The 208,148-nt window shown below is 43.4% G+C and overlaps 17 protein-coding genes across 30 annotated transcripts; 9 read left to right on the forward strand and 8 right to left on the reverse strand.

The window, feature by feature from the left end:
- Positions 1–2,437: 2,437 nt before the first annotated feature.
- dlx4b (distal-less homeobox 4b) lies at positions 2,438–6,179 on the reverse strand. The gene is made up of 3 exons (XM_076760291.1): positions 5,858–6,179; positions 4,731–4,924; positions 2,438–3,049 (listed from the first exon to the last, which is right to left on the reverse strand). The coding sequence occupies exons 1-3, from the start codon at positions 6,177–6,179 to the stop codon at positions 2,795–2,797; spliced, it is 771 nt and encodes a 256-aa protein (XP_076616406.1). The 3' UTR covers positions 2,438–2,794.
- Positions 6,180–64,485: 58,306 nt separating this feature from the next.
- Positions 64,486–65,894, forward strand: LOC143339470 (uncharacterized). Its single transcript, XM_076760714.1, has 6 exons — positions 64,486–64,686; positions 64,834–64,930; positions 65,086–65,115; positions 65,334–65,387; positions 65,562–65,633; positions 65,765–65,894. The coding sequence occupies exons 1-6, from the start codon at positions 64,573–64,575 to the stop codon at positions 65,797–65,799; spliced, it is 402 nt and encodes a 133-aa protein (XP_076616829.1). The 5' UTR covers positions 64,486–64,572; the 3' UTR covers positions 65,800–65,894.
- kat7b (K(lysine) acetyltransferase 7b) lies at positions 65,430–72,523 on the reverse strand. The gene is made up of 14 exons (XM_076760713.1): positions 72,336–72,523; positions 71,104–71,254; positions 70,757–71,005; positions 70,513–70,595; positions 69,942–70,025; positions 69,608–69,706; positions 69,398–69,508; positions 69,013–69,204; positions 68,734–68,823; positions 68,422–68,562; positions 67,335–67,428; positions 66,971–67,117; positions 66,743–66,849; positions 65,430–66,512 (listed from the first exon to the last, which is right to left on the reverse strand). Exons 1-14 carry the CDS (start codon positions 72,351–72,353, stop codon positions 66,411–66,413), a joined length of 1,668 nt encoding a protein of 555 aa, XP_076616828.1. The 5' UTR covers positions 72,354–72,523; the 3' UTR covers positions 65,430–66,410.
- Positions 72,524–73,411: 888 nt separating this feature from the next.
- ptges3l (prostaglandin E synthase 3 like) lies at positions 73,412–75,130 on the forward strand. Its single transcript, XM_076759690.1, has 7 exons — positions 73,412–73,491; positions 73,613–73,726; positions 73,928–73,994; positions 74,138–74,236; positions 74,529–74,618; positions 74,787–74,849; positions 75,016–75,130. Exons 1-7 carry the CDS (start codon positions 73,457–73,459, stop codon positions 75,022–75,024), a joined length of 477 nt encoding a protein of 158 aa, XP_076615805.1. The 5' UTR covers positions 73,412–73,456; the 3' UTR covers positions 75,025–75,130.
- A 544-nt stretch (positions 75,131–75,674) lies between these two features.
- On the forward strand, positions 75,675–79,508 carry aarsd1 (alanyl-tRNA synthetase domain containing 1). The gene is made up of 12 exons (XM_076759688.1): positions 75,675–75,800; positions 76,090–76,218; positions 77,053–77,212; positions 77,350–77,407; positions 77,502–77,658; positions 77,834–77,950; positions 78,113–78,243; positions 78,341–78,407; positions 78,687–78,778; positions 78,900–78,954; positions 79,035–79,129; positions 79,215–79,508. The coding sequence occupies exons 1-12, from the start codon at positions 75,762–75,764 to the stop codon at positions 79,351–79,353; spliced, it is 1,239 nt and encodes a 412-aa protein (XP_076615803.1). The 5' UTR covers positions 75,675–75,761; the 3' UTR covers positions 79,354–79,508.
- A 751-nt stretch (positions 79,509–80,259) lies between these two features.
- Positions 80,260–104,413, reverse strand: LOC143338853 (myoferlin-like). Of its 3 annotated transcripts, none has more exons than XM_076759687.1 (55): positions 104,227–104,413; positions 103,228–103,283; positions 102,813–102,904; positions 97,796–97,904; positions 97,606–97,699; positions 97,345–97,508; positions 96,962–97,090; positions 96,289–96,351; positions 96,149–96,199; positions 96,030–96,060; positions 95,245–95,360; positions 94,979–95,105; positions 94,676–94,779; positions 94,485–94,553; positions 94,321–94,364; positions 93,652–93,734; positions 93,493–93,531; positions 93,037–93,161; positions 92,813–92,926; positions 92,526–92,703; positions 92,307–92,431; positions 92,016–92,125; positions 91,573–91,765; positions 91,106–91,261; positions 90,830–90,961; positions 90,539–90,702; positions 89,645–89,759; positions 89,244–89,346; positions 88,926–89,068; positions 88,559–88,729; positions 88,165–88,258; positions 87,997–88,074; positions 87,655–87,836; positions 87,294–87,452; positions 86,975–87,076; positions 86,728–86,889; positions 86,437–86,602; positions 86,271–86,347; positions 86,068–86,124; positions 84,541–84,552; positions 84,344–84,442; positions 84,059–84,187; positions 83,808–83,963; positions 83,614–83,705; positions 83,323–83,493; positions 83,072–83,220; positions 82,755–82,894; positions 82,571–82,659; positions 82,389–82,484; positions 82,113–82,254; positions 81,896–81,995; positions 81,584–81,777; positions 80,977–81,086; positions 80,724–80,871; positions 80,260–80,504 (listed from the first exon to the last, which is right to left on the reverse strand). In XM_076759687.1, the coding sequence occupies exons 1-55, from the start codon at positions 104,312–104,314 to the stop codon at positions 80,466–80,468; spliced, it is 6,231 nt and encodes a 2,076-aa protein (XP_076615802.1). In that variant the 5' UTR covers positions 104,315–104,413; the 3' UTR covers positions 80,260–80,465. The 3 variants fall into 3 exon arrangements, with proteins under 3 accessions (XP_076615802.1, XP_076615801.1, XP_076615800.1); XM_076759686.1 differs by having other exon boundaries at positions 97,345–97,514; XM_076759685.1 differs by lacking the exon at positions 86,068–86,124 and having other exon boundaries at positions 97,345–97,514.
- Positions 104,414–106,800: 2,387 nt separating this feature from the next.
- Positions 106,801–117,272, forward strand: LOC143339301 (cilia- and flagella-associated protein 337). The gene is made up of 15 exons (XM_076760471.1): positions 106,801–106,871; positions 108,152–108,398; positions 108,492–108,638; positions 109,726–109,848; positions 109,927–110,098; positions 110,178–110,224; positions 110,320–110,457; positions 110,620–110,808; positions 111,530–111,721; positions 111,817–112,284; positions 112,453–112,602; positions 114,752–114,921; positions 116,005–116,144; positions 116,837–117,000; positions 117,069–117,272. Exons 1-15 carry the CDS (start codon positions 106,801–106,803, stop codon positions 117,270–117,272), a joined length of 2,622 nt encoding a protein of 873 aa, XP_076616586.1.
- A 5,978-nt stretch (positions 117,273–123,250) lies between these two features.
- Positions 123,251–159,927, reverse strand: arsg (arylsulfatase G). Of its 3 annotated transcripts, XR_013079290.1 has the most exons (12): positions 159,886–159,927; positions 158,353–158,586; positions 158,033–158,268; positions 156,558–156,672; positions 156,038–156,184; positions 154,323–154,537; positions 154,144–154,224; positions 153,902–154,010; positions 153,500–153,620; positions 153,303–153,393; positions 152,331–152,937; positions 123,251–123,260 (listed from the first exon to the last, which is right to left on the reverse strand). XR_013079290.1 is itself a non-coding variant. In XM_076759979.1 (11 exons), the coding sequence occupies exons 2-11, from the start codon at positions 158,571–158,573 to the stop codon at positions 152,657–152,659; spliced, it is 1,617 nt and encodes a 538-aa protein (XP_076616094.1). In that variant the 5' UTR covers positions 158,574–158,586; positions 159,886–159,927; the 3' UTR covers positions 152,279–152,656. The 3 variants fall into 3 exon arrangements, 2 of the variants coding, with proteins under 2 accessions (XP_076616094.1, XP_076616095.1); XM_076759979.1 differs by lacking the exon at positions 123,251–123,260 and having other exon boundaries at positions 152,279–152,937; XM_076759980.1 differs by lacking the exons at positions 123,251–123,260; positions 159,886–159,927 and adding an exon at positions 159,656–159,817 and having other exon boundaries at positions 152,279–152,937.
- On the forward strand, positions 125,036–134,062 carry fam20a (FAM20A golgi associated secretory pathway pseudokinase). Its single transcript, XM_076760765.1, has 11 exons — positions 125,036–125,771; positions 127,404–127,597; positions 127,960–128,010; positions 129,316–129,394; positions 129,765–129,857; positions 131,665–131,780; positions 132,137–132,317; positions 132,750–132,859; positions 132,958–133,039; positions 133,121–133,180; positions 133,290–134,062. Exons 1-11 carry the CDS (start codon positions 125,404–125,406, stop codon positions 133,558–133,560), a joined length of 1,605 nt encoding a protein of 534 aa, XP_076616880.1. The 5' UTR covers positions 125,036–125,403; the 3' UTR covers positions 133,561–134,062.
- On the reverse strand, positions 135,156–143,598 carry prkar1ab (protein kinase, cAMP-dependent, regulatory, type I, alpha (tissue specific extinguisher 1) b). The gene is made up of 11 exons (XM_076759293.1): positions 143,455–143,598; positions 141,613–141,828; positions 140,247–140,417; positions 140,023–140,114; positions 139,875–139,936; positions 139,735–139,781; positions 139,472–139,630; positions 139,334–139,394; positions 138,982–139,103; positions 138,075–138,156; positions 135,156–137,778 (listed from the first exon to the last, which is right to left on the reverse strand). The coding sequence occupies exons 2-11, from the start codon at positions 141,784–141,786 to the stop codon at positions 137,606–137,608; spliced, it is 1,143 nt and encodes a 380-aa protein (XP_076615408.1). The 5' UTR covers positions 141,787–141,828; positions 143,455–143,598; the 3' UTR covers positions 135,156–137,605.
- Positions 144,720–152,238, forward strand: LOC143338713 (WD repeat domain phosphoinositide-interacting protein 1-like). The gene is made up of 12 exons (XM_076759295.1): positions 144,720–145,154; positions 146,494–146,576; positions 147,047–147,216; positions 147,311–147,407; positions 148,450–148,547; positions 148,657–148,749; positions 148,819–148,889; positions 149,380–149,487; positions 149,764–149,928; positions 150,032–150,139; positions 150,349–150,488; positions 150,726–152,238. The coding sequence occupies exons 1-12, from the start codon at positions 145,078–145,080 to the stop codon at positions 150,845–150,847; spliced, it is 1,332 nt and encodes a 443-aa protein (XP_076615410.1). The 5' UTR covers positions 144,720–145,077; the 3' UTR covers positions 150,848–152,238.
- On the forward strand, positions 159,645–166,456 carry LOC143339009 (monocarboxylate transporter 7-like). 3 transcript variants are annotated; one of them, XM_076759976.1, is made up of 6 exons: positions 159,645–159,769; positions 162,508–162,748; positions 162,882–163,025; positions 163,129–163,257; positions 164,029–165,027; positions 165,621–166,456. In XM_076759976.1, exons 2-6 carry the CDS (start codon positions 162,511–162,513, stop codon positions 165,920–165,922), a joined length of 1,812 nt encoding a protein of 603 aa, XP_076616091.1. In that variant the 5' UTR covers positions 159,645–159,769; positions 162,508–162,510; the 3' UTR covers positions 165,923–166,456. The 3 variants fall into 3 exon arrangements, with proteins under 3 accessions (XP_076616091.1, XP_076616093.1, XP_076616092.1); XM_076759977.1 differs by lacking the exon at positions 159,645–159,769 and adding an exon at positions 161,457–161,508 and having other exon boundaries at positions 165,621–165,958; XM_076759978.1 differs by having other exon boundaries at positions 164,029–165,751.
- Positions 166,450–170,710, reverse strand: amz2 (archaelysin family metallopeptidase 2). 4 transcript variants are annotated; one of them, XM_076759981.1, is made up of 7 exons: positions 169,865–170,129; positions 169,248–169,536; positions 168,732–168,905; positions 168,477–168,605; positions 167,998–168,161; positions 167,648–167,824; positions 166,450–167,141 (listed from the first exon to the last, which is right to left on the reverse strand). In XM_076759981.1, exons 2-7 carry the CDS (start codon positions 169,534–169,536, stop codon positions 166,974–166,976), a joined length of 1,101 nt encoding a protein of 366 aa, XP_076616096.1. In that variant the 5' UTR covers positions 169,865–170,129; the 3' UTR covers positions 166,450–166,973. The 4 variants fall into 4 exon arrangements, with proteins under 4 accessions (XP_076616096.1, XP_076616099.1, XP_076616097.1 ...); XM_076759984.1 differs by lacking the exon at positions 169,865–170,129 and adding an exon at positions 170,606–170,710 and having other exon boundaries at positions 166,484–167,141; XM_076759982.1 differs by lacking the exon at positions 169,865–170,129 and adding an exon at positions 170,493–170,614 and having other exon boundaries at positions 166,484–167,141.
- Positions 170,148–173,253, forward strand: LOC143339013 (protein VCF1). The gene is made up of 3 exons (XM_076759986.1): positions 170,148–170,855; positions 171,328–171,433; positions 171,920–173,253. The coding sequence occupies exons 1-3, from the start codon at positions 170,839–170,841 to the stop codon at positions 172,175–172,177; spliced, it is 381 nt and encodes a 126-aa protein (XP_076616101.1). The 5' UTR covers positions 170,148–170,838; the 3' UTR covers positions 172,178–173,253.
- Positions 173,254–173,471: 218 nt separating this feature from the next.
- tepsin (TEPSIN adaptor related protein complex 4 accessory protein) lies at positions 173,472–178,340 on the reverse strand. Its single transcript, XM_076760857.1, has 13 exons — positions 178,242–178,340; positions 177,675–177,747; positions 177,219–177,310; positions 176,993–177,086; positions 176,833–176,900; positions 176,659–176,740; positions 176,278–176,349; positions 175,957–176,148; positions 175,626–175,812; positions 175,433–175,546; positions 175,247–175,325; positions 175,029–175,163; positions 173,472–174,922 (listed from the first exon to the last, which is right to left on the reverse strand). Exons 1-13 carry the CDS (start codon positions 178,278–178,280, stop codon positions 174,281–174,283), a joined length of 1,869 nt encoding a protein of 622 aa, XP_076616972.1. The 5' UTR covers positions 178,281–178,340; the 3' UTR covers positions 173,472–174,280.
- Positions 178,341–178,614: 274 nt separating this feature from the next.
- Positions 178,615–179,457, forward strand: ndufaf8 (NADH:ubiquinone oxidoreductase complex assembly factor 8). Its single transcript, XM_076759464.1, has 3 exons — positions 178,615–178,821; positions 179,095–179,205; positions 179,295–179,457. The coding sequence occupies exons 1-3, from the start codon at positions 178,741–178,743 to the stop codon at positions 179,313–179,315; spliced, it is 213 nt and encodes a 70-aa protein (XP_076615579.1). The 5' UTR covers positions 178,615–178,740; the 3' UTR covers positions 179,316–179,457.
- A 129-nt stretch (positions 179,458–179,586) lies between these two features.
- slc38a10 (solute carrier family 38 member 10) lies at positions 179,587–197,078 on the reverse strand. 5 transcript variants are annotated; one of them, XM_076759458.1, is made up of 18 exons: positions 196,860–197,055; positions 196,413–196,671; positions 194,710–194,827; positions 194,269–194,314; positions 194,035–194,128; positions 193,754–193,897; positions 192,177–192,301; positions 188,227–188,329; positions 187,633–187,815; positions 187,152–187,263; positions 185,734–185,840; positions 185,473–185,626; positions 183,761–183,925; positions 183,238–183,675; positions 183,044–183,130; positions 182,396–182,416; positions 181,818–181,961; positions 179,587–181,729 (listed from the first exon to the last, which is right to left on the reverse strand). In XM_076759458.1, the coding sequence occupies exons 2-18, from the start codon at positions 196,500–196,502 to the stop codon at positions 180,558–180,560; spliced, it is 3,303 nt and encodes a 1,100-aa protein (XP_076615573.1). In that variant the 5' UTR covers positions 196,503–196,671; positions 196,860–197,055; the 3' UTR covers positions 179,587–180,557. The 5 variants fall into 5 exon arrangements, with proteins under 5 accessions (XP_076615573.1, XP_076615574.1, XP_076615578.1 ...); XM_076759459.1 differs by lacking the exon at positions 192,177–192,301 and adding an exon at positions 191,259–191,383 and having other exon boundaries at positions 196,860–197,027; XM_076759463.1 differs by lacking the exon at positions 196,860–197,055 and adding an exon at positions 191,259–191,383.
- Positions 197,079–208,148: the final 11,070 nt, after the last annotated feature.

The following is a 208,148-nucleotide window of genomic DNA, read 5'->3' on the forward strand; positions in this document are numbered from 1 at the left end:
AAGTGAAGCCTTCCTTCAGATGAAATCAAATCATGCATTCATTCTGTCTAACAGGGAAGCTGCTCACAATTATCCAAGATGTCAGATCACTCAAGTTAATAACAATAATCACCCCAGAGACCTTCTTTGCCATTCGGCCATTCAGAGCAACTGGGATTTAATAGCAAGCTATTTTCCCTCTTATTGCTATCCTGCAATTAAAACCCATCAGACACCTCGTATCTGATAACTCCACCAGCCACAGCATTGATACAGTCAGACTTGCCTTTATCATTACCCTTCAACCCATCTCCCAGCCTTCCGTCCCCTCCTCTTAGCTTGTCTATTACACGAGGAGCCTTTTCACTTCCCTTTCAATCTGCCTGCGTGATAATTGGCCCCCGTTTGAAAGGTCCTACTCTGTCTGTCCAACTCCACAAGCCATTATTCTAATCTGGAGATGTGAAATTGCCTATAATTTTCCCTGATGCCCCGTCACTTGGTTCAGCAATTCTCGCCTCTTCTTTCCCAGGGCCCACATGTTTAACAAGGCACATAATGATCAGGAATGAGGAAAAGGGCACGAGGGTGTATATATATATAAAGATGGAGATGTTAATGTAACACAATGCTTGTCGTTATGTGAGAAAATCAGCTCAGAGGAGCGAAAACACAGGGCTCTGATGTGGCTTTGTTCTTCAGAGAAACACCACTGCAGGCGTTAGACCTCCTGAACAAGGCCGCACTTCTCTAACTAAGGTAAGACCAGACTGTGCGAAGCCTGTTTGAGTGTTCTGGTGATGTGGGGGTCATAGCAGCTTGAAATGTCATTAGGAGTGGAAATGGCGTGTTGGTTTTGACTGCAACGATGTGTGTGAATGTCCAGAGTGGTGTTGCTGTAATTAAACAGTGTCATTTTATCTTAAAAATAACAGCTGAACTAAATGTCAGTGAGAAAAATGCACAATTAAAATTCAATTAATTTATTGGCATTAAGCTACATGGTTAAAACTTGCTCTTTTTTTTTGCATGTATTGTGCCAGGAAGCCTCTGTTTAAGCACGAGGTGTGACACTTGACCCTTGACACCAGGCATGAAAAGCTACACCTGCAACAGAAATATACTAATAGACGTTATTCCCATGGATACTAGTAATATTAGGACAAAGTAGCTCCACAAAAACTAAATCTATGACTGAGTAGTTCTTTTTGCTCTCTCTCTGTGCGTGTGTGTAATACTTTAGATAAATTGTACGTATCTAATGTTTGCCAGACAGCAAAGACAGCAGGGTGACGAATGAAACGGATAGAAAGAGGTCACTGGATGTTTCTTTTTAAACGCACGATTCATTAATCAGAGCTCAACACCCCATTTAATCAAGAGCATCAGCCAGGGCTGTAAGATGTGTGTTTGCAAAGATATAAATAACCAATTTTCCGTGTTTAAGCTGCGTAAGCGCCAGAATGTGCAAATCATCGCAAACGACCATAAATCAGGCGCAGTTTATTGGAGGAGTAGCATGGCTATTTGTCATTTTATTGTGACAACCGGCGGGATTTCTGTTTGAGCTCACAAGAGGGAAGGAAGACATAATTAAATTGCTGGCTTGCGCATCCTTTCTCCTCTATGGTGAAAAAAGGGGGATGTTGCTTCAGACTTTTTAAAAAGGAGACGACCAAAGTGCTTTGTTTAATTAAAAAAAACAAAACTGAGCTTGTTTCAGATAATGCAGAAAAATTAGCCTGACATGGCAAATTTGTCATTCTGTTAAATATCAAACTGTCTTCTTGTTGCTGATTTTCACATCCAAAGAAGCCCAATTTGTCCGTCCGTGAAAGTTAGACTGTACACAACCACCGTGCGTAACGGTGCCACCGCGCATCCCTTTGGTTCCCCTTCCTTAAAGGGAGGGGTGTTCTGGTGGCTTTGATGCTCCTGAAACTGGTCAAGATTTCAGAAACCAATTTTAGTTTTTCCTTATCTGGAATCAATGCCCACGCGTTTTGGCAAAATACGAGTGTCGAAATCCAAGCACATCTGCAGGTTTTCGGCGCTGCACAGGAGCGCTGAAAGACAAAAGACAGCTGATATCCCAGCCATGAATTAGCACGGGCGGAGCTGTGGTGGTTAACAAAACTCCATACATTAAATTATAGTCTCTACATACTGTAGTTATTTTACTGACAGATCAGGAAAGCATTTACTTTGACTCTCACAGTTGAGTCCGGGTTCCATTAATCTAATCCCTCTGTAAACAGTGAGCTGCTCTTCCACAGTCTGTTGAACAAAATCACACACTCAGCTATTTGTCTTAAAAAAAATATCTTGAGAGTGAAAATGTTGAGCCGATAAAGCAGCAACCGAAACAAACATGTCACTCAAGAAATTATCCGTACGTTAATCCAACGGCTATTTATTTGCATATGCTCACAGCATTTGTTGGACCATGTAGCTGAAACTCTTTTTCTGATAAAATAGACCCCAACACACAATATATTCATTAAAAATGCCTTTATCCAGAGTCTCTTGTTAAACTGCACACGCTGAGTCGATATTTCAGTGAGCTGCGGCCGTGCACCAGAAGTCGCAGTGACACTATAGCAAATCTAAAAAAAAATGTATTTGATGACTGGTCGAATATTGCAGCGACAACTGAATTCAAAACGCACATGAAATACATGGAAATTCTATCAAACACACATTTAAACTCAATTCAGTTCCGAGAAGAGGCCTTGAGAGCAGGTTCAGTGTAGTCTGACATGCGCTCCATTGAGGCCCGAGCACCTGGCCTGCGCCACCCCAAAAAACAATCCACTCACATCATCTGGGGCCTGGGCATCGCGTCCTGATGAGGGTGGTGGTTTGGATACCAGTGGCCAAAACTGTTCATGTAATTGTTTGGGTGCATTTGGGCTCCTTTGTTCGCCATGGAGACCTCCCAAAGCTGGGGCAGCCCGGGCGAGCAGGGCGAGATGGAACTAGTGCTGTGGAGATGTTCACCGTCTGATCCGCTGCCATGCTTCATGATCTTCTTATACTTGGAGCGCTTGTTCTGAAACCATATTTTCACCTAAAAAGAGAAAATGCACATAATTGTCACTGTGGTTAACAATCAGCAGCAATATAAAGGAAATAATACCGCGAAGGGCTTTTTTTATGAGAATATTTCCCCCAATTAAACTCAAATACACTTTTCAGAATTGGCTTGAAGTTGAACATTTGGGAGCAATAAAAGGGAAAACTCCTCATAACTCTCATCTTTTCTGTGTTGTTTTTGCAAATCCCAGGCCTACTACTGGCGCTTTGTTAGCCAGTCAGCCTCATGCTTGAGTGGCACTTGTAATCCATTAAAATTGAGCTCTCTTATTGTTCGCCGTTTTATGAGTCCAACGGTGGATGAGTATGACAGCAACAATCCGACGGCTAAAAATATTGCGAAATAAAAACAGCCCAGAGCGCGCTGTGGTGGGTCACTGCAATTTCTGCTGATTCCAAGTAAGATGTCTATTTTTACACGAGAACAATGGTGTGAATATTCAGAAACTGGATCAAAGAGCCCAAACGAGCCATTCAATAAACATCTAAGCAGGAAAAGCAGCATTTAAGTGGGAGATAAATGTTGAGGGATTAAGAAAAATGCGCAAGAGGCAGCATCAGTCGATCTGATGATCTCTGCTTTATTTCTTGAAGTGCAGACAGAAAAAGAGCAAGACGACATCTGATGAGCTCATTTTGGCCCATTTGACAATGTTAAGCTGACAGCGACACGTGCACCTGTTTTGTCTCCAGAATAAGTTTACACATGCACGTGAAGTGACTCCCATACTGCCCATTTCAGTACATGACAGGGTTCGTTTGCAAACAGATTAATTTTCCTGAATCATCAATCCTGATTTTTTTTTTTTTTTCACTCCAATCACACTGGTGCTGCTTTACTCATTTTAAAAGTGAATTTTATGTGTTTTTACAAATGAACTCTTCATTTCAACCTCTGAAAACGTTTCATTCTCTAAAGTCGCCTTCTAAAGAAGTGCAGGAGAGATGTACCACGCTGATGGACTTTCACGTTCAAAATAAATAAGCAAATATATACGTTCAATTAAAGCTTGTAAGTAACTGGTTTAATTTCATAATGCATATTTTAGAATAAACAATTCCAAAACACCTGAAAACAGCTGACGAGCCCTATTTTGCAGAGCTGCGATGGCTGATCTCTCTCTCTCTCTCTCTCTCTCTCTCTTTCTCTCTCTCTCTCTTATGATATTTTTGCAATTGCGGTCATGCTCCATTCACAGAGAGCACTTCAAGGACCAAGGCAGACAAAGGAAATACAGCCACGAAATTAAGCATAGTAAATAAGCCATGCATTAAAGGATCGAGTTACAAATCACAACAATTTGGTTTTCCATTTGATCTCCAGAAGCGCCGTGATCCTTAAAAACACAGCAGATAAGAGGTTTCCTTTCAAACGCTGCAGCATCCACTTTGTCTCACTAATATTTTTCTCCTGTCTGCTTTAAGATGGATTAATTTAGGACTTTTAAATATAAAATATCATCCCAGCAGTTCTAGCCACTACATATTGCAGGCCTGATGTTTTAGGCTGGAAGGTTTTTGCTGAATTATTGTGAAACCATTTTGCACATCCTCCTCAAGTAATAATAAGCTAATACAGTGAGTACAAACTCGAACCAACACCCTGCATTTTGTCTCAGGTCCATTCAGGGCAGCTGGGTGTGTTGGAGGCCCACCTGAGTCTGGGTGAGTCCCAGTTTGGCCGCCAGGTCGGCGCGCTCGGGTAAGGCCAGGTATTGGGTCTGCTGGAAGCGCTGGTGCAGTGCCTGCAGCTGCAGGCTGGAGTAGATGGTCCGAGGCTTCCGAATTTTCTTCCCTTTGCCATTTAGACGAAGGTCCCTGTTCTCGATCACCGTAGACTTCTCGCGATCTTGTAGAGAGCAAAAAGGACATGAAATAAGGGGAGTTTTGATTTCTAACCTTTTGTCTTGAGGCTGTGAGTCAAGACAAAGTGACGAATTTGAACAGACTTTCAACTTTTTCCTGATCTCCTAAAAAATAATAAAAACAGTAAATATAGTTCCATACTGCAGCTGACAGGCCCTGCAGTGCATGCTAGAAACACAAGAGTCTCAGGGCTTGAAAGCCAATAACTTGAAGTTAACTTATGCGTCCTTTGTCATACTAAATATCAAATAACCGTAAATGGTCTGATTATAATTTTGTTCAATGAAGTCTACTACAGTTTAGGCTTCATGTTTTGCATTGACAACACTGGATGTCTACACGCGACCTGAGCCATGATATTATCTTCACACTTTAACAACAAAGAATGGCAGAAGAATCATATTTGAATGGAAGAACTCCACAGAGTCCACAGAAATGAAAACACTGCCATTTTCTGGAATCGTTTTGTTAATGTGCACCAACAATGAGGGTAAAAACGAGTTTTTGAGGTAGGTACAGGCTACACGGGCCCTAATTAGCCTTACCCGCAGAAAATTATGGTCAATAAAATCAATGGCACCGTCTGCCTTCCTTATATAACATGAAGAGGGAGCATCCCTGTGAGGCCGTGCTTGAACGCGAGGCCTTGTTTGGGCATTAGGGATTGGGCGACAATATTCCTGCTGACGTCCATGCCATAAATCAACTTCCAAAATAAGGTAATATCTGTGACAAAAAAAATGATTTATTTTTGTTTACCTACTAAGCTTTCAAGTGTGCTATTTTTCTCAAGTGGAAATGTCAGGGAAATTGCCGCCTTGTGCGTAATTGCGCATAAACATGACGGAAAATTCAAGTTTTACAGCCATTAATGATACAACAATCCAGCCCGACTCGATTTGATTTCCTCACATACCTGTCTGCTCTAATCTGCTGTGGGCCAGACTGCTGCCGTTGCTGTGATTGCTGTGCTGGTAGGACATATAAGCAGACGGGGGATGAGTGTTCACCGCGCCGGGGTAGGCGTAGCCCAAAGAGCGCCCATAGGACGCGCTGCCAGGAAAAGGACTTTCGTGCTGGGAATGCCCAGCAGCATGCAAGCCATGAACGGGGTAAATGTGAGACAGTCCAGAGGAGTGCTGCTGGTGTGCCGGATGTCCGTGGCCAAACTCTAGGAAGGCCGATTTGGCGGGATCTGAGGCATTCAGACTGTCAGGCATGAAACCCATAGACATCATTAGCTAATACGCGAGTCCATAAACCCGTCGCTCTGAAGAGGGTTTCATGAGTTCTGCCGGCCAGCGAGGAAAACTTGAAACAAATCCATACTTAAATCCAACGCGTCGCTCGTGAAGAAAAACTCCCCGCGGTAATACGTTGCAGAGTGCATGTTCAGGACTGTTCACGAGGCAAAAATCGAATAAAAGTGAAAGAGATCCTTCTTTACATCACTGGAGGAGCTGACATGGTTTTCAAACACCTCCTGCCTGCAGAGCCTCAAACATACTGCCTTCCATCTGCGAGCTCTCTGATTGGTCTTCAGCAGCCAGCTGTCACCGGAGCTCCACCATTAACTTCATTAACATATGATAGAGGATGCAGCTCAGCAGCCAGCAGGGACCTCCTTCCATGGATTATGAAATAATCTCTCATTTAGAGATGTGGACAGTTCATTCTAGGATATGTTAGAATGCCAAAATGCGTTAAAGCGCAGACTTAATATTGTCTGTATTCCCTGAAAACATACCTGCTTTGGAGACTTGATAAGTTATGGAAAATTTGGCTAAATACGTTTCTTTTACTTTTCAAAGTAAAAAAAAAATAATTTGTTATTTTGACAATTTAATTGAGTTTCAGGGGGCAAGGTTCGACAATTATGCCAAAATCTATGCGCAAATCTCTTTTATGGATATGATATAAAGGGAATTGTCAAGTGCAATGGCTCATCCGGGAGCTCAGACAGTCTAAATAAAAGTTAGACCCATTAGCCTAATCTCATCGACTGTTAAAACTCAGATAAAATGAGATTTGACATTGTTTCTTTTATAAATGTCGTGCGCTTACTTCTCTCCAAAACTCACCTTTAAATTTCCATTACTTCAATAATAGTTTCAATAATGGAATAATTCGGCAAGACTAATATAAGACTTGAACCGAAGATGACAAACAGGCTCATTTCTAATTTTCAGCTGTGTAGTAAAACACTAATTTTCCGCTCGTGAAAAATGAAGACACCACAGGGAATGTCTGACACAGTGACTTTGCATCACTAAGAAAACATTTTCTCATATTCTGGCTGAATTTATTGGAATTTCTTGCAGAGGACAAATGAATCACATATATAATCAAATATATTTTATCTTTATCTTTACATTTCATCTTCAGACAGCAGTTTGTTTACGCTGTTTCCACGCAGCTGACTCAGGCTTGTTTTCCGGGGGACAGCTTCAAATTGAGCTGCTCATTCAACGCTTCTCATTAATACTTTCAACGCATAAATTAGCCAAATTAGGGAGTAACTGATGCACAGTATCTCTAATTAAAAATGAGTACCGGTGTAGCAGGATATTTAATAACACACCTTTTAAAAGTAGTTGGATGAATGCTTTAATATACAAGATGAGTATGTTCAGCGAGCCTGACGGATCCAAAAGGACGTTTTGAAGGATTTCAGCTCTATATGAACGAGAAATATTCAGCCCACATGCCACTCATATTATTTCTAAGTAAATGTCAGAATTTATAAAATAAGGCAAACGCAAACCTGCCCAAAGAGGGCGGGGTTGTGGTGCAGACTGCAGAGTCAGCAACACTCATAAGGTGCATGTGGATACAGTGCGGGAGTGGGGATGGGGGAAAGATGGTGACCACAGGCTCAAAGAGCAAGCCTGTCTCCGTGTTTCAGTCTGTATTGACTCACTCTCACGCAGAGCAAATCCACAGGTGGAGAAAAACACAGCGGGGAGGAGAAAAGAGCGGATTTCCTGCCACCAAGGCTGCATTTTAAATAAAAGCTAATAGAGTCACCCTGTGTCCGATACAGAGTTCACCTCACATGCAGGCTGCAGTCAAATTATAAACAGAGCGTCTGGCGGGTTGAGCGTGGTGCTGACTTGCTGTCCAACCCCGTCATTTTGGTCATGTCCTGTACCCTGCCTGCAACTACTGGGAACCCAGCAGCACTAAAGGCCTGCTAGGGGCTGGACCGCTTCCCGATTCCCCACATGCCTCAGCCAAGCAGCCAGCCAGAACAAAGCCACAAATTATTATCATAGTAAAATTTCAGTCACAATAAAAAAAAAAGAGGCTCTGCTGAGAGGCCAGTTTCATATTGTGGGTGCGAGTTCACACCATGAAGCCCCGCAGCTGTAAATCCTCACTGGGAACTTATAGCATGAGAGAATGCAGCACTGTGTGCGCGCGTCTATTTGGAATTTACATTATAGCAGCAATATGGTATTTGCAGTTGTCGCCCAGTGAGATTTTGGTTTCTGTGCAGGAGCAGGTGTGGCATTCAGAGCCCATGTTGTGAGTGGGAAAACGGTGTTTAGGCGGTATAGTGCAAAGGAAAGCCAGCCTTTTAGACAGATGAATGAGATCAGGCAATCAGTTCAAGGCTTTGAAGACACAGAGGCTCATGGGCACATGAGCAGCTCTGTTGTGAGGCACTTCAGCAGCTGAATGCAGAGGATTGAGTCCTGTCAAAACCGCGCAAATCCAAGGTGTGGGCAGAAGAGGTGCACGAGGAGGGAGAGAAAGCGAGGCAAGGAGGCTCTTTAAGACTTGTAATCGAGTGTGTATTAGTTGTGAAGAACAAAGGCGAGCCCTGCAGTCATAGGGCAGGGATGAGTCTTCGCCGTGGCTCTTCATAATACACGCCAAGGGATGATGAAAACAGTCACACTCCTGAATGCAGCCCAGACTCACTGGCGTCAGCACATGGGCATACGTCTGCAGAGGTGTGTCTGACGCAGGTGTGTGCTCTCGGTGTGATCTCTTATACACACACACACACACACACACACACACACACACACGCACGCACGCACGCACGCACGCACGCACGCACACCAGTCGAGTTTGTCCATCATGCAGCTCTGATGCAGAGCGACAACATTCTTTGTGTACAAACCAAGAGCACATTCCCAGGCAACTGCCGCGGCTGTGATCTTCCCCACCGGCACATCATGTTTTACAAGTAACCCTCTGTTGCTGGGGCCCGAGCTGAGGCCCGGCTGACAGTCCACGACCCCGACAGGATGCCAGGATTTATTATCGCAGGCTCAGCTCACCACATAATAGACGCGAATAAAGACCCATCTCAGCAGCGCAGTATGATGGCTCTGAGGCTGAGGTGTGGTTTTACGCAATTATCCCCACCAGAAATTCATCACAGAATCAAGCCGTGAGAAACATGAAAATGCCTAAAAAAACAACAACTTTTGCTCATTTATAACCACATGAAAGCCAGAAATATCCGTCATAGTTTCAGTGATGTATATGGGTGTTTTTTATACACTTGGATATGGATATTTTGCTCCTATGGATCCACTTCTTTCACCGCTTTCTGACTGGTCAAGCTTTTGTTTTCCCTTCTCTGTCAGCAGGTGTCTGTCATTACCACTGTACAAGGAGGCTGTTTTCCCAGTCCCTTTGCCTCAACAAAGCCAGAGCAAACAATAGAATTTATGTTTTTGTGTGACTGTTTTCTGCTTCAGGAGAGAGAAGGCATCAGAGGAGGAGCCGGAACAGCGCAAAGGATGAACGGCCTAAATCTTTCCTCCAGGCGCCTGGAACACTAATATCTGCGCGGCCGGCGTCTCATTCCTCAAGTGCAGCCACGTTGTTGCTGGTGTGTGTGTGTGTGTGTGTGTGTGTGTGTGTGTGTGTGTGTGTGTGTGTGTGTGTGTGTGAGGGCCCAGAGTTCACCGGTGTTACATGATCAACATCACTCATGTGTGAAGTTCTTGGCACATACAGATCAAAATGTTCAGACACTCGCTCAGTTGGTTAAAAAAAAAAAAAACTTTTTATTACATTATTTCTTACTTCTTCTAAGGTATTTGGGGTAATTTATGTCATTTAATCTTGTCATGTAATCGCATTTAAATTCAAAATTTCTGTTTCTATGATATGAAAAAGGCGTCTACAATGAATTGGAGTGACTGGCTTATTGATTATTGTGTTAATGTTTTGTTTTATTTCGTTTTGTTTTAAATAAACATTTGCTGTAATTGCATTTTAATGTGGACTAGCAATTTTAAGGTGAGTATCACGTTGTTATAAAGTTGGTTGACTTGTGGTGAGAACTTATGGACATTAATGTCCTTTTTTCAATATTTAATGCTAATTTTGGTTAAGATTTAAATTCAATTAAGTAAAATTTCCCACTTTCTAATCGTGTGTTAACCTTTAATTATTCTATTTTTTAAATTAGAATGAATGTATGCGCAGTAAGGATTGTCATTTTTCCATTTCAAATATTATGCTGCAAATAAAATATTAATATTTAGGCGCTGTTTACTAATTTAATTCATGTTTAAGTTAGCTTGGACTGTTTTACTTCCTTTGAGTTGTTTTCATCTTTTTTGGAAGCTGCAGTATGGAAGGCCTTAAACAAAATAAAATACATTTTGATTCATACAAATAAATGTGTACGTCCATCATTAATTTCCGCTTGTGCTGGAACTAAAAGGAAGGTCAATATTCCATCAAAACCGTTTTGTGCAATTAATTCAAATGAAAATCTGAAAATGCCAAGCTGAAAAACACTTTTTTGAAACTATACTTCCGCAAAAGTTATTGCACTTTTCGGTCATTAGCTGTTTATTAATTTTGTCTTTAAAAACAGGCCCTCCTGCATTACCTTTCACGGCCCACGTGTTACCTGGATGGTTTTGGTATATCTTCACAGCGCAGCTTTTATTGGCCAATTAGAACTGAGATTCGGATCGTAGATTTATAAGCAAAATTAAATCAACCCAATTAATCAGGTGTTTGTCACTATTTTGGCAGAGTTAGAAAGAAAAGAAAATTAGATCGTAGACGTGAGGCTGCCCGCGGACAACAACGAAATAGATCAGTGATAAAATCAATAACAAAAAACAAAAAAAAATAGCCCAGGCTAACAATTGGCTCTTCGCAGTGACTCAGAGTGAATACCAAATGCGTGGGAAATGCCGGAGTGTGTCTGCTCTTTTGGCTCGAGCTTTGAATTCATCATTGGCGTAATTGTTGCCAGACAGCGGATGACAGCAACATCGCCCACTGCCGCTGACTGTTAGACTTAAACTTTTAATTGATTGGTTGAATATAGAGGCCTTGGCAACTCAGGGGAAAAAAAGCAGTCTGGAATCCTTTAACCGTAAAACGCCTATAAGCCATCCCGGTGCAACCTGAGCTCGGTGTCACACGGGGCATCTGATTTAAACGGCTTCATTTGGAGAGACCGGCGGTCATATGTCTAAATTATACATTGTTGATTTTTTTTTTTTCTCCTCTAACCTTCCTCAGTCGTCTGGTTGCGGCTCAAATGCGCATTTGGTACCAATTCTGACAGGCTGACACACACACACACACACTAACACTACAGTTTATTCTCACTCAGAATACTGCAGAATCATGTGCAGTAACCTGTCCGCACAGATGCGCAGGGCCCAGCTGATGGACAGGCGGTGGGACAGTAGTGGCAGTGTATTGGGTTACAGCCCAGCGCTTTGGCTGGAGCTGCTAATAGTGAGTGAACGCCTGCTCCACATCTGGAACAAAGAAGCCAGTCTGGGTTACCCTTGGTGTTTACAACTCTGTTGTTTTTTCACACTCCTCGCAAAATCTTGCCCAAACACACATTCCAGACTCACCAGCTCAACATGGGGGGAGAAAAATATACTATATTTTTCCACTGTAAATCTTGCCCCCAGTACCAGGGGAGGCGGGTAGAAAAACAAAAGCTGGAAGCTGGCATGGATCAGTGGGGAGACAAGAGGGTGGCAGCGGCTGGAGGAGTGACAAAGAGAGAGGAAGACAGTTGTCTCTGTGTGAGAACCCTGGCTGGCCTGGTGGCTTAGATGTCACATGGGTTCATCTGAGGTCAAAACAGGCGGAGGAGTGGCATCATGAGCTGCCAGAGCTGCTGGGTTTGTTAACTGTCTGTTTACAAGCATCCAAGGAGGCATCTGACTTACATTCCTGCAGTGTTTCAAAGCACATCTACTGAGGCCATTTGGGCACAAAATAAAGTACGAAGACTGCACAGACAATGTGTTCACACCATAAATCTCCTCTTGAAACAATAAAACGATTCACAATGCCTGTAAAGCCAGTAGACAGGCCTATAGGTTTAACAAGCTGCAGATGTTTGGACAAGAAAATCATTTAAGAAGTGGAGAGCTCCTATATGCTGTATATACGTGTATGTATGTATATATTTATATATATATATTTTTTCCCCTCTCTCTGGAGAGCAGATGAGCTGACAGACGGAGGTGGAAATACTGGACATGCTGGACAATGAGGGGGAGTCACACATGCACACGCAATCAACACACAATGACACATGGCTCAGGGTTGCCAGGTTAAGACAGGCCCTGTTAGAAGACCGGTTTACCAAGTCCGAGGATTATCCATCTGAAGTTACCTGCCCCTCTGGGTAATGTGAACCCCCTTTTGTGGTCTGCAGGGCAACAGTGTGCAAGGCAAGCGTCAGTTTGAGATGCCAGAGGTGATGGGGATGACAAAGACATCTATTTCGGACGGCAGGGCAGGGTTGCCAGGTTAAGTCACAGCAGGCACACAGTTTTTTTACCATTATCCTCCTATCTTACATCAAAAAAGGGGCCTTATGAGAATTTAGGAAAGAAACAAAACAGGTTTCCAGCAAAGTACCAGCACCTACAGCAGTTCTCTTATTATACATGATTAGAGAATTAATATTTGGGCTGATATAGAGCATGCACAGCCAGGAGGTCAAAGCCCTTTCTTCATAGCTCTTCAATGGGAACAACTTGACAGGATCAAGTTCAGCTCCTGACAACAAGCCCCGGCTCTGTCAAGTGTTAAGTTCCATTGTGACCTACAATAGGACACAATGGCCCTGCAGCACCCAGCCTGCACTGCACTGCCTATCAGATGACAGCGTCTCTCTGAGGAAAACTTAGCAAACTGATAATAGGATCTGTTTATTGTATGTATCATTTGTTTGACTTTACATCATGCAGTGTATGTTACATGTGAGAATTCCTTAGTCAGTGCACTGTCAATGCATGTGTTTAAAGACGAATTCAGGGACTGGTTGCAGTTTATTTACAGATGGAAAAATGAATTTTTTTTTACAAGTTCAAGGACTCTTTAAGTAGTTGATGTGATCCCAATTTTTTTCTGGGATTCCTCATTTGTATTTATACAGAATAAATATCTCTAATAGCTTGTACTCACAATTGTAAATAAAGATAAATTATTTTTTCCTGCACTCAAGAATTAAATGTGTTTATAAAAATTATTAGGAAGTAAAATAAGGAGGCATTTAGTTGATTTTTCAGTGCTAACACAGGTGGTTGTGTACATGTCCAGCAGTTATGGCATTCATTAAGAGTCATGTTTGTGTTTACCTGATGACTTTAAGTTTAATGTTTGCCCTCTTTTAGCTCTGTTTTCGATCTCCATCCCATCCTGAGACAGGTATCTTTCTGGTTCGCTGCTAAATGCTCCATTATGTTCAATTATGTTCACCAGCTAGAGGCTAACCTTGTCTGGTGTTTGATACTGGTCAGTTGGTGCAGTCTTTTTTTTTTTTTTTTAAAGCTTTTCATCCAAAAACAGCTGCCTGTTATGTCTGAAAATGATGCAGATGAGAGCCTTGAGACTGAACCAAAACAGTGAAGTTGTGGGCCAGCAAACCCAAAACAATGACTTAAAAGAGGCAATCTATCTCTGCAGAGCCGAAGCCAGGTGACAATTCTAAATTGGTTTTACAGTACAAGGAACATTTTCAACATACAAAAAGTCTTGTGACACGTTAATAAAAACATATTGATTATAGCAGCTTTAATTTTTGATTTCATTCATACCAACTCTTTAACATTTCCTAAATTTACAAACAAAGAGGAGACCCGTTGTGTTAAACAAGCATGAATAAGTGAACAGTCCTAGTAAAACACTAAGTCGCCCTGCATTTTAAGTTTGCTCCCTTGACCCCGGCTTCGTTGTGACCATTTTCCTGCAGTGCTTCAGGTGTTTAACCTTGTCATATTAAAGTGTTTGTCACTGGAGGGCTAGACGACTGGGGCCAGGATGGACCGGGGATTTAAGAAGACCTGTGCTCCCAGATCATCAGATTGTCAGTTGCCGTCTCGAGCCTGCCAAAAAACATCAAAGCCTCAGAGACTTGCTCATGTCATCTTTGAACCTCACCAGAACACGCCCTCTCTGCTTCCCTGCCTGCCCGCATTCCTTCCCGACATCACCACTTTTTTTTGATAATTAAAATATAAAAAGTGAGCCAGAATTGATACACACGAGAATAAAACCAGACCAAGTGGAAAATTAAAAGAGGAACACCTCTGAGGATTTGTTGTGGACTTGCAGTGCTGCGTAGGATGTCTGACACGCCGTGCCAGTGCTCTGTCAAGGCGAGGACACAGTCTCAGTCTGAGCAAGCCCGTCCTCAGAGGGAGCAGCCTCCCATCAACTCCTGGCCATGATTGATGGCTATGAAAGAGCTACCTGAGGCAGAGATCAAAGTCAGACAGGATACATACGCCTCAGCATTTAACTCTTTCATCTCCCGCCTTTTCTACATGAGTCATGACCCTTCACCTGTCTATCTATTTAACCCCTGGCTGATGAATGGCATAGGCGCTCTGTGAGGTTGCCATTTGTCGTTATTGGATATAAAGAAATTAGGCAATGCCAAATTCATATAAATGAAAGTGGCCTGTTTGATATGACCATGGCAAAAGGGTAGAAAACAGTGTTGAGGTGATTCCATGTGTTTATTGGGTACATTTTTTTTAACTCTTCACTTCAGTAAATAGGACCATGGTTCCTCAGCGTCCGGCTCTCCTCACAGAGGAGTCCACTGGTGGAGGGCTATTCGCATTCCAGCAGTGAGAGTGAGGACAATTAAGCCATTTCCCCTCCAATCTATCTCCCTGCAGCCAGCCATCCAGGCAGCCCAGTAGATCAATGGGAAGTGCAGCTGCACAGCCCATGTGTGCCAGGCTGTGAAGAGAAGATTGGGGTTAAAACCCTGCTGGCCCTCAGATTGGCTCCATACCTGAGTCAAAGCACAGACCAATCCACAGCTGTTGCCGGGCAGAACCGGGAAAGAGAGTTTCTCGCCCCATCTGTAAAAGCAGTACATGGCTTCTGGCTTCAGGCAACTGTTTATTTTCTTAATGATGTGAGCTGAGATGTCTGTATTTTGTATTTAGCCTCATTTTGTACCTGAAAGGAGAAAGCTCTAGTAGCAGCAGGTTCATTTCACCACCTGTACGCATAAAGAAACCACCCTCAGCTTCCATCGAAGTCCATCCCTTTGCTTTTTCCCCCAGGCACTCGAGACTGGCCACTCTAAAATCAATTAGCCAAATCACATTTCACAAAAGTAGCGGAGTTCTGCTTTCAGTGGCCAGGCCCCTCAGGTGTCACAGAGTCGGCTTAAAGGTGCGGGCAGTGAGCCTTGGTTTAAGTTGTGTGGGATTAGACCAAACAAAGAGCCACAGATATGCAGCCGCACCTGTGCAACTTGCTCCTCAAGGACCGCTAATAGGGAGAGTCTTTGGTCCAAATGGCCCACGCTCAGAACTTAATCTCCCAGCTCTCGGGCCATTGCAGGTATCTGTTTCCACTGTTCCTGGCAGCAGAAACTGTCCTGAACTTGGACATAATCGCAGAGCCATCATGTAACAAGGACTTCCATCTCTGCTGCCTCTGCCAAGTCCAGGTGATCAATCATTTACACGTGTAATTAGGAACCGGTGTCAAAACAGAAACTGTACACTCGATCGGGGACCCTGTGTGAAGCGGGCTGACATCAGACTTGGCAAGAGGTGGGTAAACAGGGTCAGAGAGAAAGAGAGCAGGAGAGAGGAAGAAAAATGAGATGCTGAGATGTGCAGGTTTTTCTGACACTTTCAGCCTCTTACCACCCAGGGGGTGAACTGCTCTTCAGCATATCAAGTTATGTCAGGGCATATCGCTGTTTATATGGTGACTTCAATAATGGTGTGTAGCACTGCAATAGGTGTTCGTGCAAATGAGTCTCTCATATTTGAATAAGTGAAATATCTTTAAAATGAAAACACATTAAGTCAAAGTTAAATTAATTTTGTTCCAGATGAGTAACAAACACAAGTTTTTTTATAGCAGATCCCGTTTCCTAAACAAGTCAAACTACTTGTGCTTCAGTTAAGTGGCTCAATGGTCTCTGAGTGCCCAACTAGCCATTCAGTCCATTTGAGGTCATAACAAGGGATTACACTGCAACAACAAACACATGCCAGTGTGAAGTGATGCTTTGAATACACATGAGACAAGGACAAGGAATGCCGAGAGATGCAATGAATTTACTTTAATTAATCTGCGAGTTATCTCATTAAAGTTCTCATCTTTGCCAGATCTCCTCTCAGACTGGGGCACGGTCTGAATCTAACATTGACGCCTTAGAGAAACACAAAAATCACCAAGGAATTTGCAGAACATCCCTTAAGTGACGTTTTCCCATGGTCAGTGGGCATGCTTGTAACCAGGCAGGAGAGTGCAGGAATACCAATGCCCAATAATCCACCTGTCACCTGAGGGGGATAGGTGTGGTGCTGCAGGGCTAAGGAGGGGATATGTGCAGGCTACCGTGACTTATGTGAACTCATCCAGCCAACACCTCATTGCCCAGGGGGTGAGTGGGTGTTTAAAGGAGCCTGTCTAAGGCCTACGTTTAGAGTTTCCCGGTTCAGAGTGACTGAGCTTTGAAGAGGCAAGTCCAGTAATGAATTGGAGTATTGTCTGCTCAGAGGGAGAAGCCTCTGGGTGGGACATCAGATCAAAGGAGGTCCTACTTTATTACTTACAGCGTCAGTTCAGGTATGCAACTGGACAGAGCAGAGGGCAGACAAACTGACCCTTAAGGAAAAGACATGGAGTGACTGTCCTGACATATACAGCTTTGTTATTGCAATCCACATTAAGCCTCTGTGCCAGTAACCTTCATCGATTAAGGGTTTGGCATACAGACCTCAATTTAGCTAATGATTGTTGACGTTATCTTATCTAGTGAGATCACCAAAACCTGTTTCTAGTTGGTTAAATCTTTTGCTGTTCTAATCTCAAATTGTGGGTCTGTCTATTTATTGATAAAATCCACAGGAAGTGTTGTGATGTGATGTTTCTGGATGCATTTGTGAATACACAAAAGAAGAATCAAAGAGTAATAGCTACCATAGCTGACTGAATTCAGCTAGATCAGTGGTTCCCAACCCCGGGTTGGGGCACCCACAACAAGTCGAAAGACAAATATAAAGGATTGTGAGATGATTTACAGAAGAGGAAGGCGGACAACAAAAACATACTTAGATACAAAAAAATTTTTCTTCTTTCTTCTAAATTCCAGAATAAAGTTACTTCTTCGTGACTCTCTCGACTCTACAAATTCTTACATTATTCTTATAGGCGAGGGGAAAAAATGAATCTTTGGTTGAGCTGGTTACACTTGACTTTCTGTATGCAACTGATGTCGATGAAGTGTAAATAGACACTGTTTTGCTTTAACGTTGGGAACCACTGGGCTGCAGCATGATTTGAAGGAAAGTTCAATATTTAGTTACTTGCTTTCTCGCTGAAAGCTAGATCAGAAGATTGGCACGACACACAAACAACGATTAGATGCTAAATATGAGGCTACAACCGGCAGCCAGCTAACTTAGCTTAGCACAAAGACTGGAAACAAGGAGACAGTTAGTCTGGTTCTATCTGAAGGTAATTCAAGTCACTCATGTTTGTTTATTTAAGAACCAAAGTGCAAAAATGACAAATTGCAGTTTTACAAGGGGTTATGCGTTGGGCTTTTTCTTGATTGGGACCAGTGGCCTCCTGAGGCCAGAGCTGGGTGCCAAGAATTGTCTCCTGAAAAGGAGCTTTTGTATGATAGATTCATATTCAGTATTCAATCCTGAGAGTGGTCACAATCCTCTCAAATGACTCCGGCAAGAAAGTTTTTTTTCCCTAAACTGTTCCTTCAAATATTTTTCACTGGTTAACTAATATTTTGTATCTCCTGAATAAGACAGTTTTGGTCATATGACATGCTGCCATCTGCTGACAGCTCAGATGTCACAGTGAAACACTTCCCTCTCAGACATGTGATGGCTTTCTGCACTCAGCTTTTACAGTCCCACGTCACAGAGGAATGCACTGACCGCTCCTCTCAGGTGGCTCCACGCCGTCCTGGGGCTGGACCAGCCTCTCACAGGGTCATTCTCCCATGACATTCTCCTCAGCGTGGAGAGGGAACAACACACCTCCTCTTTGATGTCAAAGTGGTCAGGTTTAGAGGATGAGGCAATGACGCGAGAGACACAAACACCTGGATGGAGTGGAACTAAACAGGAATGCTGCTTAGATGGTGGAGGAGCAGATGTCATATCTGAAGCTGAAATATTTTACAGCGCTGTATACAGTCTAAATCATCATGTATATCTGCCATGACAGCGCTGGCGGTATGGCTTTAATGATAGTAACGTTGACCTGTTGGCTGTGGTGTGCCCACCTGCACAGACATGTATATCCATTGTCATCTTCTAGATGCATCGTCAATGACTGTCAACACAAAAGCTTCGTTCTGTTGTCATTTCATTGTGTCTGAATTGAGGGTGTTCCTAGTGGGCGCACAATAAGACGTTGCCGGAAAGCCAGCTCCATCAGTAAGAAAAGTTTTGGATTCATTAAAACAGAAATCCATCAAAGTGACTGATTATGATGTTTATTTTTATGTACTACCATAAACCAGACACACAGCAAGGTAAAATGACTTTTTCTGCACATTTCACTCGCTCTGATTGGCAAGTAAAAATAAATTCCATCGAAAATGCATGTTACTGGAAAAAATATATGAGAGCAGAATATCGCTCTCAGATGACAGTGGGTCAGTGAGTTTGATATAACCTGCAATAATGATATATGCTATAAAGTGACATCCCAGTGTTATGTCTTCACAATGCCTGATATTTAGCTGTACAACTGACATTTATGGACCTGAATGTTTTTGGGGAAAAAAAATGACTTAAACTGAATCAAATCACTGCCTGAATGTGAGATGTCTGTAATACAATAAATCTTTGCTGAGAGAACTGGAATCAAATCTAATCACTGTTGGATGAAAACGCTACACCCTTACTCCCAGCAGCATCACAGACCCCCACCCATGACGAGAGAACATAGTCTCTGTATGTGGTGGATTGCTTTCCTGTGGGAACTGTCACTCTCTGGTTGCCCATTCCTCCCTTCTGTTTCTCACCAGCTGGGTCTGCTGCTCAGCCAGCCAGCCATAATGTCATAATTGTCCTGTTTCTCTGCTCCTCTTCAGCCACCGGGACACAATACATGGCAGTTTAGGGCGGAGTGTGAATAGGGACCCCGGCTAACTGGGTGGATCCCAGATTATTCCCACACCTGCTGCTCTCACCTTAGCACTGTGAATGGCTGGAACCTGGTAAATGCTCTTTGGTTGGGAGTTTTGTATTAATTATGCACAAATCAAAATGCCTTGTTGTAAGACTGTTTCAGATTGGCGTCGTTCATGATCACAGTTTTTGTAATTCCTAAATTAATGTTATCTGTTATAAAACAGCCAGCAGGGACCTTGCAGCACCACAATGCATTTGAAAACCAACATCATCCTGCACTGGAGCTCCCCAGGTCTCAATTAGCCCTGATGACTTGCCTAGTGGGAGCTTGTGTTTAAATCAACCAAGGAAATTATTGTTGGAGAGGCACAATAATTGATTCCAGGGCCTAAGAACCACAAAACAATTACTGATTACTTATTTCTGTTTGTCAGCTATGACAACAGGGGTTTCAATAAAGCAGCAGGAGGGGAAAACAAAACTCCTCACATGGGACCAGACATCATACTGGAAAAACTCAGCTTCTTTATACACTACATAGAAGGAAATACATGGAGAATTTTCAATTAAAAACTCAATGTAGATCTTCTGGCATAAACGTTATTTATCTATCATTAAACATAGCAGTTGATTAATTGTAAAAGCGGATAGGTTTTTGTTTCTGAAACATCACCACTTATTAATCATCTCTTGTGAATATTATATCGTCTTGTAAAAACATGAGCACAAAAACAAAACTGAGGCCACAGGGGACAAAGGAACAGGTGTTCTGCATATACTGTATGTCATCTCATCAGTTGAGGTAAATGAAACCGCACCACCATCTGCCATAATCACATGCATTACCTCTTAGAGCTGAGAGAAGTAATATTGATTTGCAGTGGACACAGTAAAATGCCTGAAATAATGTCTTTTTCAATAAGCCAGTGAGTTTTAACCCAAATGTCCCATATTCTCCGAGATTTCCTTATAAGTCAGTGTAGCTCATTTGTGGCGGACGTGACCGGCGTTGGCAGTGATGCACTTCCTGTGGGTTTGTCCCTCAGTCTGGCCCAGAGAGATCTCATGATAAAGGTTTAAATCGGGGCCTGCTCCTCGCCAGCTGCCTCCTCTGGTCACGTTAACTTGGACCTCATTAGTCATAATCTGCTCCCCTGGGCCAGCCTTGAAAAACCTCTGCCTGGCAACTGCAAAGAAATGCTCCAGGCAAAATGTTCCTCTTATGTGCCTGGCCCAAAAAAACAGTTATCTGATGCATGGAGCTTTGGCAGGTCTCCTGTTTGAATGAGGCAGAAAGGAAAGTCTGTTTCTCTCAATGTGGAGCTACTGATAACAGACGTAGCTACTTCTTAAAATCTGCATGTGTAGACAAATATGTTTTGTGGTGGGTGGGCGGCTGAGTAACTGCACTGTTTCTCTTTCGCTCATGAGAGCTTACCTAATTCATAACCACAAAACCAGCCAAAACCATCCATCTAAAAACCGTAGCTCCACCATTAGCATATTTGTTCATGGCCACACTGCACACGGAGAGCATTTTTAAGAAGGGAGCGAGAGAAACTGAGGAGCAAGCAATGACCTGAGGATAGAATCGTGGGCTGAGGAATTTAGCCGAGCTTTAGCAGACATGACGAACTGGCAGTGATAAGGCCAGCAGAATGACTGATCCTGCTCATACCCAAACATGTAACCTCTTCGTTGGCTGTGTAGGGGCCGGCACTTCAAACACATCCATATTTCAGTGACAGAAGGCTTCGGGGTAAAACAACCCACTTACCTGTAATCTGTTTTCAAAGCAGCCTACAGGAGGAGTGAGGCAGGCCTGTAACGATGGGAAAGCTGAAGATCTGCCTGGGGAGACTACGTCAAGAACTGAAAAGCAGGTAGGTAAAGCTTCAGTTGACCAGAGCTTGACCCCATTAGCTGTGGCTAAGTCACTTCAGGCAAACTAATGAATTTTTTGTTTTGATGTAGGTCATTTGAAGGGGGCATTTTGAAGGATTTTGACAAACCAGACCGTTAAGATGAGCAGATAAGCAGTTTGAAATACGTGAAGTGTGCATTTCAGATGAGCAGACAAATGAATTATGAAAAGTGTGAAGTGTGGTTCTGAACTATCTGTTGCAATTAAAGGTAGCCATGCAAGGTCTCCTGAAGAATCACAGGTAAACTAGGCCAGTCTCATGCTAAAGGCTCTAACGAACCTAGCGTTCCACTGCAGGATAGTGTGTCGGGGTCATGTTTTGCCTCGCCAAGGTGTGAAAAGTACACGTTTGAACTTGCAGTACCTGTAGGGGGCGATAATGACAGGTAGCATAAAGAGCGACAAAGTCCATATCAGGTGGAGGTGGGTGTGGATGAATGGGTCAAACAAATTTCCAACCGAACAGTTTTAGTGCCTCAACAAGCATTATTTTGAAAATCTAACTAGACTTTGCATATTTATTGATCACTTGATTGCAGAATGAGAACGTGTTGTTTTCACATTTAGGCGAGGCAAGATGTGATGGACACAGTGCTTGGCGTGATACCTGTTGGGTAAATGCAGTGAAATAATTTATCTGGAATCTAACATTTGCTTTAAAAACAATCTATAGTGAATTTCAAGGGTAAATGCTGTATTTCTGCTGTTAATGCTGTAAATCTGTCCTCAGATGACTTTCCTCAGGTCGCTCATGTTGTCTCTGTCTATTAACTGTTATTGTCATGCAGTTTTCTGCTCAAGGCCTTAAAGGCCACGAAGACCCAAAATGCCTCAAGGGTGTTACCTTCTATTGTTTCCCATAAGATTTAAAAACCTGTTTGTTTTGTCGTCTTTCCCCCTCACTGCTACCTTTTTCCAGTACTGCAGAGCCAGGAGGAATGCTGTATTAAGTCAGGTCAACAATGACAACAAAAAACTTCAACAAAAGCTGAAGGACCAAACCCGACTTGGTTACCTCCCCTGGACTTACAATGCCCCCGCTTACCTCACCCTGCCCCTCCATTTCAACCTAACCCTTGCCCCCCTGCCAAGCCAGGAATGCTGGGGGATAGTGACCTTTTCACCCATGAGTCCCACCTTGGTTTCTCAGGAAGATTAGGAGCTGGTAGAGGAACTGGGAGTGTCTGATGGAGCTAGCTGTATGTCCCAGTTGGAGGGGATTCGAGGTTTTTGGAGAGGGACCAGACACTGGATTTGGAAAACTCAGGTCTTGAATTTCATGCTGTATTGCAACAACCTTGTACGCTTTTTATGCTTCACTGGTTTGGCTATTATTCAAAAATGTGAAACCAATGCAACTGCACCACAGCAGTTTCCTATTACTGAGCCGTCCGTTATGAATAACTGAGCGCAGCCTCATTAAAGGGGCTTCTCCTCAGTAGCAGCAGACTGTTAGCAAACATAAAAGTGTGATTGGTGACTTTATGAGTCTTGCTTTCAAACTTGGTTTCCATTGACTTCCGTGTTGTTGTTGGAGCGCTGCCAAAAACCGCCTTCCCAGCCGTCTGCAAGGCTCCCGAGAGAACAGAACCACAGGGTGCACCATCAGGTGTGTTCATCACGCTGAGGTGCTCATCAGGTGGTCTTGCTGCTCTGCAACAGCTGTCTGGGTGGTAACAGTGGCCCAGCAACTGCCGACATCATGTGGCCTCCACTAGTTACAAAGGGAGCATGACATCATAACCACAGTCTTCAGACTCCATATTGTATTAAAATGAACACACAAAAAATAGATCTTATAGAGGTGCTCTCTTTGTATTCTATTTTTTTTAAGTCAGACTAGTGGTGTGGTCAATCAGTCCACCACTTTGATCCTGACTGTTCAGTACTTTGATTTATGGCCAAACACTTGCAAAACTAATAACATTCCCATCAGCCTCAACTGTACTCTGTGTATGTTATGCTAATATGCGAAACACATGCTAAACATTAGCATGTTAGCATTTTCATTGTGAGCATGATAGCATGCTGACATTAGCATTTACCTCATAGCATTTAGATTCCAAGGCACAAACACAAACATAATGCTGCAAATGTAAACTCTTGTATCTATAAATTTCAACAAATTAATTTTAAGACATACTTTTGCAAAAAATAATGCGAAATTCTTTTCCTAAGATGCTTTGTTCCTTGTGACAAATTACAAAAAGTCTAACTGCATGTTAATGATCAAATAAATCATCAACATTGTTAAAATGAACAAATTTCTGTTCAGAGGAGTGCTGCATGCCAAATGTCTTGACACAAAGAGCAAAAAGCGGAGTAATGAAATCTACTGTACATCTGTACAGCACATTTAAGGATTACCTCAACCATATAAAGTCACACTATGTTCCACTGGGGTGAGAAGACAAACAACAGCAATAGTGGCAAGAAAAGCTCCTCACGTGCCAACATCTCTGCAACAGCTGGGTGTTACCTCAGCAGACCAAACCAAAGAGAAAAAAGCTCAGAGTTTTCCACAATTAAGGCTTTCACAAAGCAGAAAGTTTGAGATTCCAACATTGAGATAAAAGAGTAATCCACATCATGCAGTCCTGATAACCCGGGTTAGCAGCCATTATTACAAAGTGTTACCAGATGCTGCCGCAACATGATCATTACTCTCCAGGTTATCAAATCTTTCCTCTTTACTTTCTTTATATCACATTTTCCTCGTGTCCTATTATATCCAGTTGGTGTCAGCTTGGTTTGAATGTATTCAGCAGGTTTTCCCGACATCTCTCAAACAATATTTATATGCACAAATATAAAAAGGAAAGGTGTTTTACTTTTAGGAAAACAGTCTTATGCATGGAAAGGCTGTTTCTGTTGAGCTGACTGGCAGCTGGGTGGTGGCAGTGCCTGGGGATTAACAGAGGTGTAAGAAGGTAATAACTAGCCTCAAGCTTCCTGTCAAGCTCCAAATACAGCCACCTTACACTGTCAGGAAAGAGGTAATCATGAACATCTGATTGAAGCTTATGAACAAAATACTTGTAAATGTAACTAGAAATACTCACAAACACTTGTAACTGCAGATGAATGGCATGGCAAAGGTTATTCACACATTTTAAACCATTTGTAGATATAATGGTGTTATTATGATGTAATATTTTATTGTGTTAATGCCACACACTGTCTCTGATTTTCAAGTGTCACTTCGGTCTGTAAGGGGAAAATTATTATCCTCTTGTTTGGTATCCAGTGAAGATTGTGTTAGTGTTACATTAGTACACATTTATTTGTCCAGTGAAACAAATCATGTGTCAAGTAACAGTGTTTATACAAGCACTCACATTCTAGGAGCTACTACACCGCAGCAAAGGATCAGGATTAGTATCAGGTTCAACAACATTTACCAGTATATATATATCTATACATATATATATATACTTTGGATGTTTTAAATAGTAAATGATATTATATTTATTGGCCAAACAAGTTAGCATTTCTGCAGTGTAAACTTCATCATGTAAATTAATTGCCAGTCATCATCAATATTTCTTAAACTCACCAGACCCAAGTCACAGCTTTTTTTTTTTTTTTTTTTTTGGGATATTGACCATGAACAGGTCTGTCTTTAGGTTTGCTTTGACATTTCCAAAGTAATTTATTTGCTCAGGAAACACAACATCACATCATAGCTACCTAACAGGTCTGAGTCGTATAATGCATTGCTCTCCTGTGAATATCTATTTCCCCCCACTCAGTGATTCATTTCTGCAGGAAGTTGCAAGCTTGTGTGCATCTAGGTGCGGCGGAAACCCAATCCATCAGGGCAGAGCGAGGCGGGTGGGCCTGCGCTGTCTGATATTATCCAGACGCCTTCATGACAGCTCTGGCTTCACTGCTGACACACGCGTTACCAGCAACATAAGCTGGTACTGCGGGACGAGAGAGCAGCGGGAAACAAGTGACTACAAATCAGAAAATGTTGAAATGAAAGAGCTGGTTTGTTGTAGAGCGGGAAGTTAAAGGACCTACATCAACACGTCTCGTCATTGTGCCAGTTCAACATCCAGAATATCTCAGCCAATGGAAATGAACAGCTTTAAGCTTTAACTTTGCAGTGTAACTAAGTATTTAACCATTAAATGTAAAGTTTTGGCATCTAAATTACCAGATGACAGACAGGTGGTCGACGAAACGGGAAATGAAGTAAGAAACTTTTAACTTTGAAAACAGAAATAAAAGTACATGAAAACCCCTTAAACTTGGTATATTCACATGTGAAAATTCATCATAATGTTAATTTGAAGATTTTATGAGTGGAGAATACTTTTTTTAATCAAATTAAAAAAAAAAAAATCTGCTTAGAACCATAAAGACCTAACTTGCTATTATCAACTATAAAATGTGTGTATATTTAATCCAAAACTGGACTTCTCTAATAGATCTCTTAATTTAAAACAACATAATCAAACTAAAAATAACACTGTGTAAGTATTTTTAAAGGCACAAACTACAATGATGTTTGAAGGGTCACAGACCAGCAATTAGACAGTGACATAAATTGGAAAGACACCTGGTTATGTATTCCAAAGTAAATTTATTTACAACAAATTAGGAGGAAATAATATATTTATTTTTCAAAAAAGAATGTACTGCACGGGTCTTGAATAAAACAATAAAAGCCACAATGCAGACGTCTGTGGGAAAAAGTGTCGTTGACTGAGCTGCCTTCAGGTTGTCAGGTAGATAGTTTCCTCTCACTGCATTCTTTGTTATTTTTTTACTGTAAATAGCATAAATATGATTCTCAGCACACCAAAACAACCATGGGAATATAAAATAGTCACATGTTTTTAATTGCAGTAACTTTATTTCAGGCTGTTAACAATGTCATCCACACACAAGACACTTCAGCCACCTGATTCCATTCACTCAAGCACAATTTTTGGATTTAATTTGGTATTTCATTTTTTAGAATTACACCTTTGTTGACTTATCACTTTGTGTGACTGCTTCTTGGAGTTACATTTAATTTTGATCTGATCTGTTTGTCATACTTCATTTATAAATGTTCATGAAGCACAAAGGCATATTTTGGGGGCTCCTGGAGAGAGAAAAACAGCATGTTTTAGTTTCACTTCTAAAGGTCTGAAGTCTTGTGAAAGAAGCTGTTAGAAACCAAAAGATGAACTGACACAGCATACCTGAGCCTGGATGGTTTCTCGTTTGGGGTATTGGATGTCATCTTTCAGTTCCGCCTCCTGGTGGTCCCACATTTTCTGTTGGACCGACAGAATCTCTTCCAGCTCTTTCTTGTCTTCATCCCATTGTTGCCCAACAGAGTTTAGGCAGCTCCTCTTTGGGCTGGGCTCTCCTGTCTCAGAGAGCTCTTTCTGAAGCTCTCTTCTGTCTATGAGAGCTCCTTCCTGAAGCTCTCATCTTTTTCAGAGAGCTTCTTCCTGAAGCTCTCCTCTTTCTCAGAGACCTCCTTCTGGTGGTTTTGGTCTCTTGTTGCCAGTTTCTCTTTGAGAGCTTCACAGGTCGCTTTGCTCTGTTTTAGAGCTGACTTTGTATCATTTAGCAGGGCCAAGGTGTCGATGTGAGCGTCGGTCCGAGCTCATCTTTTTTGACGGTCCTGCTGACCTGTTGGTCTTTCTTTTTCAGGTCCTCTTTCAGCTGGCTGACCTCTGCCTGCCACCTCTCGGGCATGCAATTGAATCCACTGGTGGCTTTCAGTTCATCTTAAGAGGCTCTCACCCTTTCAGATTGCTCTTTCTGACAGTGGAGGCTCTGAGGTGGAGGTGATCTCCTCACCTCTCTTTCTCACATCCTCCCCTGCCTTCTTGAGCATGTTCTTCAGCTCTCTCCAGCCATCCATGGCTGCATCATGTCTTTTCTGCACAGCAGTGAGATGGAGTTGAAGATGGCCGATCAGTTCTTCCCTCTGCCTGATCTCCTCATTGGCTTTCTGGATGCCGTCCTTTAACTTCCTGTTGTCGTCTTCTGTGCTGGAGAGCTTCTCCTGCAAGGTGTTGTCATGGAGAAGCTGCTGTCTGTCAGCGGTCCACAATGCACTCTGCTGCAGTACCTTGATCTTTGAGGTGGTCCACAGCTTCTCTTGCATTTCCTTCTTCTCCATCTCTCTTACAATGTTGTCTATTGCCCTGTTGAACCCCCTGTGCACAATGAGCAAAGAATCAGAGAGGAGGAAATCTTTTGGCTCTATTTTTCCTCAGAGGAGAACAGGCATCAGTTAAGAATACAGTATGTCATATTTACATACAAGTCCACAGGTGTAGTGCTGCTGGAGCGCACTGCAGCGATGCTCCACAACTTATTTTTCTCCAAGTGAGCAAAACATCCTTTCACTCATCAGACAGTTTCTTTGTCATGGATTAGAAACATTGCAAAGCCAGGATGTTAAACTTGATCAGCCTGTGCTGCATCCACAGCGTCTGCAGGAACAACCCTGTCTCCTAGAAATTCAGTGAATAAAACTCATTTCCATTCATGGCTACGTTGTACCACAACTTAACCGTGTGCACATGCACACGTGGTAGGTGATCCAGTACTGAACAAATAGCTCTACACCTCTGTACAAGTCTGAACAGAAACTCTGCTTTAACCATGAAAGAAATCATTTATTTAGTAGATTTTGTAGATTCATTTAAATACTGTATGTAATCTATTCAAATACTGTATATCTGGTACATCAGTTAATTGCTGTAAAACAACAGTAATTTTGTCTCTGAGTAGTGAAAAAAATGTATCAAGTGTCTCTGGTTTGAACAACTTCCCGGCTCTGCTCTCTCTACTTGCCATCGTGGTTGATGTTATCAAACAGGATTATGCATGCTCATATGTGGAATGTGACTCTGGTTTAAACAATGCACTCAACGTATTTGCATAGGGGAAAAAAAGACAAAAATATTAAAATCAGCAATATATACAGAGAATGGTGAGGCAATAAACAATATACACAATGAAATGTTCACTGTGTGTTGACAGTGACAGTGAATGATAAATGTACGTGTTAAAAACTGTTCATTAATGGATGAGAAATGGCCAGTCAGTGGATGTTTTGGTGTCAGAGGGTTAGTGACACTGTATGACTCATTATCTGTTCATCAGGGTGACGGCTTGTGGGCAGAAACTGTCTTTGTGTCTGGTTGTTTTGGCATTCAGTGATCTGTAACACCTATCACAGGGGAGAGGTTGTAACATGTTGCATCCAGGATGCGAGGGGTCTGCAGTTTCCTGCCTTTTTCCACTGAAGGCTGAGATGGTGATGAGTGTGCATACAGACTTGTTATTATTGCATCGTAACAGGCAGCCAAACATTTTACTGCCCACTGTCAATCATGAAGCTGAAAGACCTGAACCATCATACACAGGGAGATGTTTGACAGTAAGATGGTGTCTGAAGCACAATATATTCATTATTAAAAATCATAAGTATTTGGAGGAGATGCTGAAAGAAAAGCCTTGCAATTGAAAATGGCAAGTTTTCATGCAGACATTACAGCAAATGAATGAAATCTTTACCACTATATCATTACTATTGATAAAATTTATCAGTCAGGCTGAAGCTCTCCATCTACCTCAAGTTATAGTGTTACACTGTACGCATCCAGGGAAATGCGTCTCTTTTTATTTTAATAGTAGTTTCTCGAGAACTGTTCCATCCAAAGTACTCCACACTTGACACTACTTGTCCTCTGGTCCTCAGCAATAACCTGCCAAGTACAAAGCTGATGGATGAACGGTTCTTAGCAGCACCACAGCAGTAGCGGCTCTGGATCCAGACCTGTTGGTGTTTGGGTGTGGAAGGCAGCTCCATTCCCCCAGTGACTGAGAGCTCTGGGTCACGTGTGCATCTTTAAGCATGGACTTCTGCATTGAAACAAAGCTGAAGCAGAAGGGACTAAAGATAAATGTAAAATATATGTAAAATAAGAGCTATGCTATTGTAATTATTATTAAATGGTAAGACCCTGTAGCAGCACCAGAGATATCACCTCTTTATTCCATGTGTTCTTCTTCCTCGAAACCTGCCGCCTACATTACCCACAACTGAACTGACTGGAATTCACTCAGATGTTGACGTTTCATTTCAGTTTGGGACCAGCTCACTGACAGATCTCTAATCATCATATCAGATGTCAGCCGTCTCTAAGGCTAAACAGAAGCGTGTACTCTCTTTGTGCAGGCCCATCTGCTTATCCACGCAACAAGCTTCCTACTGCAGTCAAACCTTTGTAAACTTCACAACTTCAGCAAGATGGCCGCCTGCTTTATTTCAACCTCCTTGTGACCACAAACAAGTCTAAATCGACCCAATTACTTACTGCTTCCTGAAATGCTCCCACCAGATTCACTGATACTTGCCAGCAATGGGTCTGATAACTCTCTGCGTCATCTGTTGTCTTCATGTGTATCTTGTGAAATGACAGTCGGTGTGGCACATTACCTGAACTCAGGGCAGTGATAGATTACATTACATACAAATCTATCCTGCAGATAATGTCTCTCATGCCTATATTAAAAACCTAATTATCTTGTTCACAACATAGGAAGAAGATTCACATTTTTTCCACAAACATTTTGCTTTAACACTTTTAAACCACAACAGCAGATATTAACACACTTTGGGCAAAGTGCCATCCTGTTGTGCTACATCAACAAGAAAACACTGAGAGACAGCGAAGGTGACAGATGAGACTCTCCTCTCTGACTGGGTGAGCATATGGTAGCAATCAGGGAAAGTGAGGGTCTGCTGGCCCAACAGTAATTAGCAGACAGCCTCATGTTCATGTTTCTTTTAATAGCTCAACACAGTCCAGTGTGGACTAAAAATAAACAGGGCAATTATGGGCGGCAAGGAAGGCCGTCATTTGAGGGGTCTGACCTTTGAACCTGGGTCAGAGCCCATATAGAGGCGTCCATGTGGACCACCTGCACCCCTCTGGGCCACTGGGGAAAGGAGCCATGTTGTGTTTATGTTAGGGGTCATGCATAGAGGTAGGCCATTGTAGGGTAAACTAGATGTGTGAGCAAATACTGTCTATTTATATCATAAGAGGAGTCTAAATGCTCGCTGTGTTTTGGACCCAAGATGCAACAGTTGCATCAGCTGTTTATATGTTCAGACTTAGTCTACTATTATGTTTCAGGTTACAAGTAGATTTGGACTTAATAACAAACACACGGTGTGTGTGTGCAATGAGGAGACTCGTAGCTAGGTAGTCCTGGGCAGCAGCAGCAGGTGAGGCATGAGGTTCTGAGGTGGAGAGCAGTTCATAGATGTGCTGGAGCGCACAGAGCTTAGGAGGTGAGACTACTGGCATAGTGGGCGCGAGGTGGTGGAAGCACAGGTGGAGCAAGGAGACGCTGGAGCTGGAGTTCCGTGCTGGTGAACTCACTGATCCAAAAACAAAGGAAAAAAGAAACTGGTGATGAGACACTGGGAGTAGACATGAGAGAACAAACACTGGATGATTACAAATGCTTGTAGCACTGGTAACTGACCAACTATACCATTAAGCAGCAGAAACAATCTGGCAACAACTCTTCAGCGGTCCACAGTCTTTATACTGTGCTGATTGTGACGAGTCCCAGCTGAGTAGGAGCAAGCTCCAAAGCCACCTGGAGAACCACGCCCAGCCTCTGCCAAAAAAGGACACACAACCCCCACACCTCTCCACGGCACATAATGAAAGCCCAAGTTTTCCAAACCACCACAGGCTCCATACAAACAAGCTCTTATACCGACATTAGTTCTTGCTGAGTATTAACACCAAGCAGCTGCCAAGTGTGACTGCTACATAGCTAACTGAACAAAAACATTGTTTTGCAAATATGATACCACTACAGATTGAAAAGAGTAATGGCCACATCTGACCAAAATGATGCTGTTTAATAACTATGTAAATGAAAAAGACTTGAAATTTCATTTTTTAAAAAAGTACTTCCCGATAGCTCTTCTATAACACAATCTGACTCATGATGGACAGTTTTAAAAAATATATATATAAATAGTTGTTGTCTTTTTTCCCCATGCATTTATGTACATAAGGCTTTCTATATTTTTTTCACACATGCATCAGCCTTCCCCAAGACCTGTAAACAGACATCGATGGGTAAAATCGAATTGAGTTTTATCGTGCAACCAGATTAAATCATTAGCCTGAAACTGTCTAGTTGTTGCAAAGACTTTGGATAACACACAGACTTAGAAAAGGCTTAATGTATACTTGGTGCTGCCCAATCAAGAGGTCAAACTCTTATATGGCTTCTAAAACATTTTTGTTGCTCTCCATGAAGGAAGACTGGCTCATGTCACGAATGTTCCTGATGGTATGTTGCGAAACCCTTGATGCATAGCACAGAGATGTTTAATTCCCATTACCCCTCCCCACTCGTAAGTGTGTTTTCTCAGAATTACTGTGTTTGAGGGGAATTCAAAGTCCCCAGCTTCAGCATGAATCTGTTTCTCTGCACTGGCTTGAAGTCCAGCACAGATGTTCACATCAGCCCAAGAACAACAAGAAAAGCTTTTCACACCTGGCAACTCTCAAACAGAACTTGGCACCAAAGAACCTGCAAGGTTGTCCCAGGATGACCTTTCACCTCTTGTGATGTCAATGATCCTCTCGACCAATTAGACGCTAGAAGCTGCCCTTGGACTTGCCTTGCCTCAGACACAAAGACGAATGATTCTATCAGATTAAATGTTTTTTAATGGCAGGCAGAGAGGCCAAATGTGGGTCTTTCACTAGAAGCCATATGTGCATTTCTCTGGTTATCATTCCAAATGAGGCTCATTTGTAAGCAATATGTGAAGGAAAGGCTCAGCTCTGGCAGACATGTGGAGGAAAATGACTTGTTTGTTACGCCAGGGACAGCACACAAAAAACAACAGTGTAACAATTTATTTCCGTCTGACAATATCATTCCATCATCAATGTGTTCTCAAATTTGATTGACTATGAGAATAACTGGCATGCTGTAACGACATGGAATCGTATTATGTTGCTTTGCATATGAAGCGGATTATGGGCAATATGTTCTGACCTCAATCTGCCAAAAGAAACAGCAAGAGCAAGCCACACATCCAGAGGCCTCGCTATTTTTAAACCCACATTTGGACTCGGAGCTCGGTGCCTACCACAGCAAAGGCTGCTGGAGCCATCGTCGAACCCAACACAAAGACACTGTCCCTGAGACGAGAGCTTCAAAGGAACAACAAGGTCGAACGCTGTATTTTTACTCTCTGGTTCTGGGCCACACTGTAAGGAAAGCCGGACCTCGTGTAATGGTTTGTCTTGATGATTTTCCACATACAGTATACATGCACGGACCTATGATCACTCAGCCATCGTCCTGTTTTTCAGAGGGCTGTAGGGTGCTTCACCTGGCTTTGGGGTGACCTGGTCATTCCTATGGCACCCTGTCGGTGGATTACTCCCCCACCCCCAGGAGAAGAAAGACCCTTGCACCACTTATGAAGCGTTTGTTCTTCCTGTCAGCCTTCAATTGAGGATAATTGTCTCTTTTAGATCTCGAGGGCCTGTGATCTGCCATCCATTGAGTCCAAAAGGAGGTTATGTTTCACCTCAGGTTGGGGGTGTGGGGGGTGTGGGGGGGGGAGAGAGAGATTAAGTCCCAGATTAAACAAAGAATGCCTTGATATTGATGTAAACACAGATTCAACATCAAAAGGCTAAAAGTGGATTCATAAGAGCAGCAGTCATATAACGTTGGCATTCTAATATGAGGTTAAGAATTGGATGATTCATTAAGGTATTCACGCTGAATGTCACTGTTATGCAATGTTATACAAAAGGTGATTTGCAAATATTGTATGGCATTTAATAGGGATTATGTTTTTCTTTCTTTCATCCTTTCTTTTTTGGCACTGACACAAACACGTACACACATACTTCATCCCCCTGTGATGAACGCATGCAGCAAAAATGCTCCGCATAGTAACAGCTTTGGTTCAAATTTGCATTACATATCCCGTGCCGCTGACATCAGAGAGGGTTTCCTTCTCTTCCTGCCTTTACTCTCTACACCTGCAGCTGGCCGGGTCATGTAATCAGCTCCCAATGGCAGTCTTTTAGTGCAACAGCTGTGCTACAGCGAGAGCATCTTGTGGGAAATTAGCATAAACTGAGCCTCTCCAGTGATCGGTGCGTCTGGACAACATAATCATATTCAAACTATAAACCCAGCTTGGATGTTGCCTGAGTTCTCTCAGAGTTACACACAAGGCCCCACAACACATAAACACATCACCCCTCCTTCCTCGCTCTCTATCTCTGTATCTCTCTGTCTGTCACACACACACACACAGTCTGAATTGTGGGTCAGTGCCTCATGTGGTGACAATGTGTGCGCTGTGCTGTGGCGGTGGAGGCAGCACTCAGTCTGTAAAAAGAGGAAGTGGTGCTGTATGCCCCGGAGGAGTAGGGTCCCGGGGAAGAATGTTTATCCTGTCCGCCGCCTTTGATCTTCTACTGTTAATCACTTCCTGCACACTGTATATGAACTAAGCCTTGCAGTGCCGGGCCCACCGGTGACACTGGGAGAGGGAGCGGAGGGGCAGCCATTTTGGATTTTCTAAACAGAAAAAGATAGAAAGGCTGAAGAGTGAAAGCTTTCTCTGGTGTTGTTCAGTGACCAAGCAATGACTGTTCTGACTGCTGTGAACAAATATATTAAAGTTCAACACTACCTAATTGCCGCTTGACATGCAATAGAATTGGACACATTGTGTGGGACTTCCAGGAACAGCAAGCGCAGAGAGTTACAGTAAAGCTGCCATCCTTGAGACTTATGAGGCCCTAATGTGCATCCACCACACCATGTGGTTTGAGTGGCGGTGACAGTTTGTGGCCATTATAATTCAAAATCCCTGCCAGTGTTACAGAAGTCTCCAACCCTCAATGCCACTGATCACACGAGGAGAGACTCAGAAGTTGTGTCACGTACAGACTGGTTGTCTGAGGTTTGCTTTCCATCTCTCTGTCTCATTCTCCCTGTCATGCTCTCTCACAGATACGCACCACCCTGGCGGCAAGACCCCCTGCAACACTCCTAACCCCTGCACATTTTAACCCCCCAAGCATCTGAGAGCATTTATACTGCTCTGGAATTCAGAGGGGCTAAACCCCACACCTGGCAGCTGAAATTAAGATCTGCAACCAAGGACGTTCAGACTTAAAGAAGACAGTGCCTGACCTCCACCCAAGCCCCCGTCTAGCTAGCACTGTGCATGCAGAAAACACACACATGCTCTGCACACACACACAGACAGGAGTACGTAACAGGTTGAATAGTGCCAGTGGGTGGGTGTTTCATGAATTACGTTTATATGCACACTAATGTTCCACTATTATTTTGAAAATGATGATAATTTTAGACGGATCATGTAAACAGCACATTCCTTTAGGACATTACGAATTAGGCCTTATTCCAAATGGAGCATTTTCCAGTTAAGATATGTGAGATATGCTGAAATGATTCTGGTTTTAGGAGCATTCTTTGGACACAGTGCATTAGGAGAATGCAAATAAATCACAGTTTTTACGCCAGTTTGCGGTTAGCTCTGTGTGTTTCCTAAGCTATACTTTGCAAGACTTGAGAAGAGGCGCATGCGCAAAACAAAAGTCCACATTTCTAGTCATGAGAAACACGCCTACTTGTAACTATTAAGAAATACCTGCATATCAAAAGGTGTTTTGATATGCACAAATTTCTTTCGATTTCATTCCTTGAACCACCTTTCAGGAAGGTGGAAGGTAGAAGAAAGCCAGCTTTGAAAGACAGAGCATGAAAACTTTTGTCTCTGTATGACTGCTTGAATTAGAGCTGCAGTACTTTGCGTGTGTCATGAACTGCTTTGAAGAAAAAAAATTGTCATGACAAGACGAGGAGACAGGCGGGGAAGGATTTGTGGAGATTTCGCTCCTATTCATTTTGGATTGTGCGCAGTGCGTGTGGGTGTGTGTGCGTGCACATGCACATGTGTGTGTGTGTCAGGAGCTTTGTTTTAAAGGTCTCTCCTATCAGTCATTCAGCGATGCCCTGCAGCCTGTTCTGAAGCATGCATCCTGCTTGAATAGGCCCTCCTCTCTCGCGCTTGCATTCTCTCTCACACACTTAGAAAAAGTATGCAGAACTCTCACACACACACTCTGTTAAACAACCAAAGCAGAATCACAGTGGTGTGTGGTCATTGTTACTTTGCTGTTGTTTTGCTTTTGTGTATTTCCAGTAGTCAACTAACCATCGTGCCAGCACAGCATTGTTTAATTCTGTTATGCAAATGCAAACTTCCCTATTAATGTCACAACATGCTCACCAGTTCTCCGTACTTACAACAACAGAGACACTCGCAAAGACAAAAAGAAATCAGGGCGACAAAGGATGTGAAAATTCCTTAGAATTTCAAATAACAACATAAACCACAAACACAGCTTTACACAACATGTGACGCTACGTCCTTAGTCGCTCCTCTGACTCACTTTGTTTGAGTGTGAGGTTTTCGTCTGTGTGTTCTCCTGTGACAGGGTGAGTGCGTGTGTATGCACCTATCTCTGACGAGGCTTGCGTGACTAGTGTGGAGTGTGAGCAGAGAGTGGAAAGGTTCCTCTCTCGCCTAAGGGAAATAGCAGTGTGTTTTGTGCATCGAACCTCTTTTAATCCCACAGAAACTTTTAAAAGGCCATGTAAAACAGCATGCCCCACAGGTAGCTGCACAGTACACAAAGGCGTTATCACAATGTTAACATGCATGAAAACCATAGCTCCCACACTTCGAGCCACCATGTCAAAAAAGTACAATGGCAGTATCTTTCCTAGATTTATGCGATAAGAGTTCAGATTCTGCATACTGTATTTGCAAGTTAAGTTTAAAACTCTTAAAATGAGGACTTTGCATGCAGCTAACTGTCTGCCTCTCTACTGATCACAACAGGTTTCAGCAGCCGTCTGCCACTTGGCGTGGTCGAGGTGAGTCAGACCGTGCTGTGCAGGGTGACTCACTGCTTGTCATCTCTCCACCAAAACATTATTTATTATTTTAACCAGTATTTATTTTGTGAAACTCAACCAACCATGCTTGCTCTTTCCTAGCTGCTGCACACTGACACAGTTACACAGATTCACACCTAAAGGCTGCCCTGTATAACCACAGTCATCAACTGCTGGCTGCAGAGCAGCTTCACTGAAGCAGTTGGGGGTTAAGTGTCGTGCTGGAAGGCACCATGAAGGTATTTTGCTAAGGGAAGGGAGTCGCCTCTTCAGTTTCCTTGAGTTTTACAAAGCTAGGCGGGAAATTCAAACCAGCCTGATTTCCTAATACTGTGTGCTGTTGTCATTATGGTTAAAAGCTGTCGAGTTGATAACTGATGATACAGTGGAATGAAGCATGCTATGGTATGAAGCAGGTATTAGTATTAGTTTTTGAATCAAAACCCTTGGGCTCAAAACAAAAACTTAGACCCAAATTACAATCCTGTGTAATTCAAGTTTGAGCAATCCACATGCAAACAATAGTAATCAGCTTGTTAACAAAGCAAAACTTCAAACAGATCTTTTTTTTTTTAAGGAATGAATACATTTACAGAAGTTAAAGTGACATGGATGCATTTTCTCTCAGGTCCAGAGCAAACAAACAGACAGAGCCAACAGTTATTGTTTGTCCAATCAAACCATGCAGCATGGAATTAGTGCACGGTGCAGTTGTCTTAAGTTCCACTTAAAGCTCGACTGGTTAGACTGCCACTCAAAGATTGTGGGTCAAACGCTTGAGTCAAGTTTTCAAGCAGCGTATACCTGAAGAATGTTGTGTCTGGCAGGTAATATTACATCTGACCCTTCTCATATTTTATTTGAGGAGTATCAGCTTTTGCCATCAAAACAGAAGATTTAGAGTCCCCGAGGCTCGACTGAACAGACTGCAGAACTCTTTTGCTCCTCAGTCTGTCACAGTAACAGTTAAATCAGAGGCCTCCGTGCTCCTGGACTCAGCACTGAATGTTAAAGGAAGGGGTTAAAGTGATGCACTGCCACCACTTATTTGTAATGTCTGATGTAATATATGTTACAGCATTTGTTTTGCTTGGTTAAATGTTGTGTTTTGAAGAATATTCCAATAATGAAGTGAAGTCAAATCAAATTTCTTCACTATTGTGGCAAAGCTTCTTTAATCTATGGTGTTAAGTAGCTGTGGTGTGTCTGTGCTGCTGTTCCCCAGAGATCACTTGTTAATCAAAGAGCGTGGGCAGAACTGTGGTGTCTTTTTTTTTTGATTTTCTGTTAATGTTGTTTGTGTTTCTTTTATTTGTATGTTCAAAGGTGGCAGATGTCGCTGCTCACGCTAACCACGCAGTCCTTCTATTGGCTCCAAACAAACCGCTGTTGTTGTCGCTGGAAAAGCAGAATGCAGTACTTACTAAGCAGGACCGACACAATTCATGGAATTGCTACAGCATTGCTTTTACATGTCTAAAAAATAAAAACGAACATCAACTGGTGTATATTAGCTGGTCAAAGAAAGTGACAAAGAGAACAGTTGTAATTGTAATGAAAATGTCTAGATTTGTATTATGCCACAATCATGAGCAATGACAATGTGAGTGCTTACACGGCTGCACTGGAGACAGCTTAAAAACAGGCGACAGCTTAATGCAGAGGAGTTAAAAGAGGTACAGTGCAGGTAGCCCCAAGCTAATCGGGATGGGAATAGGGGGTGTAACAGAGACGGAGGAGGTGAAAGAGGGTGGGGTGGATGAAGGGAGGCACCCTGCTGGTTCCCAGTCCGAGTGAGAGAGTGACAGGTGGAGGGGGCTGGCCCGAGTGTGTGTTTGTGTGTCTGTGTGTGACTGCAAGCAAATGCGAGCGGGGCCTTGGGGACGGGGGTTCACCTGTTCGACTCATGTCCTGACAGGTAGGATCCCCCTCCCCCATAACCCCACATCCCTCTAGCCCAACCACTGCCACCCAGTCCCCACACAGCACCCAACAGTTTCTTTTATTCCATCTCAGGGTTCATCTGGTCAGTGCAGCCCCATTATGCGCCCGTCCGTGGGTGGATGTGTGGCAGTTTAAAGATTCCCATCTGCTGTCCTTGGCTCTGTGCCAGAGGAGCTGGGAATGGCCGGGTCTGATGAAGAAAGTACGGGGAATTGTTGAGGCTTTGCTTCTTGGTTGATTTCCATCCTCAGAGTTAGAGAGCATTACATGATATTTGTGTTGTAAGCAGTGGGAAGTTATTGATACTTAGCTATCTTTTATTGTTTTAACAGTCACAGATGTTAATGAGATTGCTTGGGATCAATGCTCGGATGTGGTTGTGCCCAGCGTTACACGTTTCCTCTGGAAACTGTGGTAACATTAATACACATCTTTATCTTTCAAATTAGATTTGAGAATGCTGCCCCACCTCTTCAGTTTTGATTTAGATCTCTGGGGTTAAAGTTAGATTGAATTTGGTTTGGTTTGGTTTGGGTGGTTGAGGTTATGGTGAGGTTTTGGACCTGGCTTCACTTGCTTTAGTGCAACATACCACCCTGGTGGAGCCCACACAGTCCGCTTCTTTTTGTATATATCAAATAACAAAGTGGGCATTTATTTTCATACAAAAAAATAACAAATTTCCTGTGAGCTCAGGCTGCAGTTTGCTAATATGGAAACTTTTTATGGAAGCTTTTCGCTTGTGCTTGTCGTTCTTCATACCCTTAGCCTGAATTTTCATCCATTTTTAATATCACAGAGAAGTGAACTGCTATAATTACTAACACACAAATGCACAGATATATGGACACAAAGGCAGTTTAAATTAACAGGTCTTTCCTATTATCTTTCTGTAGCCACTTTATCATGTTGTCCTATGTGTTTCTGTGTGTTCCCCCCTGCAGGAGACAGGGAAGTGGTGGCCTGGTGCCTGTAAACACAGAGCTTTTGTTTGTGGGAATCGGCCTCAGGTGCAGTTGACCCCTGACCTGTAAGCCTGCAGGTTGAACAAAGGGCCATTAAGGAGAGCTGGGCATGTCTCCACTCCAGAACCACTGAGACAGAGAGGTTTACAGAAAGTGTGCAAAGGGTCAGGACTTCGGACAGATGACCATGTGGTTAAAAGCTACTACTTCATGCTCACAATATAGTGACTGATGGTCTAAGATCATGCAAAAATAATATGGACACTGCATACATAACAGGTTTGCTCTGTCTATTTCTAACATTAATCAATTGACTGGCATCTTATAAGGGACAGCCACCCATCAAACAAGTGCTGACAGCCACCATCGACACCTGGGAATCCAGACCAGGTCACTTCATCATCTGATCACTGAAACAAGGTTACCTTGGAGGTATCTCCTTGTCCCCCTGTCACTGCTATAACAAAGTAGAGACAGGGGCTTGTCCTCTGGGCTATAGCTGGTGACAGGTACGTCCCTCAGATTCAGCAGCAATGCACAATGCCCTCAGTCACTCACAGGGCCCCGAGGGAACACTGGGGTCACTCAGTCTGAAAAAGTTAGGGTGTATGTGGGGCGCCCTGCATACTGACTGCCTTGACACCTAAAGCTGATAGGTTTCAGGCAACAGCAAAACAGAAATCTGCAATAAACACACTCAGCCTTGCTTTCATACCTGTTTTTTGGTTATTTTGTTTCTGCTTTGCATGTTAATCCAGCCTGCAGTAAACACACTGCACTGTGTGTGCATAAAGGCAGAATTCAGTCCCCTTCTCAGTTCTTCCCTCCTCCAGCTTTCTGGCTCAACACTGCCACCCAGTGATCTCATCCAGTGAAATAACACTACTCATTCAGTCACCAGGCTTCAGTCATGAGGCCTGCGGTTAGGTAGACAACATGACCTCACTGCCAGGGAAACACATAGGATAGAATGGGATTTTCCATTGCACCCTGAAGGGAGTATGCCCCCCCACCACACATACACACACACACACACACACACACACACACACACACACACACCATGAGCTAACAAGGACAAGTGGTTGACATAAAATTCACAGTTGACACCTCTGCATATCTCAGTATGTGATTTATGGTTCAGAGTGTGCTTCCTGTGTTCAAGCTGCACTGGTTTTCCTTCCTGGTCATCAGGAGGTTCTTTTGTCAAGCAATACAGTGGAGGTAGAGCTGTGTCTTCTCCCTGCACTGCTTTTAAATTCTTTCCTGAATACAGAGGCAGGGCTATGTCTCTGTGCCACCTGTGATCTGTAACAAATAGGATCGTCACAGGCGCCAGCCCCAGAAAGTGGCACAGCACGTCTTTAACGCATCAAGCAAGGCCAAGTGCTTCAGCCAAGTATGTCAAACTTGTCAAAAGATGATTATGACTGTGTCTCCTCCAATTTAGCCAACCTCTAAATCACAATGACTTTGATTAAAGGTTGTTATTAAAACAAATTGTATCACACCTTCAGTTGCTATTCCAATCAGACAGATAATTATAGTGGTATTAACGATGGTATCAGCGGAAATCTTCACCTTTGGACAGTCAAGGAAACTCGTTTGGTAAGAACAAAGTGTTTTAGTTCTTGTTGTCTGCTTTTATCCTAATAGAGAGCACTTCATTAGCGGTTTTCTTGAGAAGACGAGTGGGCCATCAAAATGAAGATGTAATTAGCAATGGGGAGGAAACAGGAGCTGAGAGGGTCCATCACACCTACTGGAGATCTGAGATCCTGTAGGTTAAGGTGGTTGAATAATTCAAAAGTGGACAGCAGTAAAGGGGCCTGATAATTTTACGTTTGTTTATGACAGGCTGATGCACAAACACACGATAACATTCACACGCAGGTGTTTTGTTGATGATTAAATGAAGCACCTGACTGTATATCTATATATTACAGAAATTTTGACAAAATTAATTCCAAACTAAGCAGGTTACCTGTCACAACCAAACAACCAATCATCCTGAAAACTGTTTTCTTAAAGCTGCTATAATCAATATATTTTTTAGTAACATTGGTAAATGATAAAGTGTATCATTATCACAGTGACGTCACTCACAGTAACGAACCTAAAGAATTATCACCTTCAGCACCAAACAAGCAAAAGTTAGCAACTAGCTTGTGAACATAGTTGAGTATTTGGTTGCTACAGAACCAAGTTTTTTTCCCCTCAGGAGTTGGTGCAAAGCAGTGCTAAAAGGAGAATTAATATGATATGTTATAATATTTGTAGCAATTATTACTTCATCAGATATCAATTTAAAGGGTCAGAAAATGTCAATGTGATTATGGCTTGTTTCCTTCGGCCCCCATTGGCCAAAAACATCAGTTATTGAAGTTTCATTTAAAACTGTTACAAAATAATTTAGTTCAGTTTAAATAAACCAACCAGTGTTTACAAGGATCAACACTAACGCTATTCTATAAAGAACCTCTTCAGATTGGAAAATCACATTCTCTATACATCACTGTTGTGGTTGTGTGGTTTACTTAGTCTGTTTCCTGTTTTATTTTGAAGGTGTCATTTATTGTTTTACTTCCTGTCTTTGTGTTTTCCGATCCCCTGATTGTTAATTAGTTTCACCTGTCCCTCATTAGCCGTCCCGCACTAATGTATTTAAGTCTGTGTTTTTTCCTCAGTCCTTGCCAGTTCATCTCAGCCATCCATCGTTTGCCAGTGTTTTCGGATCTTTTTTTGTTTTGTTTTGTTTTCCTTGACTTTGCTTGTTTATTGGATTTTTGATTCTTGTCTGCTTGGATTTGATTGCCTGTTTGGACTGCTTTCTCTGAATTTGACCTTTGCATGCCACACCATCCCATAAGCCTTTTGTTCTTTGCTGTTTTGTAATGCCTGCTAGCATGTAGCCGTCCAACTTCCAGTCAGTTTGCATTCAGCATGCAAGCCTTCAACAAACTAGCTCCCAGCCGGTACTCCAGTTCATTATCCTCGGGTTTGTGAGCCTGCAGCCTTCCTGTCCTGAGCCAACCTCCAAGACTGCTCACAGCCAACCAGAGTCTCTCCAGGCAGCTAGCCTCCTGCAAGCTCCAACTTTCCTTAGATGGCCAGCCACCAGCCTGCTAGCCTCCTGCAAGCCCCAGGTCCTGAATAGATTAGCCAACAGCCTGCTAGCTTCTTGCCTGATTCCACCTCCCTGGATTACCAGGAGTCTCCTCTCTGTGCGACCCAGCTAGCTATCCAAATGCCCCCCCACCCCCCCATCCCCCGCCTGATCCTGGCCTGGACCCACCTTCTGGTTGGGCCTCCAGGAGGAAGCATGGCTCCTGCTGACGTTGTGCCTCTCAGCTGCCCAGCTCCTCTGGTGTCTCTTCAGCACCTGGGTCGGTCGACACTACATCTGCTTCCAGTTCCCAGTCGACGGCCTGGTCACCACCCACTCCTAGTTCCCAGTCTGCTTGCTTTGTTTTCCTTGACTTTGCCCATTTATTGGATTTTTTCATTCATGCCTGCTCCCTGTTGGATTTGTTTGCTTGTTTGGACTATTTTCTCAGGGTTTGACCTTCACCTGGCTCACCATCCAGTACCCTGTATGCACAAGTGTGACGACTATAAAAAAAACGAGCTTAAAATTGCAAATCAAATATATTTTAGGAAATATAATACTGGAATAATTTTCTTTTATTGGTCTTTGTGCAATAACCACTCCACTGAACTCCACGCCTACATGTGCATGTCTTTGCACATGTGGGAACACACATGCCAAACCACACTGGGGTCTTAGCAGTCTGATCCTCCGCTCTTCTACACCTTGTAGGGATTACAGGTGTTGGTTTTCTTTCCACTGTGCAAAAGGAACCAGGGTCCTGCTCCCATGTACCCAAGCATTTGTATGTATACAAGAGTATGGGAAACCTGATCTCATTTAATAATTCATGACAACTCTGAAACCCCTTCACCTCTGTCCATTAGTTCCTCTAAGACCTCTGGCCTAACACTACTTTGTAACTTCTTGAACACAATAGAGCGTGTCTCCTCACTATCTCTTCTAATGCCTGTGACACTGACTAATATCAGGTTTTACATGCACTCCAACTCTGACTGACTGCTGATCACCTGATGCCCATTTACTGTGATAATATTAAATTTTTAGGCAGAGGAGAGCTGGGCAGCGGTATTAAGTAGGTGTCACTGTGGTCTGGCCACACTTTGTCTCAATTTACTTAATTAATGTGTGCTTCTTTCTCTTGCCAACAACACCCGAGTTATGAATCCTAGCTGGCAGGTTGGGGGGTGGCTGGAAGTGACAAGGGAGCCTGCTGATAAATAATGCACACGGTACACCTCAGAGTGTGACTAATCCAAACCTCTTGACACGAGATGGCTGAGGCTTACCCATGACATTAGCCTTGACGCTTCCACATGCTCTTGCACCTCTCTGCCTAGGAGGTTTATGCAGTGAGTGTATGTTTGAATACGCAAGAGGGAATAATGTATGCAAGGACAGCACCCCTACATTCCTATGATCATAGCACAAATCTCTTGTTTGATTTGCTTTGTATCTGAGAGGTAAAAACCAGTTGAGTCCGTAGAGAATAATAAGCTGGCAGCACAACAAAGAGAAGGCTCTAACTGGAAACTCGCCTTGAGCACTCCATGAACTCAATAACTTTGGGTTGATTTGAGGTGAACATTTGATTACATTGTGTCAAGGTGTTGGTCTCGATCCAGCGTGCCACCCTGTTCTCTGCTAGGGGAGATGACATTTAATTAAAGGAGAACAAACAAATTACCACACCCAAAACAATGGGACATTCACTTAGTCTGAATCCTTGTTTTACCAAGGTCATAACCTGTGTTCTCTATTAAAATAACTGGCATTTTGATTTTAAATAAACTCATAAAAATAATTCACTCACTTTCTACTAAGGCAAAGGACGGGGTGAAACTGATCTCCAGTCATTTGTAGTGTCGTAATCTAATGAGCAGCTAATGGCACAGGTAATGTCATAACACTCAGCAGATCCCTGCTCACTCTACCACCTGCTGGAATGCAAGTTTCCCTTGATAATTGGGGCAATTAGAGATTCCCCTGCTTCACTATCCCCGGCCGTGGAGGAACCCTGCTATTACTATTACACAACTCAACCAGGAAGACTCAACTCAGGGTCTACAACCAGCTTATCTCAATTATCATATCAGCTTGCTACAGATAGGCGTTTGCCTGAGCCACTATGGACTACAAATGCAGTGCTAATGTAAATTATTGACAAGAGAAAGTAGGCCATTGACAGCACAATGCACTATTTGAGGTGCATGAGGTTGTTACCATTTACGGACTAACCAGATATACTACATGCACAAAGCCATGTACATTAAGTACGTATACCTGCACACACAAATATGTACACATGCCCTCACTTGCACAGGCTGATATACAAAGAAAATATGCTAGCACCTCCCTGTTGTCGCTGAAGCTCACAAAGGCAAGAGTGACAACTGAGATCAAACTTCAAAAAGAAGAGAGTCTTAAGGTGTGGCGGCACTAGAAATGCCACAGTAGGAGTTACTCGCTTCATCTGTCTTGAGTAAGCGTTTCATGTTGTGCCTCATGACAGCTGATGGCAATCATTTGCTTTTGTTTGTCATGCAACGCCAGCCGTCACTCAAAGACCCCCTGTACTCTCACACGCGATGCTCATCTTTTATCAGGAGGTCCTTCTTTTGTCTCCAAACTGACACAGAGAGATTAATCCCCCCTCACACACCTTTACCTCACATTTAGGGCCACCATGTTGTTGCTCAGGGTTGGGAACCACTTCAGAGAAAAGACAGAGAGATGACACAGCAGTGAAAAAATACAAGAGGAATATTGTGAGTGATACAGTATCGTTTCAACATGACCTAAACCGAAAACAAACACGAGATATGTTAACAAAAAGCTCAGGCCTGGGTAGCAGCCCAGGGGTACCCCTCGGATCCAGTGTCTCCACCAAAGCTCTTGTTTTCCAGTACACAGTGACGGAGACAGCAGACACAGTAGGTAAGTGTTTGTGTCGGGCCAGGCCTAAGCCCCTTAGACTCCGTTAGTCCCCTAACGTCTACTCAGGTTCCTCAGGTTCTCAGGGTTGGACCTGTGTTCTGTTCCCTGAGCGCTACCATGACACTGGCCCTCAGTGGCCACAAACACAAACAGTAATTGTGATAGATTCACACAAACAGGCATATAAGCGCACACGCACACACACACACACACATACACACACACACACACACACACACACACACACACACACACACACACACACACTTGGTGTAACACCCCTCCCTTTGCATAAAGAGCATCCCAATGGAATGTAGTGGTGTGTGTGTCTGACGCCATGCTAAGCCACCTCAGTCCTGCTGAGGAGTCTACTTTTGCAAGCCCTGTCGTCTGCGTCTGGCCATCACAATCATGAGAAAATCACTAGGTGCCTGCAGGGCATATCTCCCAGGTTACAGGTATGCCTGTTGACACATGCCAAATCCCCCTCTTTCTCCCAGGTTGGTGGTGAACATGCTGGAACGCCCTGTCTAAACCGCAGACATCACATAGGCCGCTGAGCAGGGCAGGACATGTTGGGTCACGTGATGGAACCACTGGCTGCGTCGATGCCTCGTAAACATGCGTGAGTGCAAACCTGCATGTTGATCTGTACGCGCACACCAAACACGCGCGCACCCCGGTCGATTTACCAGGTAAGGTGCTGCTGCCCTGGGGGCTCTCTGGGGCCTACAGCGAGCCACAGCTCTGCCTGTTCTAGTCGAGCTGGTGATGGATGAGAGTGTTGGCACATTCCTCTGACAGGTGACGGGAGCAGCTCCTATTTGATCTGTCACTGAGTGCAGAGAGAAGAGGAAGAACCAGAGAAAATAAAAATGCCATGAATACGTCTCCGGTGACAAACTTGTGAGGCAGTAACATGTAGCACCAGAGTAGATGCTGATGAAGACGCTGAAATGAGTTACAAATATTTCTACTAAATGTTAGGGATCAGTAGTTACCTGATCACTGTCTCATGCACTGTTCTTAAGTGCAATTTTGCTGCCACGTCACCATATTTCAGATTAAAAAATTGTACTACTGCGCAATTATTTGCTACAGGTTACTTTGCAGATTATGATTTGGCATGGAAAACATTTGACTGTCTTCTAGAACATGATGCATTGCTATGGATTAAATGAATTGCAATATATAAAGTCTTATGTATTAAAAGTAATCTATAATAGTCTAATAATAACAGTATAACACTGTGAAAGGGAGAATTCAACACACTTTCTTTTTACACATTTTGTTGCTAATTTACTTCAATAAAAGTTTGTATGAAGGAAACTTACTTGTAATGTAGGATTTTATGTTGTGGTATTTCCATTATAATAATAATGCTATATTTAAATGCAGTGAAGGAGTGTATTGGGAAGTACATATGCTCGTACAACATACAATTTAAATAATTCTTAATGCAAAAACATTTAATGGTTCCAGCTTTAAATTTTCTTTTTAATCTATTTTGAATTATTTTGAATTTTGTTCCATTGGCTGGACAAAACAAAGCATTGTGAAGGTGTCACTTTGGGCTCTTGGTAATTGTAACAGCATTTCTCACTATTTTCAGAATTTTATGAACCAAACAATCAATTATAATATTTAATAGTATACAATTACAGGGGCCGTTATTTTAATTTTGCATACTTTACACACAATTTCCTGGTTATGCTTGTGTACTTTTGCTTAAGCAGCATTTTCAGTACAGTACATTTACAGCGTGGTAGGCTAGTACTTTCACTTAGATCTGAATACTTCCTCAACCACTGGTCTAAGTAGCAGAACTGGTGTTCATCTGTACTGTAGTCTGAATAATCTACTGTAATGGCTGTCTGGAAAATGGCACAAAGATCCACTCTTGTACAGGTGAAAATTGATTCGACAATCATATTTCCTTGAAAACACTGAGCCAGACGTGTGGATATGGTTACAGTCAGCTCACATTACAATAAGTCATTCACGGGCTCAGCCAGTGGCATCTTAACGTTTCACCGTACCTGTGACATCATAAAATTCTCCCATTTATTCTCAGTTATGCTTGAAACCACACTGTGTACATCACAATACTCCTTAAGACTACCAACCACAAATGCAAACAAAACCACAATGCATTCTACACACCTTAATGCACTGTTGTCTCCACTCAGAAACCATGATATCCTTTAATGTGGGTAGAAAATGCAGGTTTTGTGATTGAAATGCTACATTTGATGCAAGTATTTGTTTTGCCGCCATGGTGACTAAATCCAGGCGTAGGAGGGAACAAGAACAAGCCTGGAAACATGAACAAGGAGATTCAGATGATCAGATTGGCATTATTAAAAACCAACAGGATGAAGGTGCTGTCAGCACATAGCAGATAGCTGACACATACAGTGCCCGCTGTGCCAAACTACGAAATGTATGTCAGTACACCGAGAATACTGTAGGTATATCTATCAGCACCAGCTCTACTTGTTTGTTTTCCATTTGCAGGTATCTGTCATTCTAACGCAGAGACACAACAAGCTCACAGCCTGTTGTTGAGAGTGTTCACAGGCCTGGAGATGTATTGCATTTCAAAGCCAGGCTTGACATGCAGACAGGCATGAGCAAGCCTGGAGTATTATAATGTTCAGCAAAAATAAAAGTCTATATCCTCATCAAAAGAGCTACCTATTTGGTTTGCTGCAGACTGCTAAAGAGGTGTTTAATTAATTCTACTCTCTTGTGGCTCCAGTCTTTCTGGTGTGTGTAGCTGCCGCATCACGTGCTCCTCTTGTAAACAAGGCCGTCTTGTATTTCCTGTTGCCTGCCTGGCACACCATCTTCCTCAATTCACTGTGCTGAGAGGCTTGAGAGGAGAAAAAGAGGAGATGAAGCCTGCGAGTTTGTGTGCATCTCCGCGCAGTATATGTGCTTATATGTGCTTCTGTAAAAATGTGTGTTCACATGTACGTGTGTGTTTGGGGAGTGGGGTGGATGGCGGCTTGTGGAGGGAAGGTGGTTCAGCCACCGCCCTGACTGACTTCCAGGCTCCCCGGCAGAACCGCAAAATCCCCGCTTCCCCCCTCTGCTCACCCCTGCAGAGGCCGACGCCAGATTCAACACAGCATCCACGAAACAAACACAAACTCCCACTGTTCTCCTCTACGTGGCTTGCAGCGGTTGTGCAAGACGTTTGGTAGAAAATCCTTGTTTATATCGCAACCATAATACAGCAGATCTACAAAGAGAGGCTCCAGCCCACGCCAGAACCACTCAAAACATTACTGACCACCTTCTAAACACTGAAATTGAGTCTCATTGCAATGTAAAGGTTTGGGGCTACGGAGGTTTGGCTCAACCTGGAAAAATTCTGTTCATACCTTTAAATGCATAAAATACATTTTCACCTTCAACCTTTTTCCAGAGGGATCATCTGATGGCTGTGCAGTCTCTTTGTTTGTCTGCAAGTCTTATGTGCTTATTACTGTATTTAGGCATAAGTCCTGTTTCTGTATGAATGTGTGGTATTTGAGACTATACGTCAGATTGTAAGAGGCTCAGGAGGGCTGGTCCCCTCATGTCCCCCTCCATAAACCTCCAGCACGCCTCCCAGTCTAAGCAGTGCCACTCTGTAATTGTGGAGAAACCACAGCACACAGCCCCATATATAAATACCCTATTCTCCCAGCCTTGTCAAAATAAAGGTTGTGTGGGGAGAAAGAAATAGGGCTTTTTTGGTGGCCCTCTCCCCTACTTTGGAGCTATTTTTAAGTAAACTAACTCTTCACCTTTGAGTGAAGCTGAACAGATTTGAATGATACATGAAGAAAAATCTGAGGAGGTTCCTTCCTTCTTAGTTCGTTTTTTTTTTTTTTTTTTTTTTTTTTTAAACACAGCTCCACATCAAGGGAGCTAAAATAAGACCGTGGCCCTGCGTTTTAAAGTTGAGAAACTTCCACAGCTGAAGAGAAAGGTTACTAAACATCAATATGTTGACACTGATGCTGTAGCGCATTTGACACAGCACCTTTCTTACGACACACAGGTGATCTCACGTGGCTGTGTTAAAAAAAAAAAAAAAAAAAAAGGCTCAAATGTAAAGAATTGCCTGAGCTATGTACACACGGCAGCCTGTTGACACGCAGCCTGCTTTGATCTGGGTGTGCGGAGACTTCCTCGTTGTCTTTGCGGCCCACTTTGTGTCTGTCTGTCTGCAGCAGGTCTTGTCTCCTCTGAACACACATAAAAATGCTTTAAAAGTGCTTGAAACACCTGCTGGGAGCAGCCTCTGACCAGGCATACGACTAAACCTCATCACTTTACTTCCGCTGAGAATGATGTAAGACCTCATGTCAGTAAGTAGGAGCCAGACTCTTATAAATAAAATGAAAATAAAATACGCGTTTCATCTTACAACGACTTGCAAGAAGTGGGCCATTCAAACAAATTAGTTAAAGACATAATTTAACAATGTATTAGGTCTTATTAAAGTCACTTAACGTCTTAAGCAGAACATTTCTGAAGTTGAGTGAAGAGACTCAAGGCGGTTAGTGTTACATTGCAAGCTTGATTACATCCAGTGTGTTTTACTTCCTGGCTTAAATAAAAGTGTCCAAGATGTGTGTTCAGTTAATTTGCACCTTTCATATTATATTATGTCACACTATCAAACGGTAATGTTATCTAGGAAGTGGAACGCTAACGTTAGCTGTTAGCTGACAGTAGCTAATGAGTTATCAAATATGTATTTTACCTTGAAATTTGGCCTGTTGTCCCTCCAGATTTTCACTGTCCGTTGTCTTTTCAGTTGCTGATCAATTTACATTTATACGACTTGCAACCTGGAACAAAGCAGGACAAAATTAACCTTTTGATAACAGCTCAAACACATTAAACAGCTAGGTTTGAAAATAAATGTCTCATGTTAATTCAGATTGAAATATTGTTGTAATGTATTGTTTAAAATCAAAATGTATGTTACGTGTGAAAGACTCAAAGAGGAGTTTCACTGAATTTTATCTCATGATAACTGTCGCATAAATGACTTTTTATGCTGCCTCTTATACAGGCATGTCTTGTCCTGCTGCCAATCTGTCATGTCATATTAAAGTAAACCTCCACAGAGGAGGGACTTGAAACACGTTAATTGTGAAACCATATGTAGGTGAGTTCAAGGCATAATGGTGTTTCTCTGTTATGGAAGTTTGCTTATGAAGTTCAGGTTTCAGAGAATCATTCTTGCTCCTTTTTTTATACTGTCTAATGGTTGGAAATCATATCTTTTACGCAACTTTTCTGGCTTCAGCCTTCTGGACAGAGTTGTTCCTCAACTGGGAAAACATATGAAACAGAGCCTTGCTCTGCTTTAAACAAGTGTACAAGTTATTAGACTGGTTATGGATGTCAACATCATTCAAAAGTCACTTGTATAAATGCGCCAAAGAAATCTGTCCATTCAGTGACAGGACGTAGCTGCCCTCCTCACTCTCAGCTCAGATATCACGGCACCTCTAGTTGGGATGGGTTCTGCACTGATGCTGACTTGTTTCTGAGCATGGATGCACAATCCATACAGCCAGGATGCAAAACATGCACACATGTCCTTATGAACATGCACACGCAATTGCATCCTTCATACATTTCCTTCTCCTTGCTCTCTGTCTCACACACATCCACACATACACACACGGGCAGGCAGCCATGGGAGGAGGGAATGCGAGGAATGCTCCAAACCCCGGGCTGGTGTTCTGACTCGTCCCAGACTTCATGCCGTCACCGCCGGGGTCTGTGGCCAGACCTCCCTGTGCCAGACCCACTGGCTCCAACACCCGCCCAGGCCAGCCGAGCTGCAGCTCGCGACCCATAATTAACCAGCAAGCCGCACTGCAGCGCACATCCCTTCCCCCTCCCCACACTACTGCAGGGGCCCCTTGGAAACTCAGAGGAAGAATATACAGCCTCGTACTGCAACTTGTAGATGAGGATGCTCTGCAAGACTCTAGAGGAGGAGGTATCGATGATGTATATATGTGTATTACCAGCATTATGTGTCAACGCTCTCAATCATTTGTTTTCAAGCCTCATGAATTCCCTGGATGTAATTTACCATGAGATGTTCAACACATAATTATAGTCAGTAAGGCACTCTTGGCAAAGATCAAAGTTGCAAAGTTAAATGGTTTTCTGAACGGTTTACGAACTTGAAGCAAGAGAAAACAAGAGTGTGCTATAGTACTTTTTGATAAAGAAGAGGCGAGTGTGTGTGTCTTAGTGTGTATTAGAAGTAATGCCAGGGTATATGTAATTCTCCCAGACTGGCATAATTATGGTTGAGACGTCTGGAGGAACACTTTAGGAGTAAGCAGTGATCATCTTCATTCTTCTAAAGGCTGCTCTCTTGTTCAGGCAGGAAAGACCTTTATTCAGGGTGAGGTTTCTTTAGATCAGCCAGAGGGTCTTATTCAGGAATCTCATGCCAGCCAAGTTTGGTATGTATGAGCTTTAATGCTAAACTGTGACAGAAGTGCACAAGGTGAATGATTTATCGCGTTCTTCTGAATGCCGAGCCAGACTCGAACAACTTGTGAACAGACGCTCGAGATTTCAGAAAGCAGCGACATAGCTCCATCAAGTGCCAGACATAAAATCATAAAGCTCCATCCATGCCTCTTCTTCCCTGTCAGAGAAGCCTCCTTCCCGCTGATGTGGGGTCATGGCTTGTAAATTTAACAGGGCTTCCTCGAGGAATACCTCATCCTCTGAAAGAGAAACAGGAAAATTACATGGTGGACAGCCCACTTGGTTTTTCACCCCCTTTCTTGCACTGTAATTTGCTTCTGGAGCAGGTCGGCCTAAAATAACCTTAACCTAATATTCACAACATAGGGATACTTTGAGAAATGCTGGAGGTCTCCCCTTGGGTGGCGGTGGACCGTCCTCAGCCTGTAGGCGTGTAAGAGATTGTTTACTTGCTTACCTCTCTTAGATACATCAAGAGGACGTAGGCGAGGCATTCATTTTCGCTCCTGTTCTTGAAAGGCAGCCTACCACAGCTTGCGATATGGCTGGAAACCTTCATCTGGTCAACTGATTTTCCCAATTCTCAATTCGTTGAGTCATGTTTGTATTCAGTAGGCGAGATGTGGTTTATCGCTAAAACGCGGCGAATATACAACAGATCTTTTGCGTCTTGGCAGACGGATCCGCAGTCCTGTTTCAGCATTATTCCCCACGTCTACAGAGCTCAACCAGAAAACCACTAAACCCAATTGATGGGCATCAAAAGAGAAATGCCCATGATCTCACTTGAACCAAAGTTTCCTACAGACAGGTTTCTCATTAATCTGAGGCTCCGCTCTTCTCCATATCCTCATCGTATTTCCATGATCAGCAACCATGACTGCCCAGATGTTTATACAGGCAAGGTTAGAAAAGGATCGGCTCGATCTCAGCTCCGGCATGCACTCTTTAGATACAATGTCCATAAATCTGACAGTGATTTATGATTTGTGATTCATGGAATATGCTTTTGCAGTTTTATGTTCTTATTGCACAGCAGAATGAGAAATTATTCATCTATGGCATTTGACAAAAGAGTCAAAGACGAAGGTGATTGTTTACTTGTGTTGCTAATTATTTTATTGACTGCAATCAAATCCAAGCATCAAATGGATATTTTCTGATTACGGAATATAATGGTTCCTAATAAAGCATTAAAATACATGCATTTGTATGCCAGGACACATCACACATGCCTGCAGACATGAATATAAAGCCTGCATTTCCTCATAAAAGCACTTGCATTCACATACACACGCACACTTACCCCTCCACCCCCCCTCAACCCCCAACACTCACACACACTACACCACAAGCACCACACACACACTGGTTCTCATATGGAATATCGTGGGTGGCGCTGGACCGGTAGAGGGCTCTGTAAATAGCTCGGGAGCAACCCCTCCATTTGAGCGACCCAAATTTCCTTTTCTGAGGTCGACTGCCTGGGCTGGAAGTGCTGTGCAGCAAGCCTTCAGTCGCCACGGGAGACCACAACGGCCACGCTGACAGCACTTCACAGGGACCACGGCATGGCACGGGTGACCAGATGGCCCTCCGCACACATCACGTTGGCACACCGAGCCCTCGCACGCACACCTTGAGCGTGCATACACCGCATGCACCAGTGCATTTTGCCCTGCATTCATGCTGCACCTCCTCATCTACATGTGCACCTATGAGTGTGTTCGTATGTGCACAATCACTGAAACACACTCCCAATGTGTTTTTTAGGCTTGCAAGGGGATGAAAGCAGATCCCACTACACACATCCATGCACACAAACTGTGCATCTATATTCTGTCACAGACACTGTCAAGAAGAGAGACAGTGGGTGGGAGGATGGGAGGATGTGTGTGGTGCATGTTTGTGTCTTTGGTTTGTATCTGTGTGTGTAGGAGGCGATTAGTTTGCTTTACTGTTTGACTTTAAGTATTTGTGACATTGGTTTGTATTATGTACAGTATGTGTTTGCTGGGAGGGTAAAACTGCATGAACCAGAGACGGAAAAACATTGAAATGGAAGAGCTCTTTACCACCACCACCACCACATATCAGTTCAATTTCACAGCTAGCCGTTTGCACTGCAGGTATACAGTACATTGGTTAAGTTGTTAATCAGCCATTTACAGTTCTTGTGGAACCGATTTCAGGGTCTGGATTGCTGACACTTAAAATGTGAAGTGGCTTCCAGCAGCTTCAAAATACTGATTTTATTCAGGAGATTCTGGCTGTGCTGATGGTTTGCATTGCTACTTAATGTGGTGCTAAAAGCTGGAAGTGTAACACATTAGATCACAACCGTTGCAGAAATGTTAAAGTAATAGAGAGAAAAGATGGATACCACTCTCCCATGTGCACGGTAAATACAAAGCTACAGCCAGCAGCCGGTTAGCTTAGCTTAGCGCAAAGACTAGAAACAGGGGGAAACAGCTAGTCTGGCTATGCCCAAAGGAAAGAAAATCAACCTATCAGCACCGATAAAGTTTACTAATGAATATGTTCTATCTGGTTTGTTTAATGCACACAAAACACAAATAAGTGTAGCTGGAGGAAGTTACTACGAGTTGCAAGAAGCAGTCTGGCACATAACACACCTTAACCCAATGTATTGTTTTATACTTTGAACACATCAAATTAAGAAGATAAAATGTGTTAGTGAGTTTTCAAGGTGTCTGTAGGTGGATTTTGTGACCTCTGGACTGACCCAGGGTAGTTCCTTCCCCCCTGCTTCTTAATTAAATTATAGCAGTTAAAAGAGTCGGGAACCAGAGTCTTTGGTTGATTAAATTATCCAAATATATTTCCAGACTTAGCAGTCTATCATGTACATTTCCAAGGCATTAAACCTTGATCTGAATGTGCAGAATTTTACAAATATGCTCTCCATGCAGTGATACCACTGGCAACATTTATATTAGATGGTGTTTCCAGGTAATTTGAAGCCATAACTATGCCTTGGTAGTGCCAATAAACAGTTAAAGGGCTGTTCTCAGAGGTTATTACACCATATCATGCACAACATCTCTGCCAGAAAACACAAAGCGCTTACTAGAAACTCAAATGAACTATGAAAACAGTAAAACACAAGGGTTTGGGCAGCAAAGGTAGTAAAAACAACAGTGACTACCCCATGTTTCTCCTTCAAAGGCCTTTTGTTTGTAGTGGAGGGACTGAATGTTGCCATTCACGTCGGCCATTTTTACCCGGGACAATATTTTATAAGCCCTTCAGAGAGGACCTTTCGCTTCCTTTTCCTGTGGTTTGGCCCAGGATGAGCTGTCGGGAGAGGGGAACAGCCAAACCCAAATGTAGATGCTCAACTTGGCAGGCTCTCCATGGAGTGTCCTGACCAGACAAAAGCAGGGAGAGAAATACAGCCATTTATTTATATTCGCTGTGGTTTTGCGTGTTGCGTCCTAGACTTCCAGACCCCGGGTGGATATTCTGTCTGAGGACGAAGACAGACGGATGGCTTTCCATTGACATACTTAAAGGAACCTTCAGGATTAATGTCAGATCCATATGTGTTAATCGAGTGTGAGGTTTTGATGTGTGGTCCACTCCCCCCCCCCCCCCCCCCCCCAACACACACACAGACACACGCAAACTTTTTTTTTTTTTTTTTACTTTTTAAACAAAATGCTGTAGGTCTATCTTCCAGAACAGGTTACAGTTGAAGACATTCTATCCCCCTGTAAATACCTGACATTTTGTATGATGGTCTGTAATGACAGCAGCAGGCAAAGTATGAAATCTGAGCATTGTCAGAATCAGCAGCTTAGACTCTTTTTCGATGGGGGATGACCTCACCACTGTCAGCCAAGGTATGGAACCAATTTAGAGGAGCTCCCCTGAATTGCTTGTGTGTTCAGATTTGTCAAACTCCACTACATCTGGGCCCTCCTCCGCTTTACTATTGGGGAGACTGTGTGTGTATATGAGAGGGGTAAAGGTTGGGGGTTATAACAAAAACTGAAAATAACTCCAGAAGAAACTGTGCTCAAGCGTCTCTGACTCACACCTAGGTACTGTTTCTATGTGGGAGAGCCCATAAATGAGTCAACCAAAGCTATTTCTATATAGGCTTAGAAGTTGGGAGGGGGGTGAGGGGGCTATATATGTTCACACACACACACACACATACACACACACAGTGGCTGTGGCTAGCTAGACCTCTCTGGTCAGGAGCTGGTGCCAAGAGCAAGCCGAACAGTGGAACACTGGGAGTCTTGTGCCTGATTTTGGAGCCACTGGCTCTCTCCCGACCTTGCTTCAAAATACACTGCGGCTTCGAGGAACAGCACTCTCAGCAGTGGGGAGGCCAGGCATGGAAAATTTAGACGCAACAAGAAAGACGGAGGGGGGAAAAAAAAAAAGAGGCAGGCGAAATTTATGTGCTCATTCACATTTGCGGCCACGAGCATTTTCTTAATGCTTTTAACACACTTACTGTAAAGGGAAGAGTTCTCAGAGAAAAAGTCAAATCTGAAAGTGAAAGAAAAAAGTGCAGTGTAACAGCAGTTTGTGACTCCATCCAAACAATGGCAGGATTGCATGTTGCAATGCGATGACAAGTTACACAACCAGATGTTTGAAAATGTCATGTTTTATCATGGTGTACTTTTCTACACAATATTTTACTTCAAAATCAAGAGCTTGCTCAGTAAAGTCTTGGATTATCAAAATACAAAAGGGAGAATCACATGACTTTCCATTCAGAAAAGATTTATATAGTTGCCTCTTGTTTGTATTACTCACGTGTTACCGTGTAAGCCTGCTGATCCAGCAATTGTAAGCATGACACAGACTAGTTGCTCTGACATCTCACCTGACACCAGAGGCATAATAACACCTTGTCTTGCTAATAGTGCGTGTTATTGCTGCTGTACCCTGTAATCTCTTCCCTTTCTGACGCTGGTAATGACTTGAAATATCAAACTGGCCTGCAGTGATACAATCCATACAAACACATGCAGACACAAATAGTATGTCATACAGTGACACAAACACACACAGACACAGCTTCTTCCAGTGAGCTCACTTGAGCTAGAAAAGGCAACTTACCCTTTTGTTTTTATCTTCAGGTTATTTGCCAGCGACTGATCCTGTGTTGTCTTTGTTGATCTGAATGTAGAAGAACAAGACTCAGCCGACCCACGCACTACTGTCAGATGACATAAAAAGTGGCCTCTCTTTGGGGACTGAATGCTGTCTCTTATGTCTCTACTTTGAAAAAAAAAAAAAATACCCACCTAGAAAAGTCCCTGTCTTTCCTTTAGAGCTTTACAATGTGTAACTGATTGCTTTGAAAGCACACAGGTGAGAGAAGGCGGCCACATAAGAACAAGCAGGTATGGTTGAAGTGCCATCAGAGGCCTATATCAAAGTAGGTGGAAATTTTTTTTATACCCTACTGGAGGCTTCTAATTTCCTTTCATCATTTTATTTGCTTGACTGGGAGAAATCACTGTGAGCGTCTTGTGTTTTCTCTGTGAGCCAAACAAAGCCAAGACTATACCCCATACATTCAACAGAGCAGGAGAGGACGTTTGATCGTCTCTGTGTGGCCCCATCCTGTCTGTCTCAGTGCTAATCCCACTGCTCTGATACACAAATTAGTACACAAACCCAGCATTCCTCCAGAGGAAATATAAACAGTTTAATACCTGCCAGACCAGCCCACACTTCCAGGTATTTTATTAATGCGCATGTCTATTTCTGGGTCTTTGTTGAGTGTTTGTAAGAGACAGTTACTCGTTATTGTTGTGTCATTGGCCTGCATAGATAAGTATTAGCGTATATATGCGACTGGTATTTTTGGAAAAGTACTGCTGCTTTCCTTTCTCAGGTGAGAGGGTGAGTTATGCCTGAGGATCTGATCTCAAACATGTTTTGTCTGCTACTCACTCACAGTTTACACCTCAACACACCTCAACACACCTCAGCACACTTCAACACCGAGTGAGTTATGATGCACAGGCACGCCTGTGGGTGAGAGAGACAGACAAACCGGGAGAGGAGGGGGGAGAAAAACGCAGTTAGGAAATTCACACAGCAGAAACTGGGCCCGGAGAGGAGAGAGAGGGAGCATGAACGGAGGGGTGGAAGGTGGGATGGGGAAGAGGAAAAGGGGGGTGTATGGAGCGGGGGAGGCATGAGGAGTGACTGAGTGAGTGAAGAGCTGAAGGAGAGGATGAAGGGAGGAAGGGAGGAAGGGAGGGGGGGGTTGCTTCCTGTCGCCATTCCTGCCTGCCCACATAGACAGCCCGAGAAAGAAAGAGAGAAAGAGAATATCTGGGCGGACTGCAGGCCACATGACATTCTCTCTGGGTCCCTTGCTTTTCCTCCACGCCGAGTGATGTGCTCCCTCCCTCCCTTCCCGTTCCCTCCCCCTCTCCCTCCCTTCCCCTGCCCTTCAAAGCTTCGACATGTCATCTCCCACCACAAAAACAGAGGTGGGAAGACTCGCTGGCGCTACCGCTGCCTCAGGGTGTCTGGCACTAAAGCTGCCTGCAAATACAGCAGGGAGAGGAGGAGGAGGAGGAGGAGGAGGAGGAGGAGGAGGAGGAGGAGGAGGGAAGAGACAGAGAGAGAAAGACAGAAGGAGGGAGGGAAGGAGGAAGAAGGAGATAGAGACAGAAAACTCAAAAGAGTGAGACAGAGAGGAGCATGAGCAGGACGGTGCGTATTAAACAGGACTCGTAAAGCCCTGGGCATCAAAGTGTGTGTGGAGAGGAGCTGTTATTAAGGTGGAGATGAGGCCTGGCGATTTTTTTAAAGTGACACTGCTGTAACCGCACTGTCTGCCTAGCATGTCTCTCTGTCTCGCACACAGCAGCAGCTGACTGGAGTTTATGAAGAGGGATTGAGGGAAAAATGCTCAAACTACGGAGGGGGAAGCTCTCGGATGCAGAGCCGGGGCACAGTTCTAGCTGTGTGGCCCGTCCCACCATCAGAACCACAAAAACACAATGACACCCATAAAGGCTGAACAAATGGGATGAATTGCACCAGGCTTAATGCAAAATGTATGTAAACCACAGGCCCATAATTGAACGTATCTTCTCTGATTCGAATGTAATCTTCCCCAGGACACCGTAGTATTTTCTGTGACTCTAAATACACGCCACGGACAGCCGTTCCTCATGAATAAACGATTCCAGGCCAACTGTTTGCAGCACGGATACCACCAAATTTGCAGATTGATTTAAGGAGCAATTATGCACTTGGCTTTTGAACCTCTGAGGCTTTGGGAATGAATTGGTGATTGGCTCCTCGACAAAGTAAGCACATCTCACCGAACCGAGGCCTCGCCATAGGCTGAGAGTGTCGAGGAAGCCACAAGAGCCCAGCAAACATGAACGTCAATAACAGGGGCCAGCTGTGGGCCTCTGGGGACCGGTGGGTTCTGACCTAAGAACCAACAGATGAGCACTGTAGTAAGGGTGGGAAATGACAACAAACAGTCATACTCAGACAGAGGGATCCAACTTATTGACGAACCATGGCAGGTATGGGCAAAAACCTAAAGGTTTGACACTTGGGAAATACTTTATTCACTTTGTTGCTGAGATTTAGATGAGAAGTTTCGCGAAAACTCACAGTAAATGTGAAACTGCAGCCTGCAGGCAACTAAGTTAGCTTAGCATTAAGACAGACGGGGGAAACAGTGAGCCTGGTTCTATGTAACTCCCCGCCAAATAAGCCTATTTCCCACAATGACAAACTATTCCTTTAAACCAAAGGATGTTTAGTCACTTACAGGAAACAGGGTAAAACCAAGTACAAGTTAAATGTTCCACATGGTCTAAATATCTCAAGGTCAGCTAATGCAGAACTTCGATGTTTGTATGTTTCTTGTGAGCAAAAGAATACCACGAGAAATTACATCACCATCCAGCGCTGACAAAATAATAATAGCGCAAGCAGCTAACATAACCTGTAATGTAACTTTGTGATGATATTATTATCCAAGTATGAAACAGCAAAGGTCATGACACGGTTTCAAGCAATTCACCAATGAAAGAATCCTTAATGAGAATGATGCCAGAACAGTAGCTGAGGAAATGATGGTATTTAACCAGACGTCTCCTCACAGTCATGAGGTAACACTGAAACACAAACCCCTCACAGGGATTTTCATGAACTTCAAAGCCAGAAATCAGCTGCTCCTAACACAGGCCTCTCAAGTCTGCCTGCCGCCTGCCCTTTATGTTTGAGGAAGCTCCAGTGCAGTTCCGCCACCTGACATCACCTCCAAAAAAGCGTGACCACTGCGATAAGACTTCCACACAACCTGCCAACGTCTGAGCGAGCAGGTGGGGGGGGGGGACAGGGGGACAGGGGTGCCTTTATTATCTGACAGTGATGACATCCACTCTTTGCAGAGCGCTCACACTGGAGACGATATGGTCTTGCTGTGGCTTTTGGTGTTAAGATATAAACACACAAAAACACACATCCCATGCTCCGCTTGGTCCAGGGCTGTTGCAGCCAATCTCATGACCCCAGCCTGTCTCACCCTGTTAGAGACATAAAGACTGAACCGCCACAGTACCAGCCTGAAGCCCCCAGTCTGAGCATGCAAAGACAGACAGTGGTATTTCTTTCTCAGAGAGCCTTGAAGAGCCAAATGTACGCCTCTCTAGAGAAACCACACTAAAGCGCCACAGGGCACCAAACGGGAAAAACAACTCAGAGAACAAGAGAGTTAGGAGGCATCCAGGCTAACTGCAACAGTGAAAACTCCTAGGATAATTTATAGTTACATGTACTCTAGGTTGTACCGCCTACCATTGTATCAATGGAGACTTTATCATACAATGTCTGATCTATTGTGATTCTTTGACATGAAAACGACTTGAGTCATCTTACTGAATGCGACATGGGAATAAATACTTTTATGTTTTAAGGCAGTGCAGTATCTCATAAAGAAATTTATATTTATCATTTTTACTTACAGATGTACCTTCCTTTCCATGCCTGTCTGTTCAGACATTGGGCTTCAAATATAAAACAATTAGCAGAGTGGCTTCATTTCCCAGTGAAGTTATAAGCTTTTTTTTTTTCCAAAAGTGTTGTTATGATTAGGTTCAATGTGGTCTGAGCAGATGTCATGACACAAAGTACCAAGTTTTTCTTGATTTATGCAAAAATAGCCTTTTGCAGCAATATGGTTTTGATCTTTTAATAATTTAACACAGTGAGAACCTCACCGCAGTTTAAAACAACAAATATCCAAATTTCTTTGTGGTGGTAAAAACATTGCCTGCTGGCACTTTTGAAATGATTTTAAAACTCCCAAACAGAACACAAATGAACCATAAAAATCAAACAACAAATCATACTATGTGTCACATTCCCCAGGCAATACTTGCACGTTCTTTCGTTTTGGCATTTGTCAGCCAAACATACAGACAATAAATTCACTATGAGAACTTCATAGTCTTCTGAAAATATCTGCAGTGACATGGAGGCAACATTTTGGCTTTTGAAGCAGCTGCACTGCAGGTTTGGCTACTGGGAGTTCACCTCTTTGACAACACTGCCACCTGCTGGATGAGATGTATGCTGTCACAAACGTTTAACAAGGCCACAGCAGACATAATCCAGTAATCCTCACTGGGGAAAGAATAAATGTGCTGGTGAAAATATGTTAACGGAGAACATTTGCTGATTGAATTTAGCGATCTGTTCAGTCCCAGTAAGGCCGTTTTCACTGGGAAGCTGCTTGTTAGCTACAGTTAGCAATTACTTGAGCAACAAGCTAGTTGAGACAGAGCAGCTGAAGGACATCACAAGTAAAACCGGACAGTATTTTCTCCATAAAATATGATCCAGTATCACTCATATAGCACTCATATAGTGACATATAGCACAAGACACATGTGATTATAACACACAATTTTCACTTCCTGGCAACTTTAAGGTCGTTTACAGTCTCAGCAAATGCTGAACTAAATCTCAATCCTTAATGTTTTAGTCAACTTGAAGGTAGCAAGGAAGCTAAAACTTAAGGGCCCCCTCCACTTAAAAACGCATTTTGCTTATTGTTTGACCTCCGCTGTGCAGAATCATGTATTTGCATTAGTGGACTGTTTTCACATTCATCTGCTGCATCAGACAGAAAATATTATTCAAATACAGTCAAAGCATTTTTTATGTGTCTTCAAACATGTCTGCACGAGACCTTCCAGTTAAACACTTCCATGACAACATATTTACAAAGGCTTTGTCTCTTTTCTTTACTTGACTGACCAGCTCCAGTGGAGCCCACTTAGTCCCATGAATGCACTCATTTGTCAGTGTTAAGATGTTGAGATTGTATGGAGATAGCAGGTCTAACAGTTGGCCTTAAAGCTGCTCAGTCAGGCTAAGAGGTGATGATATCAGGCCTCTCGTCTGAAGTCACCACAGTGCAGCATCTGTGGGGCTCGACTCATCTGATAACACGGTGCCTGTCAACAGGAGATTATGGCCCTCAGCCCTTAACAATGAGCTGTCCTTCACCGGTTTTGTCAAGTAGCGCCACCTTGCGTCATTTATCTGTATGCACCTGCAGCTTTTCTTAGGTGAGGAGGAATAAAATAAATCCATCCATCTGCAAGACAAGCAGTGAGACTAGCAAACTGACAATTTACTATAAGCCATATGAAATCAGTTACTCACATGAAGAGACAATATGGTGGATTTTATTACTTCAGACCACAAACAAATCATGCACAGATACTGTAGACTGCATCTGCCATGTACAATTTCCCTGCCTGATGATGATCAGCGCAATACAGCAGGCTGCATTCAGTAACAAAGGCAACAGTGTACCAAGTGTACAAAGTAAAGCCAATCAGTGTCAGCAAATGAGTAAGTGATGTACCTCTAAGATGAAGCAGGCAAGGGGGATTCCCTCAGTAACACTAAGCTCACCACAGCAATCAAGTTATCATATTTCTTGTCTTATCAGAATCAAAGAGGGCACAGTGACTGCACACCTGTGATTACATTTGCAATGCATCACTTGAAACACCATGTCAAAACACTGGCACAGTCACACATGGGAAGGTGAAAAGGGTCAGAGGTTAACATCAGACTCACACCAGCAGCAGCGTACATCCTGAAATGGCCTTTTCCAAACCGCTAAACCCTGCGTCACACGGAGCTGCAGCGTTCTGTCATTACGGCGAGCTCTTTGTGACTGAACCATTTCATATGCAGATGCTGTGCCTCTGATTTCTTTTGATTCAGCACTCCACGTTAGCTGTGGGTTAGACTATGTGCACACGAGGGCTGTTCAGGTGTAATTGCCTTTCAGGCCTAATTGTCTCGGGCCTTTTCTTGCTTTGAGAAGCACCTGTGCGCGAAACAAAGCGTTTGATGTGTGTGTGTCAGCTTTGTTTCAAGTGGGTGTCCTCACAGCGCACAGATTGTCAAGTAATTGCCTCTCCAGAAATTTCTATGGCCAGAGTGTTGGAAAAAGAGCTCACCTTTCATTTAAACAGAGCATTTAAATGGCTAAGTATGTAAAGATCATGAAAAGGTTTAATAACAGTGTTATTATCTCCGGAGATGGAAAATGAATGACCCTACTGACATATCGAGGAACCGAAAAATTATAAATATTAACATTTATAACTATTTCAGTACATTTCAGGTTAGGGTGTGTAATATAGTTCATGCATATTCCACTGCACTTGAAGTGTCAACTGTCTACTCGCAGCCTTGTATAAATAAGCTCTTTTCTCATCTCATCATCTGCTTGACTTCTGACCATCAGTGTTACATGGACACACATCTAAGCCAGTTCATTTGACTTTACAGGTCACACCTGAGTTGCCCTGCATAATAAATCCTGAGCTAGCAGTCATTCACCAAGTCAACTAACTACCTGCTGAAGCGCTACGTTCAAAGCACAGGTCTATATTTGCAGAGCATCGCTGTCACACGCCTGCACGTCTTGCCCTCTTCCCCAGTGATATCAAAGACGCATGTGCACATCAGAGAATATTTTTAGACCAATCGCTGCCCAGACGCCTGATAAAACTGGAGATCAAAGGTGACCGTCTCAAAAGCAAATATTTAAGCTTGAATATTACTGAAGACGCACGGTTTTCCTTAGAATTTAACACTGCTCGTAAATCTCTGGGTGACTTACTAGTTCCAGCTATATGATAAAATACAGAAATACCGAATCCTCAACTGGAAACAATGTGATCTTTGATTCATCAGATGTTTAATGTGCACTGGCTGCAAAATACTGAATAGTTGAGGTGAAAAGAGACCTCCTATTGTAATATAGCAAATTAGCTTTGAAATGCATTGGAGGCAAATGCATAATGATGTTTGAAGGGGAGGGGTCTAGCACCATGGGGTATAGAGGTATAAATGCACCCTGGATACAGCTGGGGCAGACAGAATAACTCTGAATCACATCTGGCCAACATCGTTTTTAGATGCAGTTTTAGCTTGTTTTCAGCCAGGAACATACGACTGATTGAAGAGAGAAGCAGCAGAAGCAGAGCATTTCCTGTTGACTGAGAGATGGATAACTGGAAGGTCCAGCTTGTTTTTGTGGCTTTATGTGCTCTGCTGCAAACTTACCAGGCACTGTCTTCTACTGTGGGCGAGGAGGGAGGGTTACCTCAAGACTGGCAGGTGAGCATCGGCCATTTAACGTTCTGATCAGAGAGAATATGGATAAATGTGACTTGTTTTTATTGCAGAAATGCTCTCAAATTTCTACACAACTGTGATTTTAATGCAATAGATGAAATCAAATGTGTTGTGGGTTTATCCCGTCAGGATGAGTCACTGGAGGCAGGTCTGACCCACCCGATGCTTAGTCTGATGAAACGATCTAAAGCCCTGCGCTTCTATGGACTCATGGGGAAACGCTCAGGTGACCTCTAACCTCCTGTCTGCATTGAAAAACATAATGTAACATGCAACAAGGGTTGTTTTTTTCCTTTTGGCTTTTAAATGTGTTTCTCAGGCTAATTATACAAGTAAGCAGTAGTGAATAAAAACAATGGTAATTTCTTTTCCCCCTCACAGGTACAAAGAAACCTTTCCGAGTAAACAGACGTAAGTAGCTTGATGCTGGTTGAGAAGTGTGGTAATGATAAAATTAATGTAATGCTGTTTAAAAACTGTCAATCCTCTCTAAACTGCACTCTTTGAGAGCAGGATTTCAGTGTTGATGCGTAAACTGTTTCAGTGTCCTTTATGGCAGCAGCATCATTACACTGCAACCATGAAACAGCCCCTTTTTTCAGTGTGAGCATCTTTGTCGCACTTTGCAGGAAATAAAGGAGAGACGTTTGTGGGCCCGATGGGAAGAAGCATCTCCAGTGGCGGTGAGCACAAAGCCCAAGGAACGAAATCTTTACTCATTTTAAAATATCAAGGCAGCTTTATTGATATTAAAAATATCAAATTGCTAATACACATTTAACAGCTATGATTAAAAAGTACAAAGCAAAGACAGTCCCATTAAAATGTGGTGTTAAAATGCTTTTTGTGCCTCGCAGAATCTCTAACCAGAATAGTTCCCTCTGCGACGAGCACTGCGGTCGATGTCCTGGAGAAACCACACAAGCAAGGTATGATTGTATCAGTATAAAAACCTGAGGTTGTTTTATTTCTATGTGCATTCTTACAGTGGTATTGTCGTCATTTTTTATGCACTGAGCAAATTAAAAATATCTGAATATTTTGTCCCATTATTTGGCAGGTTTATCAAAGGAATGGGTCCGAATCCTGTACTGATGGAGCAAGAGAAAACAAGGACATATTGTTATGATCTATACAATTTTACACCAACCAAAGAAGACACTACCGTACATCATACTCCTCAAAATACACTCTGCTTACTGTTTCAATTCATGCTAACAATTATTGTATTAATCCCAAACAAAAAACAGCTACCATCTTCAAAATGCACATTTCTTGAATTAAATAAAAATGACTGCCTGTAAATGCTGCCAAATGTAGGTATGTTTTTTTTTTTTTCTCCTTTTTTTTTTTTGCCTGAGCAAAGCAAAAACATTCATGTTATCCACCACACTGGACCATTTATCATTTAACATTCAAAGCTTAGTAGATGTAGGTGGTTTTTAACACAAATGGGACAAACAGATTCTCCGCTGTTAATTGGTTGACGTTCAAGAATCACTGGACTTGGTACGTATGGCGTTTAAAATATAAATGAAAGTAAAATATAAAAGTTAAAAAAAGGGGGGGAGGGGGCAGAAATAAGCTGGGTAAAAACATGAAAGAAAGAAAGAGCACTGGTCTTCATTGACAGTTCGCTGGTCTAGGCTACTTGTGGCTGGTGAGGCTGGAGGTGAGTTCATTGAGTAGCCTGAGGATCTTGGTGCTTATGTCCCTTTGGGAGGGGTCCATTTTAGTGAGCTCGGGTCGATGGTTTTGTTGCTGTTGCCTCGCTTGATCTCCTTTGCTTTCCATTCATCAATCAGGTCCTGGGAGAGAGAAAGACATAACAAACCAGGCTGTCAAGTAAGTGACGAAGCTTGACTGCTGTCAACAGTCAACAGGGACAAACACGCCAGGACTGTGGTCTATGAAAATAATGTCATCTTGAAATGTACTCATGCCCATCCTTAAATGATTTGTTTACCTGTAAAGAGAGAGAGATGATAAACAATGATAGAAAACAGAAACTACGCAGACCAACAGGGCGGCATCTTACCTGTCGCTTCAACACTAAGTGCTTTCCCTTCCAATACTTCAGCATCTGCAGAGACTGCAGGGTGCTCACAATGTCCACCGGATTGACAGCAGTTTCCTGACTGATCTCTGTGCATCACAGACATGAAGACAGTCAGTATTTTTTGTGCACTACTTTAGTTGAAGAATATGTTTTCAGGTGTTTAGAAATCTTTCCCATCAGCAAGTGGGCAGCCAGCTTCTCACTCACCTTTGATCGAGATCTCCTTGCCTTGGAAATTGTACATGTATCGGAGTAACACCTCCTTCCAGTAGCTACGGTAACTGATGAGGCCCAGGTCAGACAGAGGCCTCTCTGGTGAGCCCACCTTCTCTTCCACTTTGGACAGCAGGTAGCCTAAACCAAGCACAGAGGCCAGTCAGCGAGAGAGGCTGCGAAGAACACTCTTTACTGTGCAAACATATGATAATGATAGTCAAATCATGTTGATTTCATTCCTAAAATTCAACTACCATTTAATCAAGAATAAATCTGAGATAACCGTGTCATTTCAATCACTTTGGCTCAATAAACATTGAGAAAATAAGAGACAAATAAGCAAACATATACATACTGAAGTCAATGAGCATCTTGCCAAAGCCCTGCCTCATGTACTGTGGCATCGTCAGGATACAGGATACATTGTAGTTCAGGAAGGAATTCTTCTCCTTGAAGTGATAAAAAAAAAGAAAAACAATGCAGTTGCTTCTGTGTTCAAAAATACTATTTAATTATTATATGATTCTTATGTGCACTAGGGCTGTCAATGAATATTAATTCATATATGAATTGTAAAAATCATGAATTAAGAGTTGTTTTCAGTGAAACCAGGGTTAGTGATGATTGCTGGAACAGTGAAAAGATGAACCGAGAAGGTTTTGGCAAGTTTTATTTTGTTTTAGTCATGTTTGAATGGAGCGTATTTTACCATAATTAAATAACTGGTTTTGTGAATGGAGTCTGGTGGCTTTGGCGAGAGCACGATAACAGCTGTTTCTGGTTAAACAAAACGGATCATATTCTTGAACAAGAAGTTATCTTTGAAGGGATCTTTTCCATAATGCCATCAAAGACTTACTATGACAACCTGAGCTGTCAGTGGCAATAACAAACACTTTTTTTGGACGTACATAGACGGTGCACAAACACCTGGAGAGACTAAATTATAGCGTGTTTCGTGGCTGCTGCGCTCTCATTCAATACTGGAATAACTTCAACAAATGTCATCTCCATTAGTCACTTGGACAGAAAAAAAACATGGGAAAATAGGGTCCATAAACACATGTGACCAGAATTCATCCCACTTATCCAGGACATTGATGTCTTCCAGGACATGTGAACGTGTTCAACCGCACACACGTCACATTCGCTGATTGAAAATGAAATGTAGGTCAAGCTGAAACAAGCGCATAATTCAACACAGTAGAGTCCATTATTTATTTACTTTGTAATTTGTAGGTCTGTAGATCTTTTAAAAAATGTTTATGTTGAAATAATATACAAGCAGCATGTCTCTCGTACTGGTTTCCTCCTTATGGGCGTAAGGCGTAAAAATACATCTTCGAAAGCTTTGAACCACTGTGGTTTTCATTTCATTTTTGGCCAATTTTGACAGCCCTAATGTACACACACCATAAATCTAAACTTGTTTTCCCATTTACCTTGGAAAAATATCCTACTAAATGGCAGCCGGTGTTGTCGGCCTCAGTCATGACGTAGAAGAGGAAAGGCTCCACATCGTAATACAGGGTTTTGTGATCCAAGAAGAGCTTGGCGAGTAAACACAGGTTCTGGCAGTAGATCTGGGGATAAAAACGGCACTTACTCCATGTATTGCAGTTGCTTATTTGATTGTCTAAAAAGGTTAGTGGCCACTGTCTGTGACGCTTGCTTTGCAGATGTAACCATCTCCCCATTTGGATAAAACCAGGAGGAATAAAGAAAGCAGACATGTTTAAGTCCGGCCTCCCTACCTTATTCTTTTTGCCGTCAACTTCAAACACAGATATAGCCCCCTTTCTGTACACCTCATCTCCTGGAGGATGCTTCCATACACACTTGGCCTGGAAAGACACATAATTAAACACACATCAGAACTCAGTGACCATGAACACATAACGTAGGTCAAATACTTGTATTTGAGGGTCATCATGCAGTGTTGATAGGCATATGAAGCATCAATACCAAACAGGATTAGTATTTGACATGAATGGCGAATCATGGACTTTGAGCTTTCGGTCTCTGACTCTCACCATGTGTCGCCTTAGAATGGTCTGGCTCTTCATGTACTTGAGGCAGAATTCACAGACGTAGAGGCGACCCAGACGTGCATACTCCTCGGGATAGGGTGAGTGGTACCAGGTGTCCAGCTCGTAGCGGCCAAACAGGATGGTCTTGATCATGTTGCTGCCCTCCGTGATCTGACCCTGGATACGCAGCTTCTCCTGCAGGAGGGGAGACAGGAGGGAACACATGGTGTGACCACAACAAAACCTGTTGTGCTAAGATACTGAAAACTGGGTCTTAATTGGCTATTCAAATAAGCAAATACTGAAGAATACAGAAATAGGAATAATTTTACTATATTCAGTCTTAATGCAACAGTGGCGGTGATGGAGGTATTAAACAGCACTTTACCAGATCTTCAGATGCACGGGCCTGGGCTTTCCTGAAGAGCTCCAGGTCATAATCACTGGTGATGTTTTCCAGCAGAGGCTCTCTGGTGTTGCCGTGTGTCTGCCGATGCTCCTGGGGACCAGACAGAAAGAGACAATATTGAATTCAACAAACAAACACAACAATGTCGTGCCAGTTGTAATAGTGACACATGGAGTGCCAGTGACCTACCATGTGCTTTTCTTTCTGCTCCTTCTGAAGGCCAGAGTTTCGCCCCTTCCTCATCTCAGCCACCTGCTCTTTGTATCTGCTCTGTTTCGATGTTGGTGTCTGAAAATCAAGACAACAATACATTGGCTTTCACGGTGATATCGGATCTGCACGATAACACCTTCACTTGCACAACATGACAGATATTTTATGGACGTTAGACAAAACAGTGAGAAATTCTGTGGAGGACCACCTGCATACCATCAATTGTGCAGTCCAACATAACATTCACATGAATCCTGTTAGAAATGTCACCTAATTAATATGATGCTAGTCACTGCAAAAAAGTGGCTACCTGGTGGCGAGTTGCATGGCGTGAGTTGCTTTCTTCCTGCCCCTTCACCTCCTCCTCTTGTTTCTCACGGCTGATGGCTTTCACCTAAAATCAAAGAGCAATCAAAGGATTATAGACTATGTTTCAAAAAAATATCAATTTGTCATCTGTTGCTTGGCTTTATTAACTTATTGTTTAAAACTGTTATAGCCAGGACAATCTAATTGAGCTTCCCCTTGTTGACATAAAGGCTAAATTAAAAAATACACTTCTACACTGCTGAGTCTGACCATCATATTAAACACCCATCATTTCAACAGACTGATGTAACTCAGTGTACACAACCAAAGGCATTGTAAAATATATATGAACTAATATAAATATTAGAGGGATTACAGGAAGGGAGATAGATCACGGAAGATGAAGGAGGACAAACAAAGCAAACGAAAATACAACTAGGGCCATCATATTTCAAGACAGTGAGTTAAACAATGCTGGCTATCCTCATCACAGCTAATGACACTAGACGACTGACATCATCAGAAGATCAGCAAAAAGACAATAAGATGTGCATTGTTTTTGAGATACTCACCTTGCATTCATCGGCAGAAAGATTGTGGTAAAGAGGGCAACCTGATACAGCAAAATGACGTTCATGTTTTCCTGTGAGGTGACCTGGGCAAAGTGAGAAAAATAAGTAATTTATTTTAATACAAGGACATTACGAGAGTACAAAATGTGACTGGATACAAATCAAATTCAGTGTGTTGAGATAAATAATCAGGGATGGTCTTTATTGAAATTGAAATGAAAACTTTCAAAGGGTCAGGGATTACCAAGTGAATTGCATCCCGGTGTTGGGCATTTCATGTTGAAGTTGTATGTCTCATGACAGCGCCGGCGCTTGGGTCGATGGGACAGGTCCTTATCTGAATCTCTGCTGGCTTGATCTTTGGCCTGGCTCTCATCATGGGAGGCGTTGGGGCTTGAGATGTCCAGTTCAGATTCAGAGGAGGGGGCATTCCCAGTGGGCGTCAATGGTGGAGACTCATCATGGTCCGCTGCTCGCTTCAAGTCTGGAGTATCTAAAGCAACAGGAGTCAAACCATCACACTGATTAAACAGCTGAGATAAAGAACACTGTATAAGCTTTATACTTCATTTACAGGATATGTTGGCGAACCCTGAGAGCTTTGGCTTAGGCGAGTCGAGGCTCTGGTGAGACGCTGTCTCTTGGGCATGTTCCCATCACTTTCTGAACTATTGGTTTGTTCTCTCTCAGCAGAGGAGTCGGAGTCTTCAGTTCCATCTGAACCACTGCCAGCCATATGTCTCTGTCAGGGGCAGAAAACTTATATTAGAGGAATCCTACACGAATTTAATAATCATGGTTCAAACATTTAGACAATGATGTGTCATGACAAGTGTCAGAGATGTAAATTAAACATGACAGCAATAGGGCTCTGTCTTACAAAGCACAATCAATGAGGCTAGTTCGCTAATAATTAAGTATGGAATCAGACAACCATGGTGACAAAATCTCTGAAAACGGGATGCTTGGATAGTAAGAGTTGTTAACTGGCTTGTCTGGCCACTGTTTTTTTAATCCAGCTAACTCTGTAATCATGCGAGAAAGGCCGCAGACAGCTGATGGCTCGCTGTAGCCGGGTTCGTAGTTCGTTGAAGAGCAGACACTAACCTTTGTGGCTAACTATTAAAACTTTAACGTTATTTGTCCGCAGTTAGCATTGAGTTTGAGGGGTTTTTTGTCAGATAAAAACTAGCTTTAATCAAACACTGTGACAGTTGATAGCCATAACACTAGCTACAAAGCGAAGTAGCTAACCGGGCTAGCACTTCAGCAACCTATTATTATTGTTAGCTTAGCGAGTCACGTTAGCTAAGCGGTCCCCGTTCTCTCATACGGCTAACACAGTGCCAACAAATTGCATTAACAAATCACGCCGTTTAAGGTGACACGTTAGTGCTTACTGCTGAGCTTCCCTACTTGGACTTATTGACGTATTATTAATATAATGCCATTTATTGTGGTCTTATGACAAATTCGGCTTACATGTGGACCACAATGCAACGTTTTATTTCAATAACACCCATGATTAACATTTAGATTTGGTGTAGGTGCTCGTTGCCGCCCACTAAGATTTCGTTAACGTTAACTTACTTTTTAACGTAAAATGTTGACAAAAGGTAAATATGACAATTAATAAAATTGAAGTTCAATGAAACACATTTGGTGAACTGAACGTATGCACAAACAGAGCAATGTTTTGGCATGCTTAACTGTCGGATTATTGACTGGAATATGGTGGAGCGTTCCCCCCATTCGGAGAGGGGAACACATCGGTGCTAAGTTAGCTAACGTTACCCTCTTGTGCGACCTACATTTGTTCTTACCTGTCGTCTGCGAGGCATTTTCACCTTGATGAGCGGCGCTTCCTGTGGGTTTGTAGTCACAAAATGCAAAATTCCACAAAATTTGGTCAAAAAGACGAAAGAAAACTATTTATTGATTATTTTTCAGGCAGAAGTTTATATGTACACAGCGTTGCCTGGGTCTCTCGCGCCACATTCCCCGCACAGACAGAGCAGAGAATTGCATTTCCGGTGAGAAATCTACGGAGAGTAAGCCGCCAGACCTGCAGGGGGCGACTCCGTGCGGCACTCCAAAACCCTGTTGGTATGGTAGATTCACTGCACCACACCACTAACAATCTGGTAAACAATTTTGCAGCACCTTTACAAGATTAAGTATATTGAGCCATCATGCTCTTCGAGTTAATACAGTTTAACCACGAAATCTGACAAAATTATCAAGGTCTTACTTGCTTTTCTGGAGTTTAAATACCTAACTTTAATGGAAGATGTGAGATACAGTTGATAGCTCCAGGAAAAAGCTTGTTGATGTACCTTGAGTTAAATGTATTTATTTGATTATCTCTCCATTTCAAATAACTGTCTTCAAGGTCTGACCGACTTTTTTGCGTGGATCAAAAATGTGAGTATCCCAGCTGATCTATGAATCCAAATTTCCCTCACTCCCCTTGACAAATTATATTGAATTCAAACATCTCCTCCACAGTGGTGGTGAGTTACTTTGCTTATCAATGAATGCAGTCCACAAAAAGAATAAGACAAAATCTAAAAAAAAAAAAAAAAAATCTTCGAGAATTTATTTTTGCCTTCCCTGGTTCTAAATGCCATTTGCACATTTTCTATTTGTTGACATGCACTTCTCAGTTTTGTGTCTTCCTGCCCCCACCATCACCCTCTCTGCACCCAGTTGGGGGAGGCTGGATTATTGGAGAAACCAGAAAATGCATCTGTCTTCCCGAGAGTTCCACTGACAAACTATAGGGTAGGGGGTAGGCTGTGGCAGGCAAGTCTCCCAGCAGCTGATACCAGCTGCTCTATATATAGCCCCCGGGGCCTGGTCACTGCATTAGAGCACACAGCCTGAACGAACAAGCCACATGCTTTTAACTCTGTGGGAGTCAAAGTTTTGAACAAGAATTAGAATGAACAAGCCCAAAATTGTGAGACCAGAAGAGAGGTAAGAGACCAACACATGCTCTTTTACTAATCCCTTTGATTATAGTTTCACTTTTTAAATGAAAACTAGCGTTATCATTTATTTGATGCACAGCCCTAACAGTTTCTCTGTGTCCTAACAGCCAGCCAGCACAAGCGCTGTGGTTTGACAGAAAGAAATATGTCACAATAAACTTTGTTGTGCAGAAACCTAAAGATGTCCAGGTGGATATCCAGGCAGACAAAATGATTTTATGGTGAGTTTAAAGTGAAATCTCTTTCTTGCTCTCTATCTCTGTCATGTGTAAGAGTGCGCAACAGGGTTTGTGGGCGATCTTAGCCGCTATGTTCAGGGATTGAAATGACAATGACCAGCTGTCTGTGCTATAAAATGTTGCCAGTTGTGTATATTGTGTACTAAACTGTTCTCTCAACAACCTGTCCTGTCTTTACAACAGCTGCAAAAACAACACAGATGATGTGTTCTACAATGTGCTGCACTTCTTCGACAAAGTTCAAATCCATGTAAGTATCCAGCTTTTATGCATGATGAAACCAGCGGAAAATAACTCATTTCGTATGCCTAATGCTGAGATATACAGACAATGTGAAATGAAGACAGTTAAATATACTGGAAGTGTGTTTTTATCCTTTCAACTCTCTAAAAGGACTCCAGAGAAAGAGTCTATGAACGCACCATTAATGTCTTGCTGAGGAAGGTGAAGCCTGATTATGCGTGGCCTCGTCTCCAGAAGGATGAAGCTAGGGCAAGTCTTTCATTTTCATGAAAATTTTATTCTGCATGTTCTGATTCTATTTTTAAGATAGAGATTTGAATGGATCTATAGAAATGGTAAGGAACATGGGCTTGATACCTGATATCTGCAAGTTTAAATAGAAGTGTGTCTCAAACTACTAAACTGTAGACAAATAAAATGAACCCCACAAAACTGGATGAATATGAAGCAGTGTGCTGCTGAATAATATCTCAACTTCACTTGGCCAAAAACACTTTTTTACTTTTTTTTTTAATTGTTGTGTTTCCCCTCCTGTATGCAGCCCAGCTGGATTTCTGTGGACTTTGATAACTGGAGGGACTGGGAGCATGAAGAAGACGAGGGAAAGGAAGAGTATGATAGATACGTAGATGTGAGTACATGAGATCAACTCAAGTCTGAAAGTCTGAATATGTTCAAGAGGGTAGAGAACTGTGCATGTGCTTTGCAGTATTCATTATTTCTCCAAGGATGTGGATTCTGGTGTGTGTGTGTGTGTGAATGGTTATGAGTGTGTAAACGCTTGTCTTTCCTTTTTCAGATGATCCAAGAAATGTCTGCCAGCAATAAAGGAGCGGCACCAGATATGGGCGATCTTAGTGATGTAAGTGTAGAGTTATGGTAGTTTTGTTACTCCACGACACATACAGTGAATAATGACTAATTTAGTAACTTTTAGCTCACCCTCTGATCATAGTGCAAAGCTGTGATGTATTATTTTACTAGTCATTTAAATGCTGAAATGGACTTTCTTCCCCCTTCCCCTACAGTCTGACTGAGACTCACAGCTCCCTCTCTCCTGTGTTGGAGACCACGATTAATGTACTGCTCAGGATACTGGAGACCAGGCTTTGTGTGCAGGAGCTTGTATTGTCTGCTATGATATCGGCCAAGATACTGTTTTTACATAAGTGTATTTTCTGTTGGATTATTTAATGACATTTTATTGTCCACTGTACACTGATCATTGTCAATTTTAATAAAAATAAGTTGTATCAACCATGTTTTGTTTTTGTATTGAGAGATTTTTAAATTCAAGTCCGTTTAAAATGCTCACATGTCAGCAGATGATGAGTATTTTATGTAACAGCTGGTGATATGTAATGATGTTTTTAACCACTGGTTATTGTTTTGGATGGTGATGGTTGGATGTTTTATGTCATGTCATTTTATGTTGACTGTATTTTATTTGACAATAAGCAGGTTCTAGTACGTTTTAGCCTACATACTTACAGGGTATCATGCTCCTTTGATTCCCTTTCTTTTGAAACAATATTATTAAAAAAAAAAAAAAAAAAAAAAAAAAAAAAACCTAAATAAAAATGCATTAAATTAAAACGGGACAGGAAATATCACGTGTTAAAAGCCATTTCACAAAAAAAGCGAATCGAGCTAAAGTCGGTGTGATGAAGTTTGGTCAATGCAGCTAGCCGTACTTCACTGACGCTGACTCAATCAGTCACTTGTTTTACAGTAACTGTATCAGGTGCAGCTTTTTCCTGAAAAATACTCCAGAATGGCCTTTCAGTGTCAACGAGACTGCTATATGAAAGAGGTATGACTGTCTGAATCTGTTTCATCAGCAAAAACACCTGACGGAACTGTAGCTTCCATGCTTTGCTGAGGTGATTAGCATGGTTGCTAACTACAGTGGGAGCACAGAGAGAGCACGAGTTAACTGAGTAACCTACTGTAACCTAACGTCACTCCTCTTTGCTTTAGGACAGTGGTCATTTGTTAACGTTATATGTCGCTTATATATAATGTCGTGACAACGCAACACCTGCAGCTGCATGCCAGTTTTCGTGCTCAATATCATTTTTGTTTCATGGTTTTCCTTTCAGTTTGTTACCTCCGTAGTGTCCTGCTGCCCGGCGGAGCTCAAACAAGAAGTCAATGGGAAGAAGGAAACTCTCAAAGGCTTCAATGTCAAACTCCAAGACACCATCCTGTTTCCTGAGGGAGGCGGCCAGGTAAGATTAAAAAAAAATCATCCTCTATTAATGTTTCTACATCGAGCACGTCCTGAGTCAGTGGTCACTACAAATATACACCGATCAGGCATAATATTATGACCACTGACAGGTGAAGTGAATAGCACTGATTATCTCTTCATCATGGCACCTGTCAGTGGGTGGGATATATTAGGCATCAAGCGAACATTTTTTTCCTCAAAGTTGATGTGTTAGAAGCAGGAAAATGGGCAAGTGTAGGGATTTGAACGTGTTTGACAAGGGCCAAATTGTGATGGCTGGATGACTGGGTCAGAGCATCTCCAAAACTAAAGTTATAGTGGTGTGTACCTGGGCTGCAGTGGCCAATATCTATCAAAAGTGGTCCAAGGAAGGAACTGTGGTGAACCGGCGACAGGGTTTACCTTACCTGCCTAAGCATTGTTGCAGACCATGTACACCCTTCCATGGAAATGGTATCCCCTGATGGCTGTGACCTCTTTCAGCAGGATAATGCACCGTGCCACAAAACAACAGTTTTGTAGCACATCCCACAGCATCTGTGGGATGTGCTGGACAAACAAGTCCGATCCATGGAGGCCCTACCTCGCAACTTGCAGGACTTCAAGGATCTGCTGCTAATATCTTGGTGCCATCAGACACCACAGCACATCTTCAGAGGTCTTTGACAGGTCAGGCCTGTTTTGACAGCAAAAGGGGGACCAACACAATATTAGGCAGGTGGTGCCTGATCGGTGTATACCTACACATTCATGTCACTCACTTGGGAATTGTAAAGCCATACTTTATGATATTACTCTAATAATGTGCATGTTTGGTGTTGCCCTCCTTCAGCCAGATGACCACGGGCTGATTGGAGATGTCCCAGTTGTGAGGGTGACGAGGCAGGGGCCTGACGCTCTGCACTTTGTGAGCTCACCTCTGGAGGAAGGCCAGGAGGTTCAAGTGAAGGTGGACTGGGAGAGGAGGTTTGACCACATGCAGCAGCACTCAGGTGACGAACACTGAATGGAAAAGCTCAGGGACGGTGTGGAGTAACTCCTTCGCCACATCGATCCATGAATGCATGACTGTGATCATATATTATTATACACTCTTTCTTAACTTTGATTGTTTCTTCCTGACTCTTAGGTCAACACTTGATCACAGCTCTGGCAGATACTTTTTTCGGATACAAAACCACATCCTGGTACATCACCACTGCACATATTCCTGTTCCTGTAACCACAAAAACTTGTGTGTTTACCTCTGGAGTCCGTTTTTATGCTTCCCCTTTTTTTCAGGGAACTCGGGCGTCAGAGAAGCACCATTGAACTGGACACCCCGTCTGTGAAACCTGGCCAGCTCAAGGAACTGGAGGAAGCTGTAAATGACAAGATCAGAGCCCACATCCCTGTCACGGTTCAGCTTCTCTCTATAGATGATCCTGCTGTGGAAAAGGTGCATACACTGATATTATACTTACTGGTGCTAAAACCCAGTCCTCTTACTGTACGACCTAGGACTCAGAAGTCAAATCACTTAACTAGAGAAAGATTTTACACATACAGTGTTATATGTTACATGAGTTGTGTGTGTGTGTGTGTGTGTGTGTGTGTGTGTGTGTGTGAACCAGGTGAGGAGTCGGGGGCTTCCAGAGGACCATGCAGGGCCCATTCGGATCATTGATATCGAGGGCATTGATGCCAACATGTGCTGTGGAACCCACGTTTCTAACCTCAGTCACTTACAGGTTGAATTTCACACGCACATGCAGACACAACCTACATTTTAAAGACTTCTGAAGCTGTGAAAGTGTACATACTTTACACTTGTTTTATAGGATTATGTGTACCCTAAGTGCTTCTAATAAACTGCTAATTGTGCACATCATTTCTCTTTGTCTGAGTTTTAGGTGATAAAGCTTCTGGGAACTGAGAAAGGAAAGAAAAACAAAACCAACCTGATCTTCCTGGCAGGGAACAGGGTATTGAAGTATGCTGAGAAAAGCTACAGCACAGAGCGATCGCTGGTGTCTCTCCTGAAGTGAGTTTAAAGTCCGAATGATCAAAATTTCCCCAACATGAGTTCAACTCATGCACAAAGTTTGACGTGGAAAAACATCCTTGTCATCATTGAACAGAACTGGACCTGATGAGCACGTAGAGGCAGTTGACAAGTTGCAGAAGTCTGTGAAGCTACTACAGAAAGTAAGAACATTACATTTGGGATTTCCTCTGTTTTCTAATTTTGCTGCGTGCTTAAAGGTGCTTTACAAATAAAGTTTATTATTTATTATGGTTAGACTCCCTACTCATGCTGTTCTGTGTTTGAGAGCTGTAGATAAGCAATTCCTGCTGTTCGCCAGAAGAGGGCCCCATTTAGACAATGAGTCTTTCCATTTTGACAAGCACTGTATCATATATGTCTGCTGCTACATAATACATCACAGATACTCCCCCTAACCATCATGAAAATATCTTGGGCAGACTAACCTGAGCCTGCTACGAGACATGGCTGTCCTCATCGCTCAGAACTTTAAGAGCGGCCCCCAGAGAGGCAACTTCTTCAGCTTGCACAAGTAAGAGAAGGGCTCATTTGAAGGTGCAGCATGATACATTAAACATGTTGGAAAACCGTCAGCAGCAATGATCCAGATACCACGAAGGAGACCTGGAAATGATGTCTTTCTCTTTCTGCAGGAAGGAGGGCGATAATGAGTTCATGAATATTATCGCCAATGAACTAAACACCGAGGTAAGATTATAACCAACTGCTTAGTTCTTGATAATAGCCGTTGAATATTTCAGTTAAGCCCCCTTTTTGTCCGCTCTTAGGAAACGTTGGTTTTCCTGACTGTTGGAGAGGAGAAGGGGCCGGGCTTGTTTTTACTGGCTGGACCCAGTGGACCAGTGGCTGAGCTGGGACCACGGTAAGTGACGCCGCCACATATTTATTTAGCCACTACTTTAAAAACCTTAATGCAGGTCGTCACTGTATGCTTCTGTGTTCTCCAGGGTGTTAGAGATCCTCCAAGGGAAGGGGGCAGGAAAGAACGGACGTTTCCAAGGCAAAGCCAACAACCTGGCACAAAGAGGCGAGGTGGAGGCTTTGCTGCAGCAGCACTGCAAACATCTCGCATCAGAGGAAGAATAAACCCTGCAATGCTTCCATAGAAATCCATATTTTATATGATGGGAAGCTGTACTCAATTTGTGGTAAACACAAAATGATGTCTTAAAGCACATATACCAAGAAACTGCTAATTTCTGTTCAACTCATGCTGTATATATCTGAATGTTAAAGGTTTTTATTCATTTCAAACTAATCTGTTAAACCTTATGTTTTGTCATCAGCCGCCCATCAACAGTCTGTTTTACATTAACACGTAGAGGCTGCATTACGTGACCGGCTCAAGGGCCCCTCAGTGTACAATTTAGGCACAATGGAAAAATGCTTCATGAAGAAAATAAGTCTTTAAGCATCCTGCTGCTCACTCACTGCTGTTTCAGACACATTAAACATGCATTTTCCCCCACCGCTGAAAAGGACACCACACCTGTTGAATTATTTAATATATTTAATTTAAAAAATTTGGAGAAAATGTAATTTACAAAAGACAGACACACTCGACTGTTTCTTTCATCTGTTGTTTTTGGCAGGATTACTTCGAGTGACCAGAAAAATAAAAACCCTTATTTTTACAATGTAATGCAATCAAACACCACAGTCCCGTAATAAATACTAGCTTGGTGAAACTTACTTGTTGTTAATCACCTCATTTCCATACAGTGTAACAAATAGTAGAAACACCTTGAAAGAATGTGCAATCAAATACAACATAACCACTAAATACATGAAATAAAATTCCCTCCACACACAACAAAAACAATAAGAGTTAATTACAGGACTGCTGTATTGGATGGCATTAAAATGTAGAGGGGCCTCTGTGTTTATACATCACTCAGTGTGTGTGAGTGTGTGTGTGTGTGTGTGTGTGTGTGAGAGAGAGAGAGATAAAAGCAGTGGTTTTGAAACAAATGTAAAAGTCTCTCACAGTTTAGCAGTGTAGTGTTCATGGTAAAATAAGGCTATAGTGCAAATGTGCAAGCACCCCTTCCCATGTAGGTAGACCTCTATGAAATACTATAGGCAGTAATAGAAGATATAGAGATGGTTTGGCAGTAGTTGTACCCAGTCAGTGTGATGCTGTCAATATGTCGAATCATCCTTTTCAGTTCCTTTATTGCTCCTCCTCCGTCGTAGAGTTACTGTAGTGGTTTCACTATCTTCATTGAGATGTAGTTCTGGAAAAGGCAAAAAAGACCAATCAAATCACTGTTTCTCTCTAGCAAAGCAGACAGTCTCACAGTTTGACACCACCTGCCCTGTAAGAGCACATAACAGTGAACCCTTCTGTCTGTCTGGAACCACTGCACACACTTCAAGGTTATACTAACTGGACCAAACGATTTCAGAACATGTGACCAGTATCCTCTCAGATGGTCCTGCTTGTCTGTCCTTACCGGTAGAGAGTACAGCAGGATGGCGAGGAAGAGAACCACTATGATGAGGATGATGAGTCCGATGAAGAGGCACCTGAACTTTCGCCACACGATGAACTTCATGGTCTTACATGGGTTGGTGAACCAAAAGAAGGATGTTTCTGGGCGTCTGATGGTTGTGGAGAATAAAAGAGGGAAACCCCAACCATTTATTAATTTAATGGCAACTAAGACATGATTCTGCAGAAACGTTGGGTGTGTTTCACAGTCATACTTTGGAGGGTCCAGTTTTGGGTTCATGTTGGGTTCGTCCCTGCCTTTTCCTGCAGGTCTCTCATCTGCAAGGGCCTCACTCACAATCTCCAGCGTCATCTCCACTTTGCCCTGTAAACACAAACAGACACAATGAGCAAGACACAACATAATTATAAAGCTAATGAGGATCTCTGGTGCTTATGGAATATTCAAATGGAGCAGAAATCTGTTCAAGCTGCTGCAGGTCATTAATAGTTTATTTAGGAGTAATGATATAAACTGTAGCATTTGGTGCACCAAAATAAACAGGACAGCATCCAAATTCGAGTGAGTCTGAACATGGAAATCTATGTGACCAGCAAAGGCAAATCTGAGGGCAAAGTACTACTGTACTTGAGCAGGCTGGAGAGAGTGGAAGGCATGAAACCTGAAACGGTTCAAAGTCAACATTGTCCTTGATTGTATTCCAAAATTCCTGAAACAGCTAATGTTGAACTTTCTTCCCATCCAACCTCAGTGCAGTTCATTCTTTTGCTCCACAGTACAGGTCTGAACAAGCTAAACAAGCATATAAGCTCAAAAACTGCATCCTTCTATCTCTTGGTGTGCTTTCTATTCATACTTACACCCAGAGCTTTCTTTCCATTCTGCTCAATAGAGCAGGGCCACCAGCCTCTGACTGACTGCTGAGCAAACAGGGACTTGGCGTGCTCGGTCTTGTGTGGAGCTCCCATTTCCAGCACATCCATCATCGTCAGAGAACACTTCTCAGGGGTCTTTGCAGGAGGAACCAGGTTACATAAATCCAGCTCCAGCGTGCCTGGGATCACAGAGCGTTATACGACAATGCTGAGGTTTGGTAATGGTGCACAAATTTCTCCCACAACTCTTTAACTTTTAACAAGTTATCTTGGTTTAACTTCAATGAAGTGTCTTACCGAGGTAATCGTCCAGTGAGAATTTGTCGTTATCCCATATCTGGACAATCAGTTTGGGGGGAATCCTGAACTCGGTTTTGTCAAGACTCCAAAAGTGCTCCTGTTGAATAAAGAGCATGTGAAAACACGTTTTAGACGAGCTGTTGCAAAGACACAGGCCTTTTTTTTTTTCATCTTCTTGAAAGACAATTCCTCGACTGGTCAAGACAAGCTTCACCTTCTTGGACACGAGGCAGAGCTGTTCAGCGGGCAGGAAGTCAAACTCGTAGACAAATCTCCAGTTAAAGTTGCCATCTCCATCCAGAGACCTGTAGTGGACATCAGTCTTCTGCTTGTCCTCCTCCATCCCTGGCATCCAGCTGGCAACAGGAACAACAGATGCAGACATGTAAATCAGCTCAAAGAGGATTTTAGAAATGGCTGCCGATGAGAAACGACGTCACAAGGCAAAATTCAGAAGCTACAGTTCATTCGAAGGATTTATCAGCAGTACCCTTTGACATAGATGTCACTCATGTGTTCTCCTGTGATGCTGGTCTCATCTAAAGTCACATCTGTGGTGTTCCAGATGACAGCACGCAGGAAATACCTGAACATTCAAACACAGCAAACATTAACTCAGTTTCATCAGATGTGAGCCGGAGATGAAGGACTGCAGAGCTGCACCGCGCTTACTTCTTAGGCTTGCGTGGTGTGATGTCAAAGGGAGGACCAGGGAGGCCGATGGTTTTGGGGAAAACATCCACCCACATTTGAAGGCTTCCCTAAATGAACACAATATAGAGGTTTTAGAAAATAGCTGAGTGGATGTGGATATATACAGATACAGATACAGTGTGTGTGAGCTCAGAGGTCTAACCTGAGAGAGGTTAGGCTGGAAGGTGCTGTAAAGGGTCCTGGTCTCCACATGTTCAGGGACAAGTCCCTGTTTTCTGAGCACGTGCAGACAGAGGCGTTCTCGGGCCGGACCCAAGTGCTGATGGATTTCCTTGTTGTTCTCTAGATGTGAAAACATATTGCATCTTTAATTAGGCTCAGGGGGCGGTAATGAGAGGAGATCCTGACCTCTAGCCCCATCATCAGGTCAGAATGTTTGGAGTAACTCACCCTCATGCAATCAAAATTAGCTTCTAGCACACTCATTCACACTTCTGCATTTGAAATCACTGACATTACCGAATTCAGCCAGCGTGTAGTCTGTGCCATTGAAGGTGAGCGATGTGCCGTTGTCTTCAGTCCTGGGTTTGGACAAGCCTTTCATACGAGCCAGGTTCTCCAGAATCTGAGAGGGCTTCAGCTGGTCCCGCCACTGGTTGATACCAGAGCTACAATCCCAAGAGAGACACATTCAAGAGAGATGAATCCTACCTTAACAGATATTTCATGAATATCTGTATCTTTCATGAATTAAACGCGTTTCCCCCTACATGCAGTAGGTTTGTGGCAGGCCACAGTAGGAGTTATATCGGGACAGGAAGCGGTTCTCCAGGTCAATCACAGTCTCGCCGACCTTCTCGTCGCGGCTCAGGAGATCATAGTCATAGACAGAGATCTTTAGGTCCTTGTCCTGGGGCAGGAAACATGTCATCTCAAACATCCTAAACAGAGCAAAGGCAGTGTTTGAGAGGTGAGAAGGTGCGCTGGATTTAGCCTGGAAGGATAATATCGTCCATATTACAATCCCCCCATGTTTAAATGTGTCCATTCATAGCGTTTACCTTCCAAACACAGGGTTGGTGGTTTTGGGTAAGTAATGATCTCTGTCATCAATCGTATTCTTCCCCAGTGATATCTTCATGTATGGATCACACTGAGCGGAAGAGACAACACAAGGTCAAGCAGATGGTGCTGACTGGGCCAACATGGCTGAAACGTGCCGCTTCTATTGCTGGTAATGCAGATTCATTCTCACTCTGCCATTGTTGTCTTTGGGCTGCAGGTCTATGGCCCGGACCACATAAATCCTGACCAGACACTCCTGAGGTCCGCTATCTGGCAGCTCTCTGAACTGACGTGGTGGAGGAGTGACGCCTGGGTCGTCTGGCAGAGGGTACACCTTGAATGAACCCTGAAGGTAGAGGACACAAACAAAAAATTTATTTGTTCTCTCTACTGAGTAAATTATCTGATCAAGTGTTAGTGTTCTGAATGGCGTCAATTTACCTTAAACTCTCCGACCACGGTGGGGTCGTCGTCGCCATTTTCATTCTTGCCTCGCTGCAGTTTGAACGTGCTGCAGAAATCGGTCAGCCCTTTGAATTCTGGGACGTCCTCCAGTTCGCAGTCATACACCTGAGAATACACAGTCACATTAAAAGTCATCTACAGCTCAGGAGAGAAGCTTTTGTACAACCTGCAACACTTAGTGATGATGACTATTTACACAGCCAGGAGATACAAAACATAGAGGTAAATTAATACTGGTGAAGTGTGCTGTGTTAAAGTTACTTTGAGGGTGTCATATCCTTTTTTGAGGTAGGGGCCGCATCTCTGCTGGTCTCCAACTGAAGCGTAGAACTTACTCCACCAGTCGACTGTCTCTTTTTCCTAAAGATTGAATTGCACAGTTTTAATCTTCATAAATATGTTTCTCTGCATTTGGTATAACGATCTGAAATTTAAAATATTTTCTTCTTTGCTCTCACCTTCTCTTCATGCTTTGCAGACAGAAGATGCAGCGAGACGCAAAACAGAAAAGAAGTCACTTGTACATACACATACAGCAGTAACATAAACGCAAAAACACACAGTACGGACAGTAGACTACAAATACTGATAAGAGAGTGAAACAGTGAATGATGGTGATGGAGAAGTTGATAAAGAGATCCAGTTTGCAGTTTCACGATTGTCAGCAAATCTGAAAACAAGGGCGTAACAACGGTAAAGTGCAGAATGTGCAACTGCATGAAGGCCCTGGGCCTCGAGGGGGCCCACTAACACCATCTGTCCTTTCTCTTGAACATGGCATCAGTGGTTAAGCGGCATCCATGCCTGCCATGAGTGTGGCGAAGCTTGGAATTATGACCAATTTAATGTTTTCAATCTTGACTTGGTATATTTAAAGAAACACTTTGACAGTTTGGGCTTATCGTCTTCTTGCCTGGAGTGAAATGAGAAGATAATACACTCAATGTCTGTAAACGGAATATATTAGCTAGCAGCTGTTTATCTTAGCTTAAAGTTTGGAAACAGGAGGAAAGACATAGCCTTTCTCTCTCTAAAGGGAGCGTCAGTCACTCCCCTCTGGCAGGAGGCTGCGGTCCATCAGGACCAAAACCTCACGCCACAAGAACAGTTTTTTCCCGTCTGCTGTCAGCCTTATCAACAAGGCCCGGAACCCCCCCCCCCCCCCCCCGACACTCTTCACATTCCACCTCGGACTCATTTTGTCACATTGATTGATATAAATACAACTCTATGCGTTACATTAACGCTCAACTTGGACTTCTTTCTGAAAAACAGACTGTGTTTCCGGAAAATAGCAAACAACAAAAAACAGACTTGTGTATATATATTTAAACTGTTATATTTTATGCTCTTATTTTAGTAGATGTGTCATGCACCAATTTCACCAGAACAAATTCCTCGTATGTGTGAAAGCGTACTTGGCAATAAAGCTTTTTCTGATTCTGATTCTGATCTACCAACCACCATTTCTACAGCTCACTCATTAACTAATTAATCTGTTACTGAAGGCCAGAGGCTAGTCTAACTAGCGGTAGCTTTATATTTAGTGTACAGACAGCATTGTATCAATCTTCTCATCTAACTCTTGGCAAGGAATTAAATAAGCGCATTTCTCAAAATGTCAAATTTTTTTCTTGAAGTAGAATATTTATAACCGCTTCCAGCAACATCATGGCAAGTGATGGTCCGATAAATCAGCTTCCATGTGAATTCAGTGTTTGGGGGCCTAATTTGCTCCAGGCCCCATTTACATGTTACGCCCCTGCTGTGAAAAAAAACAAAAAAACAATTTAATTGTGCTCATTAAATCAGTGGCAATCAGATTGCAATTATATCCAACATAGATTAGTGGCATTGCAACATCATTGCGAGGGCTTGGTCAAGCACGCCGTAGCATTGTGGATTAAGTGATCTCAGCCCACCAGCGTCATCGGATCAGCATCAGCCTTGTGAATTAGAAAGCTAGAATAAATAATTATACATACAAAGTGGGAGGTAGGGGAAGCCATTTTGTTGACAGCAGCTGACATACTGTACATGAACTGTAAGCCAGAGTAATACAATTTGTCAAATTTGACTTGAGAGTCAAATTCTGAACTTCTTAGTGACAAGAGGCAACATGATGTGTATTTGAGAAAGACGAACAGTTTTGGAATTAGTCATTTTGTGATCCGGTGGTAGGGTTTACCTGCACCTCTAGCAGTGGTCTTGTTTCTTCCATGTTAATGGACACATGTTTGGAGGGAGAGGCCATCATCAGAGCCACTGTAAATAGAGTGAGGGCGACATTAGAACAAGGCTTTTTGTCTCTCTGCGTTAGTTGAATCAGAATTTCCAACTTTTCGCCTCCTTACTTTTGGAGGACATGGCTCCCTCTGCAGTGATGACGTACGGGTCACATCTGAACTCCTCCAGACTCGTGATGGTGCACTGACCCACCACAGGCTTCCTGCCAAACGGACGGTGGTCGATCACCTTCAGCACAATGGGAGGTGTGTACATCTCATCCTTTGGAAGGAGCTGGATGGAGGGTGCAGAGGAGATAACAGAGAAAAATAGCTGTGTGAGTTGATTTTGGCTACTATTATTTTCCCTGTTCAATGGCTTTAATCCAGACCATCTATCTTGCGTAGCCCTGAAATTACCACTTTGATGAAGAGGACAGAGCTGGGGAAGTTTGGGCTCTTTTTCAGGTTCTTGATAACAGCTGACTCCAACCTCTGGCCCCCACACTCCACCACCAGGCTGGGTGAGGACACTGAGGCCAGCTGGTATGGCTTCATGTTCCTCAGGCCCCATGCTAGAATCTGGATACACACACACATAGGAGAGAGATTTAGAGACAGTATGTGTGTCCCATCAGAGGAACAGTGTCCAAAGGTTGTGTGTTACCTCCACAGCAGTGAGCTGCACCACAGGCCGGATGCCCTGTGGAACCATGTAGAGGTTCTCTGCTCTCTTTGGGGGAACCAGGGGAAGATCTGTGTCGTCCATCTACACAGAGACAGGAGACTATGGATTAACTGAATGAGTATGTATATCTATGTAATGTCTTATGATGTGAGGGGATCATGGGACATATTGGCAGGCATGAAAAAACATTATTTAAGTGAACCATTTACTGCGCACTGTGTATTGTATATAGGTCAGTCTGGCCTAGTTGTGTTTTTTTCTATAATGTGGCTTCTTCTCCATTACATTCAGGGCAAACCTTCTCTTTAAGGATGAGTTCAGCCGCCACCAGTGCCTCCCCTGCCTTGCGACCCTTCTGGATGATGGGGTGCCACAGCAGTTTGGGTGTCTCATCCATGCCTGGGTTCAACTTCACCATTGGTGCGCAGACACTGCGGCCCAGCAGCTCATCCTTCCCCTGTGCACAAGACGACATGTCAGTTACATTTTGACGGCCGGAAGGCAACTGCATAAAACATCCTGTGTATATAGAAAATCCACACGCATCTAAATCATTTAGACAACTGATCCACAGTTATAAAAAGGAACATTATTAAATACTGAAACCTTGCATATTAGTTATGCAAATACATTCTCTATGCACGTCCACCACAACCTACCACTTGGTCATTGTCGTAGAACTCCAGTACAACATCAGGGGGCCGGTGAGCAACACTCTGGGGGTCTCCATAAATCTCCACATCATTGAAAATTAGAGTTTGGTCCCAAGTTGGGTTCAGCGTCGCTCGCAGCTTCTCTGTTGTCTTACTGACATGCAGGAAGGAGATGTGTGCGTACGGATCTGTGACGGAAGGAAAACAGGTGGTGTAATGTTTTCATCACTCATTCATCTCGGACTCATTTCATTTGAAATGTAAGACTTGAACTCTATCAGCAGTCTTAATATTGATATCAAAACCTAATCATTTAATTACTTTTTGGACCAGTCAGTAAAATCTTACCAGAAAAGCTGTCTTTGTCCATAGATGCCAAGTTACGTGCCTGATAGACGTAGACACGGAGATGGTACACATGTGACCCTGTGGAGAGAAAAAAAACATTATTCAGCTGCATATATTTATGTATATATGTTTGTATGTGCATGAATATTCACTATATGAGTGACTCACTGTCAAAGGAGCAGGACACAGTGGGCGTGTTGGCACCAAACAGCTTAGTGGCATCGGCTTTGGAGCCTTTCTCTTTGGCCTCAGTGTCAACACCCTGCAGAGCAAACCACAGCGGACATCTCAGAGCTTCTTTCATGTTCATACGCCACACGCACAGTGCCAAATACAACACAGCGTGGCACTGTAGAATCATTTCATGCATAAGCAAATACTTGAAAATGTTCTGTGACTCATTCAGCCGAGGTCCAGTTCATGCTTTTGTTCCAGTCCTCTCCTACTCATATGTGGACGAATACTATTTAAGCCACAGTCAAGCTGTCTTTATGAGACCAGATCTTGACCCCAACCAGCAGCTCAAATCAGAAATAATAAAGCGTCTGTCTTCTTTACTCACCAGCGCCCCCTCCAGTTGGAAGATGGCAGACGCTCCGAGGCGGTCCTCTGGTGCCATCTTCCGCCTCCAGCGCCTTCGACGAAAGGTGTCAGACGAACGCTCCTTCCTGTGGAACTTCCAGCCAATCAGAGAAGAGAATTCCCAGCCCTCAGGGTCACCTTTGTCCCGCTTCTGTGAGCAAAAATAAGAAATGCTGCAACTGTTAGTTTACATACTGTGAAATAAAACTGGTATCCAGAGGCACCTTGATATCAGTCTATGTCAAGCTCTGAAACATAATCAGAATTGTGTTCTGCAAATTCAGCTTCATATATTTAAAAGATGTACATGCACTACAGTATACTCAGCAGTGCAGTCCTATGCTGACCTCCACAACAGCTCCTGCAGGGAGTGCAGCTCTCCTGCGAGGACGAACCAGCCTTCTCCTGCGGTGGACGTGGTACACCTTCTCTGCAGGGACCCAGGACCGAGGCTTGTCATCCGGGGGAATGGTCACTCCGTACTCCCAGCCTGTAAAGTGCATCATGTGAGTTCATTATTGTAATTATGACCAATCCAGTGTGAGTGTTAATAAGAAGACACGCAACACAATTCAGTCATTTCAGCCCTCCTTTTTGAATAACTACTCATGCCTACAAACAGCTTGAAAAACAGATTTTAGCTGGTGAGGTATAATCGTCTGCACCTTGATCATCCACGGCTCTGTTATCATCCACAGTCCACTCGTCCTCCCACATCCAACCTGGAGGACAATCAAACTCTCCAGGGTTACGGCTCTTCTCTCCATTCTGTGCAACACAAAGCCTCAGTTAAGCACAAGTGCATTTTTGTGATTTGTTGTCTTTCTTCATGTGTTTTGGCCTCCTCATGTAGCAGATTAGAAATCACTCCTGCATCATAGGCATCTGTAGGAAAGCTGAGTGGGGAATAACAGCCACCAAAGTCAAGAACGAGTGTTGCTCTGGGTGATATTCATCATGTTTTGGTGTTTAGTGTCACAGAAACACGGAATAATGTGAACTGTGTTTGCGTGTGACATTCAAAGCCACCTTGCACATTATTTGCATGTCAGCGTGCTTTTCTCACCACATCAGTGAAGGGCTCAGAGGCAGCCTTCCACTCTCCACCGGGGAAGCGAGTCTCATTTTGGAACACCTCGTCCATGAACTCGGTGTGTCCAGCGTCTGCCTCTGTTAACAGGCTGAAACACAAAGTCAAACACACGAACCATCTGAGCGTGTGTGTAGGATAACACACTTAATACTAGTACTTTTCACTGCTACTTCAGCCACAGTGTTTGAAATTTGGCACCCTCCAGTGGTAGCATCAAAAAAGACATCCTGGCACACCAACACACGCTCCAGCTTTTGTAAAATGACGTTAGTGTAGTGTGAGAGAAAGAGGAAAACTGTGCTTGTTTTAACAGTGACTGTGTGTACATGCTGGGAGGAACCCAACTGTTCGCCATACTCAAACAAAAAAGTTTATTCAAGTCAAGCTGTTAAAGTGTGTGTTCCTCGATGCCCCACTGAGGCTATTTACTCTACATTAAATCATCTATCTCTAATATATATCTTTGAGATAATGCCATGGTTCACTTATGATATAGAGATGGGTGAAAAATGAAAAGAAAAACCAACAAAAAGACGTTGCCCTCTGTATATCCTGTATGAAAGAATCTGCATCCATTACAGATTAAAAAAGTAAGTGTAACTAACTCAGCTAACTGGCACACTCTGGTACTTTGCCATTAAATTGCGGTCGCTGGCATGTGAGGAATGTTAACAGTGGAGAGCCTATGTAGCCCATTTCCTCTGCAGCCACAGAATGTGTGCTGAGAGGGGAACACACATTCAACCAAATGAGAAGCACAACTTCCATTACAGACTAGCTGTCTCATAAATGTAACAAGTCTGAATCCTGATCCTCTTGCAATGTTTCCCATTTTAGAGGAGGATGGTTATTTCCAAAGACACTCACGCTCTCTCTGGATCAATGTACCAGTCACTTTCCCATTCCCACCCTCTTGGGGGCATGAAGTACTCCTGTTTCAGCTTCAGTTTGCCTGTTACATCTGAGAATTTGTGGCGGCCCACCAGGCCCGTGGTCCCCCACTTCCCAAACATCTGGGCCTGGTTTTCATACTGCAATTCAAAGGAGGACATGTTTAGTTTCTGCCTTGACTGTTGGCTCTAAATAATCTTCACAAAATCTTTATGAACATATAAAAGTAAATGTTTTCTTTTTTATATTGTGAGAGAGATTATATACCAGCTCAGCAAACACACTGAAGGTTCCTTCAGAGAAGGAGTTGAACTTCTTTTCATGTGCAGACAGACCCAGCCACATGTTGACTCTAATATGAACTGGCACCTTCAGGCCCTTGTTCTTGTCCATGGGGTACTGAGGGGAAAGGGAAAAATGAAAATCACATGAGCTTTATAACTTCAGAGAAATAGCAAAAAACCAACCTGGTACCTCTGAGTTCAAAATGATTTATTTAGCTGACAGACACCAAAAGCTGGATGGAAAGCTAAGGATGTACACCTGTAAAAAGAGAGTCTGCGTCTTGCCACAGTGTTCTCCACAGGCCTGCTCACTGTATGTGGAGTAGAGGACTTGGTGAGCGGGGATGCGGCTATAGGCCACCCTCTTCTCACCCCGCAGCATCCAGATGATCACGTCAGGCATGCTGTTCTGGGGCTGCACACAGTCATGGTAAAAACATGTGAACAAATGCCAAATTAGGATAGACATTGCAGTAGACAACAGCAAACACATTGTCCATTGATTAGGATAAAGGTCCTGCCTTATTTTGACAAGCTATTGCAACATATCCACAGATTTTGCAAATGTGAGACTGGTTTTTGCAAATAATCTATGCACTCGAGGACACATTGGAACTGCTATCCCAGCGTCACGTCAGTGAAGAGACAGCTCTCCTTTCACCTTCAAATAATCAGCACTGAAAAATCTAAATGCACTACAGTGACTTTGTCTTGCTGTGTTTGTACCTCCTCAGCCAGCACTTTGAGTTTTTCCGCCCAGGACTCGATGTCAGACAGAGTGTTACAGATCTCCGTGGCCTCCTCTCTCATGCGTCTGGCTCCGTCCATGATGGTGGTCAAAGCGCTGTCTCGCAGCTTCTTGATTTGGATGTCCAGAGATGTCAGGTTGGAGCGGCCCTCCAGCTCAGGTGTTGGGAAACTGAAGACAAAAATGGGATTTCATTCACTTCAGTCAAAAAATGACACTAACTGAGATTATATTTAATCATTTAATCATAAAATCTTAAATCCTTGTGGGTTGACTACTTGTTTTTTGGTGAAACTAAACATTTGCGTCCTTTTTGTCTGACTCTCTTGGTTTTATCTGACAGTTTATTACATTAACAAGAAACACAGAAAACAGAAATGATCTCGCTGTATTTTCGAGCTACAGCTTATCTTGTATTTACCTTTCTATGTCTTCAATCAGCTGACCGAGCAACTTCAGCCACACCTCTAATAGTTGGTTGTCTGAGACTTTCGCCAAGATGGCAGTTTTAAATGCTTCCAGGTTGGATTGCTGCAACGACAACAAATATGGGTGAGGACTACGCTCCTATCTTAAACCTGTATGACACATGCACACACATGTACAATACATTTTACTTCAATGGCTCCAAACCGACAGGCAATAAATCATAAAAACTGGTTGTACTTAAAGCAATGTAAGTTGAGGATTACAGAGGATAATGCAGTATTACCAGGTGGTTAGTAATGTAGAGGATGATGTTGACAGTGTCCAGGCGGTGGCTGATGTCCTCCCAGAATGAGGTAACCACAACCACAGGCTTGGTGTCCGCCCAGGGCAGGTAATAGTAGTGGTTACCTAAAGACATCAGGCTCAATTAAAAATCCTCTTCACAAAGTTTTAAATGTGTCTTCGGTGCATCGACAGATCAGAAAGCAGCTTCATCACTCACCATCAAATACAGCACAGCTGTACTGAGTGGTAGAGGCCAGCGGTTTGCAGGTGGTGTCCAGTTTGTTGCCGTAGTTACCAATGCTGACCTCAAACTGGATTGGCTCTCCTGGTTCCTGTATCATGGTGGCGCTGTGGAAGACTGCACACAGACAGTACTTCCTCCTTCTCTGGTACTTCTAATGTCGGGAAGAAAAACAACTAAAATTTAGTATCACTCCATGTACACACAACCTAAATAAGGTTTCTAAACCACTAAACCACACTTGTCAGGTATGACGCATTTACCTGCACCACCAGGATGTCATCGCTGTGGATACTGTCCACTGTTTTGTCTGCTTTCCCCTCTAGCTTAGTGGACAGCTCGACCAGGACCCTCCCCCTGTACGCCACTCCTTCTCCCTGCAAAGATGTGAAACGTTGAAAAAGCAAGAAAGGGGACGTAGGACATGGCGAGAAGTGAAGAGAAAGGTGACTGATAAGATTCTCAAAGATCAAGTCTTCACCACAACCTTGCCATAGTTGAGATCCTCATAGGGGTCTGGAAGGCCTGAGAACTCTCTGGGACTGCCGTACAGGTTGATGTAGCAGGGCCCAAAGACAGGAAGGAAACCCACTTCAGCCTGCCCTGTGTTAGCTGTGGAGAGATGGGAATAAACTTAACCTCTTTATGATTAGCCTCAAGCTAAGCCAAGCGAAGCCTTAACGTTAGTATGACAATGTGGCGTCAGTGTTTTTGAGGCAGTGGTGGTGGAAAACATTGAATGCTGGGAAAGCAGGTGGCAGGCACAACGACAACAAAAACGGTTAAACATTTAAATCCTAAAACTAATGTCAACACAGAGCACAGCACAGCTTTATTATCAATGTGCACACAGACTGAGACTTATGGAGCGAGTCAGCGTGCACGACATGCTAAATGCGCTACATCTCATGCAACACGGGGCGAAAAAAGAGCACAGGTGAACCTTCAAATGACGCCATTTCCCCATTTCCCGCATGTTCCTCTATACCAGGAGAAAAAGGAGTACCATTTAGAAGTTAATACAAACAGACATTTGAGTGTAATAATGGTTTCAACAACACAATGTGTGGGGTTTTTTTACTTATAAGTCCTAAAATACTACCTTCTATCTCTCCACCAGAGGAGGCTATCTTGGCCAGGTTCAGGTATGTTGTGCCAATAGCATCATTTCCTGTCAAACGATCCCTGCAATGACACACACACACGCACGACACCTTCAGACTCACACTACATGCACCCATAGCATCGAATTACGTGACGTGTAATTGCAAATTTCACAATGGAAGTGTACCGTTATGGTCTGCTTTTTCACTACCTTTATGAAGGAAGCATGTGGAATGGAAAAACAGTCAACAATGACTCTATTGGGTCTCAGATCCGAGTGTGTTTTCAACACCTTCTGAGGCACACAGTTTTTCTAACCTTTCCTCTTGAACTTATTTCCCTTCAGCCTTCCTGGGCACAAGTTATCGGACTGTTCGTTCACTCAGAAACACACAGTAATGAAAATGAGCTGAGAGATGGTGCCAACAGGATCCCAGAGCATGTTACTGAGGGGAAGGGAGGGATCCTGCGCAGCCTGAGTCATAGGCTGCTACATTATTCTCATGTGGCTGGTGACGGGCTCTGGAAACTCACAGCACAGCTGACCACAGTGCAGAGTTGTTGGGCTACACTCCCTCAACCCCAGGATCAACATAACACTGCCTGTTTTTAAACATAGAATAACAAAGGCTAAAATCTGTTAGAATTGCGGTCTTGTTTGACTTACCAATCAAAGACTGTCAGTTTGACGCGCTCACACATAGAGGGGAACTACAGAAAACAGGAAACAAATTAAATAACGTTAGACTGAACACGTCATTCATTATGTCTTTTACTGTGTTAATTTTGAACCAGGTCAGACTGCAGCTTCTCATCCTGAGCACCTCTTACCTTCACTTGGAGGTTCAGTACTTGGTTCCACTCTGGGTTGGCGTTCTTCTCAATGATCTGAGTGCACAGCTGGTGAGACGGAAAAAAAACAAAACCACCACACATCAGCATCTCTTCTGTGAAACAACAAAGCCCTATCCAGCATGCTTACATTTAACACTGCAGCTAAAAAGACGTAAATGATGAGGAACCTTTTTTCCAGCAAAGCGAGCCTCCAAGAAGGGATCCACCAGGTTCTTCTTGTTTTCATCTCCTCCAAAAATCTCTTTCATGGTCTGCACGAATGCATCATCCACTGAAAAGAGCAAACATTGGAGTAAATAATTAATCATAAGTCATTTAACAGTGTGGTAACATACTTTTCTTGCTTTTACCAGTTGTGGAATCCGTATCAACGTGTAGTATGGAGTAAGTATTTTTTGTATGTGCTGTGTTGTTTAAATGACCATTTCATTTTGCTACAAATCTAAAATAATTACTGCAGTTTGTCTTACTCTGGGGAATGTCCTCAGCCCTGAACACCTTCAGAGACAGGGTGGCCCATCGCAGAGTCACGCCAGCTGGCAGCAGCAGATTACTCTCTATATCATCTTGGTCATCATTTGACTCCCTCTTCTCCACCTACAGTGTAAGAGATAGGAAGAATAGAAAAGAGTTCATGAGAGAGAACTAGGGTCAAAGCCACCATATTTACATGAGGAAAGAGGAAGCAGCCAACGCCGGTGAAAGTTATCTGAGAGCTGTGTTCTGCCAGTCGTACCGGAGGCTCATCTCCAGTCCCCACGACAAAGAGGCTGACTTTGAGGTAGCCTTTGGCCCCGGAGCTGGAGTCGTCTGGATCATTGAGCAGGAGCCACTTCCTCATGACACAGTGGGCTGCAATGCATACACACAAACATATACTGTAAATACACACATAAAGACACTCAGGGTTCATTAATACAGACGTTACTTTCACATAGAATGCATGGCTAAACGGAGCCCTGCACACCTGTGCTTGTGTGCTGACAGTGCCAGAGTGTGTGTGTGTGTATACACACATGTATGTACATATATATTATTCCCTCTCAAATGACATTAAAACAAAGCTTTAAAAATCAATGTTAGAAACTATAAAAATCAAATAAACCTAGAGGTAGTGAAAAGAAACTTACCCCGTAATTCTGTAGCAATTGTGCTGAGCTAACTATTTGTTTATGCTCTTTTTAGCTCTGTTTTGGTCTCCATCAACATCTGAGGAAAATATTTCAGTTTAGCTTAAACACTCTACTATGTTGGGGTTTCTTTAAATCTTTAAGCTGAAAACAACATGAGCTGAAAAAGGCTAAAAAACTCCATAGAGCTGATGGGTGTTTGTGTAAGTAGTCATATGACCTATGACCTATAAGACCCCGAGTCTGAACAGAATCACTCATATGAACAAACACAAGGTCGACTAAAAATGACACAATAATACCGTGACATTCTGACTTCCACGAGCCAAACAACAGCACCCTCAGAGCAAATGTAAATGACACCCAAATCTGTGGTTTGTGACAAGCATACCTGGTTCATCATAGACATAGCCAACGTCCAGCTGTGTGAGGAAACAAAACGAGATGAGCCAGAATCACATTAAAGGCATTTACCACACAAATATGTGTAGACAAAATGAAACCAGGTACCTTGAATTCTCCCATGAGACTGTCAGCCCTCAGTGAATATGAATTATACACCTGCCGAAGAGAGAGCAGCAACTCACAGTTCATATATTTCTAAACGCTGAGAGATGATAGGACCTCAAAATCAACATATGTGTACTGACCCGGAAGCTGATGTGCTTATCAAACAGATCCGATGGTAGCATGTGGACATTGTAAAAGAACATCTGCAAAAGTACAAAAAAATCATGTAGTTTCAATGAGGATGGACAAAAGGAAAGCATTTAAAGTGGACACCCCAGCAACAACAGCGAGGGAAATGACAGAAAGAAACGAAGTCTGTGGTGAGTGCTGAGTCCAGTCAGAAGATGAACTGAACACAAACACACACCTTTGTTGGTTGCTGTTGCTCACTAGCTTACAACGAATCTACCGTAAGGTATTCTGCATGTTTGGTGCAAATAAACAGCTGTGATCCTAATACATGCCGAAGATTGGCTCCACTTTCAGTGTGAACCTCTTTCTAAATGCATGGAGGACAAACAGTTTCACAGCGATGCACTAACATGCACTGGCATGCACGTGCTGCCGGCCAGGGTCCCAAAACAAAGAGCAGACAAGCTCGGATTACAATAGCCAGAGGGAGCATGACTTCAGTCTGTGCTCAGAACGCCATTGCTCAACTACATCTTCACATAGCAAATAGCTGTCTGCTGCTACTTTAATGTTCAAAATATCATATAGTGCGAACCAATAGAATCAAAAGGACCACACTTTTATTCCATGTCACGTCTGTGTCGTCTACTGTTTCGCTTTGCGACAGTTCAGTGAGAGTACCTCATCAAAGAAGGGGTTGTTTCCCCTCTTGATCCTTGTCCTGTGGGTCTGTCCACACACATTCACCTTCACCACTGGTTTGATGTTGTTGCCAGACAGCTGACGGGCCTCAATGATCCGTACACGAATCTGACAGACACAATCACAGTGTCATTGTGGGTGAAGGTGTATTATTCAGAATGAGGAACATAACCTACAAAGTAACTGTTGTGGCCACCTGAAACCAAAAAAAAAAAAAAAATGCAAGTATTTTCCTGTAATTCATGCCAAAGAAGTAAAAGAAACTTTTCAAACATCCAGACCATTTTAAACATTAAAAATTTTAATCTGTGCTGCAGTTGTTGGTCTGCGTAGCTCTTTAGCAAAAACACTATTAAACTGACCTGGAAGTCCTGAGGTTTGTTGACTAGTCGGTGGCGGTTCTGTGCCCTGGCCAGCCGCTGGCGGAGGGTAGCAGACTGACCAGGGGACGAGGCGACACCTGCAGAGCCGCTTTGGCCCCCATCTGGAAGAATCTCATCGCCCTCCTCACCAGCACCACCACCACCTCCACCTAATCAGCAGAAAAACTACATTGATCAACTACCTGACGTGGCTCTGAACAACCTTTACTGCATCGCACTGCATCATTGAGAATTACATACTCGCATCCACTGTGGCTTCTCCTGCTTGAGGGTCATTGAGATTTGGTGCAGCATTGGCTGGAGGATCATATCCAATCATAAGGTTGATTGTAGCCTGGAAGGAAATGCTCTATTATTTCATTTATTTCTTTAAAAGGAAGACAGTCTTCCTGCTCCTTGTATGGTTTCATCCATAAAGAAAGAAACTTACTCCAATATTCTGTCCACTCTCATTGACCAAAGGGACATTTCTGGATGGAAGTGATCTCACTTGGCCAGAGGAGAGGTCTCTCAAAGAGATTTTGGTTGACCCAAGGAATCTGAAAAAACACAGCAGTGAAACATTAAATACAGAAATATGGTGGTGTCCACTGTCAGATCATTTTCTGGGTGTCTAACAGGTGACGAGGGAAAATCTGCTTGGTGCCAATCCTGCACTGTTTTCTCGATTCAGCAGGGCAAAACTCAGGCTGCCTTTCAAGTCAGGCAACCACACAGACATGAAATGCTGTGTGCTCAAATGAAGTCACATTCACAAATGGGGCATACAGCAGGTCACCACCCAGAGCTAACAAACCCTGCCTGCTCAGACAAACAAACGCACCCCGTGAGGCATTGCACATTCGACGCCGCACGGAAGCTAGCAGCCAGTGATTCACGGTGTGTTCAGGTTCCTTCTGACTTCCTGCAAAGACGAATGAACTGATTCTTCTATCTTTTCACCTGAAGGTGGTTTAATTACCAGCTATGAACAATAGAACTAGACCTACTATATTCAACAAGGGCCAAATAACAACACGGTTAACCTGAAAGTTAATGAGGCACAGTCACCTGTAAAAACTCCACAGTATTACCATCTGGAATTAAAATTTGTTATTCATTAACTGGCTGAAAATCAGAGGAACGTCGTGAGAACATTATCACTACAGTCTGTACTGCACTACAGCAGTTCTTTTTCCCCATTTCCAGCAACTTTTTCCATTATGGAACGTTAATTACAACATTGTCAGAGAGATGAAGTTTTCATTAACATTCTAATGATTAAGCAGAATCTAATTAGTCAAGCAGCTGTCAAACAGGAAAGGCTGTGAGTAAAAGTAAAGGCAGATCAAGTTGAACTGGAGTTGCTGTGAGAGCTGTGTGGCTTTAGGCTTCACATTCCTCTGTGAACAGGACAAAATTAAATCAAACTGTTTGTGAGAGATCTGACTTCCTCAAATACTCGACTCTTTTGTTACACGAGCGCAACTGTATTTTCAGCAGGCTTCCCATGCTGTGTTAGTTGAAAAATGGCTCTGGACCAGTTTTGTTATTGCTTGTGGTCGATCGTTGGTCTTGGTGTGCTGCCAAACAATTACACGGCTTCATTTGCGGCTTGTTTGTCATTCGACTCTTATCAGTAAATATGAAAGCAACAACATGCTGTTACCCCTGAGAGGAAAAAAAGATTTTACACATCTCAAATGTTGCCGATGTACCTAATAAAGAGGCAACACAGTGTATGTTTTTCAGAATAAAATAATGTTCACTGCATTGTGTCCAAAGTGTAGCAAGCAAATGGAATGCAGTGCATGATGTGAAGTGTACCATTCTTTGGGTGGACTGAGTCACATTATTCAGCTTTCCCGACAGGAGGAATGTTCCCAAGACAAACTCAAAAGATTAAAATGACATCACTGCAGGCTCAGACTCAGATACATCCAAGACTGGGCCAGAACTTTAAGTTTTTGGACTAGATATTCAAAATGATGTATATTTTCCTGCCCCTTTACGAACATCATCTTTTACTTGGCCTGAACGGAAAATGTCAGGAGACAAACATGTAATTTAAACTGGACTTCTATCAGGAAAACATTTAATTAAACTATATTGATCAAAAACTTGAAATAACAGAAGCATACATAAAAGAACTGGCTTATAAGATTTATATAATCTTGTCTTCATACTAAGCAGCAAAGCACACAAGATTTCAGCATAAATTTCATTAAAACAGTAAACTAAAGACTGCACAATAGTGCTGCACTGGGTTATGCACATCAGGTTACCGTCACAACACAAATAGTTGGACAGGGTTTTGTTGGGAGGACAAATGGTGAGAGTTATTGTTTTGGCTGCTCTGCACCAGGAAGGAGGCAGACACAGGGGTCCTCCAGGGAGTCAGTGACTATGTACACCTGGCATGCAGCCTCAAGTCTGAGTGGGTGTCCGACAAAGCTTATTTTCCACCGGCCTCTCAGCAATAATGTGTTTAATCAAAGAGTGGCTTCAGGTGAGATGTGACTCTCCTCCTCCCTGCTATGACAGGACATGGGAGTGCCTGAGGACAGTTTTTTCTTGCACAATTCTGTCAACTCCACAGTTTTCCACTTGGCTGCGTTCTGACAAGAGCATTCAAATATCAAAAAGCTTAGGTCATACAGTGGGTATGATAGTATATCAAAGACTCGCTGTCACACTAGCCTGAACATGTTCTAAACATCATGGGATGATTATTCCAGCCCAGTACTGCTAAAAGTATATGGTAACCATTAGCTTCTCTGCAAACATGCAGTGAAACGAGCAAAGCAGGGTGAGTCACAGGGGAACATCCCACCTCAGCTGATTAAGTCCTCGCTTCCAAACAGTCACCCACAGACAGCACGAAATGATGTGTATGGATTTATTATTGGATGTAGATACAAGTTTTCCCTTTGTCTGGATATTAAAGCCTTCAATACTGAGTGGAACAACAGCAACAGTCTTGCCACCTGACTTGTAGTCATGCACAAACACGTTTAATTCCACATGCCCTGCTGTGATGAAGTCCAAACTCATCCAAAGCAAATACCTATGATCACCTTTTCAGAAAGGGAAAGGAGCGACTTTCAATGCGAGCAGCTTCACAAGAGCGAGAGTGTTCCTTGGCTGGGTTTCAGTTCAAATAGAGAACACCCTCCCCCTGTCATCATTAACCTTTCACAGATCTGTGGGATGAGGATGATGATACAGCTCATCTCAGATCTGTCAGTAGGTTGTGAAAATCATAGATCACACATTATTGCTGTTGCCTCATATTTATCTGAGCTGTTTTCAGCACTGCAAGGCTACAAAATCCAGAAATATTTAATAAACAAGGTCGGTGAAAGTAGGTGAAATGTTTGGACAGCCCCGCTGATGTCTGACTCTGAGTCTTATTGGACGGGAAATGAAAACAATACTGAGGTTTGGATGAGAAAGAGTTTTTCCAGCCGTATCCTATGAAGAACTTTACCATGGTTTTTACCCACATCGGTCCATTCACGATGTACTTGTGCTGAACAAGGTAATACTTGGCAGTAATGATGAGCGGCCATTTCATTGTCATGTTCGTGTTGCCATAAGTCATTAAACTCTGCAGCCCCAGCTTCACACTGCTTTCCTCAACTTCATGAATCTTGTTTTTCTGGGGAAAATTAGTAGGATAAAGAAGCTCTGTAACAGTAACATGCAAACCAAGTGCAAAGCAGCAGATTACAGTTATTTTTTAACCGTGGACTAGTTTTACTAAATTGTATCTACTGTCTAGATACTTTCATAGTATTAATTTTTATCCAGGCTCATGGTGTGGCATTAGGGCTGGAGATGTCAGTCCACTGTCCGTCCACCACTTTAGTCAAGGCTAAAAAATCTTAACTTCTGGATGGAAATTGGAAAATGTTAGCATGAAAACATTAGTTGCTACACATCAGCAAGTCCTCGTTGTCATTTGTTATCATGTCAGTATGCTCACGTTAGCATTTAGCTGAATATACTGCACATCCTCACAGAGCTGCTGGCAGGGCTGTACACATGCGGCTGTAGTCGTGTTTCGACCCGTCTAAAATTAGCCTTACTTCCCTCAAATAATCTCTAAAAAAAAAAAAAAAAAATAGATGAGAAAGAAATAAGATGGTAATTAACCCACAGTCCTGTCAAATCCAAACAAAATGCGCAAGGAAATGAGACATCTTGTCCAATTAATTAACTCAGGCATAATTTGATTCTCAAAGCTTATGATCAAGCCTATGCTTCCATTTACATTGAGGAATTCAGTCCCACAAACGTCTAACTCATTTTGAAAATCTAATTAGTTAAGAAGACACTGATTGCTTTTTTTGCTGCCTCTCTAGTTGCCACGACGACAGGGACGACCCACAACAGCAGCTGGAGAACTACTCGAGAGAAAGAGAGAAGTCCTTTTCTGCTCCCACTGTGAAGATCTTTGGGGAGTGTGTCAGACGGGCCGGCCCAGTGGAAAACTTTACTCAGTTTAACATGGACTCATGTGCTGGAAACACACATTTGGGAAGCTCCTCCCTCAGTGATGACTGTCCCGTACACTGGAGGAACTTTTACTAGGTTAAGCATATGAACAGAGGTGGAAATATACTATTTAGTGTGTTTAACATAAATTCAAAAGACAGATATACTCTGTTTTCTTACCATAGACAAGGCTTTGATCACAGTAATTAGTGATGTGGAGGAAACATTCTTTGTGGCTGGTCCAGATTGGTCCCATATGTGATTCAGGCTTTATTTGGAAGCCTTGAGCAGTTTTTTTTACAGGGCGGCACTTCTCCTCCCACAGCACGAAAAGCAGCTCATACATGCTGCATGTAGTGCGACTCCACCACTACAACACAGTCTGGCAAGTAACTGCCACTTAAAGTATTTTCCTCTCAGAACTCTGTGCTGTCCTCTGTGGCAGAGTGCCACACAAATCCAAGAGAGAGAAAACAAACAGCGATTCTTCCATCCATTGTTGCCCAATCAGAGGCAGCCATCCCACACAGCCCAGCAAGTCTCAGCATGGCAAGCAGGGCGTGAGGGGGTAGAGGCAGCCAGGCACATGACTCAAACACTGGGTTACTATCAAGATATCTACCTTACTTTCCTTGTACGTTACCGGGTCAGTGTTGATAATAATGTGTATCCTAACCAGTGGGTGGTGGCCTTTGGTACGTACAAATAACTATTTTGCAGCCAAGGTACTTCAATGCTCTTCACATTGAGGCTGGCTTAATGACAGCTCATGTTGGGCTTGTATCTGAACAAGTTACAAAAAACAAACCCTGACATCCATAAAAATGAAAACCTCAGCTACTGTTGGCTAACCTGCTGTCTGATCAAACAGACGTTTTTTTTCAGTGAAGTGAGGCACGCACCGTCTCTTTCATCACTGTGATCTGTCTGTTGCACAAAGTCTACAGCACGGGCTGCGTTACACTTACTTATCTTTCCCAAGGGTTTCATAGTCTTTCACAACCACATCTATGTAGGAGCTAGGGTCCAGCCCAGTGCCCTTCAGATCAAACTCAAGCACCTGCAAGACAAGATGAGGGTCACACAGTCCATCAGATATGATAACTAGGCTGCTGTTATGTCCTGAAGAAGCGAACTTTTCTCTGCAGAGCCTTTTAAATGATTTGCTGACTCAGCTGGTATGGCGCAAAACATGATCAATACATACTGTGACAGTCTTATGACTTGATACACGTCACAGTATATATTCACCATGTGATGTGTAGTATACGCGATGTCTTGTAATGAATCGATTATTCCTACTTTTCTGAAAAGCTGGTCTAAATTGGAAAGATATCTACGTGATCGACCGTGTGACTGCATGTTTGTGTAATGGAGAGTTACCTCGTTCCACACAGGATTCACCTCACTGTCAATCGATTTTGTTTTCTTCTTCTCATCTGAAAGCGAAATCATTTTTTGTGAATATTTACTGAAAGATACTTGCAGTTTGTCTTTGCCACTACACGCTCATTTATAAATGAAACATCAGCATATTCTAACATGGTGCATGATTTCTAAAAGACACACATAGGTTGACCGAACCAAGAATTCACCTAAAATCATTTCATGCACCGTTGGACTTTTATCTAAACTGGCACTGTTCTGCATGCTTTATGGTAAAAGGGATGTTGGTGTCAGCCTGTTGCAGTTTCTGCGTCAACAGGGAAGAAGGAAAAAGGCAGAGGCTGCCACACCTGTTGATGATGATGACACCAAAGAAAACAGCTGAGAGGAACAAGAGCTGATTGCCAGGATCATTTCCACTTCAGGAAGAAACACCACTCTGACTGATATCAATTTAGTCCAGCAGCTGGAGGCTAAATTCCCTAAAAATCTTAACTCATTACTTCCCTTCATTACACCCCCTTTTTTTTTTTTTTTTTGGCTGAGCTCACGTGTACATAGTGCATCCTACAGGTCCGAGCACGGCCCCTACCCAGCTGTATTTTCACAGTGGAAATGCTGTGACATGTCGGAAAAGTCTTCAGTGGTGCAATACAACTTATGAAGATTAAGTTTTAAACATACCACCTTTAGAGGGAGTACACAGACACTTCTAGTCTAAACTTTTTATATTTTAGACTATTACAGATAATGCACAAGTACAAGAAAACCAAATAACACTGCTGTAGAGTTCATTTATTGCACGGGCTACCATATAAACATCACTGCAAAACTATTAGGGCCATAGAGTGACGTCATGCAAGATAAAAATATAATCAACTGAGGGACAACAAACTTAACATGCAGTTCAAAAGACACTCTTTGCATCCTTCCAAGTCATTTTCACGTGGACTGTAAACAATCAGACCGTTTAAAGGCTTTTAAAATGAAACTTACCTCTAAAAATCACAGAGGTAATTGGATCAGGATTTCCAACCCTCTTTTTGGGCAGACCTTTAGCTGATTCCACCACAACCCGCAACATGGCAACACACAGGTTAAAACTGAAGAGGAGAAAAAAGACTAAATCGGTGAAACTGAGGAAAGAAATAAAAAAAAAAGAGGTCTACACAGGAATGTCGCGCTTTGGCATCCTCATTGCCCCATCACTGAAGCATACAGGGCTGGGCTAAGACTATTTCCAAGCCCCGATGGTGAGGAAGGGGGGCATGAAGGCGTGTCACGGGTGTGCAATTACTTTGAGTGGAGGAGAGCGAGCTGCTGCTGCCATCGTGTGAGTGTGGCTGAGCGGAGTTGATCTCAAGTCAGATTGAACAATTATGTATAATTAACAGCAGTTTTACAGATTCATTAAACCCAGAAAAAATATATATTGTAGCAGCTTAGACAACTGTTTTATTTGTTATCCTCTTCGGGTTCTGCTTTTGCGCTTTATGGTTGAGCACTGGTCAAAAAGTTTTGCTATGGCTCCATCTAGTGGCTGTGCTCAGTAATAACGTGTATATTTGACGGGGGCCAGACAAGGGTCCATCCCAGCCCAACAGGCAGCTCATCACTGCTCCAACTCCATATTCACAATGTGTCCTGGAGTACTGTAATGTGCTTAAGCAACATTTTGAGGTGCTTATACTCTGAGAATTTCTATTTTCTGCTACTTTATACTTTGATTTCAGAGGCAGATTTTTACTTTTTACTCCACTACATTTACCTGACAGCTTAAGTTACAAGTTACTTTGAGGTTTCAGATGAATGATATGAAATATAATCAATAAATAATTTAGTTTAAATATAAAATAGTTAATGATCCCAGGGGGTAAACTAATAAGGTACCCAGCATATTAAGTAAATAAAAATAGCTCCAACTTTACCAGCTGCAACATGAAGGTGATACTCACAAACAAAAAGTGTTGCACACATTAATGCATCCATTAGTTAAAATCCAGTTTACACAGGGATACATGGCACAAGAGGAAGCCCTGTTAAATCACTGTTCTTATGGTTGGACTTGATTGATGATTTAACTCTTGTTTTGAACCATTTGAGGAGTATTACACGGTGCTCTCTGTGTTTTGGCTTCTGCAGCTTTTTGCAGCACAAATCTTGACATGTTATACCAGGAAATGTTATTAGTGCCACCTGTGCTTTTCATCCAGCCAATCCATCAAGCCAATATATGCCATCAAAAAGGTGTATTAATGTGGACCAGTATTTTCATCTGTCCATTAGTGGTCATCGCACCATGTATCAGATGAATTATATTTGAGCTGGCAATTCAATTATACTTTTTGAAGAATGTAGTAAGTACACTTTGTTATTTTTTGTCACCCTCAAGTATACTTAGGTGAACTCAAGTAGTCCTTTCGTACCACTTTGAGTAATACTTGAGTATACTAGAAGAGTAAATAGTTGCTAAATTGGCCTTGAAGTACAGCAGTGAAAATCAAGATTCATGAGCATTCATGCATAAGTATACCTTTCATAAGAACTCCTTATTACTATTAAAAGTGTATTGCAGAATTAGTATATCAGTTTAAGTAGAACTTAATGGCATCTATTTAGAAGTACACTTTTGAAAGTATATGTCAAATGCAGCACAGAAAGTGTACTTGTAAGGACCTTTCTGTACTTAAATTATATATCTAATACATTAAAGTACTTTTTGACCTGAGTACAGTTAAGGCCACTGGTGCATATAGATCTAATATTAGACAAGGTGCAAGGAATTACCCAGCAGACCAGCCCCACTGAGACCTGGGTAGCTTCATTAAACATAGTGAGAGGCCACTCTGGATAGTTCATGCTCATTGAAGTGGTACGAAAAAGTGCTGTGTGTTGCCTGGCAATAATTAAACTGCATTAGTGAGAGGACTATAAAGCCATAAGGATAAAAATGAAGTATTACTTGCTTGTTGCTTTTTCTCTATTTAACATAGAATATGCTTACACAGGACATACTGCTGTATAAATAGAAGGTATGGCATTTCTGCAGTCTCCATTATGTTAGAAAAGATGAACTGTCCTTGTGCAAAAGTTACCAATCGTAACTCTCCTGGGTCCTGGCTAACTTTGCCTCTTTCAATGATTAATCCACTGAGGGCTGGTCTGTGTGGTTTGCGGCTTTGTTACCCCCAGCAGACTTGCAGTTATTTTGGAAACAATCATCTCCCCACGGTCTTCTCACCAGTGATGTGTTGACTTTCCCCCTCTCGGAGTGGTCAAACACTTGTGACGGATGGCTCATTGATCCGTGGACCTGGACATTCCTTCCCTGTCTGGAGAAAACAAGCTTTGTCTGAGCGAATCATGTGTGCCTGAAAAGACAGAGGACTCAGAGCGCAGTGAGGATCTCGGATTGGCCTCAGTGCTTTTGAGGGGAACTTTGCAGCATCTTTGTTTGCCACCAGGACATGGAACTGAAGACCACTGACCAATCTGGTTTCAATCTGTAAAAGATGGAGCAGCAACTGGCATTTGGAAGACTTTAAAGAGGGGTTTATTAAGTTTATCAGTATGGATAACTTAAGAAACAACAGAAATCCTTGGTTGTGTTATGAGAAAGAAGTGCCACACAGCAGGTTTTGGTGAGTTTTCTTGTTCTTCCTTATTTGATCTGGATAAATGTATCTGATCGCTCTTAATTAAATGTGTATGACCTGTCACTGCATTTAAAACCCTGTTTGTCAATCTTGTACATGTCGTGTAGGCTGTGCCTCATCATATTCCTGCATAATATTCGTCATACAATTGCTGTGGTATGTGATAGAAGATTGCATAATTCAATAAATTCAAGTTTAATTTGAAGTTTTCTATGAAGTTGTGTTGCATCTCTCTGGTTCAGATTCACATATTTTCTCCTCTCTGAGTCTGAGGATTTCCTCCGTCCCACCCACACACCAACTCTTTCAGATACAACTTTTACACTCCTTTTTCAGTGCCTAATACACTTTTTATGGCTTAATTATTTTATGGTTCAGTGAGCGATGGCTGATTGTGACAAATGTGCATGATGTAAAGGACCACTCATGCATGTCCTAATGGACCTGGAATAGAGCTCACAATGCTGAGACATGTGACTTATTGTTGCAGCTTGTAGTCACCCTGAGCAACAGGGCCACACAGGGGCTGCTGGTGGTGAGGAACACTTTGATCTCTTAAATTTATTGCGCCATCAGTTATTCCCCAGTTATATCACTCATAACCCCTATTTATCAAAAACACACATTAAACATGTTGAATTTACAAATATTCCTGTTACTCGCTGTATATTTCAGATGAGTATTCATGGCGTCATACTGTGATTTTAAACTTTCTTGTATCAGCACTGTGTTGTCTCAGTGCTGCCACTTGGGAGCGCTGCTATCATTCTTCATCTGACCAGATGTCAGTGACTGGAAGGAATTAATAAACGGTCAAAACTCACTATCAAAAGCTAAAATAAGTCATGCCAAGACATCAAATGGTCCCTAATCAATTTCTGGCTTCAGTCCCACCCAGACATAGTGTTTTCGCCTAGTCCTTAATCCTTAAATCCTACATGTTTTGACCCAGCTGCCAATACACAACACACCTGAGGAGCTGGTCATAAAACTAAGAGCAGCTGCCAACTTAAGTGAATCTCTAAAGAATAATGATTATTATATTCCTCATATTTTAGTAGTGGCACCAAATCCTACAACTGTGAAATGTCAGCATGGAGCTAGCGGACTAAATCTTTAACTGTGATATTCAAACAGCTCTAAAAATGGCTCCTCACGGCAGTCTTGAAAGTAGAGATCTTGTCTACCAGACATTTAACTGGTGTTCATTGGATAAGTGAGCTGAAAAACTGTCTATTTTCTGCACACATTGATCCATTCTGCAGTGATCCAGCCTGTGGGGTCAGTCCCGCAGAGAAACTGAGCCCAGAGCACCTGCAGCTCCTGAGAAATGCATTTACCTGTCCAAAAGCTGGATTACAGATGCAGGAAAATGCACCAGACAGGAGGAGCAGAGGGAACAGAGGAGGAAATGAGGAGCGTGGAATGAAGTTCGAAGAGTTTCGGGAGGTTCTGAGGTCTGTGGTTGGTCCAGATATTGAGGACACGTGGGTTGAGAGATTCTTCAGTGAGGTGAGGACACTGTGCCATCAAAAACATTTTAGGATGGCCTCCAGATGATGACGTCTGTGATGACTGTGAGACTTGAAACTGTTTCTTATCCAGGTAGATATCAGTTGTACCGGGCAGTTGAAGTGGCAGCAGTTGTGTTCCTACCTGCTTCTGGAGTACACTGAGAGAGAGCGTGCCTCCATCCCCAGAGCAGCTGTCCTGGACTCCCAGCCACAGATCAGACACTGCTCTCACAACAAGGTAGGATCCAGCAGTCCACATCAGGTCACATGAGAAGGGATGGTGCATTTCTGCAGGATGCTCCAGACTGCTTTGTGTCTACCTGCCAGGGGACAGAAGATGGAAAGCTAGCAGCTAAATATCTAAGCATCTTTTGTATTTGTGTAAAATTAGCTAATTTTTTTTAGTACTTGGTCCCTTACAAATAAATGTAATAACACAAAATATAACCAAACCGTTACCAAGCTAACCCCAATTAAATTAAATGACTAGCAGTTAGCTAAGTTTGCTATGTGAAAATGGTCGTTGTGACAAACCATTGTATTGAGCAATGTTATTATCACTACCACTCTATGGACCTTTAAACAATCTTTTAGCTTGTTTTTTTAATTTTATGATCCACAAATTAACAGCAGTAACAGTATGCTGGTCAGTCTTACTCTTACCAACTCCCAGGCAGAAAAGGTTTGCGAACACTTGAAGCTAACAGCTTAGTGGCACACAGCAGTCTGTCAAAGATAGCAGTTATGCTAGCTGGTGAAGAAAGTCCAACGTTAGCGAGATAGAAAGCCACATATTATCCTCAGAAGTTGGCAGAGACCAAAACAAAGCTACAAAAGAAAGTGAATATTGGATTTACATTTGTCAGACAGTGATGTCAGACAGAAAAACGACTACAATGGGGAAAAAGTGTTGCTTTGTGTCTGCTGTATGTGTAAGTTGTCATTTGTTTGCTAACCTGTTAGCCATGTTAGCCAGCCATGCATCTGACAGTTTGTTCAAGAGTTTTTCTGCTCCACAGTAGCAAAAGAGTGAATATTCAGGTGGTGGCTGTGGTTTTTGAAGGGCATTTCTTCATGGCTTATCACTGTTAGTCAGATTTTTCACATCGGCTTTAACAAATGAATAAAATTGGTATTTAGGGCTGAAGCACCTTGATACTCCTCCAAAAGTTGCCGTCAGCATCTGTGCGGGGAAACAAATTGACTTCCTGCATTTTCCTTCTTCCTGCATTTTCCTTCTTCCTGCACTATTTTTGTCACTTTTCTATTTTCTCCCTCTACATTTTTTTTCTAAACATAATATTACTCCACTTTTCCCTTTGCAGCGGGAGCCAACCATGCGTGTGGTTGCTGTTTCCCACCCTCCCCCGCTCCGCTATATTAGTGTCAGTAAAGGGGGTCAGATCACTGTCTGGAACAGCAGCCTACACATCCTCAAAAGTCTCAGGGTGAGTGACATCATGGCGCTACATTTACATCCACATGGGAGCACAAAACACATTTATATCCAATTCTCTTTAATCCAGCTTGCAGGAGACCCAACAGAGGAAGTGGCCAACACGAGGAGATTCAGAGGCTGGACCACTGATGCTGTCTATATGGGCAACGTCCACAGGGTTGCAGTAGCAACTGACTGCAGGGACTTGCACTTCCTCAGTGTCTCCACGGCCAGTGTAGTTGAGGATGTCCACCTGTTTGGTATGCTTGATTGTACTAAATTCCACTAAACTGATTGAAATGTTCAAATGTTAAATGTTTGTCCCATCATTGCTCCAAGGGTTTCGTAGTGTCCCGACAGCTCTTTGTTATTGGCATGACTCTCAGGTAGGAGCCCTATTCCTTTGGTCTTTTATATTGGACAAATTTACTCTGAAAGCAATAAATTCATCGCTTTAATCCTTGTGGGTTCTCCCTCTAAGTGTCCAGGCCAGCCCTCCCTGCTGCTACTGGGGGATGAAAAAGGAGGGGTCCACCTCATGCGGTTCCTGAACCCATCTAAAGGTCTTTTCAAGAATCCATCCAAGGAAGAAAATGGCCCACAGAGGATCTTTTTCCCAGTGAGCTTGGCCTCATCTGTTGAATTACTGAGCTCAGTCCCTGGTTTCCTGTGGTGAAATGTGTCATGCAGACCTCAGTAGTAAATAACATTGCAGCAATAACAAGCACTCCAATTTAACAAACAGTACTTAAGCATTTATTGTCATCCATTGTGACAACAGGACCTGAGTGAGCACAGCAGCATGGTCACCTACCGTCACATCCCCAACATCCACCAGGAACCAATCAACAGAGTGATGTTTGAGCCCGGCACCAACGTCATCATGACCTCATCAGAAAGTGACACCACCTCTGTGGTCTTTATGAATTTAACACTGAAGCAGGAGCCTTATATTTGGAAATTCAAGCAGGTATCACAGTGTAGTTTTTCCTGATCGACGTTCAATAGTAGGTTATTATGTGTTTTTTCTTCAATATTGTCATTAGTTAATGTAACTGCCCTACCTTATTATTTGGGTGAGACATATAATAATGTCTCAAAATCACAACTGTGCATATTATTGTGATTAGCATTCTTATGTTTATATGCATGAAATACACACTCTCAATGTGGATCGAGGTCAGACAAACACGTGTGGGTCACAGCACCCTGGTCTGAGTGACCCTGATTTAACTGGGTGGGTCATGGTTTGAAGATCAACTTTCTTAACAAATGCTATAATACACAGTTCATTCAGTGAATTTTTCTTTATCTTGAAGAATTGTGAGACATCAAGTTACTATTTCTAAAGTTGACTCCCGCCCAGCATGCAGGGGCAGACTGTGCCGCTGACTGTGGAGAAAAGAAGTAATGCTAACAAAACATTATTAAAGTGGGCGGTGATGCTTCCTGTTATTCACAATGGCTTTTTTTGCACAAGCACACTAATTTTATACTGCAGTAAACTGTCTGGACATTTTAACAATAAACCCAGCCTTAAAAACTCCCAAACTCATGAAACCACCTAACTTGATTGGAATCATTAGAAGTGGCCATGCTTTGTTCTTTACATCACAGAGCCAATAAACACTAGCTCACGTACATTTCTGTTTACAAGACTCTATACTGTCTGTCTTTATGTCTCATTTCAGGGAGCTAAATGCTTTGACTACAGTGAATCTCTGCAGTTGATGGTCACAGGAGGTTGTGACCGAGCAGTCAGACTGTGGAGTCGATTTGTGACCACACGTCCCGTAGTGACACTGCTGGGTCACCGCACCGCTGTGTTGGATGTTGCAATCTACCAGCCTGTTGGGCAGATCTTCAGCTACTCCAGAGATGCTGTGAGTCATTAGGGAAATATAGTAAATTTATATTGCTTATAAATCATCTCACAAACAGAGCTTGTTTCATGAAGTGACGTTTGTTCCTTTATCAGGAGCTGAGGGTTTGGGACATTTCCAGCCACCACTGTCTGAAAACCGTCTGTCTGCAGTTCCCCTGCCAGCAGCCAGGTCGAATCCCAGAACATGGCAACTTCCCCTTCCTGTTGCTGAGTCCTCCTCCACATGAACAGTCTCATTTAGTGGTGGGATGCAAAGACTACCTGGCACTGCTCAATCTGGCCAAAACAAGAAGAGGAGGGGGCGGATGGTTGATGGGTGAGGGAGGGGACCCTGAACCAAAACTTCAAAGCGGCCCTGCCCTCTCTTGTGCTCTGTACAGCTCTGCTCTGAGACAGGTGGTGACTGGACATGCTGACTCATCTGTGTCTCTGTGGGACGTAGAGACAGGGAGGAGGCAGCTTCAGATCTTGAATGCTCACGGAGAAGATAAACTCACCTGCATGGCACTAGACTCCTCCCTCAGAAGACTGATCACGGGGGCTCGCAGTGGCACGATTAAGGTTTAATACTGCCTCCTCTCACTATCAGTTTGTACAACATCACTGTTAATTTTATAAAGTTTGATACAATGAGTGTATCTAAAGTTGGTGTCCATATTTATTCAACATGTATAAGAGATTTTAAAAGTTGTTGATGAGAAGACCCTCTTGTGATCGCCCCCTGAGCAGGTGTGGAACTTACTCAACGGCCTCAACTTGCACAAGCTGGAGCCTGTCACCGACTCTGAAGTGGCTGGGTTGGCCTGTCTCCATGACAACCAGCTGCTCGCGGTGGGATGGAGCCAACGGATCGTTCAGTACGACATTGCCGCTGCCAAGGTAAACTTAAAGGTGCTTTATATTGATAGTCCACAGCAGTTTTTCACACAGTAACTTAACACCAGACTGAAGTGATCTGCCCTCTCTGGGTGAAGTCCTTTGAGCCTGTTTCACCTCTGGTGTGGTTGGATGTGGTCACAGGTGTGCTTTGTAGCACCTGCAACCATACAGGTGATATCACAGGGTCTTGGAATGCACCTGTATATCACTGCAACAAGGTGAGACATGAAACATCAGGACATCAACAACAATCAGAAAGTGTTAAGTCACTCTGCTTGGAACTGATACAATAAAATAATAATTTAATCTGGTATTCCAGGTCTTGATTTTATGACCCTTTTCTCATTGAAAGACAAGAGACAGGACATTAAAGGTAGCATTAAAGTTTTTTGTAAACAAACAAAATTATGCCTAGATTAACTGATGCATTATGTTGAACATGGGCTCAGGAACACTTCATAAAACTGTTGTTGGTGAACACAGTTTGGTTACATTCTGTTTTTATTTTTACACAGCGTCTCAGCTTTTTTGGAATCAGTGTTGTACATCCTCAACACATAATGAACATGCATTTCCTCCCTTTAAAACACTTGCAAAGCCCATGTTTGAGGAATTTGAAACTTTTTAGATGTATTCCTTGCCAGCAGTCTTCCTCCTTGCTTTTTTTTTGGCGCATTGCTGCATTTCTTGGCACATGAACACAATCAGCTCAGTGGAATATAAAATTATCAGCAGGACTGTGCATCACGGGGACCCACTCTTAAAAACATTTCCTCACACTGCTGCAAGTGGTAAAGACCTTGCCCATCAAACTTGAAGCAGTGTGAAGAACAAAGCAAATGAAATAACACAAAAATGCAAGTTTTTTTGTGCATGTCTGCAAGCTCTTTCCCTCATACCACCTGCTGAAACAGAAAATCACAGCATTAAATACATTACAAAAGCTTTTGAGTGACAGGTGAATGTGGGAAGTGCAGCACACACATTCGCTAATGGCCGAAAAGCTTAAATATGTCAAGATGCACACATCAAGAAGTCTCAGCCTTCTCACTTTTGCCCGTCCACAAGTTCTTCCCCAGATGTTGAATGCTGGATGATGAGTTCCACACAAACAGCTGTCACCATAGTGACTAATCTGGTACAGACTTAAAACACTGCATTTTTCATATGAATGCTGACAACAGTTTGAGCTGAAGAAGAATTTTCACCTTCGAAAATATTTCCTGCGACAGTAGCACTAAATATGTAGTTCCTGTAAATCTGTGATATATTTGAATCAGACCCCTTGTGTCTTTTTATTACTAGTGAAAACCGTGTCTGTTCAGAGGGTAATAAAAACACATCCACATCCACATTTATACATGCTGACACTCAGGTCTCAAGTAATGCAGATGAAGTATTGGCCATGCCAGTATAAACACCAGCATGGACTTCTATGAGAGACAGAAGTCCAGCTGTGCAGATGTGCATACACATTTACATTTTGCCTTTCAGCCTTTAAGTACCATCTGCTCTGCAGTCAGATTCACCCCCTTAAGACTACAGTAGTAACATTCAGTATTCACGCTCCTCCAGCAAACTCTCAATCCTGTTTGTGCCCACTCATAATGTTTCTCGTTGTAAAGCCCCGGGTGTCAGCAGAGCCAGGCCTTTTCAGAAAGCAAAAAAATAATAATAATAAAATGCAGCGACAGGGAGTAAATAATATCAGCGAGTGATGTAAACTTCATTTACACATGCACCTGGTGAGATCAAAGACGCCTGTGCCGCGCAGGACGTCTGCTCCAGGACTCCTCTGACGTCCAACATGCTGAGCTTCCAGCATTTTAAAGAGCTGACCACAACATTGTAGCCCAGAGGTGTAAACAAAAGCAGTAAACCAGAGAAGGAAATAAAGCCTCTCTCCACAAGGCAACACAAACAATGACATGTTATTTTGGACCATTTGTGAACTGTCACACAGTGGGATGTGCAAAGAGTTTCACCATTTCAGCCAACAAGCTCATGTGCACAGCAGAGCCAGAAGACAACACAGTACTCTGTTTTTCAGTCTGAATACTGGGAACAAATGTTTTTTTTTTACTATCAATACCACAATAATGATGCTGTTTAATACTTAAATTTGCGTGTGCATGTACTGTACCTATAGGATTTATATGTCAGAGCAGACATGTCGTGGAAGTCCAGCGGTGTCCACAAATCAGACATCTCGGCCGTGTGTCAGTGCTCTGCTCTGGGGGTTGTTGCCACGGCGAGCCATGATGGAGAGGTCATTATCTGGAGGCTGGAGACGCAAGGACCAGTGCTCCACCTGCAGAGGCCGACACGGAGAGGGTGGGGAAGCTAAACATTTGCTGCTATGATACCGTGCCAATGTAAACTCATTCTGAGTACACAAGCATTTTCTCCTCCCTGCATCCATCACTTGTGACATGATAAACACGGAGCAGATGTGAGGAGCCGTCATGTATCCTCCTCATGAATTTTGATATTATCAAATTGACATTGACAGGTCGCTATCATTCATTGTTTTTGTTTATGTTTGTACATTTCTTGTGTGTTCATTTGTTAACATATGGTTCTCTAGTTATTGTACTCCACTCTTCATTTATTACTCTGCAAACGAAGGATAACACAGTGAAGTCAGAGTAAACACTCATTTTATGTCTTATACATTTACTCCACTACACTTAAGAGGAAAAGATTGTACTTTTTACTGCATTAAAAAGCATATAATGTGCTTGTGAAGTATGCATTGTTAGATTAAATCAGTGGTTCCCTTTCTGGTTTGTGACTAGTTGTCACGTTCAAGAGGTAAAATGACCCAATATTGCCTTTAAAGCAAAGATCAGTGGAAAGGCCAAATGATGAATACAAATTTATGTTTTTCCTTCTTTCCTCCTCATTAATTATCTCCAAACCCCCCAGATTTATCTTGTAATCCTTCAGAGGGGCCCGACCACCAGCTGGGCTGGACTAAACTACAAAACTGTACATAAACTTGTTAAAACTAGCTCCATCTTGACCAGTTACAACAGTAAATGCTTCTTATGCATAGATTCAACATGAGTATAACCAGTCAAATAATGTAATATATAATGACACTTTTAATTGAATAAGATTTTGAATGCAGAACTTTGGCTTGTAATGTATTTTTACATTGTTCTATCGGTACATTTACTCAAGTAAAGAACATTTCAACCACTGGACTGGGTGGCATATTGCCAAGAAAAACAGCACAATAATACACCGTTAAAAAAGCATGAACTAAAGCCAGTGAACTAACACGTAATCCATGATCCATATTTTATAATTGTGGTTACTTATTATTTTAATGTGCAAAGTTATTCATTACTATTGTTTGTTTGTTTGTTTGTTTGTTTTCTGCTTGTGTGCATCCAGAGTGGTGCCCCCTGTGGACAGCCTCTTGTTCCTGCAGCATCGAGCTGGCAACAGAAAGTTGAGAAACAGAGGTGTCCTGGTCTCATCGCAGGCCGGCTGTCTCTGCTGTTGGAGCATCACTGGACAGACGCACACTTATGGTGAGTGAGGTGCAGTGAGGGAGGGTGGATGCAGAGAGTGTCATTCAGAAGAACTGAAAGTTAAAAGACGTGAATTTATAATAGAATTCTGACCGTATTAGGGAGGTGGAAGCACCAAACCGTACGAGCGGTTGACAAGCAACTGTCAGCTTCAATGATCCTCCCGTGAGATGGATTTACAAACAGCCAGAGCAGTGACAGTTCGACTGAACTGTCGACTTGGCCTCACGCCTGTGCCATTCCTGGCAGCCCACAACTATGTCTCTTTCCAGATCCTGTCTGTGTTTAGTGGTGTGGGATTCATGCACTGTGACCGCTGCATATGTGTATGATCATTGCATGGGTGTATGAGTGAGCCAGAGGGCATTTGTGTGTGTGCGTGTGTGTGTTTGTCTAGCAGAGAGGAATTTGAGAGTGTGACATTGTAGGGAGATGTGTGACATAACAGAAAACTGTACAGGGTAGCAATTTGTCTCAGAAGAACATTTGTCATTTAAGTCCGGACCGTATTGAAACTGGCACAGAGTTGGACTGGAAATAGAACTGCTTGCATGTAACTTTGAGTGACCCTTGAAGAACCCAAACCGACGGGACAATATTGGTACAATGACAATACAAAAGCATCTAGATTTGACTTCTCTGTTTTTGGAAAATTACATGTGTACAATTCAGTTTTTTCCACCTCGTCCCAGGCCAGTTCTATGCTGCAGAGCAGCCAGGTGAGCGTGTGCTGACCCTGAGCTCAGATCAGTCTAAAAACACCGTCCTGGTTTCTGGAGACACAGCAGGCTGCCTTCAGATCTGGGACATCTGTGACTTTGCATTGGACATCCAACACGAGGTGAGGACGTGTGTAGTATACTGTATTTGCACTGTACACGCCCATATATCTGAGATTCTCTTTCTGTGCAGCCCGTATGTGAGCGGCCTCCTCTGCTGCAGTGTTGGCAGGCTCATAAGAGAGCGTTAGTGAGCGTGGAAGTCCTCGAGGTGGCTGACAGATCGTTCGTCCTCACGGCCTCTGCTGACGGCTCTGCTGGACTGTGGACGAAAGATGGAGAGCACGTGGGCTCTTTCGGGCAGGAAGTGATGTGGAATATCACTGAGCCAGCGACTTACCAGAGGTGAGGTTCATGAGCTTGTGCGTGTTGCACTGGAGCATGTGTCAGTTATTAGGAAACATGAGAAACAGTCCCAGAGGGAGCCTGGAAATGGCAGTGCATCTGTGATTAAATTATATTTGAATATATGACACAAAATCGCATTAGTAGGGAAACAAATCTGAACAAAAATGCATTTTCTCAGTTGGCAAGCTTGCTGAACCCATTAAGGGTTAACAGATCGACTCTGTGTCGCTCAGTGGTGTGCTAACTGCTCCATGATTGGTGCATTGGAGGCCATAAATGCTAAAAATGACTGCATGCATGCTGCCTGTGAAGCATATTGGATTATACAGGCCACATTTTGAGGGTGACGTGTGTAAACATGGCAGCCATTCTGAGATTATATCATTCAGTTCTGCCAATACATAGTAGAGTGTGAGGGACATGTCCAAGCAAATAATGATGTCAACAGTGAGCCCTGAATGTCTGGTGCCAAATCTAATATGGAGAATGTTCTGTAGAGGAGTACGTCAAGGTTGAGATCTTCCCCGAAAAGAAACTTCCCTCGTTGTTTCCACAGTCTTTAATAGAAACTTCAGTTTGGTTTGAAGGTCATAAACTCGGGCTTGGCCCAGGCCCCTCGCTGTGTGCTTGACTGTATTTCTGTCACATGTTGGGTAAAGGAAAGAACACTCCTAATTTAAGGAGGATGGAGTGAAGTGAAAAAGAGAGTCAGCAAACGCTTCGATATGTATATTTAATGCGTACGTTTAACGTTATGGTTGAACTCTTGTGAATACGTGCTGCTTGTGGTCTCCTAATGAAGACGTATGACATGGAGGACTGTATTGAAACTTAAATTGGGGGTTGTGGTGATTTAGTGTGTTTCAGGAAGTGAGTGAAAACTTGTCTGCCATACTCACTGTCTGTCCGTCGCTTCCTCTGTGGCTTCTGATTGGTCAACCACCCGCAGACCGCTTGACAACATTTGTAGCCATGCTAGCGCCTTGGCTCTCAGGATGGCACTGACAGTTGGCTGACCACCATCAGCTTGGTCCAGAATGAAACAGCTCAACTACTATTGGATGGATGGCGGTGACATTAATGAGCGAATATTTACATGCTGACGCACTAAACTAAGAGAGAGAGCGTGGGAAACATACCTGCTCAACATCAGCATGTTAGCATCATCATTGTGAGTATGTTAGTATGTTGTAGAGTAGCAGAGTTAGCAGAGTTATGGCTATAACTTGCCCAGTTTTTGGCCAAGGGGTAGATACTGTAACTGCACACTACCACATGTTTTAGTAATTTATAAACAAGAGTAAACATCCCAAATGACATAACATGGCTTAACATAGAAGCTGCCAAATATCCACTTTAAACTTTTTGTAGTCTCGTTTTACCACAAATGTCTCCCAACCATTCAGAGGTCATTTAAACAGCTCATCAGGGGAAAGCTGCTCTGTGGGCTCCTGCTAGCTCATACTGTACATTCAAGGAGCTGAGACCTTCCATATGTTGAAATTATAATCAGTCAGCTTTAATTTGCTAAATAAAGCAGTCCAAAAATGCACACACATGCTCACAGACGGAGCACAAGCAGTACTCCAGCGCAGGCCAGCTACACCACAGAAATGGAGAGCAGCAACAGCTCTGGTTTAAATCAAACCTAACAACAAAACACTCACACAGATATTGGACTCTGTGACAAAATATCATCCAGCAGAGATCCGTGATCAAAGCCCTGTCTAGTTCACTGACATGAACAAAAAACAAACGTGTCCTGGGAAACCTGTCTAATCTAAAGTCAACAGCTTTGTGTTTGCACAAGTGAATCCCCTTCAGCGCAGAACAATATCTTTTCTGACATTCGCAGGACGACGAAAAACAAGTTGACAGAAGACGCCGAGGAGAGGACTGAAAGTGACGACAGGGAGCTCAGCAAAGTCAAAAGTCAACCTGACCCCATCAACAGGGGTCAAACCGCTCAACAAGAGTGTTGCTCTGAGGGTTTCTGCTCAGTGCAAACAGGTGTTTTGAAGTGCTACACACACACACACACACACACACACACACACACACACACACACACACACACACAGATGGCCTCTCCCTGACCCAGGACATCTCCAGTCACATTTGGCCTTGTACTGGGAATGTCCCTTCCAGTAATCACCACTTTCGACAGGATCTTTCTAGACTTGTGTTTGGGTGTGTGTGCGTGTGCAGCTGCTGCTGCTGCTGCTGCAGATACTCATGAAAAGGGTTTATACGTACAGGTCAGGATGGCCTTCCAAGCTAATTAAACCCGATACTCTGATTAAATCATGGCCAATTTCACCACGTTATGAGGAGAAGAGTCAGAGCATTCTTCACATTCTCCTCCCCTGAAGTCTGGAGCTCAGTTCAGGAACATTTGGGCAATGTTCTGCTCCAGAGACGCAAGCCAGGTTAAAAAAATAAAAAAATAAGTGCACAAATGCTCAAGGTTTTGTGTGTGTGTGTGTGTGTGTGTGTGTGTGTATCTGCAAGACATTTCCTACACTTTCTTTTCGCTGTCTGCCTGTTACTCAGGACTTGCCAAAATAAGCGATTAGCTGTGCTTTCTCAACAACCACACCCAGGCAGACACAGTTATGTATACACATACACACACTTTAACTAACTTTGTCTCCTGTCATCCACTTTAGTTTCATCCCCCAGACCACCAGAGAGTGACCACGAACAACCTCAGCAGCCCATGGTAAACACAATCAGCAGCAGATGAATGTAAACACTGTGTAGAACCACTCACACACTTGTTTTTCTCATCTCAGCCGTCCACTTTTCCTCCCCTCCATTAACACACATCTGGCCAACCATCATTTGTGTGTGTGTGTGTGTGCGTGTGCGTGTGTCAGTATCTGTGTGAGGAATCCGGCCAGACGGTAGCTTCGTGTCACCAGAGGAGACGTCTGTTTGATGACAGCAGTCACTGCTGATTGGCTGTTGTCACCCCTGGTCCTTCAGGTGAATTTCACACTAATTCCTGAATCCTTTCCATTCTCTCCCCCTTCTGTGGCTTGATGAGGACCTGATCTTTATCTTCTGTTGGTGCCAAGTGACAGCAACAATGCCAAAAATGGTGCAAATGAACTAAGAAACTTAAAGAAATAGCTTGACATTTTTAGGAAATGGGCTTATTTGCCGCTCTGCCAGCAGTTAGATGAGAAGATCAATGCCTCATGTCTGTGTGGTGAATATGAAGCTACAGCCAGCAGTTTCCAGCCTCTAAGCTAAGCTAAGAGTATTTCCCAAAATGGTGACCTGCTGCTTAAAAATCATCTTTTAGCTGTGCATGTTTCCCTTGTATTTGTGAAACAGCAGCATCATGTTACCCTGATTGTTGTGGTTCTTTTATCAGCAGTGTGAAACGTCCTGATATTTGAGGCTGCTGCTTTGTGTTAAGCTCAGCAGACTGTCAAGCTTCAGAATGAATAGTTACAGGTAGCTTAAAATAACATTTTGTACCAGCATGAAGGATGTTGCAACTTAAAGCAGCAGCACTGTGTGTAACTTTCGAAAGAGGAAATGACACATCCTTCTTACGAGTCGAGCTCCTAAACAACCAAAACACACCCTTGCTCAATGCAGTACACTTCAAGGATTTGCTACTTTAGTCTGACTTGGTCTGGTATGACCAGTGGCTCATCGTGGCTAATGCTAATCATCTCACTTTAATTTTAAAATGCTCTGCTCCGTGTTGCTGCAATGACTGATTTTTCCCCTTTTCCTCTTTCATCAGCCATTGCTCTACCTAGCTCTGGACAGTGCCGTTTTATTTTTGATGTATTATGTAAATGTTCTGTAGTGGGAGTGTTTATTGTGTTCGGTGGTAGTCTGGGTTTGTCGACATCCAGTAGTGGCCAGCAGAAAAGTACTGGTCATTACATGCAACTATAAACGGCTCAATCAATCCTGGAGGAATGTGAGGCCGCAGTTCCGCTTCCTTTCGCCCCGGAGCTGTGGCTGCGGCCCTCCATGGTTGGCCAGAAGTTGTCCAAAAAAACATGATGGACGGGAAGGGATAATGAAAGAGGGATAAAAGATGTAAGAGAGGAATTCTGCCGTTCTATTTTTGATCCATCTGATGGGAAAAAGCCTGATTTCTTTCTTTTAAGTGTTTGCATGCATGCCATTCCCACTTCCTCCTTTTCCTTTGTCTTAACTGCTCTAAATCTGTGTCTTGATCTCTTCCTCTGCTGAGCTTCTTCATCCCCACTCTATCTCCTTCTCCCAACTGTGACCTCATCCCTTCATATTGTGCAATGTGCTGCCACACTGTGCATTTGTAGCCTAGATATGAAAGAGGCTCCTCCTGCAGCTGCCAGTTCATGTGGAGTGACCTGCTGAGGGGTCAGAGAGGAAGTTAAAAAGACCTCCATCGATTCATCTCGCTGCTTTAGATGTTTGTTGAAGGAGGAATGTCAGAAATGCCTTGATGCTTCTGCTCTCTAAACTCTGCTCCATATTTATGAAAATTGTTTTCTGAACTCCAAGCTGAAATGTCTGTTCCTCATTTTCCTCTTTTTTTTTTTTTTTTACTCATATTCCTTTTTCAGGAGATGCCTTCCCCGCTGAGGACTTAACCACAATCCCCTGGGTGCAGAATCAGAGTCTGACTGGCAGCAAAAAGCTCAGCTCCCAGCATCTGGAAGGAAAAGTGAGCTTCTTACCTGTCCAGTCACATATAAATGCTTTTCTGCTCTCCTTTTATTTTACGAAGCTATGTTGAAACTGTAAATTGAATATGTCTGTGTAAATATGTCATATGAACACTGCTGGCTGTATTTCCTCTTCTAAACAGCCGGTGAAATATACTCCACTGGACTAACTCTTCTCAATGACTTTGTTCTGTTTTCACTGGTTTTTCTGCACTGTTGCATTTAGCTTTTTTTTTCAGATTCGTTTTAATTCGTTCCAAACTCACATTTCCTGATGTGGCTCTGTCTCTTACTCATCTCTTCTTTGAAGGAATGTTTTTTGACATTTGGGGTAATACACAGCAGCCAGTTAGCTTAGCTTAGCATAAACACAGGAAATAGGAGAAAGCAAGATGGCCTGGTTCTGATCAAAGGTAAAAAAATCTGCTTTCCAGCACCTCTAGAATCCTCAGATTCACACATTGTATGCTGATTGTTTAATCCGCACAAAACTGAAATGTAAAATTGACAGATTGTGGCGTTATGGGAGGTAACGTGGTAGTGTGCTCTCTAAGTTATTTCATGTCTGGCTGCAGTCTTGTCAACTACCAACGACACAAGGAAGTTAATGCACCCATCCAATCGTCTAGCTCACTGTGCTGTTGTTCAAATAAACTAATCAAAGTTAAAGAAAAAGATCTACATTCTGGGATGTATCCTTATTTGCTCGTCTGCAGTTAGATGAGAGGGTCAATGCCGCTATTACTCTAATGTTTGTGCTGTAAATGTGAAGGTATAGCCAGTAGCCAATTAGCTTAGCTTAACACAAAGACTGGAAACAAGGGGAAACAACTCGTCACAAAATACACTAATTAACATGTTCTAAAGTGTTTGTCACTGTGCGGTTGCTTACGAAACAGCGACGACACCAGAGGTGCTGGTAGGTGGATCTGTGTTACCTTTGGGCAGAGCTGAGCCAGCTGTTTCTAAGCTAAGGGTTTTTCCCAAAGTGGTGATCTGCGGCTTTAAAATCATTTGTAGCCGGGCATGTGCCCCTTTTAGTTGTGAATCAGCAGCTTCACATTACCCTGATTGCTGTAGTTCTTTTATCAGCAGTTTTTTTTTTCATCAATTTCCTGATATTTGAGACTTCTGGGTCATTCAGACACTCATCACGACAAACAGATATCTGAGCCATCACATCCATTTGTCTCAAAGCAACACACCCTGTACTTATCATCACAGTTCTGCTGAATTGCACAAATTGGCGACACAAGACTCAATGCCCCATTTTTTCTTGTTTTCTTTCCATATTCGATTTTGCACATCTTTGCATGTACTTGCCTGCTCGACTCTAAAAGCCAGGTTATTTTAAGCACCGGTTTGGATGCTTTAGTGGGGGAGGAAGCAAGAACAGCGCCCATTCTTGAGTTTGTGTCTCAGGGATAAATACAAACAGACACAGCTGGGACAAACAGGGCAACTCATCTCGTCTGTACTTTTACCCCCTCTGGCATCTCTAAATTAACTCAGCGTTACTGAATTCCACCAAATGTCATGTGTTGTCAGTTGGTTTGATATTAAGTAACAAATTTTTCAACCAAAAGTACATATTTTTCCTTTTTTTGTTATCTGGAATAAAGATTAAATGGCACATGCATTTCTCAGTTTATTGTCCCTGAGCGTCTGCAGCGGGACGTTGAGTTTTGGGATTTTCTGCCTTTTTCTCCCCCCCCCCCTTTTCAAAGTCAGTTTGAAAATACAGTTTCAAGAGACCATGTACCACCGACAGAAACTTAATATGGAAAGCTCATACAGTTGGGAAAAAAAATGCCTTCTGCTTGTCCAAAAGCAGGTATTTTTTACAGCGTGAATTTGGGTCAAAGGAACGACTAAAGCTTCTCTTTTTGTTTTTGTAGCTGTGGTCCCCGTGTGTGTGTGTGTGTGTGTGTGTGTGTGTGTGTGTGTGTGTGTGTGAAGGCTAAACAGAAGCTCTTCTGCGATCTGGCTAAATAGCAGGTTAAAACTTCCTTTCACTAATTTCCAACACCAGACTTCTCTCAGCCTGTTTTCTCTTCAGAGTGGATAAAACACCCTGGAGAACAACCCTCAGACATTAATTCGTAATTTCGCCAGACTTCCACACACACACATACACCAGCACACACACCCAAACAGACGACAGATGTTCCAAAATACCACAGTAACAACAGTGCAGATGCAGGCTGGGAAATGCCCTGTGAGATCTTCATTGCTTCGGTGTAAAGCCGCTTATGGCTTTTAGAGCCGAAATGGGCAACAAGCTGCGATCGTAAGTTATACGCTGTATGTTTTCACAGGAATCAGAGAGGCAGAGAGTAAAGAAAAGGTGGCCTGTGAACGAGGGGACGTGTTATTTTTCCCTGTGTGTTTCCTCATTTCAAGTTGTGCAAGAACTTGTATTTTTTTTTCCAGCGCTGCCTTTTCTGAACTTGCGTCTCTTTGTAGATCGGCGTGACAGGGAGAAGAAAGTGAGGGATTCATGTGTGGGAACTGCAGCTGGAGGGAAAGTGCAGCTGGGAATTTTTGCCTGGAGCGAAACAGACTGGAGGTCTGTGGCAAAATAAGGCAGAGACAGAGAGGAGAAAAGGAAAAGAGAAGAAGGCAGAGAGGTAGAGGAGGAGGACGGAGGAGGAAGGAGGTTTAGAGCAGGGATGACACCGAGCGTGGGACGGGAGGAGAGAAGATTTGATGAGATGAAGGAGGAGTGGATGTGGACTATACTTAATGAGGTGGAGCGAGGACTAAGAGATGACTGAGGGAAGCTCCTTCTTGGAAAAAAAGGGATGTCAAGGCAAGTCACACACACTTTTACACTAACACCTGTGATTCTACGCACACACTCGTCCTGCCAATCTCGCTGCTTCTGTTTCTACCCCCGAGTGTATATGTGTGTGTTTTCTCCACCCTCCTTGCGCTCATTTTCAATCTACTAACCTGTCATTTGATGGTTGTGTACATACCTGCGCATACACACGCCCACAGTGTGTACACACACACACACACACACACACACACACACACACTCCCTGTTTTATTATCTCCCTCTCTGTCTCACACTCACACACACTGTCGGTCTCGTCCTCAGAGCAGCAGGTCCCTGGAAGCAGCCAAACTGTCAGTGACTGTTGCAAACACATGCTCGCTCTCAGCTCAGCTCTCTCTTGTTGCTGCCAAGGGAGGAGGAGGAGGAGGAGGAGGAGGAGGAGGAGGAGGAGGAGAAGCGAGGCTGGAAGGAACAGACTGAAACACACAGATAGAGAGGAGAAAGAGAGAGACTTGGACCCACCTCTGACTGCTTACCTCTCGCCTCTGCCTGGCTGGCTGTGTGAGAGGCTGGAGGCAGCCGACAAGTGATGCCTCGCACTCTCCGGAGCAGCACATAGTCGGGACTTTCTTCAGCTTCAGCGTTTTCCTCTCTCCGTGTCAAAGATGAGGAGAGACCGTCTCTTCTTAGCCGCGACCCTCACAGCCATCTTCTCCGCTGACCTCTACTTTATCCTGCTGCCCAAGCTGCGGAGCGTGGGGCAAGGATCCAGGTACTTTTGCTCATGCGGTCCAGACAACCTCACCCTTCCCAGGCACGGGGGTCTCGCCACCCCTCAGCTCTCCAACTGGACTTCTTTGCTGCCCCTGGAAGGTAGCATGTCTGATCCAGCGGATGGGGGCTCAAAGCTGGAAAGGCTGTTCGCTCACCCTCTGTACAACATCCACACTCCAGTGCTGGGGCCTGAGGAGAGGCTGCTTCAGGTGGAGCAGCTGATGGAGTACTACAGGAAGAAGGTGTCACGCTGGGAAAGGTGAGTTTCGGGTGTTGTTTTTTCTAGATCTGAAGAATTCCATTCAGACATTGCTTGTTTTGTTCACAGTGCAGTTGTTTATGCAACGGCTGAAGTAACTAAATGTGATGTGTTACTCAACTATTGTGAAAGAAGTTAACTTTGGCTGAAAGATCTCAGTGTTAAAGCACGTGTAAGGGCTGTGGTCACGGGGCAGGGTCACTGACATTATGGCCAAACCCACAGCAGACACACACAAGCGCTCATCCATGCGCATAAACACACTTGTGCATTTGCTCATGATAACAGATTTACACCCCCAGACAGACGTCAGGATGTGTAGACAGTTGTGTGCGTCATAAAAGTCTAAATGTCGAGTGGGCCGGTGGCAGAAAAACCCTCGCAAACATGTCATTCTGAGAGCCCTCGTCTGGAACGCTCTCTTTAAGGTAAACAAGGATTTAAAGCTGCTAAAGCCCATCTTAATCTGTGGGAGCCGTAGCTGTCTTGGCTCGTGAGGCTGTCTGTCTATCCCAACACAGTGCACTCCCTCTGAGAGATACCGACTTTTGGGCTCTTACGTTGGAAAATAAGGAAGAAATATGAGCAATGGATCTCCTCTCTGTGCTGCCTTGTAAAAAACAAACTCAAAAACAATGGTGAGCTCAAAGGCTTGTTTAAGGCTTACAAAATCTTGCAACAGCATCCAGAGCTTCTTGACTGGGGCTGCTCAAATGAACGGCTCGGTTTCATCCCTCAGCTTGTTCATGCTTCAAATTAATTTCCTGGTCAACCTGCATTTGTGTGCGTCCTTCCTGGCAAACACTGCAAGACTTTACCACACAAACATCCTCCTCTTCCTCTTTGCTATCTCCTGTGTGACTCCACACTCTGTGGTCTGTGGTCTGTGCTCGTCTATCGCCCTGATTACCCTCTGTCACTCCAGCTCGTTAGGATGACCGATGAACTAAGTCGTATTTATAGCCCCTCGCTTTATTATCTGGGCGCTCCATCCAGCTCGTGCTGGAGTTTGTTTGGGTTGGGAGATGACCGTCCCACTCTGTGCGGTCAGCTCTGGCGATGTGGTGTCCCCTCTCACCACAGACTTATTTGTTTTGGTCTCAGATTATTCTTGCTCAGGCTTTAAGTGTAGCAAGGAGGAGAGGAGGCTGTGGAAATTCAGAATTTTGAAAACAATAGAGAGCCCATAAGATAACTAATAAAAGCGGGCTACACTGGCAAGTAAGACAAGTTACACAACAGAGTGTGCATAATGAATTCAATGAATGTCGGCGTCCTCGTGTAGTTCATTGTATCCTGTTTCATTTTTAACACATTCTTCTTGCTGCGAGGAAAACCTGTTGAATGCACTTTGCCACGGATTTCTGGCACCAAGCGCTGCTCCAAATCTGCGGGCTTTCCAAAATAAAATACTGCCTTCGCAAAATGTTGTTAGAAGTGATGCCTGAGCAGAGGATTTTTTTTTTTTCTTAAACTTGGCAATCCAAGCCCAGCAACACCGCAGCCAGAGCCCCAGTCTCTTTCAGTCGGCTACCTCATTGTTGTTTATGTAACACTGCATTGAAGATGTGTGAGAGCTGCTTTGCATATCCCAGCTGTTTCCTACGGTTCACCTCTGTTGTCGCTCCTCAGACACATGAAGCTCTACATCGAGGCGGCGGCTGCGTCCAACATTTCTGTGACTGAACACGAGATGACCTTTGACCCCGAGGCCAGCTGGCTGAAGTTCCACCTGGGAATCAACCGCTACGCTCTGTACTCCCGCGATGACCAGGCTATCCCACAACTCCTCAAGGAGATGGAGAGCATGATGGTCGTCAGCGCAGGTGATGGACGGATGAATGGATGGATGACAGATGGGGTTTAAAAACATCTGTATGTCAGTGTAAAATTAATTGTAATTGCTTGATGTGTTTTGGAGCAAAAACCACTGTCTCTCAAGTCAAAATTCAGAACACATTTCCCATAAGTACCCTGTTTTCCTGATCCTCCTCGGAGGTTCAGCTCTGTTTGAGAACAGCACCGTCTTCCTGTTTTGTGCCATAAAGCAAAAGGATGGATTGTAGAGGCGGTTAAAGATGCTAATATTCTGGCTCTGAGTCCAAATCCTTGTGATGATGAAATATTGCTCCATGTTAACACCTTTAATGTGCTCAATGACTAGCTAACAAACCTCTGTCTGTCACAGATTACACTCAAGATGAGAAGGCCCTGAAAGGAGCGTGTGATTGCACCCAAGGTATGGTCCATTCACCACTGAACGGGATGACGCGTCTATATCTGTTTGGCTTTTGATGTTCTTTATCTCACGTTGTGTAACTCTATATTTTGTGTACAGCGTGTAACAGCACGATTGTTTGATCGCTGACTAGCCCCTTTGTTTCTCTCTTTTTTGTTCTTCTCTTTTCCGCTGTGCTCAGCGGTACCGTCAGAGACAAACACACTGCTGCCTTTGTGATAGCGAGGATTTTGTTTTCATTTGGCACCAAAATTCTGATTTGTCGGTCTATACGAGACACTTGCTCTGGGGCAAGAAAAAAAGGGGAAAAAAAGGAAGGCATTCGCTTGCATTCAAAGGCAGAACTCTTAATTAAATGTTTGATGTCTGCATGCTCTGAGGGAAGCCAGCGTTTCCAGCGCTTCAACCTACACACCAGCTCCCACCTCCACTGTCACCTCCTGCTGTACCTCTGTGCAGCACGCAAGCCGAAGCCTCGCCTGTGTGGATGGATAATTGAAAAAGTCACTTTTAATAGATTGTAACAAGAAACTAGCAGATATGGCGGATGGAGTTGTGATGCAGCTAGCTGTTTTCTGATTGACATTTTCATGCAGAAATACAATATTAGAGCCAATTTGAACGGCTCCAGTTTTTCAGTATTTTCAGGCTTGTGCATTTGCTCGGTTTCTGTTTTACTGCCAACAGTGCATGTTGGTCTCTCAAACTCTCTGTCCTGTCTGTGCCTCACCAGCAAAGTGAAGCGGCTGACCACGCAAAACATCATTCGCTGCCAAGAAGAAATGCAACAAAACAATCCGTGCCGCCGGGTTAAATTTAACCTCAAAAGACTTTCTCATTATTTCAGTAACCAAAGAACGACAGAGTTCGTCGGCCACAAAGGCTGTTTGTGCCAGCTTGGCCCTCACTCCCATAAAAAAAAGAGTGATTGTAAACCTTTAAATGATTGTTAACTATCAATAAACCTGGAGTTTCACAGAGCGCAGCAGGGGGCAGGCATGTGTGGTTAGTCTGGCCTACTGCTGTGACATAATATACAGCCAGACGGGAGACGCTGAGAGAGCAGAGCACAAGCTGTGTGACCAACCCCCCAATTACTTTATCACAGGGAACAGGCAGATCGAGAAAATATTCCGGTTTGAACTGGCCTCTGAGGCATTCAGCTAAAAAAAAAAAAAAAATCAAACACTGACTTATTTACCTGATGCTCAGTGTTCACAGTGTTAGTTTCTACCCAGTTTAAAGGAATGTGTGTCTCCAGCATCCACCGTAACGTGTTTTTCTCTTTCTGTGTCTCCGCTCTAGTTGTGAAGCCCAGTGGACATCACCTGAAATTGGCTCTGAAGATGCGGAACTTCGCTAAAGCCATGTTCAAACCAATGAGGTGAGGACTGAATCCACGTTCGATGGGTCCCCCGGTCTGTATCGAGCGCCATCATTTGATGGATTTTATGTCAGTGCCTAGTGGGTGTGAAGTGTGGCACTTTGATTCTGCAGTCCATTTCAAAGAAAAAACGCTGGTGTGCATGAAATGCTCATGAAATGTTAGGTTAAGTAACTCTAGATGACAGTGCATTATCTCACGTCATGTCCTATGTTAGTATATGTCAGACTAAATCATCTAGTATCTGTTGAAATGATAGTATTTGTGGTCTTGATTATATACTACAGACTATTAGAACTCACTGTATGTGTGTGTGTGTGTGTGTGTGTGTGTGTGTGTGTGTGTGTGTTTGTGTGTGTGCGTGCGTCAGGCAGCAGAGGGACGAGGAGACTCCAGAAGACTTCTTCTACTTTGTTGATTTCCAGAGACACAATGCAGAGATTGCTGCCTTTCACTTGGACAGGTGCGGCCCTCCTCTTCACTCCTACTGCTCTTCATCACTTCAGCGTTTTTCCTGTTTTACTATCATCTCGGTCACACTCTGTGTATTTTAACTATTCTCCCAGTGAATTTATGTAGCAGCAGTGCTTGGGGGTAATTTTAGTTTCTGTTGCACATTTACCATTTTATTGCTCCCAGTCGTGCCCCTGCTGCACGCTGAAGTGCGACAAATTGCTTTTCTTTGGGCCCTTTATTTTTAAGACACAATCTGTGATGCAAATGCACTAAACTTAGTTAGTTATTAAAGGTTTCCGATGCTATTAATTGATTGTAAACAGCAGTGTACATATTTTAAATTATGGCCAGTTGCAGGGATATAGGGTGTAGCAGAGATGACAGTGTTGGTCTGTTGGTACACCACTTTGGTCCAGACTGAAATATCTCAATAATCATTGGATGGATTGCCATGAAATTTTGGACAAACTTTCTTGATCCCCAGAGGACGAATGCTTATGAATTTGTTGATCCCCTCACTTTTGTTCTAGCGCCACCCATGAGTGCTAATTAGCAAATGCCAGCATGCTAATACACTAAACATATATAATGAACATTATACTTGTTTTCCATCAGCTTATTAGCATTGTCATTGTGAGCAGGTTAGCGTGGTGATGCTAGCATTTAGCTCAAAGTACCACTGTGCCTAAGTTCAGCCTCAACGTGGCATTAATGTGGCTTTAAACTGGTAAAAAAAAAAAAAAAATCACTGAAGTGATCAGAAGCATTCTAATTTATTGTGTCTCAGAAGAACGATGATGAAATTAGATTGTAACCTTAAAGAGGCAGAGGCAGCGTTCTCGTAGCAGCGCGCCACTGTTGAAACACGATGCAATCATTTCACAAAAATCCTAAATGCTCTCCAACAAATAGATGTAAATTTAAACGACATCCCCTGGTGCCAACAAGTAAAGCACCCAGCCTACACAGAGATTGCAACATGTCTGCCCGGCCCAGGATTTCCAAAGAAGCTGATCAGCATAAACCACAGTCTGTGGACAAACACGAGAGCACACGCACGTCTTTGTGTAATTGCACATGAGCTGAGTTTAGGTGATTCACTCTCATCTGAGCTAGACAGTATCATTAGGGTGCCACACACAGTGATAAGTCAGCACAAAAAAGAGCAGGAGTGCCACGTCAACACATCAATCTCTCACTGTGGCTCCGCGTGGCTGTTATTACACCATATACCTGCTCACGCTCTAAATATGTGTCAGCCTTTGAAATGTGAGCATTAACAGTTTCTGTCACCAAACACAAATAAGACAGACAGATCGTGTCTCTGCTCTCTCTGATTTTTAATTTACGGCAACGCTGTCTCTCTGTTGTGTCTGCGTTGGCTGCCAGAGGCCCTCGTCATTATCTCCAGCAATCAGCAGCTGGCGAATGCTGACGACTTGAGAAACAGCCGTTCGGCTTCGCGCAGTGATTGTTGTTTGATTACTGTTTGTGTGACACGACTGAAATATGGCCCCCGGGGAGGCGTGAGCTCTTGAGGGTGTATATGAAAGCGGCCGGTGAAATTATTCAGCAGGAAGACGGACAACAGGGTTTATTCACAGATAAGAATCAGTAAAAAATGAACCTCGGGCTCGTGTGAAAAGAGGCGGCAAGGATAGAGATACCATCATCCTCTGAGGGTTCGCCTTACATTGACATTGACTTCATGTGGGTGTGAACCATGTGAACTGTAAACTTTCCCTTCAGCATGAAAGCCAGGTGACTTAAATCTAAAGGGCTTTTCTTTGGAACCTCCTCATCCTGTTTGTTAGGATCCTGGACTTCCGGAGGGTCCCGCCGGTGGTTGGCAGGCTGGTGAATGTCACAGGAGAAGTCCTCCAAGTCACCCACAACGAGGACCTGCGAGCTGTCTTCTTCACCTCACCAGGTGACACTACATTGAGTATTTGCACACCAAAGCTGCTCTTAGTGGATGTTTTGTGCCACTTAAACATAAGGTGTTTTTATTCCTGGTAAGTCTATTCTATGTCATGACAACATGGCTCATATCTGACTGTTAGTCACACTTTAATGTCTATGTATTTGCAAAAAAAAAAAAAACCCACACATATCAGCAGAAACCTGAGCCTCTCTGTGAGTTATGTCGGTTGTGGTTTGATGCTTTTCTGGCCGGTGACGCAGCGTGGAGTTGGCGGGAACGGCAGAGCTGATCAAAAAGCATGTAATTGTATGTGAGCAGGAAACTCATTTTGTATTCCACCACCTTGCTCTGCCTCCCATCAGCGAACAACACATGCTTCTTCGCCAAGTGCCTGTATGTGTGTAAGACGGAGTACGCGGTGTGCGGGAGCCCCGACCTGCTGGAGGGCTCCCTGTCTGCCTACCTGCCCGGCCTCAGCATCGCCCCCCGGATCTCCATCCCCAACCCCTGGATACGCTCCTACACCTTCACTGGGCGGGAAGAGTAAGACCTCTGCACACCACACGAGGAGGAACACATTTTGTTTTCTAGAATGCTCGATAAAACGCTGCCTTGTGTGGCTCAGTGGGAAGATCGCTACTGAGTTACTGTCCTGTCTTTTACTGACTATAATCTGACTGCGGTTGAGACTGTTGGTGGCCTCCAGTCACGTTCGAGTGTTTTCAAAATAAAAGACCAGATTTCCCATAAATCTTGCTGATGCTGAATCAAACTGGATGGTCTTCTGTCAAAGGCTTTTCCAGTTAAAGTTAAAAGAGGTGGAGGAGTGTTTTTTTTTCTTTCTTTGCTACACCATACACTATTTTTGTGACCTAGGAAGTCACACTCGTCCTCCTGTTTGGTGCCGTGTGCATGCAGTAAACAGTTCCAGGGTCAGGGCTTTTTGAATGATGCCGTTTGTGTCTGTTTTTAAAGGTGGGAGGTGAACCCCTTCTTCTGTGACACCATAAAGCAGCTGTATCCCTACAACTCAGGCAACAGGCTCCTCAACATCATAGACATGTCCATCTTCGACTTCCTCACAAGTACTTTATCCCACTGCCTCAGACTCACATAAGCACCGGAGCTTCTACTGTCAGGAACAAGCTGTGTACATTTCTGTGTGTTTGGCTCTGTGTTACAGGCAACATGGACAGGCACCACTATGAGATTTTTACCAAATTTGGGGATGAAGGATTCCTTCTCCACTTGGACAATGCCAGAGGGTGAGACAGAAAAACTTCACAGAACATGAAATATTATTGTGAAATTATGGCTTTCATTTCCTTATCGCATCTTGTGCTCAGGTTTGGGAAGCACTCTCAAGATGAGATGTCCATCCTGGCTCCACTGTCTCAGTGCTGCATGTAAGTGTTACATGTTACAGAGTGCAGTTTGTGGATTTATATCGGAGATCTGGTGTCATTTTGTGAAGAAGAAGTGAGGAAAAGGAGTCACTCGTCTCTCCCTGCTCAGGATAAAGCGCTCCACGCTGCTGCGGCTTCAGCTCCTGGCCCGACCGGAGTACAGGCTCAGCGATGTGATGAGGGAGTCCCTGCAGGGAGACCCTTTACACCCGGTCCTGACGGAGCCCCACCTCTTAGCGCTGGACCGCAGGTTACAGAAGGTCCTCCGGGTGGTCCAGCGCTGCGTCCGGAGGCTGGGCGAGGACGAGGTGATCACCAAGGACTTTGTCAAATCCACAGCGAGACCTCAGGCCGCCACAGAGATGAAAAAGGTCAGGTAACAGAGGATGAAAGGGTCGTCGCTCCCCCTCGTAGAAAGTAGTCAGACTTCACGGTGAAGCGCAGTCACCTTGTGGGCAAACAAGGCTCAGGTGGATTTAAGGAACAAGCCATAAATGGAAGATGCTGTGAAATCTTCAAGAGGGGCTTTTCAGAGATGGAAGGAATCTCTTTGTGGTCATAAATTCCCCCAGAGGTGCATTTCATGACGGGGCTCTCACTTTTCATGTGCACCCTGTAGCATCAGAGTGGTTTTGGGGTGGATGCATTTCAATTAAGACCATTTAAGGAACAATTAAAGACAAATTTGGGAGTGAAAGCTGGGAGTGAAAACAAAGCCAGTGTCAATATTTCATTGATACATGAAGCCATAGTTAATATTGGAGAGAGCTGTGATGCACTGGATGAGTTGTTTATCAAATACATGCTGGTGAATGTTTATGGAGAGTAGGATTTGTGTGTCCATGGAATGTCATAATTATAAAATAAAGTGATTTAATGTGGTGGCATGGTGCAAGTTTTGATTATACCTTATCACCTCCAAGTAGCAGAGGTGGAAGGGGTGTAAGAAAAGTGCTACCTATCAAACTGCCATTTAGTTTACTCCACCCGGCTTCCCAGACTCATAATCCTTGTGTCTCATCAGTGTTTAAACAGCTTTACAACGTCACCGTCAGCTAAAACAGGCTGAGACGGAGAAATGGCTACCCTAAAGCAACTGAGAAATGTGTGTCAAATCGCAGCACCATAAGAATTCTGAACCAAGCCAACTTTTGTCTTCCAAATCTGTGAATGTGTTTTCCTCTGGGAACGTGTCTGAGCTTTGACCTTTTCTTATTTTCTTTGTTCTTATCCGACAAACCCGATACGTTCCAGCTCTCTGCGTGATGTAAAGTAAGACGGATAACCACAACTATTTTGAAGAGTCGTGCCAAATTAAGTCAGACATCAGCCTGACAACGCAGACGTGGAGGCTGATAAGCGGCAAGATCATAAGATGTTTTCCTCTACCGCAGGTTAACACTTCCATACCGCAGCGTTTGTACGTGAGTCTTTAAAACAACAGGAAAAAAACAATTTCAAACCGCTGCGGAAAATGAAGACTGACAGTTTGGGATATTTTTCCAACTAAATAAGCAGTAATTGTTGGTGCTTTCCAGAGCCAAGTAGAGTTGTTAATAATTAAGTTTCAAACTTTTGCTCATTATTTGAAAAGATCACTGCATGGAAAAATGAACTAATTTGCCAAGCCATAAAAATCCTCTTACAGGAAAAAAGGAGTGATAGAAACCAGGCAAAGCATGTTTAAAAACAAGAGCTCACAGGGGCAGAATGGGGGAAGAGAACAATTTAAATGTGGGAATAGATCAAAATATAATAGATTTTATATATGTTTTGGTACAGAATTAAATACCAGTTATCAAAACGTTTTTCAGAGCAGGGACATGTCTCCCCCTGGTGGACAGATGTTGTGTTACACCTGTTTTCACAGCCACATTACACCCTCTACTATAACCAGCATTTGTGAGATTGACTGAAAAATACATTTCACATCATTTAAACTAAAAAAAAAAAAAAAAAACAGGACAAAGCTGAATCATTTTTACTTTTTTATTGCTTAAACTGCCATCTGGAACAATCTATACCAAAAGGATAAACATCTTTGCACATACAGGAGGTCAAACTGAATACAGGGTAGAATAGAAAAAGAATGGTCCTCTGATCGCCTGCTGCTCTCTGCGCTGCAGGTCTGACAAACTCACTGAAGGTCGGGCTAGCAGGAGTGACTGACTACTACTGTAAGCCCAGGTTAGGTAAGCTAAGGCAAACCGGGACGATTGCAGTGTGGTTAAAAACATTTTTGGACTAAAACCGATGATGCTGCTATTTACATGAAAACAAATGTTTCGACACAGGTGAGTCAAAACCCCCCCCGCCCCCGCCCCTAACGGAGTCACATCCTGTGGATGAGGATAAACAGGACGTGTTGTCAGTGAACACACATGGAGCCAAATCCACCAAGAGGAGCTCAGGGTTAGGGGGAAGAACAGGTGAAGATGATGAAATAAAGTGTAAAGAAAATCATACTCGTGTCCGTTAACGAAAACTCCTCTCACTAAACTGACTACCCTGCAATCGGCACCACGTCTTTTTGGACAGACAAACACACATCTCGACCTCTCGAGACGTAACAGAAACAGACACATGAGCGGTTCTCTGTCATTTCTGGTAACAGACAGTGAGGCAGGAATGAAGAGTTTAAGCCTATAAATCAGAAGTCAACATGGTGTGATTTGGTAAAGATCTTTAAAAAAAAAAAAAGAAAAAAAAAAGAGACAGACGTAACATTTTATGCCACCTAAATAGTCGTGAAGCAGTTAAGCTCGGGAGTAACAAACCAAATATTTGACAAATAAGTTCCTGCTTCTGCACACAGCTGCAGGGCACGCTTTTTAATACACGCTTCCATTCACACCGGATCACTGGATGCCTAAAAACATCATGCCAAGTCAGCATAGAGAACAGATCACAAGCTACTCTGATGGAAAGACAGCCACCTTTTCGATAGGCAATAAGCAATGACACTAGTTTTAAATAAATATCCGCTCGCTCTGCCCGTCAGCTCGCCCGTGATACATAAATACTTCAGATGTCCTGAAATCCACAAACCACCTTTTTTTTTTTTTTCCGTTTTTTCCAAGACTTCACTTCAATAAACCTGTAATTACCCATTGGATCGATTTTAAAAAGGTTGAACCCAGGACGTTTTACACAATACAATTACATACTGTTTGTCAGTCGACAAGAAGAAGCATTTATTTACTTTGTGGCACTGGACACCTAAAATAGAATTTATGGAAAAATAAGTGTTTACAAAAGACAGTTAAACGTATTTTTTTTTTTTAAGATCACCATCACTCCAAACCATAAGTTTATCATTTAGTCAATGATAATAATATAACTATGATCATTTTAACTATACTATAACATTTTGATTACAAACCATAGCAGAAGAGTGACCAAGTTATTTGGTATATACTAAAAAAATTGAATACTGAAATACACTTAATACTCTTGTTTTTTTTCCTTTCTTATTTTTTTTTTTCCTCAGAGTAGTCAAGGCAGTTCTTGTATGGTCGTTCTACTGATAAGGAGGACAATAAGGGTAGTAACTACTTCCTGTCTGGAGCTCCAAATGGTCAGGGAACAGAACACGCACTGCATTTCCACGGTTATGCATCTTTGCATTGAGACAGTAATTAAACATTTGGCACTAGCCTGGTAGCTGCACAATAAAATAAAAACCTTAAGTTGTACAGGCTCTCTCAAACTAAGCAAAAGAGACTCGCCGCTGTCTCATGATACCAATCGACCGGAACCAAAAGCAACAAATGGAGCGCAACCATCGAACAGCTGAGACCTAAAAAACGTCTGACAATAGTTGATGCGGTCATTTTCTTCCTGCCTTCTACGGGTTCTAGATTCTGCTCTATGCTGTATATCTAATCAGGCTAACTGAGGCCAAAAAGGAAACTCTATTACGGGAAGAAGTAGTCCTCTCTTCACTTCAATCTACAACATAAATCTGTAACAAATTCACCAAAAGCGCCATGTAAAGGTTGATTGTCCTGTCTCATCAGTCTGAGACCCGAATGTCTTTCAGATCTCCTCACAATCCTGTTTTGTGTTTAAGTCTAAAAAGAAAGCGTAACCAGCAAATACATACATAACGTAGGTAACATGTGATGTAACTGTGCCTATAAGGTAGCATACAGCAGCTGGTACAAGCGCTGGTGAATGGCTGAAAGTCACCTCTGCGTGACGGGTGTAACAGCAAGATGATCTCTGTGTGTCAAACAAAAACGGGAGGAAAGCCAACAGAAAGAAGAAGAAAGTGACAAAAAGCAAATTGCATTGGTGGACCCTGGGTCTAAAAAGGAGAAAGAGAGGGAGAGGGTGGAGGGGGGAGAGAGAGAGAGAGAGAGAGAGAGAGAGAGAGAGAGAGAGAGAGAGAGAGAGAGAGAGAGAGAGAGAGAGAGAGACGCCTCAGACAGACAGCGAGACGAAGCTGTTGTACTGTTGGATGTTACGTTTGAGAATGTCTGAACAGGGACCCAGGACGCGCTCGAAGCGAGGCCGGTCCAGCTTGACGCACTTCAGGGGCCCGCGGGCGACCACGGTGGCAGCTCGGGGACGGTTCATCAGCAGAGCGATCTCACCTGGAGGACGCACACACAGAAAGAGACACACAAGGCTTAAAACCTTAAAAAAATAAAAATAAAAATTTAAATCTTTCAACTTGCATGGAAAGCAACTTCAGATGAAAGTCTCAATGTAGTAGTTGTTTTGTAGTCAAACAAAGCACACAGTGTTTGACTTGGGTCATGAAGATTAGTAACAGAAATCCCATTTTTGTCATGTGTTTTGAGCCACAAGTGCATTTTTTTAAACTTAAACTTAAAACTCATGGCAATCATGAAACAAAAGGCTGCTGTGATGATGCTTCAGTTCTTACCAAAGTAGTCTGATGGTCCTAACCTCCCCACTTCCACAAACTCCTCGTTCTCTGAGCGACGCTGCAAAACAGCTGCAGAACCCTGAAACACACACACACGCACACACACACACAGAAAAAGATCAGTTTGCATCAAGCAGCTTCATCTTTATCTCTAGATTTTAGTCACATGAGCGCTTGCAGCAGAGGAAAACCTGTCATCTGCTTAATGATATCAAACAGGCTTTGAAATACCCCTTTATAGTCGCTGAGTTAGAAGTCAATTAATCAACCTTTAAGAGTGAACGAACCACATGTTGAGCGACAGGAATCCACGATTGACCTGCATTCATTCATTCATTCATTCATTCATCATTTACTGCACACTGCTGAAGCATGCGATCTTTTACCTTCATGACAGAGTGCTACCAGTTAAGTTTAGGGGCATCACACTCAAACACTTGATTTTCAATCAAATCAACAAAACACAAAAAGAACACACACACACACACACACACACACACACACACACACACACACACAGTTTAATACCCTTCACTGAAAATGCATCTAATATTTAGTTTAAGGATTTTTTTAATGCTCAAATCAATCACTTGATCAAATACAATGATTATTTTCATGGTCGACTAATCTGATGATCATTTTCCTCATTGATCGATTACGATCTATAAATTGTCAGAAAAACTATTTTAAAAAAATGATCGACTAATCGTTTCAGCTCTGGATCAAACGTGTGTTTTGGGGTGAGGTAACACCCTCACATCACCACAAGAGGGCGTGTGTGTGTGGATAACAAAGCCTCTGTAATATTTTAAGATCCACCAGCTTCAATAAATGACCAACAATCCTGTGACAGACGTAGCGAGTGAGAAGGCACACGTGCATGTGAGAGAAAGTAAGTTTATACCTCTAAGATGATGAAGAATTCATCTCCAGGCTCTCCCTGCACTACAATCTTCTGCCCGTCCTCAAACTGGACAGGCTCCAAGGCATCAGCCACTGTCAGACGCTCCCATTTGTCAAGAGACTCTGAGGTGGGAGAACACAGAGGACAGGATTCAGCTGACATGATGGACAACCCTGAAAAAGTCTCATTTGAAAGGTTGAAGCCGTTATCGGTTTTGTTTTGAAGTGAGATATTTTTACAAGCTCTTTCAGGTTATTTTGATCTCTGCACCAAACACAAGTGCTTTTCTTCCTCTATTTTTAAGTTTCTAGGTGAGGCTGATATTAAAAGAAACAAAGACAAATGAACCCACCTAAAATGGACACTTTCCTGAGGAATTCCTCGTACATCTTCCTCTTTCTCAAAGTGCTTCCCTGAAGACAAAAATGTTAGAGAAGCAAAAAATAGAATAAAAACATACAAACAAGCTTTCTAAACAACGCCTCCTCACCATAAGTATTCTCCTGTAGCTGTCTCTGTCGATGCCCCACAGCTTCACATTGGTCTTGGCTCTAACTGTGGCCGCCCTTGGGGTGCCGTATATCAGGGCCAGCTCTCCGAAGCTGCCCCCTTCCCCAATGCTGGTCACCCATTCATTGTTCACATACACCTGTGAGATTAGCAGGGGAGAAACCAGCATGTTCAACTGCAATTCTGTTCTGCATGAGGAAAAACAGCTGAATTTTTTTTTTTTTGCTGGGATCCAATACTCACATCCATCTCCCCTTGGTCGATTACATAGAAATTGTCACCTTCGTCACCTGCGTGGACACAACAACACGGCTGAGCATCACACAAAGACGTGCTTTGATTTGGTTAAATGTTTGTTCAACTGAACTCTGGACAGTTGTTACCCTGCAGAATGACTGTTTCTCCGGCGATGTAGGTGACTGGAAACATTGCATCAAATATGTCACTGGGAAGGAGCAGATTTCAACACAGTTATCAAACCACTATTTATACAGAGGTTTAAAATACAAAACGCCGTTTAAAGACAGGTACCTCCTCTCATTGTCGTCCAGGTGTGAGAAGAGCACGTTCTTTTCAATAGCTTTGGCCAAGGCAGCCATCGTCTTGTAGTCTTTTGGAATGACCTTAAAAAACCAACACGCTACATGTTAAGATGCATTCGCTCACTCAGCTTTTCTCAGCAGTGATAGTATCTGATTGTTGGTGTAGATATAAGTGTTGCAACACTCTTGCAGACTTCACAGCTGCTTGTCTACCTTTCTGACATATGAGGCTGCATCCTCCTCCGTGTAGACCTCTGCGCTGAAGGCTCCTCTCCGCCGGCGGCCCTTTACCACAGGGTTCATGGGTGGAGACACCTCCTCATCGCGCGAGTCTGAACGGGAACTGCTGGCCTTCTGCTGATTCTGAATCTGTTTGGCCTCCTCCTAGAGTGGAGGGAGGAGATGGAGTCAGCCAGCCGTTGGCCAACAAGGTTCACGGCTAAAGCGATTCATCATCAAAAATTTGAGTGTGTAAACAAGCTGTGCATAGCTAGTTTTTTAAATGAGATTTACAGTAAAAGCAGTATCCACTTCTGAACATGGCTTCTGCAAACCTGATCCCCCAGTGGTACAAATAAGGACTGAGATGTGGATGTGGATAATGTATAGAAAAACCATACAGTGTTGTGCTCACTATGCACAGTTTCATCAAAACACAGAAAAAAGGAGAGAGAAAATAACGAAATATTCTGCACATAGGTGCTATGAACCACAACTGTCATGTAAGTGGGCTGAGCATGAAGCTAATTAGCTTTTTCTTAATGTTACAATCACTGTTTAGCTGTTTCTATGTGTTTCTTAGCCAATCTGCTGTTCTCTGATAATGATGACAGGAATACACATAAGAAAGTTTTCACCCGAAACATGATAGGCAAACTTACTGATGATATCATAGAGGCTTCAGGCTAAATTAATGAGAAATAGCTTCATCCCTGACATCCACTGTGTTACAGACGTGTTTTGTATTTATTGCCTGACAAATACATAGAAAACACAGTCTGCCCAGGTGTAAATAAATACAGCTTATGATGGCAAATAGCTGGCTTATGGGACAGTAACTGCCCAGTGTAATATAGGAGTGTATAATGCTTAGCTTTCAATAAGCACAACCGAAAGCACACACTCACGCACACACAAATCTATCCTTACATCATTTCCTCTAGACTTACCCTGACCATAAGCACTACTTGCCTAAGCTTAACACTAAAATGTAATGATTTATACTGTGTTGCACATGTTTTTATGGTTTAATAGAAATCACTTACACTACCTGCACCTACCTCATACTGTTTATACTGTTTATATTTCATGCCATGTGCACTATTTACATGTATTTATATAGATTTTTTTTTTTGGATATTATGACTATTTGCACTTCTGGTTAGATGCTAAACTGCAGTTCGTTGTCTCTGTGTTGCACTCTGATGATGACAAACAAGTTGAATCTAATCTAATCTAATCTAATTTATGTTATGGGGTCCAGCATTTTGGTCCCCACGAAGCTGTCAGGCACCACACCATGAGTGGACTTCCTGTGTTGGGATCCCACAAGAAAACAAACACACACGCACGCACAAACCTTCTCAAGCCTCTCGAAGTACTCCCTGAGGAAGGCCATGGGCCTGTCTGGCCTGGAGGTGCACAGCTGGACAATGCAGTCCTTCAGCAGCTGTTGAATGTTGTGTTTCTGCACGTACTGCTCACACTCCCTCAGGCTCCGCTCCTCCTCGCTGCTCGTACTTCCAGATGCCATGACGACAACCGCAACCCTGCTCTGTGACCTCTAACCTTTACACTGGAGAGAGAGGACAGTGGCGGGGAGAAAGGGACTTCAGATCATCACTGTACATCATGGATTCACTGGCTCACCAGAGAGCAACGCGGGAGTCTGTGTGTCGTGATGAGAAATGGACGGACAGAAAACGTGAGGATGTGAGAAAAATAGAACCAGAGTGAGAAGGCGCTGAGAGGTGGGGTGTTGTTTTGGCACAGTGGAGCCTGAGTGCTTCTGAGTGTCAGCAGTGAAAACTGGTCATATGATGCGATCACACATATCTGTGTTGTCCACAGACTGTCTGTCTCGGGTTTATTTACTCAAAACAATTTAAGTTTTTCAGCAGCCTGAATGAAGCCCTCTATCAGAGACAGTATCACACATGAGGCCTAATTTTAGAGCAATGGTGAAATGAAGGCCAGTGAATCAATCCACTGTGAAACAGACCAAGCCTTAAAAGCAAACGCGCTTGCTTTGGGTTTCAACATTTCTGGTCACAATGCTGCTGCTGAGCAAAATAGCCTGACAGCTCCCAAATCATGTGATCAGCCTCTGCCATAAAAGCTTCTATAGACGCTCTGGTCTGATGAATAAACAGACCAGATCAGGCTCTAATCATATAGATGAGAGCTCGATCTAGCTGTGCAGTCTAAAACAGGAAGGCCTCTGCTGTAACCAACATCTGATTTTTAGACAAGTAAACCAGTGAGCGAGTCGTGTGGAGCCAACAGGCCGATCCATCCTGTCCCTGCAAGTGCATCATGCATGTGCATCAGTATAATAGGATTCAGATCATTTCTAATCTGAAAAGGCCCAGGGGAGATTACTAGCTATGTTATCAAAGATGAGGCTGGCAACTAACCACCCTCATGGTGGAAACTTGGCAGGCTTGCTTTAAGCTAAACCTATCACAGGAATAACTAAGTGGTAAATGATACTATTTTCAGACCAGGTAGTATAAATTAAGACTTAAGACTACAGACAAGACCCAACAACAAGGCTCTTCAGCCTGATATTCTTAGCAATTCTTGCACAGTTTGAAGTATCTGAGGTAGTGAGAGTACACAATTAAGGTGTTAATTCTCTAATTCAGTCACTGAGCTGCAGCACCACCTCTGCTGTGAGGCTGGCTGTCAATTAGCTAAACTGGAGAAAACACTGCCACAAATGACCTTGCTGAACAAGTGACAACGGAGTATGCTGGGTGGTACGTGACAATAACGCATCTTGTGGTCAACAAAGTAAGTAAATCGTATTGCCTTTAGAGACAGTGTGAAGCAAATGCCCTGTCTGTGACACCGTCTAGGTCAGAAAGGCTTCATGAGGAGGCTGAAGGATGCAGCCAAGTAACTTAAAGCTGGCAGGCTACTGCTGAAATACTACCGCGCCTGAATTAAAAGAACGAGTTAACACTTAGTACAAATTCAGAATAAATGTCCTATACTTTTGCTCGACTATATTTGGCCTACGTTTTCGAAGAGAGTGGGTCTAGTTTGATGCCTTGCTGGCTAGCTCCGTGCAAAGGCAAAGCTCTCCTCCAATGACGCCATCTTGAGTTCTATCATAAACAAACGAGAGACGGAGGAAACAAATTTCACCTATCCAGAGGTCATATGCTCTACGAACTGAAAAAGCGCAAATACTCACAAGAAACTGTAAATTCCTGCCGAGCCCTTCGATAGCGACTCGGGATGGACGATATTTCTCAAAGCGTACCGTTACCAGATCCTTCTCGCTTCGATTTTTTTCCCGAGCCCTGGACCGCTGCCCCACCGGATACGGCTGAGAACCAATCAACAGCCGTCACTGACGTCAATTCTCCTCGTTCTGACATGTGAGCCCGTAACCCCTGGCAACCTTAAAGGAGACCGCACGGAAACCGTGACGTCAAGGAAATAGTTTCGAAATGAAAAAAAAAAAAAATCGATTTATATTTGATTAAAAATTAGCCTGATAATGGGAATCGCTCTGTGTGTTGTCTTCAATTAAGAGATTTGCAAAACCTGGCTGCAATGTGCATGGACATTTTCCAGCAAGAGGGTATTTTCGCGGACATTGGGGATTTGAAGTCAGTCAAGTGGGCTGCCCCCAAAAGAATAAATTCTCATAGGAACATTTAGAAATAGTACAGAGTTTACTCTTGCAGGCAGTAGGACACCATTAATGTGAAGAACAAAACGTGTATATGTGTATTTAGATCTCTTATTGGAGTGAAGTAAAGCCATTATGTAAAAATATTCAGCTACAACCATAAGTCCTATTATGGATTTATTTAATTTAAAAGCCATGTTGAAGCTAATTTAATTGATTTGTATGCTGTTGGGTAGTTAAATCTATAATAAGGCTTCATGTTTTATAAATATAGCTGTTAGATAAATGTAGAAGAGCAGATTAATAGTGCAACATGTCTCTATGAAGACTGTCTGTTTATTGTCTGTGGCCTAATTAATACATTACAGTTTAGGGGAAAATGTTTTAGTATTCAACATCTGCATTTGGGGTTAAGGTACAAAAACATAAACGTAAAATAATAAGTAATAACGAGATACAAAAAATAAATAACGCGGTAATAATAAAAAACAAACTATTCTCATCTTTAAAAAAAATCCCTAACTTTGTTTTGAAGATAAACGTCTCTCTGTTGATGTGTCGCTGTACTGACGGGTACTTAAAAACAGAAAAAAGAAAAGAAAAAAAGAAAAGAAAAAAAGATGAAGAAGCCTTATCCAATGAAATCATCAAAACAATTCCTCGTGACAAGACAGAAGATATAATTGGCCAATCAACCATTTTTTGGTCTAAATAGGCGGTTCTCATGTAATCGACAGCTATGATAACAAATGAATCAGAGGCTTTAAACTGCTCGACCAATGGAAACGCCGAAGCCGAGGGTTTGACATGTTGCCGCCAGCGAATCGTGATGCACCTAAGAGTGACGCGTCCACCCATCAGCTGTTTTTGTTTTGTTCTGTGGATATTGGAAGTTAATAACCTAATAACAACAGTACCGACCAACTAAAGAGAAACGTCTCTTTCAGGAGGCGTCATCGTTTCCCTGTTGTCCTGTTCAGACTGGGGATTGGGTTCACTCGGTGTGTGATGTGTACCATCTGAGCGAGCCTGGCCGGACATTCCTGTCCCCGAGAGTGTGAGCGTGGCGTTTAGAGTCGGGGAGCAGAGGAGGGGAAGCGGGTTCCGGCGGGGATCGACCCGGGCACCAAAGGCCTCCGACCTCGGCCGGCGAGAGGAGAGGGGAATTTGGCGGCTCGGATGGAGTCCCAGGACGTACCGGATGGCCCCGAAGTGCACCGAGGCTTCATCTGCGCCTCGTTTAACCAGGACACCACGTAAGCGACCTGCGGGCTGGGCCCAGCTTGAACTCAATCTCCTTTATGCACCTGACTGTTGCATAATTGTTTTCAGTCGTATTTACATACTCTGGTTAATTTTATGTCGCTTAAGAGCGCCAACAATCAGGCGGTTTAGTGCAGGCGTCCAAAATGAAACTACAGGCTAACTAACTTCTAGATTAGTCCCCAGCAGCTGAAAGTGAAGTAGGCCACTGTGTTAATCTTCAAGGCCTGTTGCACATTAAACTAGGCAGTCAGTAACCAAACTTCTGGCTGTTGTGTAACAAGAAACAGCTTCATACAATTTATTAAAAACAGGCCTATTCTATGGTGTCTCGTGCTCACCTCCTCCTTTATTCATGACCCGAGTTACAATCCAATAAACCCATTACAGCAATATTATAGCAATATTATTGAATGCAGCTTGACCACTCACACCCGTGCTGTTGGTGTCTACTGTCCTATGCAAAGAGATTCTAAGAGGGGAAACTATAACAGTCAAATCCAGCAGAACTCACCAGCTTCTTCAGTTGCAGGTGTGCTGCCTTGTATAAACATCCCTCATGTTCCTGATTATAAAACTAACCAGCTGGCCAAACAGTCCGCCTGGCGTTCTTGTCTCTTTGTCCTCAGGTTCTTCTCAGCTTCAGCCATGATAAGATAAAGCGAGCTTCTTTTGGGCCAATTAGCAGATTTTAATGGAAGCTGTGCTATGGCTGTGCAGACGAAACAAGGTTAGGTAGTGTGGAAAACATCATGTATGGCTACCAAGCACCTCGTAGGATGAGGTAAAGACAGGATCTGCCTTGTCAGTTATGGCCATACATTGGCTTCATGTCATTGTTACAGCATAGCCAGTGATTGTATGGCAGGGATTCTGCTCCAGTTCCTTTACAGAAACTAACAATCATAAAGCCATAGCATACAGCATCCAGCAGATTTCACCCCTGTTTTGTGCAGTACTATACTAGCGATTGTATGTGTGTGTGTGTGTGTGTGTGGATAATCCTATGATTTTCAATGGCAAACTATTGTTTTTAACCCTAATCCATTCCCTAATCTGTAGTAATAACAAATAAAACAAAGGTTTTCTGGGATTACACAACAGTAGACTTTATGTATCAAAAATGCTGACAAAAAACTGGGTTATAATTACGTGAAAGTAAAGCAAATATAACACATCATGTGGAACTGTTTCAGGATCATTTTAAGCCCTGGCATTGAAAACTGAATTGCACTGAACTGTGCCAACAGTCATGTGGCTGGTAACATATTCTGTGCTTGTGTGTGTGTGTGTGTGTGTGTGTGTGTGTGTGTGTGTGTTGTGTTATTGTAGGTCTCTGTCAGTGGGCACCAAGACTGGCTACAGGCTCTTCTCAGTCACTGCTGTGGACAAACTTGACTGCATCCATGAGGGAGGTAAGAGGGATGCTCTGCTTTACTCTCTGCAGTAGTCTTCAAGAGTTTAAATTACAGCAAGTCTATGACATCCAGTCATGTGTTCGGTAAGTATGCTGTGACACACCAGCATCCCTTCTCTAAGGCATTGTTTGATCTGTGGTCAGGTTCCCTTGGGTCATACAACGGCTCAGACAGGCCGCGGCATGTTTGCTCTGCTGCATTCAGAGAGCAAACACAGGAACGCTCAATTTTCTAATCCTCAATAGCAACAACGAAAGAGAAAGTTAAGGGTCAGTTTGAGGAAGTTTGAGCTCAGTGATGTTCTCTTTGTCTGGGGGCTGGCAGTTTGTCTGATAGCTGTAAGGCCATTATCGGCCTTTAAGAATATACATGCTGTACATACACAGGTGATGTGAGCTTATGCTGAAGCTTCCATTGCTTTTCTGAGTAAAAGTATACAATCCGTATCCGATCTCTCGTCCCCCCAGTGGAGTGTCCCGACGTGTATATCGTGGAGCGGCTGTTCTCCAGCAGTCTGGTGGTGGTGGTCAGTCTGTCCATGCCACGGCGAATGAACGTCTACCATTTCAAGAAAGGCACAGAGATATGTAACTACAGCTACTCCAACAACATCCTCTCTGTCAGGCTCAACAGACAGGTAAGAGCAGGAAATGGATCGTTCCATACCTCTAAACCTCAGAGCTGTGGCTCGTGGTGCTATCATATATATATGTTGTCTGTCACTGTCACAGCGGCTGGTGGTGTGCCTGGAAGAGTCCATCTACATCCACAATATCAAAGACATGAAACTACTCAAGACCCTGCTCAACACACCCACCAACCCCTCAGGTACTCTCAGACTCTTATGCAGACATCTATATCTAGACCATATGTACAGCGTGTACGTGGCTATGGCCACAAGTGACATTTCCAGGATGATGATGAATGCTATCACACAAAGTGTAACAGTAGCACAAGCAGAGGAGAGTCAGAAAGTCAAAGTGACTCAGTAATGTCAGGTTAGTAGAACAAAATCTATCTAAAGTTTGCTAAAATTAGACTGTGGAAGCTACTGGTCATACCAGGCTGTAGCAGTAAAACAAACACTGTATGGAAGGGTGTGTTTCATTGCTTATGAACTCAACTTTCCATTTAAAATATGAAGGATGTCAGAACAAACACAGTGTTGCTTTAAAGCTACTTGTTAGGGTGCACAGTACCAATGTAGTCTTGTAATATATATCATAAAGGGATGCTCAAAAGGCAAAAGTAGCATTGCATTGCAAATATCTCTTTCATTGTCTTCTGTTTACGAACACTTTATACAGTGAGTTAAAAAAATAAATGCATTGCTCGTCTGATTTGGGGAGTTTTCCTTGGTCCAGCAGGACTATACAAGACAGATACATACAAGTGGGGGAAATAAGTCTTCAAAATGTCACTGATTGCAAGTACACCAATCATTTATTACCAAGCTGTCATGCAAGAAGCATCTCACGATGGGTCGAGGCAAAGAGCTTTCCCAAGACCTTTGCAACAACACTGTTAAGCAACAGCAACGGCGCTGATTACTGACTGATTTCTCAACCCCTAAATATTCCAATAAACATGGGGACACTTATCCGCAAGTAGAAGGAGCATTGCTCCATTGTGAACCAACCACACACAGGGGCTCCTCACAAGGGATCCAACTGGGCAGTAAGAAAGTTAGACAGAAGAGTAGCTCAAAAGCCAAGGGCCACGAAAAGAGCTCCAGAGCAGCAGGTAGAGTCACCACAGAGAAAACTATATGCAGTGAGCTCCACCGCGATGGCCTTCATGCACGATCAGGTGTATTAAAAAAAAAAAAACGAGAGGCTGCCTAAATGATCCTCTATACTCTCTCCTGTAGGTCTCTGCGCTCTCTCTATCAACCACAGTAACTCCTACCTGGCGTACCCTGGCAGCACCACCATCGGCGAGATCACCGTCTACGATGCCAACAACCTGGTGAGGCTGCATTTAATTCTAAACAAAGCAGCTGCTGCTGTCCTCTCTCTTGAAAACCGCCGTGTCGTTGGTGCTGATGTCATGAGAAAGCACTTGTTTGCCCCTTTAGAGCACTCTGACGCTGATCCAAGCCCATGACAGTCCCCTGGCAGCCCTCACCTTCAATGCCTCTGGCAGCAAACTGGCCAGCGCTTCAGAGAAGGTGAGGACTTAATTCTTCTTCTCTGTCCTTCATCCACCAGCCTCTGTCTGACCACTTTCTCCTCCACAGGGCACCGTCATCCGAGTCTTCAGCATTCCTGAAGGACAGAGATTGTTTGAATTCCGCCGAGGGATGAAGAGGTTAGTGCTCGTATTTTCACCTAGTTCAATCAGAAAGTATTATTAACAAGCAAACTGCTGACGGACAGAGGAGAGGAGGAATCATGGTGGTGATTTATGCCGGAGATGAAGCACAGGGCTTGTGACAGGAAGGTGAGCAGTTCAAATGACCCTCCTGTTAGTCAGCAGTTAGTGGTGAGTAAGACGCTTGCTGCTCAGTCGCCGGTTGTAGTTGGTTGTGGATGCACTGTGCAGCTTCCTATATCAGTGACCGAGTGTGATTAAGCAATGTGAGGAGCTGAATAAAGGAAACACACACTGGAGAGTCACATTAGCATTCACACTGCCTCGCTCAGGTTTAGTTTAAAAACATGGACAGAAGTCTCCATTTGGCCTAATTATTTCTAAAACACCACTGTTGTCGGACTGAAAGTTGCTTGTTGCCAATAAAAATGCATACATGTTCTTGACTGTTCTGTCCTTTTCCGTCTGACGTCTCTGTGTGTGTCAGATATGTTAGCATCAGTTCACTGTCCTTCAGCGCGGACGCCCAGTTCCTGTGTGCCTCCAGCAACACTGAGACGGTCCATATCTTTAAACTGGAGCAGCACAGCCCCAGGTGAACACTGACACACACGCTTTGTTTCTACTTGATGAAATTTTTTTCTGTGTTACTTCTGTATTAGAAGTCTCCACTGTCCTTTTATGAACCCTGCATGGCTCGTAGAGGGACAAAGCATGGAACAACCAGCACCCTCTGCTGTGTTTATGATGTAAAGCAACTGGGTAGCGTTCCTTTGAAATTCAACTAAGTGGCTCACTAGAAAAAGAAAAAACTCCAAATGTCTCCTGTACTGATTTATTAATGTTAAAACACCTTCCTGTTTCCTACCAGTCAAGACGAGGAGTCTCCTACATGGTCAGCGTATGTGGGCAAAATGTTCACGGCAGCCAGCACCTACTTGCCCACCCAGGTGTCCGACATGATGCATCAGGACAGAGCCTTCGCCACGGTGCGGCTCAACATGTTCGGCCAGAAGAACATCTGCGCCCTGGCTACGTAAGGCAGAGAACGACAGAGAGGACAGGGACGTGTACTTGTGGAGAGGAGTGTATTCATGTGGAGGCTCATTCACATTCTTGTGTGCCTTTCGTTTGTTCAGGATTCAGAAGCTCCCTCGTCTGCTGGTGGCATCCTCAGATGGAAATCTCTACATCTATAACGTGGATCCACAGGATGGAGGCGAGTGCGTCCTGGTCCAAAAACACAGGTGTGTGCTTCTTAGTGGGCTGCATCATGCGTAACTGTCTCCGTGTAAACAAAGTGCCTTCACTTAAAAGGCACAGTGATTTTGTTCGGTGCCCCCAAATCAGGATGCAAGTCAAACGCAGCTTGAAAACCATCATCATTGGTTCACGTTTGTTCTATCAGTGCGTTGAGTGTTTCGATGTTGTGAAGTCGTCCGCTCTGTTCATGCAGGCTGTTTGACTCCAGCGAGGAGGAGCTGGAACAGAGTGAGGAGGACAAACCAGAGGATGTCTCTCCCCAGCCAGCCAGCCAATCATACGCCGCTACTGTGGCTCTCCCTTCAACCCCGCCCTCCTCCACCACTCTCATGGGTACAGTATTCCTAATCAAAAACTGATGAACCGCTTCCCCAGATTCAACACTGGCTGTCTTAACTGCTGCTGCCGTGTTTCAGCTGTGGCTTCCACCGTTTTTATGCAAATCCACACGCCCGTTTTAAACATGGAGCTCTTTTGCTTAACGTTAAAACACTTCATATTTAAATAATATCAGTAATATGCAAAGTTATATCTGGCACATTAAGTCTTATTTTCTCCTCTCCGTCCCAGGTTACTCCGAGGATGGTGGAGCCCAGAAGGGTGAGGTCATCCCAGAGCACGAGTTCGCTGAGGGCCCCGTCTGCCTGGACGACGAGAACGAGTTCCCTCCAGTCGGCAACCAGAGTAACTGACCGCACCCTGCTTCCCCCACCACCATGAAACATCCAACCCATGCATAGAAATCAGACTCACTCGTTTCAAGAAGGGAAAGTGGGCAAAAAAGTATTCCTGTGTTTGAGACATCATGGCACCCCCACCCTTCCTTCCACACGCACCCCTGCTGGCCTAGGGTCAAATCTTGCCAGAAGTTTACTTCCTGGTATTTCTGTGTTCTGCGTCCCTCTCGCTTTTTGTAAGGAATCAAAAAAATATAAACCAAAAAAAAAAAAGTCAAAAAGAGTGGAAGGTCCACTTATCATTAAAAAACATTCAGATCATCTTAAACTCTTTCCTTAGACAGATTCAGAGACTAAGTGTCCCGCTGTTAACGCCCATATTAACAAAGTGTCAAGCCTCTTTTTAAATAACTGTACAGTATGAAACTCTGACAACACAGTGACATTATTGTTGCACAATATTATCATGGTAGCACCCAGATGAGCGTGTGGTCGGTCCAGCAGAGTTTAAGTACGACTGAATATACCAAGGTGGTAGAGGAGACAGCAGGCGGGCCAGATTCACAAAAATGCTCAAATGCACAAAAAGAAAGATGTCAAGACGTCACCTAGAGCAGCAGCTTCTTAGCAAGCTCAGCGCAGTCAGACAATAACATGATAACATTAGTCAAATCTCTTATGACCGTGTCTTGTTCTCTGAGTTCATCTGAGACTCTATCATAAAGGGCATTTTTGTCAATCAGGCCTCAGGGGAGCTTATCAATGGGCATTAAATGTGTCACACCTCAGGCCAGAGGAGCCTTGGTCCTCTCAAGAAGGAAAACACGTTGTAAGTGTGATACACTATTTAAATCACAATACATGCAGTACGTATTATGTGACTTGCGGATGCAGCTGTCATTACTAATTATGGCAGCGATAGACGAGACCGCAAACCTGCAGAGTCACAAGCGTAACCTGATAATGAATCTGGAAGAGTCGTCTCTGTGGGAGGAGCGGTCAGTGGCTGAATGTGAAAGGCTCGATGGAGCTACAGGTCCTTGAATTTCAGCGATATCCTGAAGACCTCTTTACGTACTACATGATACTGAATACAGTATGTTAACATGCAAGACATAGTCATTTTTACTTTGATGTATTAAATATTCTTTTTGCAAAATGTTTTATGTATTACGCATCATTGCATAGACTTACCAATGCATAAATATATATTGAGGATTTTTACTGTGTGTATAATGTGTATATAACATTTATATATAGTACGGTTGTAATAAGTAACATGGTAATACCATTTGATTGCCAAAAGGTGGCGCTGTTAGGACACACTTAGGCTGCATTGAGGAATTGTTCAATTCTGGACATAAACGCCAGAGACTCATTAAAGCTGAGAAGTGAATCAACCTCTGCACAGTGGAGTTTTATTTACGTTCATGTTTGAATCCAGTGTTAAATCTTATCGACTATACAAGAAAATAATATCAAAGCCAAGTTTTTGCACGTTAGAGGTTTGTTAAGCAAATGCTCAAACTTTCACATGTTGAATCTATTTTCCCAAATTATTGACCTCACAGTCCCGACTGGCCAAAGTTCGGCCGCGTGCACCTCTGCGCTCTCGCTGCTTGTTTGCTCGCCTCCTGCTGCATCTGGACATTGAACCTTCCAAACAGCATGTTCCACAAACAAACAGCTGAGCACATCTAAAAGGAGATATTTGACTCAACATCTGTTTGCCTGCATCTGTGTGCTTCTCTATCAGCCTGTTGAGTGAGTGTGTGTGTGTGTGTGTGTGTGTGTGTGTGTGTGTGTGTGTGTGATTCCCCGCCCTCAGCACAGCGTGAGGCAGCGGCAAACAGGCCGTCTGGGGTCACAGCAGGGCGCTGCAGATTCCTGTGTGGTGTAGTCTGCCGTGGACACGGACTTGTCGGTGGCAATGTCCCATAATAACTCCTCCCTCCTGCGGGCGATCCTCTCCGCTACTGCCTGATATTCTGGTGTCTTGGCCTCCAGGGGCGTCTCCTCAGCCGCGTCACGCTGCAGATCAAATATCAGCGGCGGATCATGGAGCTGCGGCCCTCCCGTTGCACCGCCACAGGCCGCAGCTGCACCTGTGAAGAAACGAGGACAGGTGCTACCTTTATTTTTCTTGACGAAACGAAATCCAAGTCTAAAACATGTAATGTGATAATTGATAATAAGATAATGTAATATGACAGGATGATACGCATTGGCTCATACGCATGAGCTAATTTAAGTTTTTTTGACTGAGACATTCAAATTTAGGCAGCATGAAGCTTCACTGAGGACGAAGCTGCAATCATACAGCCTTTTGAGTTCATGCATACTGTCATCACTGCTGGAGAAGCAAGCTTTGTCATTTACTGGCAAATATTTAAAATTACAGTCCTGACATGACATTTGCGTATGTGTGACTTTTTTTTTTTTGCAATAGACGCATGTGACCTGTCAGCACCTGTGATGTAGAAAGCTTTGTGGTTCCCTGTTCGGACTGTCTGCAGGTCACCAAACGTCCCTGCAGCTCCACTATTAGGGTGGAAAAGAAACTGCAAGAAGAGCAGAAATAATGTCTGCAACAAGACCTGACTGATAATCCAGATGAAGTTATTTACATAAACCAAAGTAAGATTGACAGGAGAAACTAGTTAGTACCTCATGACCACTCTGTTCACCGTGCAGGAGGATATTTGTGGCATCAATGCCATCATAATGTCTGTCTGAGGGGGGAGTTACCCCTGCTAGGGACAGAAGGGTTGGGAAGATGTCCATACCACTGCAAGAGGACATAAAGAGGAGAAGGCAGGTCTATTTGCATAATGCATTCAATTATATTTCGGTTATTGCTCTGTTAAGATAATGGTAGTTATCAGCTGACTCCATTGCCATCTCTTTTAGCATGACTTAAAATGTCTCTGAATACAAAAGAACTCGGCGCATGTCTCAGTAAACATTGGATCCATCACATTTTAATACAGAGTACTTATGTACACACAAGGCCTATGAAGTATTTGAGACATTTAAAGTAGCGTCTGCTTATTGGTATAATGGGAGTACCTGAGCAGGGCAGAGCTGGTGGTGTTTGCATGGATCCTCCCGGGCCAATAAGCCACTGTTGGCACCCTGTGACCTCCCTCCCAGGTGGTCTTCTTAGCTGAGCTTCCACCTAAAAAACAGGCAACGGATGATTTTAGGCATTTGAGGATTCACAGCAATACAATGTGCCACCACACAACTGAACACATCGATCCCCCTCATAAACCATGCATGGAATTCCCCAGAAAGTTTATTTTTGATACCTCGGCTGCTCTGCCACTTTCCCATGAAAGGGCCTACGCTTCCTGCATACTGGCACTTCACTTCCCAGGGACCGTTGTCACCTAACCACAACACACAAACATAAAACAAGATTAAGGCTTTGGATAACAGTCACACTGGTGGTATGGAAGAACAGGCCGAATGCATCCTGCTGACTAACCAGTGAACCAGATCAGCGTGTTGTCTATGTCTGTGTCATCAGAAGCACTCTTTACCGCCCCCACCAGGTCGTCCATCTCTCGCAGGCTGGCGGGATACACTTTGCTGTCCTCTAGGTGGTGGGTGGTGGCGGAGGCATCTGGGGGGAGCGGAGGGGCCAGGGGAACATGCATGTGAGCCAATGCCATGTACAGGAGATAGGGCTGTCCTCGCTCCCTGCAGAGACAATGAAGGCAACTTAAACTGATAGTCCAATCACATGCTGGTTTCCACAGCCACTCGCGGTCAAGATTAGAAAAACATTAGGAAGCATGAACATGTGACAATAAGTTAAGTAGCTTGCTAGCATACAATACTGGCACATGTAACATAACCTTTAAATTTTTGAGCTTGAACTACTTTTTGCTGTGTTTTGGTGGATTTAAAGTTACACACTGTTGAGTATTTTGTGGATATAATCATGCTGGAAACAATGCGTGGCTCTCATCGAGTATGAATGTGAACGCTGGAGCATGTTTCCCACTTGAAAGTCCATGTCGACATTTAATTTTTGCAGGAATGTGGACTTTCCCACTTTGTGGGAAATCTGGAAACACAGCATTGGTCTCTTTAAATGAAAGAAAGCCTGCATGCTGACAGCACATGACGAACAGCCGCTGTACTGCTCACATGGTCCTGTGCTATAGCATTCTGGCCTGATTTCCACAGACAGCTGCAAACAGCAGGGCCCTCCTGTCCTTCCAACACACACACACACACACACACACACACACACACACACACACACACACACACACACACACACACACACTGGACTGTGCAAATACCAGCTTTCTGGTATTAGGCGAATGTACAAAGCTCCTGTGTTCTCTCTGGAATATATACAGTAAATATACAGATACTGTGGTCACAGTGAATGCGCCTGTTTGTACCTGAATGATGTGTATTTAGTTTTGGCAAGTTGCTAAAATGTTTTCCAACCAAGTTTAACGCCACAAAATATGGCAGAATCAACACCTCAAAAAGAATTCATTAAATACTGCCTCATGGAGCCTGCAGATAAGCCGATCTAGGCTTAGGTCATGTGACTCGTTTTCCTAGGCTATCCAGATCTTTTAGGTATGAACAAATAAACAGAAAACCCTAGAAAACTCCACTCTAAACACCATGAACAACACACATTCCTTCATTATGTGGAAGACAGGCAGATCGGTGGTCAAACTCTGCCTTGTGGACTGCAGCACTTCCTCATTTCCCAGCCTTTGGTAGTGTGTACGCCTTGAAAATGCAATGAACTCCAGCTGGTTGGAAATGTTAGCACCTGCTGCTTGTTTACCCGATGTTCCCTCCGCATGTTCCCCCAAAATGACCCGCAGAAACAGACCAGCCTATTTTTACTGTTGTGGTGTCCAAGGTAATGGAGTATGAACTGAGCATAGGGGACGCTGGCCTCGACTTTTACTTCCATTATCATAACCTCCAAAATAAAGTTGCTTCAGTCCTGCCATGATCAGCTGACCGGTGTCTCACTCCGGCCTCAACTCTACCACACAGTTGTTTGTTGTTTGTTACCACACATACAGACACATACATATGCCTGATACTCCATTGACTGTAGCGGGATGACTTGTGTGGTGACTTTGTTTTGTAACACACACGTCAATAGCGTGATGTAAATGTCTTCTTGTACTTTGTGTATTTCCAGCCGTATTGTACCTTGCGTGTTTTATAATCCTGGTTGCAGCGGACTTGTATTGTTCTGTCAGTGTCCACAGGTCAAGCGGCTGCGCCACAATTGTACTGTTTTCAATCAGAGGAAGGCCCACTTCCGACTGACAGTTTCCATGAACACTCCTCTTCAGTCTAGACCATAAGAACAAAAGAGCATAAGAACGTAATAAGTGTGTGTTTGTGTGAATGTGATTCCAGGGTGTTGAATGAGGAACGTGTCGGGCATCATGAAGAAGGAAGCGGTTGATAGCATCTACCATATGTGCAGCTCTATGTCTCGCTATGTAGGTTGGGTAGTCTGTCTGGGTTTGGTATGTTATTAGCAGTTACGGCTCCCCATACGCAAAAATAAAACACAAGCACTCACTATCCTAGGATCTACTTAGATATGAAACTTTTAACGCTTACTTTTAAAATTTCTGTGATCTTGTAAAGTCAAGAAATCAACAGCTAAAACATCCTTTAGTTTCTCTTCAAATGTAAAGTGCCAATACCAAGATCTAACCTGCTCACTTGAGGTCCGTATGAATCACAGGGAAGGCACTCTGGCAAATTGTACCCAGGGACATCAGTACAGCCCATGTCATTGCTGTAAGGAATGCCTAAATAGTAGTCAAAACCTGCCCAAGAGACAATAAACATGGTGCAAAAATTCATAAATACATTAGAACATCTGCCCAGTAGACAAGGCTGCATTTTGTTTGGACTGTGTCATAAGCTGAAATACCACTACACACATACACGCTGTTATGAAGAATCTAATAACAGAAACTTTGCATTCACACAAGAGATGACGTTCACTTACATTAAGAAAAAATGCCATTGCACACCAGCATCTGAAGTGAATAACTTTACTGGGAAGGAACAATATGTGTAGTGTCACCGCCATGTTCCCTCACCAGCTTCCCACCCACCCACACTGCCAGCTATGCCCACTGGTGCTCCCACTCAAGCTGGAAGCACAGCAACTGGGGAACCTTCCTTTGCACCAGCTGTACATCCCCCCTGCTGTACATCAACTGGAAACTGACTTGCCAACTGGAGGAAGACACGGCCAGTCGACGGCTGCTCCACTGGCTTAAGGTTCCTAAAGTGTGGATCACCTGCTAGTACGTCGCTGTATAAGCTTACAACTATAACGTGATCCACATCCTCAGGGTGTTTGAGGTAAGGCGGAGGAGGCAGACATCCACACACGAAAGGAATGAGAAGGCGGCTCGGAGGGTGGCGGATGGGTATGTGGTACTGGGGGGTGGGTGTTGAGTCAGCTGTAAGTGAAGAATCAAGAGCAAAGGCTGTCCTCTCACAAGGCACAGCTGCAGGGCCTTGTGCCAGGTGTAGTCTGTTCCCTGCAGTAAGGCCGACGGATTCGCTAACACGCTACGTGTGGCTGGAATGGTCTAGAAAGGCTGGAGGACGGCACAGCACTGAACTGGAAAGATGCAGTGTGATGCAATAGGAGTGTGTGTGTGTGCGTGTGTTAGTTCAAATCTCACTGTTTCAGGTAGTATACACAAATAATTTTGCATGTTTATCATGTTTGAAATGTTCATACCCAAAGCCAGCTGCTGGTGATTCTCAGTACACGACGAGGTGGGGTGCTTTTTTTTTCTTTGACAGCACACTAAGTTTTAGGCTGAACAGATGAGGGATTGCCAAAATTCGCTCACCTCTTTAGAAATGAGTGCCTGATCTGTGCCTGTTGTGTTTAGTTGGGTCTCCAGGGATTCCAGGCAATAAATGGCAAACTCCCACTGGCAACACTTTATATTAAGGTAAGCATATTCACCAATACCTAGTTGCTTATTAGCGTACATATTAGTAGCAAATTGGCCCTTTATTAACTCCTAGAATATACCATTAATAAGTACTTTATAATGACTAATAAAGAGCCAATATGCTACCAATATACATGCCAATTAGCAGTCAGGTAATGGTGAATATGTGTACCTTAATATAAAGCCTGACCCTCCCACTTACCTCTGTTAGTTGGACCGTATGGTCCATTGTGGCCGAGATGCCATTTCCCGATCATGGCGGTGTAATAACCCGCCCTTTGTAGTAGCTCGGGCAAGGTGACTTCAGACAGAGGCAGACCGGCCACAGAGTTCACAGCAAAGTTATGAGTCACCCCGTTTCTTAGGCCATAGCGGCCTGTCAGGATGGAAGCACGGGACGGGGAACAGGTTGAGGCTGGAGAGTGGAAGTCAGTCAATCTGGAAAAAGTCATTTTTAAGGACATATGACACTTCATCTTGTTGACAGTTGGGAGTGAATGGACATAATATTAAATTCTGTACCTTAGTCCTTGCTCTGCCATCAGGTTGAGATAAGGTGTGTTGTTTGTCCTCTCTTGAGGCTGGTTAGCATCCAGGTCACCCCAGCCTATATCATCTGCCAATATGATGATGAAATTGGGCTTCTTAACGGACGTATCGACACTGGCTCCATGTTGGGACGCCATGTGGACAAGCAGACCGCACATCAGCATCGCAGATGGGAGGAACAGGGTGAACCCCATTTCAGGTCAAAACCTGCAAAGGGTTACATAGGTTTCATTTAAACCTTAACGGACATGCAGTGTTTGCAAGACTCTGTACACTACAATACAAAAAGTCTGCAGAATAAAGAAAAGAAACACACAGTTGCATGAATAATGTAGGTATGACAGTGAGTGAAGGCAGCTGTAACCAATTCAGATGACAAAACGTGAAACAGTTCTGCAGCTGAACGACTACATTAACCCCCCTCTACTACTGGTTCTGCTTGTTCCATAAGAAGAAATAAATGAAGTAAAGATCTTATCTTTGGACCCATGGTGCAATCATCCCCACAAAACACACATATCTGTAGAAATGAGGGCATGTGAAGATGGTGACAGTGATAAAACAGAGCTGTCTCTGCTGAGGACTCGTCATTGGCCCAAAGTTGTCTGCATCAATGGTCTTCCAACTCTTTCATTCTCCCCGTCTCCGCTCATCCGACCAGTATGTCAAGCTAAACCTGTATATCAGCCTGTCCTTGTCAACAGATTCAAATTATACTCTGAGACAAAAAAAAGAGGAGATGGCCTGAGGTGGAGGTGGAATATTGCGTGCGTATACTTTTGGAGTCAAAGGAACCTTTGAATGTATTTGTTGTCACTTAAATATTGAAACAGACAAAACATACTGTAATGTCACAAAGCTAGTGAAACATGTGAACAGTCAACTTGCATAAATATACAGCAGACAGAGAGCAGTCTTTGATGATCATGAATCAAAGTATAAAGGCAATGTTCTGTGAAATCTTGGGAGAATTATGTCATTATTCATGTGACTAAAAGTTCCCACCACAAATGACCTCCTGAGGTCACAGCAACACTCTTCACTCACCCTCTGTCAGTCTCTCACACACCAGCCATTAGCAGACCCTTGCTAAACAGCGCTGCACCCCGCAGCTAAAAGGGGGCCAAGGGCCGAGAACTGGCTGGAACCAGATCTCTTTAACCCTGCTCGCGGAGGGAGGTGGCCTGAATGCGAGCGAGTGTGATACAAAATGTGTGCTAGTGTTTTTGCGCGCGCGTGTGTCTCTCCACGTGTCCGTGTTTGTGGACATACGCACGTGTCAGTAAGGTTCTTTGTTTCATTGAAGCCGCGCGCGACACGGGCGGGATTACAGCGGCAGCGATAGTCGAGCGAAGGAAGAGCGTTTCCGTCCGAAAGTAGCTCCACACAGGTGAGACAGACTGCTGAAATGCAGGTTATTTCCTTCTGTACGAGTACGTTTGCTTTAGTAAAGGAAGACGAGGCGCGTACGGCTTAAATAAGCGGCGTCAAACTAAGCCAACTTACAAAGTGTGTTGGTGAAGTCAAATTGTCCACCGACCTCATGAGCCGCCGCGGCACTGAGAGCGTTGCGTCAGCCGCGCAGGGGTTGACTGGCACCGACTACTCCACATTACCACCCCTCCCATCACTCTCAGTCAAAAGATTAACATGATAAATTGGCATGTTTCAAACCGGTTCATTCTTTTAATATTTGGACGAGGCAACACAGACAAACAATACGTGTCTTGTGTGTTAAGCGAGGAATCATTTAAGGACATTCACGGGCGGTGATGTCCGACTGACCGGCTGTGACGACACTAAACAAAATGTATAGGCCTGTATGTATAGAGGAGTTTAATCATGCTTTGATAATACTTGCTCTTAATGGAAATATATAAAATGTAGACAGATTAGAGACATTTATAGACAAAAAGAAAACTTTCAGGTAAATCCAATTAGCAGTAGAGTATCTACTCATACCCTAAAATATACATGAATTTAACCCTAATACCCATCATATCCCTGTTGCTTAGTTTCAACTTTTGACTACACTGTTCCTCTTTATCGACGTGTTGAGTTTGAGGTAGAAAAGCTTTAAAACAAAACCAAACCCCATTAAAACATTATGCCTACATCAATATATTCTATATTTAACATCTAAGTTCATTCATGACCTTGGAAACAGTACTTTGCCATAATAATTGTGGCTTACAGTCCACTAAGAGACTTTTTCCTGAACTTTCAGGTGTCCAAATATAGCTAGAGAGAGAGAAAATACAGTGTCTTATGTTATTGTCTATGCTGACTGGTCAAGTGTAGCTTTTTGGTCTGTTATAGATAATAAACTTCTTCATCCTGTAATCTGTATGTGCCAAGTGATCCGTTAATGTTCTTAATGTCTGCAATTCAGTCTTAGTAATTTTAACCTTTTTTTTTTTTTAACATGTATTTGCTGTAGTTATTACCAAGGTTAGTCACAGTCAGTGAATGTCTTAATTATAGTAATCTAGGAGACTTACAGGTGTGACTAGTGTTCACAATGTGTTTGTACAGTAATTGCTCACTATATATAGACATTTATCAATGGCACCTATGATATTTGTATTAATATATGTGCACACAATGACACACTTTTATCCCCCTGGGCTGCAACGCCATTCACCATTAATGTCCACCTGCTTTACCAAATAGCAGTCAGTGTTAATTTTAGCACTTCACTCTAAAAAAGTATATTTGCTGTTGATGCAGAAAATTTGAGACACATCTGATTGTACCTTACAGCCCCCAGGATGCTTTTGTATTAATAATTGATTAGGTCTAAGCTTGTGCCAAGAGGGGCTGAACTTCAAATACTGCTGCCTTTTCCTCCTTACCACATTTGAACTCGGCACTGACAGTGTTTGTACATTAAACAGTAGACTGGTAAGGATGCCCACAGGCACTTCATTTAAAAGGAAAGCTGCTTAACTAAGAGGGATATGAGAGGGGACATAAACTCAAATCAGCATCTTATTTACTACCCTAATAGAGAACAGCAATTTTCAAGTCATCCGTTTTCTGTAAATAAAGACAAGGAGCAGGTTTGCCTCATCTAACCGAACCTTTCTGTGATGAGAAGAGGAGCAGCTCGAACCCATTAGGCACACAGTGAGTCAGTCTTCTTCACAGCTGCGGGCGCACAGCCTTCCACGCTTGATGTTTGCTGTTTGATCAGCTAAATTTGACCTGAGTGGCGGCAGTCCAATTGAATATATCTAAGTACATTTACTCAAGTATTGTACTTAACTTGATTTTTTCCTTTTCATGCCACTACACCACATTTCAGAGATAAATGTTTTACTTTTTACTTAGTTATTTGACAATATTTAAGATTTTTGCATTGAAAACATATGAAGTGTTTACAATTTGATATGTTTTATAAATATGTACGAGGCTTAGTTGATTAATCATTTAGCTGATTGACAGAAAGTTAATTGACAACTGTTTTGATAATAATTTAAGTCATTTTTTTCCTGCAAAAACAGTTCATTATTCCAGCTTCACAAATGTGAATTTTTGCTGCTTTTCTTTCTAATTATTTTAATCATCCTTGGGCAAGATACTGAACCCCATAACTGCCCCGATGCTGTGCCGTCGGTGTGTGAATTCATATGTTCATTGCTTTGGATAAAAGCATCTGCCAAATGACTAATTGTAATTGTAATTAATAATAGTAGTACTTTTACTGGAGTGAAGAGTCTGAACACTTGCTCCACCACTGCAATTCTTAAACGTGTCAGTAATACGGCAAAACTTGCGAAACTGATGCCTGTTCAGGATTATAAATAACTTTGTACATTTAAGAAACATGTTTGTTGTTTCTGTAAGTGAAACTGATTGCAGGCAGTTGTTTGTGTTGTGAGGCAGCAGGGCTGAAGTGGGCTGATCCGTGTGCAGTGTGCGTCTATGAAATGCCTTCTGCAGACATAAACACACACTGCATGGCTTCATAGACTCAGAGCTGATTTTTTGGTGCTATATTTTGCACAAAATTTGTGCTTTTCCTCAAGTCAGTCAACCAATCAAAATATACACATTTATATTCTTTTTTGAATGTATTTTTAAAATTGCTGAGCACAAAGCCATTCCCTAAATTTCTCTTTCCAGGCCATGGCACAATGTGGAGTCAAGGGGATCTGTTTCTTGGGGCCCAATGTGTACACGGAGGCCCCTGATGGAGGCTGGGGATGGGTGGTGGCTGTTGCCTTCTTCTTGGTGGAGGTTTTCACCTATGGCACCATCAAGAGCTTTGGCATCTTCCTGCAGGACCTGATGGGGGAGTTTGGAGAGACCAACAGTCGGGTCTCCTGGATTGTTTCCATCTGCGTGTTCGTCATGACCTTCAATGGTGAGTGCAGCTGTTGAGGCTGAGCGGGTGCTACCCTGCAAAAAGCCTAATAAAGCACAAACTATCAGTTGGTGTTATGAGAACTACTAAGCCATGGTCTCCTCTAAACACTTTGTTCTCCGTGGGTCCTCAGGTCCTCTCTCCTCTGTGATGACTAACCGCTTTGGGTTCCAATTTGTTGTTATGCTTGGAGGATTCCTTATTTCCGCGGGTACCATTGCCACCAGCTTTACCAGCTCCATCAATCAAATGTACATCACCTATGGATTAGTTGCAGGTATTGGATTGCCTTCTTCTTCAGTTGTCTCCCTCTTTGAATATTACATCATATTATTTGAGTACATTTGAGTCTGAAAGCATGTATCTTTGCCACTGTGCAGGTCTGGGCTACTGTCTGACATTCTTACCCACTGTGACCATCCTGTCCCACTACTTTACCCGTCGGCGGTCTCTGGTCACCGCTGTGGCTTCCACTGGAGAGTCCCTGTCCATGTTTGCCCTGGCACCAGGTGAGTCCTAGAGTGTCCAGTGATGTGTGGGAGAAGACAAGTGTTTGTAGGGGGTTTAGGAAAACTATGTGATGAATTTGTTTCTGTGATAGAAAAAATACTTCACTGCATTTTAATTCACTTAAAAGGGTCACTATGAACTTTATTTATTCATTTTTAAGACAGCAGACACTGATGAGAGTTTATTTATTCATCAAAACAGAGTGATGTGAAAGTATGTTTTTTTATTCAGGTTTTTTAGATTTGTCCTTTGTCCTTTGTCCTGTGACTATAACCTATTTAGTGTCAGGAAAACCCGAGGGAAGATTACAAAATGAAATGTGTATAGAAAATAAGTCTGGTAACATTCTGTATTTATCTTTGTGTCAAAAATTGCCGAGAAGCATAGCTGTCCAAATCTATGAAAAACATGAGTAGCCACACTGTTGCACCTGTTCCACATGTCTTCGTTATCATGAACATGGGCACATTTCGTGTATTTAAAGTCAATCCCACATTCACAGCCCTGCTGCCATAAATACTCACTAGAGTGTGGCAGAAAATAGTCCCCAACAAATACACTATTTACTCCAGTTTGTGTAATCTGTGATAAACACCACAGTGTCCAGCTGTTCTAGGTAGTGGTGGACTAAGAGCCACAGATGGGCACTGAGAGACAGCCCAGCACATTTATGAACAACAGTAATACAGAACACTGAGGTCATGTTCTCTGTTTGTTTTATATCCCATACTTAATATCACACTCACAAAATGCCTCCTCTTGCCCCTCAGCCTTTTCTGCATTGAGGGACCACATTGGCTGGCGACACACCATGGCAGTGATAGGAGCTTTGCAGAGCACCATCATCATCTGTGGTGTTCTGCTTCGGCCAATCATTATCAAAACCAGAGGGACAGAGACTGACAGATTGTCCCCAGTGGAAATGGAGGTCCTCAGTACACAAGACAATGTAAAGGGTACAGACCCGCAGGGCTCTGTGACAAGCGATACCTCACATTCACAAAATACCTCCCACAGTCTGGACAATCAGCTAACCAGAGGCTCTGTGAGCACAGGAGACTCTGGGGTTCAGTCTCTAAAGGACACAGACAACAGCAGCCCAGAGGAAAACACGCTTCTTGACAAAAAAGCAAGGTTAGAGACCGAACAAGCATCTGCAGAAAACAGTATTACAGAGATTAGCGAGTCGGACACAGAGGAGAAAAATAACAAAGATGCAGAGAAACAAGAGATGAAAGATGAGGAAATGAAACCAGGTGATGAAAAGCGACCAGCAAAGATCTCAAAACTTCTAGATTTCTCCATCCTCAAAGAGTGCAGCTTCATTCTCTATTCTCTGTTCGGACTGTTCGCCACGCTCGGCTTCTTCGCCCCTCAGCTCTACATCATTGAGCTGAGCGTGAGTCGAGGTGTGGAGCGGGACCGTGCCACCTACATGCTCTCCACCATGGCCGTGGCTGAAATCTTCGGCCGATTCAGCATCGGGTGGATCCTGTCACGGAAGCAGTTCGCGAAGAGGAAGCTGCTTGTGCTTCTGGCGTGTGTGATTACAATGACTGCGGATCTGGTAGGATTCACTTTGGTTACGGAGTTCTATGGCTTGGCTGTGTGCTGTGCTTTGTATGGGTTCTTAATGGGAACCCTTGCGTGCACCCACATCCCCATGCTGGCTGAGGATGATGTGGTGGGCATAGAGAGGATGTCTTCAGCTGCTGGTGTCTATGTGTTCATACACAGCTTTGCTGGGCTGGCTGGACCCCCACTTGGAGGTAAGTATTATCTTATAGTGAGAAGTTTACTATGGTTTCACTTCACTAGTGTTCATCCCCATAACACGCAAGGGTGATTTATGATTTAATGTTCCACTGGCATATCCATTGTACATACTACACAATCAAAGCTGAAAGACAAAGAGCTCAAGAGCTAGAACGAACGACTTAAAATGACTTAAAGTTGTGTGCTTTAAAGGGCTGCTCCATCTTTAAGTACTGCACTTCTGTAAAGTTGGGGGACTTGCATGAGACAAATTAACATAAAGAGGGGTCAAAATTGGTGCAGCAGATGCTGAGATACCCCGACTTTTAGTCCTTAGTATAAATCAAGCTCCAAAAACACTGGATCCTATGTTTCCCATAATGCAACTCAGGAGCTTCTGTCATCAGACCCTCCCTGTCTAGTCAATGTGTTGTAAGCTCCACAGTTTGTTATGCAGGCTTTACGTAAATGTGTAGTCTTCAAATCCAAGCTGAGATAACCATGATGACATTGCTATGACCTCCTGATACTCCTCTTGATAAGTAAAGTGAACTTGATGTGTACAGTTGTCGGAGTGTCCCTTTAATCCTCCTCTATCCTCCATCAGGCGTGCTGGTGGATGTGACTCAGAACTACGGCTCAGCCTTCTACTCCTGTGCAGTCGGCATGGCACTTAGTGCCCTGTTCCTGGGTTTGGTAAGACCTGCTAAAAGAGGATTATTCTGCAAGAGGAGGAAGTCAAAATGCCCTGAAGACACACATGAAAGGAAGGGGGACTCTGAGGAACAAAGTGCAGCACATAAACCGGACAAAAGAACTGACTGTCCAGACTCTGAGCTAGATGACAACTTGGTCCATGATCAGGTAACGGCCACCAGAGATGTCCAGGAGGTTATACGTTTTGCATGAGCTAATAACAACAGGATAAAGGGTAATAAAAAGGTCAACCATATACTGCCGGCGAGTGCTGAAGTGACATGAATACAATGTAGAGAGAGACCAGTATTAAGTGTTAATCATCAGCCAGTGTAGATCTGGGCTCTGAACGCAATCTTCAGAACTTTTAGATCAAATACGCCCGTAGCAACTGTGCCTTCCATGACATGTGTACCAGTGTTTTTCTAGAGTCAGTACTGTTGAAATGAAAGGGTACTTTTAAATTAGCTGTAAGTGAGTAAACCTGTACAATAGTTTTGCTCTAAAGGACAATGGTGTGAGATATGAAAGTATGGTCAAAAATGGATCATGAGTGTGCAGCGTCAATGGAGGCGCTTCAGTTTGAGATATTCCAGAAAGGAGATGCAACACTGATACTTGATGAACTAATTACCTGCTGGTGATCAATACCGCAATGATAACCAGAAAAGCTGTGACACGAGAACATTAAATTGCACAGATTCTGTAATGTGTTATAAAAACACGTAAAGCTCAGGAGATAACCTATATGATTATTTTATTTGTAATCAAAGTGTTGCCAACCTGACGATGTGCTGTTTTGTGATATGAGATGTCAGACTTACTATTTTTGTAATGAAAATGTGTTCAATCACAATAAAGCAAGTGTGATTTTTACTTCTCTATCAGATGTTTTTAATGGAATATTGTAACCTTTCACATTAATAAATATTTTCTCTACATACTGCATCTTTAATTTACACTGAAAAATCATATTAAGCTGAACTCATTATTTCATTCTGCCTTGAAGCACAGGTGCCCAAAGAGTGTGTCTGAACTGCTCATAAAACATTTATAAATCAACACAACTCAATACATACCTGACAGTCTCCCAGAAAAATACCACAGCATCTGTACATGAAACTGGGTGTAGCAGTCACAAACAAAAGTAAGATTCTGTTCTGCAATCAAACCGCAGCAGAAATGTTCATTTTGCATGGTATACATGAATAGATCAAAACTGTTGCATTTATTTCCCAATCTCACCCAGATCCATGGGCAAGTACTACGACTCATCTTTGTTTCCTAGGATATCCAAGCACCTGCGGAGCCACAGTCTGGATGTGTGAAAAGCTTCAGTGGGTTTAGGAAAGTGGAGCACAGGCTGGCAGGCTGAGGCATGCTCTGGTCTGGATGTTTGACCCTGATCCTCCTCCATCCAGTGCAGTAAGGCCTGTTGAACACAGATGAACATTCACTCAGAGAGAGTATAAAATACGTAAGTGCATCTGATTGTGCAATCTGATCTTTTGGTAAACCCTGATCAAATGAGTGGGGGGAGACGTCTTAAAATTGCTCCACTTAAGATTTTCTTCATTATATCCAGAGCAGCTCCTTCTCATGAGCTGTAATCTTGCATTAAGTACTTCCAATTTGTGTAGATGATTCTTACATTATCGGCTTTGGGCTAGACTTCAACTAACATCTTGTGATTTTAGAAAAACCACAAGTTGCTTTGTAAACAAGAGCACATGTTGCAACAAATGACTTCAGTGTAATGAAGCTGCCATAGTAACACACACCTCTGATGTGCAAAACAAAAGGCATTTCTAAGAAAAAGGTGACACACTTACAGGAACTAAGGTACATTTACAAATACACAGATGTTGTTGTTTGTGTGTGTGTGTGTGTGTGTGCGTATGCATGTGTACCAAAAAGTACATAAGGCTCTTTTTTTACCCTGTATCTTTCAGCTATTTTGAAACCGATTGCATCCTGTAGCTTTCGAAGGCAGATGGGACAGAAATCCAGAGGCCTGCGATCAGACTCCTCCAGGTGGTTTGAGCCTTGCATGACACAATTCAACCACTGGCAATGCTTTATACCAAACATATGGCCAATCTCATGGGTCATTGTCTGGAAAATAAATATTTACAATTAGGGATTTCTGATAGCAAAGAGAAAACCAGCAGTATTGAGTGTTATTATCAGCAGTATTGATAAAAGTAAAGGGACCACTGGCAAGGCCACTCAAAAGGCTCAAGGCTACCAAAACTGACTGAGTGGAGCAGCATGTTTGTTAGAAAAACCTTGCAGGATCGAAGGAGCAGAGTGCTGGTAATGGGTGGAGTATAATATCCATCAAACACAGAGTAGTCCCCCTGCGTTGGCTTAAGGCGTTTCTTCAACCTTCCAGCATAACTTCTGCTGTAGAAGTTGTCATCATACCTGGCAAAGCTGAAAACACCCATTCCTGTGAGCACAGTTGAGAAACAACAGTAAGGATGTCGGTAATGAAATTGCTCCTGGATTTCATGTAAAGCTCTAGGGCCCCATCTAGTGGCAGCTCAACCAGATTACATCATCAGCACCAGTACTGTTGATCATGGATGAAGCAATGTTTACTGATTCTCTCTACTTTGATATTGTTCTTGTCCTAAACATGTCAGGATATTTTAAGAGCAGACTTACAACATGTTGTAATGTAGTGGAGTATTATCATTAAGTGTGGTACCATCTATCCTTAAAAATCACACAGAAAGTTTCATTTTCTCAGTTAAAATCTCACCCATACTGAGAGATGCCTGTCCAAAGACAAAGTTCCAGGAGTCTTTGGGGTAGAGGTCAATCATTGTGATTCCAACAATACAAAAAGCATCTTGTGGTTTCCTATTGCCCAGGAATCTTAGCAGGTCACCTAAAGTTCAAAAGGAGACAGTAATAACAAAGCATTAAGATGCACAGTCCATCCGGGGATCAGTGTAATCCCTTGCATCCAACACAACAGATATGGTATGGTTGAAGTGTAGTCTTTGGTACTAACCGGTGAGGATCTGAAGGTTGTGCGAGTTACTGTTAACCCTGAAAGTGCATCCTGTTTCAGTCACAGTTACCGCTGGCAGCAACTTGACAGAAAGTCCACAGAAGAAGGCCTGGCAGTATTCTCGGAGCCACTCCACATACTGGTCTGTCTGGGCCCCCACCTCCCCAAAGGAACCTACAAGAAACAATGTGTAGAATTAAAGCCAGCCAACTATGTAACACGCTGCACTTGGAGTCCAGAAAACTGCCATTTAACATACTGCACATGCCTCATCCATCTGCATAGCCCACAGTGTAGTTTAAATGTAGTTTCTTGCATGTTTTATCATTTCGGTCATTCAGTGACATGAACTAAGTGAGCCTTCATGGATTATTTGCACATGCTTACATGTCCTCTCCTTAATGGCCGTCTTATCAGGGCTAATGCAGTAAGAACATTTTCACAAACACAACCACGCACTTGACAATGACGGAGGGATACGAAGGATCTAGCAGCATTACACACAAACATACTCACCTATGGTTTGAATATAAATAGTATTGCGACTCGCATTAGGGGTCTTGCGGTAAGGGTCTCTGTAGAAGCTCTGGAAGTCTTGAGGCTCCTCAGGGTGAGCGGAAATCCAGTCTGAGTCAGAGTGCACTGTGATGGGTTGGAAAAGGGAACCCGGTTGCCCTGGCTGGAACCCTTGCTCCAGAAGATACCGTTCTTCCTTTGTGTACTTGCTGTAAAGTTTAGCCAGGTCCTGACGACTGGAGACCAGAGCTGTTTGCAGCGTCTCCACAGAGTGCTGGATCACCTTCATCTGCAGGAGACATCAGCATGTTTTTGTTTTGTTTTGTTTTCCCTGACCTACTCTGGCTATCTATGGATGCTTATGACAAAATGTATTTGAAAGAGTTGTGAAAATGAAAATTGATTGTGAAGACTACATGTGTCAGTAATGTGTACGTTTGTACCAGGCTGCCAGCAAATCAAACAATAAAATGCCACAGAAGCTATTAGACAGTACATATACTGGGTTTATATATGGATAGAAATGTTTAAATTTATAAAATAGTAGACAACAGTACACTGAGTGTATGCAAAGCAGTAGCAGCGTGTAAGCAGATATAAAATTTAGAAAAACATGCCTGGAAAGACACTGCAGATGTAGCTCACATACAGCATTCATGCTATATTACTTGTGACATTTTTAAACTCTACATACGACACGTTGCAAAACATACGATCGACGACGGAAAAGCGCTCCCAAAATCTCCACTTTACGACAATTTTATCAACGTATTCGTTAAAAAAAAATTTTTGAATATACAAAAACTGGATAATTTGCCTAAAGTAGACAAGCAGCTAGTTCACCATAATGTTGACACCGGAAGACGTTTCCGCTTTGTACTTATTCTGATGACGTCAGGTAAACAGAGGGAGAAGTATGGGACACCTAACGACTCCGGCGTATCGGCTATCCTACCTCGGGCATTAAATTTTAATGAACATTTTTAACTTTACTTATTGAAGTTTCTCGCGTCGGACCGCTGTAAAGTACAGGCCACAGTTAACCACAGTTAATGACAAGTGGACGGAATACGAAAGCGGAAGAACTTTCAGTTAACGTTAGCATAGTGCAGTAACAGTTAGCTAAAGTAGTTAGCCTGACAAGTAGCTGATATAACGTTGCACGGTAGCAGCTAGCCGGCTAGCTCGCTCCCTTTGCTGTCATGCCCGGAGTTCCTCGAGATTTCACTGCGTAAACGAGAATACCTGGTAGTTAGCTTGTTAGCTTTCAGACGCCCAGCGGCAGTTTGTACCACCGCTGAGGCGTAGGCACTAGGCAGGGCGGACTGCACTTGGAGCAGTGACAGGGCTGAACTCACCCACAGATCTGTGCTTGCCTCCGGCGACCTGTGCTTCAGCTGTCTGGAGACTGCTCACTCACACATCCTAGACGTTGTGATGAGATGAAAGGGAGCTTACCATACTGAGTTTCTGCGAAATGGTCGTGGAGCTGTAACATAGCCAAAGCTTTCAGATAAGATATCTCAAACCGGCTCACAAGGAGTGTCAACCTTTCTCTTTGCCAAAACACGCATCCGTCAAGACTGCAGAAATGCTGACTGACAGCAGGTAACGAGATTAGCCATTTTACACATCTTTGCCATTAACACAGTCTCATCATGACATACAGTATTGTTTTTAATAATCATGTCACTTGATTGTAATGCGGCATTGTAGCTTAATCACATTGACATTACAATGATCGAAAGCCAAGACAGTATCCGAGGCTCCTCAGTCTGACAGTGTACTGTCAATGTAACATCCGCACTGTATGTTCAGTCTCTACATAGGCCCCAGTGAAGGTATGTTAATCAATGTGATCTCATAATGGGAGTGCCACATGTCTGATCATGTTACTGCTTGAGTGCGAGTTGCTATTTTTGGTTCCTCTTCATGTTCTCTCTTTCAGCTTTTCTCTGCCCAATCTCTCTCTCCCCCCGCCTGCATCATTCTGTCCCACTATCGCCTTCACTTTCATGTTCACTCTGCTGTCCTCTGCACTCACAATACTCTCTGTTCCTTCCATTTCTGTTTTGCACAGGAAACGACACCGTAGCTGTGACAGTGAGGAGGGCCAACAGCTGAGTCCTCAGGCCAAGAGGTCAGGAGGGGGTCCCAGTCTGCTTGTGTCGGATTTGGACTCGGAGGTGAGACAGACTTGATGTCTGCATTCATCTTTAGACCATCGCACAGATGTAGGTTTACGCGGTTGGCAGGCCTCCTGTATTTGCAGCTTTCTCAAGAACTGCTCACTCGAACAAGTTCACAGTCGGTGCTGCGGTGCCTTGGATCACCGGCCAAGTGTGAAGTTGATTGGATGAACGGTTGTGGAGAAAATCGACAGGCAGATGGACAGAGATTCCCTCCATTTTAGTTAGATTGTGTGAAAGTCATCTACAGGGAAAGGATAAATCTTTCTGATAAGGTCACTTATTCTCTATTGTTTGATTTATAATGTGAAGCCCATTTATGGACAGAGCAAGCAACCTGGCATCATGCATATAAATACACATGACTCTGCGTTGCATAAGCAATGCAATACTGTCAGGAAAAGCTCAGAATGTTCTATTTAAAGCTTTTACGTCCGTCCGTGAAACTACGCTTCAGAGCCTGTTTCTGTTCTGTGTTTGCAGTCTTCCAGCAGCGACAGCAGTAATGGGATCAGTAGTCCAGAGAGAGCAATAGTGGTCACCACCAGGCCGTGCATCCACAGCCAGAACAACCGCATCACCCAGTACTCCCTCAGCCCAAAGCCTGAAGACTCTGCTAGCTCTTTGCAGCATGGTTTCCATGGTGACAGCAGCAGTGTCTCCTATGACTACATCAACAGAGTCCTGAGGGAGGCGCACTTCAGCAGTCTGCAGACCAGAGGGCGTCCAGGCTCGACATGACCGTGACCTCTGACCCCTCTCCTGACCTTTTGTCCCTCGCCCATCAGTGCCGACACGACTGGCACGGTGGCTCCTCCTTGAAAGCCTCAAGCGACACACTTGGGTCAGGGGGAGGGGGATGATGTGTGGGGAGGTTTACAGATTTTGGCCGCAAAGGCTCATCCCCACCTCACCATGTACCATTTGTCAAGACCATAAGCACATCCGCCTTTCCATGGCCCAGCCACTGTGGTTTTCTGTGCAGTACTGATATGTTTGTGTGTGTGTGTGTGTGCGCACGCACCCTGTGCACTTTATAAAGGGATATCATTCTCTTTACACGCGTGCATTGATGCGTGGACATTGTCATTGGTGCTAATTGCGAGAAAAGTGTGATGATCCAAAGTGCTTGCATCATTAGATAAAACTAAGCACTTTACTCAGTGACTCCGCAGCCTGTTTACTCTTGACTGGGGAAGTCAGTCGCACGTTTGCATCTGTGAAGTGGGAGTCGTAGTGACCCCATTCACAAAAGAAGTTAATGGAGGCCAATGGATCCACTCCAAAGCAGCATTAGTAGAACAGTCCAGAAAAATCAGATTTAAGGCCATGTTTGTTTACTCTAACCAAAGTGGTCAAGTTTGCAGTTATTTTCACTATCTCAATGAATCTGTGATGTTTTGGTGAGGCAGGTCAGTGGGTTCAAGGTAACGGAACAGATTCCTCATGAGCCTCACCACCAAAATCCAACCTCAGATTAGACCCTTGCTAATTATAGAGCTGTGAGAGCAGGCACTGGAGTCTGTGGCTCGGGCAGCGTCACGCTCGGCGCAGAGCTTCTCACAAAAACAGCCTCAAGACAAAGCTCTCTAAATCAATTTGTTACAATGTTTACTTCTCTAACATTTTACACATTATGTGTACGTGCGTGTGTGTGTGTGCGTGTCGAAACCCTCTCAGCCATACTTGTTTATGTATGGTTTAATATGACCAGCACTGTGTTGCAAGTAAAATGAGAGATGTGAGTGATTCATATTTTATGTAATTTTCCAAATCATTTGACATTGAAATAAAGCGTTGCTGAAAGTGACGTCTGCAACATGTTTGTCGGAGTTTGTGCTGCAGCAGAAATACAGCGTGTTTTATTCCTCTTCGGTGTGTCCCAACAGCATAGCTCGTGTTCACTGAGACAAAATACATCAGTAGAGTTCATTGTGAGCATCAGTCGGTTGGATTACCATCTGGGCATGTAGTTTGTACTTCATTCCACAGACCTGAACACCACAGCACAGTACGTAACTCAAACAACAATGGTGACGCAGTGACTGTAATCTGCTTTTTATTTTGGTACATGAGCAACCGTTCATGAAATTGCAGGTATTTTGCATTATGGTGACTGCAGATGCCTTATCGCACACAATGCCACACACTGATTATACACACACAATATTCTTCCATTAGTTTTCCAAACAGTGTTTAATCATAGACATGCACTCTACAGCCACTCTCACAGGTATGTCTGAGTCAATACAGGGTGAATAGTAATAAATAATTTGTAAACTAACACTCAGATGACGTATACACAGATATAATAGCTTAGTACCAAAAAATATGGAAGACAACTCTCATTTGTAGGTTTATGAGTCCATAAGAAAAGCAACCGTAGTGCAAATTACAAAGTGGGGGAATCTCCCCTCAGAGGTGTTGCAGAGGCGTAAGAGTTGTTTCACTTAGCTAAAAGGAATCCTGAGATAAAGCAACTGTCAATAATAGCCTGTAATTCAAGACGACCACTCTTGGTAAAAATACGTTTGAGAAATTAGACCTCGGCCAGCGAACAGTGACACGGCTTACAGACCCTCACTGTGGATTGCACTCATCCATAATCGAGGTGTGAGTCTTGAATCTCTGTCTCTTGATCCAGTCTGCTCATTCAATAAAACTCTTGAGGCACCATACAGATAAGAACAGAAAAACCTAACATGATGTGAATCTGCTATCTATATATATATATATAGTTATAACCTTACAGATTAAAAAAATTAAATAGATTTCCAAAAAGGATATACTGTACATGGTGACATCATTGGTTCAACTGGAACAGTTCCAGCTGTAAGAAGTCGGTCAAAAGTTGAGAAATGAGAAGGCCGATACTGGTTGGCTGCTATCAGACGCGACTGAGTTGCAGATCGATGGAGCGTGCTCACTGGATTTACTGACGCTGATTCCATTAGGCACAGCTAGATTCTCCCTTAAGCTCTTGTCTGTCGTGTCCGTTTCTGTCTGGGACAACTCTCTTCTACACAGGGGCCTCCCCTTGGTCACCAGCTCCATTCCGCTGAACAGGGACAGTTTGCCCAGGCAGGGCTGCTCACACTGGGGCTCAGCTGGAGGGGAAGAGCGCCTGTCTGTGTTTAGCTCAGATTCTTCAGCAACCGGTTCAACCTCAGCTGTCCTGACAGGCTCTTCCTGATTTTGCACTAACTCTTGCTGAACAGGAGAAAGTTTCTCCTCATCGCCGTCATTCGTCAGCTCCCCAGAGCCCCCTCTCTGGGCCAAGGCCAGACTAGAAGTGGATGATGGGTGATTTTGTGGTTGGGTGACGCCTGTGGGTGAGATGTCAGGCAGAGAGTGGGTTGCTCGTAAAGGGTCTGAGTATGTTGATGTGGGAAGCTGACTAGTTGTTGCTTGATGGCTGCTGTTCGTTGTATCCTGCCTGGGAGGGTGTGGAGAGCCACCCATCAGAGCCTCAAACTGTCGCAGGATCTGGTGAGAAGAGATAAGAACAACTAAATACAACCTCACTTTGAGGATCATCGAATTGTCCTATCTGTCTTCGCCATGTGTATCTTTCTCTTTACATCTGTCTTACCTTGGTGGCTTTGTTGGCCACAGGTCCTGGAGGCCCCTCACTCAGCTGGTGGAGCCTGCGTTGTGTAGCTCCAAACATTTGCTCCAGAGAGAGGAGGTCAGAGGTCAGGAGGCATGACACAGCACACAGTGCCCGCTGCAGGGTTGGAAGTCAAAGAGATGTATATTAGCATTGCACAGGATCATAAAGAAAACCTTGATCTATCTAACCGTCGTTACCATCTTAACAGTGCTTGAGGGATCTTGAAGCTTGCTTGAGAGCAACTCCAGCACGACCTCACAGTTGAGAGTGGAGCACCTGAGAGGTTCAACAAGACAGAAATCAGGCCACACCAGTCCCAACAAACCATAAGGGGAAATCAGCCCACACAGCTCTATTCTCAGTTTGATTTTAGATGCACTGACTCTTTGATGAAGTGCTGGCTCTCCTCTCTGGACAGGAAAACTCTGGATCCTTCAGTCAGTCTGCTGATGAGCGCCATCTCCTGGCCGCAGTCCCCTAACTGCAAGGCTTCCACCCTGGACAACAGGCAGACAGCGTCAGAGACAGACAGGTCAACGATGTGGTATATGTGAGGTTTATCTTATGCTATCTCACCGTTCTGATAGGTCGCCACTGCTCTCTCTACTGGCCCCAGACTGGCTCCCGGTACCAGCCGACTTGCTGCCCCCAGAGGCCCTGCTGTTAACGACGATATCCTGAGAGGAGTTGTGAGAGGAGCTGTTGCCGCTGTCGGTCTCTTCCCAGCCGCCTCCTATCTGCCCTGGGCACCGCTGGGTCAATGCTGCGGTGAGGACACACGGTAGTCCCAAGTGTCAAAAATGAACATTTACTATCAAATCCGAGTGAGTCTCGACACAGTGAGCTGGTCAGTGACTCACTGTGACTCCCCTTAACCCACGTTTCCATCACACCTACGACGTCTCACCTTTTTTTCTGCGGGCAGGCAGGTTGTAGGCACACGCAGGTACGGCCACCTCTATGGGTGCAGATGGCGCAACTACTGCGCGGTAATGGTTGTCATGGAGACGTATACCCTGGTGTTCAGTTGGGGGAAGGACAGCACTGGCCACTACCTCTGCAGCTTTCTGGATCTTATCCAGCAGTGAGTCACTGCCTCCTGGGAGGCAGACATAAAACAGTACAAGAAGTACAGAAGATGAGTTTGATTGGATTTACCTGCAGTGTGTGTGTGTGTGTGTGTGTGTGTGTTTGTGTGTGTGTGTGTGAGCGGTGGTGTGTCACCCACCTGTCCCCTGTTTCCCTGGACTGTATCCAAAGCCCTGCATTCCTGACCTGTGGGAACTTCCTGAACCCATACCTGGACAGACAGACACAGAAGACCTTTTGTGTTCAGCACGTTAAGTGAATGAACTACAAAGAACCTGATGTAACTCATTAAAATTCACTGAGCTCCCTGCGCTTTGCTAGCAAAATGATCACAGCACATGCCACGTCTGCATGGTCGCTGGTTCAATTCCAGCTGGCGACCTATGTTGCATGTCATACCCCTCTCTCCCCTACGTCTTTTTGATTTGTGTCCAAGTTTTCTTATTCATTAAGCTCCATAACCCCAACGCTATATGTAATTCATTCTTATGTATTAAGTGTGGACTTTGTTGTTACTCACCCATCGTTGGGGGGGCCAGCTCGAGTGGGGAGACGCTGCTTTTGGTGGAAATGGTATCTGTGAAAAGCAACCTGGCCACTTCCTGCAAGTAGAGAAAAGGAAAAATTGAGTGTGTTTTTCCAGCTGTCAGAGTACTATGATTGATGCAATAGTTAAATACAACCTGTGCCTCACCTGTGCTGTATTTCGCACTTTCTGGTACAATGCTGTGCCATGGATAGGATCGGGGGGGCCGCTGTAAACTTCAAGAGGCCAAACAGCGAGTGAATATTCAGGTGATGGAGCAGCGACAGGGTGATGAGAATTAAATGGAGCCAAAAGCACAATGTCTAACCTGATGCTTGCTGGATGAAGGTGGAGTTCCTTCGGAGCTCTGTGAGGAAATGGTTTGAGCCATGACCGCAAAGATGGACAAAGATCTTCAGCACCTGAAACAGCAGCGGCATGAGCACAACCTTGAGCGACTGGCAAGCAGGACGAGCACGAAAACCGTCAACATTTAAAACTGCATGCATGGAGGCTACATGGCACGGAAACTTGAATAATAACACTGCCCTCACCTTGAGTTTGACATGACAGGACTCCACCTGCAGCCTCTCCAGAAGGTACTCCAACAAACACTGCCCACAACCTGAAGACTCATGGGAGATTTCTACAGAATGACGATGGTTAAGGACTTTATCATAGCGTTATTGACTCTGCATGTTTGATCTGGGAAACGTGATTCATCCCTGGTTAGAATAGAAAACATTAAAATGGATAATGTCTCACTGGGCTTTGCTACGTGATATCACTGAGCAATGGATTCCAACCCTTTGAACCATAATGCACAGTATACCCTTACATTTACTCTTAATAAGCTTTAAATTTAATCAAAAGCAACATTTACATGACACTTTGAACCACCCAGCAGCTATCAGCCTAGGTGTGAGTCATGTGAGCCACATATCATATTTATATAATGTTCAGAAGTTGCAGCTGCTGGCTGAACCACAACAGAAGCTGCCAGAGGATACTTCCAATCTCCTGGAAAAGGTAGCCAGGACAGGGGTTTTCATCATCTGCTGTAGCCTTCATCAGAGTCGGGACCTTCAGTAGGTGGAAGAGATAAAAAAAGAAAAAAAGAAAAAAAAGTGTGATTCTAAAACCACAAGTTCAAAGCTGACAGTATGGGACTGTGATGCAAACCATGACACATGCATAAATCCACAATCCACGTGGTCATAACCCAACCTGTGTGCTTTACAGCGTGATTGACAGTGAAACAGATGCTGACATGGGCACAAACTTTGGCACGACACCAGGGTCTGAGTACCATGTTAATTTGAGCCAAATAGACAGTTAATACCGGTGTTACACACTGTCTGCTGTTATAGACTTCAGCGAAGGAGTTCAACTGGAAAATAGCACGACATGCAGATAACAAATTTGTCTTTTTGCTGTTAGCTAGCAGGCTACTAGCAAGCTAGTGATGAAACAGCTTAACAGATTCCAACTGACACGTTAACGTACGGCAGATTCGTCACCTGCAATTCAGCTGTTAATGGTTTTCATAACTAGCAAGGACTGTAAACAGCACTTACTTTCTGAAGAAAAGCTAAGCGTTCCATAAATGTTGCCATGATTTAGCAATCCTGTCTGCGGGTTACTCATCTTCTTCCATAAGGGTACGAGGGGAAGGCGGCGCTCGAGGTGACAGCTAGCCAATCAGAGAAGAGCAAGTAGCAATCCTACAGTTTATTGGCGTTTCGGTTGTGCTTAGGGTCGAAAAACAGCGAATCAAATGAAAAGAAGAGAGAGTTGCCACTTTGATTGACAGAGAGATGAGCGAATCGCACTACGGAATATTCTGCGGGACGTTTCCTTGATGACAGGGTCAACAACATGGCGCTGTCCACCGGTTACACAAATGCCTGGTCTGTTGGCTGATATGTAATTGTTATTTAAATGTTTTACACATTAGCCAGTACATTCAACAAGCTGTGAAGAAGCGTCGGTTTCCGAATTATCGGTCCATCTTTATCGTGCGCGCCAGCTCACTTAAAAACGTGAAGGACCTCTTTTAACGGCCGAACAGCAACAATGTCTGGGTCAAACGTCTGGAGTCGCAGTCGAGAGAAAATACGACTTTTCCCCGAACTTTTTGCGCAGTGTGCAGGAGAGGTGAGCTCTGTGCAATTCTGTGAATTGTTTGCTGTGATACTGTATCGACAAATACATTGTATACATACAGTATCAACATATTGTGTACAATATAACCAAAGCTGTAGTGCAAAGACACGAGGTAGCAGTGAGAATGGCTGTTTGTGCTTAAGAGGACAGAGTGCATACAATAGAATAACAGATTTTATAACTTAAATTTGAAGATGGGTAGTAAAATGATGTAACTTCCCTTTGCTTTCCTTAGTTTAATGTTAACTTGTGTGTGTGATTCAGGCAGCAGCGTATGGGAAGTGTGTGGCAGCGACCACAACAGGCAGACAGGAGTTGAAGAAGGACCTGTGCGCCAAGGAATTTGAAGCACTGAAAACCTGCTTTATAAGTGCAGTAAGTGACAAAGTCAGCCCCCCTCCTACTGGTCTTATGTATTCCTGGTTAGACGATCACAATTCAAATGTTACCATTTTTTACTACAGGCCAAGAAAAAAGCCAAATGAATGGAAACTGCCCGGGAGTTGTGAGAGCAGTGGACTGTCCTCAGCTGACACATCAGCTGTTCAGAGCTGCGGGAGAAGCCAAGATGCATTGACTGATTTTAGTGCTGGAAGCCTGTTCTGTCGATGACATGGCACTTCTTCTACTTGGCACTAAATGAACTGTCTTTTTTTATAACGTTGGTGAGATGGAGACTGCATGTTGAGCACACAGAGGTGAATAAAACATTGCTACGATCTGTCTTCATAACCTGAACAGAGCAGCAGCCATGGATGTCATAGAGATGTTTTTATTTATTCTTATCAGCAAAATGTACAGAAATACAATGCACATAGAAAAATAGTCATTAAAATAGCCTCTGGTACAAAGCAAAGGTCCAGCATGTGTTCAGTGGTGACTGAAGGAGTTTCACAAAAGTTGGATTACTAAGAAGACACTACATAGTCCATATTTCCTTATTTTCTCATTATTACCGTACTGTTTACAGTAAGAGGTTCAGTGGAAGCAAAAGACCACAAACTGAGGATAAACTGTCACTTCTGTAGCATATGGGTTGGAAGGCACTGATAAATCAACAAGGAAGAGATGTTGAAGATGGAATGATTAGCAACTGGAGTCATGGATCCAGATGGATCGAGCTGCTTCATTGTCCACAGTTCATCAAACAGTAAGGCTACATTATATACCTCGTAGCTCCAGCATGAGGTTGTGTTCAGTTACTTTCATTTGAAAGTAGACGGAAACAACACTTATAAGGGCGTGTGAACACACATTACATCCGGCGTGTGTTAAATGTAGGTTCAAAGAATCCTTGAACACTGTTCGCACTACACATTTACAATATTTACAATTCAAAGTAACAGATGAACACAAAAACAGCACAGGAGACAAAGCACAGATCCTGCAGAGGCAGACTCTCATAAGGAGGAACAAGGGTGATTCAAGTACAAACATTAATACTGTATATTCTTCCTCTCTAAATGCTCCAGAGTGATATTTGCATAGTTTTATTTACATTTCAACAGTTACCTCTTCAAAATGCTCCCCCTAAAGAAAAAATAAGTTAATATTTACATACACTTTGCTCTTTAATAAGACTTTGGGTTATTTCCAGAGTACACAGAGAAAATGTTCCTCTTAGTCCGTATAACATTTCTGAAGGCAAAAAAGAATGTAAGGCAACAATATTGTGGTCCACAGTCTGATACATGAGTGAATGAGAATCTGTGCGTGTCTGATGTGTGTTACTTCGCTCCTTCATCCTCTGAGACCTGCTTAATCTGCCGTGAGTGCACCATTGCCCTGGCCAGTAGCTGCTCCTCCAGGGCCGCGTGTAGGTCTGAGCCCCCCAGCTCCAGCAGGGGCTCCAGCCCAGGCACACCCCTGGTCTCTTGTGGAGGCCCTCCAGCCTCTCTTGGTCCCAGTGCCCTGCGTCTCCGCCTTAGATCCATCTCTCCCTGGTCCCTGACCCTCTCGTGGGAGCCCTGGGGGTGAGCCTCGGCCCCTTCTTCCACACCTTCTCTGGGGTCCGCCTGAGTAGCAGCCTCCTCTTTGAGGTCTCGTCCTCCTGTCTTCAAAGCTTCTCCCTCTTCTCTCTCAGCCCCCTGTGCAGCTTTTCCAGCATTTCTGGCTGCTGCGGCTTGCTCCAGGTGGGCCAGCCTATCCTCAGCCTTCTCCACAATCATTTCTTTCCTCACTCTCTCAAGTATTTCATTGTCTTCCTTCTGGATCTCCTGCTGAAGTCTCTCTTCTGCAGCTTTCTGCTGTGCGAGTTTCTCCTTGGCCGCTCTCTCTTTCTCCAGCTCCTGTTCTATGGCCAGCTTCTTTATTCTCTCTCTTTCCAGTTCTTTTTCTAACCTTGCCTGCACTTCTTTGTCTATCATTTCTCTCTCTACTTGTAACTCCTGTTCTTTGGCCAGGTTTTCCAGTTTCTCCCTCTCAACCCTTTGTTTTTCCAGTCTTGCCTGATCCTCTTTCTTCAGCTCTTCTTTTTTAAGATTTTCAATTTTCTCTTTTTCCTTATCCAGGCTTCTTTCTTCATCTTTAAGTTGAGCTGCCTGATTGTTTTGATGTACAGGCTGACCATCATCGACTCTCTTCTTTCCCAGTGGCACTCCTCTCGCTCCCAGCTCGCTCTGCTTATGGGATCCTCCTCCAGCTGCACCATCGACATCCTCCTTGTAAGGCACTTGAACGGGTACTTTTTGAGCCCCAACCTCAGCGCCCTTGTCCCCAGCCTGAGCTTGATTCTGGGCCACGGCGTGAGGCTCAGCTACTCCACCCTGTGGAGCTCCAGCTACCTCTGGCAGCTTCAGGTCTGACGCCAGGCCAGACTCTTTGAGCTTTGCTGCTCCACCTTCCATCACCTCCAAGTGTTCCTGGATGCCTTTCTCTGCCTCGCCTTCAGCAGCAGCCCCTTTAAGTTATAAACACTTGGTCACTTTTTCTTTTATTGAATACCAACACCAAGCGCCACATCTGCAAAACATTATATGTATACACACCCGCAGGTTGTTGTTGTTGGTGGATTTCCTTGTGTTGTTCTTCTATGACAGCCAGTAGTTTCGCCTGCTGGTCAAGAAGTCTCTTCTGTTGCACTTGCTGCTCCTTGATCACCTGCAGTAGAACTGCGTGGTTGAACTGGCCCTCTGCATGATAGAGACAGTGAATTAAATTAGGTCACAACCTGCTCTGATGACGCTGCATTAGTCAAGAAGCATAGTTAGGCTGCTGCTGGGCCAGTTCTCTATGTGAGAGGGGAAGGGAAATTGATAATATACCACTATGGCTCAGTGCTGTGTCAGTGATCCATTCAAACACACATCTCTAGGTTGTGGCCTTAAACATAAACTGGAATGGGCAGTAAAGGGCAGCTGTAGGTGCACACAAACTATGTTAGGGGACAAGGTGAGTGGGTGGATTCTACACTGGCACATTATTCAGTTATATGACAAAAACACAAATTAATATATGTCCTGTACGTATTTGTAAATATTTATTAATTTAATAGATAAATGGCCCACTGAGTGAATGACAGAGCGACAGACCAGGGTAAAGAGAAGAAGCAAGAGGGAATTCATACCTGCAACCAGCTTTTTTATCACTGTGATAGGAGTCCGGCAGAGAAAGAAAGAAAAAAAGGGGTAAAGATGGAGGACAGAGAGGGCAAAAGTAAACAGAACAAAAAAGTCAACAAAAGCCAAAAATGACTGTGTGGTGTATCAAGCCAGATCAAGAAGTAGGAGAAAGAAGTGGATCTGAATAGCTCTGCTGTCTTTGACACCATTCGTGTCGTCAGGAATAGGAACAATAAGCAAGAACAGATCACAGAGATTACGTCACATGAGGAAAAACAGGCAAACTGAGAGGTGGAAAGAGAGGCAGGGGCATAAACAGCATGCAGCGGACACACTGCAAATTCATTCCAATTATTTGTGATGAAGCGTTACGTTTGCTGTATTTTTTGTGCCCTCTTTCTTGCAACCTGCCTCAATCTTTTGTATTTTTGTTCCTGCATTTTCAAGAATGACTTGAAAAAATTTTTGAACAGTGTATACCAAGGAGCACTCGTGATGCTGTCACTAGCTGAGGCTACTGTCGGTGGAAAAGCTGGTACCCCCGCCTCTTCTACATGAAATTCTTGCTGTGTGATCACTGAATGTTGGCACAGAAGTGACCTGAGACCACTGACTCACACCAATAAACCCTTGAAGTTTTCTCCTCCACTTACCGTCCAGCTTCTCGTCAGCTGCATCTTTGCTGTCTGCAGCTGGAGCCTCGTCTGCTGCAGGATGATGCTCTCCTTCGGGAAGTGGAGCTGAAGGATCAGAAGTTACCACCAGGTCAATGTTGCATTCTCCAAAGCAAACAGTTTTTCCACCCAGCTGCCTTAAACTGCAGTTATACTAGAAGAGCAACACTCACGTTTCCCTGCAGCATCTGGAGCTTTGGCCACATTATCGACTTTCTCTGCCCCAGCGTGACTTTCCACTGCAGCTACATTCCCCGCAAGAGGCTCTTTCACAGGATCGAGCTTCTCAACTTTCTTTAGCGGGGGAACGGCGTCTGCAACCGGCTTCTCTACCACCTCATTGGACAGGACTTCCCCTCCGCCCAAATCCACCTCCTCTTTCCTCACAACAACCTCTGCAGGTTTCGGTTTCTCTTCAGCCCTCTCGACTGCCACAGCATGACCTCGCTCTTCATCTCGTTTGGGTTCTTCCTGTCCTCCTCCTGCAGGAGGAACGGGTTGCTTCTTGTCCTCCTCCAGCTCTGCGTTGTTTTTTCTTGTGTCTACCTTGACCTCATCGTGAGGGATGGGCGGTTCGTGACGATGGGCCTCCCCCTCTGGCACTGCGACACCTGGGTAAACAGACAAAACATCACTGATACTACACAGTTCAGCGGACAACTGGTTAAGATTCGAGTCCTGGTTCAGTTTGCTTACCAGCATCAGGGCGGTCCAACTGCACCTCTTCCTCCTTCTTCCTCGCGGGTACTTCCACTGGTCCTTTAATCTGGGGGGGCTCAGCCCTCTCTTCAGGTTTTAACACCCCCACAGCTGGAAGATCAGGTTGATCTAGCTCCACTGGCCTCTTGTTTGCAGGATGGTCTACACGAAAACACACAAAACACAATTTATTACAACACAGGGCTGCGACTCAACGTCACCTCTACGAACATGTTAGATAGCAAAATGACTCAGTAAAAGATTTATACAACCATTAAAATAAAGTTTTCACGCTCAGATATTTTTTACTGTTGTTGAGTACTGCTGCTGGTGAGCTTTTTATTTGCCCTTGCTGCGTTTCTTTCAACAGCCAGTATATACAGTTAGTCTGGAAAGCATGAGACGAATTACTGTGACTAAATTAAGAAACCATAAATTTGACACCTCATTTATTCCACTATTTTCTCTTCTCTGAGCAAAGTAAAATGACTGTATTACTATTTACCACTGGCCCTGACAAGTCCTCTTTATTTTCTTGTACAGTTATGTTTATTACACACATTAACTGCTAGCATTAAAATAAATGAACACCTCGACATATCTCCCATAAACTGTTTGTACTGATACACTCAGCTGTAATTGATTTCACTGACTATATCGAATGAGTGGATCCACTAGGTGGCAGCAAATACTGACAACAGCAATACAGAGACATTTGGTGCAGTATAATGAATGAGTGAGAGGGAGATGAATTAAAATTGAAAGTGACAAACAGGAAACAGGTGTGGAGGTCGGACCAAATGGGTTTCACCTGGAGTGAAAATGTTAGGAAAGAAAGAAGTAAAATCAAACAACAGTTCAGACTAACAGTCGGAAAGAATCACAAAGATGGAGAAAGAAAAACTTTGGTGGAGTCGGTGAGCAGGTTAGAAAAAGATGCTACTGAAGAACCAAAGGGTAAAGAGCAGAAGTGAAACAAAAAGCCTCTCCTGTCACCTTAAAAAGGAGAAGAGTTCCTCTCCATCTCATCTCCATTTGTTTCGTCTGCACCCCTCTCCCCTCCCCAAACCCATATCACCCTCTTTCCTTTATAAAGCCAGAGCTTGCAGGCATTTTATAGCTGCCACAGGAGATATGGGGGGAGACGGGAGTGTAGACAATGTGTTTTGGGGGGAGGGGATGGCAGGAGAAATGAAACAGAGGTAAAGGGGTGGAGAGAAATTACTCGAGTTTGAAGGGCATCACTCTCGCTCCATCAATGTCAAGCACTCAGAGCTGCTCTCAGATATTATCAAGAGGTTATCTCCTCACCCTGGCTGTCTGTCTATCAGTCCCTCTGTCTGTCTCCATCTTTTCTTCTCACAGAGATGAAAGAAACCCTTTTTTTTTTGCTGTGGCTTTGTGCTTCTGTTTTAGTCTCATTGGCCCTTTGCAAGGGCTTCATATTCTCTTTATGTTGGCGTCTTTGGGAGCTGCAGTCCGCGACTTTGAAAATAAAACAAGAGATAAACATGTCTCCCTTGCTGCCGGTGCCTTTTGCATGAAATAATCACACGTAGGACTGCTGTCCACTCTCAGACTCTGCAGACAATCCTGGCTCCGGCCCGTTGAGGTAAATGTTTCCACGGATCATTAGTAAACCACTTTAATCTACATTCCATCAAGTAGATAAATGATTGCCAGCCATTACCACATGTTGTGATCTTTACCGTGCAGTTCAGGGAGGTCCGGTAGGGGCAGGTTGTTCTTGTCAGGTGCTGGAGGGGGGGGAGGTTGGACCTTGATGCCAGGGCTTCTGGTCGAAATTGAAAGTGTGGTGAAGGTGCTGACCAGCAGGATGCCCAGACCCACCCAAAGCACCAGCTACAGGACGGAAAGAAAGAGAGAAAAGCACAACAGGTCCGAAACAGTGAATAAACATATTTTCACTGAGCAAATCATAAGGAAAGTGCTAATTCTGACTATGTCACCTGAGCGATGATGCCATTCTTCTGGATCTTTCTGTAGATGAGAGCAGGGCATATGAAGCAGATGAGGCTGCCCATGGTGGCTCCAGTCAGACCCAGAATGGTTTCCACTAAAGAGAGAAAGGGAGAGAAAAACACAGGGATTATTTTGTGGTCCTGTGGTGCAGTGATGCCTAACCAGGGGTACTCACAGGGGCACAGTCAGCTAAAACTAATGGATAAATTGTTCAAAAATTGCGAATGGTAATGGACTGACAGTTGAAATAACTAAACAAAAGTAATAGATGTATGAACAGAAACTGACCTAAACACTGACAATCAAGTATATGCAAAGAACAACATTCACTGTTTGTGATGTTGTTCAACATCTGCATTAAAATCAACTGAAATGAACACATTTGGAGACTGCCTGGTGGCATTGATGAAAAGGTACTTGAGCTCATCTGATGGGATATGGGGGTATGTTAGAATAATGTTTGGGAACCAGTGCTGTAGAGCTCTGGGAGAAACATGGCATCAAACACCGCCAGAGCTGAGGGGTTTGCTTCCCGCTGAGAGCACTGCTCCACATCTCTTCTGCTAAAAAAAACTCAAAGCAATTCCCCATATCTACACTCTTTATCTCCATTCATATCTGCCTCTGCCATTCATAACCGGCACTCGCCCAGGCCCAGGCTCCCGTCCATGGAACCCTGCTCCTGGCAGCAGCGAGCCCTGGCCCCACCCCTGTCTCTGTGGACCGGGCCGGCTGGGCGTCGGGCCTGGAAACCCATCGTTCATCCAGAGGACGGACACCATATTGTCTCCCTCAGATTTAGAGTCCATTCTCCCCAGGGTCCTTACCTCCCTTCTCCTCAGTCTATTAGTCTGATTAGATACACAAAGAGCCAGCCAGACCCGCCGTGTGTGTGTGTGTGTACGTGTGTGTCTATGTCCACCCAATGAAAAGTTTAACAAACAGTGGCCATATAAAAGGATGAATAAAACATAAACTCACGCTAACCTTTACATCTCCACTATTTTGGTTTGTGAGAGGGACGGACAGACTCAAAGAACCTGACAGAGAGCCAATATTGGTGCGTACATGGATTTGTGTGTGTGTGTGAGAAAGAAGGGAGAGAGAGTCTGTGAGAATAATAGCCCTATCTTCCCGTCTGCCCGTCTAAAAGGAGATAAAAGTTAGGGCCCTGATTTAAGGACTGTGTTAGAGTGTGACAGTCACTGACTCGTAAAGTCACATTCACACACGTCGTAAAGCTCCCCAGCTACTCCGCCCACATAAAGGAACACATGCACCTTAAAGACCTCCAGTCAGCGAGCTGTACACATATGCACACACATGCAATTTCAATCCATGCATGATTGTTCTCACTCACACTCACACACACACACACACACGTATGAACACACACAGGACATACCGTTGGGGATGAGAATGCCTCCCAGCATGGTGCCGAACACAATGCAGAGGGTGATAGCCTTGAAGCGCAGAGGAGGCATGTATCCCCCGGCAGCAAAGGTCCCATCCTTCTGCTGCAAGACGGAAGCAGAGATGAGAGGAAACATTAAATAAATTAAATGTCACAAATCTCAGATTTACGATTCAATTTTTGTTTCCGGGGCAGTTTGTGCGACTTAGTGTTTCCGCCACATTCATTCAAGTGTTGTGTCTGCACCGATCCTTGTGCGCAATATTGTTTTATTTTTCGTCATCATATTGTCAATGTTCAGTACTGCTGGTCTGTTTTCACCAAAAAAATGACGTCATATTTGAGTTCCACGGCAGGTGTTTCCAGGGGGCTCTATTTACAGCATGTTTCTATTGTTATTATTATCAAACTGTGGAACAGAGAAGATGGAGCTTTCCCAAACAGCTGGCTTATGAGAAGCATTCAAGCTCACCTGCTGCTCAAAGAGCATGGTGTTGATGGCCTGGCGGCAGGGCAGGATCATCATGGGGAATCCCACGGCCACAGACATCATAAAGCCCACGCGGATCATCTCTGTCACCAGGTTGGATGGGAAGTTCATCAGCACGTTGCCCGCAATGTTCTCTGTGAAACTGACGTAGCCAAAGAAACCCACCTGGTTCAGAGAGAGGTGGAGGCAAGCAAAAAGAGGGAGACGTGAATATGTAGGAGAACAAGGTTCCTCACTGTTTGCTAAATGAAACTTGAGTGCACATGAATAACACATCTGCTGTGCTGTCTGATGGAAACATCCCCTTTCAAGACTCTTTTGGTGCCAATTCAAAAGAATAAAAGAGCAATTTTCCCACTGATACTCATATAAAAATTGGTGGCTTTGGCACAAGAGAGAAAAGCACTTCACACCTTTTCAGGCATTGATTTGAAGATGTTTGAAAAGGATCAGGACAAACACATATCCGGTAATATCACTCGGGTTCCATGTGACAGCACTGACAGTGGCAAATGCAGAAATGCAGCCTGTGTACATGACGGTGGCTGGTGAGCGTGGAAGTGTGGTTCCACTCACAGTGATGTAGAAGATGGTGACTACGTTGAGGGCTGAGGTGAAGATGGTGCTCATGCGTTTGACGGACGGCTCGTCCAGGCTGTTGTAGGTCGGGAGGACCTGCCTGTGAGAGACAAGCAGCCCAACAACAACACAATCTGCATGCTGCATGACACAAGACCGCATGGGTGCTGCTGCGGTGCTTTCATGTGCTGTCTGGATTACCAGATACAAAGCTTTTGCTATGGGAACTGTCACTCCAGAGGCTGGCAGGGAGAGTCTGGAAACTGCTTTGTGAGTTTCTTAAACGTGCAGCCGTATGGAAGCCCCTTTGTGCCACTTAATCAAATGATGCATCTCCCTCTTCATGTCCTGTGGCTTCAATGTATTGTTGATAAGAAACAATGGAGTCAGTTTGGACCAATAACAGCTGAGAAATGATTGAAATGAAGAGCAGATTGCCACTTACAGCACATCATCCTACAAGTTCTGTATCTGTACATCAGACATGCACATGAATGCAACTTTTTCAGCACGTGGATTTCTTCCTATTATGAATATAATATTGATTAACTAGCAATTCATTTCCAAATGTTTTAAATACCATCCATTTCTAAAACAGCATGTAATGTCATGTCAGTGTGGGTGAGGCGTGTAGGAAGTGGTTGTCTCCATATGAGCATCGCATGTGCGTATGTGTGTGACACAGAATGGGTGACAGTAGTCAAGGCTGGCTGAGGTTGAACCGGAGTCTTTCTGCCAAACCCAGGTATCTGTCGCCTTCATTTTCAGTCCTGTGTGTGGAGGGGACCATCGGCACATTACCCAGTGAATTTACAGGCTTTATATATAACAGTGAGTGCCTGGCAGGTTTTAGAGCATTATAAACTTTCCTGGCAGACTCTTTGTGCTTGCCTCCTCTTTTTCTCTCTCGCTCCCTCATATATATGTGAACGGAAGAAACAGAGAGACACAGAGAGAGAGAAACCATAACTTTCTCTGCCTCTCGTTCTCTTTTTGCCCGTCTCTCTTTCACGTGCTCTGGTTTTATGAGCAAGCACCGTCCCGTGGTGCGTTTTCTTGACGCTTGTTTAATCTGCAAACCAGTAAATCGCACGGCCAAGGTTAAATAAAACGGCAGATTGTAAGTGGGGAGCTGAAGCATCTAATGGTCAGTCAATAGTCCCGACTCAGAGGCTAATGTGTTTTTGCTTTAACGCTGGCCTTAAATGGAGGAAATATGACGGAGGTCTTCAAAGCGAACGCGGGGGAAGTGTGCATGCGTGTTGGGAGAGCTCGAGTGTGTGCTGTAGGTAATATCATTAACTGAGTTGAAAGCACGCTGATGGCAGCATCACAGAGGGACATTTTCACTGCACGTTTTTCTTATGTCCCTCTATTATGAGCTAACTGCTCCTCGCCATTCAAACGTGCAGCCAAAAAACAACGGGGCCAGTTCCCATCCCGTCATAATGGTGATGTTAAGTAATGTTTTAACTGAAAGTAAACACATTTCATGAATGTAATAAAAATCCAATGTGCTGAGAGCTGTTTAATCAGCCTGTGAATACATCAGTGTGTGTCTGTAAGATGGCGGCGGTCCAATGTGTTGATTAGTGGTTTGGCTTAAGCTGCCTGCCTCCTAACGCAGTGCTCGCCTCGCTCGGCCTGACCACAGGCCAAGAAATCGCCCTGCCAAATATCACTCAGCGGCGCTAGTGGGAACAGACGCACAAAACACACAAGCATAAACACACACAAGCGCGCACTTTCTTCTCCCTCTAAAATGCCCACACCTCACTTGCTAATGAACGAGCCCGTCATACCATAATGTTATGTTGGCTTTGTGCGATTACATTAATTAAAGTCTCGTTTCAGTCTCAAGGCTACAGTCACCCACTCCTGCCACTTACCTCACTCTCTCTCACACAAACAAACCCTTACAGTACCACCACCCAAACATCTGGCTCCTAATGACCTCACCGCAGCACTCCCTGCATCCTTCCCCAGTGCCGCATTCAAATCAAAGATAAGACTTCGCACAGCCGGATCCCACTCGGTGCTCGCACATTCCCCTTCACCCGCTCAACTCACCGCAAACCCAGAGCAAAAGCAGCAAAGCGTAGAGGAGAGGACAAAAAAAAAAGGCAGTGACAGAGCATGCAGATGGATGAAAATGGAGTAGTGAATGAATACGGTGAGACGGAGAAGCTCTGTTTAAGCTGTGAGAAGTGACATGTATTAGTGTGACCTCTGCAGTCACTGTGGGGAAAGTTAATGGAATGTCAAGATTAGAGTGAAAACCTTTTTACTATCTGCCGACAAATCACCTCAATGTACGAACAGTATTTGCCACACTAGCTGGGTCTGCATCCATGTATATTTTGCACAGTTTCAGATCAAAAAGGTTAAGTGGGAAATGACTGAAAGTTCACTAAAAAGCTTTTATTCTCCTTTTGTTGTTAGCTAACAGTCTGGAATTTGTCTAAATGTAATCCATGTTGACTGTTTCATTCAGTGAATCCTCATTGTAGTTTTTGTGGCATTGAAAAGTCTCTTGACAACTGCAAGGCGCTGATTTCCAACAAATGTTTGCTTTCTGTAACAGCCAAATTTAGTTTTATTCGAGTCACATCAGAGCAAACAAGAGCAGTAGTTTGGACAAAAAGCAAGTTTAAGCCTCAGGTTAATTCTCCACAGGGCAGAAACAGATAAGCTGACTGTGAGAAGCACATTAGCAAAATCAAGCAGCCTCACTTTAAAACCCGAAATCCCTCAACAACGACCTCCTCTCCACCACAAACGTGTCTCTTTCACATGACAAACTCACTCCAAACCCTCCACTGTGGCTTAAAGGAATGATGCAAGAACACATGCACTAATTGTGACGTTTGCTCAATTTCTACATGCAGCAATGAAAGACTCAATTTACTGTGACGCTGCAGGACTACTGTCAGATTTTCCATGTTCTGAATCTTTTGAATTTGAGTCTTGTTTGACATTAGTTTTATTACGTGGTCCCGTGCGAGTGGAGGGGCAGGAGGAGTACTTACGACTGACAGGCGAAGGCCATGCCACAGATGGGGAGACAGCGAAACACACCCTCCCAGCGCACCACATTGATCTGCCCTAGCCACCAGCCGCTGAGCAGCCCGTGTTTGAACGAGGACAGCACCATCTGAGGGGAAGGAGGGGGGGAGGGAGGGAGGTTACGGCCCGAACCAAATGAAGACAAGTCGGGGAAGAGCACGAACATGAGGAGCGGGGAGGGGGGGGGGGGGGGGGGGCTGCTGCACCCATGCTGACGGCTCACAGACAGATAATGAGAGTAATGAATGAGGAGAGAAAATCAGAGAAAATGAAGAAAAGGAAACAAAAAGAGACATGACAAGAAAGCCCATACTGAACGAAAAACCTGTTGTAGCTGACAAAGTTGAGTAATGAAGGCGATACGTAATGAATAAAAGTGAAATCATAAATTTGATTAAAAGTAAGAGGCTTCTGAGGGGGTAATCTAGACACAAACTACCCCACAGGTTTTCTATCAGCATGTGTTTCCTACGTCTTGCTCCTTTAATTACCTGATTTAAGTCCCAAAGGACAGCAGAACATTCCAGCCTCCCAGATCCACGCCCAGGATACTCATCCTGGGTGTGGAGCAGTGGCGGGAGGGCAGCAAAGATCAAACTTTCACTTCAGGATGTTGCACTCCTCTGCCTTATTACTACTGCCACCAAAAACACACACATACTGACACACTCACAGAGCTCAAATTTCTCAGACCAAAACCCGAATTGAAAAGGTGAAAATGGGGATGACTGAGAGGAGTGGGCGGGAGGTTCAGGTAGGCGGGAGGGGGGTTAAGGAGCGTAAAGTTGCAGGGAAAACATCAGGCTTCCTTCACTCTCCACCCCCCCGCCACTGCCCTTACGGTGGTGTTATTTTGGGGGTGGTTTCCATGGTTTACTTACGGGTGACAGCAGAAGGTTGTGGCGATAATGGGCAGGCACTGAATGACGCCCTTGAAGCGCCACAGGTGAACCCGCTCAAACCAGGAGCCCGAGATTATGCCGTAGCGCAGAGATGACAACACTATCTACAGCACCGGCAACAGAAACAGCAGTGGGACAGAGGGGAGCAAAGACAGGGTGCAGAGGAGGATATCAAGGAGAGCGAGGGAGAGCAGGACACAAGGGAAAAGGAGGAAGGGAAAGAGGTAAAGTGGTACAATGAGCAGAAAGGAATAGGATGAAAGGAGGGAGGGAAGATACATCACTGTTAGAGGGTTAGGGGTCTGGACTGGGCCGGGCCTGCATCTGAAGCCAGACACACCACACCAATACTCCAGGTTATCACCATGCTACGGAACTACGGAAGTCACATGACACAGAGAGGCTGCAAACAGCAGTGAGGAGTCTGTGGAAGCAGCACTACAGGTCAGTGAAACAGAACAATACAAACACACACACACAAACTGTGTGTGTACATTTAAAGAGTAAATGACATGAATCACATGAGGCAGAAAACTGTTGCTGGACCGTCACTGGAGCAATGTTGCACTCTCTGTTGGACCAGAACAGCTATTTGAAGACATCATCAAGGAAGCCAGGAAAATTTAATCAACATTTTCACCATTTCTGACATGTTACAGGCTTCCTTATTCAATTAATAAAAGTAAATTCAAGCTATTGATAATGAAAAAAAGAGCTGACATACTGTACAAACAGCAACAAACCGGCAAGAAATATGAGTCTAGAGGAAGGCTGAAATATATAAAATTAATATGACATTGTATCTGGCAACAAACGAGCAAATATAGAAAGATAATACTCTAACAACCACCAATCTGTGATTCAGTACATCTGACCTCCATTTACTTTGCACTTGCAGTGCTTAAAATGTCTCTAGTGGCCACTTCCATGTAGTTCTTCCTTCCCAGGGGAGAGCCTTTGTTTCAGCCTATAAAGAGCAGTGCAGCAATTGTTTTCTGCCTGATGTGAATTAGTGTGAATTTGCTCTTTAAAAAAAGAGGAGCAAGACAATATTGTGCCAGTAAGGAAGAAACAGTTCTGTACAATGGAGAATATGAGGAAGAATCAACACAGAATACAACAAAATAACATTTATCCAAACAATATTTGGAAAATCAAACAGGTTTCAATAGAGAGCAGCATCAATGAACTATGTTACCAGTTATAAATGCGTCTATAGTTTTAATGTGTAACATGTCGTCGGAGGAGAAGATGACAACTAAGAGCACACTGGCTTCAGAATCAACAAATTTAATATTCAAAATGCTGTAAGAAAAACTGTCCTCCATTTCACTTCATATGATCATCTTTCATGCACTTTATGATAAACTTCATATGACTTACTGTGTTGTGCAACTGCATAGCTAACATGATAAAAGCCTTCTATCTTCTACAAGGGCAGTTCTACTTCATGCATTTTGATTGCCAAGATTTGAATGCAAAAGCCACAGTGTGCTTCCACTGCAGTCTATTCAGATGCACCGTATGGAGTGTAGTCTGTGAGTTGGTGGGCTCACCGTGAACATGAAGAGGGTGTAGAACATGAGAGCCATAGCGGAGAAGGACTGGATGGAGGACATCATGTTCCTCTGCAGACTCAGAGGGAGGACGATGAACAGAGACACGGCGATCAGCAGCAGCACGCGGAAACTGAACGTCACCTGTCGAAGATAAGTGTGACAACACTGTTTCTAAAGGGGATACAGAAGAGAGCAGCGGAGATCACCGTAGGACTTACGGTAGTGCTCAGAAATGTTCAAAGATTGAGAAATTAATAAAGCAAATACTGATCTCAAACCTGTAAACCTAAGAGCTGAGCGAAGAAATTTGAGCCCAGATCAGCTATCACGACGTAGAAGGCAATACAGGTGCCCAACATCAGACCGATCATACTGCAGGTGGGGAGAGGGGACAGGGGGAATCACAATTATTATTAGAGCCTATGGTTTGGAACATAAATCTGTTTCAGTTTTTATTTGTAGAAAGTCAAGTCACAGCATAATATGTGTGATGAATTAATAATAAGACTTGCCTCGTCTCCACCAGTGTTTTTCCTGGCTTGCCGTAAGCATGGAATGCTGCAGAGAAGAGAGTGACGTCAGTGTGAACTACATGCAGACTAACAGATGGCAGTGCCCTAAAAATAGTCTCTGCTTTAGTAATACCTATCAATACATCTCAAACGGCCATGGCTATGCTTGTCTGGCATTCCCAACACACTAGCTATTCTCCATCCAGCGCAGTAGCTTGAACTTTAAATCTGCAAGATTCTTGTTTATCATCATTGCGGGTAGTGACGTGGTTTTCTCTAAATGAAGATTCTGATGCTGACACAGTTTTATCTGTCCATATATGTGAGATTGCAATCATTGCTGCTGCTAACTACCAACTTCTTCCTCTATTTTAAAAAGGGCGGTGGCAGATGGCTTATCCGTGACAGTCTATCATGTCACTCACTGCTATTTGAACTCACCCAATCCAGCATAGGTCCTTCTTTTGGTGTTGCTCGCTGTGTGGACCAGGAACATGCAAGACTTGTGGGTCATCCACGAGCAGAAGAACAACAGGAGAGTTCCCAGCACTATGCCACACTGTAAGAGGACAGAGAGGCACTTAAACAAAGAACACATACATCCAGCTATCCATAGACTTAAATATGGTCTTGCTAAAATACAAAATGCAAAATAATGTCCTCTATTAAATCATACAGACAAAGAATGTATTCAAGGTGACTTTGCTTGAGGCTTGGTACCCTGGCTGGGATCCTACAAAACCAACTTCGCTGCATTTAGTCTTTAAAACTAACTACAACACCACTACAAAGGGGAAACACAATTGCCAGTTTATATTAGGTTTATGGAAAGAAAAAGTCTGACAAAATGTAAACACATGCTTCATGATATGACAAATGAATGGATGCTTTAAATCAGTTTTACAACATGTTAAACATAAGATGTTTTAAATCAGTTCAATCTATGACTGAAACTGAGTTTTGAAATATTGTTGCTGTGTTTTAATTCAAGAAGAATTCAAGGACCCAATTAAACCATGATGTCATGTTATAATGGGGAAAACCTAGCTTTTTTTCAACCCCATTCCTTATCTTCTGAAGTTCCCTCAGTGCAGCAATACCTGTAAATACTGCAAAAATGTTGAAGTTGCAGTTTACTTGTGTACATTTTGGTTCATGGCCACACACAGCAAACACACAGAGGAAGTGAGGCAACAAGTGGGCTGAAATCCTTCACGGCATGTGGTTTCCAGAGATCAAACTGTGATCACAATGAATTTATGAATTCTTCTTCCTTTTTTTTACCCTATTTTCCACTCCAGGGTTGGAGGGTAATGCCTTGCACTACAGCATTTTGCCAAAGGGTGGTTCAGCAGAGCTTTTGCAAACACAGAGGGCCCCAACCAAGTTTGTGTCACAACTTGTCAGACAACGTGTTCAGTCATTTCCCTTCACGCTGATGTCCTTGCACAGTGACAACACAAAACACAGTGAGGCCAAAAGGAAACCCACTGTCATCAAGCTGAAAGTTGCGACAGAATGTGCAACTTTAGCATGATGTTGATTCAACAACTTGTGGTAATTTTATTCAATTATGTTGTGTTAGACTAAACTGTGTCTTTAATTTTTTACTCACAACCATTTTACATCTGCGAGGTCTAAGTAAAGACTAGAAACAGCTTTCTGTAAAATCCAACACCACCCCACACAACCACTGACTAGACATGATTTCTGTGACATCAACATGGAGCATAGTAATGTGTACTTGATGTGTGACAACTTGGACTGGGGACCAAATCATCCCAGGGTTTTCAGAAATACAGTACATTTTATCAGCTCTTTACAGGGTGTGTATAGCTACCTGTGTGCTGCTTGATAGGTCTTATTAATGGAATAAATCAAATGCTAATATTAATGCTAATAGAAACAGTTCCCTACACCTGTAAAGTCTGATTTGTACAAGCCGTATATGCAGCCAAATATGGAAAGTAATTACTATAAATAAGCTTCTTGCAGTAACTTTTAAATACTGGACTTGTAATTGCTTTTAAGCTACGTAAATGAGCTAAACAGCTACTTTTTTAACACCACAGTTAAATAAAGGGAAATGATTCTTCGCGGCACCTGCATGTTCGCGGGTGCGCGTGCAGCCGCAGGTGACCCACCTGTTTGAAGCAGAAGGGCATGGTGAGCACACTGACTCCGACGATGCTGTTCACCACGTTCATGATAAGACCCCAGTTGGACGCCGTCATTTTGAGCCGCTAGCTGACAGGTCCTCCTCCGGTAAGAAAATGTCAACCAGCCGACCGTTAAAGGCTAACGGTGCAGTATAACGGTCAAATGTCTGGTCCCAAGCGGACACTCGGGACTAAATTCCGGGTGGGTTTTGCTGAGTCCTCCGCCGGTTAGTGACGTGGCGTTCTGAAGAAAACATAGAGACAACTGAGTCTGACGTTTGCCACACTTAAACCGCCGGTCATTTAGTAAAAAACCAATTAACCAAACATTAACGCACATGTAAAATGTATTCAAATAAGACCCGCAGGTCATAAAGGTTTTATCTTTTTGCTAGCAAGCTAACGCAACCGTCACTAGTTTCATTACCTCACCTTTCTCTTCGACTTCTGCCCCCACCGCCTCGCTGCCTTTTTTACGTTATCATCGATAATTTCGTGGCATTAAACGGTCATTTCTGCGCCTGAGTGCATAAGATAACGTTACTGGCTAACGGGAACAGGGAAGCAAATGATGCTAACGCCAGGCTGTTTTTTACGGACGAGTATCCAGGAAGTAGAGGTTGAAGTCGATGAGGTGTCAGAAGACAACACAGCCTGCAGGTTTCATTTCCGTTGAAACACTCGGGCCCCCACTAGTGGTCACATAACGGTCATGGATTTGGTACTTTCGGACATACAGAAAGGTGGAGGTCTTCCCCTTCTTGATAACTCTGCTGTCATGTGCTTTATTTGAGTCTTTTCTTTTAATGCTGATTTGCTGAACTTCGACTCCACTGCATTTCAGAAGAAAATACTGTACTCTAAGTCTATTTATCTTACTACTATGGCTACAAGTTATTTTCCAGACTAAGATTTTTCATAAAAAACATAGCCTATAATTAGTTTATAAAATACAATGAATTGTTAAAGATTCAACCAGTGGCTCTCAAGCTGTCAGAGGTCAAATTATCAAGTGTTTCACAAAACACAAAGATTTGAGAAAAAAGGAATACAGATTTCTGTAGTATTTTTATTTTTCTTCTTAACTCGGTCATCGTCTCACAAACCCTCAGATTTAACTTGAGACCCTTTAGAGGGGGTCTTAAGCCAACTGACACTTTGATGCATCAGCAGCAATTTAATAACGTCATATGTAATAATATCTCAGTCACACAGGTCAGTTTTCTAAAGCATGAGTAGTCTTAGTTTTGATTCAACATTTTCCTCATGATACTTTTCCTTCAATAATATTTTGAATGACTCAAAAATGAACTTTATTAACTGACAGAAAACACAGATAGAACAACATAAGGAAGACAACAACAGTAAAAACAGTGAATACGTACAGGCCAGTTCATTGAATTTCACAGGGAATAACAGAACATATGTTATGTTGACTGTCATGTGTTGTGCTGCTGTGATGTTGGTGTATACAGGTGTGTGTGTGCGCATGTCTGCATTCTGAACAATCGGTCTATGAGGTGGATGGGTGAAAGAAAGACAAATAAATAAAGGAGAGTATAGCAAGGGAGATATGTTGTTTAAAAAAAGATGATTAAATTGAAGACAGAGAGGGAAAAAAATATTATTAGTAGTAAAGATGAAAAAGTACACTAATGCTAGTCCTCATTTTTGCTGCTACCACTAATAATAATAATAATAATAATTGGTCAGAGGCTGTGGTGTCCCCCTGTTGCATATTTTTACATTGTTTTCTTTCACTTAACTAAAGGACCTCACTAAAGGTTCTTCCACTACTGTCGAGCTCTGTAGTCATAACAATACCAACAGACGAATGCACGAATCCTGTTTTTCCAGATGCCTCAGTGATTCCCTCCAGGAAGGGGAAACAGGCAACAGAGGGATGCGAGGGCGAAAGGTGTGAGGGGGAACAAAAAGGACTAAAACAGAACAGGCCGATCATGGATGACGTCAGAGAAAACAGTCAGCCCGAGCACCTGAAACGTGGCTGGCAGCATAGCTGGGTTTATTTCTGTCAGCCAAAGCGCCTGCCCGGTGCCCTCTCTGATAGATGACTATTGTGTTGTTTGACCAGGAAAGAGAAGAGGGAGCGAGGGGCTGGAGGAGGAGGAGGAGGAGGTGGTGGCTGCCCTGGGAGTTTTCCCCGAGCCGGGTGTGCTTTCCCCCCGAGGATGAAGGATTTTCAGAAGCAGAGATGTGATGCAGCTTTGAGAGGTGAACAGTGGGAATTTGGGATTGTATAGATGTGTGTATGTATGTGTTTGTGTGCACGTGTGTGTGTGTGCTGTCAATATCATCTCTGAAAACACACTTTCATGGATAATATTACCTGTTTTTTTAGTTTCTATCATGATAAGATTTCTTTTTTTACACAGTTACTGGTTCCTGCACATTGTTCCTACCTTTCATTGTTTACTATTCTCTAGTTTTACCCTCCCATAAAGCCCTTCTTTAGCTCTGACTTTTACGTAAATGCTATCAATAAAGTTTATTGTCACTGTGTGTGCATGTGTATGAGTGTGTATGTGCATATGTGTGTGATCAGAGAGGTTAAGACAGGAAAACCCTGGTCATTGTGCACCAGTGACCCCTCAAAATCAATGTGACAGACCGGTTGATTGGCTGGAGGGTCCTGTCTCTCTGCACCTAATCCCTCAAGGTGGACCCTCAGCCAGGCCTGCTGTGCTTGTAAGGGTGTGTGTGTGTGTGTGTGTGTGTGTGTGTGTGTGTGTGTGTGTAGATGTATCTGTGCTTGTATGTGTGTCTTTCTGCACCTAATCCCTCAAGATAGACCAAAGGCCATGGGATGGGGTATTAGTGCAGTTACAGGCAGTCAGGCCAGTGTGTGTGTGCGTGTGTGCATGTGTGTGTGTTGAAGAGTATGAGAGAGTGTGAGCACTACTCCACAGTAGTCCAATTAGACTGCAGAGTACCTATGTATTTCTATGGGACTCAGTCATGTGTGGCGGTAGTAGTGAGTTTTTCAGGGGGGGCAAATTTTAGGGCAGATTTGGACGGATAACCCAGTCGGGGCGAAATTAGATGCAGGCATCTGGATTTGACCCTGGGCCCTCACCGTGACCCTGGGTCACTCAGGGGTCACGGGGCACAAAGCAGAGCACTGACCCTGCACAGGTCAAGCATGCGGGCGACTGAAAGGACGCCTTTGTGGGGCCTGGCATGCTCACTATTTCCCATGAGCACCAGGGGACTGTGTCTGCCCAGGAAACTAGACCGGAGAGTGGGCCAGACAAAGTGTGTGCGTGCTCATGTATTACTCACGTTGTGGGGACATAAATCTATTTATACAGTCACATTGTGGGGACTCACCATACTTGTGGGGACAAAATGCAGGTCCCCATGATGTAAGTCATTACATTTTAGGGTGATCACTTGGGTTAAGGTTAGGGTAAGGGTTAGGGTTAGGCAAGTAGTGGCTATGGTTGTGGTTAGGGTATGAATGTAAGTCTAAGTAATGTTCCAAAAGTAATGAAAACCTATCGTGTGTGTGTGTGTGTGTGTGTGTGTGTGTGTGTGTGTGTGTGTGTGTGTGTCTGCATGTATGGACGGAAACCATAATTGATTTTTGTTGATTTTTTGCTTATTTGCCTTATGATTATCACTGACTGGGGCTCATAGTTTACACTGATTTTTATTTGCCTCTACATTACTTGGTATGTGTTTGTTTGTGTTTGTGCTTTTTGGAGAGACTTTGGTAAGCGACAGACTGTCAGGTAATAACCCCACAACTCCAATTCAGGTTTAAAGTTTACTTGAAGGGTTACATATTCCTCGGTCAAAAAAAATTCCACCACCCTTGGACGTATTCCCTTTCAAATCTGATCCGGCTTTACTTAGCGCCTGAAAAGTTGACATGTTGGAGATACTTGATTTTTTACTTCTGTTTATGTTTGTGTGTGGGTGTCAGGGAGAGAGATGCGGCTTAGATTTTTAGGTATGCCCGTGGTCATTGCTTGTGTACATCTGTTAGCGCCTCCTTAATGAGTGCATGCACGCTGTCTCCAGTCCTGTGTGTGGCCCTCAGAGAGGGAGAGAGAAGCCCTCTGCTCCAGTAATCACATTTAATTACGCACCAGCATTAGACGGCCCATGAATAGGGTTTTTAGGCAGGCCTCTCACACAGAAATTGGCTGCATCCAGCTGAACATTGCCCACTTTTGTCCTGCCGGTCCCACTACATTCTATTAAGACTTTGTCATTTGACCATCAGCAAAGCACTATGGTCTAGCACTAACAACTGCTGGACTAATGCTACACATTAAAAAACGGGAAGGTAAAGGGAACAAAAGGCGTTTTCTTGGCTGAACAGCTTGCGTCTGCCCCATTAATGAAGCAAATGGACCACACATTAGGCTCCATCCACAATTGCGTAGCACCTTGAATCACAGATAAAGGATATATAGTCTCAAGGAAATCCTCCACGTCTGCTTATCTGAGGTTTAAGCAAAAATTTGTGGGTGTTTCTTTTGGAGGGAAGAAGTGGAATTTACTTTGTTAATCTCCAGGGGGGCTCTTGCACTGTGAAATCAATTTGGAGGCAGAGCATTTTTTAAGATGATTTTGCGTCGCAGAGAGAGAGAGAGAGAGAGAGAGAGAGAGAGAGAGAGAGAGATGCACATGCATGCGCAGCTGTGTATGCATGCATGTGCAGCAACTTGTGTGTGCTTGTGTGTGTGTGTGTGCGTGTGTGTGTGTGTGTGTGTGTGTGTGTGTGTGTGTGTCTAAGTGTTGACGGCGACATTCATCACCTTGTTTACGTGCAGAAATAATTCTGTTCATACTCACATAATCTGTCTTTGGGTCAACACTTGTAAACATCTCAACAGTTTACACCCCAAACTAAACATGTGTCTGTGAATCTATGACAATATTTTAGTGCTTTTAGTTTATACGTGCTTGCATACGCATGCTCCCAAAGCATTGTGGGTACAGTTTAGATTTTATTCTATTTGATGCTATATTTACTATTAATACTGGTCATTTTTCCCATTAACTGACGTAACTGAAAGTTCAGTTGGAACCAGCAGCCGAATTTTCACACCATTTTTATGCCGTTTTATTTTTAGATGATATACATGAGATAGCCAGAAGCATTGCAGTACTCAGGTTATTCCTTCATCTGCTACTCCTTGCATGTCAACTATACAACTCAGACTACATGTATATACAGTTACTTCCTCTTTCTAAATATCTCTTAACTTTTCTACATTAACATTGGCAAAAAAAAATCTTGATACACACACACTCACTCTCTCCCTCTCTCATATTGACACGCACACACTGTGTCTGAGATAACGCCCAAACTGACCATAAATCCAGTGTGTTTTTAAAAGGCCAGACCTATAAAGAGAAGAGGTGACAGAGCAACACTGATAGGTCGATATGGCCTCCATCCTACCACACACACACACACACACACCATCAAATGTACAGATACAGTAAATACAAATGTACTCACGTGCATAACCATACATCTCACACACACACGCAGTATGTTAAATTTGCATGAGAACACTCATGCAAAAAAAAAAAAAATATATATATATATATATAACAACACACATATGGTTCATGCTGAACCACATGATGTACAGCATGTAGGGTCCTGTATGTGGTAACACACACACACACACACACACACACACACACACACACACACACACACACACACACAGGACGAATGTGTAGTGAATGGTGTGTTTGACTGGAACAGAATGACTGTGGGGATTCATGCTGGCTTTCCTCTATTAAACTCTGCAATAAGGCTCACTGTGTATGGGAGTGCTGACGTCCCTGCCCACCTCAGTGATCTACAGCCTGTGTATGTGTGTGTGTGTGTGTGTGTTTGTGTGTGCGCGCGCGCATACTAAACTGTACCTGTTCCCAATGATCTATAGCTGCAGGGGATTTTATATACCATACACGAACATTTGTGTGCATTTGTGTGTGTTTAAATCAATGTTTGCGAGTGAACGTGTCCACATGGGCGTGCAGCTGCGTGCTCCACAGCTCTGGTTTGCAATGGTTTTGGGGTTTGGCACACAGAGGGAGGGAATTCCTTAAGATTCGGACCGAGACAGAGGAGGGTCTCACTGGTGACTCCAAACTGTTGCAAACCTTGGACGGGGGAGTGATAATTTACAGTCCGAGTGGGCTACAACTGAAGGGGACTCAGTAAAGTGGTGGAAACGGGCCGGCCCGTATATCTCCCAGTAATTGACGGCGTTGGAGACCTGCGCAGAGTTCAGAGTCAGGAGAGATGGTGTTATCCTGGGTTCTCCTCAGGCTCCTCCACTGCTCCTTTCTCTCTGGCCGTCTGCGGCCGCTCGGCCAGAAAACAGGCCTTTCATTTGAAACGCTGCTTTATATGGCTCTCTGGTGCCAGCAGCATCATTAGGATTTTAGGAGTGGCACTTATCACATGGACAGCCAGGTCCTTACCTAACGAATATTAAGATTATTCTGTTGCCTTGCTGATTTATGATAGACAGAGACAGAATAGACAGGAGCCTGAACGCCCTCAACAAACCCAGTAAATAGCCCTGTATGATACAGTCTCTACCAGCCCAGACTATAAAAAGCTTTGAGAAAATGTTTGTGAAATACACTTAATGTGAGAGGAATTTTCCCAACCACAAAAGGATTTCGTAGAAGAGACATGACAAGAAACAGACAGCGGTTTGACATTAAAGTACAGTGAGCAGTGAGGTCTGGGGCAGACAGTTTGCCACATTTGTTTCCAACTCTGGTGACCATTTCCAAATCCTGCAAAGGCGTTTTTTTTGTAAGTGAAAGAAACGCTTTCTCTATCTTTTGTGAGTCTCTTTTGGATCTTGCCACATGGAGGCGCAGAATGCTTTAGGATCAGCAGAAGAAGCGAACGTGGAGGCTTCTAGGATGCTCTAAGTTGATCTTAACAACAAAACTGGACCTAAGCTTTGTCTAATTTTTACTGTGCCAAGAAGCCATGCGTCTGACAAACTAACTTGCACTTCATTTGATTAGGCTTGACCCTGTGCAACTGTGTTTGTTTGTGCTGCTATCCCAAGACAGTGGAGGTAAACAGAATCACATATAGTGCTAAAAAAGATGTGAGGAGTTGCACTTTTTTAGGTGTCTTTTCAGAAAATGTTTACTTTGTACATTTCAGTGGAGCATCAGTGAATTGTGTTCTTTTCAACGACTTACACCTAAAACAGTCCCTTTAAAAACTGTTGGTGAGGTCTGTGGATTTCCAAAATAACCAGGACATTTCTTGAAATTTTAATATGTATTTTCAATGTTGTGAACACCATAAACAAAATCATTTTTTTTGTGATTTGGGTGAACTGCAAAGGAAGTGGTCTTAGGACAGTTTCAGGCTGAAATGTGAAGGGAAAAAAACTCAAGCAAAGGTCATTAGTCACATCTAAGCCCACAACTTATGTGTTAACATCTCACCTCATAACGTCACACCAGAAAAAAAAAGTTGACTGATGATACAAGTCTCAGCATACAGCTGCTGCTTTTCTCCTCCACTGTCTCATGCTATTTTCTCATCGCTTACCACTTGAGCCTGATGTGTGTGTGTGTGTGTGTGTGTGTGTGTGTGTGTGTGTGTGTGTGTGTGTGTTGATGCAAACACAGCAGATTCCCACTAATAAACAGGAAATATCTTTTCAATCCCAGCGAATAAGACACAGACACAGACACTCACTTGTCAGCACAAATTACGGGCCAATGCTCACAGTTATGGATGTTATCTCAGTCCAGAAACACACACACACACACACACACACACACACACACACACACACATACACACACACACCTCAAACTATACTCACAAAGATTAATTTTCAAGGATTTTAATTTAGAATTTTTTTGGCCTGATCTTAGCATCAAGCCGTGCAAGGCTCGCTCACACTCGTCCAGTCTTCTGCATACTTTTCCACATTCCTCCCATTTCTTTTTTTTTTTTTCTTGAAGGATATACTATCCTCCTTCCCTCTCTCTCCCTTTTCACATGCCTTCCCCGCCTCTGCTTGTTCTCCCTTCCTCTTCCTTTCTTCTGTTCTCATCGAAATTCAGCTGTGTAATTCCCTCTCCGAGGACACCATTGATCTCTCCCTTCCTGCATGTTTGAGGAACACTGGGCGGGCAAAGCGAGACAGCGAGGGGAGAAGGACGAAGAGGAGAGGGATGACAGAAGTGAACTGGAGAGAGAAACAGGAAGCAGAAAGAGAAAGCTGAAAAGGGGAGAGAAGAGGAGGAAGGGGGAGGCAGAGGAGGAGAGCCAGACCCCCCTCTATAGTAGCTAGAGAAGAAAAGACACGGGCTTTCCTCGTGATCGCATCTTCCGCCCCTCTTTTTGAAGCACAGAGAGACAAGAGAGCAGCTATTTACTGGAGCCCACACATAATGGCCACTTTTATTTACTTTCGTCCATTTAGCTTCTGCCAAGGACTCTCTAGAGTGTGGGCCAAAAACAGAAACCCGAGGTGTTTTACAAAGTACCATAGCCCCCTCCTCCTCCTTTATATGTGTGTATTCTTTATTTATTTGCTGATATCCACCCACAAATCAAAACAAAACAAAAAAAAATCCCAAAGCAGAGGTGATATGTATCTCCATCTCAACATGTGGGCACATTTATGTATGACCTGCCTTCAATCCTCCCCCAGGCTAGGACACACACACACACACACACACACACACACACACACACACACACACACACAGACCCCTGCTCTGACATCAGAAAGGTCAGCAGTCCCATCCAGGCTGTGACGAAGCTGACCCTCTGTCCTGAGGCGAGCCTGGTGACCAAACCAGTCCTCCCCTCTGAGTTCACCGCTGACCTTTACTGAGAGCTTCATTGCAACCAGACCTCAGACAAACTGCAGCTCATCAGGAAAATCAGGCCTCTCTTCTGCTGCTGAATTATCAGACGTGTTCTTCTGTGTTTATGCTGAGCTTTCTCGTTTTTTTTTTTTGCCTCATGTCCAACTAATCCAGAAGGTACAAAAGGTTATTTGAAGAGGGTTTTCTGAATTTCCCCAATTTCATGGACCACATTTGAGAAAATCTATATTTTTGTTTATTCTAAATTGCTAATAATTGTAATAAAACTAATTGTATACTTACAATGCTGATATTACTTTGACTACTTATAAATGAAGAATATTACTAGTGTCATAAGTTTTTATTTTGCATTTGGATTTTAGTTTTATGTCACTGTCCTTTGAAAGCCTTTGTGTTTAAAATGTCAACTGACTGTGTTTCATTAACTAAGAAATACAGCCTTGTTTTCATTTTTTTGTTATAAAGCCTTTCTGAGATAATCCAGAGGATTTTTATGGGCTTTATTGGCCAAAGACGTAAGAACACTTTCTCAGCCCTTTAATCCTTCAGTGTATCTGGAAACTTCATTGCATACTGACGTTATCAGGACTCTAGCCAGGATGTTAGAAACACTAAGGTCACTCATGAGAGTAAATTCCTCCAATGCAACCAAAACCCTCCCTCACCAAAACCAGACACCAAAAAGAAAGTTCAACTTAATTATTTTTTACTATTTTATTCATTTAAGTTGTATTTTCTGATTTTTTTTTAAACTTTAATGTCTAGAAATTCTGATGGTTAAATACTTAAAAAATAAAATAAAATAAAATACATATATAAATATATTTAATTTGTGGCCAAAAGGTAGTCAATTTTAAATATATCAAAAATAATGGAACAAGTCTGTAAAACAGCCGCCATGTGTATGTTTCAATTGAAGCATGTCATCTCCTCCCGGGGCTCTAAAACGTTAAAATCCTGAGCAAAAATATGAAGGGCTTTAGCTCCAAACTACGAGTTATGTCCAGACTACAGTACCTTTAGATGCTGTGTTACTATATTCCTTCCTCCTTAATTTGTAAAATATCTAAACTGCTCACAGAGATGGCTCATGCAATGTAGGAAACCCAGCTGCCTTACATCTGTTCAAGGACAGAGTAGAACCCAGAACAAAACCTGATCAGGCAAACATTTATCTTTACTCTTCCTCTCTGCTTCATTTGAGAGCGTCTTCAGCTTTTGTGATCCTGCACCACGTCGTCACGGTGCACTCTCTCACTTCTCAGACTCATCCGACTCTTCGCGAAACGAAGGAGCTGTTTTCCCTCAAAAGAAACTCGCAAGGGGGGCTGATCACAAGACGGGGGCAGCTTGTGTGTCGCTCAGCCTCGTCTTCCTCTCGTTGCCTTGTTCTGTGTGTGAGTCTGCTGACAGTACAGTGATGGACGCCCCTCTTGCCCTGTGCTTGATGCCTTTAGTTAGGGGCCTCCGAGCCTCCTGCATTGAAAAACAAATAAGCTGCCACATAAAGATCATCCCTCATTTTTTCTCCAGTCACTCAGAGTCTCACCCCCTACTGACACACACACACACACACACACACACACACACACACACACACACACACACACAGTTAGGAACATTACCTGGACTTGCATTCATTCCCAGGAGACCATAACCACTATACGCCTAACCCTAACCTGTCCCTTACTCTAACATCAGAGTCTTCATTCTAAAATCTAGTGATTTCTTTAATGATGTGTTTTGTCCCATAAGGCAGACGAGTCCCCACAATATGACTGTGTAAACAAATACACACACATACATGCACACACATGCACGCACACACAAAGATGCACCGTAACTTAACTGACCTGCAGACTTCACCAATCACTAACATACCAACCTCCTTTTACAAGTAGTACTATGGAGCATGTCCTAACCCTGCACACACTGCACAACAAGCAACACACACACACACACACACACACACACACACACACACACATGCACCAGAGGCTAACATCTGTAAGGGATTTGTACAGTGAGATGATACCCAATAATAAATAATGTGAACATTTGAAACTCATTTCAGTCCCCCCTCTGTGTGACCCCAAACAAGGTCAGAGGAAAGTGTGTGTGTGCTACAAGTGTGTGTTTTTAAGAAAAAGTAAGAGAGCACGAGAGAGAGAGAGAGAGAGAGAGAGAGAGAGAGAGAGAGACCCTGTGTGCACGTTTACACTGCATCAGTGTATTATTCATGCATGTCTATGATATGACGAATCCCAGAATCCCACAGGTGTTCCCAATTCCCAGTTACTCCGGCGACCTCGCCTCAGTGTCCCCTCTCTCACCCTTCACCATTTCCCCTTTAAAGAATAATAATATAAAAAAAAAACCACACTCCATCAAATCTCACCTCCTCTGCTGACTTTTAATCACATGGATCCTTTAATTGGTTTAGTTAATCAGACTCAGATGATTCAGGATCAGGCCTCAGCGCCCCCCTTTCCAGAGCAGAGTGTGTTTTGGTATGTGGCCAGTAGGGGAGGCTGTGGCTCGTCCTTTGAGACTCTTCCTGTCTCTTCCCATGACACAAAACCATCTGATCCTGCTGGTCAGAGGTCAGCAGACGAAACCTCGAAAAAGCACCAGGCGTTCCAGTTGAGCTGATTCAGGATTTAACCGATAAAAAACCTGAGAAGGAGGTGTGATGTCGCTATGGCGGTTGAAGTTTATCCTGAAGATGTGACTCTTCATCCGTCCTCCTCCTCCAGCCTTTGACCTCCACCTCCTCCTCCTCCTCTTTCTCAGGACAGCCTGTTGCATATTTTGTTGTTGTCATGGCAGCAGCTG

This window comes from Chaetodon auriga, chromosome 20, assembly GCF_051107435.1.
Source record: "Chaetodon auriga isolate fChaAug3 chromosome 20, fChaAug3.hap1, whole genome shotgun sequence".
NCBI lineage: Eukaryota > Metazoa > Chordata > Actinopteri > Chaetodontiformes > Chaetodontidae > Chaetodon > Chaetodon auriga.

What these genes read in the sequence shown, in the direction of transcription:
- dlx4b (XM_076760291.1), bottom strand. Translation starts at nt 6,179, where the DNA reads ATGATGTCTATGGGTTTCATGCCTGACAGTCTGAATGCCTCAGATCCC. An exon ending in CAGCAGATTAGAGCAGACAG is followed by an intron (nt 4,925 to 5,857) that starts GTATGTGAGGAA and finishes GCTCTCTACAAG; the next exon opens with ATCGCGAGAAGTCTACGGTG. An exon ending in TGGGACTCACCCAGACTCAG is followed by an intron (nt 3,050 to 4,730) that starts GTGGGCCTCCAA and finishes TTCTCTTTTTAG; the next exon opens with GTGAAAATATGGTTTCAGAA.
- LOC143339470 (XM_076760714.1), top strand. Translation starts at nt 64,573, where the DNA reads ATGGATAACTGGAAGGTCCAGCTTGTTTTTGTGGCTTTATGTGCTCTG. An exon ending in ACTCATGGGGAAACGCTCAG is followed by an intron (nt 64,931 to 65,085) that starts GTGACCTCTAAC and finishes TCCCCCTCACAG; the next exon opens with GTACAAAGAAACCTTTCCGA. An exon ending in ACCTTTCCGAGTAAACAGAC is followed by an intron (nt 65,116 to 65,333) that starts GTAAGTAGCTTG and finishes CGCACTTTGCAG; the next exon opens with GAAATAAAGGAGAGACGTTT.
- kat7b (XM_076760713.1), bottom strand. An exon ending in GCCATGCAACTCGCCACCAG is followed by an intron (nt 69,707 to 69,941) that starts GTAGCCACTTTT and finishes CTTGATTTTCAG; the next exon opens with ACACCAACATCGAAACAGAG. An exon ending in CCCGTGCATCTGAAGATCTG is followed by an intron (nt 69,205 to 69,397) that starts GTAAAGTGCTGT and finishes CCCCTCCTGCAG; the next exon opens with GAGAAGCTGCGTATCCAGGG.
- ptges3l (XM_076759690.1), top strand. Translation starts at nt 73,457, where the DNA reads ATGAACAAGCCCAAAATTGTGAGACCAGAAGAGAG. An exon ending in TCGACAAAGTTCAAATCCAT is followed by an intron (nt 73,995 to 74,137) that starts GTAAGTATCCAG and finishes ACTCTCTAAAAG; the next exon opens with GACTCCAGAGAAAGAGTCTA. An exon ending in TCCAGAAGGATGAAGCTAGG is followed by an intron (nt 74,237 to 74,528) that starts GCAAGTCTTTCA and finishes TCCTGTATGCAG; the next exon opens with CCCAGCTGGATTTCTGTGGA.
- aarsd1 (XM_076759688.1), top strand. Translation starts at nt 75,762, where the DNA reads ATGGCCTTTCAGTGTCAACGAGACTGCTATATGAAAGAG. An exon ending in AACTTCTTCAGCTTGCACAA is followed by an intron (nt 78,779 to 78,899) that starts GTAAGAGAAGGG and finishes CTCTTTCTGCAG; the next exon opens with GAAGGAGGGCGATAATGAGT. An exon ending in CCAATGAACTAAACACCGAG is followed by an intron (nt 78,955 to 79,034) that starts GTAAGATTATAA and finishes GTCCGCTCTTAG; the next exon opens with GAAACGTTGGTTTTCCTGAC.
- LOC143338853 (XM_076759686.1), bottom strand. Translation starts at nt 104,314, where the DNA reads ATGTTGCGGGTTGTGGTGGAATCAGCTAAAGGTCTGCCCAAAAAGAGG. An exon ending in GGAAATGGCGTCATTTGAAG is followed by an intron (nt 93,162 to 93,492) that starts GTTCACCTGTGC and finishes ATCTCTCCACAG; the next exon opens with CTAACACAGGGCAGGCTGAA. An exon ending in ACACCACGCAAGCCTAAGAA is followed by an intron (nt 82,485 to 82,570) that starts GTAAGCGCGGTG and finishes TTGAATGTTCAG; the next exon opens with GTATTTCCTGCGTGCTGTCA.
- LOC143339301 (XM_076760471.1), top strand. Translation starts at nt 106,801, where the DNA reads ATGGATAACTTAAGAAACAACAGAAATCCTTGGTTGTGTTATGAGAAA. An exon ending in TGAGGATGTCCACCTGTTTG is followed by an intron (nt 110,099 to 110,177) that starts GTATGCTTGATT and finishes CATTGCTCCAAG; the next exon opens with GGTTTCGTAGTGTCCCGACA. An exon ending in ACGAGGTGAGGACGTGTGTA is followed by an intron (nt 117,001 to 117,068) that starts GTATACTGTATT and finishes CCCGTATGTGAG; the next exon opens with CGGCCTCCTCTGCTGCAGTG.
- fam20a (XM_076760765.1), top strand. Translation starts at nt 125,404, where the DNA reads ATGAGGAGAGACCGTCTCTTCTTAGCCGCGACCCTCACAGCCATCTTC. An exon ending in CATGATGGTCGTCAGCGCAG is followed by an intron (nt 127,598 to 127,959) that starts GTGATGGACGGA and finishes TGTCTGTCACAG; the next exon opens with ATTACACTCAAGATGAGAAG. An exon ending in CATCTTCGACTTCCTCACAA is followed by an intron (nt 132,860 to 132,957) that starts GTACTTTATCCC and finishes TCTGTGTTACAG; the next exon opens with GCAACATGGACAGGCACCAC.
- prkar1ab (XM_076759293.1), bottom strand. Translation starts at nt 141,786, where the DNA reads ATGGCATCTGGAAGTACGAGCAGCGAGGAGGAGCGGAGCCTGAGGGAG. An exon ending in TCGACCAAGGGGAGATGGAT is followed by an intron (nt 139,631 to 139,734) that starts GTGAGTATTGGA and finishes CTAATCTCACAG; the next exon opens with GTGTATGTGAACAATGAATG. An exon ending in CAGGAAAGTGTCCATTTTAG is followed by an intron (nt 139,104 to 139,333) that starts GTGGGTTCATTT and finishes CTCCCACCTCAG; the next exon opens with AGTCTCTTGACAAATGGGAG.
- LOC143338713 (XM_076759295.1), top strand. Translation starts at nt 145,078, where the DNA reads ATGGAGTCCCAGGACGTACCGGATGGCCCCGAAGTGCACCGAGGCTTC. An exon ending in TGGCCAGCGCTTCAGAGAAG is followed by an intron (nt 148,750 to 148,818) that starts GTGAGGACTTAA and finishes TCTCCTCCACAG; the next exon opens with GGCACCGTCATCCGAGTCTT. An exon ending in GTCCTGGTCCAAAAACACAG is followed by an intron (nt 150,140 to 150,348) that starts GTGTGTGCTTCT and finishes CTGTTCATGCAG; the next exon opens with GCTGTTTGACTCCAGCGAGG.
- arsg (XM_076759979.1), bottom strand. Translation starts at nt 158,573, where the DNA reads ATGGGGTTCACCCTGTTCCTCCCATCTGCGATGCTGATGTGCGGTCTG. An exon ending in TACGGACCTCAAGTGAGCAG is followed by an intron (nt 156,185 to 156,557) that starts GTTAGATCTTGG and finishes CTTATGGTCTAG; the next exon opens with ACTGAAGAGGAGTGTTCATG. An exon ending in AAAGTGGCAGAGCAGCCGAG is followed by an intron (nt 154,011 to 154,143) that starts GTATCAAAAATA and finishes CCTGTTTTTTAG; the next exon opens with GTGGAAGCTCAGCTAAGAAG.
- LOC143339009 (XM_076759976.1), top strand. Translation starts at nt 162,511, where the DNA reads ATGGCACAATGTGGAGTCAAGGGGATCTGTTTCTTGGGGCCCAATGTG. An exon ending in GTTCGTCATGACCTTCAATG is followed by an intron (nt 162,749 to 162,881) that starts GTGAGTGCAGCT and finishes GTGGGTCCTCAG; the next exon opens with GTCCTCTCTCCTCTGTGATG. An exon ending in CACCTATGGATTAGTTGCAG is followed by an intron (nt 163,026 to 163,128) that starts GTATTGGATTGC and finishes GCCACTGTGCAG; the next exon opens with GTCTGGGCTACTGTCTGACA.
- amz2 (XM_076759981.1), bottom strand. Translation starts at nt 169,536, where the DNA reads ATGAAGGTGATCCAGCACTCTGTGGAGACGCTGCAAACAGCTCTGGTC. An exon ending in TATTTATATTCAAACCATAG is followed by an intron (nt 168,906 to 169,247) that starts GTGAGTATGTTT and finishes TGTTTCTTGTAG; the next exon opens with GTTCCTTTGGGGAGGTGGGG. An exon ending in CAACCTTCAGATCCTCACCG is followed by an intron (nt 168,606 to 168,731) that starts GTTAGTACCAAA and finishes TTTGAACTTTAG; the next exon opens with GTGACCTGCTAAGATTCCTG.
- LOC143339013 (XM_076759986.1), top strand. An exon ending in TGTCGGATTTGGACTCGGAG is followed by an intron (nt 171,434 to 171,919) that starts GTGAGACAGACT and finishes CTGTGTTTGCAG; the next exon opens with TCTTCCAGCAGCGACAGCAG.
- tepsin (XM_076760857.1), bottom strand. Translation starts at nt 178,280, where the DNA reads ATGGCAACATTTATGGAACGCTTAGCTTTTCTTCAGAAA. An exon ending in CCTGTCATGTCAAACTCAAG is followed by an intron (nt 177,087 to 177,218) that starts GTGAGGGCAGTG and finishes CTGCTGTTTCAG; the next exon opens with GTGCTGAAGATCTTTGTCCA. An exon ending in GCCTGCCCGCAGAAAAAAAG is followed by an intron (nt 175,813 to 175,956) that starts GTGAGACGTCGT and finishes TCCTCACCGCAG; the next exon opens with CATTGACCCAGCGGTGCCCA.
- ndufaf8 (XM_076759464.1), top strand. Translation starts at nt 178,741, where the DNA reads ATGTCTGGGTCAAACGTCTGGAGTCGCAGTCGAGAGAAAATACGACTT. An exon ending in TTGCGCAGTGTGCAGGAGAG is followed by an intron (nt 178,822 to 179,094) that starts GTGAGCTCTGTG and finishes TGTGTGATTCAG; the next exon opens with GCAGCAGCGTATGGGAAGTG. An exon ending in AAACCTGCTTTATAAGTGCA is followed by an intron (nt 179,206 to 179,294) that starts GTAAGTGACAAA and finishes TTTTTACTACAG; the next exon opens with GCCAAGAAAAAAGCCAAATG.
- slc38a10 (XM_076759458.1), bottom strand. Translation starts at nt 196,502, where the DNA reads ATGACGGCGTCCAACTGGGGTCTTATCATGAACGTGGTGAACAGCATC. An exon ending in CCATGCTCTTTGAGCAGCAG is followed by an intron (nt 187,264 to 187,632) that starts GTGAGCTTGAAT and finishes TCCGTCTTGCAG; the next exon opens with CAGAAGGATGGGACCTTTGC. An exon ending in AGAATGGCATCATCGCTCAG is followed by an intron (nt 185,627 to 185,733) that starts GTGACATAGTCA and finishes TCCGTCCTGTAG; the next exon opens with CTGGTGCTTTGGGTGGGTCT.